This window comes from Chelmon rostratus, chromosome 3, assembly GCF_017976325.1.
Source record: "Chelmon rostratus isolate fCheRos1 chromosome 3, fCheRos1.pri, whole genome shotgun sequence".
NCBI lineage: Eukaryota > Metazoa > Chordata > Actinopteri > Chaetodontiformes > Chaetodontidae > Chelmon > Chelmon rostratus.
The window spans coordinates 28,181,081-28,417,321 of record NC_055660.1 but is presented as its reverse complement, the minus strand read 5'-3'; the positions used below and the strand labels follow the sequence as shown (position 1 = coordinate 28,417,321).

Genomic DNA, 236,241 nt, shown 5'->3' with positions numbered 1-236,241 from the left:
GCAGCCATGAAATGTGCTGCAATGTAATCTCTCTGGGTGTTTATGTGCACTAAAAATGATTTTTCTACTGACGCTCAGATTACTGTAATAAGTATCTGACAGCCTTATGGAGAGGATCCCTACATAAATAAACCTTCTAGTTAAAGAGTAAGGTTATTTTTCTTTAACTAGAAACAGCCACAATATCACTCTTGCCAAGGCCACCAGACCCCATTTATAGAAACAGAAATTTTATCAAACTTCATTCAATCTCAACAGAAACAAAAAAAAATCTCACTAAAGCCTTCCTGGTTTGTTCTTACATTGTTCAAACAATCACAACCAACTCTGGTTTGGTCAGTATAAACATCAAAGAAGCAGTGAGGGAAAACAGCGTCTGGAGGCAGAATATTTTCACATCTAACTCAGGAATTATTTCCACAGGACATTATGACCAGAGAGATTTAACCATGTCAGACTTAAACTGATATTCCCGGTAAAAAAAACAGTAACAGACCCGATAACAGAAACCCAACTCCAAGACATGACTGATGAAGTGACAGGTAGTGGTGGTGTAGCTTTCATTTGTGAGCTGTCCAGCAGTCGGTGGTCAGAGCTGGGTTGGCCATCACCTGGTCGGCACACCAACCAGGTGATGGCCTCAGACCGGACCATTCTGTGTGTGTGTGTGTGTGTGTGTGTGTGTGTGTGTGTGTGTGTATGCAAATTAATCGACAGACCGACAGACAATATCCCTGCCTGTAACCCCACAAACTCATGTAGTCTGGGCTTTGAAATAACACTCAGTCCCTCCTGCAGCCAAGACTACATGAGTTTGTGGGTTTACAGGCAGTAAGCTAGTCAGTCGGCCACACATGCTAACAGTTACAGTTGCAAAGGTTTTCATCAAACAAACCCAAACAATTCTTCTTCCACTGTTTTCCAACATTTTTAGGCTTCTATCCCATAGCAACAAATGACCATAATGTATCTGTGGAAGCTGGATTGTCAAAACTCACTTTCTTGACCATGCTCTGTTATTAATATAAAACTTTCAACCTGTTAAAGTTGAAGTTAATTCCTATCTCCACCTGCTCACATTTTCAAAAAATGTTTAAAAAAGCTAATGACTAAACCATATTAATGTTACAGGATTCTACATCATGATAGATTACCTCTTCAGATGACCTTTCGGTTTGATCTCTGTTCTAATTATCTACCTCAGTGGTGTACAAGGAAGTGACACTCGGAGAACGAATCAGACAGCTTCTTCCTCCTCTCTTTTTCCCATCTGCATCTCCCCCTTCACTCTCGGAGCTTCAGAGGCCCTCAGCAGTTGAAACTTGTGTGGACATCTTTGCTTTTTCGTTATTTGGAGCCTGCAGAGTCTGACAGAGGGCAGTGATCCTGCTGTCCTCCTCTGACAGCTCTGCCACTGTTCTCTCAGCAGCCTTTCTGTCTCCTCCAGTCTCTCCCTCATTCGTTTTGTAGAAAGGCTTGTTTTAGCTCGCCATCAACTCTGACCTCCTTTTATCTTCTTATTCAATTGTTGTTTTTCCTCCGATTTATTTCCTTTTTCATTTGGTGTTGAAAAATGTGATTTTTTTCAGTATTTTGTGGCTGATAATTTCCACTGCTGTGTTTTACAAGGCTGAGGCCCTGATCTCTGTAACATGATGTAAAATGGATTGAGAGTCTTTAATTCTTCATGCAGAGATGAAATCACAAACAGATTTTTGTAAACCGATGTCACATTTCTGAATTCTAAAACAGTGACGTTCTGAATTAAATGAGCCAATAGCAATGGTGAGCAATCATTACAAATCTTTGGTAAATAGATTTTTAGATACTAAATTGTTGCTGCTTCTACAGACACAAGAAAATACAGCTATACACACTGTAAAAAAAACCCCAACAACAACAAAAAAAAATCATTATTGGAAGAAACAATGACGCCCATCAAGGCCCATGCAAACAGAGCATAGAGCGAGAAAGGAAACATGGGGGAAAAGTATAGAAATCAGTGCAGCAGTGTACCATTATTGTCTTGAACGCAGAGAGCAGAGACGTCTCCCCTCTGTGTCATTCCCATACATCACGAGGAAATAAAGTGCGAAAGCGTGGAACAAGAATCAAAGAAACTATTAAGAAATCGGTTGAACTGTTGAATCTCGGACGAGGACAAATAAAAAGGAGCTCAAAAGAGCGGCTGCCTGTGAGAGGTTTCTCTCAGCAGCTCTGCAGCGAAGCCGAACAAAGGACAGCGAGCCGAACAGAGGTGAGGGCCGCGGCTGTCTGCGAGGAGAAAAGCGTTCACTTCTCTTTTCATTGGAGTCGACGAGTTCCAGAGGCAGACAGAATTGCAGAGGTGTCTGCAGCAGTCTGAGAAATTTCTTCTGCTCTTTGAATTGACACAACAATGTGGAGACACAGAGGAGACCTTAAAGAAATACATCAGAATGGTGAACTACAGAAGGTATTTTGTAATCAGTATTGCTATTCACTTTCATTGCACAGTAACCTGTAACATCTATTTCTCCATCAGTCTGTGATTTCTTATATTTCCCAGAATGGCCCCTGATATCCCCTAGAAAGATATACAGCTAGTTAGCTATCATTGGTTAGGTAGTTCACAGGGATATTAGCAAGTCTGTGTCTACAGCTGCACAACATCAACACAACAGAGAGATACTGGGGTCTTTTAACATGAGGGATCCAGTATGTTAGGGGGGGAATTCCTTCATAATAAGTTAAAATCAAGTCTCAGGTGATCGCCAGAAGTCTAAGTCGAGTCTCAAATTAATCGCCACAAATTCAAATGTAGTTCAGGGCCAGTCTCAAGTAAATTAACACAAGTTCACGTCAAGTCTCAACTAAAGTGTCAGACGTTCAAGTCAGTCGAGGTAAGTTCAGGTGAAGTCCCAAGTCATTCAAGAAAAATCGAGTTTAGTCTCAAGTCAGTTGAGACCAGATCAAATCATTGATGGTTATCATTCAGCATTTGAACAGTTTCTTTTAAAGCTGTGCTCATGGAGCTTCTTTATATAAGACTCAGACTAAACCCTTTCACTACATTAGGCCTAATGTTATATTCACAATGTGTGGCTTTGCAGGTTAGACTGGCCTTGTTCTGGGATTTTACCAGATCAAATCATCAGAATTGATGGGTTTTTTTTTTTGGTCAAACCTTTAGAGAGTCAAGGCTCTGGGATACAAGGTCTCAGAACATTCACGTCCAAATCAAGTTTTAAGCCATAATTTTTGAGACTGAAGTCTGACTCAAATCTCAGAGTTCTGGGGGATCTCAGAGTCTGGAGTCTGTCAGCACAATACTAAACATCTAAACCTTTATCCTGTGCTTGTTGCTTGGCTTCATAAGTTTTATAAAAAAAAAAACCTCAATATGTTGTTGAGTATGTAAGCAGACAAACTGTCTCAGATGCTCGACTGCACAGACTCACAGGGACTCTGTACAGATTTAAACTTACCTTTTTCTGTGGTCCAAAACAATCTCCCATTCTCTCAGATGAATGACTTCCAAGAGAAAGGAGAGACAAAGTGCTTTCAGTCCCTTTTATCCCAGGGGTTCCTCCAGCTGATTTTTCAGTACTTGGTTTAACCATCAAACAGTGTTTCATGTGGTCACAAGCTCTTTGTGAGCTGAAAGTCTCTGCAGACATGAAATATTAACTGTACGTCTGTCTGTGTCTCCCTCCTGGAAAGGCTACAGTATACCTGGGCCTCGTGGTGGTTTTCAGCTGGATGGAGATTAAAGGGGCCAAGACACAAATCACATCACACAGAGCTGCACAGAAGATGAACCGAAAGAACGCACCTCCTCCCTTTTGTGCCTTCGTGACTGAAGGTAACAGTCTTTGATGCATTAGGGGCTCAGCGCTCACATACAGGTGAATATGCATGTTCGTGTGCCGGCAGCGGTTGAGAATCCCCCAAGGTAACATGAAGGAGTTCTTGATGGAAATTCTGTTCTGGTGAAGGGTTTCATCCACAGCTGCCTGGCTCTGTCCTCCACTTGTCTGTCTCCTGGTGTTCTCCCTCATCTCCACTGAGCTGCCACCCAGCTGTTTACCTCTTAATAGATGAAGATGTCAGGGTGCTTCCATCTTTGTTTCAAGTGGCCATAATTTGCACGGCTGCTAGGTCCTGTAACTCCAGCAGTCACATTAACAATGGCTCAGTTCCATTAAGTGTACGAGGAAGCTGTTCAAAAAAGTGAGCACAATATCAGGGTCCTGGAACTGGCTCACCTCAGTGGAATACAGTCACCCATCCATCACACCTGCTTATTCTCTGGAGTCACTTGGTGACTGGAGCCAATCCCAGCTGACACTGGATGAAAGGCACATTGCACCTTGGACAGGTCGCCCGTCAATCACGCGGCCGACACATAGGGATGGACAACCGTGGAGGCGGAAAACCACTAACGCTCACATTCACACTTATGACCAATTCTGAGCTGAACCGGAAGAAGGATTTTTTAATGAATCTGTGAGCTACCTGCTTCGTTGGTGGAGCGGGACTCTCGCAGTGTGCAGGGGGCTCAGGTTGTCTTTTCTTGGGACATCACTGGAGTAATTGGTAAGAGGATCTGTGAGAAACCAACAGGGAATTGGTTGCCCTTTACCTCTGGTTCATGAGGTCATTTTCTGCTGCAGAGCATCAAAACACGTCCTTTTCCTAAAGGATGACTGCAACATGACTCATTTCAGCCCCTCTCATTTCTATCTGAAACCCATCCATGGACCACAGTTAAAGATACTTTTAGTGTTAGTTATTATCAGTTCTGTCATAGTACTGTGGATAAGGTGCTTTTTTTTCGCAAAGTTGCAATGGAACATTAATATTAGAAAAAACCTCCATTCACCATGACATTTTAATGTGCTGATCAAGAGCAACCAGGCTGAACTTACACTGCAATGAAATGTCACTTTCATGACTCAGAGATCGGGGATCAGGGTTCCTCATCGTCACTACACATGTCCATCTCCAACATGAATATTTCAGCCAGTGGCAAATGTTCCAGCAGGTATACCAGAGTAATGTGTCACTGCCAGCTGTGTTCCATTAAATTAGAGGATAAGTCTGGCCTTATTTACAATGTTGCTTATTGTTTAAAAAATCCTATTAAAAGACTAAAACCAAGGGATGCCTCCATGGTTTAAGGGTTGGGATGGTGACCACAGGCTTTGGTTCAGGTCCAGTTGGGGACCTTTGCTGCCCGTCTTCCATCCTGTCATCCTGGGTAGGTAGTGCTCTCGGTGGTAAATGGTAAAAGGACTGTATTTATAAAGCGCTTTTGTAGTCTTGCAACCACTCAAAGCACTTTACAACACGAGCCTGCATTCACCCATTCACACTATCATTACCTCATGAACCCACAAAAATGCCCCAAAAATATATAATATGCCACAACCAAAAACAGTTTAGTCACACTCTCAATGCTTTACATGCACTGTAGTTTCCAGCAAATATGACCAAGCAGGAGTTAGCTGAGGAGCGTTTGTTTTGGACTATTTTCTGCAGTGGATGAATACACGTTTGGTGCACTGCTGAGTATTTACAGCAGCAGGATGGTGTATGTGGGATTGACTGAAGCCACCGTGGCCATGTTCATCATAATGAAGGAACATGTCACCGGGTCCAACAGTGTGACTCATTGATAGTGTTTGGAAAACAATGGAGCTCTATGGCACAGAATAATGAGCTATATTAGTTTTTGACTACACAGGCAATACTTGCTGGTAAGATCAATTCATTGTTGTTTGTTAGGACAGTAGAATACATAATGCTTGCTGCGAAATGCTTAGAAACGACCAAGATGCAGGAAAGCTAGGAAATATATCATTGAGTGAATACAATATACTGTAGCTCCAGTGATGAGAAGCACCAGGGGAATGCAGGGAGCTCACTCTAACTATTTCCCCCTCCATCACAACACTGATTGATTGTCTTGTGGTGCCTCCCTCAGCCTCAGTCAACTTATCCGTGCAGTAATGTTGTTTTCAGAATACAAGAGGTGAGCACATGTTATTAAAAACATCATTATGGCTTGTCTTTTCCAATGTTCTCCTTCTTTTCCCTCGTCTCTGTGTGTCTCGTTATTTTCTCTCCTCTCAGGTTCCCAGTCTCTTGGCATGAAGCTCATCTATCCGAGGAAAACCTGGGTCCTTTCCTCCTGGATGCATGTGGAGTCTCTTCTCTTTGCCTCGTCATCGTGAGCTTCGCAACCGCATGGCTTGTGTTTGGCGTTCGCTCAGTTGCTGAATCATCACTTTGATTCCCTTGCTTCTGTCTCTTTCCTTCCATCATCTGCCAACTCTCAGTCCCAAGCCGCTGATCCAAGAAAAAGTTGCTGCCTCTCTGTGCTTTGCTTATGTAATTCCAACTTATTTATATGTTCTATTATGTAATGTTTTTGCTGCAGTAGCAACACTCAAAACAATATCCTTGCCAGTAAGGTTTTATGCAGAGATGAATCATGTGAAGCCAACAGTCCTCGCTACTAATGAGCAGAAATGTGTTCGTTATTAACATGCGGGCATTGGTTAACATTATAGCTTCTCTGGCGGGCTAGCTAGCTCTTTTGGCCCGGCCTCGCTATTTTGATTGAACTTACTAGAATGCAGCCTGCATTTGGGATAAAGATTTTAGCTTTCGTCGCCCTAATTGTTGTCTCTGCATTACTATTTAAATACAACTCATGTCCAATTTCGAGTAACAGTTGCAGCAGTGTTGCTGCTGGTCAGTTTAATGCAGCATATTCTGTTCTCTTGAGATGCCTAAACTAGATATACGTGAGCAGTAGAGTCTGAGAAAATAGCCCTGATGTAACTCAGGTTCAGTTCTGAAGACGACAGATTCCTAACAGAGGACCTGCCTTACAAAGTGGGGTTCAGTATGCAGGGAAGGTCATTATGGGAAATGTAGGAGTGTAGAGTTTTTGGAGTTCAGGATCTTACTCTCTGATGAGTTTTGACCCCTCTTGTTCTTGATAAACAGTATGTGCAGCAGCCTGTTTTGGTCTCCCAGGCGTGTGCTGGGTGACAGTCATTGGTCGTGGTGACATGAGAAGAGGGGAAATTAACACAAGGAACACACACCAGGGTGAAACAGAGCGGCAAGTTGGCGAGGCCATCCAACCGGGCAAGCCTCGTGTTTCTTATTTGGATTTTATGTTCATTGTTATTTTTGGGTGAGCCCAGACATAATTGACAGTTGTGAGAGAACAATGCTGAAATTGTCAGTCTTCAATCCAAACAAGTCCTGGATCACACTGAGGTACGTCCACCATTGGCTGATCTGGACATCTGGCAACCAAAGACAGCCTGTTTCGAAATACTGAAATTTAGGTCCAAATTCTTACAGTGAGGATCCTTGCCTACCTTTAGAAACCAACTGAGCTACCACAGGAAATTATGCAGAATGCATTTGCAGATACTAACAATATAAGCACAACTTTTAAATAAAGTTTAAAAAAAAAAAAGAGCCTTAATCCAAATCTTGGGTTTTGTCTGCTGTATGATTCAGCCATGTTAGCAGTGTGGCTTAAGCACTTCAGTCCAGACTGAAATGTCTCAACAATTCCTGGATGGATTGTCCTGAAATTTTACACAGACATTCATGGGTCCCAGACAATAAACCATGATGCCTTTCGTGATCCTGCATCATTTTCTCTAGCACCACCGTGAGGTTGGCAGTTTTTGGTTTCGAGTGCAATGTCTCAATAACCGGTGGATGATGCCCATAAAAAGTGATTCAGACATTTATCTTTCCATCAGGGTAAACTGCACTAACTTTGCTGGTCCCTTAGCTTTTCCTCACACACCATCATCAGGTCAGACTTATTTGTCTAATGTCTAATTACTTTATGTCAATCACTTTAATTAGAGTTTGGATTCTCACAACTTCATCAGGTAAAACGTATGCATGTAAATGTATGCAGGTAGCATGGTAACAGGTAACAGGAAGCATGCATATCATGAAAGAGAGCGTGTATGTGTGTGTTTGTGTACAGTATACTTTCTACCTGTGATTATGCATTAAACAGTTCACCGTTGACCTAATTACTTTGCACATCCAGTGGCATTGTTCCCAGATGGAGGCAAGGCAAGTGAGCAGGTGTGTGTGTGTGTGTGTGTGTGTGTGTGTGTGTGTGTGTGAGACAGAGAGAGAGAGGGAGAGAGCTAGTTTAATATGTTGCTTATGTTCCTTCTCTCCCAGGAGGCCACATGGAGGGGCGAGGAACCGGCCTCACTGAATGGCAGATTTGGGCCAATTAAGCTGGAACTGGAGCATATATACACAAATTCACACACACATCGCTGTAGCTGTAGCTGTGGCCTGACCTGAGAACACCCTGTGGATACACCCTCTTGCTCTTTCAAGCACACACACACACAAGCACAGACGCGTTTCCCCTCAGTTCCACATCTCACAGACACTTAAGCAGGTACTCAGTCTGTTTTCTGTCCACACACACACACACACACACACAGACTGTATGCTTACACCTCCACTGCAGCCCTGTGTCGCTCCCTCACACACACATCCACTGCAGCACTCCTGCCTCTTCTTTCCTTTCACATACAGCGCACAGACACATGCATACCTCCTGCAGTACATTTCCAACTTTTGTCCTTCGCACAAGCTTTTCTTTCTTCTCCACTGGGAAAAGTGATTGATCCCATCCTGCATGGATTCCCCTTCAGTGGAAATCTGCTCGGGAATATTCATATCAAGCATCGCCTGTTCTCTCTTCCTCTCAGACTCTGAACATCAGCTCAGTGTCATAGAAGGCTGAGAGAGGCTTCAGTACATCTGTAGCTGAATATTCTCCTTTTACTTACATCCCCACAGTGAGACAGCAACACAGAGTACTTCCTCTGAGTGCGAGCTCTCGCCATGTGCGTGACATAGAGTGTGTGTGTGTGTGTGTTTATGCCTTGTCTTCCGGTGTGTTCTCACATGTATAATGGAGCAAACAGGAAAGGGATCATGTTTGTGTGTTTTTTATTTTGTTTTTGTCATGAATGCCTGCCTGCCTGACGCACCAGCAGACACAACCGCAACAGAAATTCTCAATCCAGATTCAGGCTTGTTCAATTATTCATACTGCTATTGCGGCGCTCTGGCACAGGGAGAGGGAGGGAGGGAGGAGGAAGGAGGCGGCGGAGGAGGGGAGGGAGAAATGTTGGTGGTGGGGGGTGTAGTGGTGTTTCCTAAGAAAGGCAGCTTTAGATGGAATATATATATATCTGTACCCAGTGGCAGCATCTACTCTGTATCACTGCCGTCCTGCCACGCTGCCGCTCATAACCTCTCCCATCTCTTCCCTGTTGCCTACCTCACTTTGCTCTATTTGATCTGTCTTTCTCTTTCACATCTTCTCATTCTTTTTCCCTTCTCCCTTTCCAGCCTCCTTCCTGTTCACCTCATCTGTCGCTCTCTGTCTGCTTTATGTACAGATCTCTCCTCCACAGTCTTCCTCTCTTTCCATGTGACACCCTGTCCTCCTCTTCAGGGCTCCGATCACAGGACAGGCCTCAAAACTCAAGGGAGAGCCAAGTGTTAATCTCAATGAGCCTGCAGACCCATCCAAGGGCATTTTATAGTGTTCATGATGCTGACCTTGAATATGTGATCACTCCCTATACCTCCTAACCCCCTGGGAAGTTACATCATCCCACACCCCACTAGCCCTTTGGACCCTCTGACCTACTCGTCCCCAGATACCTAATTTTCTGACTCTTGTCTCCCATGCTTTTACTTTTTATCCCCTCTGTGATCTTGGTTCCCACACCCTTGTTGGGTTTGTCAATGCAGCATACCACTGTGCCCCCCCCCCCACCCTCTATTATGGAAATGACTGGCCTCCTCTGGTGGATGGCCCCTTTCTTTGAGATATGGGCTATAACTGGCTCCCCAGAGACAGGGAGAGAGATGGACAGAGAGAGAGAGACGGACAGATTCAGAGAAGGAGGAGAAGGTGGTGAGGGAGGGAACATGAGAGAGAGAGAGTGAAACGAGGGGATAGTAGGAGGGTGAACATGCAGGAGGGGAAAATAAAAAGCGCATTCCTGCTTAGCCGGGTTCGCAGTGAGAGAACTAAAGATGATGAAGGAGGAGAGAATATGAGAAGACTGGATGGAAAAAAACGACAGAGACGAGCATATAAAATGTTCCTCTGCATATATGGAGCAACAAAAAGCAGTGTGTCATTAGACTCCTTAAACTTTACAACTCTATGCAATTTTCAGTACAGAAGTTCTTCAACCACCACCCTTTGTAACTAAGATGTTTTTCATCCAGATGTTACAGCGAATGAATTCATCTTTTCCACTATATCATTATTATTGATAAAATTCATGCATTCATGCTGAAGCTAGCCAGCTATCCCAAGTTCCAGCTGCTTCCCAAGGCATCACAAAGGACAGGCTTGTATCATTCACTGAAGGGAGCCAGCTAAGCATAGCTTAATAACATGAAGTAATCCACAGCTTAGAGTTTACTAAATGTCACCTTTAAAACTCAAATTAACTGACATCTCATTTGGTATCATCAGCACCTTGCATGACTGTGGGTATAATGTCGTCCCGCCTCCCCGGGTCCTGAGCAGAACACCCACCAAGAGTGAAGTCGACCGGATGAATGAAAAAGACACAGTCCTTCCATTTTAACTAGATTATAACTGCAAAATTGCTGGATTATTGTAAAAAGATCTCCACTAGTTGCTTGAAAAAGTTGCCAACTTGAAAGTGAGACACTTGTGACTTATTATTAATAACTTGTGTTCAAGGATTGTTAGAGAGAAACCATGTGCCCGCATCAATGACTTCCTAACATTTATAACTGCGGCCTTGATGGCTCGTGAGTGATTTTTCTGCTGCTGTGTCCTGTTTTAAGAAAAGCTGTAGAGCTGTAAAGCTGTGAAGCTCAACATTCCCGTCAACGTAAATGACAAGTGCCAGAGGAGCTCATTTGTCAATTGAGCAAACTTAGTCTGCTAATGATTTGGTTTAAAACTCCAGAACGAGCGACAAAGAAGAAACATGGGCCAACATGCACCCTTTTACTCAGACATGCATGCTGTTTGTCAGCTGTGTGCTCTGTCACAGACTCAATCTGTTAAGCACAAGGCTGATTTATGAGTGAGCACAAGAAGATAAACATCCCAAACAAATAGATATATTCTGCCAAATTGGCCCCGAAATGTAACTTATTTACTACTTAACGGACGAAACATTTATTCACAAGCACAAATATTAAATGACTGATTTCCTGCAACTCCAAACAAAATTGATTAAAATAGTGAGTGAATGATATTTAGTGAAGACGCTGAAGAGACATTTTGCTCCTTCACAAATGACACAGGAAGGTTTCTCTATCATGCATTCAAAGCTATGTTTCACTCTTTGGTAGTAGAGCTGCTGTGAATGCCTCCTGTCTTTACTTCAAGTTCATTTGAGTGAAACTGTTTCATTAAAGATGAAATTGTCACCCTGGCTTGTTGGGGGTGAAGTACTTCAGAGTTTCCATGTATTAAGAAGTCTAAATACATGGAAACTCATCAGCACTTAACACAGAGCCAGAGTCAGTTTGACTTTAACCAAACTGATACATTTGACATTATAACTAAATGCAACATTGTTTTTCTATTAATATCATATTTTTTTGATTAAATTCAAAGTCTGCTCTCGGTGTGAATTGCATTTTGATGTCATTTAGTTAATACATAATTTATTTAAAGCGGTGAGCAACAAAAAGTACATACAGTGCCCCTTAACAATTATAATTCATTTCTTTTCTTACTGAAATTACATTAATAAATCTTTGTTTATCAATATTCAAACCTTTGTTGTTGAAATATTTCTTTTCTATCTTTCTATTTTATCTATTTTTTTTTTTATTTAAAGTTGAAGGAAAGTTTCCTATTTCGAATCACTCCTTTGCTGATCTTCTCCTCTGATGGATCCGTCACATTTGTCTGCTTCACAGATTGAGATTTCCATGGGGGAGTTCACCCGAGACGACCTTTCAAATGAGATCAGGACTCCTGGTGATGAAGACTCCTCCCCTTCACCTTCCCCAGTGTTCCCCCAGCTTCCTCTTTGACATCCTGTTGTTGTGCGTCAGCCATACATATTTCATTGAGGATTCAGTGAGGGGTAAGTGGCAGTAGGTTAAGAGCGGGCACATGAATAAATCAAAGCAGATCGGAGGTGGCATGACGGGGTTTCATACAGAGCTGATGCCATTCTGGTTGGTTTTCTTTCCTTTTTGTTGGAATTGAAACTTTACACAACCCTTCACGTACGTATGTCTGCTTAATGACCTGCAAACACCTAAACCCAGCAAAAAAACAACCCTTGGTAAAATCAAGTGCAAAATAAGCACTCATTCATGATAAACACACTTATCACAGACATCTCCCGAGACCAGGAGGAAACCTGGAATCTCCTGGGAGAAACTCATCACAAGCATCGGTCAGAAACACCCGAGAGCCCCCAGACCCGCAGGCAAGAGCACCTGTCTGTGGAGACTCGGGCTGCAGCTCGGCAGGGTTTCAGATCAAACACGCACTTCAAAAGGCTTCCACATCTCAAAGAACGGCCTGAATTGTCAGGATTGTCCAGACTTGTTTGGGATGCAGAAGAGCTCACATACCTGTAGCTAAAGTAGTTTTAATTTCTCCTTCAGAAAGTTTTCTTATGGTTTTCTTGTGAGCAGTGTCAACAAGCAGAAACACAGTCAGCTTGATGAAATCAAACCAATACTTAAATGCTATTAGTTCAAACAGGCGTACACTTACAGTGGTGGCGGGCAAACCAACCCCAGTGACGCTGTGAGCCTCTGCAGCGCTGCACAGACTGAAGCAGCCTCCTGATGGTCCGGATTGAACCTCTGCTGATTTCAAACACTCTTGTTTTCCTCTGCCTTTGACTTATTCATCTTCTCTCCTGCACTTTTGATTTGCTTGATCGCTGCGGTCTGCACACAAACTGCATTCAGCATCTTTTCTCTTTCCATTTTATTCTCTGTCCCAGTAAACATTTCCTCAACCTGCGTCGAGATGAAGACGTCCAATCTACGTCGCGTCACGTCGTGACCTTAATTCGGCAGTTTTTCAACATGATAAAATGATATCTGAGTAAATATGACATCAGAAATGATGCATTTTAGAGCGGGTTAACTGATTAAATACTGCCAGCAAACATTTTCTCAATCCGCGTCCAGATGACGACGTCCAGTCGACGTCGCGTCACGTCGTGACTTTATTTTGACTTTTTTTTCGACATGATAACATTAGGGGGGGATATGATTTCAAAGAAAACTTATTTAACTGAAAAAACACTGTCAAGAATGATTTCAAGCTATCTGGTGCTGTGTGGAGATGAAGACATCCAGTCAACGTCCAGTCACGTCAGGACGTTGATTTCACGTCTGATTAACGTCGGGCAGCCAGGTTGATTTGACGTCTATCTGAGGGGCTGAGATGACCGTGGATGACCGACGTCATTTCAACGTCTTTTAGATGGCATCGGTTTACATTGTTAAAAAGTATTCAAAATGATGGAAACATGTTTGTGAATGGAAGAAAACAATGCAGTACCATCATGTCTATTGGCAATGCGGGCTTAAATGTTTGTTTTTCCAGCATCGGTCTCGGAACTATTTTCCCTCGCGTACTGAACGCACCTGGTTTCCGGAGCATGCCGCGGCGGCTCAGCAGCAGAGGAATTAGTTTGGAGTCGGCGAGGAGAAGACAGACACGTGAGAAAGGTGAACTCTGAAACATCTAATTTAAAATGAAACTGTGTTAGGCAAGACATTATACGTTCATAAATTACATGTTAAACTTTTGATTTTGTTGCTGCATCGTTTAATGTTACAGATAGCTGTTTTTTGCTGCATGTTATTCGTAACCGAGTTGCGGCTAACAGTTAACTTTAGGCTAGCAGGCGAAATAGCAAGGCCTACTGTGTGAAACAGCCGTGCTCTGCGCAGTGACCGAGAGGGATGATAGATTTTGCCCTGTCACGCTAAACGGACTAGCTGAGAGTTAGCTCTTCCGGGCTACGTGAGGCCTAGTCAGAGATTCTGTTTGTCCGACTAGACCTCTGAGGAACTCTTAAGGATTTCATCCTAAAACCTGCTCCATGTGTCCCTAGCTTCAGAGTCCTAGTGCGGGTTAAATCAATGACTTGTAACTAATGCCTACATGCTTTATTAGGAACCATCAGAAGATTCAGGCTAGTGTGTGGGTCTAAGACGTGGTTCTTAATTACTCTTTCAAATCCCAAGACAAAGTCTTCCTGTAATTTATAAAGTGCATTTGACATCTGAATAGGTGCTCTGTAAAAATGTTTTTCTTGTGTCCTCTCTCCAGCTGCTGTGTAGAGAAGGAGCATCCAGGCAACAGATGCAGAAATTGAAATGGCAATCCAGAACCACCTCAAACGTGCTCCATCAAGAAGCGGGGGGAAGGTGCAGATCCCCACAGGATCTTAACCCTCCATGCATGATGTTGCCCTCAGGACCTCACACTGTCCCTTGACCTTGTTTTCAAAAAATACATTTTTTTTCTAATGAAGATATTTGTTTTACTTGTTTGTATATGCTTTCAATATAACTGGTTAAATAGATCTGGTCCTGAATGCTTTCTTTAAATTATTTTACCTGTTAGTCCATGTACTACTTGTATTTTGCAGTATAGCCTAGGTGAACATCACTAGGATATTTTAAACCTGCAGGTTTATTTGCTATCAAAGTTTCCGTCAGGTTCACTATTCCCAAGAAAAAAAATTAATTGGTGATGTGATTTGATGTCTTTGACTTTTTGAACTCAATGCAGTTTGAGGATTTTTTTTTTCCTGCTGAAATTGAGAAGTTTGTTCAAGTGTAATTCTCAATGCTGTAATCTACAGCATTGAGAATTACACATGCAGCACAAGACCTGTGCTTTTCATAGAATTTATAGATGGGGTAATGCCAGTTATAGACTAGACACCTTTTGAAATGCAATACATTACATGTGTATATAGACAAAAAAGTTGAAATGTCTCTTGCACTTGGAAACGACAAAACTTGATATGTCGTCTAAATTAAAACAATGTAAAATGATGCCGTCGAAAAGACGTCAATCATGACACCGACGTCAGAAAAACTTTCATTTCAGCACCTCAGATCGACGTGGAATCGACCTCCAAGATCGACGTTAATTAGACGTGAAATAGACGTCACGTAGATACGTTGAAAAGCCGTCTATACAGCGTTATAATGACATGGGTTGAAGTAGCTTAACTGTTCTGTGAGCCGTTGAAATGTCGTCTAAACGACGTTGAAACAACGTAAAATGATGCCGTCTAATAGCCGTCGAAAAGACGTCGGTCATGGCACCGACGTCAGAAAAACTTTCATTTGAGCACCTAATATCGACGTCGGATCAACCTGCCTGACCGACGTTGATTCGACGTGAAATATATGTCAAAATGTTTACTGGGATTAAGTGATTTCAATATTTCATTGTGCTTTTTAATGTTGTTTCAATACATTTTACTCCATTTATGTTAATACATTTATGAGGGAGCATTGGCGGATGATCCTGTTGGGGGGCCTGGGGCAAGCATTTCCATGTGGGCCCCTATGACCACGTCTCACTTCCTCTGTGCAGTGTTTATGAAAACAACAAAAACAAATGACGGGAAGTGAATTGTGGGGTCTGGGGCCCTGGGGCAGTTGTCTAGAGGTGTAAATTAGAAATCACTCTATGGACTCATTTTGTTCAGTTAACTTTTTTCATTGCTCACTGTGCTTCACATCAGCTCAGCAGACACTTATTTACAAGAGTTATCACATTATAATTGTTTCTTTGTCTTTCACATCACGACCTTAATAAGCCTTTAACAAGCAAGCAACGTACGGCTGAGCTGACAACAGTGCTGCTTGCTATACTTTGCTGTAGATTTCTTTGGCTGGAGCTACTGGCTGCCATTAGTTAGTTAGCTCTGTTAGCCATGCAGCTAGTGGCTCTATTAGCTGGCTTGAGCAGCAAGGGATCGTTGTTTTTTTCACTGTGGGCAGGTGGATCGGGACTGAACACCAACTCTGAGACTGATGGAGGCCAGCTGATTGCAGATCTGACCATATACAGGGAGAAGAACAACACATGAGTTGTTCATAGCAGCTGGCTAAAAATGAAGTGGGACCGCTCTGCATGGACCAAGACAGGTCTCCGTTTACTGGAGAGTCTTTGGTCCTGCAGTGAGTCCTGACCAGTGGAGCAGCCTCCTGTCGTAACCTCCATCCACTTTGATCCCAGCCTGCCCAGGAAGCCTCATTATCCTCCCGGCATCCTTCCCGGAGCTTCTGCTGATCAGTAAATGCCACAATTTCCACTCCCCGCCGTGTCTGGGAGTTCTCACCATGGGAGCAGAATGGAGAGGAGGACAGCAGAGGAAGAAGATCAGGCTCTCTCTCCTTCTTTCTCCCTCTCCTCTGAGGAGAAAGCTTGATGTTGGCACTCCACTCTCAGGCATCTGCTGTGAGTCAAATCCCTTTTTCTCATTTCAAGTCTTGGAGCTAAACTTTAAACAGCTCCAGTAGCAGAAATGAGCAGGCTGTCAATAGTCCAAAGGGTTCACCATTTTACTGATATTTGAATGAACACATGCTCGTTCAGCAGACATTCTCCTCGGTTTTATTTGATGAGCGCGGCACCCCAAAACTCTCATTACATGGTGCTGCTTTGTCACCCCAATGTTAACAAGAGAAATTGCTGCAGTTCTGAACTGAAACATTATTCCTGTCTTGCCTCTGCCACGGGGGACAGCTTATGAATTAATGAGATGTCAGCAGAGATGTCACGTCTTTATCCACTCGATCTCTCCAAAAGAAAAAACAACCTCCATGGAGGAATTGATATAACGCAGCACCATGAATCTTTTCTGTCTCTGGTCGCTTGACTCAGGGGGTTACGTCTTTAAAAATCCTTCCTCCTTGCATTTTATTATGACAGATATGCATCTGCAACAAAAATAACAGGAATAAATCAGTGCAACCCACTTATTTTGGTATCAGAATCAAATTAATTACTGATTCACGCTGGATTTGGTTTAATGTGTGCATGTGTAACAGCGCTCTGCATACTTGTTTAGGGACTGTGTTGTAATTTTATCTGTATGTACAATTACTGTTGGTACCTGCTGGCTACAAAAACCAGATCACTCGGCTGAAGTGTAAGCGCTGCATGACTTTCCTTCTATTAATGCTCTGGCTAGCCTTCATGAGTCCATAATGGCTCTTACTATTGATGCTCATTGTTTGTGTGTGTGTGTGTTGGCACAGTAAACAGTGTGTTTTAAACTGATTGTCTAAGCGAAAGCCTTTGAGTTGTTTTATTGCTGATATTTAACAGGAAGTTAGTGTTGAGAATAGTCTGATATTCTTATTATTCAGTTGCTTTCTTGCCAAGAGTTAGATGAAAAGATTGATCCATTCTAATGAAGATATTGCCAGGAGACCTAGCTTAGCTTAGCTTAGCATAAAGACTGGAAACAAGGGGAAACAGCTAGCGTGGGTCTGTCTAAAGATAAAAACAAATCTGCCTTCCATCACCTCTAAAGCTCGTTATTAACACATTATGTATTGTTTGTTTAATGCAAATCCAAAAAAGTACAACTGCAGCTTGTCATTTATTGTTTTTAACACTTAAACATTTGTATGGACTGAACAGATAGCATAAAAGCTTGTTAATTAGGGAGCTTTCAAGGTTATTACCATTGGACAGAGCCAGGCTAGCTGCTGTCTCTGCTTCCAGTCCATCCATTTCCTGCCTCCGGCTTCATATTTCTCATCTGGACATGATGGTGTTATTGATCTGTTAACTCTCTGCAAAAAGAAGTGGACAGAAAGGAAGTGTGTTCCCAAAATGTGCAACTATTCTTTTAAAGCCCTTGTCTGACATCACCTGTCTGTTGTTTGAATATGCAGCATCTCTCTTGCCCGTGAATATTCAGCTTTTAGCCACACTAGCAGCACAGCTCTAGTGACGTCTGTCTGTCAGTCTGTTGGCTGGTCCATCACTTTCTTTCACACCGAAATATCTCAGCAACTACTGAATGGATTGTCACAGAATTTGTTCAGCCATTCATGGTGCTCAGAGAGTGAATCTGACTTCGGTTATCTGCTGACTTTTGCTCTAGCGCCCCCATGAGGTTGACATTTTTGGTTCTTCAAAATATCTCACCAGCTATTAGATGGATTGCCGTGAAATGTGGCGCAGCCTCAGCTCTGCAGTGTCTTAGTGCTAATGTGCAACTCTCAGCATGTCAATACGCCAACGTAAGATGAATAAGTGACCAAATGTTGTACCTGCTAAAGCTAGCATTGTGACTGGGTGCACGTTAACATGCTGATGTTGACTTTAAGCTGAAAGCACCACTGTACATCAATACAGTCTCACAGAGCCGCTGCACAGCTCTGGTAGGCACGACCCCAACCATTTCATCATGTCATGCTGTCTGTCAGCTGAGATGCTTCATGTAAGAGCTGGCTTGGTCTTTGTGTCTTATGTAAACAAGGTGCAAGGTCATCCTTTAGGCCTCCTGGTTCTATTTTAGTCTCCCTGCTTTAAATTCTGCACAAAGGAGTGTCTGGAGCACAAATGCAATTGCATTGCAGCAATATATTCTGTCAGGGATTAGCAGCGTTGCCGTGGCAGGGCATTAGCTGAGTGTAGTAAGCAGACCTAGTGATTATGCCCATTGACGGGTGGTGGGTGTGGTGCTGTCAAACTGAGAGGCAGGCTTATCTGGCCTTGGTTCATCTGCCCCCCTGCTAATGTCTGAGCCAGTTTTCACTCAACGGTCACAGATTAACCTGCCAGTATTTTATATTATTATATGTGGATTCCTTGATTATATGCATACAAACCAATGTTCAATCAGTCCTCTCTTATTTAACAGGATTTTAGTTTGCACTGTTTTATCCAAAACTTTCAGATAAATCATAAACACGGTTGGAAAGTCACACAATGACAGACACTTTGGCTAATACTCAGTCATCTTTCAGCTGTCCTGCTATTTTCTATAAACATAATTGGCTGATAAATTCAAGTGTTTTGGGATCCATCTGCCAATGTGGCTATGAGACAGAATAAATAGTTTTCTTCCCTGTGTGTGTGTGTGTGTGCTTGTTTGTTTGTGTGTGTGTGTGTGTGTTTAATGCTGCCACAGGAATTTGCTCTTTGTATTAATGCCTTGTCATTCTTTTGAAAGGCTCTTGACCCAGGCTGCTGTCTGCTGTGCATCATGGGAGATTAAGGTGATGCAGATTCTCTCTCTCTCTCAGCTAAAGAAAATCCACTTCAAGGTCAAGACCATTTATTGAACAGAAACATCTGCAAGGACCTACAACTTTGTTTTTCCCCAATAATGTTTGAGTCAAGGTCCAATGAATTGATTCATGAGCTCGGCACACTGGGACGCGGATCTTCTTTCCATAAAACACAATGTGATGACAAAAAAAGTCTCCATGTTCCCCTGAAGGTGCAGACATTGTAAACAGATTAAGATTTCTTAAAACAATAAATATTGTAATCATGTAAGAAGCTGTGTGGGATTCACAGTTTTAGTTAAAGCAGTTGAAGTGTCAGTTGACTGAAAGCACTGAAATGGTCTGACGTGCCTGCTGATCTCGCAGAGCTAAGACAAGCCATTGGAAGTTTAGCTGTGTTTGAGCCGGTGGTGGTGGTGGTGGCCGCTGATTCTGCAGAGACAGCGAGATGATGGGGATGTGGAGGGGTGCGCAAAATTAGCCACATGGAATAACTAAGGCGGAGGGAGAGAATCATATTTAAAAAGACAACAGCAACACGATAGGCTCACAATGAAGGTGTGTCGCCGTGCTATTGGATAGATGTGAGCAGCTGATGAGAGCAGCTGTGTGTATGAGCAGAAGTTATTCAGCATGAAATGACTGTCCTAGAAGTGAAAAAGAAGTAGAAATGAAATACCTCAAGGTTACCTGAAGGCAGAGGAACAAATCGTGCTATTCTGACGTATTGCTTTCACCTCTTGAGGCTTGAGTATGAGATGAAGTGTTTCATTTAAATGCAGGAGCTGTCAACAGTCACATCTCGGTGCCGCTGCAACAGGTCTTCCGAGTGGACTGATAATGTGAGTCAGGTTTAAAGTGCTGTAGCTAAAGTGCTTTAGCTCGGGCTGCGCTTGAACCGGGCCATTGAAAGGCTGATATGACGAAGCACTTTTCTCCTCCGACAGCCTCGCTGTCTTTAGTGCAGGCGCAGCATCTCACGGCAGCAACGACAAGGCAGCGACTGTTACCTTCTGCAGTCAGTGCACACAAACACACAGGCTCCCACGCTGTTGCATTTCCTGTCTCAGGCGCCCTCTTTGTGACCTTCGCTGCCTTTGGACATTTCACTTACCTGGCAATTAGTTCTCCCTCTTTCCTGTTTGACCACGTTACATCTCCACCCACGCTCTCTGCAGCACCCTTCTTCTTCCCTCCCCTTCACTCATGCTCTTTTCCCCTTACGCCTTTTGATGCACATAACCGAAGCCAGGCAGGCACAGTGACGTTAAGTATCACAATTTTATTACAAAAATTAAATTCTTCGTCTCTCAGTTTTGCCATGCTTGGAGCATATAACAATACAGTAAAAAACCCAGACCCAGAGAAGATAGTAAAGCAGATTTCAACAATGCTTTCACAGCACTCTGTCATTCATGCTGTTACTATACAAATACTGTAACATTCCTAATACAGAGTAGTACAAACACCTGCCAAAACACGTCATGTCAGATAACAAACTGTAATTAAATTACATTTACCAGAGGAACAAGAAACTCAACCCGGCTCAGAAAAGGAAACAAACCAATAAACATTGAAATTGCAACTTATAACATACTGAATGTGCTGAATATTTGTACCAGCCCAAGGCACCCAGGCTTTGTAGCAATGTTGGCAAGTTAACGACATTCTTACAGAAACACTTGAAGCGAACAACGATTACAAATTGACTTGTACCACAGTCTGACTTTGCAGTGTCCTTCAACATACCCTCCTCTCCTGGCGATCTCTTCATCAGTCACAGTGCAAGTTCCGGAGAGGCGGGGCAGAGTGAAGGGGTGGGGGCGTTTTCGGAGTGGGTGGGGCAGGTTCGCAGGGAGCTGTACCGCGTCAGACATCACTTCACGGCGCCAAACACTGACAAGAATTGGATGGACAGCGTAATCTCCCACTCTCCAGAGGGAAGGGGGTGCGAGTGGTTATGTAATTCCTCACTTGGATGGTGAATTGTCCAAACATAAGGCGCAGATTGCCAGCTGCCAGTCCAAGATGAAATAAGCCAAATGAAAAGCTTGAGGTGTGCTTTCAACTGAATGTCCAAGAAAAAAAAAGGAGAAACAGATACCAGTACTTTCTCATCGAGGTTTCCAAGACGAATTCATTTTTTTCCCCTCGAGATGAAAAGTGTTGTTTTGCACATAAATACCTAAGAATGATAGAAATCCCAGATTTAAGCTTACCAATAACTCAAATAGTCTCTAACAAACCTCAAATGAAGACAAGAACGACAAAAGCTCAAAAATACAGAGAGGCCTTTCTTGAACGGTGAAATGCAGTTCAGTTGAGCGAACGGCAAGGCTCGAAGGTCCATTTGGTGGCTCCGCCAAATATTTCGATGTTGCTCTCCGTCCAGGAGAAGACGTTGCCAGCCGGTGCTTTGCTGTTGCAGGTCGCCAAGTTGTAGATCTCGGCGATAGAAAGTTTCCTATTCCAGATGTTCAAGTTCGCTAGCTCGCCGACGTAAGCTTGCGTCGCGTCAAAGCCTCCTCCCAAAGTATCCTGTGGAACAATACAGACAAGTTTTAACCATCAGCTCTACGAGTGCACATCAAAGCCTGAAGAGAAGTCTCAGCAGGACTAATGTCCAAGTTATCTGTTGAGTTTCGTTGTAAGTGACATCATTTCAGAGGACTTCTGTTCTTAGATCTGTCTCAATCCTGAACGTAATTAGTTCAAAATTACAAAATTGTGACTTCGGAGCAAATGGGTTATCTTTCTTTTGCTGAACTCCAGTCAAACCCTTTACTCTCTGTAAGAATGCATGGCAGGATTCTATTTAACAGTGCAATTTAGCCACAGTGCAGAGTATACACAGGTCTGTTCATAGTGGAGATGCCTTTCTCTGTGCAAAATCTGTGCGATTTTCTGAGGAAGACAATCTCAAATAATGTTTCCTTGTCAAAATTCAGGCCAAACTGATGAAGCACTGTTATTTTTTCCAATAATAAGATGATAAATTACACACTCATTTGACTGGAGAGCCTTAACTGGGCATCTCTTCAATGTCTCCACCATCCCATTTCATAAATATTCTCACATTCAATCTTCATCCAAAATTAAACGCATAATTGTCTCAAGATTGTGATTTTAACATTACACAATGCAGTGAGTGAGCTGAAAACGAATATCCACCTGCTCTTGTCCCAGGACCAGCACTCCCTCCGGTTTGATGGGGTGGTATGGTGCCAGATTTTCCCCACTGCCCCGCATCACTCCATCCTGGAAGGCTTCCCACATCCCGTCACGGGTGGTCCACGTGATGCAGAGGTGATGCCATTTTCCGTCATTGATGAGGAACGGCAGCTTCGCAACCTGCAGCAGAGGCATCGCGTTAGTCACGTCTTCCCCCCCTCAGTTAACAATCTCCCTTTCACACTTTAGTAGCAGAGTCACTCCCCGCCTGAAAACTCATCGCTTCCTCACCCTTTCTTCTTCCTGCTGAAACACTTCCTCTCTCACATATCTGTTCCTCTATAAAAAGGCATTCTGTTGCTCACCTTAGCACCTATTTATATTCATCTTCCAGTTCTGGCACAGAGAAGTTGTCACTTTACTCTGACTCATCCAAGCAAAAGGTATAACTTTTTCCTGCTGTTGCACCACCTGTAAGTTGCTCCGCACATTCTGCACAATATGATACATGCATGAAGCCACAGTGATGCCCTGCAGAGCTGTGAAATGTGTGAAACACTCTTTATCCAGGACAGGCAGTTCTCTGTTACCTTGTCATTGATGAGAATCTCCATGGGGTTGTTCCCCCACTCGATCAGCACCAGTTCATTGGACTGACCCGGGACAGCATAGGAGAAGGGTGTCCCCACCCCGGGCGAGGCGTTGGACTTGATCCACAGACACACGCTGAAGGAGTACATCTCGGGAAGGCTCCTCTTGGCTTTGGCGTACATATAGTTGGTTCTCAGGGGGAAGGTGAGCTGAAACTTATCTGTTGGCCTGGTGTCTTTACCTGTGGACGAGATGTCAGTCACACTGTGTCACATTTAAGATTTAGCTATATGAATACATGGTGAGTATTTCTCAGCATTTGTATCTACTTAGGGATTAAGATAGAGCAGAGCAGAGTCTATTTGAATGCAAGAAAAACAAAGCTTGTCTGAAGAGTTAGATTCATTTCACCACATTAAAACTGCTGAGACCTCTTATTAAATTTAAGCACTGGTTTTACACTGATTTTCTGTCTGATGCCTGCGTGGGAGGACTCTGTCTCTCCCTCTCTCTTGCATGCAGGGGACGCACGCGCATTTGCACGTGTGGAAAAGCTGAACAAGCCTCCAAAAGGCGGCAGTGCCAGGCGCACCCTGCAAAGTTTTCGTGCCCCTGACCTTTGCAAAATAATTCCCCCTTTGCGCACAGGCTCATATGCAAGTTAGACAGTCAGGTTTTGGCCGTGATGAACATAAACTCGGCCACAACAAGTGCTAACAGGTTATGAGATATGCAAAGCGATGCAGCTCTCCTCCTCCCTCGCGCTATTTGTGCGCAACCTGATGGTTGCGGCATTGAAAGTAAATCCACATGAGTGCTGTAACCCTGAAGAAGTTCGGATTTTTTTTCGAAAGACTGAGACGCCCTTGACCTTAGAAACTATTTAAATTACACCTCATCTTGTTTAGAGCTCCAGTACCGCCGCAGTCAGTGCCGTGGAAGTGCGAGTGGATGCGCGCGCTCCGCTCGCCCTGAACGCACCTTTCTCCAAGTCTGTGATCCGATGGTGCAGAGAGGTGAGCGTGGACTCCACTCTGTTCCGCTGCTCGGTGTCATTCCTGGACACTGGTTTGGTCTCCTCTAGCGTGTTGACCCGGGACAGAACCTGCTTCTCCATGTCGTCTATCTTGTTCTGCAGCAGATCTTTCAGGCTGTTCGTTTGCACGCTGTTGTTTCCGCGGCTGTATTGCTGCATCGGGACAGAGGGAGACAGACACTGGGTTACAGGAGCACAGAAAACACTTTGTCTCATGTTACACTCGCTGAAACCTGTTCCCTCGGCTCTGCGCGCAGCTCGAAGCCTTGTCCTAACCTTACTGTCTGTTTGTGTGTTCGCTCTGCGTCACATTATTCAAAAAAGCAGCTACCCCGCATTTGGTCTACTTTACATGAAGCTTCTCAAGAAAAAAGATGAACTAAAACACATGTGGCTCCAAGCAGAGACTGCGCAGAGCCGCAACAATGTTGCAGCAGCGTACTGGAGGTGTAACCCTCAGTCTAATTAGTAACAAGGGAGGCTATTTTAATTAACTTTGGACCCGGTCAGCGCTGCGCTCCTCTGCGTGCCTACCTCTAAATTCTCCAGTCTCTGTTTCAGCGTCTGTAAAGTCTGTCCCAGCTGGGCCAGAGTGTCCGTGGTGCCCCGGGACACATCCCCCATCGTGTTCTTCGACCCCGGCCGTCTCCCGCCGGGTCCCGCCGCCGGGAGGCTCTGGCTCTCGCAGCGGCTCAGCTTGGACGTTAGTTCCCTAATTGTCTCCTTTTGGTTCATAATGGTCTCCTTTTGCTGCAGCACGGTCTCCCGCAGCTGCATGACAGTGGTCTTCAGGTCCTCCGCCGGCCCGCTGTTCTGCATCGTGGCCGTGCACAAGTCCATATCCTTGGGCACCGACGTGCAAATAAACTGCGTCTGTCCGAAGTCTTGCGCGGAGCTCTCCACAACAACCAGGCAAGAAAGTAGAAAAAGTTTCCACGAGAATCCGTCCATGGTTCCAGTCATGTGTCGCCCCTGGAGTGTGTGAGTGAGTGCGCGGTCTGGAGGGTTTCAGCACCACGGAGCTCGTCCACTGAAGCTGTGAGCGCTGCTCTCTCTGTGCGCTTTATATAGCGGACCTGACGCAGCGCAGATTCACTGCATCACTGACGGGAGGCAGCGGGTTCTGCTGTACCTACAGAGTCCAGCCCCTTATTTAAGGTCGTCCTCGCTGTTCGCGAGACACCCACACAGTCAGCTCCCACAGCACAGAGAGCGCCTACACTGCGTCTGTGTGGGAAAAGTCAGCTGTGGAATAGTTGACCTGCAGTGGAAGTGGACATGCACAGAATAGAGACTATTCCCACTGTAATCAGACTTCCTTATGTCCTTCATATGACATATCAGTGGTGGAAGAACTGAGCTCCTTTACTCAGGCTAAACACAACAATGTGAAAATGTAGTACAAGCAAAACTCCTCCATTCAATGTGTTACTTGCGTAAGTACAGAAGCACTATCAGCAAAATGTAAAAGCCCTCATTATCCCCTTTTCATCATGATATATATATATGTATGTGTGTGTGTATACACACACACACATATACATATATATTAGGATTCTTATCACTGATGCATTAATGTGCGATCAGCATTTTTACTGAAGTTGGTCAAGGTGGAGCAGAATTTAACGACTTAATAAATGCTGGGCTGAAGAAACACATTTTTCTTATTTTGCAGCACATTATATTTTCAATTTAAATCCATTTGCATCTTGAGACGAGGAATTAAAAGTAGGTGGCAGCACTAGAGTTGTAAAAAGTTGACCTTAATACAATTCCTGAAACACGTGGATTTGTGTTGAAATCAAGTGTAATTTCCCCACATTATTTTGCTGTTAATTGTGAAATGAAATATGAAGGACTCCAGACTGAAATTACTCTATAAGAGTATAAGGGTTTCCACACAACAGTGTAGTTGTAATGTTGTAGAAGCTGACTGAACTTTTAGGAAAACGTATTTACAAAATATGGAAATGACTGAGCACCTAACTGTAGTGGGATAAATATTTAGTACCATAGCTTAAAATATTTCTGTCTGGAATGTGGAAGAGTAATAGTAGCATTAAATGGAAATACTCAAAGCTCCTCACTGAAAAGTTGAATTCATAAGTCAGAAAGTTTTCAGCTACATGGTCTGGTATGACCAGTAAGATGTGACTTTAGGCCTAAATATTGCTTCATGAATCCTCTCTGTGTGTGCTAAGCTACATTTTAGCATTTCATCCTGTAATTGCCACTTGTTGCCACTTGTTGTCACTGTTTAGCAAAGTTCCACGGCATCACTTAAAGAACAGGAGTGCATGTGCTGAGCCTCTACCGCGGACTTAATGTGGCAGATTGAATTTATTTACAGCCCTCAGCGCGGGGCAGAGGCATAACATGGTGAAATCACTGGTCCACCTTTAATGAAAGCCGCTCCCCATCTTCCAGAGGGGCCTGTCCCGTGGTCGGAGTCCCCACCGGCACCACACCCTCTCTCTCTCTCTCTCTCTCTCTCTCTCTCTCTCTCTCTCTCTGTGGCAAGCGCTCTCACACAGTCAAATCGTAGCCTTTCTCTCTCACACACACTCACTCACTCTCTCTCTTTCTCTGTCTGTCTGTCAGTCTGTCTCTCCCTCCCTCTCTCTCTTTGTCACGTACTCTCACACAGTAAAATCGTAGCCTGTCACTCTCACGCACCCCCCCATACACACACACACACTTTCTTCTCTCTCTCTCCCTCCCTCTTTCTCTCCCTCTCTCTGTCTTTCTCTCTCTCAGTGGCACGTGCTCTCACACAGTGAAATCGTAGCCTCCCCCCCCCCCCACACACACACACACTCTCTCACACACACATACACAGTCACTCTCTCCTCTCTCTCTCTCGCCCCCCCTCTCTCCCTCTCTCCCCCTCTCTCTCCTCTCTCTCTATCCTCTCTCCTCTCTCTCTCTCTCTCTCTCTCTCTCGCTCTCTCTCTCTCTCTCTCCGTGGCACGCGCTCTCACACAGTCATATCGTAGCCTTCATCCTCGCGCTGGAGACCCTGGCTTCCAGAGTTTACAGTGTTTGCTTGTCAGTGAGGTCACACTTCCCAGAAGCCGCAGTGAGGGTGTGTTTCACCTTCCGTACGGCTCATTCTCTAATGACAACCTGCTGGTCTTCGCTCAGCTCTGGACGAGGGCTCCGGACTTGTGTGTCTCCCTCCATGTCTCTGAGCGAGGACAAACAGAGATGGGGGTGTGCAAAGTTACCATGGCTGCACACACAGCTTTACAGAGATGCTTTTCTCCTCAAATGTGCGCAGAGCGGTTAGTGAAGCCCTCCACAGGACGGAGGCGCTAAAAGGAAAGTGAAATGTTTCCAAATAATTAAATAGGCTGTTACGTAACCCCCCCGCGGCTCGCGCATTAATAAAGAAGATCGGGAAGAGCTCCGACTCTGACAGATCATGCTGAGATAACAAATCACCAGTGATGGCAGTGACGTAGGAAGGACACACTGCTGCGTGAAACAGCGTGCAATAAACTCAGCACCAACGAGATTCTTTCTCATCCACAATCACCTCTGAACTGTCAGAGTGCGCCCAGGACCAGAATGAGAAGATAAGGAGAAAATCAACTTCTCTCTGTGATTTAGGCCACTTGTTTTTTCCCTTTGTTCTCAAGCTTTGCTGCGCTCGTGTCTCATCAGTCATAGTAGAAATTGTTCATGTTTGGGGATCACACGCCAGAAAGACTGTGAACCTCTTCTGTAAACTGCCGTCAGTGCGCGTCTTTGCCTGTTCAACCAAGCCCAACTTCCTAACAAGGATATTTATAAATATTGGAAGTCTATGGTCTTTATTTCGTCGACCAACTAGGTGGAAAAAGTAAACAGTCCTGTAAAACCCACATATGAACTATGATTTAAAGAGCTGGGGAGGTTATAAAGATGAAATAGACAGCATAAGAATTAGAATTAATCTAATTCTTACAGAATAGTTAGAATCTATTTATAACTAGAAATTAATTCATTATAATATTCAAGTAAGCAAGTGATTCGGCCCGCTTTGAATTCATTTGATGCGCTTCTTGTGACTTGAGCCCTCATGTAAGCAAAAAGCAGCGTCGGAAATGACTGGATAAGAAAGGGGAGAATATTAAGGTTCAACCTCTGTCACACATTTTATCATCCCGGAGCCTGCGCCGTCATTTCCTCCTCCACCAGCAGCAGTGGGGCTCTATTCACAGTCATTAACAAGTGCACCGCTTGTCCCAGAATGGAGTCTTTATGTGAAGTCACAGGTCTGCTGCCAGCTGAGGGGTTCCCGCTCGCTCTGAGAAAAATGACTTCTTCCTCCCTGTCGCGTCAGCGTGGCAGAGCGCTGCGTAAAACTGCCATGGAGCAGGACCCGGGAAACAAATGTGCAGAGCACACATTTTTAGCACGTCTTATATTTTCTTCTGTTGCATTTCAACGGGGCTTTCAGACTTGCGCACGACGCCGCGGCAGCCGCTGGCTAAGATGGGATGGAAATTGACCCAGCAGTCCGCTTTAATTTGTTTAATTATCGATCCAGCACATTGTAATCAGCAAGGTGCCAAGCTGAAGGCGAGAAACAACAGATATAACTAATGGTTAATGGCAGAGTCTAATTGCCGGGGCCCGAGACAGGCATGTAACAAATCCTTATCTCAGCACATGCACATTAAAGGCCGAGCAAACTCAGCCCTCATAGTCAGCGAGCCGCGCGTCCATCATCATCTTCTGCAGGGCAGCAGAACAATTCAAACCGGCGCAAACGCGGTGGATTTCAATGCTCTTGATGCGCACTGTTGGATGCTGATGATCAAGCTGTGCGGTGCTTCCCACCGGGAGACAGACCGCCTCTAATACAGACAGGGTACAGTCAACGCTCACCTCCCATCCCACGCAGAAAAGAAGTGCTGCGGCGCCATATGTTCAGCCATGTTTCTCCCGTTCTCGCCATGTGCCTGCCACTTAGTCCGCTGTAACACCGACAATACTCGCGTTAGATGTCAATCAGCTCTTACTGAGCTTTCCAGAGTGGAACTAATCGAATTGGCTGCTCGGAAATTTGGAGACTGGCACTCTTGCCGACATGCTGTTGAGGTTGACTTTCTTTTTGTTGTGTCTCTCTGAGAGCAAAGCATGCTGCTGGCACTTGGTAGTTTGCAGCCAGATTTTGGTATGTGCAAATGTGTTTGGCGGGGTGTGTTTCACTTCTACCACGTTCAGAGTGCTCAGATTGCAAGGTCAGATCTGCATGCATCAGCTGGCAGGCCAAGCTGGACTCCAGGGCCTGGTGTGGGAAAGGGCTGAAATCCATAATGATCAGTCTCTCAGGCTCACTGAATAATGCAAAGCTTTATAATAGAACCCACTCTCTAATGGCGGAGACAAGAACAATTTCACACACAGGCAGCAAACCGCTTGCTTATTTATACAGCATCTGCAATAGCAGCGAGATGATGTGGGGATGCGGGGTGGGGTTAGCACGAACAATGCAAGAAAACGAGAGGGGTTGTAGTTGGAGCAGGGGCTGCGGTTTGTCTAAAGATATAAATTGTTGTTGTTCTATATTCACTACTGTACTTCATGAAAAAAACATCATCCTGCTTTTCTTTGATCAGAATCCCCCTTTATTCTCTTTTTACAGTTCAAAGGAACTGTAGTTTTAATTGTTAAACCTATTAAATTGCTCTGTTTGCTCACACCAGATCCCACAAAGTAAGCGTTACTGTCCCTCTGCACACACCTCGCTGCTTCACTTCTGACTGCTGAGAATTAAGATGTGCTTCCAGGTAACTGGAGCCTCGGCACAGCAGCTTCACTGTCTCCGCTGCACTGACGTCTCCATTTCAGTCATTCCCACAGGGAGGGAGGTGAAGGGGGAGTCAGGAGGGAGTTGTCCAATGGGGCACCTGCACTGCAGAGTCGAGTGCTGCTGTGCATGTATTCCCACTGCTGGAGACAGCGAAGATCGGAGGAAAGGAACGGTTTATCTATTCATACATGCACACAGACAGTCTTCCGGTCTCAGGAGCGGTGCTTTTAAGTCATGTACAAACACTTAATAAATCACTTAATCCGGGGCCGTTATTTCCCTCCACATGTCAGTGTATGTCGGTGAGTCACAGGGCTGAATGATGAGGCCTCGACCTTCAGCTCTATAATCAATTGCTTCTAACTTCTCAGACTGGAAAATTGTTTTATTGATGTCCAGCCACACCAGAGAGTAATTCACTAACTTATCCCCCTCTCATTAAAACCCAAAGTGACATAAACAAATACCGGTGGCATTATGCGTTCCACTAGGCGCTAAGCTAACCTCATCATAATTCTCCAAAGCCTGCACATTAATGCTTTTGCTACGACAGCACTGTTCATCAAGCTGCTTCTGTTGGCCTTGTTGGACTCCCTCCAGAAACAACATTTTCCCCATTAGGCCTTCGCCGCAACACGTTTTGCAGCCAAAATGTGTCCAAAAGGGGAAGTAGGTTAAGTCTTTACCATCAGACTGATGGAAATGATGAGTCTCTTTTTCCGAAGGCTTGTGTAAGCCGTATGGAAAAATATGTTTCCTGTGCTGCATGGCTTTCGAGAAGAGGAGCCATGTGTGTCATGCTCATAGATGTTGTAATTTTACGCAGAATCTCCTCCAAAGACAGGCGTGATGATGGTAAAGGCCTCCGTGTGCATCAAATGAACTGGATCCTATGACGCATTGTCTGACCATCAGTTCTCAGAAATGTTAGATGAAAAATATTCTCAGTTACTCATAGTACTTACTGAGAAAGTCAATACATTACTAATTATGCAATGGCAAAAGTAATCAGTTGGTTACTTGTTACTGTTCTTACATTACTTAGTCCAGATCTGTCAAAGCTCTAAATCCTCCAGACCCTCACATCAGACCCTCTGCATGTTAAGGAGGGCAGCAACCCAGCAGCAGGACCGCTACCTCCACCTTTGTGCAAGGAGGAACAGGAGGAGCACTGCCAGAGCCCTGCAAAATGACCTCCAGCAGGCCACAAATGTGCATGTGTCTGCTCAAACGGTTACAAACAGACTCCATGAGGGTGGTGTGAGGGCCCGATGTCCACAGGTGGGGGTTGTGCTTACAGCCCAACACCATGCAGGATGTTTGGCATTTGCCAGAGAATGCCAAGATTGGCAAATTCCCACTGGCACCCTGTGCTCTTCACAGATGAAAGCAGGTTCACACTGTGCACACCTGACAGACGTGACAGAGTCTGGAGACTCCGTGGAGAACGTTCTGCTGCCTGCAACATCCTCCAGCATGACCGGTTTGGCAGTGGGTCAGTAATGGCGTGGGGTGGCATTTATTTGGAGGGCCGCACAGCCCTCCATGTGCTCGCCAGAGGTAGCCTGACTACCATTAGGTACCAAGATGAGATCCTAAGACCCCCTGTGAAACCATATGCTGTTGCGGTTGGCCCTGGGTTCCTCCTAATGCAAGACAATACTAGACCTCATGTGGCTGGAGTGTGTCAGTAGTTCCTGCAATGCCACGTTGCACCACAGACTGTCCAGGAGTTGGCGGATGGTTTAGTCCAGATCTGGGAGGAGATCCCTCAGGAGACCATCCACCACCTCATCAGGAGCATGCCCAGGCATTGTAGGGAGGTCATACAGGCAGATGGAGACCACACACACTACTGAGCCTCATTTTGACTTGTTTGAAGGACATTACAAGTTGGATCAGCCTGTAGTGTGTTTTTCCACTTCAATTTTGAGTGTGACTCCAAATCCAGATCTCCATGGATTAATACATTTAATTTCCATTGATAATTTTTGTGTGATTTTGTTGTCAGCACATTCAACTTCAATGTAAAGAACAAAGTATTTTTACTAAGAATATTTCATTCATTCAGATCTAGGATGTGTATTTTAGTGTTCCCTTTATTTTTTTGAGCAGGGTATAACAGACCAATCTGTCTGCTGACCACAGAGAGACAAAACTGATTTCAGCCCACCATCAAACTCCTAGTAAGACAGCAAACAAGTCGGCCCCAAACTCCTGAAGCTTCAGTGTCTCTGGGATTAGTAACTGTACAAATTATTGAATTTAAAATTAGAATCCTTACACTCTGTAATTTCTGATAAAAGGAGTCACATCAGCTAAGTAAGTAAGTGCTAAGTAATATGTTACAACACTGGTGACCACAGCTGGCTTTCTGCACATACCTGATATTACAAGCAGCAGCTGGTATACAGGACACACGGATTCAGTGATGGGGGGAGGAGAGTAGAGAAACCTGGTTTCTGATCAACTTTTTCGATTTAGGTATGAGCATGGCAGGACTTGTCAAGGATGAGTATGTAGTGGTGGGTTGAAGCACGTATTCAAATATTCGCTAAAAGCACAGTAAGTGTCTCAGATCTACGGGTAAAATAAACTCCGACCCTGACCTTGTTTCGATTTCGACTACCTGAGTAACCTGCTTTCTTGTGTTCATGTGACGCTTCACTGTACAAACCCCATGCTTTTGGACAGACTCTTCCATGAAAGGGATTAATGATGTTCCACTTGTTTGTTTTTTTAAGTAACAGAAATACAGAAGTGCACACCTGCCAATTACTGCATGAAGTGGGTCTGATTGTTGGATTGTCTGTTTGGAAAAGTTCCACAATCTGAATGCCCACAGACCAGTTTCTTTTATTAGTACAGATAAAGTCCTGATGGTTTTGATCTCGTTAATTCTCTATTTACTTTGGAACAGGGTTTACAGAAGCTTGTTCAATATTTATTTTCACTGCGAAGACGGACTTTGTATGTAACTGAAAATTTTTAATACAGAACTTAAAGCAGCTCCATAAGGTCTCACGGCCTTAACGTATGTGTGAAGCAGTCTTGTAACATTATCACAACACACCGTGTCTGGCTTCGGAAAGGTCACTTTGTCCACGCTCGTAAAAATTTCACCATTTGTGGCGACTGCTGGTGGCTCAAAAACACAACACACACACTCTTAAATCAGACCCATTTTGAGGTGGACTGCAGCACCATCAAATAAACATTAAGCCTTCTAAAATTTTATTCAGTGCTATAATGGAACAACAGGTCCCACAGAGCTCGCGGTCTTCTAGACAAGCCGAAGCACTTAGCGTTTAGTGGCGGAGCGAGGCCGTGGCACTGTGGGAGCAGGTGTGTTTTAGGACTCAATAATGTTGTGAAGATGAAACCCTGTAAAGCAGAAGGGTCTGGAGTGGAAGAGAGTTAAAGGGAGAGTGAGCCCTCTGCATAGCCCCTCTCAATTACTGCATCAAGTGACCAAAGCATCCTTGTAAAATAGGACTTCCTCTGCCTCGGCCCTCCTAAGTGCTGGGCTACGTCTCCCGAAAGGAGATTAAATTTTGACTGAGGTTGAGGTGAACCTAGTTGACAGAGAGGGGAAGAAGTGGAGGACATTTCATCAACACTTGAGGTTTCTTGATTTGCAACGTGATCAGAACAAAGCAAAAAAAACTTGTGTGTTACAGAGCCTCCCTGTTCTTGTTTCATTATTCCTAATTCTTTTCAAATGAGAAGAAGCTTAATGTGCCACAGCACGCACTCAGAGTCTGTTGTTTTCTGGTGTGTTGGTGATTAATGCCTTGTTGTAAATTTGTCTCTTTTTCAGGTGTGTTTCAAGGTGGAAGTGGAATATTTCATTATCCGTACGTCAGTGTTATGAGGGATGTCACATTATCCACGCAGTTAATTAAAGCACAGTATCATCATCATTCACATTTGCTTTGGGTGCATTTTTCAAAGGTCAACATTATTTATAATGGAGCAAAGCAGGGAGATTTCAGCGCTGTACCACACAGTTTATTTATATAGAACAAATGAGGAGCACTGATGAACTGCACATCAATAATCCAGATGCAAAGGGTTTCTTGATGAGTACCAGTGTCGTTCGTTGGCGCGTTTGGGCTCACAAACCCACCGCTTAATAACGAGGATGTCGTTTAATTTTAGATACTAATAAAGGCACATCTCCAGATGCTGTTGCTTTTCATCCCAATCACACCTTTCGGGATCGTATATTCTAAGCATCCCGTTTAGCCAGTAGGTGCCAGTTCTCTTAAAGTTTCTCCCCCTTATTACACCCGAGCGCAGCACATCCTGATACATCTCTCTGTGCTCAGACACATTTTCTGCATGTGTGAGCATTTAAGAGCCCGAGAGGCGACAAGTGAGCCAGTGTAATCTGAATTTCAGAAGCAACCTCTTTAAATCAGCCTGCAATATTGCTTTTATCATGCACCTTTGATGTTGTGCACAAGGACACTTGACACCCTTCCAATTTCTTTCCAAGGCGTTGACTCTGAAGCTCAGTGCAGAGTGCATCTGACTCTGGATGCTTTGTTACACTTGTTTCTCATTCGTCTTGTTGAGCAGAGATGACCCCTCCACAATTGAATTTCACTCAGCTACGTTGGTCTTATTCTTCTGGCATCTATTTGTCCAGCTAGGTAGCTGTATAACTATCTACTGCATGCGGCTATCTATCTATTTAGGTTTAAATGCATTCCTAGTGTTTCTTCTGCTTTCCCCTCCTTAGTGATTGTCTGTCTCTATTTGTGTGTATGGGGGTGTCTGTTTCAATGAGGGCATGGCAACCTAGTTTGCTCCTCCTGCCTACTCACCTGCAGCCAGCCCACTCATCAACTACACCTGCAGCCTGCAGAATGTTAACCCCAGTCCTTCACTCTGCTCTTTGCTGATGGATGCGTGTGTGCACACAGCAAAGCCTCCGTCGCTCATGTGCAGAGCTACTGAGCAGTGGTGCACAGAATGACATTTATATACAAGTAATCTGAAACTCACAGCACTTGGTTCAGGTTAGGAAAAGATCAGGGTTTTGGTTTAATACATATTATTCCTCCTTTCCTGACCAAAGTGCTTGTGTTGCTGAACCACAGCCAGGGACCAGTCTCTACAGTCAACGTGCTACACTTTAGGCACCCACCATCCACCCTGACCACATCCCTGCAACTCTGGAGCAGCAAACAAATGCACTGCTCCATTCATTTCAAAGAATATTGCCTGTGAGCATAATCCAGGCACCAGTTACACTTGTCAGCACAACACTGATTTGATAAACAAGTGCCTGTTATTATATAATTGCAAATGTTAAAACAAAGAGTAGCAAATATAATGGAGAGTCAGTAAATCAGTGAAGTGACTCAGAAGTATCAGTTACACAGTGAGATCTATGTAAAGTTAGCGAACGTCAGATAACATTAGTCAAACAGACCAGCTGAGGCTGTTTGTGGACTGAACAAACCACGATCCGGTTTTCAAACAGGTAAGTGAGTGAGTACAGTAAGTGAGGAAGAAAGTGGAGTGTTTGTGATACCCTGATGAGTTTACGCATTAAAAACTGAGAGTAAAGTCCCACCTTTCTAATCTGCTGACGCTGTGCCAGGTAATCTCTCAGTGAGCGTCACGCACATTCATTTTGCTGGGCGGACGACATTCATTCACCTGACTGGGTGTCGTCTGGTCTAACATGAACTCATTGATCAAGGGTAAATGGAGACACGTCTGGAGGATGTGTGCTCCATGATGCCTGTCCGGTCATGAATGAATAGGTATCTGTGTAAGTGGCTATCGATTATCTTGTCAGGAAAAGCTGCGAGCTGTTCCAGAGGAATTGCATGAACACAGAGATAATTTACATCTCACAGCTAATTATTGACAAAGCTGTTTGGTAGGTTTTACTACGAGTACAGTTGTCTGATACAGTAATGATTTGAAACCTGCTTTTAAAACATTTCTGTGGGATGTGGCTAAAATATTCCACAGTGCAACAGCAAACCAACCCATGGTCTTGTGGTGGTGTTACTATATATTTTTTAAAAATGAGTAGTTTACATTGAGGAGTTTTGCTTTCATGCATGTCATTAGCGAGGCTGGTTCACCAACAGACCAAGCAGGAAACTGCTGCAGGGGCCTTCACCTTTGACCCTCGGAGGAAGCGAGGGAACTGTCAGGCTTTTTAGCTGCTGAATGTTCATCAGCTGGTTGTTGACATTGCCTATTTGCTGTTTGGTGTTGGGAAGGTAACGTATATAAAGTTTTGAGAGCAAGACCTTTCACATACAAATACTCATATAATCCACTGTTAATTTCATTTCATGTCATCTCTTCCTTCAGACAAGTGCATTATTTCCTGATGTCGAGGCCTCATCTTGTAGAGGAGCCTGAGTTACAATCAAGTTTTAGAGCCTTGATTTTTTCAGATTATAATGTATGCATTCACAAGACATATTTCAAAATAAAATGATGTTTATTAGTTTAACACACACATTAATAACAGTATATACACACATCTGGATCCTCCTGTCCAACATCAACATTTTCTTTTTTCTTTATTTTACTTCTCCTACAGTGTAGAGAGGAAAATCTAGAATGAGCCAAAGTGAATAAGAGATACAATCATAATTACACATCATAAATCACAGTCTAAACACTGTGAAAGGTTTTTCAGATAATAAGCACATTTTCACACGTTGTAGTCTGACAGTTTAAACTTATTAGTAAATGCATATTGTTTGGTGGAACAGCAGCTGTGTGGATTTTGCTCAGTAACATATATGCAAGTATATGATTTGTTTTATCGTCATGTGCGGGAAGGAGCTTTTAAAAACCTTAAACTTGCAAACAAGCATGATCCGTTCCCAGCTTTGTCCCATTTGTTGTGAACACCAAATGAAAACAGCCAAAAAGTCAGGCCCCGTTTTCAGCAGCGCCGTCTGCAGAGGAATGCAACAAGATGTGGCCGAGAGCTTCAGGGACAAGTAAGCTCTGGCTATAGCAGGAGGTCCTTGAAGTGGACCTGACAGGTTTCATGTTGCTATGCTCCGTCTCCAGGTGCAGCCTTGTTTCTTGCTTTGTTCAGTCCAGTCACGACATTCCAGGAGATTTCTACCAAAGTTCGTCTTCCGACTTCGCCCAAACAACTTGTAAGTGAAATGTAAGATTTGTGGGCTTTTTCCAACTCTGGTGTTTTACCTTTGAGACTGCCACAGGCCTCACAGTCCGCTGCTGGGGTCCCATTAAAGTAGCTGGGTTTGACCAAACTGGCCCCTGTGAAAGCCCCAACTGTGCACAGGGTGTGCAGCCCCCCCACCCAACATCTCTACTGTATGATAGAGATGAACAATATGACTTCCATTCATTCATCATATAACATGGATAACTTTACTGCTGTTAAGATTTGCTCAAAAGAAATCCTGTAAAATATGTAATATTCTGTGATCTGTTGTGTAGAATATAAAATATTGTATAGAACATATTGTAACATAACATTTGCTAAAATATTCAGCAAAAATATGTAAAACTTGTCATTTAAATGCAAAAGGATCACAGGATTTTTACCAGTTTAATAACCTTCCTGTGAGATGCTGCCAGGTGAGCCGTCCATGATGTAATGCTGGTGTTGGTCACACCAGAGGGCCCCAGGACTAAAATGGGCCTGGGCCCCCATTAGCCCCTGTCTACACATTGTGAATGTATTAGTAATTAATGTTTGTGGTAACTTGATTGAGCACAAAGGTATTAAGTGTAGTGCACAATCTAAGCCCTCAATATAAACTGAGATATTAAAGCCATAAAAACAGCTTCTAGCTCAGGGACCCTCGACTAAATGGTGCCTTAAGATCATGTGCAAGTCCTATCTTGAGGCCATTTCACTTTAAACTGTTCTTCAGTGGTGCAGACAGTAAAAACAAATTCATTTGAAATAAATTAAGATACCACAAACTAATTGCCCCTGAAATTTAACTTGAATTCTTCAGTACTTGCTCTTAGTTCTTTGTAGAAGATGCATATTATATATGTGACATTTTTTAGAAGTACTTTGAAATACCGCTTTAGGTATTGCAGAATTAGCAAATCCATTTTTGATACATTGAGGTGGAATTGAATGACATGTAGTTAGAAGTAGACTCTTTAAAAGTATGAGTCAAACACACTTAAAATGAAGCACGAAAGGTAAAAGTGTACTTATGAAGACTTTTCTATACTTCAGCTATATTTTTAATACACTATAGTATAGCACTTTTTGACCTGGGTATACATGTGTATGTATTGTTGCAGTGTTGCGTGACCGTTGGCTCTGAGAATAAGACCCCCTGCAGGAAAAGGAAGAGGGTCGCCGTGCCTCAGGAAACACGGGAAGGCTCCTGTAAGCAGGTAAACACTTGCTTTTACTGTCCTCAACACATTGCATATTGAATTCCACTGAATTAAAAATGATCTCAAATTGAATGCAATTCCATACACTCATAGTGATTGTTGAGTCGAACAAATGTCACACAAATGTCTGTAAAAAAAGCAAAACGAGCAAAAAAGCCAAATTGAAGTAAATGTAGTGATTCAGCAGCAGTACAGGAAATAAAGAAACAGCTGAAATTGTCAGGAATGTGGGGCTTTAGAGGAACGATGGGTTGAACCCAGATGCAGACACAAGGCGGCGCTGGATTGATTTAACAAATTTATTTAACAAAAAAACAGAACTCAGGGAACTATGAAGAAACACTCACAAGGACAGATGGGCTTATTACAGGGAATGAAGACAACACTGGGATACACTGGACAAACACAAGAAACGTGGCACAGTGCATGGACATAAGACAACACTTACAACGAGCATGGCATGGAAAACATACACTGACCACACTAGAGGACGGAGGACAAACACTTACATGGGATGTGGCATGGTTAAAGAACAAGGGCGGGAAAGCATAGGAAGTAAAGCAAACAAAGAAACATAACATGATCCTTCAAAATAAAACAGGACGTGACAAAAACAGATTATGATAGAACAAAAGAAAACTTTCAACATAAAATGGACGTGGCAAGCACGGATCATGACAGAAATAATAATCATCAAATATGTTCAGCTACAAGAAAACTAAAAACAGCAGTTCAAATAGTTTATTCAGAAGACTCTCTCAGAGATCCAATTCAGTTTCAGAAATACTCTGAAGAAGCAAACAAGTCAGCCTCAGCCTCCACCTTTATCTGACAGGGAACACCTACAACCCAGAATCCGAATGCAGCTTCTTCCAACTTGCGGCTCAGCCTCTAACTGCATCCACCAACAACCAGCTGCATTCAGCTCAGCCTTCAGAAAGCCACCTCCAGCACCTTCCTCCACCTGCAGCCTTTGCTGCCTGCACACACTGCCTGCAAACCAAACCACATCACAACCTCTGATGACAGTCTCCATCCTCTTCATTGTCTCATGTGCATCCTGAGCTGTGAATGATTCAGTTATGGCCTCAGCTCTCGACCATTTTCCAGGGACCAGCCAGAACCTCTTTTCCCACTGTTACCATCTGACAGCTGCCTACATCTCCAGCCACGAGCCTTTGCCTGTTGCCTCCAGCAGCAATCTGCAACTCTCAGCTACGACCTGTAAGATGACATTTAACAGTTTCATCACGAGTGTATATTTAACACAGTTAAACATGATACATGGTATATGATATTTTCCCAGTATGTTATTTTTTTGTAAAAGCTTGTGTTTTGGCATTGCCACAGTACCAGCATTCAGCTCCAGCCTCTGCCAGCAGCCTCAGAGTTATTCCAAAGCAGATCCAGCCTGAATCTTGACCGTGATAACAAGACTTTGTTTTTATGCCTCACTACCAGTGCAGACCCAGTTGCAGCCTGCAGGTTTCCAATCATCTGCCCTCTTTATTAGCTAATGCAGTCTCCAACAGACAACTCAAATCAAAATAAAAATGTATATTTCACTCAATAATCTTTCAAGCTAATTATTTGTTATGTGGAAAATTGCTCTCCAGATAACTTCCTGTACACTTTATGTGTTACACATGTTCATTGTTTTGCTAATAATTTGTTCACATTGATGGTCACTTCAATAGAATTGCACATAGTGATGATTTTTTCCTTGTCATGCATCAAGGATAAATCCTTTTTAACCGCAAAAAGATGAATACGAGGTCATGTAAAACAACTGATCTGACATAGGTTCACTTTTTAAATGTCAGCTGAAGTCTAAACGGTTTCACGTTCTCTCTTAACAGGCACTAAAAACGGGGTAAAATATTACATTTCTTCCAACTTAACTTTTAAATGAAATGCTTAAAACTGTTCACACTGAGGTGTGTGGACCCTCCAGAATTACAGGGACTTTGGTTTTTGGATCACCACCACAGCTGAATCTTTCAATAGTTTGAGCAGCACCAATTTAATTCCATTCACTTCTACTGTGTTGGGTCAACCCTTGTCCACAATCTGTTTGATAGCCATTTTCATCATCCTTTACCTGCGGCCTCTGCTAGTTCACCTCAGCTTACAGCTTGCACAAACCAGCTGCAGTCTGCTACAGCTTCTGACATCCAGCCACAGCCTGCAGCTTCACCCTCAACTCAAACCACCCCTTTTTCTTTTCTTTTTTGGTCAGTCAACTGCAATCACACCATTTCCCTGCAGCCTCTGACAGCCAAGAAGAAAAGCTGATGTCTATCTAAACATCAACCTCCAGTGAATACCATTTAAAGCCCGAGCTGCAGCAATCATCATCTTACAAACTTCAGTTCGGGATTTGATAGATTTACAGTTCGTATTCTCAGTCAACCTTGAGTGTGAGTTATGAATGCTGAGGCTTTCACTGGAGCTGCTCAGAAAGTAAATACTGCTAATCATTATGCCGCGGACAACAAAGCATTAATCACTACAGCAGTGTTTTTATCGATGTACTGCAAACTTGGCTTGAAAACAGCAATGGGATGCAGGATAAGGGCAGACAGAGATGGCCTTTTTTGCTGAATACAAAAAGCGGCTCAGAGTAAGTTTTTATCTCCCTTGAAACTCTCAAGTTTGACTTAGCTCTTATTTTTAGGGATTTTAGGTTATATCATCTAACTCAAGGGTCAGGTCCTGTAAAATATGTCTTTTTATGAGACATGAGAGCACAAAAGAAGAGGATTCATGCTCCCTGACGGCTCATGTGTCTCCAGTTTCCTCCTTGAGAGGAGTCACTGGTCTTTGTGCTTCCCATTGGAGAATCACCTGATAGCTATGCTCCCTCTCAAGAACCTTTCACTTCCTCGAATCCACCCATCCATCAGTCTCTTTTGTCTTTCACTCTTTCCTTAGCCTTGTTGCAATCAATCCTCGGAAACAGGATTTTCATCCCTTTCCTGCGTCTGTCTGATTTAACTTCGGGAGCACATGCGGCTTCCAGGATCCAGCCCAGTTGATCATGTCACCCTATTCCCGACAAAACCCGAAAAAAGTAGACTAATCTTCTCTTCCTTGTCCTCCCTCTGTTAGCTATCAGCTATTCCAGGGTCCCAACCTCGATCACACCGAGGAGATTGGATTGGTTTCCCCCCTGCAGTGGACACCGAGACTGGCAGGCGAGAGGAACAAATTCGGTCAGGTGTACCTATGAATTTCTTACACCAGATTGCTCCTGCACTGTTAGTGCGGCGAGCCAAAAGGCCACAGCGATGATTGCTGCGCTGGCAGATTCACTGAGAGGGATATTTTCATGCTCCATCCATCTGGTGTTGCATTTTCATGTTTTCTGATGAGCTGACAGCCCAAAGAAAGCTGTTAGTCATCTCAGCGCAGCATTGTCCTTTGTGCCCAAGACAGACTGTGTTGTGCCTGATTTCATTTCAAGTCATTAAGACCTCAGAGAAAATCTCTTTGTTGACCAAGAACAAACTGGTAAACATGTTGATTGTTCTCTCCCAATTAAACGGCTCTCAGTAATGTCACGACCGGCTGAGTGAGCAGGCTACATGCAGACCGGTGTTAGATTTTGACTCGGGGACAGATGGGACAGCTTTTCCCGTCTGTGACTCCTCTTTCAAAAACAAACCTTTAGCTCCTGCTGTTTGAGAAATGAGTGTGAAGCCTGACAGCAAAGGATGTTGAGGACAAAGCACGTGTAAATAGACTGCACTTGACTCATGGAGGTACTGAGAAATGTAAGGCTGTGCAGCGCAAGCGTCTCCACTACACCTACGTTAATCTAAAGTGCATAACAATGGCATTTTTTTAGGATTGCTGTTGTGTCAAAATTCCTACTATCTTATCCGACATTTAACCCTATTACAGCTCCTAATCTATGGCGCAAGTGAGTCACCATTCTGATCCATGACTTAAATAGGCAGTGAGGGATTTTAGACCAGATGCTCGCCCTGCTATTATTTGATGGATGCAACTATAGATGAGCTGGCTCAAGATTCAACACATCATACAGAAGGAATAAAGTTGTGGCCGTCTCCGATCGGCCATTAAATCAGCCAGACTCCATTCACTTGGCACCAGTGGCACTGCTGCTCCATGATTAGGGCCAATGATGAAACGACAAGTGTGGAGTAAATTTTATTCTGTGTGAGATTAGAGCAATATTTTAATTTAATTATTTTTTTCATTTAATCATATCATTTAATTAGTTTTGTGTAATGTTTCCTTGATAGTACACTTTTCTTCTAGACACATTTTGTAAAACTTTTTCAATAAAAAGTACTTTAGAAATAAATGAAGACATTTGTTTCATGTGTGCTGTGTGAGAAATTAAACTGATAAAACTGTTTGAGAAACAAACTCCTTCAGCAGTTTTCATTTGAATTTTCTGTTTGTGTTTTTAGTCTCTCTGTACAGCACTTTGACATCGTTGGCATTTGTTTGTTTATTGGCATTTACTCCAATATTGAATGCATTTTTAATTTATGTTAATGGTATAAATTGACACCTTCATCCAGACTGAGACATTTCAGATTTGAGCCAAAAATTCAGATCTGGACTTGTAGGAAGATATTTCCTCTGATTAGCAAAATGGATCGAAGTCACAATTCCATTTAGTTCAACCTAGATGATCATTATATTAATGCTACTGTATGCCAAAGGCTCAGTTGTTTAAGATCATTTATCAGTTATTTAAAAGGTGATTAGGCTACTTATTTATGTCTTAAGCTGAGGAAAAGACAACTAAAATGAAAAATGATTGTAGCATCAAAGCATTATCTTTGTAAATAGTGTGTGATTTAAAAAACGAGAGTCCCTGCAGTAATGGTGTTCATCAAACAAAACATTCTGTTCCATTTTATTACATAACTTCCTATCTGACGTTGGGCTTTCTGACTGGGACAGCACGGAGGAAAAATACATTCCAGTGTTTTATTCTATAATGCTCTTTATAAAATATGTATTTTTTCAAGTTGTAATGCTGGTTGACTGACTAATCCTCAAAGTTTATCCTCTTGTAAAACAATCCAGTGCAGCAAAATAACAGAAATACCTCCATTCAACACAAATATTATATCCACACAAAGCAGCAGTGCTGATGCAAAGGACGAGCATGACTGGTGTGTGTGTCTGTGGCGAGACTAACGAACTGAACCAGGTTTAAACATTTAAACAAAGGGATTTAATAATAAAAACACACACACGCACACACACACACACATATATATAAAGTAACTTGGGGTGCTTCTCATGGGACACACACACACACAAATACACAAATATGCAGCTGAAACATTAAATCATATGGATTATATATTTTTTTAATCTAGGCTCTGTAGGAAACGGTAAACGTTATCTTTTAAATCGACATTTGTGAATATAATTCCATTGCTCTTTAACCAAAAAAAAATGCAATGAAATAATGAAAAGACTAAAAGTTTAAGAGATTAGTTCTGGTTCAGTTTCAGGAGAGAAACACGTTTGACATCCACATTAGCGAAGAGTAACACAAATGTATGTTAATGATGTGCGAGCTTTTTAAAGTAATCCCTCCAGTCTTCCGTGGAGCTGGTGTGTGTGTTTATATTTTGGTGCGTGTCAGGAACAGCAGCAGTGACGTTTCATGACAGCCTCGCCGCCCCAACAGTGCATTCTGGGTCCAACCCAAGATGGCTGCGCCCTTGTCGAAGTGCTGAAGAAGTGCCTCTCCGGAGAAATTTTCGGGATTGACGCGATTTTCGCGAAAACCATCGCCCCAAATCAGCTACCAGGGTCGCTGGTTTGCAGAAGAAGACCGTACGACCCCAGTCATCTGTAAGTGTGGCCGGTGCTTTGTGTGGCTGTGGCAGACTGTCCGTGTGAAGATGGGCCTCGTCTCCAGCCCCTTCCCATAGCGAAGAGCCGTGGGGAGAGGAGCCGCAGATTCCCCTGCAAACACGCACCCGTCCAGCTTGGATTTGACGGGTTTGACATACTCTACAGGCTGTGGACGCTGCCCTACAATTTTCTGACCAGGATTATTTGTGCGACCGTGTCTGTCATCGTCCGGAGACGGAGAGGTTCCTCAGCCCGGGTTGATAATCCCACCGCACCAAGGTCTGCACGCATCTGCACGCTTCGCTGCCAGCGCTAGCGCCATTTCTGCACATCTGCTCTGTCTCTCGTATTTCCCGGCTCAGTTTGTTTCGCAAGCAACCAGGAAAAAAGCTTTAAATAGCACCTGCCTCCCCTGCAGTTTGACAGCTGACAGCGGTAGCCATCTTCAGGCAGAGCTGTCACATTAGCCGCGCTAGTTTAGCTAGCACTGAGCTAGCTGGCCACTTTAACGGCTAACTGTCCTGCAAAGAGCTCCGGCTGTGAAGCCAAGTCCAACACAGCCGTGTCGTATTAACGTGATTTCAGGCGCACACAACACATGACCCAGCTGTCTGCTCGGCCTGTGGCTCGAGCAGTGTTCACGTGGCCAGGTGGAGCCCCCATCATGACATCACCCAGGTGCTGCCCTCTGTGAAAGTGAGGAGTCCCGCAGCTGCTCTGTGAAGAGGAAGAGCTCAGTGTTGACCTGCACGAATCCAGAAGCGAGTGTGTTTGGTTTCAGTTGTGGTTTTCAGTCAAACAGAGGATTCAGAGCAGCGCATTAATCATGACTCATCATGAAGTGAGGGAACTCTTTTGGCTGAATGTCATCAGCTGGAAAAGTCAACAGCCTCTGAGTGAAGGCGTCCTGTAAGCAGAGACACAGAAATGTGCACACTTATTATAGCGTGAAGGAATTCTGTGGCAGCGCTGCTCGCTGTTTCACAACAGAGGCCCTCAGGTGGAAGTTAGGTCATGTCTAAGGCGCTGGATTGTTTGAGTTGTTGTCATACTATTTTTTTGGATATCTTACTTTGAGGATCAGAAATGATTCAAACATCTAAAGGCAAACACTGTACAGGAGCTAGTTTAATATTGGCAAAAACTGTCTTATATTAGGAACCACCAGATCAGAGTATAAGTACCTAAGATTACTACATTAATCGAGCTCTCACCCTGCAGGGCCCTGATGAAAATGGACTCAGACTTGCTTCATTCGCCGGCTGTGGGCCTCGCAGAGGAAGAGGAGGCCGACATGAATGACTGGAAGCTTCCCCTGGCCTTCATGAAGAAACGGCACTCGGAGAAGATTGAGGGCTGCAAGGCTTTGGCACAGAGCTGGAGGATGAAGGACAGGGTAAGGCTATTTCTGGACTGATTGTGCTCCCTGTGCTTGAGTTGTCATCTGAGTTTGTGGGGAGTCTTTCTCCTGTTGAATGCAGAGCTGCCGAGGGAATGAGCTCAGACTTGTGCAATAGCTGCGTTTTCATTTTCAAATATTGCTGTGGAACCATGTGAGTTTTCATAGCCACATTTACAGTAGCTGTGTGGCTAAGCTTAGCATAAAGACTGGAAACAAGGAGAGGGGTAATCTTCTCCTAAAAAGTGTCCTTATGGTTTGTAATGTTAACGTAGCCGAGGCAACAGAGTGGACAGATGACTGAGGTCGCCCAGATTTGTCCGAAGCTGAGATTGGTGCATTAAGGGAATGGGCGGTGCTTATGATGGGCCGATTGGCAGTCCACAACGCCAGTTCTCAAAATTCGAATCCGTTACAGCGACGACTCAAACGCGTCGATGCTGCACACTGTGATTGGAGAGGACATCAGCCTTTAAACAGGCAGGACACAGCAGCAAATCATTGGCTACCCTCGTCTTTATTTCAGTGCCAGTTCATTTTATTCTGCTGGAGGCTACCTGCGCTACGCTTTGACAGGGGAGCCTCAAAGCTTTCCCTCATGAATGGCCACAGTGTATTTCAGCTCTCATAAAGCTGTCGTTTGATCCACCGCAGTGCTACCAACCTGATTCATACAGTGCCTCATGGCTGCAGAGCACCACTGCTATATTGATGGCAAATGCTACGTAGTCATACATAACCCTCACAAACTCTGGAGCCATTGTAGAAATTCGCCCAAATGAAAATGCAGCTGTTAGGACATCAGCGGAATTACTACGTGTCAAGCTTCAGGGAAATGTTGAATCAGAAGGCTTCATTAAAAGTCACTGTGGTATGGATTTAAAAGAGGGAGTAGAAGCTGCCTGAAATGGGCGTTCGTATCAGAAATTCCTGCTAAATGAACTGTGTAACAGCTTCCATTGCTCAGAACGTTTTCAGGCCATAGACGCTCATTTGTGCACCGGTCAGAAGAATGTGTCCTTTCACATTTGTGGGCTGAGAGAGCTGTGACGAAATACTGCTTTTTATGGTTTATGCAGGAAGAATTTAGCCTTGAATGTAACTCGGCCCGGCGGTTAGATCCGTCTTTTAAGATGGCACTGATTCCAAATGATGGGTTTGAAAAGTAGTTTTAAAAAAAGTCTTTATTTGAATAAAGTGATTGGAATATAAATGGCAATGGATGCAGAGTTTTTGCAGTGTACTCTTATTTATTTTTCTCCATTCCTTTGCACAAAATATTGCACAAATATTCACCAGTCAGATAAATGAGGGCGGTTCTTTCATCAGTCAAGCATTCGGTTGCGTTGCCGTATTTTTTACTCAACGAAGCACAGAAGGTTACTGGAGATGCTGTGGAGCGTCTTCGATTAATCACAGAATCTGATGGCATACGGAGGGAACTATTTTATTTTATTGCGCTCATGGACTGTGTTAGCACCCCTGCTGTTCTGGTTCATGTATGTGCAGCCATGCAAAGTGCAGAAAGGCTGGCTGAGGTGGAATCTAGATCAGAGGGTTTGGTGATTAATAAATACACTCTCATCTGGTCACATCACTGCTCTGAAACAGCTGAGCCAATCACAGTGATGCATGCCGTCAACAGCTCAAATAAAGCAATGGCTACTCCAGGAAATAATATTGTTGCAGACCTGCCTGATGTAGAGGTGTGTGTGGAGCAGCCTGGTGTTGTTTGCATGTGATTTGATAAGGGTGAACACGGTGGACAGTCATGTGTGATGACACTGCTGCCTTCAGAGGGCTGCAGGAGAAGCTTTTCATACAGATACTGTAAGAGTGACTCCTATTCATTTACAGATCAATGCAGACTGATTTATAGATATTCCTGCTTTAACCACATGAAATGTTATTTTTTGATGCTGATTTGAAAGCATCTCTTGGTTGGAGAGTGTTATGTTTTAAGTATTATTCTGTTATTACTGCAAATTTCTGCCAGCATTTTCTTTTCTCACCGAAATTGGCAGGGAAGTGACGTGTGAGAAATGGATTCGGTTCTGAGACGTCTTATCTCAGCGCAAAGTCTCAGACCAGATTTCCACCAAAGTACAGACAAGTCAGGATCAGGAACATACCAAGTAGTCAGAGTGCTGCTGCTCGTTCTGCTCGTTGCTGTGCCACAAAAACAGGGCCCAGAATGTTGCTCTGCAGCTGTGTACATTTTCTTTTCAGTTGTTCATGGGCGATCACGGGCAGCGCTTCGCCTGTAATTGCTTCGGCTGATTTAAGCTCATAGACTGTACCTTTCGCTGTTAGGATATCAAGCAAGTTGATATGCGAACAGTCAAGCCTGGCGAGAGACGTGTGCAGTGCGAGGCTTACGAGGGGGCTGTAAATGATGCTCTGCACTGTGGGAAATCACAGGTCTTGCTGCTGGAGACATGTACACACTCACAAACGCACACACTCATACTCTGAGAGTGGTGTCTGTATGAACACAGGAGGAGAGAGGGAGGCTGTGCAGTTTCAAGGCCCATTGGTTAAAATGGTGTGTTTATTACCCTGTTGGACAGCTACTAAGTGTGTGTGCTTGCTTGCATGCATGTGTGTGTGTGCACAGTTAGCACACAGCTGTTTGTGTGTCCCACTGATGACTGTGTGTACATTTACTGCATCAGCCAAGTGGAATCTCGATAACAGTTTTCAGATATACTGTATGAATAGCTGTCCGTGTCGTAGAGTCGAGTCCAAAGTCAGGGTTAGCTTTGGATAAGAAATGGCTCCTTTAAGGAATAAAAAGCTACCAAGAGGCCAAGAGGCCGTGGAGTATTCTTTTTGACAGTGATGTAACTTGCAGTTAAAGGCATTCAGGTCAGACAGGGTTGAGGGATGAGGCTGATTTTCTGTATTTTTCATTGATTCCCATCAAGAAAGAAAAACGGTGACACAATCAGTGGACCGGTACTGTCACTTCTTGTTTTGGCCTCTTTTCATTCTCACACTGAACATAAAACACGACACCTGTATGCTGACAACAAACAAACATGACCTTCGACCTGGTCAGTGACTGCAGCACAGGCTTTGGCCGTTATTGATCCACATGTGGTGCACTTATTTATGAGATACAAAGCTAAAGGTTGCAACAAAGTTGAAAACTGAAATAAGAAGATTTCTATGAATCCCATATCTAGAATGCATTATAGACTCCATAAACTGTATTGAGAGAGAAGCTGGAAATTAAACGAGTCAGAGTTTACCAATGTGTAGTTACCATTTATTAGTTACTTAGTGTAGCATATACGCCTCCACAGTGGCTTCACCGTCACCACGTGGTGTTGAAAGAGGCACTAAAACATGCAAAAAGGACATGGTGACCTTGTCATGATCATACTTATGCTGATCTCTAATTGTTGCTTTGCATTTTTACAGCATCTTGAGGGCTTATGGCTACTCCAAAGATGCAGAATGCTTGTGGGAAAAACAGGTGCAGCCAAAATCAAAATAAGACTTTAATACGTTGATTAGACTTTCTCAGTCAGATGCTGTAAAACAAGACAATGTATATTTACCTTAGTGGCACAAAGCACTGAGCGTGTGAGTGGGCGAAAGTAGGTCTTCTTCACAGCACATTTTCACTGTCACAGGTGTTGCTAATATAACAACGGCTCCGTTCTATTCAAATGTCTCACGAAGCCATAGCAGTGTGACAGTGAACCCTGAAACCCAAGCATCTAAATGGAATTCAGCCATCATTCATTTTACTGTTTCCTCCTGAGCTCACAATGTCTTCTGTGACAAAGGCCTATGGAAGGTGGGATTGTGCTCGTGTGCCCAGTTCTACAACTACTGGCATTTATTTATGAATCTGATGAAAAGAACGGGTCTGTATATTTTTGCCTTTGCGATTATGCTCAGCTTTAGTCCTGAATCTGCACCCTGGGCTTCAAACATTACTTTGAATAATAGATAAACTGCCTCAAAGCTGGATGGAAGTTGGCCTCCAGATACATTTCTCTCCTGAGACATCCTTCACTGTCCCCTGTGGAGCTGTGAGCTCGATGACGTCAGAGTGGCCTGACGCAGACTTGATGCAAACTTTTTGTCCGCTCCTCCCTAATCTGTCATCGTGGCCTCTTTATAAACCCTGACCTGATGTCCTGTCGGACACAGAACTGACGTCGTTGAGGCTTTATTTTTAGGAGTGTGCGAATGTGGGAGCTGTTCGGCTTGCTGAGCGTGAAGGTGGATCAGAATTGATTTTACTCACCAAATAACGTATGGAAAGGAATTTGTCTCTGTGGCAATTTTGTGGAGACAGCGGGACATGCAGGGACAATGGAGGGTGTCCAGTCTCTGAGCATGTGAACCTGAGCGACAGGCTGCAGGAAGCTCTCAGTTTGTCTAACTAGCACTATGCTGTGTTTTTAGCATTTCTGATACGATACTAAATGAGGAAATAGTGAACATTTGCTGTGATTTATTTAGCTTTATTTATTAGTTTGGCAACAGCTTTCATCTGCTTAGAACTTCACCTTGATCTCTCCTTACATACATACTAACATGCATTTGAGTCGAGATTTTCAGCAATGATAACTGTCCCAGTACATCTCACAGTACGTGGTGTGACACCACTGTCATTCTTGTTATCAGTTATAATAATTGCTGCACTGCTGCAACAGTTGCGGATATCTCCTGCACTCCTGCCTGTAATTAAAAGCTCTGTTAAGACCTGAGAGCAGGCTAATTAATAGTTTCTATGAGAAAAAAAAGTCTTTTTTAATTTGCACTCTTAAGACACTCAGCAGGCATCATGAGAGACGTCTTTCAGATCAAAGAACATGCAGAAAAGCGGCCGCTTATTATTATAACAAGTCAGCCTCACAGAATGATTGGCGAGAAGAGAAATATCTCAGATACAGTGTGAATGCGCTAAAACACATCTGTAATACACATAGAAACATTCTGAGATTCCAGTCTTAAGTCACACATACCTTTTATAGCATGTAGTTTCATGTATATAGCGTTGAGCTCGTTCATGCCAGAATACAAGATGTGATTTGATGGAGTGAGTTTGCATGGACGTCGTGCTGTTTTTGAAACTCGTGCTGAGCTAGGCCACGAACAGCTGCGACCACTGAAGCCACGCTGGCACCACGTCGCTGCAGCACGGCACGACAAAGCAAAAGTTGTGTGCCTCGATGTGATGCGGCAGGGCATCGCGTCAGAGGTGTGTGGTTTGTCTGCAGCTCCTCATCTGACAGCTCACTGTAACTGCTGAACCTGTTTTTATTGAAGAAGAGCAACACAAACAATGCTTTGCTGTCTTTGTGAGAAACAAGACATTTGGTTTCCTTTAGGTGCTTCACCTGTGGAAAGCTTTTAATGTGAAGCAGCAGCAGGAAATGTTTGGTTTGCATCAGCAGTAATGTAACACAGGCATCAAGCAATCAGTAAACGGTCACTTAGGAGTGAAACTAGGCTACAAAGATTCAGTTCAAAGCTTGAAACAGGACTCGTCTGAGCCCCAGATGCAGTATTGGTGTTTTTTGGAGTATCTACTCTGGGTTGCGTGCATGTGCTCTGGTCTTGAGAAGCCTGATACGCTGCTGACTGCTGTGATAGACATCGTGGCCATGGAGCTTTTGACTGTGCGTCTGTGGGCTTCCTCAGCTCCACTTACATTATATTTAAGTATTTATCTTCTGTGGTTTAATTGTTGTCTTTATCTTCCCTGATGCCCGCAGCACTGTCGTAATTAGCACGGTGACAAACACTTTGTCAAAGCAGTTTGTAGCCGTGTGAAGATCGCCTGCCCTGTGGGGGCTTGTACAACAGTGTTCTTTCCTGAGATTTACAAATTGAACGAATCAAGTCATTTATCATTCATGTGACTTCCCTTTTGGACTTACAAATGGCACGGGGCCGTCTAGTTTTCTCGCTTTAATTTTTGGGAGCCTTGAGATTTGAACTATATTTAACTTCTTATTATAAGTTATGATTTGATATCAGGTGGACACCTGATGATTGCCAGATGACTTGTAAGTTGCACCACTGTGGACAGCTTTTGGTCACATTCACACACATGCACACACACACAGACACACACAAGTTTAATTTAAATTTCTCTCAAGACCCTCCCAGCTGCCAGCTGAGTTTTTCAATTTAGGAATAATGAAATCAATAAGAGATCAATATCCAGGCCCATTGTAATAATGTGGAAATGAGACAGGTGGTCTGTCAGGCTTTATCTTCTGCATCATTAGTTGAATTCAATCAATGAACATAGTTCATTAGTAGCATAGGCCTTCAGCCACAGGGGCATGAAAACAAACTGTATGTGTTTGCATGGCAGTGATTTTATATCGGTGTTGAGTTATGGCAGCGGCTTCGCTGAACCAAATGCTCCACATTAAAGCTCCAGCCCTGTTGAAGTGTCCTTGAGCAAGATACTGAAGAAAGTTGCAGTTCTGCCAGCGGCCTTGAGCTGATCTCTGACCTCCCGGAGTGAAAAGACAAGGCTCAGTTTGGTCATATGCTACTGACATAGTTTTCTACACCTGCGGGATCAGAGCCCATTAGTTTCATGAAAATGACTGTCTGCCTCATCTTCCATATCGTCTTTGTATCATCGTAATTCCTGGAGGGGTAATGCTGATGGTTTTTATTGGGAATGAAGATAAGAGCACAGTGACAGTCTCTGTCTTCTACTGGAGATGGATGTGGAGACGAGTTTTTTCTGGCTTGTAGGAGGTGCCTAAAATGGTTACTTACATCCCAATCTTGCGTCCTCCTTTCAGTACAGACTGTGTACAGTATCCTTGTTGAGGCCTCCTTTAGCTTCATAAACACAGTTCTATTTTTAGCTAAGGGGATCAGAACTGGCACATTTGTCACTATTAATGCATCACTTCATTTCTTCCCACCAGGCATCTTTTTTTTAGATGCGGTGAGAAAGTTGGAGAAAGTTGCCTCCAGCACAGGGACGACGTGTAAGAGCATCGTAAACATCTCTGAAACTGAGCAATCACAGTGAAGCTTTACAAAGATTTTGGAAATGACTTCATTCTCTGTATTTTAATTCATGTAACTGTGTTAGAAAGGAGCAGGATGCTGCTGGAAAAGTAGTTGTCTCTCCCAGTTTAAATAAAGGTTCAATTGCTTGTATAGCAAACAGTGTAAATATACAGTATGTCTGTAGTATAAAATTATTATATTATAATTATTTCCAGATTCTGTTCCAAATTCCATTTTCAGTTGTCTGAATTCTGTGTTTTAAGTTGTGAACATATTTTGTCAGCTGAAAGACTAATCCTGTGGTGGATGAATAAAATTTCAACATTTCAGTAAGATAATATTGAAAATGCAATGAATATCAGTGATTTTGATTTAGCACAACGTTTCGCTATTTTTTTTATCATACTAATGCTCTGCAGGTCGGCCTCCATACACAGCTCAAACACACAGGCTGAGTGGGGCTGACGGAGGCTACTCTCACGTTCAGCCAGCGGGCCCCGAGTGTTCAACCAGAAACTCATTGTTTGTTAAATGTAATGTCATTTATTGTAACAGAATATTCCTCACATACTCTCTTCAGTGAGCATGCGTCCTGCGTCTGCTGATGTGGTTGCACTTCTGACACTTCGTTGAAGCGATGAGCTCTTGCTAGCGCGCTGCCTCTCTCGCTCGGAGGACCTCTTCGATTCGACTGTGTGTGTGTGTGTGTGTGTGTGTGTGTGACAACAGAACATAGCACCGTGGTATTTCTGCTGTTCATTCAGCTCTGTCAAAAAATGCTTGGAATGGTTGGGAAAACCCAGATTTTTACAAATTGCATTAAGGTCTTGGATGCTGACTCTTACAGCAGTAAAAGCAGAAAGCAGGTTCTTCTTTCTTTTACTTCACATCTGCAAACACACACAAAGCTAAAGACGTCGGTATGCTCACTCTATGTAGCGACTGGTCCGTTGGGCCAAAGTGTGAAAGTAAGCAGGGTTTCAACGTTTCTAAGATAAGAGGTACTGTTGGTTGTTTAGCAGTCTGATGGATGTTGGCAGGAATGAGTTTTTGTTGCGGTTCAGCCTGGTTTTGGGGACCCTGAGTCTCCTGCCGGAAGGTAGAGGCTGGAACTCATGGTGTAAAATGTGAGTCAGGTCAAACACAATTTTCTGTGCCAGTCTGGTGACGGACTGCTCATAAAGCAACTGGAGGGGAGGACGAATCCTGACCCCTATAACCTTCATGGCAGTCTGCACCAGACTGGCAACCTGACCTGCACGGTCAGGTTGCCGTACCAGGCCGCATTGCCGAATCTGACGATACTTTCCAGTGCGGCCCAGTAGAAGAGCGACATGATCCTCTGCTCCACTCCTTAGACCCTATACTGCGTAGAAAGTAGAGACGCTGTTGGAGTTTGGAGCAGAGGCTTCCAACATGTACCTTCCAGCTGAGTGTGTTGTCAATGTGGACCCCCAGATACCTGTATGAACCCACCTGACTGATGTGTTGGTTCTTAATGATGACTGGCCTGACACAGCCCTGTGGGACGCCTGTGCTTATCAATCTTGGTTCAGAGAGGGTGCTGTTGACCCTCAGCAGCTCTTGCTTTTTTGTTCTTCACACAGCTATTACGACTCTGTTAGCGCTTCTCTAGACTTTCAGCTGAAGTGTCCAATGTCTGACCTGTTGCTGGCAGCTAGCTATGGTCCGCCCGGAGCAGATCGATGCGCTCCACCATTTTAATAACCTTCATTCGTTGCGGGCCTAACAAATGGAATAATCAGGGGCCATTGATCGACGTTGCTGGGGGCTGTATGGCGGTCTTAAAAGAGCGCAGAGGGAGAAGGCGGGGAAGTCCCCGGGAGCCCTGTGCAGTTATTAATGAGACAAGTACGGCAACCAATTATACGCACATGCCCAAACGGAAGGGAAAGCACACACACATGGACATACAGAACAGTCCTGTCTGTCCTCTGTCCTCTGTCTCAGCCGTTCTCCCTCAGTTCCATCACAGCAGAGGGTCAAACCCTCTGTGTGAAGAAACAAAGTGCTGTGAATGCTTTTACTCTTCTGATGCTCTGTCACGTCTTTTTTCCTCTCCTCCTCTCCTCTCTTCTTTCCCCTCACAGAGATTAGTTGATTATTGGAAATCCTTGAGGTCCGGCCTGCCTGGTTTAAAATCTAATTTTGGTGAGGCTTTCCCCTCAGATTAACGCTAACAGTCTAATGAACAGGCTGGGGCCGCCCATTTGATAAAGAGCCACTCGTTATGGGTCAAAAGGTGCTTTGTTCACAGTGGGAAGCCTTGCTTTGCTTTCATCTTCATCTTATCACTGTCTTTGACTGTCCTCTTTCTTCTGATTCCAGTCCTACTTTCTCTGAGTCTTTTCTAAAGCTGCAGTTAACGGTTTCATGGTCAGATTTTGTACTGTATGATGTTGTCGTTTGCACAGTTCAGATTCTAAAATCAGTGACTTGGCATTTGACCATGAGATGTGGTTGAAAGCTCCAGAAGAGGCTTGTAGGTGGACTTTGAGTTGAGATTTTTTCATTTATTGATTTTTTTTTTCGATTTGGTTCACTGACTTTCTTTTCGCACATTAAAACCGTTCAAAAAGACCAGTCCAGTTCCGTCCGCTTTCATTAATGCTCATTTTACCTTCATGGGAGCGACACACAGCCGTATGAACGAGGTCTACGGCCTGACGCTTGGTTCCCTCATAGCCAGCCTGTTGTTTCCAAACCGGGTTGATGAATGAACTGCTTGTTTTTGTTTTCAGTCTGTGAAGGACTATGTGGAACAAACAGGCAGATCTATCAGCGAGAACAATATGAGCCACATCTGTGTGCCGTCACACTCGAATGCCACGTTGCACCGTGATGATGAGCAGGAACAGAAAACCATGGTTCCTCATTCATTTGTATTATTCTCATGCAGATGCATCAGAAATGATCTGCGTTGGATGCTGAATGGAAAACAAATATTTTTATCTGGGTTGGTTATGCCAGGATGTTTATTATCTCACCGTCTTGAGCCACTTAATTATAGCCATGGTCAGCGCCAAAGGTGATGCCGCCATCTTTTGTCCACACTGTGCCACACTGTAATAGGTTTGACTTCTGTTTAGATAAGTGCACATTTCTGTGGCCTTTGTGTATTTAGAGTAAAATAGTTGGTCCGTGTTGACTCGAGAATATGAATTGATGGTTTACCATCTCCTCAAGAGAGTCACGGCTCTCTTTGACATTTTGCCTGCCCTGACAGTAACATCTTTTCTCTCTCTCTGGACTTTGCATGAATACATCTCCAAAGTGTGCTGTCATTTCAGCTGTTGTATTTTAAAGGGCAAACCTGCCCTGCTCCCTCCCAGACCCATTCTTGTCTATCTTTTTGCTAGAAATGTCTTTTCCCGGGACATTGGTGTAGATATTTTGCAGCCCCTGCAGAGCTTATACGAACAGGCACACTTACATGCATATTAGCAGTTAAGTCAGATAGTTATGGCATTCGGGTTCAGTCTCTTTCGGTTCTTCAAATGTGTACATTGTGTAGTATTTATTCAGGAGATAGATGTGCAGTGACTTTTTCTTTCTGGTGACAGTGAATCTAACTCTAACAGTCTTTAAAGATTGAGTAGAAGACATGATGTTGGGAAACGCCTCAGTTTAATTATTTGTATGCTTTCATGTGTTTAATAAGCAGTAGGGCCACTCTTTGCCTCCCAAACAGCTTGAGTCTTCATTGAGTTTTCTCTCACTGAGGTCCTGAGCGGTGTGTCAGGGGACACTAGATCATTCTTGAAGGAAAGCCAGTTCTTTGAAGGATGAAGGAAGTGAAAAGCTTTGCGTTATGTCCCATGAAACCTCACTGAGTTTTAGATCTGGTGACTGGAGAGGCTTTTAGCTTCTGCCTAGTGTTCATGAAACGATTCTTGAGCTATCATTGGATATAAAGACCCGTACAAATCCCCAAATTTGGAACAGACAAATTTGTGATGTATTTGAGGCATCCTCTGACTTTCCCCAGACACATGTCTGTCTTGATGTGAGAGTTAAATGACTTATGTGGCCATTAGGACTGTCAAATTGGCCAAGAAAACCGTTCAAATATTCCATTTAATTTGATTCTCTGTATAAATTCAGGACATTCCTTACATACAAATATCTTAGCAACTTCGGGATAGATTGTGATTAATTCCTGTATGTACATTCGTAGCCCCTAGAAGATGAATCTGTTGACTTTGGAGGCCCCCTGACCTTTTCTCTAGAACCACCTGCATGTTGTACATTTGTGGATTTGAGTGAACTGTCTCATCAACTATTGGCTGCATCTTTTAATAATTTATTTATCTAGGCATTGTATGAACTGAAAGAACCTCGCCTCTTCCCAAAATCAGCCTGGAGAGCAAATGTTAAAATATGAATGACTGCAATATATGAATGCAATATAATTCAACACAGTAAAGAAGGCAGCGTGAATCTTTACTCTGAACCACATGACAACCTAAGGGAACGAAACAAAGTACTAGACGTGCTATCTCACTGTTTTTAACTTTGAGAAACCTTCACAAAGTCAATGTTAGACTGCTACTGCACACAATCAGTCGTTGCTCTGTAGTTAAGACGCCTGGTCTCACACAATCAGTAAGGTGCTTGTCAGTCAGGCAGCTCCTGTGCTGTTTTGATTATTTTCATCTGTGAAGAGGCCATCTCACAGAGACAAGAGGAGCCAAAGTAGGCTTTGACATTCAGTGCACAGAAGTAGAGGAGAGGAAATTAGCTGTCCCAAAAGTTCCTGTCCTCTGCCCTGGCTTGCATTTCAACACCATTGCGCGGTTCAGGTAATTCCATGTCTACTCCATTTGGTAAAAGTGCATCCGACAACTTGACACTGTCGATGGGAAGAAAGGGGTTTGTGATGATGATGATGATGATGATGATGTGATTGTTCTGACACTTGCTGAATTCAGCTACCACTTTATCCAAATGGGTACAGAATTATTCAGTACTAGTGTCAAATCAAGTTTTATTGTCACATACACAATCATACACAGTGGAGCGTATCTAACAAAGCAGAACAGATGAATAAAATAAAAGTGAATCTAACAATGGAGTAGAAGAGAAGCTAGCAAATAGATAAGATATAATAGAAAAGTATAAAATAGAGCAGTGGAACAATGAACAATAAAGTCTCTCACGTGCGGTGCCAGTCTCACATTTCCAATATCTCTGCCTCCTTGCCTTTACCCTGCAATCCGGCGTTGAGCTCATTCAATTTGAAACCAAGAAGCCACGACAGTTCATTGTGCCGCTCCTTATGTGGCCCCAAGGAGGAGCAGATCTGAGGCCGCAGGTCAGTAAAACTCAGTGATACTTTGCTGCGACTCATCAAACTTCAGCATCCAGGAGCGAGTCACCAGAAGCAGTAGCAACTTCGTCCAGTAAAGGTTCGATCAAGCAATGCTGCAGTCCTGCTTCCCAAATGGAGTTAACGATCCTCACAACTGGAGTCACTTCATGGAAAAAATCCATAATTTTGCTGTCAAACGCCTGTTGATGGATTATACAGTGAGAACTGTAGAACTCAGGGAACTCCGTTTTTATTGCTTTGTGCAGCAGCAGCCCAGCGCGTGTGTTGTCATGCAGACACTGTTTGAACTTACATTTCCTCACCTCTTGTCCTCTCCTTTTAATGGCAGAAGGTCTGAAGAAATCTTCCTTTGTGGATGAATCCACAAAAGCCATCTGAACAAACACCATCAGCTGTGCAGTGTGTCATGTCCACAGATTTGTCAAATGGCAGCGTGGAGCATTCCCACAGTGATAAATCCTTAAGCACTTGTTGAGTGGCACGCTCATGACATTTTTAATATCGTTTTTCTTTCTGAATAGGCTTTGAAGAAAGCGTCAGTCGAAGTCGAAATATGATTTGCATGAAAGGAGACCGCTGCAGCATTTCTTTTTGTCTGCGCATTTGCTAAAGAGCAACTCTTGGGCCTCTAACGTTAACTCGGTCCCTTTTGGGTGGGAAGTCATCCTCAGCTGGTTATTGATGAAATGATGCTCCAAGTTCCAAGCTCATGTTCCCATTCAGAGTGAAAGTTTTTGCCTTTTTTCCTGAATCCTCCTCCGTCTTGTTTTGCCTGCTAACAGTATCTGTGCTTGTTCTCCGTATCTGATTGGCTGGATCATATGAAGGTCATGATCCAGCCAATCAGGCAGGAGAATATTAGATTTTGAACTGAAATAACCTTGGTGATCCTCTGATTTTTTTTTATCTAGCACCATCATCAGGTGAGGATGTACTTTACTGCGCTTTGTTTAGGGCTAATTAGCACAGTTAGCAAATTCTAACACACTTAACTAAAATGGTGAACCCTCTAACATTGTACCTGCTGAATATCCACATGTTGTTATTATCATTGTTAGCATGCTGAAGTTAGCATTTAGCTCAAAGCACCACTGTGCTGAGCATGAATGAGGACTCTTAGTCATGTTCTATGCTAGAGCTGTCACCTTAGTTTCATTTCAGCACAGTAAGCAGAGAACTGTGTGTGTATGGTTGTAAGAAGAAAACTTGTAGTGTTCGTCCATCAGGATGTGCACCATACAGGCGGGAAAAGGTTGAGGGGTGAGGGGGTCAGGTGAAAATGAATGAAGCCATGTGACGCAGTCTTGTGTGGATGCTTATGTGTGTGTGCGGGTGCGTGTACACACCGAGTCGGGTCCCACCAGCACACTGACCTTTTACTCTGTCGGTGGGAAAGCAGAGGCCACCTTAATTACCTTCAGAACACCAGGCTTCCTGGCCCTGCTCAGCCATGGGATGTCACATCACCCACTGTATACGCACAACATGTGCTCTCTAGGTTCCATTACATTACACACAGACAGTATCTAACACTACCTGCAAAAGGTCACTTGACACTATTGCATTGACCTACATGACAATGTTGTACGTGTACAAACTATCAGATGGGTAGAGCTCTCACGATGCTCTGTGTGTGTGTGTGTGTGTGTGTGTGTGTGTGTGTGTGTGTGTGTGTGTGTGTGTGTGTACCGTTGTTATCGTTTCTGTACAACAGTATTGAGATTATCCCGCTTTGACTCCCGGACAGTGAATGTATCACTTTGAATTTTTAGCCGTGTCGGCAGTGTGGCTCTGGGGATGGCAATTTTGATTGTTCTCTTTGTTTTCCTGACAGAAACTCCTCAAAATAAGATTTTATGGCTTTTATAGCAATTAGAATAGCTGTCTGGAGCCTTTTTTTAAAGAAGTCCAGATTCCTTGATTTGACCTGATTTGAGCAAGACTGTAACCAAGCATCTGTAAGAGAGAAATGAGCCCTGCTGGGAACCCTGCATGTAGCTGACCCACGGCTAATTGGAGCCAGGAGGACACGCAGGGCCATGCGAAGTTCAAGTGCCATCTGTCCCAGAGTAAACGCTTTCGGGCTTTGATTCACAAAGTGACACGATGATGAAACAGCGACTGGTGAGCTCGGGTCAAGCAGTGCCTTCGACAAACTGTTGTCCTGCTGTGTCGGCGGCCAGCATCAGTGGCAAAATTAAGGACCAGCAACACCTTTTAACTAAACCAAAAAAACAACACCAAAACACCGTGGCACAACCCTCTACTCCTTACAAAATTACTTCTTACTTTATAGCACAAGCTATGTTGTCACTAATGAACATTTTGTGCTCTTGTAAGACTCAGTGCTGTGATAGTGACACATCTGTTCAGAGAAATATTGATGACTGCCTGTGAAATGTCTCATGAAGGCTTGGATGATGGGAAAACATTGATTTGACAACAGGAAATGGCTGTTAGCAGCGTCGTATAAATCGACTGTATGTGTTTTCATTCTGGTTATCTTTTAGATTTTGTTTGAGCAAACTCAAACTCGGAGCCTGACGGCCAAGGAGGACAGCACTCGATAGTCTTTCCTCATCACGTATTTAAAACTACAGTGTTTCTCCACAGTCAGTAATTGCCCGCTGCACTTGGCATCAGCTCCACTTGTTAAATTAATGATATCTGGGGAGAAGAAAGTTCCAGTTCCTAATTGGATTTTTTGTTCTGTCGTATCCGTGTATTTGTTTTAAGCGGGACAAGCATTGTGTTGTTTATTTTTTTGGCAGAATGTCGATGTGCCAGCAATGTTCCCTTGTTACAACAACCCATGTCAGCCCATCGTATCTAATCCTGTCGGGTAAGGGTTAGCAGGCATTCAGAGAGACATGAAGACACAAAGATCGGCCAATTTGAGAACAGATCCATGAGTCTGAAGGCTTATAAGATGCCAAACTACTGCCCTGCATTTTATAATGCTGTGGGACAGGATTCTACAGCCTTGGAAAGTTATCACGACAGGTTATTATTTCATCTATTGTTGCAACGATCGCAAGGTAAACAGTGGAAATACCTCCTACTCTACTACCTCCACCTACTTCACCTGCATAGTGATCACAATATGCACTTGCACGCATTTGATTGGCCACTGCAGATCTTTGCCAGGTGCTGCAAACTTGAGCCAGGATCATTTTTTTGTCAAATGAGTGAGAGGGCTGTGTTTTTTCATGGAGAGCTAAAGTCGTGGTCTTACGGTTAGATCAGTGAAGACGATAAATAGTTTCAACAATTAATTGCAGTCTCTCATTATTTTTCATCTCTGTATATTATGTCATGCCAGTTACGTGGTGCGGCTGCAGAACGTATGGACTTCTTGGTGATCAGCTAGCCGGAAGCAGTGCTTCAAGCCATGGCAACAACAAGCGTGTCTGAGCCATGTTCAGCATTCGTGGTGTCCTCTGGAAACACTTCTTTGGTTGTGTTGTGTGTATTTGCAGCATGTTTGTGTATTTGCAGTGTGTTTTCTAGATGCTTTATATCGATGGGGACATTTCCTTAATGTGCTTGTGTTTTCTTGAAGCGTGTAGCATTAAGTTCTCTCGGACGCCGTTCATTAGAGGTACAGACTGGGCAACAAGGTGTCACAAAGGCTTATGTGTGCTGTGATGCACAAAGAAGAGTGTTTTTGAGGTGCTCGGAGAGAAGGAGTGATGGCTCCCTGCTACTGCAATGTGTCATTTGCACTGTAGGACACCTGTGTTGCCTAATCAAGCCTGTGTGTGTGTGTGTGTCAGGACTTGCCACATAACCCATGGATCAATGGTTGCTCTATTTCAGATGGCCTGTTTCTCTTTCCGCCCGCTTCCTGCTCTAGTGGTCTTCTGTGTCATGGTTCATTACCTTTTGTGATTTCAGTCTGTTGTTATGATTCTTCTCTCCCATTTTGACATTTATTTATCTTACGAGGGCCCTTTGCTCGGTCTGACAGTGACAAGCCTTTGAGACTGCCGGCTAAATTCCTTGATGTTGTGACATTAGCGTCAGTGTCCGACATAATGGAATCCCCGGACCAAGTGAACATGTGGCAGGGAGGAGAATAACTCCTTTCTCTGTAACTACTGTGGAGTTTCCCCTGGGCGAGACACTTAACCTTCACTGCTCCACTGGAGCCTCAGCGGCCAGCAGCAGCAGAATGTGGCTGACTGGAAAACTCCCTGAATTCAAGCATGTGTGCTCAGCTTGAAAGATTTATTGTGGTTTAGAAAAGCATTGATGCACTGATGAATGACGTGAGGATAATGTCGCATTCTGTGTCTTCTCTCCCAGATGAAGACTGTGAGTGTGGCGCTGGTGTTGTGTCTCAACGTGGGAGTGGACCCTCCTGATGTGGTTAAGACCTCCCCCTGCGCCAGACTGGAGTGCTGGATAGGTGAGCGAGCCCACACAGACACACACCGACATGAGTGCTAAACCGACAAGCACTCAAATGCAACACAAAGTGCTGGACGTGATAGAGTGTGCTGTGACGAGTGATTGTTGTATCTCTGATGTCCATCACAGAAATCAGATATTCTTTTATTGCATTTGCTTTTCTCATATCCTAATAATAATCACAATTTCTTCAGTGTCAAAAGTGATCCAGTGTTTTTTGTCCATTCGTCCATTGTTACAGTGCAACCAGTGCTTTCCATGATGCAGATTTGCAAGACTGGTAACAAGTAAAGGCTAAAACAGGTGGACTGAATGTGTAGCCCACAGCTAACTCACCTCATGGCAACATTTAACATCCTGTTTGTGTAGTGTAGTTCCAAAACTCAGAACACGTTTATCCCAAATAGAAAGAAGACAGTCATCAAATAGGAATGACAAAATCCAGGATTATTAGCAAGTTTTATTTTGCTCTGACTATACATTTTAGCAACTTTAGTGGCATGGCAATAGAGATGGCAATAACTGCCATTCGGTTGGTTCATGCATTATCTGAATAAATATTGAATGGACAGTCAGAGGATGAAGCCTGCTGACTTTGCCGATCCCCTGACTTCTCATTTAGTGTCACCATTGTTGTATTGGCATTTTTGTTTTTTATAAAAATGTCTCAAAGTCTTGTCACGAAATTTGGTACAGATATCCGCATCTACCTCAGAATTACTTATAAAAACGTCAGTGTTAGCATTTAGCCCAAACAGAACAACTGCTGGAACCTCTTGGTCTTGCTTTGACGTCACTGAGGCTCAGAAACGTTTAGCCCTGAAACACTGACACACTCCTCTATCCATTTATATAAAGCTGTGTGTGGTGTGTTGAAAACCAGGCAAACGACTCGCATGTGGAGAAGCACTCACATTCTCATGAGTAGTCTACCTTATCCTGAAAATAACTATTATATAAGGCATGCCTCGTTAGGACAGTGAGTGACTTTGCCAAAAGCCTGTAAATAAGTTGTAAAGATTAGCCAGAAAGCCTGAGGTTCAAAGGGTTAATAAGCAGTGAGAAGCCATTCAAGACTACTGTCAACTTTAACTGAACAGTAAAACGTTTAGCTTTTCCTTGCAGCATTTAGGGATACTCTGTCATTCCCATTGGAGCCAAATTCATAAAGCCTCTGTCAACTGAGGATGAAGCAGTCTGCCCCCACCAGAACCACATGACATGACACAGAACAAAAACAAAAGAACCTCAAAACGGTTGTTTAGCTCCTCTGAGACTGCTTGACTCTCAGGAGTCAGGAAAGCACATTAAAGAGGGAACGCAGTTCTTAAAGTTTCTGTAACTTTCTCAGCGGCTTCTGAGGACACTGACATTGTGCAGACCTGCCACTTGGTTTTTAAGACGGTGTTCTGAAATGTAGGAGGCCATGTCCTGAAATGCACCCTGGTGTTTAATTTATGACACGTGCTTCAGCTATATGCTCATAGAGTAGCTTACGTCTGCTTTTCATTGGCCGTGGTGTGTGTGCAGCCTCCTTTATATACTGCCACCTTTTAAATTTTCATCATAACAGGAAATAAGCTGATCACACAATATGTAGGCCCAGACTTTACCATGGCCGGATGCATTTTTACCACGATAGGCTAATTCTACATAATTCCTCAATAAAAAGCCATTTGTTTGTATTTTAAAGTTGCTAAAAATGGCTAGTAAGTTAACTTTTCTGGAATACTTAGAGTAAACCAGAAGTTCTCATTTGTTTTCTTGTGATGATGCATTGTAAGTAGGCCTCAAAAACCATAAAGGCAGTGGTTTGATTTTCAGCATGAAGCATATCAGCATCTCCTGCAAACTTGCCAATACATTCCTCTCTGTCTGCTGAGCACAATTTGATCTGTCCTCAATCTATATTCTGCTATTCTTCTTGCCATATTGATTCACTCTCATCAATATTTCAACCTGAGGGGCTGCTGCTATTTTTCTGAACCCTGCTTTTGAAAACCTTCTTTGATGCTGAAACAATAAACGCTAAGTTGCCTGGGTAATCATGGCATGGTAAAGTAGCGTTACCCTTCTTTTTGAGTTATCTCTATGATCATTTTACTCGATAATACCAGCCATGTAAACATTTGCAGTGAATAACTGAACTACGGTTGGTTCGTCAGCTTCAGAAGGAGTGTGTGTGTGCCGTGCTATGACTGCTGTGTGCTATGAGTGTGATTGTAGTGTGTTTACACTCTGTTTTCTCGGCAGATCCTCTGTCGATGAGTCCACAGAAAGCCCTGGAGACCATCGGGGCCAACCTGCAGAAGCAGTATGAAAACTGGCAACCCAGGGTGAGTGTGTTCACATGAACCAGCTTCCCCCCTTTCTATTTCATGTTTTAACAGTGATACAGTGACCACATACACTACTCCACACCACTGTGTGTGACAGAGAGAGTTGAATGAAGTAATGCTACCCATCAAACACTCAGGAATGAAATAAAATGAATCGTAGGCACTCCAAGACTTGACCTTGCTCATATCATATTATTGCTGATTGATTTTGGAATCCATTAAGCCTTCGTCATCTTTTTTTCAAAGACGTTTCCTCAGTCATTTTATAGATTTTGGCAGAGTATCCAGACGGTCTTTCAGGTTTTTGCCAATTCTGTGAACTGAAGTGATGTTGATCACCTCTCATAGTACCGCGTCAGAGAGGGCTTTTTACTTCACTAACATCTGTTGATTAGAGGTCTTCACGGGTCCAAAAATTTGTGCCTGAACCCAAAAAGACCAGGATCTGTACTACGCTTAACCAAACTGGACCTGTGTATTATTTGAAAGCTGTGAAAACTATTAGCACTATTAGCTCGTTCAGTGTGTGAACTTGCAGACAAAACATTTGACATTTGACTGGCTCCTACCTGTGTTTACATTTAGTGATCATTTAAATGTGTAAGACAGAGATGGAGTTAATTTTAGATACTTCACTGTGTCAGCGCTACACACACTTCCTGTATGCACTGTGCAAACAAAACACCCACATGATTTGACAGTGATTCATAGTTTTCTTTTGTTTTTAAACAGATGCATCATGTGGTCTTGTCAATTCAGCAGTGTGTGTGTGTGTGTGTGTGTGTGTGTGTGTGTGTGTGTGTGTGTGTGTGTGTGTGTGTGTGTGTGTGTGTGTGTGTGTGTGTGTGGCAGTTATCCTAGGCTCCTGGCACATTGGCTCATAACCCTTCTTCGTTAAGACAGTACTCTGGTGAATTGAGGCAACGGAAGGTCTAGAAGAAGAAAACATCTCAGGGATTTTTAAAAAATGTAACAATAAAGAGCTACAGACGCTGCAACAGCATCACCACAGCAGCCAGCACAGAGATGTATAGACAACAGAAACTGGACAGCAGCCACAAACGCATTAGAACAAAAAGTGAGCTGCACGGTTATGTTTCCAGGCAACGCAGCGGCTGTTGGTGCTTTGTAAGTGTCGCAAAGTCCTCCACAGTCTTTCAACTTCAACTTCTCTGCATGTTCATTATCAGCGCAGTAACCAGTCCACCCAGACTCTCTGTCCCACTAAAACCAGTCCACCCAGCCTCTCTGTCCCACTGTAAACAGTCCACCCAGCCTCTCTGTCCCACTATAACCAGTCCACTCAGCCTCTCTCTCCCACCATAACCAGTCCACTCAGCCTCTCTGTCCCACTGTAACCAGTCCACCCAGCCTCTCTGTCCCACTATAACCAGTCCACCCAGCCTCTCTTTCCCACTGTAACCAGTCCACCCAGCCTCTCTGTCCCACTATAACCAGTCCACCAGCCTCTCTGTCCCACTATAACCAGTCCACCAGCCTCTCTGTCCCACTATAACCAGTCCACTCAGCCTCTCTCTCCCACCATAACCAGTCCACTCAGCCTCTCTCTCCCACTGTAACCAGTCCACTCAGCCTCTCTGTCTCACTGTAACCAGTCCACTCAGCCTCTCTGTCCCACTGTAACCAGTCCACTCAGCCTCTCTGTCCCACTGTAAACAGTCCACCCAGCCTCTCTGTCCCACTATAACCAGTCCACTCAGCCTCTCTCTCCCACCATAACCAGTCCACTCAGCCTCTCTGTCCCACTGTAACCAGTCCACCCAGCCTCTCTGTCCCACTATAACCAGTCCACCCAGCCTCTCTGTCCCACTATAACCAGTCCACCAGCCTCTCTGTCCCACTATAACCAGTCCACCAGCCTCTCTGTCCCACTATAACCAGTCCACTCAGCCTCTCTCTCCCACCATAACCAGTCCACTCAGCCTCTCTCTCCCACCATAACCAGTCCACTCAGCCTCTCTGTCCCACTGTAACCAGTCCACTCAGCCTCTCTGTCTCACTGTAACCAGTCCACTCAGCCTCTCTGTCCCACTGTAACCAGTCCACTCAGCCTCTCTTGAGATAACAGATGCTACAGTACAGAAGGTAAATGACTTTGTCACAGTAGTAAATGTAATTTGTTGCCACCCTGTAACTTGATTCTCTTATTTCATTTTATGTAGGCATTTTAAAGTTACAGTACAGAGTTGATTTACCATGTTAGCTGGTCCTGCACAATTTGCCTCTCCTCCATATCTATTCCGCTCCTCTTCTTGCTGCGGTAAATATGTGTCCTGTGGGGAGTAATGAGCAAAAAGATGCACTTGAAATCTGATCCGAGCAGTTGGGCTGAGTTGCATTCGCAGGTATTGGATTTGAATTCCATTTCGAGCCACCTGCAAATATGTTTTAAATCCGGTCAGAAAGGGTTGGACTTGATCTGATCGTGCCTCTTTTTCCTGTTGAGACTTTGTAACAAAATGTCTGTGTTATTAGATAGCTATGTGGGAAACAATTGAATTTCAGCTGTCTGAACGTGGCCTCCGAGGGACAGGTCGAGGAGGATGGAGGATTCCTTTAGCGAAGCAACGCAGAAAGACAGAAGGTGAAAAAGAGACAAGTTCGTGATACACAGGGCAGCTTTATAGTAGTAGCTGGCCACCCACACAGTCACCAAAAAGCATCTTAAAGACCTTCGGAGGTGTAGGTAAAAACAATAATGTGTGGCTGTTTGGGAAGATAGCACAGAAGTAAAACATGCGGTAAGAGGAGATGGAGGAAGAGACGTCCCAGGAGAGAGCAGCTAAAGGAATGTAGGCTCGGGCTCGGTTGACACAAGAGGTCAGCAGCAAATGGTGGTGGGAGTGCAGGAGGAGGAGTGGGAGGGTGAGAAAGCTGTTCCTTTTTTTTTTCCAGCCTGAGGATTCACAGCTCTGCAGCACCAACACCGCAGAGCAGCGTTCGCCAACACACCTTACATAAACTGTTGACAAAGCAATCAATTACACAGCAGCTATTTACCCACTTTGTCACAACCACGAGAAGCCGTCTAATGAATTCATTTAGAATGGAGACAGTCTGTAAACATTAAACCCGAGAGGAAACCTGAAATCTGTTTTGTCACATTTCCCGTGTGCTGCTGGTGGACCTGCTGTGTCACAGTGGTGTCCGTAACCATCAGGCTGCCCAGAGAGTTTAGCTGCGCCGGCCTGCTGTCATGAATCCATTTCCCCGTTTGCTTCTGTGCTCTTACATTAACCCACATGTCCAGAAAACACAGAGAGAAAGGCAAACACCGTCTTAGCTGCTGCCCACTCACTTTCTCGAGCAACACTACTCATCTCTTTCTCTCTGACCATTTTTCATCATTGTTTTCCACTCCACAGAGTGATATTTCTGTCAGTCGAGGCTTCATCCTCGCTCTACCTCTTCCTGCTGCTTCCACTCTTTGCCTGTGGATTGGTTTTGTGCCTGTGTGTGTGTGTGTGTGTGTGTGTGTGTGTGTGTGTGTGTGTTATCATGTGAAGAAATGATGTGACGAAGCCTTTCTGCCTCTTGGCAGGAGCTGAGACCTGTCACGGTAGATGCGTATTATCCAACATACTGTCCAGCAGCCGCCACCAATTTAAGTTAGCCCAGTCAACCAGATAGAGCTCATCTACATAGCACCAGGAGCATGTCGCTGCACCAGTCGCAGCGGGACCAATGTAATGCGTTCCTGACATGATGTTGACCATTCTACCAGAAGCACCGTTCCATGTTTCAGATGCAGTTCTGCGCTGTGCTCCGCGGTGAATACCTGCCGTCTATTTTTGACAGAAGCTGCTTCAAGCAGCTCGAGCCAGGAAGGAAGTCTAGACACAGGAACAGAATAGAGAATCTGGTCCATTTTCAAAATAAAGCACCCTCAGCATACTGCTGATCACATATGAACAACAAACACAGTGAAAGAAGAAGAAACCATTTAACTACGTAGCTTTTGTACCCATGGTGGAAGCTAAGACATCAAGAAAAAACTGACCAAATCAGCAAAATCTGAGCAAGTCAATAAAGTGAGGCTGGAAATGCTCTCAGAAGGTATGAAGCCCCATGGAAGCCAATTAAATGATTATCATTGGGATTATGGATTCATCTTTTTTTTTAATGGATTCTTGAACTTGTGATTATGACTTGCTCTGTCTTACACTCATGATGAATATATTTACATTCATCTCTCTGTCCTTACCTCACGTCCAGCTCTCTCTTTAAGTCTCTCTGATGCTTCATCATCAGTAGCCATCTTGTTGTTGAGTCTTTTCTACGTACAGTGTCTGAGTTGTTATTGAGTGTGGCTGTATTGTCTTCTATTAGAGCTCAGACTGGATTCAGCTGAGGGCTGCTGTTGTTTCACCCAGACGCATCCAGAAACCAGACATTATTGAGATACCTTACTTAGCTCTCCGTTTCTCTTTCAGCTGTCCGTCTCGACATGCCTCCTCTGCTCTCTTATTCTCTTTCAAACGTCACTTGCTCTCTTTCATTTTCTCTCTGCATGTCGCCCCTTATGTTCTCTTTCTCTTTCTGTCCTCTGATATCTGTTTGGTAATCTCATTTGGAATTCTCCCCTCTCGACTTGCCAGATGTTTAGTAGTTATTCAGATGAAAGGCGGCGTGCTTGTCTTGTCAGAAGTCACGTAGTACGTACTTGCTGAACATGCTGCAGCTGTCAAACGGGTTAACACCACACCTCTGGCCAGCATCAGTGTCATTTTTCCTTTGGTCTGTCTTTTTTGAATTTTGTGGTGTCCTCCAGCTCTCTTTGTATCCAGCTCTCCTGCCTGGCTGCAGCCAGTGAACCCCTGCTGTCCACTCCACCAACTGTCTCTGCATTTTCTGTCAGTGCTCTAACACTTTGCTGTTGATTAGCTTTGAGGTTTTCCTCTTATCACCCTGGAAACGCCATACTGCAACAGCGGAGCACAAGTGAAGGATTTCTGTGCAGTCTGCTATGATGCAACACACTTTTTAAGCTTGGGTAATGTAACATTTGAGTCACGTGGGCTAGGACACCGAGAGGCCATGATCACACTTTTCACTTTTCCTCAATAATGACACGATGAACATGAGTCAGCCGGGCAGCTGATGTGCCAAATGTGCTCAGTTATACCACTCACAAAAGTAACATCTTCTGCATATTATTTCTGTAACAAGAGCAAGATTGTAAATTTAGCTCTGTGCTTATTTTGTCTTTTTGTCTTCAGCCAAATGTGCCAGAGAAGAGAAGGAATGGTTTTTCAGTTAGGGAGTACTCCTTTGTGAAAACAGGTGTTTAATGTCATCTGAGCATCTGGAAAGAACTCTCTAAAATCTGTCAAATATAACCCTGATGATGTCATCAGGGATTATCTTTTTATTATAATATAATATATTGTATTATCTCTTAATATGACTCATCACATGTCTTCCGAATTGATGGAAATGACACGAAAGCTCTGGAATACCCCTTTAGACTTGGAGCTGTTTTATCCGACGACAAGTGTTACCTTCTTTTTGTATCAGTGTGATTTTTGTCCTTGCAAGGAAGTTATATTTTCACATTCTGCACAGCACAGTCACCAAGACCCAAACATGTTGAACCAGCAAGGGAATTTCCAGTAGTGACACAGTCATGTGACGAGAGGCAGCTCCTTTATGAAACTGACCTCTCCACTTCCTGACAGTGACAAAAAGTGCAGCACGGAGTACTGAGGTACATACACAGCACTGCATTACAGTATTGTCTATTGACCCTTTCGTTTCCAACTTTGACAGTGGATCCTGTAGTTCACTGGGTGCACATGAAGTTGTGGCATATAGGGAGGAACTCTTGGTGTTCTGTGTAACGGCCACTTTAAATTCTGATAATATTTTTTGTATATGTTTCCATTGATGCTGCAGCAGTGATGAAATTGTTCTAATTTTTAAAGGAATATAGTATTTTAAGTCACGTGTTTGGGATTATTTTGTCATATAGCAATATATGTATGAGATTGTTCTCTGTGGAGAAGTCATAGTAACATTAATAACACTCAGTCAGCTAATGAGCTTGCAAGAAGTTGTGAATGTGAGGTTCCCCTGTTACCTCCACACTTGAGTGCCACGTGTAACGTGCACACTTGCTTGGTTAAGCACATCAAAGCAGTTGCTGATGAAAGGCACAATAGTGTTGCCGATGGCCGATGGGCATACGATTTTTAGAAGTGCATCGAGGCCAGACATGGAGTCTTAATGGCCACCGGTGAAGTTCCTGCCCTGAATGTGTCCGTTTCACAATAACAGCAGAATTCCCCATGCCTGTACTCGATGAAAGACAGAATGATTGTTGTTTGAAGTCTCTTTATCAGGTGGAAAACAATCGTGTGACGGTCTACAGTCAGAATCACGTGAGGATAACGATGTGTGGTCTTGTGCAGCTCACGTGTGGCCACCAGTAGGGAACTGTGGTTTGGCCACATCTAGTGTGTGAGTGTGTGCTAACAAAGCATGCAAACTCTGAGTAGGAGTGAGTGGCACACACTGTCGCCAAGTGAAACTAAATTCAGAAGCAGAAAGGTTGGCAAGTAGACGTGGATCATTTTCACACATTCTGATTTCCATTTTGAGTTTTGGATAAGAAGAAATGACCCTGGATGATTCAGTAAAAATAAGGTGATCCTTCCCTGACTTTGGTGCTTGTGGAGCATCAGTAATCCCTCTTCACACTTCCAACTCATTAACCAACACCACCCCACCCACTACATTAATCCCTCAGAGGACTCCTCATAGCTGTCAGATCGGTTGAATCCCATTTGAGATCTGACAGCCAGCATGTGCGGGAAGCTGCAGAGTGAATAATGCGATGCGGAAATCGTCTTAATCATCTCCTCATGCACTCAGTCCAATAAGAGCCACAGAGAAAACCATTAGCCCACTGGAAGAATTATTGACAACCCATCAATACATCTATAAACAGCGTGCTTATGAGGAAGGCTATAGGTCACTACTGCCTTATCCTTGTGGGTCTCAGAGGGAGGAAGCTTACGTTTAGTTCCACTAAATGACAGTTTGGAGACCTCAAAGCATCTTGTGATGATGATTAGATGGAGATTAACTCTGGATTATGCTGATGTTAAGGTGATGTGAAATAGTTCGAGTGGGCCTCATGCATGAATATTTTCTTATTTTTCTTGTATATTTGTTGTTATAGAAAGCAACAAGAGAAAAATAAAAAAAAATCCCATGTGATCCCATTCATGAAACGTGCACTGACAGCCAAGATGTTCTTACCCAACTAAGTATGTTGATAAATAGCATTTGATGTTAAATTGGATGCAGGTACAGGGTAATTTACAGTTGGCTTATAGTGCAGCAGATTTGTGCAAACCTCTAACCAGCAAGCCACTGACATTTGACAGGCAACGCTGAACTCAGACAAAAGAAGAAAAGAAAGAAAAAGGAAGGGAAATGCTACCCAAGGACATCCAAAAGAAAAAAAGTTTCTTCTGCAGAGACAGAAGTTTCGTTTAGAAAAAAACATCTTATTTTGAAGTGTGAGTAACGGGGTCAGTGGCCCAGAAGAGTACAAAGCATGGCAAGAGATCACCAGTGCAATTAATACTGTATGTGCAGAGGAAAGAACTCTCTGTGAAATAATAAAAAAAACAGGTTTCATCTGAAAATGGACGCATAAAAACGAGCCAGGCGTGCTATTACAGCCATGGGAGGGGGTCAGGAAACTGTCAAAACAACAGACATGGATGAGCGCATTGGAGCTATCATTGGACAGGTCTCTCTGTCGGGGTTCAGTCTGATATTCCACTGGACAGTGACTTACAGCAGCCAGGAAACATCCTGTCAGCACTAACAGCATATTCCAGGACCAACTAGCAAGATGGAAAGACAATGGTGAGCATCAATCCACATGTTTAATCTCCCAGGAGAATTTAATAACGCTGATTTCTTCATTGGATTCCAAATTAAAATCATTTAAAAAGCACTGGAATTGTACCGAATCTATAGTCTACCATATACCCACTGTTGTTTTAAGCAACATGTCTATTTTGAATGACTGGAGGAGGAATCAATGAAACAAAAAACGTGTTTAGCAGTTTTTATTTTTTATTTTATTTTGCTGATGCATCTGGCTCCAGTGCACCATCCGCCTCTCCGAGCACGCTTGGACCATCAAGACCACCCACCATATGCCATTTGGCATATTTCATCCACTTTTTCACAAATAAATGACGTTCTCAAAGAAATAAATGACACTTAAAAAAGCAAGAAATAAAAACCCTTTATTGGATGACTGCCGTAACATTTTTTTCCTCGAGTATAGGCCAAGGTCATCACAAAGGAGCAAAAGTGATCTGCGTACAGTGCTTGAAATGAGTCACTGTTGGTTTTCAACGCCACGCCACAAAACCAACTCTGTCTTTCAGGTGGTGGCAGGTGGGGTGGCATGCACACTGTTGCAGGCTTGTATAAAAGCTTTCTGCCTGCTGTGTCTAGGCATAACCACCAGTCTTTCAGGGTACTGCTCCACGACTAAGCGAAATCGTATCAGTTTCTGGTTATAGACCACCTGCTGCTGGGCCTAAACGTTGGTAAATAGTGTCATAAGCCATGGCAGCCCGACATCCTAAATTAATTACCAGTAGCTCCCCATCTCCAGCAGCACCTTGAACCAACTGCATATCCCCCGAAAGAGTGCACTCCCCCAAGCCAGCAATCCGCCATGTTCAAGATGTGTGATTTTGTTGAGATGTTATGTGAAAAATCCTACAGATGTGCGTGTCATAATTAATACTAATATTTGTGTAGATTTTATCTTAGTCTAAGAACAAGTGGGAAGTATGCAAGTGTTGATGAATGCTTCAAAAGTTTTTACATTTCAGATCAGATCTGTGCATACTCACGATTCATGCATGAGGCTCGTTGTTCCGCTGCTCTGCTGTAGCAGAGTTACGAGCTCTACTAATCCAGGAGTTGGGACTTAAAATGGGCTGCAGATCTGTGGCTCCTCATGCAAGTGAAGCAGTAATGTGCTTCATTGATCGCTGACTCCAGGATAAGAGACTAAATCTTTCATTATTTTTTACATTAAAGTTTCTCCTTCCTCTTCTGATCAGGTGACTTTTCCCCTTCATTTACTGCTGTTTTTGAAATGCACCTTTGAGAGATTGTACATTGCACTGTGTTGTCTTGGTTTGGTTTTGACAATATACAGTCTGGTATAACCGCCATTCTGATGATGTCAGTCATTTGTTTTTTGTGTCCTAAATTGTGTCACCAGGACCACCTGTTGCTACCGTCTGCATGAGCCAATGCTGTGTGATGAGTCATGAGCGATGAGGCAGCACGCCGGACATGGTTTTATTTTTGCGAGTGTCTGTCGCGAAGAAACGGGAAAAAAGGACCAATTTAAGATTTACGCTCATAAACGAACGAAAGGCATCATGCATGTGGCATGATAGACGTGCATTAACACTATTACCTCCTGATGTGCCAGCGTTACGTCAAATCACCTGGAATATGCAGCGGGTTATTAGCCCTTTTTTTGACTGACTGTTCCTGCTGATTGTGTTTGTAGGGAAAGGACTCATTGTCTGATTCTCATTGACCAGTCGTTGAAGCCAACCTATGTTGCCTTTGCTGAACTTTGGCCACAGGTGTGTTTGGAGCATGCCTCAGGAATTACCCCTTAGTGATAAATAAAGTTTTAAATTGAAATTGAATTGCCCAATATTCACTCTGCTTTTAGCTCTGAATGGCAAAGGAGTCATTATATTCACCAGGTAGTGTCTAATGTTGTCTGCTTGACATTTGGCACTTGGCATGTAGAATGTAGTTGCTTTGTTGAGCTTTCTCACCGAAATCAGCTGTGGCTGGATAAAAAAGCTGTTAAGAGTGGTGAGAGTGAATCAAAACTGTACATTTGTAGGCCAGAACCCCCCAAAAATTAGCTGAAAGATCCTCAAAGAACTGAAGGGAACTGCAGAGCTGACGGGGAATTCTCTTAGAGGCCATTACTAGCAGTAATCCCTTTCTCATTACACATTTGATCAATTGTTAATATAAATATATTCATTAGAGCAGCTTTAAGCAAATATTACAAAGTGTTTTACAGTCTTCTGGGTTTATGGGAATTCACAGGCCTTTGGAAAAGATGGTGAGAAAATTTGAACGAATCTTGCAAGAATCGAGAGCCTGGCAGTCCAAGAAACAGCTGTTATTCATAACATTAATAACAGCTCTGTTGCGTTTAGGTGAGCCAGTTCCCTGCTATGATAAGCCAAAATGTCTGCAGTTAAAAACTTCTACTCAGTGCAAAAATCCATGAACCACTGAGCATAGAATGGTTTTCTATATTAAGGAAAATTGCAGTACATACAAACAGACTAGTTTAATAGTAATGTAGTGAGGGCTGGAGGCCGGTGAAGTGGGCTGCGTATGTCCACGTGTGTCCGATGCAGCAGTGTAATGAATTGCTCTCTGCTGCCGTGTCCGCCGTGACTCACCTCTCCGTCTCTGCGCTCATCGAGCTTCAGTGTCTGCCGTGCTCAGAGACTGATGGTGAATGTGACACTGCTATTATTACACGACGCTGTGGGTGTGTGCATGTGAGTGTGTGTGTGTTCAAGACCTTATTTCGTGTGTGCGAATGTGCTGGAAAAAAAAACCTTCCGGAGAGGATGCAGAGCAGGAGGGGACAACGCAGGAGGCCAGGATGTGACTCAGCGTGCAAAGATTAAAGATGAACCTCCCACCATTCATTTAGCTATTTTTTATTCTGGTGAAGCGTAAAAATGTGTAGCGGTGACTGCAAAGGCTCGCCAATCCAGCAAGCTTCCAGTTGAGCAGGAAGTGGGCACCGGTGCATTGGTGTGTTGAAGGACAATGGTGCAAATTGCAGGCGGATCCAGTCAGAATCTGACTTTCTGAATCTGAACTGTGGAGGAGCAGAGTGATCTGCGTGACAAAAATCGCCCATCCCTGAACACATTTTTGTGTCTTTGCAAGTCATCTGAGTCACTTCACCGCCTGCTGTCCTGCCTTTTCCTCTATACACTAATCAACCAGAGTCTATGGTTCTTTATTATTAACACGGCTCTATCCAGCCAGCCTTAGCTGGGATATTAGATTCAAAAGCTCTTTCTTCTGTGCTGTGAATTCAAGTGCCTCTCAAAATTGTCCAGTCCCCAGAAGAATGGCCAATGAAAATGTCTATGAAAGAAGGCCAATGAAAGCGATTTTTTCAGAAGGATTATGAAAGCATGTAAGTCAAATAGCTCTATGTCAAACTTTCAACATCAAAACTTGTCAGTATGTTGAAATACAGAAAAGAAACAATAAGGGAAAGTTATTCTTCTGATCAGACAGACTATTGCTAGCCTGTTCCCGATTGAATAGCGCGTTAGTGGTCAGCTGAACTGTCACAGTAGTTGGTCAACTACGCACTGTTTCCCGGGGGCGCCGCTTTTCAGTTTGACGGGGGCTTTATGCTTGAAAGAAGGCCCTCAGAGGTTTGCAGCTTGCTTGGAGCGAGCTAAGTTTTTTGGTAAAATATTTCTTTAGTGATTCCTTCTCTGTGGCTCACTTCATGTTATGCCCTGCCTGAGCTGTGCAGCAGATTAATGGCGCCTTAATGTTTATCTGAGCCTTTGAATGCTGTTTACCCACCCCAAAGACAGATTTATTTATTTTTTGCTCCTATTTGCTACGGCACAACAGTTTGATCCCTTTGCCAACAAAGCATCTGCTGATATGAATTGGTGTTGCACTGACATACAAGAGTCTGTGACATAGTGGAAGCTTCTCATACTGGAGTTGATTGAGTGTACAGTTTGTATAGAGCAGTGCAGAGTGCACGGTGGTCAGTCAGGCTTTTTCCTGTTTTTTTATTTTCAGTTCGTCAGTAAGATATGAGACATAATTAAGCGTGACTCATGAATTTGTAATGAGCTGTTTGGTGCGGATGTGCTGTTTTTATTGATGTAAGCAACAATTGCTGTCGATACAGCAAATGTGCAGAGGGCTCCTCGCTCTTTTAACGGCAGTTAAAATGAACAGGCCGCGCTGTCTAATAATTATTAAGTGTTTTTTTTTTCTCCCAAAGTGGCTTCAAATAAATGGCGAGTTCTTCTAAGTATGCATTCAGCAGATTGAGATATCAGTCTTTATGTCCCTGCCCTCGTTAGCACAGAATACAAAGTCTTTATGTCACAACACGGAGACGTCCCTGCTCGATCAGCTGCTACCCAGCATCCTTCGCTCCAGACTCGCTCCCACCGTCAGTCAGCTCCACTGTCCTTCACTTTGGCCCTGATTTGTAGTGAATGCAGGGGCCTGCAACTCTCACTCTGCACCAATTAATAGGACAGCCGTCTGTATAGATCATTAGTGTTCCCCTCTACCCCCTCAGTGTTCAGCTAATGGCTCCCCTGTCCCCCCTTCTCTCTCTAATGGCCCGCTCGCCTCTCATGGTTTCTCTCTGTCTCAGGGCAGTGTGGGATATCTGTATCAGCGACCTGACCAGCGTTGGCCTTTTAATGGGCTCATTTTATAGCACCATGTCTGCCTCGCTGTCCATCTTTAAATGTAATCACACTTAACCCTGGTATTCAAAAGGCTCTTTTCAATGGCAGATGGCTGCAGCTTGTTAGGAGGATCCATAGATGATGTGAGGCAGATTTCATTACCTTTTCCATGAGGGTAATCAGACAACCATCTGGGAATTAAATGACAAAACTGCCGGTGTAGTGATGTGTGTTTTTCAGGTTTGTTTCACCAGCACCACACTGGATTAAATGAACATTTTGATTCTGGTGCTGTTTTACTTTACTTTTGGTACAGGGCTCTTTCAAAATGTGGCTGTTTGGAAATGGCTGATTGCTCGGCCTTGGTTTTGTTCGTTGGGTTAATCCAAATTTCCTTTGGAATGTGTCACATGTCCAAATTGCACCTAATTTGACCCTGCACCTCTTTGAGCCCCCAGCAACACCCGCCCCAAGAGTGAAATAGATCAGATGAACATTTCTTGACATACACAAAAACATACAGACAGACATTCCTTTATTTAAAGTTAGATGTGACTGATGTGCATTCAAGGGAAATCTGCGTAGAGTCCTGGCTTTTATGTGGGTTCTCCTCACCTGTGTGCGTAAAGGACAGCGTCTTGTTAATATTTATGTAATTGCAGATGAATTATTGAGGTTCCAAATTGTAAATTGTCTTGAGTGAAACATTGAGAGTCAGGCTTATCTGAATGATCTAGCTCAGTGATGTGGCTCATAGTCTTGTAGTACAGCGAGGCATCTTCTGACCTTATGTAATCCCTCTCCAAAGGATTTTTGAAAGACTTTTATGTTGTTCACTATTTTATTTGAGTGAGGAAAGTTTCAAACTTTTGGAAACACAGTGCAACTTTGATGAATAGAGACATATTTTACAAACTCGAAGAAAGGTTTTAGTGAGCACAAAAACATTCTGCAGAAGAAGAGCTGACAGCGTAACAGGCTGACTGTACGGCTTCAGGTGCACGCCACTAAAAAGGCAACACTAGAACATTAGACGTCATCATTTTCATGCACTGTGTGGTATCGATGAATGCGCAGTGTTAAATAAACTGACGGGCCCCACCCCCAGAACAGAGCAGAGGGTGAACAAAACAAGAAGCAGGTCAGCTCCCAGTTCTGTGGAGCTGGTGAGGAATCTGGTTCTCATTTCTGACCACTTGAAAACAGCTACTTAGTTGGCAAGAGGAAATCCAGTATTGCATTGATCGTCAAGGTACAGATTCAACATGCATTGTGATTCTGTAATATTGCAACTGGATATCCAAGGTCTCTCTGGTGTTATTTCTCTCTCTTTGAAATGAGAAGCCGCATTTTCATGAAACGAGATATAAAAGAAAATCCACTGCGGATGAAGAGTTGAAATGTTGAACCGTCTCTGACTGATTGAAATACAGTACAGCTGTGAAAAGCTTTGCTCTTTGTTCTTTGTCTAACGCTGTCATGCATGGCCTTGATTCTCCAGCTGCTTTACCGTAGTTGATTCAAGCCCCTGTCTCTCCAGTCTCTCCATGATTTCATGCAGGCTCTGCTTTTCCTGCACATTATTCCGATTATGTGCAAGAAAACAACTTGCCGGTGACCTGTGATGGCTGAGTTAAAGGGGAGAGATGTGACGTGTTAGGTCTTGAATGGAGGCAGATCGTCAAACCCTTATTTCCCATCAGGGATAAGGAGGATTAATAAGATGTACAGAATTGAAGACCTACTGACAAAAGTTGTTGCAATGTAAAGAAACAGCAGCTGGATGAAGACATGAAGTCTGTGAACCGTATTAGAGCTTGTCCTAACATAAGAGAGAGAGGAAAATCCTCCAAAAACCATAAAGCCCCGCCATGTGGAGTTTCCCTGTCCCTCAGCATCATTAAAAGGAAGGGAGTGTCTTTTCGGGATTAGTGGGGTTTGTAGACTGCTTCAGGCTGTGGACAGTTGATCATTATACATCTCCTCTGCTCTCCACTACTCCACTTTCCCCTCCCCTGTCTCCTTTACTCACTCTGCTCTTCTTTTAGGCCACACTAAAACTCTCATCTCCCTGCTTCCCCTATTGTTCCTCTCCCCGCCGATTCCCTCCTCTCCAGTTTTATCTCTCATCTTTCTCCATTTGCTCTTATTGTACCATATTTCGCCCTCTCTGCTGAACAGCGCTTTAATAAAAGCTATTTTTCAAACAATGCATACAGCTCATGTATCTCAGAGAGCTAAAGTATTTGTGTAAAACAAGAAAAACAAAGAGGGCTCCCTGAGCTTTTTTTAGGACAGGATAATGCACAAAGCAGTGTGAGACTGGTTTGATTCCAAATTCCAAAGACATGATTGGTTTATCACATCAACAGGAAATGATAGCAATGAGTGGGATTGTGCATGCACGCGGTTCAAATTAAGTGAAGCACCAAAACAGCACATTTAGCATCAGAAGAGCTTCCACTTTTATCTTTCGTCTGCGTAAGACCAGATTTCTGTCCTAGTCTTTGTGCTGAGTTTACCACATCCCTGAGGGCAGGGGTCATGACATTTGAGTTCCCTGCTAATGCAGAACCTGTTGCCGAAACCTCATAATCAATACCTCCGACGATAAGAAACTCTAACCTCCTGTTTATTCTGTAAAAAGTATTTCATAGGGCTCAAAACAGACTAAAGCCTCAGCACCAAATAGGTCTGTCAAAAGCAAGCACTGGCTCAATTTGCTCTTCTCACACTGTTGATCGTTACTTACATTCAATCTGGGGCTGCCAGCTCTTACAACAGCTCTGGAAAGAAATCACTAATGCTTCTTGCCAAAATGCATCATGAGAGTCATAGTTAGCCTCTACCTTAAAGTTTTTCTCTGCGCAGCTTGTACCTTTTGTCTTTTTTTTTTTCTTAATCAAACAACCAAATATTCTCTGATGCAGTTGTTAATCTTTTGCACTGATGATCTACTGATACAAGCTGCAGAAGAGCTCCAGCTGTGAGTCATGTCACACTGTATGGGACATATGAACAGGACTTTTACTCCAGGAACCAGAAGCACCCAAAATATCTCCTATCACAACTCAACAGGACTGAAAATCTGACTGGGCGACCGCTCATTTATCACTTCTCTCAAAGTCACTCTGATTGCTTTAACTGTTGTGAAGAAGTACATCCTCCTAAGCTGGAACAGAGGAAAGACTTAACATTATACAATCGATTCTTACTGTAGAGGACCAACTATATAAATCATGAGACTGCTCCAGACAATATGAGAGCAAGTGAGCCAGTCATTACTGCTCCTGTCTCCTCCCCACCACGACCCTCACATCCAGCTCTAGAAGTCGCCCTCAAACACATCTGCTGCAACAACTTTCCCTCTCATCTTCCTACGTATTCCTCTCCCTCTCTTCCTCACCGGACCGGGATCCTTTGACCCAACCTCTCTAATTGATACTGCCTAGATCTCGTATTGTGATCTGACATGTGTCGGCAAATTCTAGATGTACTTTGCGCTCTGCGTCAGTACGTGAACCAGACGCAGATGTGTTGAACTGTCACCGGGGCAGACATGAGTCTCTTGACTGTGTAGCCAGCACATAAGTGTGCTAACAGGATGGTGTATGTGTTTGTACGCCACTTCTGATGTCTCATGTTGTGTCAGGGCCCTTACAGGACTACGGCATAGCTGGTCAGTGGGAACAGAATCGCTAAACAGAGGCACAGATGGTTGAAATGGTGACACACTGGCAGGACAGGACAGTTTAAAGTGTCTCGCTCCACATTTCCTTATGAAAGTACACTGATTTTAGTAGGGCTTGGCTTTTCCAGTAGACTTGACACTTTAATTTATACCACTGCAATAATTATCAGCAGGATTTTCATTTAATTGATTAATAATGCAATTTTTCCAGTTTCAGTCCTAAATTATCTAATTATGTTAAATTGTTGAAAAGTTATATAGACTGAATTAGTTCTGAGGCGCCAGTGGCTCCCAGAGGTCGTACTGCTTTCTACAATACTAATGACCAAAGTGCTCTGAAGTGAACAACCCATCAGCTTCGCCACGTTTTAGAGACAGTTGTTCATCCACAGACTGCACTGACTTGTGTCAGATTTGAGATGGGCTCAAGTCAAACTGTCAAGATACACATTTTTACAGCGTCTCGTTGCTACACTTCTGTGAGAAGTAAAGCCCCAGCTCTTCCCAAGCAGCGCAACCGTGACTTGAGAGATCTCGTTTGTCAAACATGCTTGACAGTTGCAAGATGCCTTGTCAACTGCATCACTCCAGCCTCTGAAATTGTGCAGCCTGTCAGCAGTATGTGTGTGCCATAAATAGAAAACCTCATGGAAGTAAGAACCAGATAGATTTCGGTTTCTGTTTAATTTCGGTTTCTCATCGCGCTTGAACCAGAAGAGACATGATTTTTAAACAAGAATATGTTCCTGAAAACAAACTCCACTACACCTCAATACCAACTCGTCGTCCAATGTGCCCTCCGCGTTTTATTTTGAAAGTATTGTTTGTGTTTGCCAGCCCAGTGTCTGCCAGCTTTGCCTGGGGTGAATGAATTTATGAACACTGATGCATTTGTGGAATTTCAAGCATGTCAGACAGCATGCCTCTCCAAACATTATGTGGATTTGTAATATAAACCTCGGAAAATGCTACTTGCAAGCATATTAAGCTGCTTCACCTTGATTGCATCTGCAAGGTGATCGAAAGACCCCTGATAATAGTCTCAAACTGTCAAAACATGGCCAGCTCAGTTTGACGGTGTTAGAGGGAGTGCGATTGTGTTTGCAAACATGAAAGCGAAGAGAAAAAAGGAGGAGGTATGTACAGGAGAAAGAGAGAGCCATTTATCACAGCCAATCCACGAGCGCAGCCAGCATAATGAAGACAGATAGTGGTTCCAGCTGTCAACACAAGAAGCTTATTTCTGTATTAAGCAGTCCCACCATTAGGAACACACCGGCCACTTGTTAGGAGATTGATCTGGAGCATTTAGCGACTGGATGAACACCCTAATTAGGCTGAAGTGTGACACCAGGTCTCGATTTCACGTATTCTCTCCCAGTGGTGGGATGACCTTGTCATCAGAGGGAGGGGAGCAGAAATAGTCTTTTATCTCCTGCACGGTTTCAGGACAAACTTAATATCAGCTCCTCTCTCACCTCTCTTCTACATCTCTGCTTTCATCCTTTTTCTACCTTTCAGAGCATCATTCTCGTGCAGAATAATGTTTAGGTCAAATGATTATTGTCAGAGCACCAAAGCCGTCACCTTTAAAATCCCAGCTGCTGTGAGCTGCTTCATTTAATGCATTCACTGTGAATTGCTCTGACTAAAAGGGAGATTTTATGAAGGGTCACAGTGCACGGCTTACAGGATGGTCTTTCTAATTTCTGAGTGTCCTTGGTGTCATGTGATACTGTATTGCTAGACATGAGGAAATGGTCTTTTGACTCGCCCCCCCTTTCACAGAGAGGTCGGAGGTCAGGGTCAGGTACACAATAGAGTCTCCAGAGATGGCAGGAATCATGGTCTCACTGCAGATAATGGCACTCGCGAGACACTTAATTTCTCATCGGCTGGAGGAGATGCACTGTGGTGACCCTCTGCTCAGAGCTCTCTGCAGAGGGGAAGCAGGGGAACGATTTTCACCACGTTTGGAAAAGAGTGTCTCGTGTCCAGATTTTGAGTCTTATGGCACGGCAGCATTTAGGCAGTACAGTTCTGGAGAAAACTCAGTTCATTTCAGTTCATATTCAGAATCAGGGGATCCATTTGCAGGGGTAAATCCATGCAAATCAGTCAGTGTCAATTCACACCAATTACTACCTTCTAAACAATTATTGTTTTAGGAAACTGATAGCCAGAAAATCCAAATCAGAGGAAGCTATCCCAGCCTATTAGTGGTTTTGCACCATCCACTTTTGTATAACCCTGCTCTGCCAGATCTTAAACTGCTTTACAAAAAAAGGAACTGTTTCAGTTAGAAGACTGTTTTAACTTATTCCAAGCCTCACACCCCCATGCCAAGTGTCAGCTGAGTGGTGTAAAACATGCTGCAGCTGGACTGAAGCAGTGGAAACCTGTTCCTTGGAGTGATGAATCACACTTCACTATGTGACGGGCAGTCTGATGGACGAATCAGGGTTTGGTGGATGCCAGGAAAGCGCTGCCTTCAGGGATGCATCGTGCTTACTCTACTGGGGGCGTTTTTCTGGGTTAGGGATAGACTCCAGTGAAGGGTCTTCTTAATCCTAGTAAATACGAAAAAAAAAAACCTTCTCCTTTTCCTCTTTGCATTGCATTGTGGGAGAATTGTATCCATCAACAGCAGGCTCAGAAGTAGCGTCTATTTAGACTATTTTCCAGTGTGAATGCACTTTATACCAAAAAGCTGTTTACAGTCACTATGTCGCACGGACGTGGGACACGCTGAGTGTGGCTAACAAACATTAGCATGTTCCTGTCTGCCACAATGCTAGCGGTCCACTCGCCATCTACATAATATGCAAACTAGCAAACTAGCCCTGGCCTCACTGTCACCAAGCTTCTAGCACCAGCTATTTTGACAAGGGTGCACAGATGAATTTTTGAATATATGAATATTTTAGATTTTGTTGAGTTCCCCTGTCATTCATTTCTCTGTGTGTATGTTTCAGACATTGCCCGGGTTTCTGTCTGTGCAGGTGTGTCCTGATTGTGGCTTCATTTCAGTTCAAACTCTCTGTGATCGTCATTGTGTTAATATAGGTCAGTATTTTGCTGTCTTTAGAGTGACATGACATGGAGTACTTTCAGAGTAGTAACACAATAACTGGACATTGCTGTCTAATAAGCTTTTTGTTATCTAATACGGTTCTACCTCTTCTCCATCTTCCTCCTACTCTCCTCTCCCACCGGTTAAATGCATCATCTCATCCTCGCAGACTATCAGCTTTCTCCTTCAGGATGTTGGAAGCAGAGGGCGATGATTATTCTCTTCCAGTCCCTCCCTCCACCCCTTCATTTTCCTCCTCACCTTGTAGCTTGCTCTCATCTTTCTCAACTTTCTCTTCCTTCCTTTTCAAACATTTTTTTCAGTCCTAACATCTAACATTCTTTTCTGTCAACTAAGTGCTGTATTACCAGAATCTCTCTCTCTCTCTCACACACACACACTCACACACACACACACACACAGATGTCTTTGTTGAACAGAAACAGAAAGAAGTAAGTCAACCCACTTTGTAGATAAGTAGCGCTGTTGATCCAAGCAAAGCCTCCCATCACTTGTACCCATTAAGATCAGATACAGCATTGATTTGCACAACGCATTTTAATATTTGATCGCCTAAGAAGATTATGTGGCGGGCAGCTTGCCAGGGTTTGTTTTGTTCTCTGTGTATGTGAATTTTTAGCCCTGAAAATTTGTAGTTGTTTTTTCTTTTTGTAATTTTCCAAAGTCTAGATGGAATGAAGCATGGTTTCTGACATAGATCAGAGAGACATGCTTTACAGGATAGAATAGTGAGAAACTGTGGAATGGCCCATCAGACAGTTAATATTATATTATGTTATACTGATGGTGAACTACTGTAGCTGACGAAATGATTGCTAGCACAACAGCCAGCCGGGAACAGGCTAGAATGAGTCAGTCACAGTCGCTTTCTTTTCCCGGGACTTGCCTTGCATAAAGGTGGATGGAACACAGTGAACAGGCGACAATAACTTCCTCCATTTGCACTTTCCTGCACTCTAATCCCTCAAACATCAGCACTGTTAAGATACTTCGCTATCGGTCGGTGGTGAAAAGTTCGTCAGAGTTCAGCGAAATAGGACGAAATAGGACGTGGCAGAAACGTCTTGCATGGATTGATCTGCCCCCACAAGAGGATCCTCTGGTTAGAGAAATGTAATTAAATGAATTATTTGCCCTGAAATGTAGCTGTTTTGAATGCTGACAGACTGACCTGTAAGAATAGCAGAATTAGAGCCATGGCTTCATTAGCATGCACTTTCACTTCTGCATTGGGTCTGCTTGGTTGCTTTATGAGCTGCAGTTCGCCCAGTTCTTGGTTACAGTCGGGGGTTTTTTATAGGATGGAGGCGGAGGTTTTCCTGTCTGTTGTTGTGAGTCATGTAATATAAAGTGAATCAAATATTCAGAAATGCAGTGTTGTTGTCGGCCTCCCTAAATATCAAACAAAAACACATTATGTGTGCATCCAGTTATATGAATGTAATATTTTATTCTGGTGCATTGCCTTCGTTGTTATTCATGATCTCTTTCTCCCATTAGCTTAGCTGGACAACATGAAATACCATGCTAGTTTCCCAACCAGATTTATTTTAACTGCAACATAACAACGCTGGAAATATGGGACACCGAACAAGTCATCCTGAGTGATGTCAGAAATTTCCTGTGAATGCTTTTGGGCTACTCTGTCTTTTTCTTTTCCTGACATAACACAGTGCCAATCCAATAAAGCCATCTTGGGCTTCTTGCTCAATGTCATTACGTTTAATGCAATATGAATGGAGTCTCTTGTGCAACCATTACTCCTTTCAATGGAGGGAGATGCTCTCTTACTCACTGCTAAAACGCTATCGCAACATCCAAAAAGGCTATTAGATCTGATGATGTTGGAGCTATTTTTAGTGACAAATGCCTCCCTGAGTTTTCCAGGAATGAGGTAGAAAATGCACTCCCAGGTCCATTTCCCAGTGCTTTAAGGCCTGGGGGGAGGAGGAGGAGGAGTGGGCGGTGGGTGCAGGTGTGTTTATTCTTGAGGAACATGTATACACACACACAAACACAGACACACACTGAAAGGTCATTTCCATGCATGCTCAATGGGCTCTAATGGCCCGAGGGCTGGAGTCACAGCTACACACATACTGTTAGTTCATTAATCACAGGAACAAGGACTCAGCCACCATCCGCATGCTTACATCTCGCTTTCACATACACACATGCACACATAGACACACACATACACATTACTCACTAAGCAGGCACAAGGGCACCACAATTGGACGTGTTATTTAAACCCCCCACTGAAGAAATTGTTATTGTGGCCTTGCTGAGGGCTTTACTCCACACTTCTATTATCACACTTACCGAGCACGAGCAGGAAAGGCCACTTTTTTCTTGGGAAGTTGTTAAAGGAAATGTGTTCGAGGTTTTCCTGTTGCTGAAGGAAGGAATACTGCTGATTTAAAGAGGAGGAAGTGGTTTCACAATGCAATCATTTCTAAACAATTAGAATAGAAAATAGCGATTGAGGGATTTCAAAAAGTCTGATCAAAAAGCACACTGAGAGAGTTTGTGTGTGTTCATTGGTGGGTGGTGTAAGGCTGGATGTTGGACAGGAAGGTTTGCAAAGTAGAGAGTTGTTGGATCAAAAATCTGGCTGGTAGCTTTATAGGCAAACTGTCTACCTCAGTATTGATGATAAGAGTGCTCTTGAGCAAGGCACTGAGCACCAGATTGCTTCAGTAGAGCTGTGTGAAGTAGCATACAGAGGAGCATACATGTATTCCAGGACACCCTCAGCTGCCAGTTTGTTAGGTGCAGCTGTACAGTGTAATGTTGGCCCATATGATAGCTCTGCAAAAATATCCTACCAGTGAGAAGAACAACATGTCACACGTCAGCCAGAAACATACATGCAAAAACAAATAATGCAGCCCAGGATAAGCCAATAGCTAATAAACCTCAAAACTGATGGAAACCCAAAGTGTTCAGAATTGAGTAAATATACAAGATAACACATGAATAATCATATTAATGAATATAGACAAAATATAGAACAAATCATGAAACTGTGATTGTAATCCAATAATTTATTACTACTTGGCCCACTATAATGACTTGTTATTACATCCCCCTCCTTTTCACAGCAACAGAGGTTATTGCCCGCCATTTTTATTTTCATTCCAGCAGTTTTTATTTCGAAACGGCCTCTTTCCAAAATCTGTTTTTATTTCACAACACTATTTTTTCCAGTGACTATTATGTAACAATGCCACCTTTCAACGCAACATCTTTGTCAGTCAAGACAAGCAGGCCACAGCCAGTTGTGTGATTGGATTTCCTCTCATTTAGACCCAAGTAACAGTTAGTCACGTAGCTGTGCCTGCCCAGTTCGCTTCGAGTTTTCAAATGTTTTTGGATTATTTCAAAATTATTTCATCATGTCTCATGTATTTAAACGCTGTGAGGTTTTTGGCTCTCCATAGAACATAGCAGTTTCAATAAAAACTGAATGTTACAACCCTCATAAAAGCAGGTCTTCTTGCAGTGCTGTTGTATTGGACTGGAATAGACGTGGTGGCGATGATTGAGCCAAAGGGAAGTGGCATGCAGATGTCTGTTTCTGTGCAGACAACACATTGCTGCATTTAATAGTATGGTTTTAGCATAGAGAAACTGTAGTTGACTTTCTATTTCAGTCCATTAGGCAGGTACACAGGACTGTATAATTTACTCCCATCTTAAACTTCCCTAAAAATACACTGCATATGTTTTTGAGCTCAGCCACTACACTTTTTTTGATAAGATTAGAATTTCATCACATTGAACTTGAATGTAAGCAAATATATACACAAGAAAAAATCTTATTGGCTGGCACCCAGGTCCTTTTCCTCAGGTCATGATGAATGCTGAGCCTCTGACACTCTGAGTGGGAGCACTAATGAGGAGACTGGGAAAGCACTCATGCACACACATGCAAGCACGGCGCACAGGCGCACCTGCATAATATATAAAAACGGAAAAACAAGCGCACATATACACACATTTGGACGCACACTTACACAGAGACATCCAGCTCTGCAGATGTAGATCCATCGATCCGGTTATAAATATGGCTTGTGAAACCCCTCGGCGCTACTGCTGAGTTATTATAAGAAACTAATGTGGTCGATGCAGACTGGGAAATGAGGTGGGAGAGAGACGCTCTGTTGTTGCTCCCTGTACATGTGTGAATGAGTGTGTGTGTCGGTGTGCGGGTCACTCGCGGAAACTCGAGCCCACTCCGGATGACCCCTGGGATTGAGAAAACATCTTTCACTGAGACACAGGCCTGACACACATCCTCTGTGTGCCTCAAATAACATGAAAATGTTTGTGTGCATAATGTCCGGTTGGATCCCTGGTGGCCTTTACAGAATTACCAGCTATTCCTGAAGTGAAGGGGATTGATTACATCCCATCCTGGGCTCCATTTGTGTGTGTTTGTGTGCGATCCCCCTCATTGCCCTACTGCTCCACATCTTTAAATTAACCCTGAAATCCAGCAAATGATGCTGTTTCTTGATAACTGACTTGGAACAGTAAGTCGTCACTGAATCAAGTGACATCACCTGACAACATTCATCAGACTTTGCACAGCTCCCTCTAGAGCCATTAAAGGCATTATAAGACCTTTTCCACTACTAAAGACCTGTAATGACACTTTGATGAGCAAAATCACTGGAGTTCCCCTTTAATACATACATACATACATTATGGGTGGGTGAAAAAATCAATTCACATAAGAATCTCAGTTCTTATCTCCCAGGATTCAGAATCGACTCACAAATATCAAAACTGAATGTTGCTAAATGTTTCTTAATAGGCTGATATTGATGGGATGCACACATTAGAGTTACCTTGTAAGTCATGCAAGCATTTTTTTTTATTTAGTGGCTAAATAATTACCTTTGCAAGATGAAGGTGAAGTATATTGTAAACTTTCTACACCGTCACTCAGAGACTCCGCGATCAGCAGTAATAACAGAGAGGCTGAGTACTCCCCCTCACTTTGTTATTGACGTAGAGGCTGGAGACTTTCAGATGAATACAGTAATTAATGCTTTATGTTAATTGTAAGGTATGTTTCACGTTGTATTTCGGTGGAATGAGGACACCACTGCGAGAATCGATTCTGAATCAATCGGACGCCCTGTTCCGATCCACTGTGAGATTCCCAAAGATTCACACCCTTACAGAACATAGAAACTTTAATTACTTATGCCTGGATATATTTAACCACATACGAGGCCGTGAACATTTCATTTCTTGTATTGTGCTAAGAAGTTGCAGTAAGTCATTTGAGTAGAAATAGGCTGCTGTGGACAGATTGTCTTTACTTTGTTCGTCAGAGAGGTTTTAAGCAGGATTTTTTCACGTCCCACAGCACCAGTGATGGTAATATCTGTGTGTGGGTTTGTTTGGGTTCCTGATCGATATTAAGGACTCATTACTCTACCTAATGCTGTTATTTTTGGTAGGCTGTGTCACAGCACAAATGATATCCTAGCCATAAAAACATGACTTATGGGTGTGCTTGCATTATGACCCATTTACCTGATCACTACACTTTTTAATGTATGACTTTTTATGTACGATGCAACTCCATTATGCAGATCAACCACAGGCCGCCACAGTATGAGCCTGCGGGTGACAATGAAAAGATTTTAATAACACTTAAAATTGACTTTCGGCAGATTCCCTGACCAGAAGTACATAGACACACACAGTCATGACATCACACAGAGTCAGAGACAGCGGCAGTCCCGAAGCTCTGTCTCCGGGCTAATGGTTTGTGGCACTCTTGCCCGCTCCAATCCCTGCTCAATCACCAACTGGTATAACTCTCCCTGCAGGTGGCTGGAAATGAGGGCAGCAGTTGATTAGAGCAGAGGAGAGCGCTGTGAAAGTCAGCCGGCTGCTCGGGGACAAGAATAGCTGCTTCAGTGCATCTGTCAGACCACAGGTTACTGTGACTCTCTGATGTCTTCAGTGCATCCATCAGCACTTCAAGACAAATTAAAGCATCTAATGTTTGGCCTTGTTTCTACACTTTAACAAGTGTAATAGTCTGGAAATGCACAAATGTATTACAGTGCGTATATTTTGTCTCTTAAGATGTCCCTGTCCTTATATGTCTTTGCTCAAGGTCACTAACCACTGACATTGTCACTGTGGAAGGAGTCAAGACCGTGACTTTCTGGAAATAAAGTCTAATAGAGATTTAAAAGTCAGTGAACCAGGATGACGCTTTGCTCTCTCTGAAGCAATTTACTTGGATATCTAATGGATCACAGCTGATTTGCTGATGATCCTTCCACTTTATCTCATTACCTCCATCTTGTTAAAGCATGGGCCATTAGTATGACTGTGACACTTATGTTGTGTCGGCTCTGTACTCCACATATTGGATTTGAAAAGAAGCCATAAATACTCATTTAAAATGAGTTTCAGCTCTGATGAAATTTACATCCACATCAGATGAACCATGTAGGAACTGCAGCCCTTTTTATATGCTGTGCCCAACTTTTAGGGACTAAACTTAACAGCTAGTGGTTGTTTTCATTATTGATTAGTTGTCTGATTCTGTTCTTGAGTTGAGTGACCTCAAAGCAAATAAAACGTAAAAAATATTGTGAAAAAGTCAGTTCTCAGAGCCCAGGGTGTCATCTTTAAATTGCTTGTTTTGTGTAGACCAGCAGTTGAAAACTGAAAGGTATTGAGTTTACAGTGATATAGACCCAAACGGCAGCATATCCTTGCATTTGAGAAGCTGGAAGCTGAGAGTGTTTAATGCTTGAGAAATGAAATGATTTGGGATTATCAAAGTAGCGGATGATTAACTTTTCTGCAGATCAACTCATCAGTTGAGTGACTAAATGTTGACAGTCTACCAGCCCGACATCAGCACACACTTGGTGTCTTCCTGGTAATGCCGTAACAGGCCTGTACTGCAGTCATTTTTATTCCCTGCTGGTTTTGGGGGCTTTTTGCATTTTTCAGTCTGCTCTTTAGCAAGTGAACCACTTGTTCTGTACAACTGACGTTAGAAAACTGTCTTGGCCAGTAAAAAAAAAATCCACTGTTTTAGGGCTCTTTGAATTGTGTATAAAAAGTCCCCCACCAAAAAAGCCACATGAAAAACTGTTAAAATCAAATATTTGGAAGATAACATTCAAAAACTACACTTTGCTGAGGTGGAAAAGTTTATCAAAAAAGCCAAACTTACTCCATACATGACTCGTTTTCATCACAGTCTGCCTCCACATAATATGGCTAAACTAAATATGACTCGGAATTCAGCTTTTAATGGGACTGGTCCTTTAGAGATCTCTCCGCCCCTTCCCTATCACACATGCACACTACATACAAACACACATAACATACACAGAGTTTTAATCTAACACAGCCAGTGCCCCATGGTGAGGCCAAAATGCCCCTACTATGAAGTTGTGGATTTAAAACTACATGTGATGCAGCAAATAAACAAACTCATGTTTCCCAGTATCTCCCGCATCATGCTGGAAATCAATAGTGCAAGATGTCACCCACTCCATTAGCATTAACAGCTTGCGCACTAGCTAACAATTAACAATGATTATGTTGTGTGACAAGCACAAGCTGCTAAACACTGTACGGTTTAAGTATTAATTCATTCAGCATTACAGTCACGTTGATAACATTATGCGTCCTGCATTAAAGTTATAAAGGACACTGTCAACTCACTATTGACGCATTCAGGGGATGCACCCGATTTGTTTCCCTAATGCTACACAGTTAATTAATAATAATAAGAAACTTACTTACATAGAAAAGACAGAACAGACATAAAAACAGATAAAAATAAATGGCGAACAAGATGAAGAATAAATCCCACTTGATAATGATAATAAGGATGAAAATAGAAATAAAGACAATGCATAAAGTCAATGAATGAAATAATAATATATAGGTAAAAATAGATTACATAGAATGCATAAATTTAAGCAAAATACAACATTTTAAAAGAAGTGCAGCAGTGCATCAGCGCAAAAGTTCCAAGTGTGTATCAGGAAGTCAGAGCGAGTTAGGTAAGGCTAATAAATAGATAGATACATACATACAGACATACATACAGACATACATACAGACATACATACTTTAGTCATCTCCAAAGAGAAATTTGCTGTTCCAGCTGCTCAAAACCACCCAACCAAACCAAAATCACCCAAGGGTATGCAAAATAAGAACAAGAACTACTTTAAAGTAATGAGCAACTTACAAGTGATGAACAACTTTCAAGTACAGATCAACCTTCAAGTAAGAGGCAAAAATACAATAAATAAACATCTTAACATCTGGATATACAGGATAAACATCTGAACTAAACATTCGAGCAGTTAAATATGTGCATAGTAGTGCAGTTGTGCAAAAATAACAGTGTGCAATAGTCGGTTTGTCCACACTTGGGTCCACCATTTTGATGTGTGTGTGATGGAGTCCAGCATATGGATGTGTGTGTCCACGTGTGGTCTAGGTGTGTAGTGGGTTCGGAGTTGTTGTGTTGGTTAATGTTTTTGTCGCCCTCCCCGAGAGGTGTTAAAGAGCCGTACGGCGTGGGGGAGGAATGATCTCTTCAGTCTGTCCATAGAGCAGGACAGTGACAGCAGTTTGTCACTGAAGCTGCTCCTCTGCCTGGAGATGGTGCTGTGCAGTGGGTGATCAGGATTGTCTATTATGGACAGGAGCTTGTTCAGTGACCGTCGCTCTGCCACAGATGTCAAACTGTCCAGCTCTGTGCCAACGACGGAGCCTGCCTTCCTCACCAGTTTGTCCAGGTGTGCTGCGTCCTTCTTCTTTAAGCTGCTCCCCCAGCACACTACTGCGTACAGGAGGGCACCCGCTACCACAGACTGGTAGAAGATCTGCAGCAGCTTTTTGCAGATGTTAAAAGACAACAGCCTTCTGAGGAAGTACAGGCAGCTCTGTCCTTTCCTGCACAGAGCGTCAGTGTTAGCAGTCCAATCCAGTTTCTCGTCCAGCTGCACTACCAGGTATTTGTAGGTGTGAACCACCTCCACGCAGTCCCCTTTGATGATGACCTGTTCTGGACACGGCCTGGGTCTCCTAAAGTCCACCACCATCTCCCTGGTCTTGGTGGTGTTGAGGAGCGGGTGGTTGGAGTCACACCATGTGATGAAGTCCTGAATCAGTTTCCTGTACTCATCCTCTTGTCCACTCCTGATACAGCCCACTATGGCTGTGTCGTCCGCGAACTTCTGTACATGACAGAGCTCCGAGTTGTACTGAAAGTCGGACGTGTACAGGGTGAACAGGACCGGAGAGAGCACAGTTCCCTGCGGTGCTCCTGTGCTGCTGGCCACAGTGTTGGGCCTGCAGTCCCCCAGCTTCACATACTGAGGTCTGCCAGTCAGGTAGTCGTGGGACTTGAATCTTAGATCTGAGTCTACGATAACATCAAGACTTGTATCCTCAGATGTAATCCAGGTAGTTAATTTCTCTGATTATTAAACAGCATTTCTCTTTTTGTTTTAGAGCAGAGTTGTAGGTTTTGGGTTTTGTCCTCATTTAACTTCAAGAAATTATGGCTCATCCATTTATTTGTTGCCAAACAACAGTTAGTAATGGTTTATAGCTGCAGCAGCATTTGGTTCAGCACAGATGTACAGTTGTGTTTCATCTGCGTAACCATGGAAACACACATTGTGCTCTCTGATGTCACCAAGTAGCAGCATGTACAGTGAGGACAGTAACGGGCCGAGGCAGCTGCCGGCAGCAGATGTCATGTGTTCAGACACATGATCTCCAAGACTGATGGAAGACTTTCTCCTGTTGATGTTTGTTTTAAACCAGTTTAACACACGGTCAGAAAAACAAACCAGCTGTTCAAGACTGATTAAGACATCATGGTCAATCATATCAAATGCTAAAAGAACTTTATTTTCATCAGAATTTAGTCTGAGGTCAGTGATTATTTTAGCAGTTTCAGTGCTGTGTTTCTAAAGCCTGACTGAAAGTCCTCCAGGATGTTACTTTCTTTACTTTGCACTGAAACTTATCTTTTCCAGTATCTTACGGATGAATGGAAGGTTGGATATCAGCCTATAGTCACTGAGTGCATAGCTAGTCAGTAGTAGAGAATAATGTTCCTAGCCTTCTCTGTAATAATCTTGGAAAAGTAATCCTTTCTTGCCAGGCATACTGCTTTCTCATGGACAGTCATGGCTTCTTTGTATATATTACAGTGAATTGTGAGCCCAGTTTCCTCCATTCTCTTTCAGCTGCTGTTCAAATTCTCTTACTTTCATTAACAGCATTTAAAGCAGATGACATGGTATTGTTGAAATGGTCATCAATGTGCTGTGTGTCTCAAATGACCTCATGATATTACAAAACTTCAGCCTTGTCATCTGGGATTTATTTTTTTTTAGCAGAATTCCCTTTTAGTCTTTGTTCAGATTAATTTGGCATCAAAAACACACAGAAATATATAATAAATAGGTAATACTGAGACATGTTGTTATTAGTCCAGAATGTTACCGTGCTGATGAGTGGTTTCGATTGTAATGTTTGTTATGGAAGTTCAAAGCTGTCCTGTAAATTCACAAGCTCCATAGTTTTGGGGTCATTCTTTTTGTTGAAGTGGGTATTCAAGTCTCCATTCAGGATTAACACAAGCACACAAACACACACACACACACACAAACCTCTATCAACGTGGCTACACCAGCAGTGCTGTTTACCCAGGTCTAAACTAAAAACATAAAATGCAAATTCCTTTCAATTATCAGATCATTAACCAAAAACGATTCATTAGTCAATGATGTGGCATTAAAAAGAGCTCATTTCAGCAGTAGGGATTCTGTGATAGGAGAGGAGACTGACTGTGGCCGAACACTGACAAATTTGAGATTACTAAGACAGGTACCAGATGGTCTGTGATTGCTGCGATGTGTTTGATCGTGCCACCGGCTGTTTAAAACCACCAGTATGTTTAAGGAAGCAGCATGGTGTCTGTCTCATTTCTGATGGACACCTGAGTGATGATGTCTGTGGTTATTGTTGTTTAATAGTCCATCAATTTGACCAATGGCCACTTTAACTTACTCCTCGACTGGAGGTTGCTGTGGAGGTTGGGTCCCTCGAGAATGCGAGTTGAGCAGTGATGTTTGTAGCCCATCAGGCCTAAAGCGTTCTTTCGTTCCAAAAGGTCGTGAAATTATCAGTAAACTTTATTCCACGGGGGAGGTATCTCCGATGTCAGCTGTGTCATATCAGCTAACTGTACTCAGTTTCTAGCGGCAGCATGCAGTCAACGGTTACCCTTTCTGTGCGTGTTCTTAATATAATTGTTGATTGCATACTGTTTTGTCTTCGGAATATGTAATTATCATTTATTGTTATTGCACCGTTGGTTTTGACCTTGATGCCCTACATTTTGGCCACGATGCCCCGATAAATTTGTATTCGTCAAAGGCTAAAGCGGCCCTAAAAATGATTTAATTCCAGGCCTGTAATACAGCCTATTACATTTTCCTGACTCTGATACTGAATCGGTCATATGTGCTTATTGTGAACATTTTGCTTTTTGCCAGTTTTGTTGTCTCTAATGACATAAATGAGTATTAAAAAAAAATGAAATAAGAGCTGAATGTAATTTTCTGAAGGCCTGAACACCACTACTTATTAACTTTATATGAAAATCTCAATGTTTTGGTTGAGAGACGGAGGAGTGACAGGACAGATGATGTGGGGAGGAACAGGGGGGCGGGACAATGTTCCCTGGCCTGACCTGAACACAGGACGTAATCATCAATGTGCAGTAATATGTAGTGTTGCAAGCACCCTGTTTCCATCTGACCCTGATGTGACAAAAGGTTCAGGGGCATGTGGGTAAAAGGTATGATTGGATGTGTAAACAAAATGCCAGTAGAGGAAGGGGAAGTTGATATGAAAGAGTGCAGAGTGGTAAAAGGTTTCAGGAAGTGAGGTTTGCTCCTCACTGATTTCCCAGCTCATGTTCCAGACTGATTAAGATGGTGGAGGAAGGACGTGTTTTAATCATAGTTTTCAAAAAGTCATCAGAAACAGTCTGTGCACTCTCATTTGAAGCAGTTTCAGTGCATTTGAAACTTTTTTGATCTCATCTCACCCTGGTTAGCATACAGTACACAAGCACTGGGTGCATTTGGACCTTCTGCCGGTTACATAACCCATGTCACTTAGTCAGCTGCAGCAGCAGTCTTCTGACTCCTGCTGCTCACTTCCAGCATCAGACTTAAACACAAGAACAGATGAAGAAGACATGAAATCATGAGTGTTACTGGAGCGTTAGATAGCAGCCATTTGGAACACATAATGCCTTTACAAAGTTATCAGTCATAGGTGGTCATGCTGAACCTTCGGTGATTATTTTACTTTTTAAAATGTCTATCTGGTGTTTGAACTCCTCATCCACACCTCTGAAGCCATAGTTTGGGACTGACAAATGGCTGCATGGGTAGCGTAGTCTGGACAGGAGGTGCGTGCTGGCAGAAGGAAGGAGACGTGTCATCTCTCCCTCTGCTCCACCCGCCCTGCTGTGAACTGACTCAGCCCGGACACACTGAACCCAGCAGGACTGCTGTCACTGGTGAAATGACTACCGCCGGCTCACCCCAGCGCTCCCAGCTATTTATCAAAGGGGCTGTACTTTTTCAGCTAAATTTGAAGTATACTTAATTGATCCCTGGAGGAGAATTCTCTTTTGCTTGCCCCCTTTTCTAGTCAGATGTCATGGCTGGCTGCAGATCAGTATGTCTGAAATCGTTTGAGTTTTGAGTTTCCCTTTTAATACCTTGCTATCAGAAATAACCAACCTAATCACCTTTTACGGTGACATTGAACAAATGTAGATGTTATGAAAAGTAATGTTTATAACCACATTATTGGCTAGTGCTAGAGGTGATATAAGGACATGAACATAAAAAGATTCATACTTCAAACTGACTCTGAGAAACTTCATGCATGCATTTTGAATAGATTACATTACTGCAATGCTCCTATCAAAACATTCAATAGGAAGACTTTTACAGAATTTAGCCGCCAAAGTTCATATTGGGAGAAGAGAACATCATCTCATTACTCCAGTAATCAAATCCCTTCATTGGCTTTCCCTTCCACAGAGAATTCACTAAAAAATCCTCCTATTGTTTTTTAAAGCACTACATGGTTTAGCTCCCCAGTATGTTACTGACCTGCTCACTGACTGTACCCCCAAACCTCTCAGGTCTTCAAACCCAGGATAAGATCTGGAGCTGCTAAAGGTGCTTTGAGTTACCGTGGACCTGCCCTCTGGAATGCTTTTTCAAATGAGCTGCGATCTATAAAAACTGTATCTGCATTTAACGATGCACTCAAAACTGGGCATTTTCCCAGTCATATGAAGTGTGTGTGTAGGCATTATGGGTATGTGTAAATATACACTCACCGGCCACTTTATTAGGTACACCTTACTAGTACCGGGTTGGACCCGCTTAATTCTTTGTGGCATAGATTCAACAAGGTACTGGAAACATTCTTCAGAGAGTTTGGTCCATATTGACATGATAGCATCACGCAGTGAGTAGAGGAAGGGGTAGCCAACAATACAAAGCAAAGCAATCACTGTGATTGCTGTCTGCTAGCCAAGAGCTCTGCAAGGCAGGTGTGGCCACCTAGCTAACTGTAACCTAAGCTAAACTGGATTTTACGCAATGGAAACTCTGTATGGAATCTGTCTCACCTTCATAGAATAGCAACTAATTACTACAAAGGTTGTTTGATTTGACTATACAATGAAGAATTGTCATGCAAAGTTTATATTAAGTTCATTCTAATGTTTAGTAACATAAATGTCCTTCTTCTGCCTTAGTAATTATTAATGCTAACAAATAATAATCAGGTTGGGAACCGGTATGTTTATGCATATTTTGCCTTGGTGTACTAAGGGTTGCTTGAAAAAATGATCAGTGTGTTTTGACTGGAGCTGAACTTATACCTTAAAAACACTCACAGATCAGGAGATCTGTGAGTTAAGTTAGATTCCCAGGATAGAAAATGTCATGTTTTCAATTTTCAGGAAAAATATGAATCCCTAATATATGAAACTAAACAAATGTATCCCATTTGTCTGCTGATCATGGCTACCATATCCCCCGTCATGTCGCAGAGCAGGATGCATTTTCTGCCTCCGTCATTATTTATGACAGATGAAGTCCGGTTACAGACTTGAATAATGCTCATTTCTGCCTGAGCTCCTCGTGGCCACCACAGAAGATAAATAAATCCTTCAACTGCACTGAAGCTAAGCATGATTTACCGACAGCTACCAGAAAAACCGTTGTATGTTTTGGGATGTTTATTTTCCCTCACAAACGATCTTTGGCCGGCACCAGCTTTCACAGAAGGCAGTAACCATGTAGCCATGACAGAAGCAGTAATGAGCTGCAGCGATGATTGAAATCTGCTTGACTCTTCTTGTCAGCAGTGATCTGCTCAGGTAAACGCAGCAGGAGGGCAGTTTTTTCTCCTGTGTTTCTCAACGTCTCTTTTCTCTCTGATCCTTCGGCGTACTTCACATCTAAACAAGCCTTGTGTTACTCACGTGCTGATTGGTAATTGAGGGGACAGAGGTTGACTGCGCTCATTTCCTCTCTCTGACAGCGAGTGGCTGCCGCTGTCAGTGTCATCCAAGTGAACATGTCCTTTGAGGTTTTTTTTATCCTTCAGCTCCAACAGATGAGTAATGAAAGGAATGCATTCCATCAAGCCATGTCACATGTAATTACATTATAAAACATTCACTGTCATAATGTTGATGAACATATTTTGTAATTTATGTTTCTGTTGGAGCATTAGCTTTGCATGTCTCCAGTGTGAAGAACGCAGCTAAAAGATAGGTGCTCTGTCATGATGGTGACTTGAAATGCTGCTCGACTTTCCAACTTGCATCCAGTTGTTTGTCGTCACCACAGACACTGGCTTTTTTCGTTGTCTAAAGTGTAGCCTGATGTGTGTGACAGCCAGAGTGGCTCCCGCTACATCTTACAGCTCAACAGTCTGTACTTTAATTGCATCCTGAATGCTTACGGTGCTTTGAAAAGGTCACCTGTTCTCAGGAAATGACATGATGATGAATGGCAACAAAGCCGGCACAGAGCACACTTTTAAAAAGAGTTTGTTTCCTGTGGCCTTGATGGGTATAATGGAGTTGTTTTGTAAAGGTGGTGCGAGGCAAAGAGGCAACAGGCAGGCAGCTGCAGCTTGGATCAACCTCTGGAGAGAGTTGGTCCCCACAGGAGGCTGGAGCTCCTCCTACAGGTCAATGTGGTTAATGTTAGGATATGAGTCGAGTTTTACACACGCACACACACACACACACACACTTTTAAATGTACTCTCTGAGGTGTCTTCCTCATACATATGAATCTCTCTATGCCACTTGAATTTAATATGCCTGACTATCTTGAATGTAAATGAACAGCTTTGCTAAAGCCTCTAAATGCAATTCAACCCCCCACCCCCACCCCTCCATGCAAGCTCTGATTTCAGATGGTACACCTCCATCACTGGAGGTCCCTCACTAACACCATTACACCATTCAGATACCACTTGATATCATCGGGATGAGTGCTGCGTCTCTCGGCATTCAAACGCTCTTATCTGATTATACCCAATCAGCCAACCAGCTCTGCTATCACGCTGCAATCCAAGCTCATCCTGATACGGGAAGCTGAAATGTGGCGTCTTTGATCAAGTTCTGTTCAGTTTGGCCTCTGTAGGATGTGCGATGTGACGAACAATGAGCAAGTGATAATTTTATTCCACAAATCCCGATTAATAATTAGGATTACAGCATCTTGCATTATTTAGATGATAATCACTCAGCTGTAGCATTTAAACGCCAAGGATCTTAAATGACTTTATACCTGCAAGAGTCATACATACAGCCTACACGATGGGAACAATCAGCAATTCCAAATTGGCATGGTAGTGTTGTTGTATGATTTCTATAGGTTGGACATGGGGACTCGTAAAAGCAGGTTTGTTTTTGCTATTAATTGTACACTGTAAATTCCCAAATCTAAAATAGCCAAATAGCCGTGGCCAGCATGAACAAATAACAGCTGATTGCCAGGTAAAATCATTGAGAGGTGCAATTACTGCACTACTAGGGCTCACATGACAATTTTATCTGTACAAAGACATCCATGCCCCAATCTGCTGCTCTCATCTTCTATTTTGAACAGAAATACTGTTTTAATTCAGTCTTGAATTCCTGTCTTTCCAATCTACTTTTTGATTTTTGCAGCATGGTTAAGTTGCTGTCAGGGAACGTCCTCACTTCCTGTCGATGTTTCTAATTCACGTCCTTCTAGGAAGAGGTAGACTTAGGTAGAGTTTGGAAAGATGGCACGGCTGGACTGATTTCATCAATTTATCTTAAAGGAATTGAGCACACTTTTAACTATTTATTTTGATATTGTGACCAGCAGCTAGGCAACCGAGAAACATCTTTTGTTTTCTTTGTTACTGGTGAGGGAGAAAAATAATTGGTTTGACAAAGTTCAGCAAACATTCTGGGCCTGGGTTAAGGTCTGGTATGTGATCTCTGTTTGTTATTCGTCTTGTCTTGTTTGTGCCTATTTAGCCTTGAACTTAGTAGCTCATGCGTGCTTTACTTTTATAGACTGGCCACCAAGTTAAATGTTTGACTGTTGAAGTATGTACTTTCTGCTTCTCTGGGTTTGAACATTGATGGAAACATCTGGAATAATGCAGAAGTACACAACTCAACAAAATCTATAACATAGGTCATGTCGTTTTGAGACTTTTTAATACGGAAATGTTACATATTGTGTGTTTAAGTAGCGGACGTAGTAAATTGCTGTTTGTGAATTGCTGAGTGAATTAGTTCGCAGTGCTTTTAATGTGACACACCAGTGGAGGAAGTGTTGAGGTTCATCGATGGCAGCTCAACAGCAATCAAAAGCAACTGGAAATTTCTGTTAGGGAACAGAAACTCAAAGCAGAATGGGGAGTATGGCACGATGCACTGATGAAATTAGTGCTGTAAAAATGTATGTTATACTAAATGAGTCAAGACAGCAGTTTGTATTAGAAGTAAACAGTGTTTTTAAATGAGAACCAATCAGAAAACAGGGAGAATTCTTGCTAAAATATGCTAAAATATACTCCTGTCTCTCATATGAGTCTGGTACCTGCTTCTTTCTGCAGTCCAGATAAATAAAGGGGAATTTTTTGGTATTTTTAATTGACGGCCATCTCAGATAGGCATCCTTTCATTTCCTGCAGTCAGATTCACATCAAATCTTTGTCTTGTTGTTTTTCTTCAGGTTGAGTAGTTGGAAGTTTGGCGAGAAGCTGAGGTTAAATGATGGCCTCTCCTGTGATTCAAAGCCGTTTGACAGGAGGCAGCCTGTTTGGTAAAAGGCATGTTAGTTATGTAACAGAAGGGCTTTGGCGAGTGTGATAATGATTCAGACTGGTCTAACTGGGCGCTTTTCTGTTGCATAACTAGTTGACACCTCTGTGTCCCTTCCATCCACGCACATACAAACACTTTATTTAATGAACCGAAGGAGCACAAACAATGCACACGTCCTCCGTCTCCTACTCTGTTGTTTGAAGTTTCTCAAGCAGCTTTTTCACACTGCACACACACACAGGCAGTGGGGGTACAGGCACGAGCATCACGCTGACTTCACACTTCTAAAGTCACTGAAACTGGACAAGTATGATCTAAAGTAAGCAACAGGTGGCAGAGAAAACAAGCTGACAGCAGTGGAGCAACAGAAGCAGAATCAAACTCAGCGTCCTGTGTTTTTGTGTCTGTTAATTTGTTTACGTGCACTAAAAAAGCACGTCTGGGCCTGATTTGTGCAACAGCGTCATAACAGATGTTTGCACAACTGGTACTATATTGTGTCATATTTTATACCCTTCCTGCTCCCAACAGCCTGTATAATGTTCACACTTGAAGGTGCAAAACCTTGCAAAAGCTTCCTTGCGTACACACAAATGACTCTGCTTTTATAGCATTTGTGTTTTCAACTATTCCAGAGAGTTTTTAAGTTGAAATCGTCATTGTTCAAAAACATGAAAGGATGAGAAAAGGTTTACCGTCTATCAAAGCGCAATGTCTTTGAGTCAATGTGATCACTGCAAACAAAATGTCTTTCAGGTCTGCCAGCTCTTTAGTCACTTCTTAACTGAGTCAGATCCTTATTTTTGGGCTGCACAGAAGACGACGTCGCTCCCCACTTGAAATGTCGCACTTTCAAGTGCAAACCTTTTCTCTTAAATGAAAGAGAAAGTTTTTTTTATTATTATTTTTTTATTTCGACCTTAGTCTTATGAACTGTTCATAATTGTTTAGTTTTTCTACTGTTGGTCATGGATACATTTGTACATCCATCAAACAAACACACTGCAGCACATTCATATGTTATAGCAATATAGTTTATTGGTGAAATATAGTTTATTGGTGAAATTTTTTTCAATTTCACAGAGGTACAAAGTGATGAACACATGCAAATGTGTGGCAAGTTCATGGAAAAACATTCTTTTGAGTCAGTGTCATCTAAAAAAGAATTGAAGTCTGAAGTTGCTGAAATCTTTTCTCTTGTTGTCTTGATCCAAAGTTGAGGTCAACTGGGCCTGCTCAGTGTTTTTGTACACAACATGGAGCATGATGGGACGCTAACTGCTTGTATGGAAGCATTTGCATCCTTGGTCACTTTGTCTGTAGCACTGTGGCCTATATATTGTGCTTTTAGATGAGGCTGTTTTGCCACCCACAGTGAGTGTTCCTGTAAGAAACACCAAATGTGCATGACAGCATGGTTGAAGTTAATGTGAACTTGAAACTGGAGTTTGAAGACTGGGACTGGACTGGAGTTATTTCATTTTTGCAAGAGGAAAGTTGTTCATGTTTTGTGTCCTGATGTGTTCGGCTGTTTTCTAAATGTCAGTGCAGTACTACTGTATGAGGCCTCTCTGTTGTGCAGAGGTTGCTCTCTCCTTTAGTATTTGATGTTTCCTTGAATGATCACGTCTTTAACACGAAAACAATCTTATGTGGCTCCTAGCTGCCTGCTAGCTAGACATATCAAGCTGTTTTCTTTATGCACCACTTTGCAGACAGTTAATGTCAAACTGTACCTTTCAACGTGAAAATATTTAATTAATTGTATGTTAAAAAGAAAAATCTGTTTTGTTGTACTTGTATTGAGCCCGACTTAAAGGAGAAATACCATGTCCATGACATAAGGAATAGCGTGTTTCATTGTCATCAAAGCCAGTCGGTTCTCCTGCCTGTTTTTTAGTTGTCCATCATAGGAACATCTCCAATTACAACAACAGCTATACAGTAAGTCTTGTTTCTGTAAATCAGTTGGATCACAGAGACTCTCTTCCCTCAGTTCCTCTCTTATATGATGCTTTGTGACTCACACAAAATGAAGAAATATGTCATGAAAACCAGCAGGATGATCCCCCACACGGCCACGATCTGTCATTCTACTCAGAGATGTATGTCTGTATGTATTCTTACAGGCATCTCTTTTCCCCATAGTGTTGTTTGCTGTATGTTACATTCATCTAAACCCCACCAATACCAGCAGGAATTGCATCATTTAACATGATGAATATGGTTGTAATGCTTGGTCTACTCCTCACTTAGCATCTCTTAGTATATGCAGGCATGACAACTGGTGAGTTTAATTAAACCCTGCAAATCTGCAATACATATTTCCATGACTCCTTTGTCACCTGAGGAAACCTGACCAGATATAGTTGTGGTATGGAAAACACTACATCACACAATGACAAGCTTTGGAGATATAATGCATTTCCTATTTTAGTAAAATGCCAGAAACATGAATTGTAGGTGTAAAATAATCATTCTGACACCTCTTCTTTCCTGTTTTTCAGGCGCGCTACAAACAGAGCCTGGACCCCACTGTGGACGAGGTGAAGAAGCTCTGCACGTCGCTAAGACGTAACGCCAAGGAGGAGCGAGTCCTCTTCCACTACAATGGCCACGGGGTGCCACGGCCCACAGTCAACGGAGAGATCTGGGTCTTTAATAAGGTACCCACACACTCAAATGAGAAACCTGTTCTCACATTCACAGTAGCCATAGACTCCTGTGTCTTCACTGCAACAAGGCTCCAGGGAAGACTTGATTTTACAGAGGAAAGAACAGCCCATGTAAACACACACTGTCATTAGATTAGTGCAGTAAAGCTCCCAGCCTCAAAGAGTATGGACACTGCTGTCGTCCAGTTCTGTTCACATGAATAAACACCAGTTGTGACATGTCAGTTGCATTAATTGAACTGTGGAGCTCATTCAGAGATGTGAGGGTACAAGGCCGGTCAACAGAAGCCATCATCGTCATTTGAAAAGGACCTCATCGTACATGTTATTGCTTCACTTACTCAATGTGAAGCCATATAATAGGTTGGATCATGATACACACATAGTCACTGAAGGCCTAATAGTATCATATAAAGCACTGCAGGATGTACTCCATTCTTAAAGAGAGAAAATGAGCACAAAAGTAATTAGTCCAGACAATATCTATGCTCTGCCTTTCCCAGTGTCTCCCTCTAGGATGGATTATGTGACTTTATTAATGCAGATATTCTTATTGGATATGACTTTCATTACATACTCTTTACAACCTTGCAGAGTCATCCAGAGAGTGCTGTTATACTGTCAACTGTCCGATCCCATGTGCATCATGGCCTCCGTGTGTTTCCTGCATTATTGAAGCATGAACATGAACAGTACATTCAGGAACAGTAAATCAGGATGTGATGATATGTTGGCAGTGGGCAAAGTGAGCAAAACTGATAGAATTAAGTTCTCTTGACTGTCTCTCAGTACTCCAACAGTTCAAAGTAAAACGTTTAGCACCTAAGAGTTTTCTAGTTGTTGGTGTTGTGGAGACATTTGATGGTGGGAGTAGATAAAGACTTTTGTGTTGGTTCTTGCAGCCAGCAACAGAGAAATTGGTGCACGTTGCTTGTAATGGTACCTTCCACACTTGTGTGTTACCAAAGTTGCCGCTATTGTAAAGAAATTATTAGTTCCTGGGTGTAACTCCATTTCTATGGCTGCTTGCACAGCCACAGTAAAGCACAGTTTTTAATATGCTAAAGCTTCTTGCATGGTCATGAAAACGTTATAAAATCCACGTCGTGGCAATGCGTGACACACCACCTACCATCACTACACGCATACAAAGAAATAAGGGTGCCAAAACACCAAAGGCTGTTAAACTTTATGTGGAATTCTGATATTCAGTACAGTAATAAATAAATAATGTTGGGAAAAAAAAATAAGCCATACAGAAGAATTTAAATACCTGAGAGACAGGTGGAGTATAGCAACATCATTAATAAGTAATCACATGGCTTGATATAAAATTTTACACATAGCAACCCCACCAAGTCACAAATGTTTTTATAAGTTACTGTAATGTGACTGTGATGATTGAATGATAGTCGTAAAGAGATGTGCAGAGGTGGGAATGGAGATTGACAACAGCCCATGTACATGATTTTTGTCACTCAAGCAGTGATGGCTTGCTGAGTTTTCCACTTTTAGGAGATCATTTCAACTTTGGCACTTAAACTAAATTTGGTCTGACAATCTTGCAGGCGAAATTGTGGAAATGCAGGTAAACTTAGGGAGTACCTCAAAAGGGGCCTGGGCATCTAGAAAAGTGACCAAAAAGTACCAAATGACCTAACAACCAAACATGGAAGGGTTCTTCATAGCTTACCTGCATCAGGGCGGAGCCCAACCGTGATGCAGACTCACTGATTCTGAATCGGACCTAAAAATCTTAGTTGTTCTCCAGCTTGTCCTGTAAGTAAGCACCCACTCATAATGATGCACCGCTGCTGTCTGGGCTTAGCTGTTGCCTCCACATCCCCAGTGCACCCTCGGGTCTTATGTCCTCTCCTCTTCGCTGTTCTCCTTCCTTTTCCTCCACATATTCCTCCTTATACTTACTCCTTTTCCTATAAAATGAAGCTGCTGTGTCACTGGCTGCTGAAACAAGCCACCAGTGGGGATTCGCTGTTGAAGCTGTGTTGGGGGAAAGAGGTGTAGATCCAAATTTTCTATTAAATACAGGCCATAACGCCTTTATGGCACCATGGTTATTAGATTTATTACCTCTTTCTGTGTTCCCTTCATCCTCATTTTTCTGTCTCCCCCACTCTCCCTCGTTATAATTTTCTCTTTTCGACTGTTTCTTTCCCCCGCTGCTCCGCTCACACTCTTCATCAAACAGATGACGAGTTAATAATTAAACACAAATCTATAAAAGTGAGTTGTCAGCAATAACATGATGCACTATCTCTCTCATTCCCCACTGTGACACCTCCTTTCTCATCTCCCTGTTTCTCTTTCAGAACTACACCCAGTACATCCCGCTGTCCATCTACGACCTGCAGACGTGGATGGGGAGCCCATCCATTTTTGTCTATGACTGCTCCAACGCGGGGATCATTGTCAAGTCGTTTAAACAGTTCGCCCTGCAGAGAGAGCAGGAGCTGGAGGTGGGCACACTCATGGTTTATGGCGTGTCAACACACAGCAGCCGTGAATTAGGTGTAGGGCTGTCATACAAACACGCACAGTTTGTGTGCAGGCAAACGTGGCGAAATGAACTGCTGGTATTTATGAGTTATTAGTAGCAAAGTGGTGATCTGTCATATGCACACACACTCATAATGTATACTGTATTTACCAGGTGGACCGAAGTGGTGTCAGTGAGTGAGACTCATGATTCTCCTCTTTAATCCTCTCTCTGAAAAATCCAGGTCCTCAGTGCGGTGATCCAGCCAATCAAATGGGCATCTGGCTCTGAATCATGAGTTTAGTCCTGGGAGTACAACCAAACCCCCCCCCCCCCAAACACACACGCACACAAACACAGACACACACTCACTCATTCGCTCAGATAAACAGCGCTACCCAGCCCCAGTCCTCTCACCGCTTCATCTTTTTATTACGTTTTTTTCTCTCCCGGCTACGGCATGTTATGTGAATCCCTAATGAGATGGTGCTGTCATTCATCTCAATTATTCATGGAGAACTTTCAGCCAGACTGTAGATTAGCTGGAAAACGAGAGGGAGAGAGAGCGAGAACGGTACAGGATGAACAGTACGGAGCAGAGAGGCGGGAGGTAGAGCGGGAGCACAGAAGAGCTGCTGTGAACGCTGCGTTTCCCGTTGAAGTAAAGGTGAAGGCAGCAGCTAAACTGCTGAGTTGCCGCAGTGTTTGACAGAACTCATCACAAGTGTCTCTCCACCCTCTCCTTCCCTGCACGTTTCTGCTCAAGTTTATGGAGGTCATGGCAGGGCTGCACCGTCAGGGCTAAAGTCACCCTCCTAGTCGGCCAAATATCACAAAGATTTTTATATGTTTTGGTTGGTTTCAGGAACCAGAAGTAATTCTTTGTTTCTTTGCACCATACATTTTGAGTTTGTTCAGTGTAGTTATTGGACAGAATAGATCATCTACATTTTGACATTTATATGCTCCATATTTGACAAACAATAATTTCTTTTCATCTCTTGCTTTGTGGAGACAAACTGCTCAATAGTCATTGAAACCAGACAGTGGTTTCTCTTTATCAGGTGTGAAGCACCTCATGGATCTGGCTGTCTACTCTTTCACATGTAGTCGTACAGTTACTCTACGACCACTTGGCAGTGGAAGGAAAACAGCATGAAGTGTAGATGAGTTGATTGATGCCGCCTCCATGTAATGAAAAACTGCAGCAGAATTTCCTTTCTTTAACTCTAGGTGGCTCGCAGCAGCATGTCTGCACCTAAACTGCTACTGCTGTTACCTCTCCTGACTATAGGCGGGACAAGCTGGACTAGATCTGCAGGTCTAGATGTTCTGGTGTAAAACTGCTGGTACAACAACTCTGCTGTTGAAAGTCTTGTCTGGTTCTGTCCAGAGGTGGCAAAACACAATAAGGGCTGGGATCAAATGAATATACCTGGAACAATGTTTAGGAATCTCACCGCATACACCAAGTTCAGCATTAAAAAAACTAAGCTTTTGCTTTTGCTTTTGCTTTTGATTTTAATTACTGCACATTGACAGTGAACTGACCCTGCAACCTTTCTTGGCAAAAATGCGAGCGCGTTAGGCTTTCAGAGAAGAAGAAGTAGCGAGGAGGCCGGGGGACGGGAGGTCAGGGGAGCACAAACGGCCCGTTCTTGCAGCTAGTTCGTACAAGGGTTACCGAGTAATGGGCCACTTGGGGTTCTCCCAAGGCCACAGCCAGGATAAGGTTAAGCTGCAGCTTTCTGTTGTCAGTTGAGTGTAATTCTAGTCAAACCTTAGCTGTAAGGCCTTTGAGTAAAGCCTGTGAAGTGGCTATGGTTGACTAAAGCTAAGAGATGCTGTGTGGCTGATGCAACAATGTACAAACATTTGATCAGTCATTTTTAGAGCCAATATTTTACTTTTTCATAGCAGGACACGCTGCGCACTCCAAAGGTATTAGCTGCATCGTTGCTCAAAAAGTATTTATTTAAAGGAGGGCGCTTCAGGGTTTCAGAAGGGAATAAACTGAAGAAGTCCCCCTGTTAGTTGGGGAAGTTGCGTAAAATCCCAAAGCAATCTGACTTTTCCACCTGAGTGCTTAGCCTTCTCAATCACTCGCACAGGAAGCATTTAGTGGGGAGTGGTAATGGAAGATGAGGAGGGAGGCGATGACTCCCAGAGACCTTTTAATCATGCAGGAGATGATCCAAGCAGGGAGTCCCCCACGTCGCCCACACACTCCTGCATCCACTGTCGCGACACTCTGCGCATGCACATGGGCGGTCCTGAGAGGTATCGTGCAACGACGGCACACACACACACACACTTTGTCAGCCATTTTTAAATACGCACTGTTGACACATGCACGGTGCGCCCGTTTGACATGGCACAACAGGCCTGATCTCAGCAGGGACTGTATGATCTGAAGTGATGCAGTGGAAGACAAGAGCATGAAGAACGGCTGAAGGGAAGATATGAAAGGAGGAGGTGTTTCATCACTCCTCCACGGCACCATATCAGCCTCCTCCTGCAGTCGATCAGTCAGTCAGCGTGTCTGTGGGTGTGTGTGGGTGTCTGCTCTGAGTGCTCTATTATAGGGCCACCTGCTTCCTTTTAAATATCTCATCACTTCCTGCCTGCACTCAGCAAACATGCTCACTGCATTAGCTGCGGGGCAGAAGAGAGGTGTGTGTGTGTGCCCTGCAGCACGCACAGCTAGGACACACTGGACTGTGAGAGCTTGGTGTGTGTGCATCTGTGTGTGTGCCTATATGTATGTGTTTGTGTTGTGGGTTGGGAGTTTGTGTTGCCAGCATTTCCAGGATGCTCACTTTAGGCCTCCAATGGCTCCTTCTCACATTTTAATGAATAATTAATGCGCAACTATAAAATGCATTTCTTGACTAGAGTTGCATTTGGTGGCCCCGCGTGCACGCCCATGATTACGCCCTTCTGCTGTGATTAGTCTCAGAGGATTAGTCGTATAAATTAGTGTGACTTCTTAAAAACAGCGATTCTCAGAAATGAAATTGTACCCTGATATCCCCAGTGGAAGAGAGAGAAAAGGAAGCTGTCATGGTAATTTTCATGGTAATTTGTGAGATTACAATATGCTAATGTGATAATTACAGTGGATGCTTGGCATTAATCAGCCTCTGCTGGCAATGTTGTCGTATTTACCGTTCGGATTACTGCGGCACGCCATCACACGCTTACTCCAAATTTTCAGGAGACAATGTTCTTCTTTGGTTGACACAACAAGAGGCTTTAGAAGCGCGAGCCGCTTTGTTTGTAATGTCTGCCTGTGCGAGCGAGGCGGCGTTTTCCTCATTAGAGGGAGAGAAGAGGAATTATGTTACAAGAAGATTGGCACAGATCCATCCGCCCAGCAACAGTCAGGCTCCCACTCACGCCTGCGAGCATTTCAAAGAGAACTAAATATGCATGTCGATAGAAAAAAAGACATGCACAGTTACATACATTATCACCCCCCCCCCATCCCAACATTAATTAAGACTGTTCTTCTGTATTTTTAATATCATGATTTATTCATGTGTGTGTGTGCGCAGATCTCCTTATAGAGCAGTTCTGTAAATAGTGAGATCTGAGCTTCAGCGGCTGCCGCCTCTCTTCCAACACATATTATGGAGTCAGCTAATGAGTTATTGGACTAGTAGAGAGCAGGAAGGCAATGCAGTACATACAGGGGGAGGGAGGCATTACATAAATCTACAGTGCCTCATCACAAGCCTTTTTTGCAGTTTGATTAGATTAACGGGAGACCGACTTGAACATTTGAATCAGGTCATGGCGGTTTTGTGAATGGAATGCAGAAGCTTTCTTCACTTTTTTGTGTTTTTTTTTTTCAAAGCCCACAGGAGGAATTACTTTTTTTTTATTATTGTTTTGTTTCCCAGGCAGCCTGCTCCATCGCTTGTTGTATTTGTTTTCTTGTCTCATCCTCTAATTGACTCGGTTCACCCTCTGGGCGCAGAAAGAGTAGCATGTCCCCGTAGTGCTCGCCTCAGGTAGTGTGGGTTTACCCCGGCTTGCATCAGATGCTGAGGTAGAGCAGACAGGCAGCTGGGAGGCAGAGAGGGTAGTTTACATTCAAGACCCCTGGTGTGTTTGTGCTTGTGCTTGTGTTTAAGCAGTTTGGTGGGTTCTGTGTATGTTCCTAGGCTATATGTCTATCCATGCTTATATGGCAGGGCTTTTAGTGTACTCCAACACTCAGTGCCAGGCAATTTCTCTCCTCCTGCTCAGCCTTCATGCCTGTAGCCCCCAAAGTGTTTGCAAACACAAAAAGAGTTTTAGCACTTGAAGCAACATTTTCCGCTGCAGTAAACAGCTGTTAAGGGTGTCTACAGCTCTTCAAGAGGTCTTACAGCAACAGTTTGCAATTTATACAGACACACCACTGTATCTACCGCAAGCAAGGTCAGGTGTGCAACATTTACTCATCCTCACAAATGTTTCAGATCCAGCTGAAATTGGCACATTTCATTAAGGATTAGGCTCAGTGTTGAATACCGGTTCAGTTTTAGAACCGGTTGCAAAAAAACAAATAGTATGCCAAGAGTTGTACCAGGGATTTGTTAAAAGAGCGGACTCAAAACCAAAATCAATAAAAATGGTGAGTCCACCTCTCCTGATGCTGTGGTTGCCAAACTGTGGGCCAGAGAAGGCTGAAGATAAATGCTTTGGTATTACACTGCCAGCAGAGCAAGAAGAAGAAGGCATACTTTATTAATCCTTCTAGCGGAAATTAGTTTTTTTCTGCTCTGTTATTTTACGCACACAGAGATGTGAAATACACACATACACAAACAGCACCTACAGGCATGTGAGAAAATTAGGACACCCCATTAAATAATCAGCTCTTTATTTAGAAATGGTACACATACCAATATCCAGTCATGTTTTTATGTATTTTTCAAAAAGAAAGTGATTTGATTGCAATTTAACAACAAAAATGAACATTGTTTGACAAATCCAAAAAAAGAAAAAAAATAAAGTATGTATTTCAATGGAGGAAAAAGTTAGGACACCCTACCCCCTAGTAGCTAGTGTTGCCCCCTTTGGCTGATATGACTTCAACGAGACGCTTTTTGTAGCCTTTTACCAGTCTCTGACATCGATCAGGAGAAAGTTTGGCCCACTCCTCAATGCAGAATTCTTTCAGCTGTGAGATGTTTGAGGGGTGTCTTGCATGTACAGCCCGTTTCAAGTCACCCCACAGCATTTCGATGGGATTAAGATCAGGGCTTTGACTTGGCCATTCCAGGACTCTCCACTTCTTCCTTTTTAGCCAGTCCTTGGTGGATTTGCTGGTATGCTTTGGGTCATTGTCTTGTTGCAGTATCCAGTTACGCTTCAGCTTTAATTTTTTGACAGATGGTTTCACATTTTCTTCAAGCACCCTCTGATACACAGTAGAATTCATGGTGGATTCTATGATGGTGAGTTGGCCAGGTCCTGCTGCAGCAAAGCATCCCCAAACCATGACACTGCCCCCTCCATGCTTTACAGTTGGTATGAGGTTCTTTTCTTGGAAGGCTGTATTTGGTTACGCCAAACATGTCTTCTGTTCTGGTGTCCAAATAATTCAATTTTAGACTCATCTGTCCAAAGAATCTTATTCCAGAAGTCGTGGTCTTTGTCTATGTTCTCTCTGGCAAACTTCAGTCTGGCCTTGATGTTTTTTTTAGAGAGCAAAGGTTTCTTCCTTGCACACCTCCCATGCAAGTCACACTTGTGCAGTCTCTTTCTGATGGTAGAGTCGTGCACTTTCACATCGACAGTTGCCAGAACCTGCTGTAATTCCCTTGATGACACTTTAGGATTTTTCAGGACCTCTTTGAGCATCTTGCGTTCTGCTCTGGGGGTAAACTTGCTCGGACGGCCAGATCTTGGCATGGTGGCAGTTGTTTTCAATGTCCTCCACTTGTAAATAATTGTGCGAATGGTGGAATGGCTGATGTTAAATTCTTTTGAAATCTTTTTAAATCCTTTACCAGACTCGTAAGCGGCCACAATCTTCTTTCTGAGGGCATCAGGAAGCTCTTTAGACCTCACCATGGCGCTCACCTTAACATACCAACTGTCAGGGCCACACCAATCTAAATTTGAGGTTTAAATAGGGCAAGGCTCCATTCAAATGCTGGGTAACGATGTACTAATCATGTGCACCTGATGTGATGCACCTGTTTGGGATTTGCAACATTTTAAGAGGGATAATATAGGGGGGTGTCCTAATTTATTCCTCACCAGAAATTGCATTATTTTTTAATTAAATTTTACAGAAAGTTTTAAACAGGCTTTTCTTATTTTTTTATTGTTTAGTTATATTACTTGGATCCCTCAGTTTAATTAAAATTGACATTAAATACCCATATGTCCAAATATATTTTAAAATACACAGGATTTCATAAGGTGTCCTAATTTTTTCACATGCCTGTATGCACATGCATTAATGTGTGGAGAGATGTCACATAGCCACATAGTCAGGCACACCCAGCAGCAAGCGATTCAGTGCCTCGCACGAGGCTCACACCCTGTTCTGAATGGTCCATGCTGGCCATCGTCTAGTTCCCAAGCCCAGTCCTCATGGACTGAGCTACTGCCCCCCCAGGCACTGGGTGACACATGTCCAGCAGGTGATTAGCCAGCAGCCCAGTGTTTGACCAGCAGCTCTGTCTGCTCTCCTGTGAGTTTCCCCCCACATCTCCCACTCAGGGTTTTCTTTTCCTGACATTGACGAGCCGACTAAATGTGATCACAGATACGGCCTTCAGCTTCACCTCAGCTCTTTTCTTCTGAAGCCTTAACCCTCTTGCATGACCTAAGACCATGTAATCATTTCTTAGACTTTTTGCGGGTGAGGTGACCTTTAAAAGGAAGTGTGTGACGCCCTGACAGCAGGGACGTCTCAAGCATTTTTTTTGTTTTTCTTGGCCCTGATCCTGAGTCCAATCAGATCTTTGTATTTACTTAGTTTGTGATTAAATATGTTTCTGACATATTGGAATAACAGGTATAGCCACTAAATCTGACATGATCATTTGGCACAGGCTGTTCCAACAAAATACTGAACAACCTGATTCAGAACCAGTGTGTTTAAAATGATGTTGATGTGATTTGAAGAAAAGAACACGACCTTTGATGTGCGGCGATCCGCTCGAGAGACGAATCACTCTGTTGGAGTTGTTGGAACATCAGAAACATTCAGTGGAGCTTCTGCTCTCACAATCAATAATTGGCTCAGTACAGAAACACAAACCCACAACAGCAAAGCTTCTTTGCTCACAGAATTAGCGACTCACAGGAGCTGCTGCTGCTGAAGTCTGTCATTTTAACCGGCCCAAGCGACGATCAGCGCCGGCTGAAAGTGAGAGGCTGCTCCCTGAATGTTTAGTACACTGACCTTTGCTAACGAGAAAGAAAGAGGAGGAAGAAATGAATCGGTAGAAGAGTTTTTAGTGCCAGATGACACTGAATGTCAAACTCTGGATCTGAAGTCTGAGTCAGTAGCACTGCTGCACCCAAATATTGCTTCATGTTCACGTACTCTAATTTGTACATGGATGTTCAGTCATTAGCATTAACAGGTGCGGGTGCAGGTGGACACACCTGTTGACACTGTTATGGAATCAAACTCAAGCTTATGCTAATTTAAAAAAGAAAATGATGATGATGAGCAACATGAAGCAGTGTTTCCTGGAATAATAGAGATTTTCAGAAAAGAGGCGATAATAGTAATAATAATAATAATCTCCCTCCCTTATTCTTTACTAAAATTAGATAGAGCTGCAAAACGAAAGCAGCAACCCAAAGCAGTCAGCGATGATAAAGGGAAGCCTTGGATTGCTGCCTTCATTAAGACCCACAGCTCATTAAAGTCTACTAAGCAAAAGACAGAAACCATATTGAACTCTGAGCAAACAAATCAACAGTACAACAGCACAATGAGCACATAAATAATCAAGAGCTCCAAATATAATTAAAGTTTTACATCATATGCAAGCTTCCTACCATTTTTCACGCGTGCACGTATTGAGTGAGTCCTACCAGAGTGTGGAAAAACCACGCTAATTCTGTTCTGAGAATAGACTGAAGGATTGTTCACCACTGAAGGCCGCACACTAAGGAGGCAAGCAAGAGGAAAATTTCCTCCCTGGGATCAATAACATATCACATAATCATTCCGTGCTCAAAATGTCTCATGCAGTATGTCATTTGCGATGTTTTGCTTGGAATCACGCGGTGGCAAACCCGCATGTTAGTATCTTCTGCAATCAAATTTCCTGTTTTTATGCTACAGAGGGAAAGCAAAACAAAAATCTGACTTTTAGTGCTCATCCCACGCTGCTCGTAACACAAGCAAATGTTTGGACTCATTTTTTCCATTTTTAATGAGGGTTTTTTTGTGTGTGTGTTTTCTTAACTTATTTTCAGTGTGTTACACACAACACAGCGGCTTCTAAAGATGATGGGCAATCTTCAGCTGGGACTAATACATTTGGACTAATACTAATTGGGACATTGGGACTAATACTAATACATTTGAAAGGAGAATGAGCTGACTCGTGAACACCCGAATTTCTGCCCTCAGCAAAGTCTGTTGCTGAAAGTTGACTCGTGAACAGACAGTAGATTTGCCGTTGCAGAAAAGTTTTCTCGGAGTTCTGAGGTGGCGCCAAATCTGTCGAGCACAAACAGCTTGCAACAATAATGACAACAGTCCGAGCAGGATTGTGTAGGCGGCAGCAGGGTGCTAATGTCCTTCACCTGTTGCTTTTGCTGAACATTTGCACAAACTCTCACTTGGATTTCTGACTTGTTTTTGCTTCAAGTATCGAGTTTTCTTTATTCTCTGTGCCTCCTTTCGTCACTAAATATCTCTTAATATCCTGTAACCTCCTTTATGCAATCATGTGTTCACAAAGAGGTGAACCTTGCTCCATCCTCGCTTGTGAACGACTGAGCCTTTCCAGGATGCTCCTTTCACACTCAATCATCATACTATCACCTGTTACCAATCAACCTGTTTACCTGTGGAATGATCCAAACCGGTGTTTTTGGAGCTTTCCCAGTCTTTAGTTGCTCCTGTCCTGACTTGTTTCAAACATGTTGCTGCATCAAATTCAGAATAAGCAGATATTTACAAAAATGAATGAAGCTGATGAGGTGAAACATTAAATATGTTGTCTTTGTGCTGTTTTCTATTGAGTTTGTGTCAAAAAGGATTAGCAAATGATCACATTCTGTTTTTATTTGTCTTTTACACAGCGTCCCAACTTTTGTGGAATGAGGGTTATACATCAGTCTGGAGCTGCTGCTCTTTGTCTCTGACCTTTCATGTCATGTCTTATCTGTTATTCATCTCAAGTTCATCATCCTGTCTGCTTCTCTCGTCCTCTCCGCCTCACTTCTGTTGCTGTGTCTACACCTAAAGCCCTTCGAGTGCGCACACAATACCAGGGTTTGCCTTCTGTGACAGCGGTCATTTCGGTTTCTAGCTGCTGTAATACCAAACAACCAGACACTTCCGCTCTGCTCTGCAGAAAGCTTTTTTTTGGATCAGTGTGTATGAACAAACGTCTGCGTCTCACAGGCCACAGCCATGTATGTCATCCAGCTCCCCTTTTCTTGCTGTCCCACTGTCAATCATTCACTTGATTAAAGGTCGGGTTGTGGAGCAGCTCAGCATTTCAGTGTTTCCGATGCACTGATGTCGCTTTCTGTGCTCGCTGCAGCTTTAAAATATCTCCTGATGTTTTACATCTAATTGTTTGTTACACTGACAAATTTTAGTTCCGTTTGCATATTTCTGGGTGTGGCTCTGGTGCTCCTTGCAGCCAAATGAACGTAAACAAACGGCGTCATGTGTTTGTCTGTCCAGGTGGCGGCCATCAATCCCAGCCACCCGCTCGCCCAGATGCCCCTGCCGCCCTCCATGAAGAACTGCATCCAGCTGGCTGCCTGCGAGGCCAGCGAGCTGCTGCCCATGAACCCCGACCTCCCGGCCGACCTCTTCACCTCCTGCCTCACCACGCCCATCAAGATCGCCCTCCGATGGTAATGTCTCCGTCACGCCGTCTGTCCTTTCTCTCTGCCACCCCACTTTCTTACTGACATTATTAAAAGTCTGAAACACTGAGGACCTCCAGATGGCCCATTCAGAATATGTCCTATATTCATGCTGGGGTAATAGGGTAGCTGGGGTTTAGCTGCTGGTAACTGTTAACATTTAAACAGGTTTTAAACAGCAGGAAGAGAAACATTGAATTAATACACAGGAGCTGTGTGGGTATGGGCTTTCTCAGTAGCTGAGAAAATGTAAAGGAGATTTTCTTCTGGGAAGAATTTGAATGACTTCCGCTCATGATCAGTTTAGTATTGCTGTGGTTACCTCTCCTGTTTTTGAATTGCTTTTGTGATTTGATTTGAGTTGATAATTAAAAGGTTATGATAATTTTGAAGTTCCGCTAGATGATGCTTTGTTTCTCTGTAATAATCATAGAAAGGACCACACAACCATGCACTAATTAAGCCCATTAGCGGCAGGTTGGATCACTGCTTGGACACTCTGAGGACACAGCGATGTGTCCTGTGCAGAGAGTGAACGTCCCTCTGAGCTCTGACCCCACTCTGTGTTCAGCTGAGATGAAAAATATCCAGCTATGATGAAAAGTGTAAACCAACATCATCCACAGCGATGCAAGTGTGATGATCCCCGCTGAGGCTGCTGCAGCAAAATAGGGGGAAGATATTCAGGCAGAATGTGTTCATTTGGAGACCTGGCTGATACAGCGGCCCGATGTAAATGCAGCGTGATGCATCATTCAGAGGACTGTACCAGTGGAGCATCAAGCTCGACCACATGCGCACATGTGTTACATCAGCCAGTCAGCTGTGTGTGTGTGGCGTGCTGGGTGTGTGGGGCTTGCACACCCAGGCATGGGTGATTGCATCACCTCTGATTCCATATCAACACAAAACACACACACACACACACAAATACACACACATAGATATGTCATCGCTGCTCAATATGTGCATGTACCGTGGCTCTGCTTCCTGTATGTAGGAGCTGTCGCTTCAGAGCTGATCCTAGTAAATAATGCCATCGTAGGTGTTAGTGCCGGCTATCAAACCTCTCCTTTTGAGAACATCTAAGTAGAAACAAGCATCCAAAAACGTCAAAAGTATGAAAAGTTGGCTTGATCAGATTCTTAGCTGTTACTTATTCTTTGATGAGATATTCCTAATTTAAATGAGGAAGGAAGCTAACTTTAATTTTTTGGGTGTATTTAACAAGATGAAGTTCCTCCATGGCTGTCTGCGTTAACACAATATTAAACTCTGGAGCATTAAGAATTTGGCTAAACATTTTCATCCTGACAGCTGTGGCTGCTGCCAGCAACTGCAGTAGTTCACCGTCTAGCCCGATGAGTGGTCACCACATCACGTGCTATTGAAGACTTTGAAAGAAAGTTTCGTAAAAGAAAAGATGTGTTTCCTGCAGTTCTGTTCTATAGGCCTTTTTTTCTGGCAGATTTCTTCGACATGTCACAGAAGAAAAGATCAGCTGTAAATAACAAAATGGATTCCATTCCATGTAGATACTTTAATTTCAAGGTCCTGCTATTGTGCATGCTGGCTCCCTGCCACACCGTCACGTCTTACTGGGATACAGAAGAAAGCCATTGTTCATGCTAATACACTTGTGCTTTTCCTATTACGTCAAATCAAAACGTCTGCTGTGAACGGTCCTGTCCTCTTTGTAGGAGGATTTCTAAAGGAGAGCTTGAATTCATTTTCATTTTTTTGTCTGCTTTTGAGTTCATTTTGAGCAGCAGCAAAACTAAAGTTGACTTTTCTCTTTTCATTTAGCTTTAACACAATTTATGCGACATGGTAACGTGCTCCCTAATGCACAGAGAGATGGCAAGTGAGTGTGTGGACACGAAACGGTAAACAAAAGTAAAGACTTCAAATGAGAGAAAGACAACACCAAGACAATCCTCAGCCGCTGGGTTTAAAGAGATTTCTTGTTACGTGACATTCAGAAAATGGCAGCGAGCACCTCATCCTCCCTGCTCTGCGCTACCTGCTCACATACAGTCTGTATCTGCACTGTACAAAGGCCCTTTGGTGCAATAAATCATTACTGACCCGCACTGCTTTTTGCATTTTAATGACTGAATTCGCTTTGCACACACTAAAAGTCACAGGGATGATTTCACATATTTTCAACGAAAAATCTGAAAGAGGAAGAGAGAGAACTTTTTTCTTTTTTAAGTGTGTAAGTGAGAATGACATGCCGCCTTCAGGAGGTGTCCTACACCTAGCCAAATGTTTTCTCTCTGCCAGAAATGTTGAAGAGTTTCGTTCATCTTCCTCTGCTCTAAATCCACATCCCACCGTGACCTTCAGCATAATGAGGTCTCAGTATTATGCCATTAATATTGATATCCCTTCCCAACGTTACATTCGGAGAACAAGTTGCTGAAAGCCTGCTGGATAATATTGACTGAAGTATTCCTTAATACCCTCTGCCTCCAAAAATGGATGTTGTGCTTTGCAAGGGAAAGCTGGGACTGACCCTTTCTATAAATGGACCTTTAAAGTCAAGCTTCAATGGTTATATGGTTGAATACACTTTGTTGTCTGGTAATGAAGAAGTCACGCATTACTGCACATGAATTTCCTCACACAGCCTAGTTGAGTTTGAGCTGACTAGTTTAGCACATGAACACTGAAGAATAGAATATTTAAACGCATTACCAATTTCTTTAATTCGTTCAAGCTTTATTTACGCATGGAACACAGGTCTTGTAATCTTGTATTTTCATAAAAAATGTATCCAAATCCAATCATTTATTTTTTGGTTTTCAGTTTTCCCGCTCGAAGAATCTGATGAAGTGGGTTTCACTAATTCAAGTCTTTTGTTGCTCCTGTTGCTTTAACAACTTTAAATGGATCAATACTCTTGATGTGAGATTATTGTGTGTGGTTCATTCTGAAAAGTCAGCTTTTTAAAAACCAACATGGCTCAGTTCAAATTTTTGTTTCAAAACAAAACTCCTCATCTGTATGAGTGTCCTCTATGTGAGCCACTGTTATAAAAAAAATAAAATTGTCCCATAATTGTCACTTGTGGCCACAGTGTTCAGCAAAAGTTACATAAACTCACTTTAAAGTCCAGGCCTTGGAGGAGGCAACACTGTGCGCCTCTGGGAGGACATTACCAATTCCACACATAGTATACAGCTGCCGTTCAGTGTCCTTCTGCCAGGTTTGGTAGAGAATAACAATTTGATTAAGAATAGTCCCAGTGCTAGAAAACCTCCACACCTGATTGCATATACCAGCTGTGGCTTGCATCGACATCAACCTGCTCTCCAGCTTTCGCTGAGACCCGGAGCTCTTCACGACTCTCCAAAGACGCCACAGCTCCCTCCCTTCCCATAGCTTGTTGCTGTCTCTCCTGTTTGCTTATTATTTTCTAAATAAAGACATGCCAAGCTGTCTTCTTAATTTCATACAGCCCCAGTGTGAGAAACAGTGAGAAAATGAGGAAGGGATGGGGTGGAGCTTGGCAGGGTTAGAGTGGGCGGATGGAGGGATTCACTGATGTGCTGGCTTACCTTGGCTTTAAATCTTTAATGAGATGCGTTGAGGGATGGATGATGGGGTTTACAGAGAGAAAGAGAATGAGTCGGGGCGAGCAAGGCCGAGTGAGTGCATGTGTACCTTTCATTGCTCAGCTTAGCAGAAAATCAGTACTGATGGAGCGCCATCTTCAAGGGATTTCCCCTCTGCTGCGATGGATGGGGAGGGATGGTGGTGGTGAGCTTCTGAAAATAGAGAGGGAGGCAACCGGATGACACCAAGGGACTGCAGGGTAAGGAAGAGAGAGACACACAACGGTTGAAGGAGTCAGAGCTCAGGGTGTGTCAGCAATGTCAGTCAGTCTGATGGTCCAGTGTCTGTACCACTTTGGTCCAGAGTGAAAAATTAATACCGAAACCGATACTGATACAGCGTTCAAGATGCTGCTTCTCAGGTGGTTTGGTGTCGTGATTGCCCTCTTTGCACAATAAGGTCCTCCATTTTGCATTAATGAAGAAAACAACTGCCTTGTTTACTATTAATGTAAATGGGCCATGCAAAGGAGCAGAGTGATGCAGTGTTTTACTAGCGCCGCCTGCTGGAACACAAGGCATGGCGTCTTGGGCTTATACACGCTGTATAGTCTCATTTCAAGGCAGTCTCGGCAGAGTGAATGGAATATGTTTTCACATTTAAACAGTAGTTTGAAAGATTGTCGAGGAGGAGCCGAGTGCCGTCATCGGCAGGCGGATGTGAGGGTGTAGCACCTCTGTAATTCAGCCCTTCAGGGAAGAATCAGGCAGCAGAGATGAATCTCTGCAGAATGTGAAACAGACTGAGCCAACTCCTCAGCAAGCGTCTGCTTCTGTCTGATTTTACACCAGCACCACACATGTTAACCCTGCAGCCGGGCTGCCGTGGTTTCCTGCACGCATGTGGATAATCATGCATGTACATACACACAACCATGCTGCTCCGCTTTGACAGGTGACCTCAAGTAGCATCCCATTATCTTCATGTATGTGCTGTAAACCTACGTGAACCTTTAACAACAGGGACACCGATGGGATGTTAATTGACTCACATCTCGTATTCCTTTAATTGTGCAGGTTTTTCCCTTGCACAGACACACACAACATGCATGCATGCACACACAACAGCCCCATTATGTTAGATGAGAATAAATGTGGCTGCATCTTTGTCCTCCCATTCCGAGCTCCGATTGGTGAAAGAAGAAATATTAGACGCTCACAAGAATTGTTGCTTTAACACTCACACATGCACCACACTGTTCTTGTCCTGGAGCCTTGACTTTAATAACTGAAATGTAAATTACTTGAAAAAAATGTTGACATATTCATCTTCCCCCTCCCGCGTCTTGATGTAGGGTGAACTACAGAGGAAACTGTTACATAACATTGCACTGCATTCTGAGTCGTCTGTGGATTTAGAGAGAGCAGCAGGTTTAGCTCTGAAAAACCCATCGAACATATGGACTGATTGCAAAATAATAATAATTAAAAAAAAAAAATGCCGTCCTGGGATTGACTGTTGGCTGACGTCACACCATATTTTTTGAGTAAGTTAAAGTATTTTTTTTCTATGGCCGGATCTGCAGTAGCCTCATGCTGCTGGGCACCAGTTTCTAAAGCAGATTATACAACTGTAGAAAGTGCAAAAGCTGGATCATTTTACATCTGCTTAAAGTATTCACCTACCCTAATATGATCACTGTGAAATCTTTCATCAGCCTCTTTCCTTAAAGTAGATAAATGGCCACTGCAAGTCTAAACCTCGTGAAAAAGCAACTGCAGTCATTTTTCAGGATTTGGAAATGTGTTGAATGGACACTTCAGTTACACGCTGTTTGTACAGAACCTTGGGGGGTTTGGTCAGAATTGTGAATTGGTAGAACCCTGTGCAAAAGGGATCATTAAACTCGATTAAAGTTTTTTTGCTATTTGATTTGATAGTGAAGGGATCAGAAAAAGTAGTGCCAGTGAGGTGAAAGCTTTCCACTCATTCGTCCCCCATCTGTATATATAGATTAAATCCAGTCACGGATGGTGTGCCACATTAAATCACCTGAACATATTCAGGCTATTTTGGACAGTTAAATGAGTCTCTGCAGACTTACATAATAGTCTACCTACATTCGGTACACTTAGTGGTGTCATTAGGTGACACCTGCTGATTACTATATATTCAAATGAATGCCAGGGATGCAGCTGTGAGTCAGAAAATGTGCTATCCCAGTGAAATCACCATGGCTGCTGTCACAGAGTCTCAACAGTTGGTCCATTATTCACTGTCGAAGCTGCCACAGGATTTGTCTCTAGGTGACATCATCACTACAGACTGTCCCTATTCTGTTCAGCTGCAAGTGAAACTTGGTAAAATTCACAAATTAAAATGGAGCTGTGTGATGTTATAGGAAGCAACATATGTGAATTCTTTAGAGGGGATTTTTCCTTTACGCTGAATTGTGCTGCAAGCGAGGTCGACACCCCTGTATGCTCAGGAAATTTCTTTTCATTAGCATAATGTGTCCAATTTTACAGCAGTAGCACTGTGCTTTGATGTTGATTTAAAGTGATAGCAGTAATGAAGCGTGTTTCTATGCTGATCATGCTGGACCCTCTCCATCTCCACATTTGTCTTATTAATGATCAAAAAGCACATTCATCTTAATATATTATCATTTGAAATAGCGCTTTGAAACAAGAGCAGTCGTACTGCAGCGCAGGAGCCTGCTGCCACTTAATGAGCAGCGTGTTATGAGCTTACGTAACACAGAGAAATATGGTAAGAAGCAGCGGAAATGCCATATCCTTTTGTTCACATCGTCTTTATACGTATGTTCTACGAGTAAATGGATTTTAAACATACAGACCATGAACCATTTTGAAGTGAAGGCGCTGTATTGTGCGCATTAGCTGCAAGCATTGTGTCAAATACTCACTGACTGTAGGCTTGTAATATGGCTCGATTTTGGCTGCTTTGTCCTTCGTGGTACCGTAGATCCAGGATGATGATGTCTTGTCCACACCTCCGTGGCTGTTATTCAAAACATAGCCTTTTCTGTGCTTTGGCCTTCAGTTAACACACAGTTTTAGGTAACTGAAAACTATAAGCTCTGTTTGCAGTATTGATGTATACACGGGGTAAACGTGTGTCCCCTTTTGTTATCTATGGTGAAGGCGGTCAGTCCTTATCCATAGTAGGACCTGACCTCTAGTACTTTGGCTAAAGTAAAACAAAATCCCAAAATCCCGGCACCAGAAATTGACCAACATTAAAATGATGGCAGACAAAATGAATAAATTGAAACCAAACCGCCACTCAGTATAATTATCAGGCTCATTTTGCAGAGGACAACTGTCACTGAAAATAAAAAAAACGCCATGAAAGCCTCTCAAACTACTCTATTGTTCATAAGAGCCAGCGCTCTTAATGCCAATCACCAAAAACTTCTGGTGGAACCTCAGAGCTGCGAGGACACAGCAGACCACAGACGTCTGGAGAGCAACCACCTGGACAGAGAGCAGATGACGCAGGAGTCAAGACAAAGGAGGAGAGGAGATTAGAAGGATTGGACAGATTTGTGTTCCCCTTAAAAAGACAAACTCAGTTCAAGTGCAAGTTGAAACCACATTGTTGCAAGGTCAACTCACCAACACATGCATCATTTGTACCATCACAGAGAACACACACAGTAAATCTGCATTGATTTAAACAATCTCAATGTACACGATATGATCATAGCACCAATTAATGTAGATTTAATTATTAATAATACGCTTAAGAACTCCCTCAAATCACAACTTTGAGCAAATAAACTGTATTTGTCGTATTTACATGTCGATGATTTCACAGAACAGACTGAGTGTGACGTATCTCATGTATACTGTAGGTCAGTGACAGAACAGATTAGATTCGAGATCACCCTGCAGTCCCTCCAGCACAGGACCGGAGGAGACTTGGGACAGCAAGGCTGATTGAAGGAGTAATGAGCTGTAGAAGACAGCCTGCTCTGCGGGGACCAGAGGAGACGCTCTGCTCCCCCCGCTCCTCCTCCGCCACCCACCCCCGGTGCAATATAGTAGTTTCCGAATACAAGACCCACTTCATTTCGCTCCTCAAAGTTTAATATGTACATGCCAGCTCCTTCCCTCTCCCCCCCAGCGTCCACACACTCGCTCTCTCTTTTTCACCGATCCAATTAAACTTCGGCCACCTCGCTCTCTCTTCGTAATAATCCCTCAATTTCCTCTTCATCGCTGGCCCCCGGGCCTCTGAACTGATCGGCCGGTATTCTCTGCTTCTTAGAACGTTAAGTCTGCCCGCCATCGTTCATCCGTGCATCATCATCGTCACTCCTTTTTGTCTTTTCTTCTGTCTTTTGTCCAAGACATTACTTATTCCATACATTTAGTTGGTAGTAGAAGAATTTTTAGCCACAGTGTTGGACTCGGCTCAGAGACCCCCTGTCATCTAAACACTTGATGGTTGCTCAGTTGGTCAGCTGGTTGTTATGCCTTTTTCATGTTCTTCTCAGCATGAGTGGCAGCAACTGTGTTTGATCCCTTAAATGTACATGTGCCATTATCAGGTCAAAATAGCCATTTGTCCAGTACTTCAGCTTATGACCAAATACCAGCAAAGGTAATGACTTTCCCATCAGTCTCAGCTGTACTTTGGGCTTAGTACTAATAAGCAAATGTTAGCATGTGCACGCACTAAACCTTCTTCTTTCTCAAATCGCAATTTACTGCTCACTATAGAGTAAACTATTGAGTATCTGTTATATAGGGTGTAGTTAATGTGTGAACGAGGGAGTGATTTCAGGCACAGCCTCAGTGTTGTTAAAGAGCCAAATGTGGCCATTTGTGACGAATAGAAAAATTCTTGTTGAGGAAACTGTACCATTACTACCAGGCAGATTTAAGGGTAATTCTGTACTTTAGCCCTTTAGGGAAGAATCAGGCAGTGGGGATGAATCCCTGTGGAATGCAAAGCAGGATGAGCCAACTCCTCAGCAAGTGTCTGCGTCAGTATCTAATACTGCACCACCGGCTCCACACACGCAAACCCTGCAGCTGGGCTGCTGTGGTTTCCTCCATGCACATCACATGGACCAATAATCAAAATGTTTCAAAAGATTGTAATTCTTGATGTGAATTCTCAACCAGACCAAAAGCTTTATCACTTTGTAACCAAACCTGCGTAACTCTTTCATATGACAGACCTTTATCTGTGGTTTCACAGCACAAAACTTAATTATAGACTAAAGTCTCTACATTAAATTGGCATCAAATCCGTAAATCCGTCTGCGTGGATCTATAAATGAATGAGGCATTCTTACAGTATCTGTATGAAAAGCTTCTCCTTCACTTCATCAAATCCCTGCAGCCCTCTGAAGGCAGCAGGACACAGACTGTGTGTTGGTAAGTCTGCAGCCTCTGATCAGAGAAGTTCAGCAGCAGAGCGCAGTGCCATTAGACACGACTGTCCACCGTGTTCACCTTCATTAAACACCAGGCTGCTGCAAGTAACCACACACACTCTGCACACATCAGGCAGGATTGCATTAGATTCCTGTGTAATCTGATGCAAATAAAAGATAAGGGATGTTTCACGTTCTCGACATGCATATCAGTCTTTGCATTTGCACACTTGCACAGTCCAAGAGCACTTCAGGTTTGACGTTGAGGGTGCACAATTACAATAGAGTGGACAAATAGCCAAATGTAATGAGCAGTTTTACATTGTTGATCCACGTCATTTTCTGTTTGGCCAAACCGATCACTGAAACAGGTCTTTCTGCTCACTCGTTATTTAGATATCTCTCGGGTCACGTGGTTCATTCATCGAACTAGTGGTGGACGAGACAAAGCTGACAGAAAATGATGTCCAGCTGCTTCTTGAGTCTCAGAAAGTATTTCTGTCGTGTCACTTCTGGCTCACAGATGCTTTTAAAGTTATTTTCCAAGCTGAGTCATGGCTAAGATGAACTATTACTGTTTATGTTGACAGTGTCCTACTTCAAGGTTTTAGCTTTTACATCACCCCTGATGTGATATGTTTTTCCATTGAATGGTGTAAATACCCTTGTAATTAGCGAATACTAGGTTGAATGTGTCATCCGGCCGAACCGCATTCAGCAGATATTTTCCAAAGAGCAGTGGGTTTTCAGCGAGACCGGAGTGACGACAGATTTAAAATAACACTCAGGCCTTGATAAAAGCTCTCTCCACTGACCCCGTGCCTCATTCACAGCATTCAGCCTCAGAGTGACGTATGATCTGGTTTCAGCTTGTATAATGCAGCTTTTCTTCCGCCTCGCCTCGGCTGTGTGCTGAATGTATTCAGATGACAGCGTCGAGGTCTTTGGGGGTGACACATGCACACACCTGCATCCCTGTCTCGAGTTTGTCACGGGGATGAAGTTTAGCTGCCGGCTGCGCGCATTGACTGATGCATCATTTGCATCTTCTTAGAGCAGGATCAAGCGTTTTCCATTTTAATGAGCTACCTTTGATCCCTTTGTTTTATTGTCACGTCCACATGTTGTGCTGGATTCATGGGTTTGGTATTTGAAAAAATAAACAATCCATAAGGAAAACATTTAGAGTTCAAGTTCACATGCTGTGATTATATGCATTCGCAGAATCATTTCCTCTAGTCTCTGTGCGTGATCCGAATGTTTCGCTCTGTTTTTGACCATTGGAGAAAACAAACATGGCTTTTTCTGAGGCAGGTCGTCGGTACTCTAGACTTTTCTTTTCTCTCCCTCTCTCTGCCACGCATGAGGGATTTTACATCTCCACGCACAGGGGTTGGGTGGAAACAGGCTCTCCCTGATGCAACCTCCTGCCCGGTCTGCGCTCTGTTGACTTTGGCCCGTCTGTCTTGTTTCTGCCAGAATCCATTTTTAGTTAATCATCTCTGCTTATGTCTTGGGATTCACCATATCCCTGTTGCAGCAAACCCAGATAAAATCATAAACAAAGTCTTTAATCTGTGGCTCAAATGAAACACTCTTGGATATACCTGTATTCCTAACAGACATCAAAGTGCCGGTGCATACCGATGCAGATTGTGCACATCGCGGCTCGCATTCACAATGTCGCCGATCATTAAGACTTTGGAACAAGTTGTCCTGGTTAGATCCTTCCTCCACTTTGTTCCTTGAGTGCTGGGCACACTCAGGGCCCGTGCTGTTCTTTAAAGAGACGCCAAGTCACACTGGTGTCATGAGGGAGCTCATTACTCTCCAGCATCAGGACGAACCTTTGAATGTGAGTGCCATGGCTTACGTCACAGTCAGGGTGGATCAATTGTGGGATATAAATTCTCAACCCGTGGATGACTTCTATCCTTTTGGATCTTCAGTTCGCTTCCAGGCCTGAGTTTCAGTTGTTGGTGGAGAAAGCTGAACCTCGAACACTCGATCACCATACATGATGTGCTGAATGTGGAGGCTGTAAATGGGAAAGAGCAGCTTTGACCTTGTGGTTTTAGAGGTTTGTTATGCATTTGTTTTTGATAAGTCACAGGGTCCTGTCTGGCACTGATCCTGGTCTGAACCTGCCCGCTAACACAGCAAACAGAAATGAAAACCTTTAGGTAGCTGAATGTTCAGAATTGAAACTACTTAACTAGTAAAAAAAAAAGAAAAAGGTGGGAAAACTAGTGGAAAAACTCTATTTCTAGCAGCAGCAGGTGGCTCTTTAAAAACCAAATGTTTGCTTCCTGCCCAGCACCAAACTGCAGGCAGACAGTTGGCAACTACAGTAGTAGGCGAACACGGCGAAGCATCTCGCAGTTTTAGCGAGACAAATGAATGCAGATTTAAGTTCAGTTAAGCTGACTTGGTGAGTTTTGTATAATGTCAAATAATAAATGAACCAAAGAAACTTATCAATTTATTAAGTGTTCCCTGCAGTTGATGTGTAAGTGAAGTGTACACACACACACCTGCTCTCCTGCAGGTGTGTGATGACTGGTCGTGAGCTCTGGCGTGAGCTCCTCTCAACACCAACCTGCTGTGACTTACAGCTGGCCTGTCAGAGCTAACCACGCGCAGTAAACAATAACCCCCATCCCAGACGTTCCAGAAATATGACTCTGTGTTCCCGCTGCCTGCCCCCTCCCCTTTGACTGTAACGCAGCCAAAATACACTTATCAAAGTGCTCAGTGGTTGTAATCTTTGAAACTCTCGTTTTTCATTTGAGCGTTTTACCCATTGATTGTCTCTCTCATAGGTCGTAAAGTCTTTACTGTAGAGGCCAAACGTTGTTATTGCTTTGTCTCGTCTGCGAGCACCCCATGTTTTCTTTCCAACGCTTATCAGCAGCTTTTCCCTGTCTGCTTTTTTTCCCCAGGTTTTGTATGCAGAAGAGTGCCAAGTTGGTGCCAGGGGTGACGTTAGACCTCATCGAGAAGTAAGTGGCACTCCACTGCCGTCCTAAAAAAAAACAAACAAAACCCTCTTCCCCTCGTGCTGTCTGTCTCTCCCAGGAGGGTGCAGTCTGGAGAGATCATTATCCTGTTTTCCTCGTGTCTGTCTCTCTCTGTCTGTCTTCTTGTCTGTCTCTTTTGCTCTCTCCCCCCTATTCTCAGCCCTCTCTCTGTTGTTTTCCATCCTGCAGGTATAATTCTCTGCCTTTGTTTCCCCCCTCACAGCCAAAGCGGCAGTAGTTTGGCAGATTTAAAGCTCCACATTTCTTCAATAAAGCTGCAGGTGCCAAGCGGCTCAGCGCGGAACATCTCTCGCTCTTAGGCACACTCTCTCAGATATTAGCGATCAATATGGATGTCATATCCAAAGTTTTAGTAGTTTCACAGAACCATCAGGGGTGGCTTTTCTTTTCTTTTTTCCCACTTTGGTGCGGGGGAGAATAAAATGACACCCATAAAGTAAGTTGGTTGAGGTGACGTGATTTTAGAAGTAGTAGGCAGCTTAAAAGCAGACTGTCATAAATCAGCAGTGAAAAAATACATCTTGCTGGAAAAGCACCTTGAGGTGCTAAAGTGTCTTAGCAGTCTGTTAATGATGTTTGCTGAAGGTGAATTTGCTTCACATGCTCAAACTATGATTTCGGTGTACCACAGGCACAGCAGCACACACATGAACACGCACGCACAAACAGCGCCTGCACCTCCGCATCTTCCACCACACTTTAATTAGTTTTTGGCTCAGGGTTCGTGCAGAGACAGAGTGCACATACCTGCTCTGTGTGTCCTCAAGAGCTCAGTGTGTTTGCGTGTGTGTTTGTGATTCTTTGGGTTCCAGCAAACAGGAGCTGTCCCACAGTGAAGCTTTTACTTTCCTGCAGTCAGGTAAACACAAGTGGTTTTCACAGGGCCATGAATTCTCAAAACACTATCCTTTATTTACCTCAAGGACAGACATTTTGAAACAGTTATTATTACTAATGCTCCTAGTAAGAAACCTTGTTTTTTGCTCTGCTCCCATTTTAATTTGCTCTTGTTGTTGTTAATGCAACGCCAATACTTCTGTTATCTGTTATCTAGATAGATTTAATATAATTAACTTCATAGACAGCATTAGAGTCCTGCCACCCTATTGTTTTCACTAACCAGCTAATTCCAATGGCTTCTCCTTTGCTGTTTCTTTCATTCGGTGTTATGCTCAGTCAAGACTTTCTGCACATGACGGTCAACCGTGCAAATCATAACAAATGTTCAACAAATGTTCCCCTCATTCTTTAACCTTATTCGTGCATTTTACACGACTGTTAGGAGACTTGTCCATTGTCTGAATATCACTCTTAATTTGAAGGTTTCTGTTTTTGCTTTCCCCACATCATCAGCTATTTCCTATTTTTTAAATTAGGATATTTCCTGTTTTAGTTACATTTTAGTAAATGCTTTTCTTCTAGTTTGTTTTTGCCTCTGTTTGCTCATCCAATGCAGAATCTCCACAAACTGTAGGTCATATTTGGAGTTATGCATCACCTTATTGTGATTGCAGCCTTTTCAAAATCCCACTATCCACACTAATTGGTCCATTGGATCATTTGTGGGGAGTTTGCATGTTCACTGTCAGCTCCCATATTTTTACAAGATTAATAAGGATTATCCATACTTTGAACATGGCCCTCGTCACCTCTGCACGTCTAGATTGTTGCTGTTCTTCCTACTTTTACCATTTAATTGTAATTTATATTGAACAATTCGTCTTTTTTATCCGCTTGCAGTTTTTCTTTGGACTTTTTTATTTTTTCACCCCAAATATTTTGCAGGAAATGCCCTAGTACTGTACGTACAGCTACTGCCCAGCAATTCCCAGGGCAGGATGGTAAACCACTCGAGCGAATGACGAACACCTTTGAAGAAATGAGCCCTTTTTTCCACTCGTCTTTCACTGTCATTCTATATTCTGCCCTCTCAACCACACCAACATCAGTTGGTTAGTTTGACAACACTGAAGCTCTCCATTCATGCTCAAACTCCCATGTCCTCTTCATCTTCTATCACTTGTCTCAACAGAATAAAGAATGGGCATCTGTGATGAGGAGAAAAAGTAATTTATGAGCACGGTGAGAGGAGAGTTTCAGTGGCCACAAACGTCAGAGACGACGGCAGCACTGTGGAAAGCATTTTAACCTGCTCTCATTCTTCTGTTCGGCATGAGTGAAACACTGAAGAGGAACATCCAACAAGGGACAGTTTAACAATGGTGCCACATCAAAATGAAATTCAGAATGGTTTCTCTCAAAGGCAAACAAGCTGTGATGTGAATTCAAAGCTACAGTCGCTAATCAATCATGTGCCGGGCTTGGATTAAATCTGCATGTTAAAGAAACACTCCATACAGTTTCACTATATAGTAGGTTTGGTTCCTGTAGCAGCCTCTCGATGTGTAGAGCCATGACAAACAGATAACAGTTAGAGTTTTCCTTTAAAGAAAGAATCCCTTCAGGCTGTGGGGTGAACCACTCATACACAGGCCCTTCTGCTGGGTTTTATAAGATCCTGTGCTCTGCTCTTCATGTTGGCTGTCTGCTTCAGACATATACACAGCGGGATTTTATACTAATAGAAAGCCAGTGAGGTTAAGAGACAGTTCTGCAGCAGCAAAGTGCTGACCTTTTCTGTATTAGTCTGTGTGCTCGACTGAAATTGGATTTCAGATGTTGTCAATTCCAAACAATATTGAAAAACTAATACAATTTCAAATTCATGAGATACATGACCTTGAATTGACGTACAAGCATGGAAATGTTAAAGGTGGGATTCATGTGGGAGAAAAATAGAAAATATAAGATTAGACATTTCCAAGTGAAAAAAAAAAAATATTTCAGAAAAAAGCTGCAATTAAGTGCAGAGAAAAGAAGGCTATAAGTCTCAGTCTTGATGTTTGAGCAGCCCCGGACATGACTGGAGAAGGGCTTTTGTTTTTCAGGGGGCTGGTGTGATGCCTGATGCTTAAGTTGCGGTTTTGGTTCATTGCATGTCCAACACGCTGTCCAGAGGGCTAAAAGTTGATTCAGCTGATGTCCCTCAGAGTTAAATAATGGATGGTCTCAGAGCTCATAAAAGAAAAATGCAACTAAACCCATTTGCCATCTCACCTCTGTGCCCCATGAAGCTGGGCCAGCATTTTAACTGGAGTCAAGTGCCAAAGTCAAACATGTTTCGAGGGACACTTCATCACATCATAAAGCTGCACTAATCAAAGCTGTTTATTATAATAATCAAGCGACATAAGCAACATGAAAAATGTTTCTCATAGTGCTGAATTATCACCCAACACTACAGTTCCCCTCAGCTCCACCTAACACCTAAGCCTCTTTTAGCTCGTTATTTTGCTTCTCTGACACTGCTCTTATGACCTTGTTTCCACACACAGCTCTTTTTGCTTTGCTTTCAGCGACATAGCTCGGATAACTCACTGCACGCCGCATGTCCATCACCAAATGCCAGACAGACAAAGTTAGCAACTAGCTAATTTTGTCAGATGGACGGAAACATGACTGGTTGAATGGATGTGTCAGTAAGACAGTCCACGTTTGCTAACACCTTGACCATCACAGCTTTAAAGACTGTGTCAGCATTGATGTGTCAGCGTTGTGTTCAGAGCTTGTTCTGCTTTGCCAAAAAAAAGCAATGACTGCAGCTTTAAGTAGAACTTTTCAGAAATGAACTAAAAATGTTTAAATGTTAATTCGAGTAATCAAGAATAATTCCAGCATTTCGATTGAAAAGTCTCATATATTTAGCAAAACACAAAAAAAATAAGCAGTGTCACTTGCACCTTTGGGACCTTGTTATTATTCCTGGACATAGTAGGTGCACCTTGTGACATGATGCACAGCTGCATATGAGTTGAGTGCAGAAACCTTCTGACTGACTGAAATGGGTGTAGAAAGGCTGACAGAGGCACGTTGTGCGACACTCAGCGCAGCACAAAAAGCACTAAAAACTGCAATGCAGACTGTTACAAATTAATGGCACGTGTGAGTGTTAGCACATTGTTGTGCAGGAAGTACTTCATTAACACTTTTCAGTGTCATTGCCTCATGTTAAATAGACTTTAAGCACAACAGCTGCTCGTTTTCTGATGTAACTTCGCTCTTATCTTGTTTTCCTGCGTTTTCTTTTTCTGTGCTGACCAAGCCAGCTTGTGACCCCCATGTTTTTATAGTCAGTCATGATAAGTTACCTGCAGCTACTTTAACTACCACTGCAACTGTGATGACAGGTACTTGTCAGCTGACCTTGAGGTATCCTAGCAACGGCAACACGAAAATAACACCGGGCTGCTTTTCTTTGGAGGCTTCAGCGGAGAGATGCAGAGCAGCTTGCTATTGTTCAGCCTTTAAAGTGCGTCTGGCGTGATTGCTCTCAAATAGTATTCAAAGCAGCTTTGTTGCCTTATCGTCATTTTGCTGTGTCCGAATTTCACACGTGGGCATGAGCAAGCAGCTAATGGGCATTACACTCGCTGGCCACTCATTGGGCCGCATTCACACCTTTAAAGGTCACACACAGTTGGAAAGCGCGCGTCGAGCACTCATTGGCCTTGAAATATTACAAGCATTTGTTGCAAAATGTATTCAACATAATGTCAGCATTGAGTAGTTGTGTGCTGTGGATTTGTTTATTAATTTGATCATTCTTCTGTCTCTCCTCCATCTGTGCACCCTTCTGTCTCTGCTTCCCACATACATCCAACACACATTCTGGCCGTGTCCAATCACAGTAGCCTTTTAGATAAGCGAGTCACGACGGCGAGCGCGTGTGGATTTCTACCTGCGTCTAATACACTCGTATCTCTCTCGAGCTCCAGTATCTCTCCGCGTTCCTTTCATCTCTTATATCACAAGTGTCATGGGTTGATCCCTGCTCCCAACCTCCCTCTGAGTCTTTCACAGTGAGCCCCCTGACTCCACACCCCCCGTGGGCGAGGCCGACCCACCACGTTGGTGTCTGACACAGTGTGGGACCCAGCAGTGCTCGGCTCAGCGGGGGGTCCCTAGAGTTAGACTCCATTATTAAAGGAATCACATCACTGTGATGGCACCTCCGCATATATTATTCCGAGGAGATAGTTTATTGATCTTGTTAGGAAATACTTCATGCCCTCGAGGTGGTGAAGATGTGGCTCTTTGCTCTAGTTGAGAGCATTAGCTTATTTATGGAGGCCTTTTTTTGGCACTTGATCCAGCTGAGGTTAGACATTAGCCTCTATAAAGTGCCTTTATACAGTATTTCTGCCCCATCGCTCTCTGTGCTATCAAACATGACACAAATAATTAACCTCAGAAAGCAAAGCCCCATCAGTACTTACAATGGAGCCAGCTCCATGCAGGCTCCATTTACTCACATACGCACATGTCTGCTTATTGTCCTGTACAGCATAAAACGGCTCACCTGAAGTGCTGCACTGTGGCTGCTGTTAAAGACTGTACCTTTGCAGGTATACTGCCGGTTTGTTGACGTGACACACAGTGGGTCTCATATGGACGGGTTAATCATTTTTAAAGCTTGACACTAGTCAGATATGTTCATTAATATGGCTGTTTATCCTCTTTGGCTTCACATATCAGAAATGAATGGAAAACAGTCTCTAATGCTCTGTTCACACAAAGGTAGTGAAAGTAGCAGGCTGCCTGTTAGGCACATCATTTACATACTCAGCTCTGTTCCAGCAGTGATTTTCTCCTGTTTCCATTATACTGGCAGAGTAGTCTATTTCTCAAGCAATGTGTTTCCACTCATAATTACTCTTATCTATTATAAATTACATTTATGCTGGTAATTTATTATATCGTATTGAATGGGGAACCCGTTGACTGCGACGATCATTTTGTTTGAAGTGCTTTTGTGTAGTTAAGTTAGAATAGAAAAAGGCAGAACTTCCCTTTCCTGAGGGAATAAAAACACGCTCTCAGCTGTTGCCACTATGTGTCAAAGCCCATCTCAGTGAGTTTATTTTGTTGAGTTATTGAGTGAACTAAACCTTCACTGTAGTCTGGAACAGATTGAGTTACCGTACAGAATATGGCCATCAAAACAAATTAAATGCATCCTTGATGCAGGTTTAATCCTGTTTTTGGAGCTGTACACCTGTGAATAGGTAATTCAACATGCCGTTCACATTACAGTGTAATCTACCTACAGTTTGCACTTGCATGCATTGGCTGCTGCTGCAGTGTGTTACTGCATGATGTTGTCTAATCTTTCCACTTCATGACTCTAGTGACTTGACTTCATCAACACGAGGAACTAGTGTGTGTTCCCACTGCAGGCACAAGTGGCCCAAATAAGCCTTTTTGACTCACATAGAGCTGGGTGCCAAACTTGAATATGTTAATGGCATAGACCAAAATACTTTGATACTATTGAGTATCAGAGAATGCCTTGTCATTCGGTTCCAAACTTTAATACTTACAGACCAACAGGTAAAGAGAGAGAGAGGAAAAACACCTGAAGTTGATGAGGTGGATGATTGTCAGATCTGGGCTTGCTGCTCTTTAGCACTGAGAAAAGAAGAGGTCTCACTCTGCCACTATTTCCTGGTACCACAAAGGTCACACTGAATTAGGTGGACTAGGCTACAATAGCATATTGCTGCCCTCCTCAGTTTAATATTCATCCATCCATCCATCCATCCATTGTCTTCCGCTTATCCGGGGCCGGGTCGCGGGGGCAGTAGTCTAAGCAGGGATGCCCAGACCTCCCTCTCCCCAGACATGTCCTCCAGCTCTTCTGGGAGGACCCCGAGGCATTCCCAGGCCAGCCGAGTGACATAGTCCCTCCAGCGTGTCCTGGGTCTTCCCCGGGGCCTCTTCCCGGTGGGACATGCCCGGAACACCCTCCCAGGAAGGCGTCCAGGAGGCATCCGGTAAAGATGCCCGAGCCACCTCAGCTGGCTCCTCTCGACGTGGAGGAGCAGCGGCTCTACTCTGAGCTCCTCCCGAGTGACAGAGCTCCTCACCCTATCTCTAAAGGAGCGCCCCGCAACCCTGCGGAGGACACTCATTTCAGCCACTTGTATCCGAGATCTTTGATCATGATCCGATGGTCATGACCCAGAGTTCATGACCATAGGTGAGGGTAGGAACGTAGATTGACCGGTAAATAGAGAGCTTTGCCTTTCGGCTCAGCTCCTTCTTCACCACGACGGACCGGTACAACGACCGCATTACTGCAGCTGCCGCACCGATCCGCCTGTCAATCTCACGTTCCATCCTTCCCTCACTCGTGAACAAGACCCCAAGATACTTAAACTCCTCCACTTGAGGCAGGATCTCTCCTCCAACCCGGAGAGGGCAAGCCACCCTTTTCCGGTCGAGAACCATGGCCTCGGACTTGGAGGTGCTGATTCTCATCCCAGCCGCTTCGCACTCGGCTGCAAACCGCCCCAACACATGCTGGAGGTCCTGGTTCGAAGAGGCCAACAGGACAACATCATCTGCAAAAAGCAGAGATGAAATCCTGTGGTCCCCAAACCAGACTCCCTCCGGCCCTTTGCTGCGCCTAGAAATTCTGTCCATAAAAATAATGAACAGAACCGGTGACAGAGGGCAGCCCTGCCGGTGTCCAACATGCACTGGGAACAAGTCTGACTTACTGTTGGCAATGCGAACCAAGCTCCTGCTCCGGTCATACAGAGACCGGACGGCCCATAGTAGAGGGCCCCGGACTCCATACTCCCGAAGCACCCCCCACAGAATGCCACGAGGGACATGGTCGAATGCCTTCTCCAAATCCACAAAACACATGTGGACTGGTTGGGCAAACTCCCATGAACCCTCGAGCACCCTGCGGAGGGTATAGAGCTGGTCCAGTGTTCCACGACCAGGACGAAAAACGCATTGTTCCTCCTGAATCCGAGGTTCGACTATCGGCCGAATTCTCCTCTCCAGTAACTTGGAATAGACTTTACCAGGGAGGCTGAGGAGTGTGATCCCCCTATAGTTGGAGCACACCCTCCGGTCCCCCTTCTTAAATAGGGGGACCACCACCCCGGTCTGCCAGTCCAGGGGCACTGTCCCCAACTGCCACGCGATGTTGCAGAGGCGTGTCAGCCAAGACAGCCCCACAACATCCAGAGACTTGAGGTACTCAGGGCGGATCTCATCCACCCCCGATGCCTTGCCACCGAGGAGCTTCCCAACTACCTCGGTGACCTCAGCCTGAGTAATGGATGAGCCAGCCTCTCGGTCCCCAGCCCCTGCTCCCTCTACGGGAGGCATGGCAATGGGATTGAGGAGATCCTCAAAGTATTCTTTCCACCGCCCGACAATATCCCCAGTCGAAGTCAGCAGCTCCCCACCTCCACTGTAAACAGTGTTGGCAGGGTACTGCTTCCCCCTTCTGAGGCGCCGGACGGTTTGCCAGAATATCCTTGAGGCCGACCGATAATCCTCCTCAATGGCCTCCCCGAACTTTTCCCATACCCGAGTTTTTGTTTCCACAACTGCCCGGGCTGCAGCACGCTTGGCCTGCCGGTACCTGTCAGCTGCCTCAGGAGTCCCACGAACCAACCAGGCTCGATAGGACTCCTTCTTCAGCTTGGCTGCATCCCTTACTTCCGGTGTCCACCACCGGGTTCGGGGATTGCCGCCACGACAGGCACCAGAGACCTTACGGCCACAGCTCCGAACAGCTGCGTCAACAATGGAGGTGGAGAACATGGTCCATTCGGACTCAATGTCTCCAACCTCCCTCGGGATCTGGTCAACGCTCTCCCAGAGGTGGGAGTTGAAAACCCCTCTGACAGAGGGTTCCGCCAGACAGTCCCAACAGACCCTCACTACCCATTTGGGCCTGCCAAGTCTGTCCAGCTTCCTCCTCCGCCAGCGGATCCAACTCACCACCAGGTGGTGATCAGTTAACAGCTCAGCCCCTCTCTTCACCCGAGTGTCCAAGACATTCGGCCGAAGGTCAGATGACACGACTACGAAGTCGATCATTGACCTCCGGCCTAGGGTGTCCTGGTGCCACGTGCACTGATGAACACCCTTGTGCTTGAACATGGTGTTCGTTATGGACAAACTGTGACTAGCACAGAAGTCCAATAACAGAACACCGCTCGGGTTCAGATCGGGGAGGCCGTTCCTCCCAATCACGCCTCTCCAGGTAACACTGTCGCTGCCCACAAGAGCGTTGAAGTCCCCCAGTAGAACAATGGAGTCCCCAGTCGGAGCACTTTCCAGCGCCCCTCCCAAGGACTCCAAGAAGGTTGGGTACTCTACACTGCTGTTCGGCCCATAGGCCGAAACAACAGTGAGGCACCTGTCCCCAACCCGAAGGAGTAGGGCAACGACCCTCTCGTTCACCGGGGAAAACTCCAACACATGGCGGCTAAGGTGGGGATGACATTGTGGTCATGCCTCTCACCATGGGCAACTCCAGAGTAGAAGAGAGTCCAGCCTCTCTCAAGGAGTTGGGTTCCAGTACCCAGACTGTGCGTGGAGGTGAGCCCGACTATCTCTAGCCGGTACCGCTCAACCTCCCGCACTAGCTCGGGCTCCTTTCCCCCCAGCGAGGTGACATTCCATGTCCCCATTGCCAGATTCTGAGTCCAGGGATTGGGACGTCGGGGCCCCCGCCCACGACTACCACCCAAATCCCACCGCATCAGCCCCTTCTGATCCCTCCCGCGGGTGATGGGCCTACTGGAGGGCGGGCCCACGTCGCTCCTTCGGGCTGTGCCCGGCCGGGCCCTATGGGCAAAGGCCCGGCCACCAGGCGCTCGCCCACGAGCCCAGACCCCAGGCCTGGCTCCAGGGTGGGGCCCCGGTAACGCCAGTCCAGGCGACGTAGTCTTCCTCGTTTTTGTGTCAATCATTGGGGCTATAGAACCGCTCTTAGTCTGACCCGTCACCTAGGACCTGTTTGCCTTGGGAGACCCTACCAGGGGCAATAAGCCCCAGACAACATAGCTCCTAGGATCATTCGAGTACTCAAACCCCTCCACCACAATAAGGTGGCGGTTCAAGGAGGGGATTAATATTCATTTAATATTAAATATTCACAGTGAATAATTGTACAATAATGTAATTTTAAAAAATTGGTATTAAAAAGTATCATTCAGGAATTGGTATCTAAGTCGAGGTGTCTGTACTGGTACCGTTTTCCAAAAGAATGTAACTTTTTTTGTTTCACAACAGTTTGAACAGCACTAGCCACGTGGAATCCAATCTGCTCAGTTCTTATTTGAGCCTCATAAATATATGATCCTAAATCAGATACAGATCAGATTTTCTGCAGTGCCACCTCAGTCTTTCCGCTCTTACCGGACTCCACGTCCACACACACCTCCTTCTGGGGGTAGCAGCATTTGTGAAGTGAAGTATTTTGATTGATGACACAAGTCTGAGCCCCTCTGAGGGCATTTTCCCAGCCCGTTCAACAGCATATCCATTTATCTGTCCATCCGTTCACCCGTGCACCATCCTTTTCACTCCTCAAATGTATTACACTGGATACTGAGCAAGGATATGGACTGCTGAGTGTTCATCCTTAGTGCTGACTTGCTGAACACCTTTGGCAAGCACTCAAAGTGCTGAGGAGCTGGCCGGCCTTCATGGCTGTATGGTATGCGTGTACCTGCCAGGAGCTTCACAGCTGCTATTATTTGTCACTTAGAGGTGGAGACGGGAGGGTTAGGGCAGGGAAAGGTCAGACACAGTGCGTCGTTGGAAGTCATTTGTTGGGGTGCTGATTCACTTTACATGCCAGCTGCTAGACTTTGGTGTTGTAAAAAATTTTTTAGCACACGATGTGCTACTATACAGCAGAATAGTGTCATTTATTGTCAAATAATGTATATAAATACTGTATATGTCATGTTTCCACCTGAAGACAAAGACATGCTCCGGACATGTTTTGAATAAAATATTGAACAGAACCCAGTCATGCCAATCCCTGTTATTTTAGTTCAGAAATGAAGAGCTAAAAGTGGTCGTGGTCACAGTTAGCTGTGATGCTTCATGAGTTGCCAAAGAAGCTCTGTCTCTCATTTATCTTTTCCCCACACTTTTTTCATGTTCCTCCCGTTTTCTTTACTCAGACACAAATGATTCTCTTGCTCACATTAGGTGTAATATGTGGGAGCCAGCAAAAATGTTTGCCCCCGTCTCCCCATCTTCGCCCTCTGTTTTACACAGTGTTCATTAAAAGGCAGACGCCGAGGTGTGGTAAAGGTAATTGTCTGGCTTTTGCTGCACTGATTACCGTCACGTCGTCTTGGGCTCTGTGTGAAACAGAATTCCCCGCTCTCATTTCCATGGCCTTCCCATGGAAGGAATACAGCAATAGCTAGAATCTGCAGTGGCAGGCTGTGAGTGGAGGGGTTTAAAACACATGTACGCTGCACAGGTTTACACGTTTAGAGATATCCAGCTGTGTGGATACTTGAACACCAGTGATATTCTCAGACATGGGTAGATTTCAAGATGTCAATCACTACAGTCAAGAAAAATGTAATAAAGCACAGTGATAATGACACATTGTAACAAAGAGTCGTACAGTTTTGACACATTTGAGGATGATTGACCGCATAGAACATAATTGTTAACACAATAGCTTGCATTTATATCACAAACATCGGACTGGCCTTGGCCGGCTCTGTTCCGCCTCAGTGAAGAATTAGAGAGTCTTTCAGAGAAGAAAGACTAAATAAAGGAGTCTTTGCAATGTTGATCGACTGACTCATGTTCAGTGGTCCTACACAATTGTGCTACACCTACGCCGGTGTTTTCACTTCACTCTCGCCTCATTAGACCTCTTCTGTGGACTGTTTGTGTACAAACTGTGCCTGATTGTGTTGTCCCTCACTCTGTGCTAGCCTTGTTGCACCTGCGCAGGAAAACTTCCACTTATATCATTGTTACTGGAAGCTGTAATTCCCAGAATATCTCCTCCCAGCTTCAAGATAAGCAGATCTAATCTTAACAGTTGTTTTTTGTGTTATGCATCCACTTTTATGACCGTGCAGCTATTGAAATGCAATGCATTTTAATGCGTTTCATTTATTAATCGGTTGTACTGAAACACCAAAAATGATTTTTCCAGTGAAAAATTCTGAAAACGATTACACATGATAGCAAAAAACAAGATTTGAAGTCATTCAGATGGTGGAAAGAGGTATTGGAAAGTAGGAAATGTCCACAAAATTGCTGAAATTTGATTTGCCGGAACAAAACTTCTCAGCAGACGTGACGGAGTTACAGTAAGCTTTCTTCTATTTTGCCAATGCTTTTGGGATCAGTTTACAATATGCCGGTCTAAATGATACCTTTACACGAGCTTGAAGCCTTTGTGTGAAATAGTGCCTTTTTCCCTGTTTTCCAAAAAAAAAGTAATCTCATAAAAATGTATTATTGCTAATAGCGTTACCTCAGGCACCACCAGTTCTACAGCCGCCTCCTTGATAATCAGAAGTATGTGAGGAAGCTCAGTCTGCAGGTCGAATCAGCACACAAATGTATTCCAGTGTGTTTAATGCTGTTGAGACGGCCCAGTGGAAACGCAAATCATCTAACAAAACGCTGCATTCGTGCCTGATGTCGCTCTTTGGACTACGGTATCTCTTGTGCACATGAATATTCAGACGTGCACTCATCGTTAGTCTGTCTGAGTAAGAGGCTGTAAATTTCCTCAGATGTGTTGTGGTAATACTACTGAGCAGTTGCCACTTTGTGCTCTGAGTCAGCTATGTGACATGGAGTGAGCGCGGCTGACACAGTGCCATCTGTGTTATGTTGTGTGTGGTGCAGGATCCCTGGCAGGCTCAACGACAGACGCACTCCCCTCGGAGAGCTCAACTGGATCTTCACGGCCATCACCGACACGATCGCCTGGAACGTGCTGCCGAGAGGTGAGGCCTGTTTCACCACATGTCACCATGTTGTATTCCACTGTTACCAATCTGACAGAGTCATTCCAGCTTACTACAACTTGGGTCTTAGTTCTGTGGTTCTGGCCTTCGTTTCCATCAGTTATGATGACATTGTGGTCACTGACCATTCGTTAAACCCCTCCTCCTAACAGCAACTGTCAAATCACAGCTTAGCAGACGTTATGGTGCAGAGCAGGCCTGTCAAGCTTTCCGTCCACATGTGGAGTGGTGTCCACGGGACCTGATTCAGAGCAATACTTGCACTATGTGAAGGGTTGTGTCCACACGGTTCCCTTCTGTGTAGAAGCTGGTCCCAGGTGAGACCTGAGTGAGATTAGAATATAACAGCAGCTTGAACTAATGTTTCTCGATATCGGATTCATAATACCAGCAGTAACTGGCTCTACGCTGCAATATAAGAGTGACATGTTTTTTTATTTGCACGTCCTCCACTTGGATCATCAAGCAGTGAAGATGCTGACGTTTGGCATGTTGCCTCAGTTTTCTAGCATGATGTCATGAACGTGGCAGCCAAATGCATGTTCACGACCCTACGAACATTACATAACATAACATAAGCTTGATACTGTAGTGAGCTGCACCTTATAAATCATCATGTCTGTCAGCAAAAGGAACCACTACAGGCTGGAAATGAGAAGCCTGTTTTTGTATAGCTCTGTTTGAAACCGACGACCGTTTTTTGAGAAGCACCGCTGTCATTGTAAACTCTATATAACTGCTGGAAACAGTGGCCAAAACTATGAATAACTGCAGAAAAGATGGCAAAAAAAACATTCCTCTAATGGCACACTTAAGTTCAGAAACTATTCAAATAATGTCTTGATTTCAACATGTCTCGCCAATGATGAAAAATGAAATGACCTGTGTGTTTCAGCTCAGGGAGCCCAAATTAGGGCACCTAATAAAAGCAGTGCAGCAGTCAAGCATCAGCAATACTGTAACTTTGGGAACATCCCCAGTGGTTGAAAATAGTGGAGATGTTGATAGAAAGTGCAAGAAGTGCAGCGTGGCTCCTCAAATTGAGATTAATTGTGTTTAGAGAATCTTGCACAGTATTTGGGGATATCACTTTAAGGAGCCAGAAGAGCAAGTATGCATGTGCATACACACTCAAGCAAAACTCTGAATGGTGACAACACACGTGCATACACACACACACGTGCATACACACACTGCCACCAATCATTACTCACTGGCTCATCTTCGCTAGAGGAAAATACTCACACAGTCTTTTTTGACATGCATTTAACGTTTGCATTCAGCGCAGATACTTCCTGTCACTGCTCACCTGTCTCTTGTATACAACACACACACACACACACACACTCTCAGACTCCCCTGAGGCAAACTGTATCGAGCTAGAATAGTAATGTGACAATGCTGATGGCTGCCAAAGCTTTTTAAACCCCCTGGGCCCTGCTGTTAATGAAGCAGCCCACATCAGAGAGAATCCCTGTAATGAAGGCACTGCACACCTAATCCAAATCACACACACACACACACACACTCAGTCACTCACTCACACACACACTCAGTCACTCACTCACACACACACAGTAGCACAAACACTTCAACATTTAAAGAGCGGAACACTAACAGCAGGACAGGAGTTGTCAGACACTGTCTCTCATATAATTTCTCCAAGGCGTACACACACACACACACACACACTCATATTCGCTCCCTCACACAAACAGGGGAATCACAGTCATAAGACAGAGATTGGCATGGGATTGGCTTGGCCCCATTAAAGTCAATTAGTGAATAGATTAATGGTCTGATGAAAATGTGACTGCGGCTCATCTCTGTAATCTGCATATGTGTGTGTCCTCTATATTCTGTAGGCGTACACATCATCCACCCTGTTTTCCTCTAAAGTGGCCGCTTTGCTCTCATTAAACTTCCTTCTTTTACCCAGTTTGATTTCAGTCGCTCGTTCAGCGGCCCATTTTCCCCACCCGTAATCCCGTTTTTGTGTTAATTGTATTCAGCCGCCGCCCCTCGCCTGTCTCTTAACTTAATGGATCATTTCTGTTCGCACTCTCTCTCTCTCTTTAGATTTGTTCCAGAAGCTGTTTCGCCAAGACCTGCTGGTGGCCAGCTTGTTCCGCAACTTCCTCTTAGCGGAGAGGATAATGAGGTCATACAACTGCACACCGGTCAGCAGTCCACGTCTGCCGCCGACATACATGCACGCCATGTGGTAAGACACACGCAAACAGAGCCTCATGCACACAGATACACTGTGGTCTTTGCTTTGTGGAGCAGAAGGCAAGAGGAGCAGCCATCCACAAAGCTCTGCCACCGGCTCACACACACACTGAAGTTAAAGGACGAACAGACTTTCTAACAGACAAATTCTTTGATTAGACAAGAGACAGATAGTGTTATTGATGGGATGTATATTTAATGACTGCAATTTGTTGCTTTTAAAAAGCCATCAGTAGATTACAAAATGCTTTCAACTTTGTCACTTATGCACAAATGGTAAGTCTGCCTCAGGGCTTAATTGCCCAAAAGTTATCGGCTCATCCATTCAATGAAAACTGTTCCCCACTGTTGAAAGCAGCTCATAGCAATGTGCCTTATGTTTTCGTGACCGTTTGGTTTGGTTTCGTCATTTTTTTTTATCACCGTAGGTAAATGGCAAAACAGACCAGGTTTTGTCTCAGTGAGATATTTGTGGCAGCAGAAAGCTTAAAGGAATGCCGTCTGTGTTTGGTAGCTTTCAGATCCACAGTCAGATGAGATGATCAGCATCACTCAGCACAGGCCGCTTAGTCGAGCTTAGCATAAAGACTTTGGCTAACAGCTAGCGTGTTTCATCAAAGTGCCCTCCAACAGCTCCAAAGCTGTTTTCTGCAGCACATTGCATCTTGTGGATTCAGCACAGGTGGAAACGGAAAACAAGATGCTGTGGTTTGGCACGAGGTGGCTGACCCGCTGGAGCTAGTTAGTGGCTGTACGCAGCATCTCAACATCCCTGTCCTCACAGTTTGGTCGCAGGCTTCGCCCTTTTCCGTGCAGGCGAGTCAGAGATGTTTTGGTGGCTAACTTGCTTGCTGATAAAGTACAACGTGATAACAGTAGAAAAGCTTTTTCTAGATATTCTTCTTCCCGACAAACTTTCAGGAAGAAAGCAAACATGTTTGTCAAAAATGTCAGCAAGCTTAAGCCTGTTTTCTCTCTGCACAGGTTGTGAACTTTACCTCCTGCTGCTGTACGGTGCGAGCAGGAAGTTAGCTCTCATTCAGCACAAACCTTCTCATGCTTGAAGGATTGCTCATGCTGCTGTCGTTGAATATGCAATATTATCGGCCGGAGCGTCAGTCAGACCCCAGATGTAAAGCGCGATTTCTTATTTACGGCCGCTGATGGGTTGATGTGAAAAGAGGACCGCAGCGAGCTGCAGTGTGTGACATTATTCCCATCGTTTAACCCGCATTCATCACACAAAGCAGAAAACCAAATGGAAGCACTTTAATTACTTTCACAACTTCTCAAAATAAATATTGCTGAGGAAGTGTGAGCCAAAACATGGAGGTGCTTTTATCTGCTTCTGCCCTCCAGCATATGCAGACACCTCGTTCATGCTAAGTATAATTTCCACGCTCGTGCTTCTCACTTGTTTCTATACGTTGACGGTTGCCGGTGTTGCCTTATGCGTTGCTCTCTGCTTCGCAGCAGAGGAAGTTACAGCAGCCTTGGTCGACCTGAACGATGCTCAGACAGACACAAGACAAGTTGTGTGTGGAGGTAGAGCTCAGGTGTTGCTTCAACCACACACACACACACACACACACACAGAGAGAGCAGCAGGATAACACCTGTTCTCTGGGGGATATTAAAAGCCTTTGTGGGGCGTGTTGAACGTCTTTAGCTGTAGCAGACATGGCAGATTTAGGTTAAAAGCAGCGGTGCCAGAAAAAATACGACTATATTCCTGCAAAAAGTTTTTTTTGAATCATTAAACAATACAAATCTAAGAGTTTAAGAGAGTTGTCCCCTTTACTCACACAGCTTGAGACAGACGTTCTTGCAGCGTTTCAAAATGTCTACCTACTCACTGATTTGACCTCCATGTTTTCTCATTACTGGAGTTGCACACAGATACACAGAGGTCTGAAAAATCTCCCTGTTGACTTCACATGCTCCTCCACGGAGGCACATTGTCCCATCATGTATCCCCCTTTAGTTCCACTAACACGTCTCCCACTGTCATTTTCTCTTCTTGGTCTTCTATAAATGCCTCCCTCCATGTCTCCCACTCGTTATCTGGCTCATGTTGAAAAGAAAAAAAAAACGCTCTCTCTCACTCTCTTTGCCTCGAGGAGCAACTTGTTGTGTAACACCCTGGCATCATTTATTGTAAAGAGCGCTGCTCCCCGCTCCTTGAGCAAGCAGCAGTCCTCCTCTCTCGCTCGCAGCCGCCTGTTATTTTGGATTGGGGGTATATTGCGCTGTTTACCGCCAAAGAGATTGGGAGTTGCACTTTCACAGCAGCACATGCAGTATTCAAGAGGGACAGAGTAACGACAGAGAGGTGCTTTAAGAGTTTAGGAAACAAGAGTGAGAGAACGATAAAAAATGGAAGTGCCGAAGATAAAAGGCGAGTAGAAAAATAAAAGTTTGGATCAGCATAGTTGGAGGGGGGGGCGGAGGCTTTAGCAGTTCGGGGCCTCTTTGATCGATGTTGGTGCCCGAACACAAACAGCAATTGTTATTCAAATGGAGCAGAATAGGGGGGAGCAGATAAACCCAAGGCTGATTGCTCCCTCGTGGGCAGTTACAGTGTGGGAGTGTGTGTGGGTGTGCATCTACTTTCGATGTGTGTTTGTGAGCGCGCGTCGCTGCACCACTCTGCAGGCAACAGGAAAAAGAGCTTAGTCAGCCGCCAACTGGCCCCCTACACTCTCTGTTGTCGGCTGTCCCCTCATCTCACGCAGCACGCACACACATGCACACACAGGTTTTGGTGATGAGTTACTCATTGGTATTGGCAGGCATCGTGCGAGTGAACGCTGTCTCCTCAAACGGTGCAGCAGCCTCCTCCCTGTGAGCGTGTCTTTGCAGATTTGACTGCTCTATCTGCTTGTTTCCTCGCCGTTGGATTACATAAACAGCAGTGGGGTAGATAGATATTTGTTCGCAAAAAAATACCAGGCTCCAATCCCAGCACGTCAAGTTATGAAACCTAATAAAAGGTGAGGGCTGTTTTGTCTGTATCATGAACAAAAAGTCTATTTGTCTCTCAAATACTGGACTTAATGACAGGAAATGTGAAGGCTTATTATAAGATTGAGATGACCTAATTGGAGCTAGAATTGGAAAAGTATGACCACCAAACCGTTACCGCACAATAAACCTACCAAAGGCTTCCAATCTGTTAATTGCTCTCCTGTTCAATCTACCACTTAGACTCGAGTATATCAAGCATTTCCTTTAGCAGTTGCTCTGTAAATTAGTTCAATAGAACAAAAATAACACTGATATGTGCATCTAGAAGTAGCCACTTCTTTAATGTTTTATAGCCTTAAATAAATCCGAAATATCATTTATATATATAGAAGCACAATTTGTTTGCCTAATGTGCTGTCACTTTATCAACCACATCTGCCTCCTCTGTGATTGTGAACATTTATAATCCACTCCTCTTGCACTACAAGGTATTTTATACTTTTTGCCATAGTTACATTATATTATTATACATAGGATAGCTTATTTTTTAAATTATTTTTATTGTTACCTATTTGCACAATTACATTGTTCTTATTTGCACCTTCCAATACTATTAGCACCCCCCCTTATGTGTTCGAAAGAGCTTCTGTCACAGTGAATTTCTCCATTGTGAGATTAATAAAGTCTGATCTATCTGAATACACACAACACACACACAAATACAAGCCGAGGTCTTCAAATCTGTTGGGTAAGTGTTGGTTTCATGTGTACAGTCAGACCTTAAATGGCAGCACCAGCCTTGTAGAATGAGTAACACCTGCTCAGACTGATGCAGTAATGCCTGTAGTGCGCTGATGCCATTGTTGCTGCAAGACTATATTTCTAAATTCTCCCATTTGCCTGAACCTTTACCAACTGACATGACTGCTGGGGTAAACTGGCTTTTTGTTGACCTGGTGGTTGATGGAGGAAGCATGCCACCTGCAAAGTGTACCTCTTACTTTTCTGATTAGACTTAGCTTACTATGTGTTTGCATGCTGCACGTACATGACAGCCAACGCCGTGAGCTCGAGCCAGAGCGCAACTCTATCACACCCCTCGCAGCTAATGGGAAGAGCTGTTTAAGCAGCATAAAGAGTCTGAGACGGAGTGAACTGCGTGTCATTCGTTCAGCATCACATTACATCGCGGCGCATCTACTGGGAGCATGACTCAACCCCTAACTCGTGCTAACTGAGAGGAAACAGCCCCACTGAGGCCCTGAGCTCAATTTGCTGCAAGAAAAAGGAGCCGGAAAGTGGAAGGAAAGAGAGACAGACAGAAAGACTAGAGGAGCTGTGATAAGGTTTGATGTGAGTTACATAACCCCATGAATTAGATATGATGACCATGAGAGAGTGCTGGTGTTTACAAAGGGATTAAAGGCTCCTTGCTGCCCTCTCCAGGACCTCGAGCTGGGAATTTAAAGAGGTGTATGTGCACGGGGAAGAATGCGATGGGGGGGGGGACGAGTGAGTGGAGAGGGAGAGTCATGACCAAGGAAATTCATCTTTTTTGAGTAGCTTCAGGTCATAATGAGATTTATTTAAAACTGCAACAAATGTGTGTAGTTTTGGGTTTATTTCTTATAATGTATGTGGCAACTCTAACGTGCTTTGTGTATGTGTGTGTGTGTGTGTGTGTGTGTGTCACCTCTCTACAGGCAAGCATGGGACCTGGCTGTGGACATCTGCCTCTCTCAGCTGCCTACCATCATAGAGGAGGGCACCGCCTTCAGGGTAAGTGTGTGTGTGAGAGAGAGAAGAGCAAACACTGGGACCTCTTCAGCTTCACTGTAAAGGTGGAAAAGATGCTCCATTTCACCGAGTTTTTCTAAGCGTGTGTGTCGGTTAGCTGTGGCTGTTTATCTAGCACTGATGGATGGCCTTTCTCTCGGATCTGTCACCACTGACGCCTGCAAACAGTTCTTGTTTGCACTGCAAGTTCTCCACCTCTAGCATCTACAGCATCTCTATTAATCTTTTCAACGCACACACACTCGTTCCCAGTGGGGAACATTGTAAAATGTCAGGTCTAATAATTCAAGTGTAAGTGTCAAATAAAAAATAGTTTGTGAAACCACTGGCCCTGCACTTTCAGCCACACTCTCTTGTTGTATTTACTGACATGGTTGGACACTGTGATGGAGATGCTGAGTCTAATGGAAACACGCTGTGAGAGGCTGAGTGAAGTGATGATGACTTCAGATATCTGGGTCCACACAAGACATTTTAGAGTGTGTTTTTCAGTAGACTGACCAGAGAGCAGCAACATGTGCTTTGTGATGCAAACTGAAACTTCTGAAAAAGCTGCTTTCTGACAGTGTTTGCACTTTTATCTGGGCCTTTGCTTTCCTCCACCTGGCCCTCAGAGGTGGGCATCTTCTTCATCGCTCCCCCGGGAGCAGTTTTCCATCCTCGATCCTGCTCTCCTTTCTCCCGCACTCGGGCCGAAAACACTTACCGGCAGCGTAATTGAGCCTCGGAGGACTACTAAAGGACATCTTCCCTCTCTGTCTTGCGCTGTCTTTCAGGAGCCTTTAATTCCTCTCTGATGTGCTTCAACTGTTAACCTCATTTTCTTTCTCTGTCACAACAGAGTTTTAAAGCTGCAGGAAACATATAGTTCAAATTCAGTTTGATTTTCTGCTCTTGAAAATGACCCAGTGTTGGTAATTGTTTAACCTCTGCTGCACTCCTTCACTACCTGCCACCGCCAAGTATTTGTTTTTGTCCCACCACGACAGCAATGGAGGCATTATGTTTTCAATCGTCTGTCCTTATATCCATCCCATTCCTGTGCAGTGACGTCATGAGGGAATCTTGGCGCAAATGTTCACTTGGACTCAAGGATGAACCGATTCGACTTTGGTGGTCAGAGGTCAAATGTTTCTGTATATGGCTGTCCTCTACATTTCCTTGTTTCCACTCTATACTTAAAGTTCTGTTTGTCCTATTTGAAATGCCACATATTGATCATTGTTGGTTTAAGAACTCCCACAAGAAGCAAGAATGGTGGTTTCTGTGTGTTGGCTCTTGAGTGATGAAGCCATTGACTTGCAGTACATGCCTGTCAAACGTGACTGAGGGATCTGTTCTCCCTCACTAGAAGAGAAGAGAGTAGTTGGTAAAGGTGTTGATGCTTTCTTCTGAATTGCAGCGAGTGCTTTGCAGATGCCTTTGCCCCGTGTTTTTACACAGTCTGCCTGACTTTATTGGCGGAGCTTATTGGGTCTGTACGCAGCCTGAGAGAAAGACTGCAGACGCTGCTCAGGCCAGGAACAAAACCTCCACCTTCTCTGCATAATTTTTCATCACAAAATGTGTCTCCTCAAAGAAAAACATGAGAAACTGTTATCTTATCTAAATTTCAACAGAAGTCTGTAATACTACTTCAACTATGTTTAGCATCTGATTGTAGCCAGTGAAGCAATCCTGTAGTTCTAAACTAGAAATGGTTAACTAAACTGTCCCTATTTTGCTGCCTATCCAGTTCCACGTTGTGCTAATTCAATCAATTATATCATTAAGAATGATTGTTATACAGAGTTCAGAAATAAAACTGGTGTTAAATTGCACTCTATTTGGTATTTGAAAGGTCTGTAAAAGCCTCACATTTAACTTGGTGAACCCTGCAGAATCCGTGACCGAGCTATAAATCTATTTGCCGCTAATACAGATGCTAGAATTGGGTGTTAATCGAATCAGTAAAGCAAAGGGGGCTCAAAATGGAACGCTGTTCCCACATCGTGAGGCGCTTTAAATACAGGAGCTCAGGCTCAAAGCCTGCACCCACTGGTCCCCACTTTTTTCATGTATCAGTGAGTCTGTGAGCTTGTGTATGGAGTTATTAAGCTTTGATTATGCACAAATTAATTTAGCCATCCAGCCGCGAAGCATTGATATTTCCCCTCTCTACATCCATCAACAGCCAACACAGCGCTGTCGTAATTCCCGCTGCAATATTAACACTCTGCGTGATCAAAAACTCCACGGCCAGCAACCAATCAATCAGGCAAACTGCCGTGGCAGCAGAGAGAGGGAGAGGGAAGATGATCATGATAGATCAGGATTTATGCCGCTACTGCAGTGCAGTGTCACTTCTTAGCTCATTGTGTCAGGGCTTTTAAGAAATGATAAGCTAGTCAGTGCAGACTGGCTCATTACGGCATGTGTGTGTTTGGAGAGAAAGAGGGAACGAGGGAGCACGCTGAGTTGTCAAAAATCATGATAAACACTGTGTGTGTGTGTGTGTGTGTGTGTGTGTGTGTGTGTGTGTGTGTGTGTGTGTGTGTGTGTGTGTGTGTGTGTGTGTGTCCACAGCACAGTCCTTTCTTTGCGGAGCAGCTCACAGCGTTTCAGGTGTGGTTGACGATGGGCGTGGAGAACAGGAACCCTCCTGAGCAGCTCCCCATTGTACTGCAGGTACAAGCACACACACACACACACACACACACACACACACACACACACACACCTCCAGGCACAGTCTCTGTCTCGCTTTTGATTATAATAGAAAGTGATTTTCTGAGAAGGAATCATGAGAGTGAACATGAAATAAAATCATTGGAATTGCTTCATGTCACTGCAGGGACATGTTACATGTGGCATTAAAGTGAGATGGTAGTTAGCAGGTTATTTGTCGTCTCTCTGTCTTGTATTGTGGCAGCAGGAAGTCATCTGAGCTGCTGTCCCTGTCCCTGTCCCTGTCCCTGTCTCCGTCTCCATCCCCATCTCTGTCCCTGTCCCTGTCCCTGTCTTTTTCTCTGTCCCTGTCCCTGTCTCCGTCTCCACAAACAGAAAAGGAAGCTCTTCAGAATCACACAGGCCCAGAAAATCTGTACAATCTTTTATAAAAGCTTTTCCAACATTTTCTCTGTCTCTCACTTTAATCCTGCCATCTTTGATGATCATGCCGAATTATAATTAAGTATGTACGAAGAAAACATCTCTAGTAGCAGTCAAACCTGACGGCTTTAGGAGCCGTGATAACGGATTTCAATAAAACCAAAAGACACAAACAAAAGTAAGTTGCAGAGAATGAGAACAGATGAATTTAAAATACAGAAGATTTGATGTAAATAAAAGTAATAGCGGAATATGCTGATGCATATCATGCAGACAACTGTTTTGTTTTCTTCACTCATTGCCTCATGCTTTGCATCATGAAGTCCCTCTGGACAGCAGTATTCACACTCACACCAATAGTCTCGCTTTCTTCTCTTAGATTTCAAAAGAAAGGCTGTGCTGATGAATGCGTTGAAATATGGTTCTGTGTTGTGAGGGGTTTCCACAGTAAAGGAGGAGGGGCGGTTTCACCTCGACCGCACTCAGGGCGTGGACAGACAAGAAGCCCCTGTGCATGTAAATCAGACCAATACACAGATGGATTCTTCTCCATTATGCCCCTTTCAAATATGCACTTCATTAAAGTAAATGTGCTGCCAGTTTTTCATGTTAGTGCCATTTTTTCCAGAAGTGCCAACAGCAGTTTTACTCACTGGCTGCTCATTTCAGTAACACTTCTAACGTAGCTCAAGTCTGAACTGAATGCCGTCACTTTAATAGTATGACTACACGACACACACGCACATATATATGCTAATATAAACAAATTTTGCAAGATATTCCTCCTCTCCCTCTTCTCATTTCCTGTCAACTTCCTACTGTGCACTATCAAAAATATAAACAAGCGTGTGCTCAGCTGTTCATGTCAACTACTTATAGTGAGAATATCCAACAAAACACATCAAAAACAGCATGTTTGTCTTGTCATCTTCAGATGTTCTCGGCACTGTCTGACAGGAGTCTTTGATTTATCTAATAACTGATGAAATTGATAAGGGGTTGGTTAGTGAAAACTGGGGGCGGGTCCCTTGTCTCTTGCACTCATTATGGTCATTAATTAAAGCACGTAGATGAATATCAAGCTGCAAAATAAGTTTTGACAAGTCCATCATTGATGCAGCCAAGAGAGAACTGAGGACACTCCTCTTCCTTCATATTATTTTTCAGTGGCAACGCTTCCACTTGTGCATGAGGTGCCCAGTATCCTGCAGAGCACTGCAGCTGTTTGAAATGGAATCTGAAAAGAAATGGCTTGAAATAACAGAGCCAGCAATGTTGCAGATTTCATGTTATTCTCCATTATGCATGAACAAACTCAGAAGCAATAACGCGTTGCCATTTCAAATGAAAGGTTCAGCAGTTCCCAGCTCACAGCAGTTAAATACGGCTGGGGTCAACAAATGTAACAGCCATCTCACTAATAGATAAAACTAGAAACCACCACAAAAATTACAACTACCTGCATAAACCACCAGGTTCTGAACACACACATGACAAACACTAACAAAAAGACAAGAACATTAGAACATAAAACAGCAAAGCATCGACTGGGCCGTCTATATAGCCCCAGCTTTCAGCACACTTGATAGAAAAGAGTGCCTGCGTGCACACGTGAATGTGTGCGTGCAGCAAAAGAGCAACACACTCTGCCCCACCTCCGTTGCGTTGAGATGAGCTGGTGCAGACAGCTGCAAATTACAATGAGAGCAATTAGATCTGTTAGTAGGAAAAATGCATCTGATAAGGTTTATCAGCAAAATTCTTGTCATAGCCAATCAATCAGGTAAGCTAGCATTGCCATAGAGACCAGGTTATATTGAGGCTATGGTAGCAATAGCATTAGTACGAACAGTTATATAACCATAATGTATAACCAAATATAACACTAGTTGTACCTCTGCAGGTATTCTGGTGAAAGTAAAGCAAAAGCGTAATCAGTGACGCAACACTGCACAGACACTGATCTTGTAAAGTAACGTATCACCTTTAAATGAAAGTAACAAGTTATTAATATTAATATTAATATTTTTGAAAGTAACTTGCGGAACTCTGTGCTGCACGAGTATCTTAAGCACACACATCACCTGCCAAAGATCGATCCATCCATCGCAGCAATAGTGTTACCTCTCACCTCTGGCCATCTTCATCCTCCTCCTCCCTCTTCTCATCTCCTGTCGCCTTTCTACTGCAGAAAAGTGTGATGTGCACTGCAAAATTCTTCCTGTAATTTGAGCTCAGCATGTACGGGCCAGTTTTCCTCGTTACAACCCTGCAAAGCCTGTGACAAGAACAGCGGCTGCTGCGTTCCCTGTGGTGGTGTTAAATTTGTTCGGGATGCTTTAATTGGGGTGAAGGCCTGCTCAGACCTTGTAGTGTGTATCTGCTGTTGAGTTACAGCAACTGGATGTTTGTCCCCTCCCTATGCCGCGTCTTCCCACCACCACCACCATCCTGTGGGGCCGTACACTTGTGCTGTTGTATTATATCACAGTGTAGTAGTGCCGCTGTCCGTGTTGAATGGTAATTTCCTGCTGACTCAGCGCACTGCGAGCCACAGCCCGTCCATACAGCAGTTCTGTCGGGGCCCGTTAAAAGCCGAGGAAAAGGCAGACTGATTGGAGAGCGCTGGATGCTGTGTGAAGGCATCTATGTGTGTGTATGCGTGTGCGCGCATGTGTTTGCTGTTGATGTCGAGGGAGAGGGAGTAAAGCACCAGTAGCCTTTAAGATTATGCAACGTTATGCAGCTTTACACTGTGAGGGCAAATGAATCTTAAGGCTACTTCATGCTCTCTGATGTAACAGCCGGACACATAAACAGGTTTTATACCCTTTTAGGCACACAATTGCATAAGATTGAAGTTAAAAGTCTGGCGTAAACTCTTGGAGGATTTAGAATTTCATGCCAAAATCTAATCTCACTCCATCGGAAAGATGCAAAGAGCTACAAGAAGTGGGCATCATAGAGTACCCCCTCAATAATGCTCTTTAATGAAATGAGCAAAGGGAGGACAACAGAGCTCAGGGAGGAGAGATACGGTGCGGCGTTGTCTTGACAACAGCCATTTCATCCAGGAAGGATTAACTGATTTTGCAAAGGGATTACAGCATCCCTAACTTGTGATGTTACGGCAACAGCAGCACATTCACACACATTTGGCGTTAGGTGTCAGTGAAGCGATTAAGGCATGCATCATATAATAACATGACGGTGTGTGTCTCACCGCTCATACACAGCGGGATGATGGGAAGTGCTTACTCATCACGGTAAAGGAGATTGGAGTCAAGGTGTTACATAAATAAGGAACTGAAATAAATACAGCATTGCCCAGTGAGTGTTTGCATCCCCGCTACGATCAAATGACACATGAGTGTTAATGTGGTGCTCAAATCATGTGTGTGTGTGTGTGTGTGTGAGACAGTGTGGAAAATATTCACTGACATCTGTGTCAAATCCAGTTGAAAAGATGAATCGTGACAAAGAGAAGCTTGGACCAGGAGAGGTTCAGACCGAATTCTTGCTTGCTTTCTTCCTGTTTCTCATAGAGCACACACCTACGTCACACACACACGCACGCGAATGTTCCCACGCTCTTCCTTGGAGCTGGCGGTAACCCTGGGTCGGTCTTCCCCCAGCCTCCTTCTGTTAGCGTGCTCACGCTCACCAGGTTAAAGTCACGGAGAACACTAATAATACAGTATGTGTTGGTGGAAGTGTCCGTGTGTGTGTTTGTGTGTATATATATATGTGTGTGTGTGTGTTTGTGTGTGTGTGGACCTGGGCTCCTCCATATGCTTGTTCCTACACACACTGTGGGACAGTCACATGGGGTTGGACCGGTGTCCAGAGACTCTGTGCTACATTGTGCTCAATGCTGCATAAACTACACACCACACACACATATACATTTTTAGCACATACCATATGCCTCCTTAAAATAGTCCCCCTGGGCCAAACCTGCTCCATCGTGATCCCGTTTGTCGTCACCGTTACTTTGCGTGTACACACACACACACACGTAAAACTGAAAGGCACACACACTCGGGTATTGTCCTAAACCCGTATCTCCTCAAGAAGCAAAGTGAAATGGCAGCCAAGAGGACGCACCCAAGCGCCCACGCATGCATGCTTTGCGTGCACGTACACACATGCACAAACGCACACACACACACACACACACAAAGAGTAAACAAATGCGACCTGGTGTAAGTGTGTTAGCAGCAGTGGTGTGAGAGCCACCTGTTTCACTCCACCTCCTCACCCTCTTTGCCATTTCCCCTGCTGTCCTTCCTCCTCCTCCTCCTCCTTTAATCTCAGGCTTCCTCTTGGCTTGGACGCAGTTGACCTCTGACCTCTGCTCTCTTTCAGGTCCTCCTTAGTCAGGTGCATCGGCTGCGAGCTCTCGACCTGCTCGGACGCTTTCTGGATCTGGGTCCCTGGGCCGTCAGTCTGGTGCGTTTACATGCCTGTTTGAAAGTAATGGCTGCATTTCAAGAGAACTCTCCAAACTTTGGGCATCAAGACAGATGGAAATGAACAAAATCCTGATTTAATTAGCAGAAAATTGTGCACACCTGGCTGGCCTGATGGAGCTGGATCACATTTACGGCAAGCAGCAACAACCTTGGCTGGAAATTGAAGCTTTTAAGTGGTGTCAAATGTAGCCGTGCAGATAGTTTCAGTCTTATGTGGTGAGGGATTGAGATCTCTGCCTGAGAACCCAACACAGAAAAGAAGAAAGGAGTCTTGTTTGTGACATCTCAGCAGCAGCTAATCTTTCTAGACACAGTGTTCTTATTACTGTGGATCATCCACAGACTTTATACTGTTTTCAGTAGAGCCTCTTGAGTATCTGGGGACGTTTTTGCAGGAAGGACACGTGGCTGTTGAGTAATCTGTTGATGCACGCACACCAGAAAGGACGTCGTATCTGAGGAGCACAAACAAAACATTCTTTGCACCTCCACTGTTTTGTTGTGGTCATGGAGTTTCAGAGGTGCTTATCTAAAAGCCTCTTCACATCAAATCATAACTGTCTTCAGGAAAGTGAGAAAATAGAGTTTGTAGTTTGGGTGTACTGACCATTTAAGGTGGAGATGCTAAAAACTTGCAAAGTTTCAGATTATATTTAAGATAGAAGTTCTGCTTGAATAGCCTGGTGGCAGTTTTGAATGTTTTGAGGCAAATGAGAAACAAAAATGCTTTCTTTCCGAGTTAGATGTGACAGGATCGATGCCGCTCTCATGTCTGTGTGTTAAAGGGTGGGTTCACAGTTTTTCAAGCCTGTCTTAAAGCAGCAGTCACACTGATCAACTGATTTTCATGCTGTAATCATTCCCCCTGTTCAGACTGGCTGTTAAGAGTGGAAATATCCACTAACCTTCCACTGCAGCTCAACAAAGACACGCTGTCCAGGGAAAAACAAGGGAGTTTCAGACTAAAAAGACTGTCTAACCCAGACTACTGAAGCCTCACAGGAGCCACAGATACACTTTGGAATGAGCACTGTGGAGTTTGTCCTCACCACTCACATTGGAAGGACATTAGGAAGGGGTCTGGTAACAGGAGCAGGAACAGGAGGAATGATTACAGCAACCAAAACCGGTTTCAGTGCTCATGTGGGCATCTGACCCTTGCTTTAAGAGAGACTGTGAGTCTGGCCTTTAAGTATGGAGCTGGAGCTTAATATAACATAACAACAGAGCTCGACTCTCTCCAAAGTTAAAAAATCCACCTGCAGACATGGTTAAAGCTCACTTTTTAATACAATGTAGAGGTTAAACAAACAACATGTACAGTATAGTGAGTTCCCCAGCCTCCACGCTAGCTGTTTCCTCACCTGACTCCATACTCCATACTTTTTACTAAAATGTAACAGCCTTTTCTCTCCTGAAAAGAAACGCTGTGTGTTTGGGGCCACGTTTGGCGTGATGAGCAGGTCACACTCTGCTTTCTCACCGAACAGAAAATAAATAGCTTTGTAACCAGGCGGCGCGTCTGATCTTGAAAGGAAACATTTTGCTGCAGCTGACTTCTAACCCGACAAGCCAGAATAATACCACAAACATTCTCTTCCTTCATCACTTTAAAGATCCCCACCACTACCGTTATTTCCAGCCCTCACTGCCCTGTGCTGTCACTCATATTTCAGCGTGCTGAATGGCAGGGAAGCGTATCTATTTATCATTATTGATGGAGCTGAAACAAAGGACAGACATTTGAGGTTAAGTTACAATTATCATCTTATTTCAGACTATGGCTGTATTTTGGTGCTCGGACTTGCACAAAAGACGTTCAGCAGCCAGGACTGCATCATAACTGTGATATCAATGCTGCTCAATAAACACCAGCACTCTGTGTGTGCATGTGCGTGCGTGTGTGTGTGTTTCCAGGCCCTGTCTGTGGGGATCTTCCCCTATGTGTTAAAGCTGCTCCAGAGTTCAGCCAGAGAGCTGCGGCCGCTGCTGGTTTTCATCTGGGCTAAGATTCTCGCAGTGGACAGTGTAAGTTATGTAAAACACTCGCGGATATTAAAATCGTTCTGTCTCAACTTTTCTTAATCCTTATTGTGTTTATTTTATTTCCACAAGCAGTTTATTGTCACTGAATTGTTCGTAATGACAACCAGACAGAATGGGAGAATAGAGAGAAAAAGAAAGCTGTATTTAGTGTGAATGAGTGCATAATGATGCCAGGTGCCTATTTTTTGCACTCATGATTTAGCAGTGACTGAAAGAGCAGCCATGCTCAAGCACGTAGGTTGAATGTAGCGTGTTTTTATGTCTCTGCCTTCATTCTAGCAGGATGATTGGGGTCAGAAATTAATAATTCTCATTCTTGGTTGGTCGATCCGAAATCAAATCTGAAATTGGTAAAGCTGCTACAGTTTGATCAGTGCAAAGGTGCAGTGGACGCACTGCCATGGGAGACATGGACCACCGCTCCCTGTGACAGCACTGCTGGGAATGTTGAGTGAATGGTGACACCTCTGCCTTTCTGCCTGTGTCTGCAGTCGTGTCAAGCTGACCTGGTGAAAGACAACGGACACAAGTACTTCCTGTCTGTGCTGGCTGACAGCTACATGCCGGTGAGTATCCATCCGCTTCCACCTCTTGATTTTGATGCTTCACTTATTACTTCACTGAAAGGAGTTGAAGAGATGAGCAGAAAAGCTCCAGACAGTCGTGGAGAAGATATTCCGACAGAACTTAAGATCCCCTTTTTTTGTGTTGCAGGCTGAGCATCGGACCATGGCTGTGTTCATTTTGGCCGTCATTGTCAACAGCTACAACACAGGACAGGTATGAGCGTGTGCGAGAATGTTTGGATAGGTGTGTATTTCCGCACTGCTGTCCGTTTGCTCGCCAGAAGCCCAAAGGGAAAACGTACCGTATCATTCATTTACTTCCCTCACCGGCACCTCAGCGGGTTGTTTTGGGGCCAGCCGTCACTTTGAGAGATGACTCTATTGCCCATTGTGTATTTCCGGGAGATATTGGTTATGTGACAGTTTTGTCACCAACAGTCACCTCTATAATCTCCATCTCCGTCCCAGCCACCTCCATGGTGACGCTTTATCACCGCAAGTGTCACTTCGGCCTGCTCCTGGCCCTCGGTGTTCAATCCCAGAAGCCTTTTGTGTCTGACGCTGATCAAACGTCCAAGGGTGCGACGTTGGGATGATGTAGCTCGTCATTTCGTGCAGCGTGCGCGCACACACACACACACACACACACACACACACACACACACACACACACACACACTGGCTGACACACTCCTCCACAAAGAAATATTCCACCATCACTCTCTTTTGTTTCTCCCCTCCTGCTCTCTGCAGTTATTTTTCTTGTTGTTAATGTTATTTGACTCATTCATTTTTTTTCCCTTCACAACCTTACAGTACTTCTCTCTCACAGCATTATATAAATGGGACGAATCATAAAAGCTATACATGCTCTCAAGCTGAGAAACACCCATTCTTCTTCCATACGAGGGTTCCTTGCTCCTACCTCTCTCACAGGCCTGTAAATAATAGATGATCCCCAACATTACAGAGAGACTCTCTGCCTGCTCCACATCTCCATTATTTATCCCTCTTACTTTCAACAACAGCGCTCATTACTGCTGTATCGCTGTTGCGAACATGTCACCGAGCGCTGGTGTCTTAATATTCTGGCTCTCGGTGTTCAGCCGGGAGGCTCGATCAGAGCTGAGGGCGCGACTCGCCAGCGATCTGAGCCACTTGAACAAAGTTGAGGTTGGGGGGCGGCAGCGAGGAGATGGGGCACGTTGTGTCACTGCTGATAAAACATGCTGTTGTTATGACACCTCAGTCTGTGGAAGACAAAGAAGGATCCTCTAAGCGGGTCCATTTGTTGTTCTTCTTTGTTCCTGAACATGAACGTCTGAGGCTGGGGACCATCAGAGTGCTGAGCTTTGACACACAGGACCGGCGTGTTGTTGTCATATAAAAATGACACATTTACTCTGAGTTCTTGGTCACCACAAATATCTCTGTCAACTTTCTATTGAGTTTGCTGTTGATGCTGTTTGCTATTAATGCAAACACACACAGCCTGTTCTGCTCTCCAGATTTTTTTATCAGTGTTAAACTGCTGTCAGTTAAAGTGAACACTTCTTGCAGACAGTAAGCATCCAGAGCCCGCCAGATTATGGGAACACGCCATTTGAGCCATTGCAAAGCTTTTATTATAAAACATCTATCCAGAAAGTGTTGAATTGTTATTAACAGCAGCTTAACACTGATAAAAAAAAAAAAAAAATCTGCAAATGGAACTGACTGGAATTACTTAACAAATAAAAGCCTCAACACTTCCTGACTGGCGGTGGCTCGGAGGGCATAATGCCTCCCTTTCCTGATATGCTTTTAATGTGAAACTTCTGCAGGAAGTATTAAGTTTTATTGACAGTAACACAGATTGAATAAAATAGCAAAGTAAACCAGACTATAATTAATTAAACACCACACTTGCATATTTTTAACAAGTGCATATTTGTCATGGTAAAAGCCTTTATGTGTCTCAAAGGGCTAAATCCCTTCCTTTTCCTGTTAAATCTTTTAATGTGAAACATATGCAGGAAGTGGCGACGGCAAAGTAGAAGTGACTGGAATCGAAAAGTGAGTCAGAGCAGTATATCTGTTAAAAAGACAAAGCAAGAGCATCAGAGTGGTTTATACAATGACGGACAGAATTAAAGCTATTGAATCTACATTAAGTTGATTTACACGTGAGCCATGATAGTACAGGATATGCCAAGCGAGCATGTGCTTTATTTCTGTAATACTTGACATTTTATCACCTTTAACAAAGCGGAATGTCCTTTACAGTCAGTCAGCAGGCTGTACTTTACAAAGGCAAAGGCAACAGAAAACAAGAAAAGAGAGTACTTGTTAATGCTCAATCAAAAAGAGAGTTTCAAATTGAGGATGTCAGATTTTCCATCGTACTTAAGACTGTCTCAAACCAATTACCTTTTCTTCACAAAAGAAAAAAATATTTGAAGAGGGCTGAAGGGTTCAAAGGAATAAGTCGTCCTGCTGCAGAGCTCAGACTCTTTTTGTCCGTCACACAGCATGAGGTTACAGGTCAGTGGTGATTAGCTGGCTAATGAGTCTGCTCCCAGCCTGGAGCCTCTGGGCTGCTCAGGAGTGTGAAGACTAGCACAGCTTCAAGTCCCGTGTCTACTGTCCGTAGACTGCAGGACAGAGATTGGGAGTGCTTTCAATAGCTGCTGACTCTTGGGAAAGTAAGTCTAGCACAAATGGCCTTCGCACTGTCACTGTCACTCCACACCTCACAATCCCTAAAATCGTCTTACATTTCTTGGATGTACTGGATCCACTCTAAAACCAAAAGGTGCACATCTGAACAACTGAACATCTCTCCCACTCATCATTCTGCATCACTCCTTCTGCTCTGCCCCCACCAGGAGGCCTGTCTGCAGGGCAACCTAATAGCCAACTGCCTGGAGCAGCTGTCAGACCCCCACCCCCTGCTCCGCCAGTGGGTGGCCATCTGCCTGGGCCGCATCTGGCAGAACTTCGACCCGGCCCGCTGGTGTGGAGTTCGGGACAGCGCCCACGAGAAGCTCTACACCCTGCTGTCAGATCCCATCCCGGAGGTGAGGGGTTAACACCAGAGTGTGGACATGTGTGCAGTACGAGGAGGTGTTTTTGATCATTTTCCTGCTCGTCAATGAGCCCTGATGTCTTGGTTTGCGAATGATTAACTAATGCACGATTATCTAAGATCAGTTATCTTGTCAAGCACCATTTGCATTAGATCATTATCCTTGTTTTAAGAGACTGTTTTGATTTTTCTTAGAAAGATATTCCATCTTTTCTCTTTCTTCAGCTCGAGCTGTCGAGATAAAAGCAGACTGCTTTTATTATTTCAGGGATTAGACCAATGTTAAGAACATGCAGACACAAACAACACTTTATTTTTCATCTTTATTTTCTTGAATTGGTTCAATGCACAGCCTTCGCTCCATGTATCAACCTTTTTTGACTGGTTTTAAAAACAGGTGGTGTTTGTAGTGGCAGACAGTCCTACCCGGCCATTGATTTGATAGTTTGATAGTACCAAGATTATTATAGATTATAGATTATACAATCTTTTGCTTGTGTGTAGGAGGCAGAAGACTAAAGGACAAAGTCTGTGACTAAAACTGTTATCTTGATAGCAGCTAAATGAAGCATTTATTTAGAGGTATTTAAAATATTTTGATGAATTTGTTTATTTGAAATGTAATGTTAGTCCTGTAAATCAGAAAAAAAAGATCTATGCTATTTCCAATCAGAACGTCCTCAGTATCCCATTACCACCACAGCCAAACGCAGATACGAGACAGGTCGTAGAAATCAAGAGAGAAAGAAACAGTGGAGTTCTCAGAGACGGGAGAAAAGCTCCTGCATGGAAATCAGTGTGCTTCCACCTCATCCTTTCACCTCAGCATTTTTAAAATAAACGACAAACCATTTTACACATCCTTTATGACATGCTTTCAGATGCAGCAACTCCGCCACCCAACCCTGCAAATGAGGCAACATTTGTTGTCTGACCATTAGAAAAGCAGATAACAGCTTACGCTCTCCATAAATATAAAGTTTCAGAACGAAGACCAACTGAACATTTATGGTGTAAACAGCAAAGCAGTGAATCTGTGCTGTGTGTTCTAGACAGTTGGTGCAATGATGATGTAAGTAAATACATCAAAAGCTGCTTTGGTGAAACTGTTTATATCTCAGGTTGTATATTGGACCAACATAGTGTGCAGCATCATTTGCACCATGGTGTGTTTTGAGAGTAAAATTTGAAGATGGACATGAGGTGATGATGCGCAGGATTAATGAGCTCCAGTAAAAACTGACCCGCCTGATTTGTGCAGAGGTGTGTGCGGTTACCTTAGAGCAGCCCGGTGTCGTTTGCATGTGATTTAATGAAGGTGAACACGGTGGACAGTCATGTGTGATGACGCTGCTGCCTCCAGAGGGCTGCAGGAGAAGCTTTTCATACAGATACTGTAAGAATGACTCCTATTCAATGCAGACCGATGTACAGGCGTTGCTGCTTTAACCGCATGAAATGTTATTTTATGATGCTGATTTAAATGCTGGGTGAAGGCTGTTTAATTAAGTTAATTCATTTACATTTTAAGCATTATTTGGTTTTTACTGCACATTTGCTCAAAGTGTTTTGTTTATTTTTGGTGACTAAATCATCAGATTGGCAGCAGATTGATTGATTTGGCATTCCAAAAGACATGAAACCAACGTTGTTCGGAGATGTCTCTTCTAAGACTCACACACATATCCACATACATAAATATATACAGTATAAATATAATATAGATACCAACAACTGGCTTCACACAGATGGCAAAGTGAATTTCAAGAAAGATTGGCCCATCGAGCGTTTAGTCATTGACAGCTGACCAGTAACACCAGGACACACAACCTGCTAAATATACACTCTAAAAACTATGAAGAAATCTCACACACATGGTATACACACATGTTCTGTAGGACTAACCTGTTTATACAGGCTAATAAAAGTCAGTTTTGTGAAGGAAAGAAACACACACACACATGCACTCAGACTCAGACAGCAGACCCACACAGACTTTTTAAACAGTTTGGACCCTCCGTCCACAGTAAGCATCTGACTGGGTCGTGCGTGGACCAGAGGGACAGCGAGGCAGAGTTTGCCCTGAAGCTCACCCAGACACTTGGTGCCCTCACACACACACGCCACACGTATTTGCAAACACAAGGAACATCTGTCTCCAGCAGTATCTTCCTCCTTCCCTTGGACGGACAGCTGCTTCGGCCGTAGAGTTAGAGCTGAGGTCTGCAGACACATCTGTCTGTGCCCACACACACACACACACACACACACACACACACACACATGCTTTTTCAGTGGTGTTTCCAGGTTGTCTATTTATTTTACATTAGGAATTTACTGTGTGTCTGTGTGTGCGTGTTTGTGTTATTTAAAGTCATTGGAGACTCACACTGACTGATCATAACTGACTGCGTTGTTAAGAAATAGCACATCTGCCGATAAATGACTGTATTTCAAAGTTCTCGAGTGTTAGATTGAGACACCTCGCATGCTGCTGTGTGCATGCGTGTGTCTTGGTTTTAGCGTTAGGGGTAGAATTGGGAGGATAGCGGTATAAACGTGCATGTGCGAGTGAAGGAAGTGATGTGGAGCTGCACAGGGACAGGAAGTGAAGGGAGGAGCAGAGATCAGTGACTAAACAGAGTTTGATTACGATTAATTAAAGATCTGAGGGCACACAGCAACGGTGACAATGTTGTTCAGTCTGAAACAAGCACTTATTCACATTTTACTGCTTTATTGTGCTGAAAATGCAGCAATTCTGGTGTCACAGGGTTGTTGACTGATCATTTATGAGTGCTTGCTGTACAGGCACATAATTCAACAATTCCCATTGAACTGTAGAGTTGTGTTTTAATATAATGCCATGCAACACAACACCATCACAAACTATGGTTTCTAACTGCCATAGATTTGTATCAACACATACCTTAGTGGACATGGTAGCATTAACTGAAGGGCTGTTGAAGTGCAGTCTGATTCCACAGTCGTATATTTTAATTTGCTGTCAAGTCACAGTGCTTTTAGAGGGGAAATGACGGTGTTCATGTAAAATGTTTCAGCTGATCATTTAAATTAGAGCGAAGCAAACCGTACCAAAGCAGCAGCTGTGTGTTGTGTTGTCACTAAAGCTGCATCACAAGATTAAAACATAGCTGTGATGATGCACCCTGGAGCCTGCAAAAAACGTTTTCTGTCGCCACAACAAACAGCATACCCAGATATTCATCCTCAGGCTGTAATTTGGTTCAGTGGATGAAACCAATCGCTCGTGGAAAACTCTCTCTGTGGGATGGCAAGTTTGCATTAAGCATCCAATGAAGCGGGCAGAGAAAGTAATGAGTTCCGTATAGCGACCGAAAGCAGCTCACAGGAGCTCGCAGCACTGATAACCTCCATTTCGTAGTGATACATTAAGAGAAAATTGAACCATAATTATCTCTACAGCTTTAATCCACTGGTCTCATAAAGCATTCGAACATTTTTGCATAAGTCTTGCAAGCAAATATTTGGCTTTCCAGGCAAAGAGCCACAGCCTGCCTTGTGATGGCTGAAAAAGTCAGAGCTGTACACTGATGAAGGGAGATCAGACTGCTACAAAGCAACACGGTTAGCTTTTTTACACATAACAGCTTTATAATGAAGAGGAAATTGAGCTGAAAGCGTTGTTGTGCTTGTGTCGCCGCAGGTGAGGTGTGCCGCTGTCTTTGCTCTGGGGACATTTGTGGGAAACTCTGCCGAGAGGACGGACCACTCCACCACCATCGACCACAATGTGGCCATGATGCTGGCCCAGCTCATCAACGATGGCAGCCCCGTGGTCCGCAAGGTCACTGCAACACAATAACTCTCACCGCACGCAGTTTGTGATATTATTATGTGCATGTGATGGGAAGATGTACAAACACAATGCTGCATGTAAATAGAATCTATGATCTGTCTATACTGGTGCGGACGAGATTATTGGATGCAGTGGAAAGGTTTAATTTCCATTCACCAGCACGGTCTATACTGAGTAATGACAAGATTAGTTTGCTCTTCAGCTTGTCATAATGGTTTGAGGTTTCAGCACCTCTCCAACACATATCACCTTGAAAAACTGGTACCTCCAGGTCAGAGATTTCTTTTAAGAAATGAAATAAGTGAAAGGTTTCTAATTTAGTCAAAGGGTTCATGCACATGCATGACTGATATCACTGCTAACAGCAGAATACAGAGCTCGTCATTTGACACTTTGTATCAGAAGGAGAAGGCGGAGAGAATCAGGCCTGGAGACACAGTCACTGAGGAAGAATAACCAAAAATGAAGGATGTGGGTAATATAGATTAAGACCACAAATTCAAGGTCTTTGCGAGAGATCTTTTGAAAAAATCCAACAGTAATTTTTTGGCTTCTGAATTGAATGTTATATAAAGCGGTTCTCTGAGACAAGACGATGCTGGAGGCAGTGAGGTGCAAAAAGAGAGATAATCGACGATGTTTGGATTAGGGATTCAGTACTGTTTTCACCAAAATATGTGGAGTGATAATGACTGCAACTGAATGTTCATTATGTTTCTTTCTGTATGTGTTTGACAGGAGCTGGTTGTAGCACTCAGTCACCTGGTGGTCCAGTATGAGAGCAACTTCTGTACAGTTGCCCTTCAGTTTATAGAAGAAGAGAAGAACTACACAGTGCCGTCACCAGCCAACACTGCAGGTAGTGTAGGTCCACGCATTCACACACACACACACATATATATATATACACAAAAGAAGCATCCTGACATACAAAAAGATCAGTTTAGCACACTGAATGCTTCTGACTTCCAAAAGGCGGTCAGAAGCATTCTCGACTGTTGAATGGCTGTGATGAACCGATGCAGGGAGAGGAGTCATCTACAGTGCCGAGCGTAAGCTGTCACCCCCTCTGACTTTTTCAAATTTTATCAAGCTACAACCGCAATTAAAATGGATTTTATTGGGGTTGTATTAAATGCACCAACACAGAGTAGGCCATAATTTTTTGAAGTTGGGGTCGTTTTATTATGCATTTGTCAAAATGATTTATAAATAGAAATGTGAAAAGTGTTGAGTGCATATGTATTATCCCCTCTCTCCTGCTAAGATCAGGCGCAACCAGTTGCCTTCAGAGGTCACGTAATTAGTTAAATCGAGTCCACCTCTGTGCAGTTTGATCACAGTGTCAATACACCCGTTCCATTAAAGCCTCAGGGTTTGTTAGAGAACAAACAGCATCATGAACAGCATCGCCGTGAAGCTCAGCACACAGGCCATGGATAAAGTTCTGGAGAAGTACAAAGCTGATAAAAAATTATCAAAAATTGTAAAAAAAAATAACTCACAGAACACCATTAAATCCGTCATTAGAGAATGGAAAGAATGTGGCACAACAATAAATCTACCCGGAGATGGCTGTCCACCTAAAGTGACAGACCAGGTAAGGAGAGTGTTAATTAGAGCATCACCCAAGAAGCTGGAGAGCTGGGAGGATCCACACGGCAACTATCAGCCGTGCACTCCATGAATCTGGCCTTTATGGAGGATTGATGAGAAGGAAGCTGAATCTGAGAGAAAGCCAAGAGGAATCCTGTGTGGAGTTTACCATGAGTGAAGAGACAACATGCTGTGGGGATGCTTTTCATCAGCAGGTGCTGGGAAACAGTAAGATGGACAGAGCCAAATACGGGGCAATTCTTAAAGAAAACCGGTTTCACTCGGGCAGAGGTTCACCTTCCAGCACGACAATGACCCTAAGCATACAGCCAGAGCTACACTGGAATAATGTAAGGCAAAGAATGTTAACATCTTAGAAAGGCCCAGTCAAAGCCCTCCAGACCGCTGCCTCCTTCCAACCGAGCTCGAGCTGTGTTGCCAAGAAGAAGGGGCAAAAAAAGAGCTGGTGGAGACAGACCCCAGAAGACCTGCTGCTGTAATTGCAGCAAAGGGGGGTTCTACCGAGTATTGACTTGGTGGGGGGGTTGGGGTGAATATTCGTGCATCCTACATTCTTTGTCTTGATAATTATTTGTGTTGCAACAAAATGTAATTTACACTGTGCCTGTTGTGTTAATTAAATGGTAAAGAGCTCAATAAAATCAATTTGAAGGTGGGGAATACTTATGCAAGGCACTGTACTTGTTCAAGGAACATGAAGGGCCCAAACCTTGTTCCCATTGTTCTCTTTATATCTCCATTGACCAACTCACCAAGGAATTCATAAATCACTGAGATCGTCCCCTGAGCGTCTGTAGTAAATGATAATAAAGGGTCCAAATACTCTTGTCAACAGCTTTGTGGAAAGTTGTTGAGCTGTTTTTGGATGAAGATCCTCGGTTGTAAATATTGATAAAAGTAGGTTTGTGGTAAATTAGATTTTGATGCAAAAACATATAACCGTCTGTACACAGATCCTAAGTGAATCCTACCCGAAAGGCCAGATCTGTCAATGCTGGGATAAAAAGATGGCTGCAAAATGTGGGTGGAAGGACTCTGTGGGATACGATATTTCTGCCAAACAAGAGACGGTCATCTGTGTAAATCGTAATCGTGAACTACGAATTCCCTTTGAAGTTATCTCTTCAAATGCACGACTCTGTCACGATAACATAGCAAGCGGTCGAATGCTTGTTCTGCATGTAATGATATTACAATCGGGACTGCTTTGATAAAAAGCCAGGTGGCTTATTCTGACATTCCACTCTTTAGAACATTTATTTTTGTTGATGAGGGATTATCCAGAGTCTGACCTGATGTTTGTCCTCCTGTGTTTACATCCAGAGCCCGGTAACCTGACTCCAGTGAGGGACAGCCCGGCCATCCCACGCCTGCGATCAGTCAACTCCTACACCAATATCCGAGCTGCTACCACTGCCCGCAACCTGAACAAGAGCCTGCAGAACCTCAACCTCAATGAAGAGGGTAGGAAGGACACAGAGTGCTGAGAAATGGAGCAGGAGAGAAAATAAGGCAGATGAGAGAGGGATAAATAAGAAATTTAGATGAATCTGTAGGAGGATTGAATGGAGACGATTGAGTCAGCTAAATGAAAGAAATGAATCCAAGGAGAGACCGTTAGCACATTTCATTAGTTTTTCTCCCTGCAAATCAGCTGTGCACAGTGGATTTAACAGTCCGCAGACTTACTTCTTCATTCTATCATTGCCAGTCCTGAGGCTGGCTCACTAAGCATTAATAAGAGCCTTCACAACCAGCAAAGAGGTTGTGACCAGTTTGACAAGCAGAGATAATAGTTTAGTATGTGGTGTGTTAAATTGTATTCCAGTCCAGCTTTCACATGCACAAGTAACTGGAAAATTCTCATTCTTGTCCATTTCTTACAAATATCTAAGCACTGGGGATGAATGCAGGAACACACATGGCCATTTATCACAACTGCACAATGTATTGTGTTATCAGTGCTCTGCAGATTTTGGCTTCCAAAATCTCAGTGGCCCTTTCCCAAAGCAATCCACTGTCACTTCAATATGTAGTGGCACTCCACAAAAAGTACAACCCGCAGCTGTGGAGAGCACTCCACGTTTGGGGGTCAAGCAGCAGTGCCCATCAAAGGGGCTTTTAAGTAGTTACACTTGTCAGCTTTCCTTAAATTAAGGTTTTTGCAAATTGCCGCCTCAACCTCGAAAAGCCTTTTTAATTGGCTAATGTCTCCTGAGAATTCTTCAATCACTAATTGTGGCCGTTTCATGATAGGGTTCAAATTGTGCTGGCAGTGATTTGAGCATGAGTGAATCCCAGTTTTCGCTTTAATTTCTCTCTCGCAGTCCTGCGGAGTCCTTATGAAGCAACTCTTCCCAGTATTTCTCTAATATCTCAACCCTGATATTGGCCACAGGTCTCGTAGTTGTTGCTCCAACCTGCCATCTCCTGTCTTCTGGCTTGTTGCTTCACCACGGTCCCGCAGACATCTACATCAGTGGCAAACTCAGTGTGGACTGAGAGCTGTCCATGGTGCTGAACTGTAGGCCTGTTGAGACAAGCTGTAAGAGGGCAGAGTTTACACTGTGGAGCACACTCCTGACTCTCAACCATTAGCAGGAAACATCCGTCTCCAGACATGATTTAGTTTTAGCTTCAAGATGACATCATGACGTGATCAGTCTTTGATGTCTGTCAATTTATAGCAGAAAAACAATTTTGTTCCTAAAAATAGAAGCACAATTATAATAGATGATCCCAGCATTAAGCAAAATAATCCATTAATCATCCTAACGTCTGTGTCCACAGCTTTGCTGTCACCTCTGACCTCCCGACCTCCTGTTTGTGTCACCGCTCGCTGGTGCAGACAGCTGAAGCTAACTCTGTGTACTGCTGCCAGGCTGAGTAATTCGTAAGCCCTGAGTGCAGCTAAATCACTGGCACTTGGTGAAGCGCGTAACCTACTGCTGACACCATTTCTTATTCACATTCTCAGTGCTTATTCCAATATGCAGCGGTGTTTATCATCAATAAGCACAGAGCCGGGCGCATTTCCATTCTCTGCCAATCTCTATTTCCACATTTCAGCCTGCAGTCGGTTTGGAGGATGCATGGCGTTTGGCTTTGTATGAGTCAGAGTAATGTTTGGTGATAAGCAGAGCTACTGCAGGAGATGACTGAGGCTGACAGCTGAAAAGAAGTTATGAGCACGTTCTTGTGTTGGCATGTAGCCTCCAAATATAAAGGCTGCTTGTTTACACACCTCACACCTTATTGGATGTTGGCTTTGTTTTTGTCTTTTTACAACAACAATAACCATAATCAGCTTTATTTATATTGCACTTTTACAGCAGCCAAAGTGCCTTCTAAACAAAATAAGAGCCTCGTCTTCTTCCTCTTCAACTCGCAGTACATTTTTGAAGCTCATCGTTTTTTTTGCTTGTGCATCAAAGGCTTTTGTGTGTATGTGTGTTTTCCTTAATCCAGGTGGACCAGCGGCCTTCTCTCCTGGTAACCTGAGCACCAGCAGCAGCGCCAGCAGCACCCTGGGGAGCCCCGACAATGACGAGTACATCCTCTCCTTTGAGACCATCGACAAAATGCGACGGGTGTCCTCCTATTCTTCCCTCAACTCCCTTATAGGTAATGAAAGCTATCATTAACAACAGGATATCTCTGACTAAGGGACAATAGAGAGATGGTGCCAATGAATTACTTTTATTTAAAGTTAACAATGACAGAGCTTGAAGTTAATTTTACTTTTAAGCCTACAGCCGTTTTGTAGAGGATGTGTTGTTTGGCACACTGTATCTCCTCTGAACAGTATGCTGACTGTGACAGCGTCAGTGGTGTCGAGGTTGAATCATTACAGCAGACTGCAGACAGGAGCAGTGTTGCATGGTTCAATGCACAGAAACTGCCATCCCATGAACGAACAGTCCCAGGGGGACTAAGCATGAAAGAAAAACCGGGAAATCAACGACCAGGAGAATGTGACGGCACCAGAGAGGAAGACCCCAGGCCGCCCCGAGAGACGGTGGAACCTCTCAAACACAGGAAGTGACAGAGGGGGAAGCTCCCAGTCCAAGAATAGAACAAGTGTAAAAAAGGTTTGCAGATGCGGTTTGCAGAGCAGAAAGGCGTGGGACAGACCCTGCGAGTCACCTGAGGCCATTAAAGTGCTTTTCCTGGAGCACACTGAGCTCAAACCTGCACACTTACCCCTGTTCTCCGGTGATTGGCGCGCTCCGCCATCCATCCTGACAGCCAGTTTGTGTGCGAGCAGGAAAACCATTAACTCAGTCCCACTCCCTTAGGAAAGGCAAAGTGAAACTGGGGATTCCCTTTTCGTCTCACTCTCTCTCTCTTTTCTTAGTTTTGCGTTTCACTTTGCAAACCCAGCCTCCCGGCCGCACTGTCACGTCCCGCTCTGTGATTTTTGCACGGCACCATGGAAAATGAGTCCAAATAGAAAATCGAATGGAAAAGTAAATTGAGCTCTGGAGAACAGTGAATTTGACTTGGCAGGGAAGTAGGTTCAGGTGCTGTAATGAAATTTCCTGTTCAACGTGTTTTGTTTGATTTGTTCCTTATTTTAGGCGTGCCTGCCTCAGTCAAGCTCGGCTCAGCTTCATATCGGTCCTTTGAGGAAACAGACCAATTTCCTCTGCTCTTAAATTCAATTTAAACACAGTCTGCTGTGTAAATCTGGATGGAGTTGCGCTCCTACGCATGTACACACTTTGTTTTTAAGTCACACACACATTTTTATTCTCTCACAAAGGAGACGAAGAATAATTTCTCACAATGATGAATATTTTGTCTGCTCTTTTTCCTCTATAGGAAGACACATCAGATCATGTTCTCATCTGTAATTTATCAACTAATCCACACTGAATCAAACCCAAACAAAAATCCAGCCATGTCGGCCAGCTGCGCTTGCAGGATTTCTTTTTAGGGACAACAATAAAAAACAGCGATAAGAACAGGCTTGCACAGCACTCGCTCTCGATACCCTTTTATCCGACAAATTTAGCATTTGATGTTTGGTTAAACCTTTTTCAAGCTGCTTGTGGGCCCCTAATGCTGGTGTGTAAGCAGGTTAAAAGACATATTGGCCCCTCGCCCACTAAGCTGTGCCCCCGCTGCAGCTGAATAGAGTCCCAGCCTCCCAGCGTGCTTGTTTATAACTCCCACCTCGCACTGTGCTGCATGAATAAACAGGCCGGGCAGAGCAGATGGATGGATGTTGGTAGCAGTTTTCAGGAGCCTGAAATACATACCTGAGTGCAGATGAATTTGATGTTCTGTTGGTATTTATGTTTCTGTTGTCACTTACATTCAGTTATCTAACTCAGCTGAGACTTAGCTTGCCATTGTGACTTTTTGGCTGTTTGTTCATTTGCCTCTGCTCTTTGTTTGGTCTGAAGTGGTTTTCAGAAGACCCTCGAGGCTTCGTTTTTCATCTCACCCTGGAAAATCTATGTACTTGTTTCTCTCCTTTTGGTACGAAGCAGCTCGCATTCTCAGTTTTATCACATCTGTGTTTTAACACTGCGAACAGTAAGGCTGAGAGCTAAAGTGGTCTGTATATTACAGTGTAGCAGAAACAGGTGAAAGCGGAACAAAGTGAAACCATAAATGCTAAATGCAGCAGCAGCTGGACACTGGCCTGCAGTAAACCATCAAGATACCAAAGCTGTGTGGGAGTCAGGGCAGAGTTCCAGAAGTGATTTATTGATTTACATTTTAAACATTCATTCTTCTCTTTTCTGTCTTCGCCCTCTTACTATAATTTGTACAAATCCTACTACATTGTTAAAGCCACAGCAGCATCTCTCTGAGGCTGTATTGGAAAAGAAAAGGAAAATGTAAGATGGATAAAGCTCATCTCTGGGACCATTGTCCTGCGCTCCCCTCCTTCATCCTTCACCCTGAGGTTGTACATGCAATTGTCCTTTTGGACTTTCTCTTATTGGTCAGCCAAATAAAACGCACAAACAAAGGATCTCTTCCTGCTGCCATGAGGTCGGCATCGCGTTTTCTAGTAAGCATATGTGGAGCGTGTCTGCATGCACAGACCCACAACTGTAGCTTGCATCGGAGTGTGTCTGTTGTCCACAGCTGTCCACAGCTGTCCACGTATTGGACAACTTGAAATTTTGACCCGCTAGATAAAAACAAAGATCAATAGGACTCACCCTGTTGGGAACACGAGTGTCTGAAGCTGAGATGTTTCACTGGATACATGAGCGCTTTGACCAGCTGATGGTGAGCCATTAAATCCGTGTGGATCGCCAAAGTCATCAGGATTCATCTTTTGAGTTTGCAATACTTGATCATGCCTTCATGCCACGTGGAATGCGCTCCCTCGATCGTCACCTGTTCTTAGCAGCATCTTCAGCAAGCTTGTTCATCACGGTCCAGCTCGTCTTCCTTCGCCTCGGCACAGCATTTGGGATGTCTCCATAGCACCAAGCGCATGGCCCAGCCGTCACTGTCACACATCCTCTCTGGATACAGATATCTGTGCTGACATTTCTATTTTGTCACATCAATGGCTTGGATTCACTTCTGCCTGTGTCAGTGTATCTGAGGCGCTCTGCCTTTTAAAGAACATCACAGATATGATTTGGTGCTGCTTACGCTGCTTATGTCTCCCTGTGAAATATATTTCATATATGCGTCACAGAGGAGCTGCCTCTCTGCTTTCAAGCATTCTGATGCATTTTTTATGCCTCAACCATTTCCAGCTCCAAAAATCACTATGCAGTGTTTTATGTCGTCTGATGGAATTGAGAAGGCCATAAAACAGTGATGTGGTGGTTCATTTAGCCAATAATTAACATCTTTACTCGTGTACATCCATTTCAGTCTGCACAAGTCTTCAAATGACACAAGCATCAAGTCGGGACAAGTCACTGGTGCAGCGTTCAGCCAGCAAGTCGTGTCAGCCTCCACCTTCCCTCGTGTGGACTGTGTAGAGGCGCTGCAGTGGTCGTTAGTGTGCAGCCGTAATGGAGCGCAGCAGTTAGCTGGGAGAGGAGCCATATTTCACATTTATCAACTGGCTGTTTACTGCAGCAGGTAGCACGCAGGCTAGCTACTGCTAATCATATCCTGCCCCTCAGGTTACACCCTAATCACCTCTTTAACTCCCTCTCCCACTTTCTCTTCCCCAGTCACTCTTGCCGTCTCTATCTTTTCATCTCTCTCCTCTTCTCCCCTCTGACTTCTTTCTCCATATCTTTTTGCCTTTCTGAGCCACCTCTGCCATATCTCACAGCGCACAGCCATCTGAAATAGCTTATCCCTCCCTGCTCCCTTTTTCTTTCCTCCTTTTTTATTTATTCTGGCCTCTCTGCTCCTCACCTTTTCCAGATTCCTCCTTCTTCTGTATTGTCTCCTTCAGGCTCCCCCAGCTGTAGCCTTCCAGCCTCCGCCTCTCCTTTCTTGTAGTCATCCTCCCTTGGTCTCCTGTGTTTGAAGTGTGGGGCTGTGGACCCCTCTTGGCACCCTCTAGAGAGGAATCTGAGCCTCCAAAGGCTCCTGGCTTCAGTCACTCCCACTTCTCAACAGTCCCCGAAGGGGTTTGGCCTGAATGCCCAGTGGAAAAGTGAGGAAAGAGAAGCAGAGAGATGATAAAAGGAACTATATTACAGCGGTCATCCTTACAGGCCAAACCCACAGGACCACCTGCGTGTATGGGAAGATCCGAGGAGGAGAAAGACAGAAGGGAAGAAAGAGGAAAGTGTTGGAGACGGTTAGCGCTCAGCGTCCCTGTGGCTGACACTGAGGGAGGAGAAAAGACAACAGATTGAAGCTGACAGACATGAGGACATTCAGAGGGAGACAAAGCAGAACAGGCACAGCAACCGGGAAGGAGGCTCGGTGCACTGCAGGCATTCAGCGTGCTGAATCAAGTAAAAGCCAGGAGCATAAAGAAAAGGGAGGGTGTGCGAAAAAGAAGATGGTTGCTAACACCAAGCTAAACAAGCTAAACAAAGTGATGTCAGGGGGCATCACTCGGGAAAACGATAGCAATAGGATGGAGAAGATGGCAAATGAGCAAACAAGCTGTCAGAGGAGAGTTTAAAATCAAAGAATGATAAACAAACTGAAAGTTGTTTAAAAGTTTATCACCCTGGGTGGCTTGGATGGTTAATTACACCTGCCATCATACAGCTGGTCAGCCCGTCGGTGTGCATGATGTATGAATACGGGTGTGGTTTACGTTCTTCAAACATTCTGACCCGAGCATCGAGGCGCTGTCATTATTTAACTTTTGTGGCATAACGTGTGCAGGTGCTGCCTTTGTTCTTTTCCAGCTTTCACTGGGAAGATGATACGGAAGATAAGAATAGTGACAGATGAACAAAACCACCTGACAGGAACAGAGACTTTGTTCATTTGGATTCATGATAACAGCGACAGCTGACAGCGATGAAACTCCAGTGTACGAGGAGAGCCAGCTGCCTGTAGTGTGTGTGTGTGCGTGTGTTTGCATGCATGTGCGTATGTGTGTGTAGTTGATTAATGATATACATTACCTGACACTGGAGGTCATTTTCCCCCTGCCACTTCCCCACATTAAATGACTGCAGGGAAGGAAAATGACCAGCGCAGGTAGCATAATGCTAATGACATGAATTGTGCATGGACACTTAGCTGTTAGCTCTGCCGTGTTAATGAGCTTGGATGGGGAGTAAAGAGAGCTACACCAGAGTGTGTTGTATGTGCCAGAGGGTGTATTGTGTGTGTATTCATCTACCGTATGTGTGTGTGTGATTTGTGCATATTGTCAAACTGACTTTACTTTGTTGAACTCATTTATTTGTTTTGTGTGTCTTTTCCAGGTGTGTCCTTCAACAGTGTTTACACTCAGATCTGGAGAGTGCTGCTACATCTCGCTGCAGACCCTTTCCCAGAAGTCTCAGATCTGGCCATGAAGGTTCTCAACAGCATAGCGTACAAGGTACGTTGTGGTCCTTGTTTCTTGAAATAGCATCATAAACAAATGTTCAAGAGAGAGCTCAGGGATTATTAGAGCTGCTGTCAGCAACGCACCACAAACAAAACATCAGTGCAGTAAGACATTCGGTAAGCAACAGTCAGCACGGCTTAGCCGTCAAAGTGAGAAGGCCGTTTTGAAGCAATGGGTTTTTTAGAGTAGTTGTGAATTGCATAATAGAGCTCAGGACATGGATGTGAGGGGGAGAGTTTGGGTGCAGCATATGAGAAGGCCCTGGCACCCGTTGGGCTGAGGCTGGTGGCTGGTAGTGCCAGCAGACCTGCAGCTGCAGACCACATTTGAAGCTTTTTTTACTGCTGTGATCATTAAAAGTCATTTTGAGAGTATCAACTCATTTTTTAGAGCATAAAATAGTGGGGATGTTGCAATTGACTTTTTGTCTCCATATCCCCGTGTCCGTTCTTTTTCACCACATGGTTATGTAGCGAAAAAGAACTGTTTCCAGCGCACACCCCCCACCCTCCCACTGGCATTTTCTTCCTCCAAAAGGCCATTACTTTTGTGCAAATGCAATTAAGGGCCAATGACTCCCTGAGGCTTGGCAGAGCAGAGCAAAGAGGCTGCCGTAACTTAAGGAGCAATAATAACCACTACAGTCTACCACCCATCCCAATCCTTTGGCAAAATGTCTTTCCGACCACCAACACCACTGCCCCCTCAGTTACCTGTATCTCTGCTACAAGACTCTCAACTGGACTGCAATAAAAACAACAGGCTTGATTTACAATATAATGCAATAGAGTTCTCTTCCACCAGCTAACGCTGTGGTTTCCATGTGACCCTGCAACACACTTCTGTAGTATCAGTTTGACCTGAAGTCAACTGAGCAAAGTGTGGTGACAAATTTATAAGCATTGCCCCTCAGACAGACAACATATGGGTACAAACAAATTTTCAGCAGGGCTAGAATCCCAGGACACATGACCGGAACAGAAAACAACGCAATTGAATCAAGTTTTGCACGTGCCCCAGACCTTCTGCGTCATCTATATGGCTCTGTTAATACTAAGAGCTGCAGACAAAATCCTTCAACCTGAAGTCCAGTGAAGTCCACCGACAGGCAGCACGCTCTATCGTTCTATTGCTCAGCATTCATAGATCTGAAACACATGCAAATGACATGCAGTGGAGGTGTGAGACATAACTTAAACTTGTCTTGATTGGCTTGAGGCTTAACTTGGACTGGTTTGGACCGAGCTGATACTCGACTTGAACATGTCTCAGTTCACCTGTGTTTCCTGTATACCTGCAAAGGCATGACGAAGAGCAGTTTGACATTTAAAAAGGAGTGTCGATCCAAACACCTTATATTTTCATACATCCTGAGCCTGTGTTATTTTTCTTCTTGCAGAGAGCACATCAGAGATGGCTTAATCAGAGAACGTTCATCCCCGTTCACACGCGTTAACATTAGCCTAACTCAAAGTCTAGCTCTTTTAATTAGAATTTGAAATGTCAAATGTTGTTGATCTGTGGAAAAGTGGACACGGGTTAGGGTTTGCTTCTCAGATGATGAAATCCCCTCTCTTGCTGCATGATGCTGGGCTGGGCGTCATGGGCTTTTAGTCCTGTTATTCTCTGGGTCCAGCCTTTTTGCACTGTTTCTGCTCAAGCTTGACTATGTTTTTTAATTGAATTCCATTGTTTTCATCTGACAAGGAGGTCCAAAACATTATCCTACACAGTCCTTAAATGTTTGGATGGACTTTGGGAAGCCTCTACTCTCCTGCCCACCTTAATGAGCCATGAGAGGAGGTTATCACTTGAGTCCTCTCCTCTGACACTGCAGATATCTCCTCTCCAACACTTACCCCCACGACACTAATCTCCACCAAGCACATCCTCCCTCTATCACTCCACCATCTCTGCCTGGACCAATCCCCACTCACCTTCACCACTTCCATGTCATCATCATACATCTAGACAATGTTTGGCACTTTTTCCACCAGCTGAACATCTCAGAAGCACCTTCAATAATTAAACAGGAACACTCAGATTTTTGTAAGCCGCCATCAGCTCTGTATCCTACCTGACCCCTCGCTCATTGAGTGGTCTGTGTGCACGCACTAACTTGTTTGCTCACTTGACTCACTTTCCAGCCAATTAATGACGGAGGCGGTGAGGGGAAGCAGGTTGAAGCGGTAGAGCAAGCTGTTTCCCAGCGTGGAGCGAAGCAGCTGGTAGAATCGATTACCCCCGTTTCCTGCTAACGTGGGAGTTTTTCATATCTCTCTTTTTCTGGAAAGCTTGTCAGTAGATAAGGCGTGTGGCCTCCCATGTTAGCATGATGTTTGTTTACCACATGTTGATGATAGGCAAATGTTGATGAATAATCCATGAACATGTTGCATTAATTACATGATTGTCGGTGACTTGCAACACAAAATGCAAGGTTGTTAATGGACGCACGCTGACTGTTGAGGGAATAAAGCTCGTGACCTTTTAGTGCACGACTTGCTTGACAACCACTCAGCCCCCTTTTGCCTCACTTTTTTTAATGATCCTTTTTCCTTTCCAGAAGATTAATGCTGCAGTGTCAGTCTCGGTTTTGCTCTTATAAATGTCTGTTTTTCTACGTGGTGTCTGCCGTGCACAGCTGCCTTCAAACACACAGGCTTGTCCCCATCCTCTTCATACACAGTCACCCTCCAATCTGTCGAAAATCAGTCAAGTTATTTCACTGATTTTCTTTTCTATGTCCTTCTCAACATATTGATCTTGTTGTGCTTGAGTGGAAAAGGTTCCTAGATTAGTGACAGAGCTATTTCCATAATAACCCTTTCAGCTGGTTTTATGGCTGTTTTCTTTCATTTCCAATTGCCTCTTAATGAAGCGCTAACCGCTAACCCTGGTAACTGATGTCTTTTCTCCATCACCAGTGCAGCAGATTGTATGTGTGTAAACTTTGCATTAAAAACTTTTCTCTCAGCCTTTTAAACACATGCACGCAAGAAAATACTTGCCGCAATTTTGTAATTAGCATATAAATCAAATCAAAGGCGATCCCGGGTAGTAAAATGTGTTTGCCTGCGTTAACTAGATTTACGCTGCACAGAGTTTCTCCACCTGGCTTGAGCAAACAACAACTCTGCTATTCATCAGAGATGTTTTGCCTCTATTGTCTTTATTAAGTTTACCTCTCCCTTGCGAGCAGCCATTAGACAACTCGCAATGAAGAGGCTAGATTACCTGCTCCAGGTAATGAGATAAAGTTCTGGAAATACAGACAAACTTTGTGGAGCGTGGCAGTTTTCACACACTGTTACAGTAAGAAGAGAATCCAGAGCATCCAGTCCTGACCTGTGTGTCTGCATCCCGGTGCCCTTTTCCCTTTCAACCACCAACTTCACCTTTGCAGTGGGATGACTTGATTAAGCAAACGGAGAATTAACCTGCAGTTTCTTTGTCGACAGGCAACTATGAACGCTCGGCCTCAGAGGATCCTGGACTCAGGATCCCTCACCCAGTCGGCTCCAGCCAGCCCCACCAGCAAGGGCACGCACATCCACCAGGCTGGGTGAGGAAAGCACTCTAACACACACATCAGCATCCGGATACACAGAAAAGTCCTTCCAGTAAAACATACAGTGTGCAGCATGCACACAGGGCACTCAGCCTTCCTTCTACCGAGACAGAGACACAGCTTCATTTAAAGAGCTCGACCCTCAGATGAAGTACTTAAAAAAATAATTGTTTGCAGGGGAAACCTTCCCAGCTTCCCATAATCTTGTTTTTAGAGAGTTGAATGAATGAGAATGTTGCCACGCAGCTCAAGGCTGGCAACAAAATGAGAGGCCACAGAGTGAGAATACATTACATTTCATAAAGTATTCTGTAGTGTGTGTGTGTGTGTGTGTGTGTGTGTGTGTGTGTGTGTGTGTGTGTGTGTGTGTGTGTGTGTGTGTGTGTGTGTGTGTGTGTGTGTGTGTGTGTGTGTGTGTGTGTGTGTGTGCCTGAACAAGAGTGATTTGGTAAACTAGAGAAAAAACTGAGGAGACGGACAAAATTAGAGTAACTAAAGTAATGTCAAAATAGTCTGAATCCTTGATATGAAATGAAGTCAGATTTATGTTGAAGATGATAAAAGGCAAGTTTTTAACTATTTAAACGAGGTTCTGGATTTTCTGTGTGAGAATTTTCTCGACCTGTTTCTGTAGCGATCAAGCGAATGCAAGGGAGAAGCTGATATCATCTAAGCTCTGCCACTTTGTTTCCCGTCAATGTCTCTGTTCTTCTAGTGGCTCCCCTCCCATGCCCAGCACCAGCAGCTCCAGTCTGACCAACGAGGTGCCCAAACCCCCCACCCGAGAGCAGCCGGTCACGCGGCCTCCCTACACCCCCACGCTGGGAGGACAGGCGCCCCACTCCCACCAGTTCCCCCGCACACGCAAGATGTTTGACAAAGGACCTGAGCAGGTAGAGGAGCACCCTGCTCTGTGTGTGTAGCTCATTGTGTGGGCCAAATAAATAGTAATCAGCAGTGGCAGCTTTTTTTTCTCAAGTAAAAGTTGCATATTTTCTGTTTTTGTTTTTCTTTGTCTAGTTTAACTCTTTGAATTTGTGTGTGTGTGTGTGCGCAGGCAGCTGAGGATGGTGACGAGCCGGGTGGGCACAGGAACTACATCAGTCCCGCCCTCCAGACGGGCCTGTGTGATTGGAGCGCCAAGTATTTCGCTCAGCCTGTAATGAAGGTAGTGTCATCGTCTCGCTGCTCTTTTCCAACCCATTGTTCCTTTTTCTGCCATCTCAGTCTTCACCGCTCTCTCTGCCAGTGTGAGTCAGATGACAGTCCTTTATATGTGTGTGTGTGTGTGTATTTGTTTTTTAAATTCAATAAGCCAGAAGGTTGTGCTTCACAGTGATAACAGAACAAGCTTAAAGCAGCGTGTCAGTTGAGTTATTGCTTTGCATGATTGAATTAAAAAAGAAAAAACGCAAATCCTTCGTTTTTTAATCATTTAAGACCAATATTTTCTTGTTATTCCTCCACCAAGCAATCTAGTTCTTCAACAGCAGCTTAAAGTTGTTGCTAAGCAACAAAGAATAAGTGATATGATAGGTAATTTTCCCTTTTCACATAAATATTTATGTGAAGTGGTGTCATAGGTGCACGTTTGTCATGAATTTTACAATTCAGGAGTGACTGAGCCATCTGAGGACATGGACTCGGACTAGAAAATAATAAAGTCCTATAGAAAACAGCAGGGTGGGGACCAATCACAGTGTGAGAAAGTACCTGCTGCTTGTCCAAGATGGCTTTGCTGAATAATTGAGCTCTCTGAGCTCCATAAGTTAGCATCCTCCTGAGTGAAATTTAAGATTAAAAGAAGTGCTTTTTCCCGTGCACAGTAGTTGGTGTCGAATTTTGTAATATTAAATCAAGCCTCTGTCTGTTTAAATGCCCTCAGCAGTCCATCCTCTCAGGAAAGGAAGAGGTAAAGCAAATTATGTCAGCACATTTTCCTGAGGTTTAGCAAAGAAGGAGGGAATTATTTAAATATAAAGGGTTGAGCATGAGGGTCAAATAGAGGAGGAAAGTTTGGGAGTGGAGGAAGAAAAAGGAGTAAGAAAAGTATAAGAAATTCATGTGTGCATGAGAGAAAAAGTGGCTGATACAGAAAGAGAGTGAAGAGAAAGTAGATTTTCGTCAAATAAAATATTTACAACACAAAGACATTTGGGGCAAAAAGAGGAGTGAGGAGATGGAGTGCAGAGAAATGAAAAAGTAAGAAATGATGAAAATAAAATATCTGAAAAGGAGAGAAGACACCAAGGGGCAGAGAGTGGTGGGAGGAGAGTGTGGGAGAAAGAGGGAGGAGAGGAGACACAGAGGTGCTGAAAGTGAAGTGAAACTGCATAAAGAGCTTGGCAGCAGGATGAACAGGATGAGAAGAAGACGGAGCCAGAAGTGGCAACAAAAGGTGATGAAAAGCAGAGAGATGATTGGATGGAAAGAGTGAGTGAAAGAGCAGGCAGAAGAGGAGGAGGAGGAGGAGGAGGGGGGGCTTTTACGTAGCGCAAACCAGAACGCTGTGTTGGCAAAATTTTGAGTGCTGCCATAAAACTCCCCTCCATTACAAAGCTGTGTGTGTGTGAGTACGCCTCAAAGTCTGCACACAGGTTATCATATCACTGTGTCAGCAGCGTGAGACCAAAATATGTGTGTGTGTGTGTGTGTGTGTTTCAGAGAGTGTATCCACACCTTTTCACCAGTTTTAGGGGTGTGTGAGAAGCAAGGACATAGAAGACTCGCTTCACATGAGAACGAAAAAAAGATGTCCACAGCTACAGGTCCATACTTGTGTGTGAGGAAGAGAGAGAGAGAGAGAGTGAGAGAGCAGCCGTAACAAACAGAGTTGACCAAAAGTTTGTGGACACCCCTGTCCACATGCTTTGTTTACATGTGGTCTGAGGCAGTTTTCAAAGTTTGGCCTTGGCTCCATGTGCACCACATACAACAACTTTTTAGGCAAGAGCGAGCTTCCAACTTTGTGGCAGCAGTTTGATGGGGAAAAGGGGGCAGTGGGAGCGAGAGGGACCCCAAATGGCAGAGAAACAGCCAAAGAGGAGAAGGACATAAGAACTAAAACTGAAAAAGAAGTTCTATGATATGATGAAGAGCCGCCATAACATCGGCGAGGCTTTCCAACGGTGGGGAGACCTCAGCGAGTTGAAAGGCATGAAGACAGATGCAGAGGTCGCTGTGTTTCTGCTTGAGGTGGGTGACATTAGTGTTACCCAGAACCAGTAGGTCAGTATTGTTTGTGATGTTTGTGATGTGTGTGTCAGGTGAAACCACTTTCTAGTTTGCCGAGATGTGCTGCTGTTGTGATGTTTGGTGTAGGAGCAGGAGAGCTGTGAGGATCACTGCGGCTGATTGCTCTTTTGGCCAGCTAGCACGGTTGTCAGTGTCGTTGCTGAAGACATCTACGGAGTGAACAGGAGTATACAGCTTGGCTTCAACTCCTTCACCTGACTGGATAACTCAAAAGTGGACATCGCTCAGCAAATAGTTACACGGTGTAACCTGATTTAGTCAAGCACTAGTTGCGAGTAGTTACTAAGAACTTGGAAATGACTCCACACACAAACATAGTATCCCCCATCCATCAGCTTTGGTCTGAACTTGAACGTCGGCTGTGCACGAGGTCTTACTGCCCAGTTTGAGAAAGAACTTCAGGTTCAAATCTAGTGGAAGGCAATCTCACAACAATCACACATGGGTGGAATATTTGGCTGTTTGGATGGCAGTATAGTATACTAGGATTTTTTCTGTATATCCATGGTGTCTCTCTCTCTTTCTCTCACACACACACACACACACACACACAGGCATACATTTTTATAATACATTTCTCATTATGCATTACATGAGCAGCTGACACAGAGCAGCACCACAACCCTGGGATCCACAGTGTCAGCTGGCTCTTACCTTACCTTACCTACACACACACACACACACACACACACACACACACGCCTGCACACGCTGTGCCTCTGTCTCAGGTGTGGGAGTACATCAGCCTCAGTCTGACTGCTAAGTCTGCCTCCTCTCAGGCTTGGTCAGGGGCCATAAAGCCCTAGAGACACTGAATGTGGTGTACAGATAAATTTTGGATGCACACTCACAGAAACACACTGTACATACAACATCTCACACACAAATGTGTTTATTCACAAACTCCACCCAGAGGTGTATAATGTGCTGTGTGTTTCCCTTAAAGCAACATGCAAGGGGTAAAGTCATTACAGGAATATTGATTACACACAGTAGTAGTATAGTCACATGGGACTGTAGCTGTGTGTGTGTGTGTGTGTGTGTGTGTGTGTGTGTGTGTGTGTGTGTGTGTGTGTGTGTGTGTGTGTGTGTGTGTGTGTGTGTGTGCGTGTGTGTGTGTGTGCGCGTGTGCGTGTGTGTGCGTGCGTGCGTGCAGGGTATTTAGCATTCAGGAGGCGTCGCTGTAGAAATGTGCTCAATAAGCACACACTTGCAACCAGCATTTAAAAACACACCAGTTTCTCTCTGTGGTTTACACTCTGTTGTTTATTTATTGGTCTATCAAATATGCATAATGATGGTAAACTCCAAGTTTTTGATTCATGGTTTTAATACTTTAACATGCAAAATGACATAAATCAGCTTATCTTACATTCTGCATATTTGATGTCATGTTCTAATAGGGAGTGTTAAAATAGTCTGTGGGGCTCATGTTGTTAAGACTTAATGAAGCTAAATTTTCATATTTTTCATATTCTCTGCTCAACAGATGTGATCAGATGTGACTGCGTAACATTAGCTCGACACCTTCACTCATTATCTGAGTAACCGCATGAGCTCCACTTAACATTGTACTGCAAAGTAATCCCAGCCTGGAATGTAATGAGAGGAGTGGAAAACCTTTAGATTGTCAATGAGCACAGCGGTGCAGTCTTAGAGCACACTGTGACCTGACCAGGGCCGAAGCCTTAAAGGAACAGTTCAACATTTGGACATATACACGCTTATTTGTTTTCTTTTGATGAATGGGATGAGAAGATCGATATCTATCTTGTGTCTGTGTGTTTAGTGCTGAGCTCGAGTCTGGACCTAGTTAGCCTAGCTTAGCATAAGAGGAAAAGAGCTACTCTAACGTGGCTTTGTCTGAATTGGGAAGAACACCCACCAACAACACCTCTAATTTCATAATTAAGACCTTGTATCTCACAGAAAGTGAGTGAGTGAAAAATGTTAAAGTTACTCTTTGTGGTTTCAGCAGGTGTTACTTGCTGGAACTATTTCTTTTCAAACAACAGTCGGCCACAGTGCTTTTGTGACTGACAGCATATGGCGGAGCTGTAGACTAGAGCCCTGCGCGGGACTGTTTTCTTAATCCCGCTCCTGCCCGCTCCCGCTGAATTTCTGACCATTACCGCCAGCACCCGCAACATGTGTGTTACACTCCCACCCGCACCCGCAACGTGTATATCCACTCCCGCCCGCACCAGCAAAACTCTGAGAATTTATGTCCGCACAGTAATAGAAATGAATTGATTTTGTGTCTTCTCCTTCTCCCACAGGAGAAAACACGTTATTTTATAGGCTATTATAGATACTCATGGGGGTGTTTGATTCGTTTCCCTGGGCTGCGTGTCTTTGACACACTTATTTTTTTGTTGTAGAGACCTTGTTTTAGCTTTTTTTTTTATTTCAGTTGTTGACTTCATCATCCTGTCACTCCTGCAGTGTTCTTTTTTAGCCGCCCGTTCCCGCCCGCAGCAAAATTTAAACCGCCCGCTCCCGTGTGATTTGTGTTGGGTCCTGTGGGACCCGGCGGGACCCAATCCCAATGCAGCCCTCTACCGTAGACTGCAGAACCGCTAGCAGATAGATAAACTGTTGTTTGTCAAGAAAAAGTTACAAAATGAAAAAAGTGAATAAACTTATTTCCCAGTTTTCTGATAAAAGAAATGTGGAGCCATGACTTGCTGCACTCAGCGACATTGTTAAAGAGCACAATGCATGTTTCCATAGTGACACACGACTGTACATTTCTGCTGAACCAAATGATGCTGCAGCTATAACTCTGTTACTAACTGTCTTTTGGCAATAAATAAATGGATGAGCAATCACTTCTTAAAGTAACAATAATAATAATGTAATAAACTTTGTGCTTAAACACCTTTCATACAATAAATGCAGCTCATTGTGCTTTACAACGAAGGAATCACAAAGTGCTTCACATAAAATAACCTCACTTTCTAAAAATAAGAATAAAAATATGAGGATGAACATAAGATGGAAAATAAAACCACTGAATGATACCAATAAAAGAAAGAAGACATTTTTATTTCATTTCGGTCAAGTCCAAAGGTTTTGTTCAGGGCCTTTTTTTTTTATTTATATGGAATTCACATGGAGCCTCTGGTGCATCCCGATCCAGGGAGTGGCTCCCATCACATGCAGCTGCAGTGGTGGTCAGTTTGCCTCCCGCTCACTGAAACTCTGGCCGGTCATCATCTCTCGGAGATCGACCATAAGAAGAGAAAAACCTGCATGCCATACACGTTAACTCAACTTAATGTGCATTTATGTTAGTATTCAGATAAAATGCAAGATCTTTTGGTTTGGTTTGCTCAAAACTGCACAAAACAGAAATAAATTTCACAAGGCAATAACTTCGAGAAATATTTATTTCACATCTCATCCTCTCAAAAATCACACATTACAGTGCTGAGGAACTCTCTCCTGGATATGTTTCACACTGAACTTCAACAGGTATAAACAACCTGCTCATCACTGTTCACACTAGCTTTCGTACACACTGGACTCCCTTTCTCCCTGCTACTGACTCCAGACTCTTCCTTCCTTGGTGCCCTGTTTTGGACTGACCCCACCATTTCATTTAACTCTCTGTGAGCGACCATGCAGGCAGACATAAGGAGACATCGGTGGATTTCCAAAATAAAATGATTTATTTATAAGAAAATGAAGTCAATACATAAAGTTCTGGGCCCATAAAAGAGGTCAACTGAACAGAACTTAACTGAGTGGAACTGAACAGACCAAACTAACATAATAAAAACAAAAACAGACGTAACTGACCTAACCAACACAAGAACAGACCGAACACACACAACAGACCGAACAGACCTGCACACAAATGGGAACATATATAGTGGCTGATTAGACCATTGTGAAACGAAGGGGATAACAAGAAACAAACATTACCAACTAGACTACAAATAAAACACAACAGGACAACTTGTCTGTCAGTAAGGATATTTTGATAATTAATCTAAACAAAAACACCAAAGGCTCTACGATAATTTAAAGAAACAAAGAAAATCCTAAACTAAACATTTGAAAATCACACCCGGATGCTGCAGACACTTGGTGTAGCCCTATTGGCCACTTCCTGCATTGAACAGGTCTGCTCCAGCAGTCGCGCCTTTTGCTCAGGTCTGGCCCCGATGTCCCTCCAGCAGCAGCCAGACCCTCAACACTGGTAACTCAAAAAACAAACCATTAAATCTTAAGACAAACTAAATAGACAAAGTGCAATGTGACTGTACAGAAGCTAACTAAATGTGCGTGCTACAAATAGAAACCACTGTACTGTCAGCTTATGCTAAATAAATACGTATATGTCGTATGAAACCAAAAGGTATGTGTAATCCTTAATGTATTTGCTGTCTGTATGTGCAATGTGGGTGTCATGAGGTCAAAAAGGTAAACTAAATGAATAATTAAATGCAAAGAAAACTGAGTGTAGGAGGGTTACCGACATTTATACCAGCTGTGTGGCAGTAGTTGCAGCCATCACACTCTCACTCTCACTCACTCACCATGTTTAACTCACCTTTTTCAGATCCCAGAGGAGCATGACCTGGAGAGTCAGGTGAGGATGGAGCGGCAGTGGAGGTTCCTGAGGAACACGCGAGTGAGAAGGCAGAGCCGATGCATCACACAAAGAGGTTAGTGACTCATGCATGTGCACGCACACTATTTACAGGCGGAAGGAACCCTGGACTGCACTTTAAATGCAGATTTCATTTGCACAGATATTACTGAAAATCAAATTAAATCAGTTATCAAAATGTCATCTCAGGTTTTAATTACTTTGGCATTTCCTGACATGACCAGTCTCACACCTTATAAAAGGTGAGTTTATTTATGGAGCACATTTTGATATGCAAATCAAAATGATTAACATATACACAGAGCATCATTATCACAGCCACCATAACGTCAGACAAGCATTAGAGAATATAATGAAAGTTGAAAAAATGCATCAAAACCTACAAAAATTTAGCTAATGATTTAACGTAATGTTTTGGCGTCAACTGCATTTATTTGTAATTCATTTTTTATCTTCAGAAAATCGTGGCACCACCATGTTGATTTGTTCTGTGTGGTTTGTAGCAACTCTCAACAACTATAGCCACAAAGTGAAAAAACTGCATCTTCGTGCAAGTGACTTTTTGCCAATGGTTGGAGGTCCAAGAATTGAACCTGGAGGGACTCCATATGCCACGTTGATCTGCTCGATTACACAATTAGCCTCTACCTTAGATAATGGGATTGTTACTATTTTACAATAGTTGTTTGTGATTGGCAGCTCTTTTGTCAGACATGTCAAATACAGAGCGAAGATCACAGAGCATAAGCAGAGACTTTGCCAGAATCTGATTTAATTGCTTTCGGAGCCTTGATGAGGGCAGAATCTGGCTGAAATCCAGACTCTCCAAAAAGGACAGACAGAGTCAAACACCAGGTGTAGATGGTGCAGCTTTGTTTCAGACATGTGATTGAGTGGGCGGATGATTTGCAGCGATGAAAGAGGATTGATTTGAAATCGATCAATGGTCAGAAACAACCCACTTTATGAGTCACAGGACTCCCCTCACAGACACACACAAACCCACACATTAAAGAGCCCGTGTTGCCAGCATACACACAGACTCCCCAAATGAAGTCAGAGCGCTCTCAAACAGAATAGCTAACACCCCAACGTCACGGATACCACTTCACACACGAGTCACGAGGCGATTGGCGTCAGAGCCTCACCTCATGCACATGTCTCTCCCGCTCTTTCTGACTGCTCTCCAAATCACAGAATCCCCCTCTACACTCAGATTTTTGAGAGAGAAGTTTTAGGATTGCCCTCATTCAGTCTGTTCTCTGCAGAGAGAAAGGAGACGAGAGGAGGAGGGAGGGTGGGATGGAGGGAGAGGAAGACCGAGGACGGAGGAGGTGAGAAAGAGGCAGGGAAGCTAGAAATAAGAGAAGTAAAAAAAAAGTGCGAGAGAAATATTGTGTCTCATGAACCTGATTTGATTTTCTTGTCTTGTTGATGCAACATTTACACCCATCACCATGCGGTCCTGAAGTCCTCGGGGTTGTTTCATATTTTACAGTAGTTCCATATTGAATGTGCCGTCAAACAGCCCAAACAACAACAAATCGATGATGATCTCGCCCAGCTTTTAACCAAAGTCCTCACCTTCTCGTATCTGTTTTTCCCTCCGCCGCATCTCTTCCAACCCATCTGTGATGAATTCATGATGGATTTTTCCTCATTCTTCTTCCTCTCATTATGGTGGTCTCAAGAGTGCACTCAGGTAGCCAAGGACAGGCTGGTGAAGCGGTATGTGTTGTTGCCATGACAACATATGGCGAGGCAGTGAAGTTATCAGTTGTGTGAGCTTGTTGGCACGGCGTTATATTCTGCTAGAATCTGCCAAAGGGGTACACAACTCGACTGTTTTTCTCCGCTTTGAATCCCCACCATAGACCGCCATATGTTGTGTTTGCTTTTCTTGCTGTGCCTCAAGTCCTGCTATTATTTTGTGTGTAGCGATGCTGTAATCCTTTCTTGTTCTCGTACTCAGTTTGTTCTGTTTTTTGTTATAAAGGCCTAGTCACTATTTATTTATTCCTCCACTGTTTCTCCTCTGCTCTGTCCTGTCCCATTTGCAGCTACAAATTCTCAGTTTCCCCATCGGCATTAATCAAGTTCCATCTGAATTTAGAGAATATATTTTGTACCAACAGATACCCAGAGCATCCTGAAATCAGCCATTCTCAGCTGCGGCACTGTAGAACTTTCATTCTTACAGCCTGTGTATTTATGAGATAATAAATATTAGATTTAGGATTTTTTTTTCAGTGTCTGACTGAAGCAAGCATACATTTACACACTGGTTGCATCACAAATCACTCATTTCCCTTATCACTGAGAGGGGTGGAGTTGTTCATTTTGGCATCTATAAAATTCATTGCATGATGTTGTGGGATTGCGTCAGCATTTTGAGGACACTATATAATGACTAAATGTTCCACCCTCTGAATTCAGATGCTCAAATAAAACGGCGGACATTAACTGTGGTGCAAATGTAGTGTAGAGATTATGGACACAGTGTTTCTGCAGCGCGTTTTATATGGTTAACAAACCCCATGAGAAAACAGTTCTAAATTACAATTAACAATAAATGAGTCCTCTTTAACATCTATTGTCTGAAAGCCTGATCTGTCTTATCCCTCTGTACCTCCTTTATTGTCCACAAACACACATCATTGAGCCACACTATTGCGCGGTGACATGTTCCCTCGTTACCATCACTGAGGGCGTCGTCGTTTATTTTAGCGTCCTGCTGCCTAAAGTAATCACCAGTGCTACAAATGTTTATGAATCCACAGCTGAAATATGTCCAGTCCATCTGCTAAAAACTGCAGAGCCCAGCTGTTTGAGAAAAGAGTCCTTTTTAAAAACAAAACTATACATCTGTGACCTGTTTTTTAAAGTTTTAGAAATTCAGCCGGACCAGGTGGGCTTAGGGTAGATCGCTGCGTAAGGCACAAAAGTCAAGTATGCAGGAGATGGTGTGACTTTTTAGTGTTGGACTTTTTTTGTGTTGTTCTGTTTCCTGCAAGCAGTCTGTACAATTACAGACCCACATACCAACATACCAGTACATACCAACTTCAATAAGGAAGAAAATATTTTATTTGTCCCATTTTTGCCAGCGCCTGTTTGAAAATGAACAGGTTCAGGATGGCGGAGCGGGGAACTCCAGCAGGTATCAAACCTGTGTTTTACCACTGTCAAGAAATTCTCCTCCTCCTCCTTACGCTTGCTCCCATCCTGGCTTGTTTACAGGTGTTTCCCGACTGGATGATCAAATATTCATCAACCGAAACCCTGGAGTACCGTCTGTTGTGAAGTTCCACCCCTTCAACACCTGCATCGCCGTGGCTGACAAGGACAGCATCTGGTCAGAGACAGAGAACGCACACTCAGTCTGAAAAGCAGCATCAGCATTAAGACCATTATGCAAAAGATTCACTTTCATACGTGATGGTTTTAAAAGTAAAACAGGTCAAATGGATAATTAGAGTGTAAGAACGTGTGTGTGTGTGTGTTTGCTGTAGTTTCTGGGACTGGGAGAAGGGCGAGAGGCTGGACTACTTCTATAACGGAAACCCTCGTTACACTCGCATCACGTCCATGGAGTACCTGAACGGACACGACTGTTCATTACTGCTCACCGCAACAGGTTTGAAATACACACACACACACACACACACACATGCACATGAATACACACACAGAGGAGCCGCACAGAGTGATAACTCAAGCTGGAAATTCTTTAGAGTTTTCCTTGAATGAGCAGCTCAAATGTTCCCACTCACCAGCGTGGTGGAAATCGCACTGAGACTCATTTGTAGCAGCAACAAGCCTTAAACACTTGACTCTTACCCCCACAAACACACACACAAAGCGCTCATGTGTATTCATCATTATTCATTAACAGAACAAAGCGATTACCCTCCACGGCTTTATCTTCATAACCCGGAGGACCTTTATTTTGTTTAGTCTTAGCAGTGGAACATTAAACTAAGAATGAACGCTGTATTTCAGTGCACACCTCCTGACACCTTGATAAAAGCTCCGGGATTAATGATAATAAATTCCATCTCATCAAACTGTAATGTGCACTTATTCGGTTTTTCTCCATCAGTCATGCTGTGAAGGATATCGGGGAGGACATTAGTTATAAAAAATACACAGCGCTAAAAAAGGAAAAGGCAGAATGTAAATCAAGTGGAGACTTTTATGGTTTGTAATAGCTCTGTCATAAGAGTGCATGGATATGTTTTATGTTAAGCTCGGTGTCTTAGCTGTGTTTCAGCCGCTGCGTTCAGACAGAGAGGCTCGTGCCTCACTTTGTTTCTCACTGACATCACGCTTTTAAGCAAAGAGCCTTTCTGATGCTGCTCTACTTATTGATTTAAGTGTGTGTGTGTGTGTGTTTGTCTTCATGGTCAAGTCACGGCGTGTGTTTTGAAAGAGTCTGACTTCAAGGTTTTCATCAACTCTTCAGCGCAGTTCAGCGTGCACTACTGTTAAGAATACAAACGAGTGTTGGGGCCTTGTTGCCGTAGCCTTTGCTCCGCGCCGCATCTCTTTATCCATATTCCTGCGCTGCCTCTCACTCTCTCCTTCCCTCTCCGTATGCTTCTGTGTCTATTCCCACCCCTCCCCTCTCTCCAGACGACGGAGCCTTACGTATCTGGAAGAACTTCGCCGACCAGAAGAACCCAGAAATGGTGACGGCGTGGCAGGGCCTTTCTGACATGCTGCCCACTACCAGAGGTCAGCCCACCACCAGCGCTCACAGTAAAGATCAACGCTCTATTTTACTATCCGCCCCCCATCCACCCACTCATACAGTACTTCCTGTAGTAACCCGCCAACTGCCCCACTGTTCACCCCATTCCAGTCATACCTCCCCACCTACAGATCAACCAGGTAGGATAGTTTACTGTTACATGTTGCTTTAAGGGAATCATCCAGTTGTCAGTTCGACAGCTTTTAATCGCAGCAGCTTTTTGGAGAATTTACGGATTAAGGTATTGAATGGGTTTGAGGTAAAAAGCCTAAAATGAGGTGCTTTATGTGGTTAAATCAAGCTTACACTTAGTCCTTGACAACAACAACATCCAATTCCAACAACCCCACTGTGTAAAACATACATAAAAACAGAATGCAGTCACTTCCAAACCAACTGTGTTTACCAGCAGTGGTTTCACTATTTCAACCCCCCATGAGTGAGGACCACTCTAGGTTTGCCTGAACAGTCTTACAGCGACACTGCAACGATGCATCTCTGGTGAAGCAATAGCTCGTCTTAGCTTCCTAATATCAGTTTCAGTACATTTGCTGTTGAATTGAAAGTTTTTAAACGGTGGAAACTTCAACACATGAGACCATGCAGTTATTAGAGAAATCACCAACCCAGCCAAAGTACCAGGCTCACTCACAGAATAGCACAGCAAATGTCTGAACGATCGTCGACGGGCACTTAAAGTAACATGTCTTCATTCTGAAATGACCCACTGCAGTTTTTAGCGGTGCAGGAAATGATCAAATCCAGCAGCGCACCGCGGGTCGTCAGAAGAACCAGGTCAGCGCTGTCAGCATGTGTGAGCACACACAGACCCAGACCGCTAAACCAAGTCCAGGAGAGGATGTTCACATGTGTTCTTACCAATAACTGACTGGACCTGATGCAGTCCAACAGGGTTCAGTCCTCCTTGATGGCAGGTTTTAGATGAATTCAGACGCCTGACTCACAGGTGTCTGAATTTAGTTCCATCAGTCAAACGCAACACTAAGCGAAGGCCAGCTGTCAGCCTCACCCGTCTTAAACTGCCACATGTGCCATATCCATCGTATATCTGTCCAGCAGGGTTTAGCCTACGTTCACAGTCAGTTCATGTAAGAACACGAACGAATCATAAAATGCTGCAGGTAGATTGTTAGTCGTGCTTTGCTCAGAGGGTGGTCTGGACAGAAGTCATCATTTTAAACTTGGACTGTGGACGTTGGTGGATTCGCTGCCATATTTACCTTCTGTGTTGACACACTTCCATAATTCGTGAGGCAGAGTTATTCGCAAATATTTGAACCAGGCCTGACACCCACAGCACACACTTGTCAGAGACATCCACCCACTTCTATGGTGTGCCAGGTTACCCACACACACACATACACACACACACACACTCTCGAGAACTCTCACACGTTTTTCTGCCTCGAGTGCTTTCCAGCCGTTGTTTTTAGCTGGGGACGTTTTTAGAGAAACCGACAGCAACAGGAATGATGCTCTCACTTGTTTACCTCTTTTCTAAACGTATTAATTAACCGTCTGCAGCACTTTTGTCTGTTCCGAGAACGTTCTTTGAAATGGTCTGAGACCCTGTGTGTCAGCAGGAGCACATGTGACCACAGCGCCGTGTGGGTGGACGACTTTGATGAAGCATGTTTTTAAAGCACATCTCACATAGAATAAGATACATATTTGACTAATTGGTAAAACGAGAGCAGAGCTGTCAGGATGCGTCTGGCTGACTTGGTATCTGGTAGAGGTGTGGACCACACATCGTGTGTGCATATGTGTCTCCATCATTACAAAGCCAGGGAGTCACTAGAGCCCTGTGGGACCCCACAGAGAGGTGACACACTTAACTAGCATCACTGTCTGTCCCTGAGAGTCTCTTCCCATGCGGAGGACTCTCCCGCAGTAAGCCGCGGCCTTGTTTTGACTCACACTTTAACATTTAATGGTGTGCTTGTTATCCTGGACGTATCGTTAGTGACAGTCGCTGTGTCAGTCCTGCTCTCAGGCTGCAGCGGAGGCACAGGCTTTAATATGAACAGCCATTCAAGGAGATCTTTCCTGGAAAAGTTTAACAGGAGAGTCCAGCTTCAGCTTCTGGTGCTCAAGTATTTTTTCAAGCTTGGAAGGAAACTTTAAAAACATCTCTCTCAAACACACCCACACCCCGTCCTCCCTCTCGCATATACCATTCCTGGCCCAATAACTAGTTTAGAGCCATTACCGTTGCTTCAAACGTCTCTCAGAGAGAGTGCAATAATTATATGCTTGTGTTTTGAAAGTTTTAGATATTTAGCATCGCCTCAGTGGCATTAATAATTTAAAACCCAATGAAATATTACACAAGCCTGTCTTTGTGCTGCCAGAAAACCTGCTCTACCTCTGTAGGCACTCGCTACAAGACAGTGAACATTTCTCAAGAAGACGCTGGCAGACACACACAAACACGGCAGTCCTGCGCAACCTGTCCTCCCTCATCCCATCCCTGTTGTCCAATAACATGCTTTGGTGCTGTTTTTCAGCAGCGAACCGTCTCAGTAGACTGTCTGTCTGGCTTGTTGTTACTTTGCTGGTTCTTTGATATTGTTTTGTGTTTTTCCCCCCCGTCTCGAGAGGCTGAACAAGGCAGCAAGCGGTTTACCTTCACTTGCACATGAACAAATCTCGCTATCACACTTAATTTTGTGTGATTGAATTAGCGGATTTATTTAACCACCAACACTGTCAACCCAGTTAAATTGTTTTCCTATGTCCTTTTCACGATTGACTTTGCCCAAACTCTTATTATGTACATACACAGAGTCGTCCCCTGTCAAGCTTTTTGCCCCGTGGTGAAGGGATTTGGCATTCTGTGGCCTGCAGGGCTGGACTCTGGGGACCCTGTGCAGCTTCCACAGCCCCTGTTTGGCATGCAGACACAGCAGCTCAGCTCAGGCCTCCCTCTCCTTTCACTCTTCGGTCACTGTCCGGCATTTGGGAGAAACCATGCTGGGAAATAGCTGCTTTGTTCATCCCTCTGCTGTTTGAATACATGTGGAGGACATTCAGGAAGTCTTACTTTTAAGTGTGTATGCAGTTGTGTGGGTCTGCATGCACGGGGGTTCCTTGCTAATTTGTTGCTTGCTTTGTTGCATTCCCGCTATCCTCCCTCCCTCCCCTCCTCCCTCCCCCTTCCATCTGCTCCCTCCCCCTGCTCGCAGGTCTGGCCAGAAGGGTCTCCATCTATCTTGACAGGAGTAAGCAAGGAGGTGAGTGTCTCCATTCTCTTCTATACTCCCTCACTCCAAAAGCAAAGGTGCTGCACTAAGCAGCTGGCAGGGTGCCCCCTTTTTTTTTTTTTTTTCTTTTCTTCCCGCAGCCACCACCCCCACCCCTCATCCCTTCATCTGTCCAGTGATCATCATCATCACTTCATCCCTGACAGTCATCCCAAAAGTAAAAAGAAGACTCACTATGAAAGTAGGACTGATGTGTTTCTACGAGCACTAACACGTCCTCTTTAACAAGCTGGACATGCTGTGTTCATAGGTAATGAAGTGCTGAGCCCAGCTCCGTTATGTTCCTGTTTTTATGCCTGTCTAGCTTTCAGTTCCAGCACATACATAGTCTCCAGTGACAGTGGGGCGGAGCTCGCACTACAGTGGGTCCTTCTTTTCAGACCGAGGTCAACAAAAGCAGGCGTCTCACGTTTAGCCAACAGCTAAATTTAGGATCGATTCACCTGCTGAAATGACAATTTTTGGAGACAGATTTAACAAAATGAAGCTAACAAGTTAATTAAGATAGTGTTAGCTCCATGAGGCAGTTGAAAAGGTGCCATCCCTGGCTGATTTATTCATGGTTCCGGGTGGCTCATTTTAAAGTGAGAACATTGTAAAGGGCTCCTTTAATTTGTACTTGGTAATGAGGCTAAAGGTTAAATCTGTATGTCGCAGACAAAAAAATCTGAATCCTCAACAGTTCATGATCCACATCGAAGTCATTTCAATAAAGAAACCACCCTGTCCTTGTGTTGGGCTAGTTAGTCTTAGTGTTAGTAGTGTGATGAGGAGACGTGTAACGTCAGACTCTTATTTCATTGTACTGTGAGCCTGTTTGGCTGCTTAGCTCGTGTATTTTGGAGTTTGACGGCTACCTGAAGTCTGTCTCAGGAACAGGGGTGAAAATCCTATAAAGAGCAGAGCGGAGCTGCTAACATGAGACTAAGCTCTGATGATATCCAGGATGGGCTTCCACACAGTGGGGACATACTACACATCGGATGTGCAGCTTATAAACTGGGCTTTTTTTTATGTGTCATCTCACAAACTCATGTAGTTTGTTAGTGATTATTCCAGAAATAATGGAAATAAAACAGAATATGAGAACTTGCTGATCTTTTTTCTTTTGAAAACAGTACAAAGACAATATATTTAATGTCTGACCTCATCAACATCATTTTGTAAATATCTTCTTATTCTGAATTTGATGCAGCAACACGTTTCAAACAAGTTGGGACAGGAGCAACAAAAGACTGGGAAAGATGTGGAACGCTCCAAAAACACTTGTTTGGATCATTCCACAGGTAAACAGGTTGATTGGTCACAGGTGATAGTATCATGATTGGGTATGACAAGCGCAAAAGCCAGCATCTGTGACAGTATGGGGGTCTGTTAGTGCCCACTAGGGATTAATATTGCAATCCCAAGAACTCAAAACACATTTATCATATTTCTAGCAACACTAAATGCAACAGGGAGAAAGGGATGGGAAAACTGGATTCCCAGGATTAAACCCAAACACCCATGGATTGGTTTATTTACATAAATGTGAGGGTACCATTAATGCTGTAAGATATTTGCAGGTTTTGGAGCGACATGCTGTCATCCAGATGTCATTTTCAGGAGCATTCCTGCTTATTCCAGCTTGACAATGCCAAGCCCCCCATTCTACATACAGCTCCAACAGCACGGCTCCACAGTAGAAGACTGTGGGCACTAGACTGACCTGCCTCCAGTCCAGACCTTTCTCCCACTGAAAATGTGTTGCACATTATGAAGAACAAAATGAAACAATGGAGACCCCAGACTGTTGAGCAACTTCAAGCCAACTTCGCATTTCAAGAAGAATGGCAAAGAATTTCACTTTAAAACCATCAACAATTAGTGTCCTCACACTTACTGAGTGTTGTTAAAGAAAAAGTGATGTAACACAGTAGTGAACCTGCCCCAGTTGTAACATTTTTGAAACATGTTGCAGGTATTATTTAGAAAAAACAATAAACTTTATCAGTTTGAAGAATGCTTTTCTTGTCTTTGTCCTGTATTCATTTGAATATAGGTCCAGAAAGATTTGCAAATCGTTGCATTGTTTCATTTACGTTTCACACAGTGTTGTGAGCTCAGTAGCTGGACATGCTGACATTTGCAGCTTCCGTTAGAGCTAATGAAAGCATTGTTTAATCCATTCCATACATGTGACAGACCAGCTGTGCCTGGTGACGGTTGTTTAGTTACCATTGGATAATTGCTGTTTGTGTGAGGGTTTAAGCAAACTGTCAATCGCAGAGCAAATTTGCAAATTTCAATGTTTGGCTGAAATCCACATATGAAACTTGTTCAAATAGATGCGTATTTAAAGAAGGAGAACTAGCCTTTGCCTTTGCTCTCCCTTCAAACAGCCACTGTGTCCCTATTACTCATTTTCACCTCAAAATGGCTTCTCTCATGTATAAAAAAAATGCTCCTATTCAAGCTGGTCCCAAAGGTGTTAGTGTTTAATTGGGAGCATGTCGGTGCTGTGTGATTTTAATAGCACCGAGCCACCCAGACTGTCTCACCAGAGGGATTAGCCCGTTAAACTCCAGGGGAACCACTGAAATTAGGGAACCGTTGCTGGCACAGACTGGAGAAACTATTCCTGCGGCTACTGCTCAGCACAGCTCGCCGACTTCACATCTCTGCAGATTAGATTGAGAGCAAATCTAATTAAGTTCCGATCCACATGCAGTTAAATGTTTCCACTTTTTCCCTCCTTCTCCATTTACCTCCATCCCCACCCTCGACTCATTCCTGCTGCTGCAGTTGCTCACGATTAGAGGTGTTTTTATGGCTCCACAGCAGCGACAGCCATGGCCGGAGGCATTCTGTTTTCAGGTTGCACATACGTATTTGTGAGCGTGATATCTCAGCAATGTCTTGAGGGAATTTCTTCAAATTTGGTGATAACATTCACTTGGACTCAAGAATGAACTGATGGTGGAGGGTGAGGGTCACTGTGACCTCATGTCAGTCCCAATCTTATTCATGCGATGTCTCAGGACGCCTGGAGGGAATGTCATTACATCTGGCACAAACATCCACTTGGACTCAAGGAGGAACTGATCGTTTTTTGGTGATCAAGGGTCACTGTGACCACACGACACATTTTTTCACCGTAACTCAAGATTTCATACACTAATTATGACAAAATTTTACACAAGTGTCTCATAGGATAGAATGACAAAGTGATCACATTTTATATCCAAAAGGTCAGAGGTCAACTTCATTGCAACATCATAATTTTTTCTGGCCATTATTCAGCACCATCACTCAGGAGCAGAAGGCAGATTGTGACCATATTTCACATTTGGTCAGATACTAAATTGGTGAGACTAATTTTGGGCGTCCACCTTGAAACTGTGCTGATTGTAGTGATCTTGTGAAGATGTGTGTGAAGCATCCACCTTTTACAGTTTGTAGCTTCTTTACAGCAACATCCATGTTTGCACAGTGTGATGAAGCTCTCCATTAGTCCTCTGTAAGAATAGTCTCTTTCTTAATTATTCACAGGAATCATACCTATCTATATAGTGATAACTTCCATTTCGCTATAAGAAGTCTTAACTATGTGTTATAGGAGTCTGGTCAGACATGGATGTAAGCTGTAACTTGATTGGTTGATGCCGGCAAACAGCTGTGAGGCAGTATTCAGTTTTTCCTGTATTATCTTCTGTGCCTTTGTCCCTTTTCTTTTGGCTGCATCAGTGAAAGTAGGGCAGTCCTCTCCTCTTCGGCTTTAGGGAGGCACACACTGTGTCCTGCTCTACATTTGGCTCCGCTGCCTGGTGCCTTGTTAACATCGGGGATGTGGGAACTTGCTACATCCAGAATCTGGCCTCAGTGTGAAGTTGAATAGAGGCAGAAAACTTGGAAATTTCAGGAAAATGAGACAAAAAGCCTCCAGGCGTTTACTGGGATACAAAGCAAGCGGTTCCAGTATACTGTAGGCCAGTGACAGAAACTTCTTTTCCCACATATGTTTCTTGTGTGATTATTGCAGGAAGCCAGATAAAACCAGAAACCTCCCTGAAACCACCGGTTGCAGATTGTTATCCTTTGCATGGAGAAACTAAAGCTTAGGTCACAGAAAAAGTCAGTTTTTAGAGCAGGGATTTATTGAATACAGGTGTGCACTTAAGAGTACACTCTCACGAGTGAGACCCTCCATATTTGACTGTTCTTTCACAAAGCTGCAGTGTGATTTCATGAGTTTTGTAAGGTCACATGAAATCATGCATAAAGTTCCAGTTATTGGGGACATCCCTTGTTGTGTATTATACAAAGTGATTTAAGAAAGCACTAGTCTGTCCACAGTAATCGGGTCAGCAGATGTCATGTAGTTTATGCTTCATTTCACAAGGTCTTTGTCAACCAGGCAGGTCAAAGCGTGTTGCCTCCCCAAATGCCAGACCCTGGCTCCCAAGGTTTAGACAAATGTCATCGCAGAGAAGTCTCCCCGCCAGTCAGAGCGCTCCCACAGATAACGTCATCTTCTATTAGAGGCACATGCATGCTGGGCAAGTCCCCGGTAATCCTGGAGAAGATGTATTACCGGAGTCCTGGAGGACCTTTTCAAAGCAAACACGATGAGGGGAAGAGAGGGAGAACGCTGAGGGAGAGAAGAACCAGGATATCAGCGGCACTGGTTTAATGAGCTGCAGTATGTGGGAGAGCTAGTTCATCACTGGAGATAATGGTGCAGAATAAGAATGCAAACGAAGGCACCTTCTCCAGAGAGAGAGGAGGCAAACAAAGATATTTATGCAAAGGAATAGATAAATATATCACAAATTAGGGATTGTCTCAGCACATTGGCACAGGAACAAGATGATCTAACACAACTGCTGGCAGCCCAGCCTTTAGTGGTGTTAAAAGTAGCTTTTTCCCCCCCTTGACGAAGAGTCAACAAGGGAAAAGCTATTCTGCTAACTATCATTGCTGTTTTTTTGTATTGTTTTGGGGGGTGAACATTAAACTCAAGCAGAAAGGGAAAGAGACAAGGCTTTAAAGAGAGAACATCATTGAAGCTATCTATACTTCCACCTCTGTAAGGAAACATTGCTCACACTCCTTTGCTCCTGTTCTTCCTTCTCACATTTCTATTCTCCATGTCTGTATTGATTTCTGTGTGGGAAACTAAGACCCGCTCAGGCCCACAAAGATTCCCTCTTAGGTAGACTTTTTAACCCGGTTTGAGCAGCTTAGTGTTGACCATGAGAGACAAAACTGAAGGGTCAGGTTTAAGGTTGCAGATCTGTAACTCCTCATAAACTTTTTTTGATTGGGCTTAGGAAGGATTTAGCCACGTGGAGAGGAGAGAGCAAGGGAAAAGTTTGCGATGAAGTGACTTTGGGCTGAGTGGTGGTGATTAGCTGGAGTCAAACGATTGATAGAAGGGATGGAAAGACTGAACTGAGCTAAGGGGGTAACAACATGGCCGGTTTACTGTGTTTCAGTTGGTTTGTGCTAATTCAGTTTACCGTGATCAGGTTATTAGCCACTTATTTAAACCACTTATTTGGAGGTAAAACCAAAATTGAATGTACCAAAACTGTAGTTAACAGCTCCTAATTGCACAGGAAAACTTTGTGTACAACTACAGCAAGAAAAGTAGTTCAAAGTTGAACCAGGAAGTCGGTCTGGAAAACTGGATGGACTATTTGATCGGAAAATTTGTGCAGATGGTCCCCAGAGGATGAATCATCTCACCTGTGTGCCACAAGCAGGTTGGCATTTTTTGTCTTTTAGAGAAATGTCAGCCGTAGACCATATTCACACGGTGCCAGTTTCCTCCGACACCATGCTCAGGGAGGGGAGGCTCCAAGAATAATGCAGTCCTGCTGTGTTCCGGGTTGTGAGGGGTTTAAATGTAGGGAGTCGTTCATGTGTCCAAGATGTGCGTTGATGTTTCAGAAATTATTTGGAATATGATATTGAATGCTAATATTAGCTGTTGTCTAAAGGTAGCTGAGGGTTATCAAATATGTTGTTTTGCCTTGAAATATGACTCAATGTCTCTTTGGGTTTCACTACCCATACCCAACTCTTTAATTGGGGACAAGTGAAATGATAATGGTTCCCTGCATTTACACATGGAACACAGCAGGACTACATGAGCCTTTTGATAATATTTTGAAATTTGAGCCTCCCTCCCTGAGCGTGAGGTCAGAGAAGTCTAGTTTTAGGAACTTCATTATTTCAGTTTTGTGGTTACATGTCAACTCGTCCTAAATGAGTTTAAATAAAGTACCACACAGCAATCATGGGGCCAGGCAGAGAATAATTGGACCCATTTTACAGAGTGGAAGGACCACAGGGGTCTATAGGGCTCCATAATCTCAGTTTTGCTCCAGGGCACCCCAGCAGGTCAATCCGGCACTGCTTAAAATAGAAAAGAGACACAGAAGCAATTAGACCATAGCAGTGTGTAGTCCACTGAGATCTTCTCTCGTACACATATTTTATCCTAAATGGATTTCTCATCATGGGAGGACACAAGGAAAGATAATGATGCACAAAGAGGGGTTCAGCTGAACCTAAATCTTAGCAAGGTTTGGTGGCATGTGTGGCTCCCTGTTCTAGAGGAAATACAAGCACACGCTCGTGTGTGTTGGAAAATCTTCTGCAAGTGCAACCCCTCTCCTTGTAACCCAGATTTCCTCATCTCCGAGCTGCCAGCTTCAAAGGGAATGCCTCCTCCCTTCTCACAGCCCCTGAAATGAGCCAGCATCAAGCGTCCCAGCACGCAACCGTGAACGTGTTGCTGACAGAGCCAGATCCTGTGAAGTGGTTTTCCCTGCGTGCTATCCCCCCCACATGTGCCCACGCTACCGTCGTCGTGACGCCTGAGTGAGCCGGATGACGTCACAGTGCAGGGTTTGAAGCCGCCACATGGGGCTTGGGTTTTCCTAACAGCCCAAGCCAAGTGGAACAGTAGAAAGCCCTGTCACAGATGGCTCAGTGCAACAAAGTTAAGTCACGACTCATACAGGAGGCACACGGAGGAGCTGAGCAGTGGGAAAGGATCACAGATGATGCACATGTTCACTATTGTTCTGGAAGGCCAAAAGAAGAGCAAAGTAATGGAGTCCTTATTCTTGGCACCTGGTTGTGAAAAAATAGGAGGATGAAGCGACTAAGAGGCAGAAAGGAGTAGGAAGGGGAGGAAATGAAGTGTGGCGTGATGAGTCTCAAAAGGAGAGAGAAGAGGATGCTGTTTCTGAAGCGTCTGTGGTAAAAGCATCTTTTACCTGCCCCTTCATCCCTTCTCCTTCATCTTGTAAACTGCCATTATCAGAAGAGCATCTGCACTCTTGTGGGAAATGTGATTCTTCAGCTGCTGCTGATGGTCCACACAGGATGATTTTTCTGAAAGCTTTTCACACAGTCTTGGAGAGGTTCTGACCATGAACTGCAACATTTAGTTTATCTCAGACCAGGGACCTTTGTTGCATGTTGTTTCCCATCGCCTCCCCTCATTTCCTGTCATCTCACAAGTGTTTACTGTCAATGAAAAAGAAAATCTTTTTAAGATGGATGGAAAGCAGCAAATAATTGTGAAATTTCCCTTGAGGCTCTGCAATGATTTAAAAAAAAGTGATACTGTGTTGCAACAGGAACTTGAATTCTTGAAGTTTGAACATAGAGCTCCATGGCCCCTGCCAGGCATCACTGAGCCAGCAGGGCAAGTGTGGCCGGCATGGCACTGCTCACTTGATTACTGCTGCGCCTGCCAACTTATGAAGAGTCTTGCCATCTTCAGCTTCTTCCCTCCTCACTTTCTCGTTCGAGTGGCATTTGACTCATCGAGGCCAGAATCTGCTGACAGGCTCAGTTCCAGGGTCAGTGTTTGCATCTCCCTGTGCTCGTCTTGCTGAGAAGGATACAAAATGCTAAACCATGCTTCCATCTGCATGAAGTGCATTCGCTCTGAAATGTGGAACTTGGAGCAAAAACACGGTCATGGTGACAGTGAGATATATACCGTTATGAGTCGACATAAAAACTGGTTGCTTATGCACCGGCAGTCTCTGCAGAAATCAGCACATCCCTGGCCTTGCTGAATTCTGTGGTGTATTTGTCAGCTTGCACAGTGGTGCAGGACGCTGTTGCACTAATCTTTCCTTTGACTTGCTACGTGTGGCAGCAAGAACCTTCTGAAGTCTCCAACAGATTGTGTGTGTTGTGTTGTGCAGGGATCAACACATGCTCAGTGTGTTTAACAGCTGTGTTTGTCTGTGTTTATATGTGTGGGGGTTCACTTATAAATTCAATCAATTCCCTTCCAGAAACATGAAATGATTCTCAGTAATTTAATATTTTGTGCTCATATGTGAGATATTGAAGCTTTATCCAGCATTATTTGTGATGTGAAGTCACCCTTTGTTTTGTTTAATTGAATGATGTGACATCAGTTCAGATGTATGAGTCTATGATCAACACACAGCACTGGTGTGTGTGTGTGTTATTGGAGCGCACATGTACGTGTGTTTGTGTGTGCATGCTCCGCATTATAACTGCTGTGTCATCTTGTGCTGCAGGTGCAGGCATGGTCGTGGACTGGGAGCAGGAGACCGGCCTCCTTATGACGTCCGGAGATGTCCGAGTCATCCGGATCTGGGACACTGACAGGGAGATGAAGGTCCAGGTACTCAGTGCGCCTGTTTGTATGATTTTCTCAACAAGATCACAATGAATACAGCTGGAGCTCGGCACATCGGCAGCCCTTGACTCAAGCATTACGCTTTGTAATGATTTATTAGCTGGTGAGAAATTTAGCATTCAGTCCTTGCAAGGTCTCTTACTAAATATTGTTGTGTTCATATGCGCTTATTAAGCACCTATAAAATGAATGGATTAGCATTAAGTGCTAAGAGGCTGGTTGAATTGTGTTGACACGTGGTTGTTGTTCCTTCTAGATCCTAGAAAGTCACTTTCAGTCACGTGCCAGTCACATTTCTTTCCTTCAGGTTGATATATTTTGTTTTCTGTAAGGAGGGGTTCGCGAAGTTGCACCATTGGTCAGGCAAGTGTTGGAGTTTCCCCATTGGCCATTCCTTGTCCTCCTCGTTTTTTAAGCTTTGTTATTGCTCGCACGGGACACCAAGGCGTGGGCCTCCGCAGATGCTGCATTAGCTACAAGCTCACGTAGACGTTGAGTGCGTGGGCAAAGAGATAATCCTCAGACACTTAGATTTTTCGCCGACTGTTGTCTCTCCATTTTTCATCAATCCATCATATGTGTTTTGGGCGTGTAGCTACAGTGCAGCATCACATAGTCGCTAGTGTAGCCGTGGAATTGAAGTGAACTAGCACCTGTAAACGTTTTGGTGGATTATTGATCCAAGATATTCTGTATAGACATCAACATCCATATCAGACCAAATAACTGTGCTGATGCAAAGACATGAATAAACCATGTTTGTGTTTTTAGACTTAATGTGCTTGGTATCCAGTGTACTCATGCTGCCGTGTGTTTTAGTAAACTAATGGGAATCTGTGGCAGAGCCTGTACCATTAGTGCGGTTTCCTCTTTTTCTTTTTTTGGCTTTGTTTTTACACATCTAATGGACCTTGGCCTGCTAATCATTGTCTTGATGGATGGACTTAATACAAGTACAAATGGCCCAGCCTTGCCTGTGGCTGCATATTGATGCAGGGTCCAGCTTCGAATGAGCCAACACTCAACAGAGCATATGATTGATGATTTCAAAGAAGGTTTAGTGTGAAATGAGCGTAATGACAGTCGTACCTCGGTGGGTTTCTTTAATGGGGGTTTCTGCGTGTTTGTGTGTGTCCACCAGGACATCCCAACAGGAGCAGACAGCTGTGTGACCAGCCTCTCCTGTGACTCCCAGCGCTCGCTCATCGTTGCCGGCCTGGGCGATGGATCTGTCCGGGTGTTTGACAGGAGGATGGGTCCAAATGAATGGTAAAACACTCTCTCTCTCCCTCTCTCATGTGACTTCTGACCTCATCACTAAACTGATCATTTATTTCTTTTTTTTGTACTGTCTGGCCATTATTTATATATACATTCAAGAACACGCACACACAGCAGTGTCTGTGAGCATTAACTGCTACAGAGTCCTACATTATTCACTTCTATCATCTATATTTATTACATATAACATGCTGTAAATCTCCCTTTGGGGTTGCCACCTCTTTTAATAGAGCCTGGTGGCGCCGAATCCCCCCAGTTGGTTAAACATTATTTTAATTTCAGTCCCAAAGGGGAAAAACAAAGCAGTTAAACCATGGAGTGGTCCATAAATCTTTAAGCAAAGCTAATTTAATAGTTCTCCTCAGGCACAAAGTTACATCTTTCAGCATCTATGTTGCTCCCCCTGAGACTGGTCCAGGACCAGTACACAGCACATACAGGTCAGGTTTGGAATATTCTGGATGAAATGTTTCGTACGCTTCGAGTGTGCAGCAGTGTATAAATTGTGCTTTTGGGCTTTAAAGCTAAAAATGACTGTTAATTGTAGATGTGTGGTATTTTTAACTCTTCACTTCTTGTTTTCAGTGCTGAGAGATAATAGTCAGATTTCATGTTGTTACCATGTGTTTTGGCCTTGAAATGTGGGGAGATCAAACGTCACACCTGTAGTCAGGATGTATTTGAACAAGTTCAATCAAGTGCATTATAGGAAGTGAGTAATTCACGCACACGACAGTTTTAAAACAACAGATTTGAGGTTTTGGTTTTCAGCCTTTATGCCATCTCCCAGGTAGATATTGCTTTTTTGAGTCATGGTCCCATGGCGCCACCCAGTGGTTCTTCACCTATATATCATTTAACAGCATGCTTGTGTGTTTTATACTTCTGTTTTCAGTTTACTGGAGCTTTTCTTTTATTATTTTATTTTATATATTTATTTTTTCCATAAGAAAGTGATGTCCTAACTGTGCTGGACACTAACAACTTTAAGCCATAGTTTGTGTGTCCTGACCATTTTTGACATTATTAAGTAATTTGTGATAATGTTAAAGCAGACCCTTTAATGATACTTGTTCTTCTCACCACAGCAAAAGAAAAAACAAATAAATAACCACTCAGAGAATGACTCCCCAAATGTTTCTGGGTGACTTAAACACCTTTTTTTATTACACTGTTTTTTTCTCTTTTTATTATTGTAAGTTAGCGTCAGTATTCATGCAGGGCTTTGGTAGTATTATGGTGCCAATAAAACCCTTTGAATTTGCTAAGATTTGACAAGGCCAAGTGCCTTGCTGCTTGACATTAGAAGACAATCTGCATTTTACACTACAAACACAAATACAGATTTATGGGGAAATGGCATGGCGACAGAATGGGATGGTCTAGGCTCCATTTTTCTTTTTTTCTCCTGTTGTCACTACTGTTCCTCTGTTTTTCACTTACTCTCTGAATGTCAGTGGATCTGTCATGTTACACGCTGTGGCTGTATAATTGGCTTTGAGCATACGTTGAGCTGGTGATGTTCACAGGCTCGCGGCTCTGGTGTTGTTTTCCTGTCTCTCCTGTCAGGTCATTGTGGAGAAACACACAGTTTAACGTTACCTCAGCTGACATGTGTTGTGTCTTTTGTGCAGTCGGGTGATGACCTACAGGGAGCACGGAGCCTGGGTGGTCAAAGCTCACCTACAGAAGGAGACAGACGGACACATCATCAGCGTCAGGTATGCTCCTCCTTTGTCTCTTAAGATACACGCAGCTGAGCTTCCTCTGACTGACACTGACGTTCGCCAACAGTGTGAATGGAGACGTTCGATTCTTTGAACCGCGGACACCAGACTCCATCAACGTGCTGCAGACAGTGAAGGGGTTAACGGCCCTGGACATCCACCCACAGGCCAACCTGTTCGCCTGGTGAGTTTGTTTGTCTGTATGCAGGCTCCAGCCCCAGAAAGCCAGTGTTGAGGTCAGATGCCTGCAAGGTCATTCTTGTTTTTCTCTCTTTCCTACTTTGGAGTAAAAGATTTTTTCTTTCTGTATTTGCTCGAGCTGACAAACAAAAACAATTTACTGGACAATACACTGGAGATCCATCCAGAAGGCTTAAATTCACCACAAATCTAACGCGGAACACACAGCTTATGATGAATGTGATGTTTAAAGCTGAGACATGCTCACTCTCTCTCTGCCTCTGCTTTATCCCCTGCCCTCCAGTGGATCAATGAACCAGTTCATCGCCGTCTACAATGCCAACGGCGATGTGATAAGCAACATCAAATACTATGACGGCTTCATGGGACAAAGGATTGGGGCCATAAGCTGTTTAACCTTCCATCCGTACTGGGTAAAGTTAAAGCTTATTTTTCACTGACCACTCCAGTATTCATGCAGTCGTGCATCTGAGTCGTGATCAGATATTTCAGAATTAGTCAACATTTTGAGGAATTTGGGGAGTTCAATCTGATCATTTTTAAATTGATCATGTTAGTTGTGTCAACCGCCATCATGGCAACATAAACTGTACCATCTCACTTAGTCAATCTTAATCAATCTGAGGCTGTTTTGGAAAGCTCCAGCTGTGTTCACACTCTGGGACGCTCGATCACGATGGGGCCTGGTCGAATGCTTCGTCCAACAACTGCACATCACACAGAAAGTTTCGTATCAGCTACCTGGCACTCGATGCAGCCAACACATTAGATTCAAGATTCAAGATCGCCTTTATTGTCATTGAGCATGCACATGTCAACGAAATTTGCATTGCAACCCCCGTGTTAGAAGCAAAGATAATAAGAAAGATAAGATTATTAGCTTCTCTGCTCAAGGAACTCATTTCTTTTACTTTATCTTATTGGCACTTACTGTAAGATAGCATGAGCTAACTTCATAGTGCTACATTAGCAGGCTTTTAGCCTTTATTAGATTAGTACTGCAGTAGTGAAGGGAATACTTACATGGACTAATTATTCTAAATGGTATTTGCTCAACTTATTGTGTTTTCTACCGTTCACACTAGGGTTGCAGTGATATATCGGTTTCACGGTATAAAAACAGCTTTACATTCACATTTGCTTAACTACAGTTATTGAATTGTACCTTGTAAGTTCATATCAATATGCATGTCTGTCACGACATATATAATTATAATAACTAGTTTGTTAAAAAAAAAACTTTTTTTGCATTCCCTTGAGGGTACTTTTAACTGATAATGATAATAATAATAATAATTCTGTTTGTGTAATACTGTGTTATACTCTACAGAACGTAAACTGTGACTCCATGAGGCCGTGATATTTTCTGAGACGTTAAGTCAGACTGCCTGACCTGCCTTTTCTCTATCCCTCCAGCCCCACTTGGCGGTAGGAAGCAACGACTACTACATGTCGATCTATTCAGCGGAGAAGAGGCTCAGATAACACACCAGCATTCATCACCCCCCTCCCCAACAACAACACCACCACCACATATGACTTCTGACCCTGAGCCTCAAACTCCAGGATGTAAATGACGTTTTTGTTGTACATATGCAATTACCACCCTGAATGTTCTAGTGATGGCTGCTGACAAAACCTCATGCTACGAACGACGACATATATATATATATTATTATTATTCTCATTGTTTATTCATATTATGAAGCTAATGATTGTAGACTTGGCTGTGCTGAGGAGTGTGTATATTTAAATAGCATATACAGAAGAATAGAGGTTCTATTTTAAAGAAGTGGTACCCACCAATCACTGGGGCTCCCAGCGCCACACAGCGAGCATCACTACCTGAACTAACTGTGACACCAGTGAACCTAGAGGCGACGGTGGGGATGACGACCTCCCCCCCCCCCCCCCACACACACACACACACACACACACACACACACACACACTATTGGGGGGGGGTCACCCAGAGGACAATACACACTGTTGAAACACATTCACTGGTGCAGAAAACACGGGCTCGCCCTCCGCTGGACTCCGGTGTGTTCAGAAATTCATTTTCACGGCCGCCTCGCAGCCAAAGGACACAGAGTTTTGCTACTTTGCTGCACCGCTGGCAAGACGTTTGCAAGGATGGACCCAGAGATGGTGGACTGTGCTCATTCTTGCCCGACGCGTCGACCAGGCAGACTTGATGAGTGTTTGTTTGTGCGTGTGCGTGTGTGTGTGTTAAAGTGGATTATAGCACAGATGTGCCCCACAGAGGGCCTTCATAGCCTTGGACTTAAATGATGCCCAAAAAACGATGCCTGCTCCCATGCTAGAACTCTCCTTCTTGCTTCCCGACCCCAGCGTGCCAAACATAATCACATCTTCAATGTAAGCCCCTTTGTTGTGGCTCAGGAGTGTTTCTGTTTTTGATCTTGTCACCTGTAAAAAGGGAAAACCTCTACTGCCCCTCGGATGATGCCTACCTTTATATCCAGCACAGCGAGATGAGAGCTTGATTGCTGAAAGCGATGCACCCAGACCTACAGGGGACCTGCAGTACCCGCCTGCCTGCCCTGCAAAGCAATAACGACCTCCCATGATTCAGCCTCAAGCCCCTCCCCAGCGTTTTTCTTAGAAAATAACTCCTCAGTTTGAAGCTGATAGCAGCATTGTGTGCTGTTGATAGCTTAAGACAGTTGTACCTGGTGGTACCACAGTATAGCAATACAGAATCACAGATTTCAGTTCATAGCAGTGTAATTCTTCTTTTTAAATACCTAGTGTAGCAGATGGGTGCATTTTTACCCCTTCTACTCACACCAGAGTCAGGAAAGATATCAATTTAATTGACTTCCCTGTGATTGCCTAAAAGTTCTTCTGATCAATACGTCCAAATCCTCCCCATGTGGACTCAAAAGATCGCAAAAGAAGCCCACCCTAATACTTTTGTGACCTGCTTCAGATGAGTGCGCCGGTCCCAGAAACCAACCTCTTGTGTATTTTGGCTCTTGTGTGCCAGTTTATCTTTTTCTGGCTTCTGGAAAACAGAAATAGAAGGTGACCCCGGTTGCTTATCTAACCCCAGTGAGGGGCAGCTTTCTCAGACACCCTTTGAGCACACAGCACCGTAGGTTGAGAGGAGGTCATGTGACTCATCACACCAGCGATCACCTGCCACCCCTCAGTTTGGACCTCCTGCACGGTTTCTTTTTTTTTTCTTTTTTTAACCTGCCTTTGAGTTTTTATATTGATTTTATAGCCAGATGTGTTTGGTTTGATTTTGTGGAACAAAGTTGGAGGCATACAGTGAATTGCATGTGAATGGTAGCATCCGAGCTGCGGCACTCTAACTCTGTACCTCTATGTGCTCACTGTGTCAAGTTATAGTCAGCGTCCTAAATCTAAATCTCGCTCAGGTACTTTGTGAGTCACTTCAAGCCAAGGTCGAGCTACTGCCAGCCCTCCCCGCTGTCATGGTGACGGCGTGATGGACAGGTGTGGTCAGTCACATGACCTAGTGCGGTGTCACTCTAGAGATCATGAAATTTGTTGACATAAATGTCATTATGGTGCTGTTTTGGTCAAGATGCCTCTTTTATAAGGGGAGGGGGACTTTTGTTGTTGTTGTTGTTGTTGTTGTTGTTGCAGCATCACCATCGACGTGCCTCTTCTCGGGGGCCGCAGCTTTGCTTATTTCGTTTTTTAAAATCTTTTTTCCTCTTTCTGTTTTGTAATTATATGTTTTTAATTCTGCTGGCATTTTCTTTGCCTTAGTCTCCGTGAGGTGGAGGGAAAAAACTTGGGGACAGCCTTACCCACACACACACATGCACACACACACACACACACACACACACACACACTCACTACACCATACCTCCTTCATTGCCAACGTACCCCAACAGCCGCCCCCTCCTTTCTTTCCTGCCCTGCCCACCTCACCCCTCTAGTTGTCCCAAGCTTTGCTTTTCCCCACAGAAGGACTGGACTCGTGGACTGAAAGTAAACTGGGAACACACACACACCATACAGTCTGTATAAGCGGCTGCAGTTGCAGTCGCCACATTAATCCCCACCATCACCCCCCACTCTGAGCTCTTTAGCGCTCTGTGTGGTTTAGCAGGCCTCAACTGCTTCACCGGCTCGGCTCAAACAGTGCAGTTTTGCGCCGGGCCCTTTGGTCAGATTCACATTCATCTCTAAGTATCCTGCTTTGAGTTTTAAGATTTTAGATCTGAAGAAAAACAAGAGACTTTAACAAAGTCATAAGAACGGAAAAATGAAAACAATCATGTTTGCCTCTGTGACTTTAGACTGCTTTGCTGACTGGTTTATAGATGAAATCATTGAAATAAACCAAATACAACACTGGATTTTGTCTGTTTTTGGCATTTGCATTGGAAGCAATTTTACACAGTGGTCTAATTTTTTGTCTACATCTATGTTATGAGAAGCTGAATCTGGAGCCAACTTCTAATTGAGACACATTACAAACAGTCTTTAATGAACAGCAGATGAGGCTTTGTGGGCCAGTTGATGGTACTTCATGATTCAAGCCCCAGACCTGGATGTGAAATTGAATTTTTCCAGCTGTATTAAAGCACTCAGGTAAAGTCCTCTCAGATGAATCTGATGCAGTCTTGAAACATCTTTTATGTAATATCATTTTTGAAGTCAAGAATTCATGTGCCCTCAAGAACTGAACACACAAAATGAAGTAATAAGAATTTTTCGAAACTAAATCACAAATAAGTGGTAGATATATAAATACACCATTAAATTATGAGGTCATTTAAAGAATTAATTAGTATGAATCTGTCAACTCAGTGAAATTTTATTTCATAATAGACAATTTATTTCAAAATATCTTTTTCTCTCAGAGTGGCATTTTTCCCAATAACACTTTATTTATGTCTGGTTTTATGACAGTAGAGGTGTGAACACCGCTTATCTTTCAGCCAATCACATGGCCCCAGCCCCTGAGCAGACTCGCCAACTAGCTGTTGTTAGCTAAGGGTCAGTCTGAATCCAGCAGCAAGGACACTGGTGAAAACTCCTTTGTGATAAATGACATTAAAGACATTTTGAAAACATTTGAAATATTTAATATCTTCCGAATTTGACAACGTCATATTTCTTTAGTTTGGAGCTTTATTTTGTTCAGGTAGACATGATGTTGTTTATTGCACACCTTGAATTTGAGTCAAGTTCCTGACCAACCACTGAAGACCACAGCGACTGTCCTCAGTGGTTCATCCACGTGTTATTTATGATGGGAAGAGTGTGTGCCACCTACACGTGTCCTGAAAGAGCCAGGCTAAGATGAATGTCAGTGAAAACACTTTTTAGTGGCTGCGCTAAACCATTATCTTCACCTCAGGAAATGGGCTTGGCGACACAAACAATGTTGTCCCATCTTGCTCTTGTCTCTACCTGCACGGCCCTGCCAGCCAACGTCAGAGGTGAAAGGCCTCACTACTGCACCCCAAGCAATCCAACATTATTGTGACTACCATTTCACACACATGCACACACACATGCACACACACACGCACACACACGAAGGAGGCCAGAGGACAACATTCCACAACAGCGAGGAGCGGGCGGCACGAACATCCTGAGGAAACAACACTCACTTCCTGGCAAATTAAGCCAAGCCGACGGCTGTTCTGGTTGATAACCGCCACCGCTGGCTGACCACTCAGCGGCTGAGGTATGGCACCACCTTAGTGTCCGCTCCCGCCCACCAGCATCAGATCTGCCCCCCACACACGGCCTGTAAGGCACCACAGTCACACGTCTGTTAACCTCCAGCGGAGCCGCCAGCGTTGGGATCCTCAGTGTCCCTCAGACAGGATGGGCCTCCTGCTCCTGCTCACCTCCACGCTCCTGTCCAGCTGTAAGACCGCTGACCTTTTCTACTGGAACTCTTTATATTTCTTTTAGTGGCGGTGGTTGATAGATTTGTCTCTAACCTGGTGCTTTACTCTCTGATCTTGCCCCAAGACTTCCATCCAGGGAGAGTGGTGAACGCACAGCAATGTGAGTACGATCTAAAAACTCAATCTAGGATTAGATGTGTCTTTACATAGAGACAATTTATTATCTTTTTCAGAACTGCAGTCGTTTGGAGTTTTAAAAAAGGCAAAGTGTTTGTGGAGCATCACTGCTTTACTTTCCATGTAGACAAAGTCGCTGGGCTTTGATTGGGTTTTCAATCAGCTGTCCGCCACTGGAAACACAGTGGAAACGCCAGGAGAGACTCAGTCAGCCAGTGGAAACAGTCCTGTTTGTTATCAGAGCTCTCTGATCGCTGCTGTGTGTTACGGTAGAGGAGCTGTGGTAGGAAGCGTTGGGAACATGATGGCGAGCAGTGTCACACGCCTCCCCGTCCCCTTGAGTTGGCTGCTGATGGAAAGCATGAATCAGTCCGGATCAGTTGTAGCAGAGATGGAGGCGTTGACCGAGCCAAGGCCAAGGTCCAGACCTGAAGAAAGACCCATAGTTTGATTGGTTTTGATTGTTCGTGGTTTATATTTGTACTTGCTTCTTACATGATAGGCTTATCAGATGTGCCCTTGTCAGATTGTTCCTGTTGAATGTTGAATGTCCTGTAGTGCCCCAAAGAGATGATCTGTCCACTATTTCACCAGACTGAAAAAAATTTACTTAAAGTTTAATTTATTATGATAATATTAATATTAGCATATGGACATAAAACTGACTTTTCTAGCTTTATTAAAAAGCACCAACTACTGTTTATTTTAATAAAGACAAAAGCAAGACATAAAACGTGAGCAGAATATAAGAATAAACTTTTTTTTGATGATTTTAAGTTTTATTAATTTTATTTTAAGGCAGATGAAATATGTAATGTATGGGATATGGGGAAATTAAGTTCAGTGTAAGAATTAGAGAACAACAGAAACAAATACACCTAACATTTGTAGCCGATTTCTATTTAGATTTATTTTTGCTTTCCCTTCTTGATGATCACTTTGCAATATGGAAAGTAAAAGTACAGAAGTATTATCAGCAAAAGTAAAAGTAAAAATACTCACTCTGATTGATATATAAACAGTATTAGTATAAGTATAAGTTGTTGCATCGATGAGCATCTCACTGTCGTGGCTGGTTGAGCTCGTTTGAACTGCTTGTTACTGTGTATAGTTTGGTAGTTTTAGTGGTTTCCAGCCTCGGGGGTCAGGTCCTTCCAGAGGCTCACAAGATGAATGTGAGGGGCTGTGAGACAATTAATGGGAGAGAAAGGAAGGACAGACAAGGTCCTGCTGTACAGATTCAGATCTTTTCATTTTTTTGCACAGGTCTCCAGTCGATGCTTTGTCATGAAATAGTGGCTAATTTGACCTGTGGCCTTCAAACAGTTACTTACATCCGTCTCTGCTAGAGCTGATAACTCACAAACACAGCTGTTTTGTAAGCAGCCTTAAGATAAAGAAGGTGGGAACAACTAGTTTAATCTCTAATATTGTGTTGTATTTTAGCAGCTTATCAAATGCTTCTTTAACGTCAAGTTTTAACCTGAACAGTAACTACAGCTGTCAGATGGTATTCCCCTCTGAAAAGTAGTGGAGTGTGCAGCAGCTTAAAATGTAAATATACTTTGTACTTTCCACACCGGCTGAGCATGCACCTGCCACGACTCGCACACCGGATCGAGAGGCCACAGCAAATCTCTGTCCTGCTCGCCTGATTCTTCTCATCATCAGGCCTGCCAGGTCCTGCTGATGGATGCTGGGTGTGGGCCAGATTCAGCAGGCTCTGAAACGGTGAAAGGGCCCCCGAGTGGCCTGTTTGTCTCACAAAGTGCTTTTCCTGTCCTTTTTTTTTCATGTTGTTCTCCAGATTTGTTTACTGCCCCACAGCGCCCCACCCTGAGTCTCCACAGCAGCCTGTTGTCTCTGATACACGACCATGTTGATGATGGGGGGGGGGGGGGGGGCTTGACATACGTGTGCAGATGCCTCAGATGTCTCTGGTTGCACTGCAGGAAATGAAAGCGTTTCATTTCTAAAAGCTGCCTATAAGTGTTTCCTAAAAGACAAATTGTTGATCCTTTAGTCTTGAGCAGTCGCTTCTTTATTCCCGAACCTGACAACAAATACTGTATCTCCTGTGAATCATTCATTGGTTTCCACCTGTTCGAGCTTTGGGGTCAGTTCATGCAACCAATCCAGAGACAATGAGGGCTGAGAATTACAAAGTGCCCTGAAAATAAACCGGCGGTTCTGGAAACCCTGACGTCTGCGGGCAACAGAGCCTTCTTTCTTCTCATCTCCAAACAAGCTGCTTACAGCACCAAGGCTGACCCCATCAGGTCCAGCAGCATGTAGAACGACAGCTCTCTTCCTCATTTACTCCTATCACCTGTCGTTGTTGTTGTTGTTGTTTTTATCTCCATATCGCTACCAAGAGTTTTACAGCCATGATGTCAGGCATTGTTTCTTGTGTGAGTCACACACCCAGAGAGTATGCTGTCACTGCCATGATGAAATTCCATGGTAACACATCAGCTTCCCAAGTGCCAAGCCGATACTCAGTTTTGTGGCAAATGCAATCGATGTTTCAGCGGTGGTCGTTCCAAATATTCCAGCAAAATGACCGTTCGGGAGTGTTGATTTGAACAGGAATGGGAGGCGATTCAAAGGAAATTCTATTCACACCACTTGTACGTGAACCATGACTTTTGTGTGGATGTAAGAGCTCACAGGAAAAGAGGGTAAAGCTGAGCACTCATGACTCAGTGCCGTCTTTCTGTGTTTCAACGATTGGGCAATTCTTGCCTTCCTCAGGGTAAAAAACAGCAAACATCTGACAGACGTGCACAGTGTATAGGACAGGTGAGTGCACAGGGGAGTCAAGGTGAACCCAGAAATTGACTCCAGAGAGAGCTACGGAAGGAAAACACAGTGAAAACCACAAAGAAGAAAATCATCTTACATTCAAATAAACAATAATATCTTGTTTTTTCATTTATTTAATATAATTTTATTGCCAAGAGTTAAATGAGAAGATCGATACCTCTCTCTTATTTGTAAATCAGTATATTAGTAAAAGTTAAGCCAAGGCCAGGTGTCAGTTAGCTTAGCTTAGCATAAAGACTGGAAGTAGTGGGAAACTGCTATCTTGACTCTGTCCAAAGCTCAAAAACCCACCTAATTAAAATAATGTTTTAATCTCCTTTGTTTATATTACACTGAAGATGAAATATATCCTACAAAACCCCACTAGTCTAAGCACGTCCATACAGTACAAACTCTGCACGAACATGAGTGCATCACTGTCAATTAACATACATCATTTGCCATGTGCAAATTGATGAAACCAAGTAGCGAGTAAAAAGATCAGGATGTATTTTGCTAGTATCCTTTGAATAAATCTATAGAAGGAACCCGCACTGAAAAAGCATAGAGGACAAGTTACGAACTGCACTCACAACGGCGTAATCCTTATTCAAAGAGCTAAGAGTCAGCAGTGCGGTAGATTAGCTTGCACATTAAGTCTAATTCATTTTTTTGAATACACTCTGTAGCATTCACGATAAGAGACATCACCCTATCCATCGAGCCCAGTACCGAAGTGACCCGGGACACCAATGTGACTCTGAGATGTCAGGCCATCGTCAGTACCTCGGGCCAGGAGCCGCTCAGCCGTGAGTACACCATATACAAGGACAGCAACACAGTCTACACCAAGACCTCCAGCACCTCAGAAGACCTTCTGTACCCGCTGCCCGAGGCCAGAGTCTCCAACACCGGCAAATACAAGTGTGCAGTCAGCATTGAGGGCAAACAGGTGACCAGCGAAGCAAAGAAACTCACAGTGACAGGTTGGTTTTTAAAGCGTGCTCTACTGTATCTGAGCTGTTAACTGAAGCTGGTGAAGGAAAAGGAGATTGTTTCCTATACCTTTTCAGCCATAGTAAATCCCATGTTTAAGATAAAAAAAAAATCCTGAAAAATTTTCAGGGATGGAAGTGATGCGTTTATATGCAACAGCATATAAGTTCTTCAACATTGTCAGAGGGTGGTGCTGTTTCACCTCCATTTCCTTTATTTATTTATTTTCTCAAAAATCTGCTTAAATCTCACCACATTTCTCCCAATTTTTTGGCTTCCAGGCCTGTCAAAACCAGTTCTCCACCTTAACAAAGGTGTGGTCAGTGAAGGGGAGGAGCTAACGGCCAGGTGTATGGCGCCAGGCGAGACAGGCTCCATTTTCTTCTACTTCTACGAGGACTCCAAAGAAATCCTGGAGAAGCAGGTCAACTCCAACCAGGCAGAGGCCAAGCTTCGCTTCAGCAGCATCGGCATACACAAAATTCACTGTGCCTACATCGTTCTCGTAACGCCGGGCTCCTTCAAGTCCAACCAAAGCAACACCATCACTGTTTCAGTCAAAGGTAAGTGGCTTTTTGACTTTTCTGTATGTTTCAAAGCATCGGACCCGTCTCATTGATGTTGTCTCCTTAGAGCTGCCCATCACAGTGGTTTTGGAGATTGTCCCTCAGTACAAGATCTACGAAGGAGACCAACTCGCCATATCGTGCACCGTGAGCAACTTTCTGCACAGCTCTGAAAATGTCCACCTCTACCTGAGCCAGGGGACCCGCCTTCTCAGCATTGGAGACACCAAAGTCAACCACAGCATGGTCGCACAGGCAAAGGACCCCGGAGAGTTTGAGTGCAGATTGGAGATGGGAAATGTAGTGAAGGTCACCACAAAGACAGTTTCAGTGATTGGTGAGTGGACAGAGGACCGATGATCTGTGTGAGCACACTGTACATATAAACCTGTGTTCTAACTACTGATATGATTTTCTTCTGGAAAGCACTGATGACTGTAGGCATTAACTGTGTTCTTATGAAGGCTCCAGCTATGGACGCCCAAACTAAGTAAGGGAAAATGTATAGTGAGCAGGTTCCACACAAAAAATAAACTGCCTCAGTTGCCTCACTGATGTTAAATACATACACACACACACATACACAAACCTTGGACTGATCACTGCCCTGAACACACATGGACACACCCACCTCATTGTCATATAGACTGGTGGCCCGCATTTAGAGTTTCAGTGTGCGACTCAGTGGCAGCTGATGGATTTGCAGACTGATGGGTTTGGATGGAAACTGCATCACGTTATTACGCTTAGAATTTTTCACCCAAAAAAAACAAACAAACCACAAACACATGTGCAGAATCTTTTTTCATGACCCTGTGTGGGTGATGAAAAACCTTGTGAGTGAAGCTTTGCCTGCACAGCAGTATTATACACACCCGGCGGCATGTAGAATAACATCTGGTATTTTTTGAGGGCAGCAGGTTTTTCACACATTCTCATGTTACTAATATCATTTCCAGAAGGAGGACTCCTCTGCTCTTTACTTGTGCTGCCGAGTGCCACACACAAATTCAGAAGAATGTGACTGGTTTCCAGCAAGTTTCTAAATAGCGAAAATTTTGGATGTTAGATGTTACACCCCTTTTAATTATTTAATTACTACAACAATTAGCCTATTAATTGATTTTTTAAGTGATTTCTTTGTTTTTGAATCTGACAATCTTTGACTTAATCTTTAGGGCTCCACTCTTATGAACATTATTGAATGACATCAATGAGACGATGACTTGTCCTGTTCTCTACCCACAGAGCTGTTTTCAGTGCCCACTCTCACCATGTCTCCAGCTGAAGTCTTTCAAAGGGAATATATGACTCTAACCTGCAAAAGTGACAGCTACGCCTCAGAGAGACTCAGCCCGGGACAGCTGACTTACAGTCTTGATCCACGCCAAAGCTTCCTGATGCCCAAGGACAATGGAGTGTTCTTTGGCAAGGCCCTGCTGTACGATTTCAACTACACCTGCGTCGCTCAGGCCAAGGGCATCGTGAAACACAGCGAGACCCTGACTGTGCGTCCCAAAGGTAAGATGATTTGATGCCTCTTTCACATGCAAATTTTAATACACTGATTAACAGTGGATTTATGCCTCATAACATAAATGCGTCAGCAATTTTACACGTTGGCCTTATTTCTCCGTAAAAGTCACAATAGCCCTCCCTCAAGGTCGGACCCATACAAACATTATGTTAACGTGAAGGCCGCCGCAGCGTGAGATCAAAGAAATGGTTCAACACTTTCAGAAATGCACCATTCAATGTCCTGGTGCCACTGTGCACACACAGAAAGTGACATCAGTCCTCTCTAACTTTTCTCTGAGGGTAAAAAAGTGAACAAGCATTTTTCCCAAACTTGTGGGAAGTTTGACATCCCTTTAGGTATGAGCTGAGTTCACGCTCAGTGCATGTCTGTCGTGTTTGCCTTATCACGAGCACTGTTAAAGTTTATCTGTCAATTATCATCTCTTATGCATAAAAAGAAAAAAATCTTTGATAAACAACAAAACCCTGTAAGCTGTTGAAGAGATTCTTCTATAAAGGTTAGGCTAGTGTCGCTCCATAACAGCTGGATGTATGAATACACGCCTGCTGAAGTTTTCCATATCAGTTTAAAAGGTGGTTATATGTCAATGTTGTCTTCACTGCCAGTTTCCTCTGCCCCCGAGTGGCCAAAACCATCTATTACAGCAGATTTAAGGCCTTAGTTATTAGACATTATGAAGGAGGCGGCAAAACTTGCTCTCTAATAATGTAAACTGATGTAATTGATGAGAATTTTTTAGGGGATTGACTGTGAGAGAATGGGGGTGTTTACTGGATCCCTGACACTCACGACGGTCGTTTATTAAGACTTAATAGGTAAGTTTTTGAATTCATCGCTGATGTAACCCATGAGAGAACAGAGAAACTTCCTCATATGTGTCATCATACTTTTCTCCAGAACACTGACTCCACCGCTTCCTGGGCACCAGGTGCCACATATCATGCGAGCGTTGTGTACCTGAATAAAGTTTTACATATAATGACAAACAGCATAAAACCAGCTGGGTTAGCTGTTCCACGTCTGAACAGGCCTTTTGTTTTTACTTCACAGGATTAGTCCACAGGGAGTCAGTGTGTTTTTTCCTCTCTCCTCTCTCTCCTCCTCAGTTGCTGTCTCCATTCCAAAGATCTCGGTGGTTGGCAGGGCAATCCTGGGACAGCCCTTTATGATCCTCTGTCAGTCAGACACCGGCAGCCTGCCGATAAACTACACCCTGCTGAAGGATTACACCCCGCTGAGCACAGCCAGCGTCAAGCTGCCTTTTCAACAAGCTGTCTTCACGGTCAACATCACCAAGGCTAATGACATGAACAAATACATGTGCGAGGCAAAGAATAGTCACAAGGAAGGCCCCCTCAGTAAAAGACTCAACGCTACGGTCATAGGTAAATAATGCCAACACTGCTCAATAAATCCAGATCAATCAATGATATAATGTTTGTTACCTTTGGACATAACCAGGTCCAGTCTTTATGGTAAACTAAGCTAACCAGTTTGCTCGTGGTAGCCTCGTATTTACCGCACAAGCATGAGAGTGGTATTGATCTTGTCATCTAACTCTAGGTAAGAAAACAAATGGGCATATGTCACAAAATGTTATGTTAAAGAAATCATTAATGTAATGACGGTGTTTCATTAAGTTTCTGTGAAGCTTTAATGACGCAATAAAACCTCAGTTTATAGTTGAGATCGTGTCAGCCTCTTTTCCTCCACCTGTTCCTCTCCCAGAGCCCCTCACAGACCTGATTCTGACCTTCATCTCCGACTCGCAAGAAGTTTCTGAGGGAGGCTACATCATCTTCATATGCAGCACGAGAGGCACACCGCCGATCACCTTTAAGCTGTACCGTGAAGGCACCGATCACCCGCTGTATATCAAAACCTCCAACCTGAACCACACGAGCTACGAGGTCCCTGTGTTGTCCAAAGAGCAGAGTGGCAAGTACTACTGCGAGGCTATCAACCACGCCAACGTCGTCATCACCAGTGAGCCGGTCTTCATAGAGGGTGAGTCTGATTGGTATTCATGTTCAGTAGGAATACACTGACTCCAGACCTGCTGCTGTGTGGCTGACCCTGACCCCTGACTTTTTTACTTCTGGGGCATGCAGAGATACATCACAGACTTAGATTTAACAAATTAAATGAAATCTCTAAGGTGTCTTGAGATTAAAGGTGGGGTGAGTCAGCCTGGAGAAAGATTGTTGATATTTGCTGAATGTGAAATTCAGTCAATATCTCCTCATTGTCTGCTAGCTGTCCTTTCTGAGACTGTGCTGGAAAAAAATCCAGTTTTCGCACACAGCCCTGGCTCTGTAAATGGGAAACAAACAAGGTGTCGCAAACCAAGCCCCAACACCATTCCAGCCAGTCTGCAATGGGCGGCATTCACGCTCAGGACAAGGGGAAGGGAATGGAGGGAGCGAGAGGGACGGTTAATGTGGCATGCTAGCATGTGATCACATTGTGAAGAAGGAGATATCAACATCTTCCTCCAGTGTCCAGTATGACTCAGTCCACCTTCAAACACAAAGCCAGTTTTTACCTTTAACTTTTACCCACCATCTTGCTTCCAACTAATCATGACTCCTCCAGCTGCACAGAAAAGTTGACCACGCTCTCTTTCAACCTACAGAGGTCAGTGCATCAGTGATTTTCCTCCATATAACATCGAGTATGAAGTCACTTTCCGATAGCTCGCTCTCTGTGCAGTTTGCATTTCTTCCCCACGAGCAGCCAGTGCTCCCTTTGGCCAGATGTTAGCTGCAGCCAGAGAACATCAAGCACAGACAGTCTCTGCATCTGCATCGCAGCTCTGACCAGGATTTCCAGTCCTCTCCACAACACTGTTTGGCCTTTGCCTTCATTTTACATACAGCATCCAGTGATTTAGTATTGCACTTCCATAAAGTTGCAGGACTTGCGAGACATATTACAACAAGACTTCAGAGGCATTATAGCAGCTCTGTCGGCTTTGAGCTCAATTCTCATTTTAGCATCCTAACGAGCTCACAGTGACATCACTAACCAGCTGATGTTCAGCAGGTATGATGTTTTGCTAATTAGCACTAAACACAAAGCTGCAGCTGAGGCTGGTGGGAATGCTGTTAGCTTTTCAGGTATTTGGTCATAAATTTAAGTGTTGGACCAATGAAACATTTTGAACTGACAGTGGTGTTCCATGAAAAGTCAGGGGATCACCAAAGAGACTGCGGTTCATGCTGAGGGGGACACAAATGCCTGCATCAAATCTACCAATCGATTTGCCATTTCTCCACCTGTCCCATCTCGTGCCATTTCATTCGCTCCCCTTCTTTCCTCTTGTGTTTCACTTTGTCACTGACTTTCTTTTCTCTCTGTGTTTCTGTCCGTCTCTCCATAGTGCACCTGGCGTTGTGGAAGAAAGCCATGATTGGGGGCTTCAGTCTGCTGGTGGCGTTGGTGTTGCTGGTGGTGGCTGTGCTGTACTTCAGATCCAAGAGAGGTAGAGAGACCTACAGTCCTCCAGGAAGTCAGGCCTCTTATATATAACTATGTATGAAAACCAGCCTTCCTCCACCTTCTTCCTCCTGCTCTTCTTCTCACCTCTCCTCTCTTATTGTAGGTAAAAGAGACGCAGCTGCTGAATTGTCAGTGTGAGTTGGCTCGAACGTTTGCTTCGTCTGAATGTGACATATTCTGGAGAAGTTAGAGACAGTGTGTCCACATTTATTTGCTGGCTTTAAAGAACCACACTGGTTGTTTTGCATGTCTGTGCAGTAAAAAGCTCATAAAGGTAATATTACCGCAACCTTTTTTCAAAGTCTTTATGTTGATTTCCTATCTTTTTAGGCAGTGCTTAGTTAAACATTAGCATGACACAAAGATCAACTGTTGGAGACTTTTTTTGCAACGTAATCTCCCCTTCTAATGCCTTTCCAAATGGAGAGCCACTGTCTCATTCACTCTGCTGCCTGTCTGTGCGCCTCACAGTGACGACAGGACTAAAGGAAGTTACTTCTCCTAGCTAAGACACCGTCACCACAGATGGACTTTTTTTCACTTGGGTTAATGTATGGATTAAACAAAGGAGATACAATGCATTAATTAGTGAAGAGATGTTGAGACCAGAGATGCTGGTAGGCAAATTTTGTTCCTGGCCCAGCCGCCTCCTGACTCCAGCTTTGTATTTAGCACACACACACACACACGAGAGGGGTATTCATTCTTTCATCTAACCCAGCAAGAAAGCAAATAAACAGTTGTTTATTCCCAAAATGTCAAACTATTCCTTTGAATTAGATAATTGGAGTAATTCATTAATCCCTAAGGTAAATTGCATTGTTACAATTGCCAAATCACAAGAATAACTAATGAATAAATTAAGCAGGTGACAAACAAAATACAATTTAAGAATAAAAACAAATTATATGTAATAACAAGAATAGAAAAAATAATATAATACAGACTAAAAGACAGACAATGATCTTGTGTAACATGTATTGAATATACATTATACGGTAGTACTAATGCAGCATGTAGCAACTAACTGTACATTGAATATACTGAAAAAGAGTATGTATACTCTGGTAGATGGATGTTGTGTATTAAACAACAAGAGTTGTTTGCTTGGATAAAAATGCAAGAAAACAACCACAAAAAAAACGTAAGGTGCTCTGTGGAATTTTTGACCGCTAATGGCACTATGGAGCAATGTTTTAATGAGTGGGCCCCCACGTTTTTGTATGTCATCTTGATCAGCTACAACATGCAAAACCACCGGTGTGGTTATTGAAGCGCATTTTTAGCTCGCATCAGAATGTGTGGCGTTTACTATTTAAGGTTGAGATCATTTTGGCATTTGGTAGATTTTTCCTTGACTTCACCGCTGCCCAAGTTGACTTTATTTTCACCGTTTCTCAGAAAGCCTTCGAGCCCTAAATCAGATGACTCTTTAACAGTGAATCTAACCCACGACACAGAGGTTTATAACGCAGCCACAGGTAGCTTGGTTTTACTATTCTATGCACCACTGACTGTCTTCAATAGTCATCATCTTAACAGCCATTTGTCATTTCTCCCGCCTCAGCAGTCACGGCATGTTTCCTGTTGTAGCTGCAGCAATCCACTCTCATCCCATCATCCATGTTCTAATACGCATGCAGGGTTCATGTTATGGTGACCCGGCCACCGTTGTTTATGTAACTGCCAACATTGCTCTCCAGTTGTAGATATCCTGTTCAAGTTTATGTGCACGCACAACATGTACGTCTGAGCGTATTGTCTTTGTCTGTCTGTCACTCTTTTGCATGTACATTGTGTTTAAGTATGTGGCATTGCAGAGGCAGGAAAAGTCGGCTGTTGTTAGGATGCAGTCGTTGTAGGAAGTAACCTCTTCGCGGTACAAGCTGTTCTTACGCAGGAAGATGCTGCTATTGCTCAGTCATGGTAGATGGCATTGATTGTCCATTATTGCAAACTGCTTAGAGCGCCCATTATCATCTTCTTCCAGGCGCAGCACCACTCTATGATGGCACAGAGGGGAGAGTGACCAATGGGGTGCGAGATAGCGCGGCATCGCTTCCCGCTGACATCAGCAACAGGAGCAGCTACAGTATCCCAGCCACAGTGTAGAGATGCCCCACGATGGGCAGGACTTGAATCTTAAAAAAAAAAAAGGCTCTAAGCGAGGACTTTGAGAGCATTAATCCTGTTTGTGATGTCAAGTGTATTTGGACACTTTCTTCACTGAGGAGTTTCCTCAGTGCAAAGGAGGGGTGTGCTATGAAAAACAGAAACCAGGACCCGCTGCTCCCTCTCCCCTCCTCCTGCAGTCTAGATGGCCTCTGATTTTACACTTAAAATTACTGTCTCTGTCCTGTCTTCATGTCCGTGTGGTTTCATGTGCTTTACTGCAGCAACTGCTCCATTTGTCTGATGTGCATGTTTAAATGGGTTTGGTGACACATTGATTTGTATAGCACCGTCATAGGAAATGTGTGTATATATTTTTGGTTGATCCCTTGACTGATTGGAAGATACCCGAATAGAATAAAGACAACGGTTTTATTTAGAAGTGTGTCAGTACCATTTATTTTCCTGAGTCCAAGAACATGCTTATTAATATCGTGCATTAATCCTGCAGCAGAGTGCAGGCTGGATTGTGCAACAGCCCTAAGCACAAATCCATGACAATACCAACATGAAGTGGATTCATTCCCTAAAAAGGAACACACAGCAGAGACTTCCTTGAAAAATTGAAACAATAGAGTCTGCAAGAGACTTCCTATGTTGGCACAGAGCAAGTTTTGTGTAGATAAAACTGGTGGCTTTGGGGAGGGTGGGCAAGTTTGAATACATGCAGCAGGTGGAGGAAATTAATCACATAAGCCTGGTTGAGCTGTGTGTGAGATTACATTACCAACTGGGAAGTTGCAATGGGAAGTTGTTTTTTGCCAGAGCTTATTGTGCAGCGGCTGCTGAACTAACGGCCTATTGTGCACGAGGCCGCGGAAAGTTTCTGTTTGTGCCAGCTGCAGCACAGAGAGTGTCTCTCATCGCTCCGTTACTGCTCTTAGGACAGAATATAACCTTAATGTCTGGCCATGAAAAAACAGGTCTGCTTTTCAGGAAATCAGTCTGACTGAGACCACCCTCATATCTCACTGTTCAGTCCGAGGCTACAGCCAGAACATGGTTAGCTTATCTTAGCATACAGACTCTTAGCCTGGCTCTGCCCAAAAGTTATAAAAAAATTCAGAGTGGAAAAATTATATGTGGCCCCCTTATAAAACTGTACCGTTTTGTTTTTCCACTTTCCGACTTAAACATATTAAATAGCAAATTTAAAGTCTGGCTTTCCCTTTGCACAGAGCCAGGCTAGCTGTTTCCCCCCTGTTTCCTGTCTTTGTGCTAAGCTAACCAGCTGCAGCAGCAGACAAGCATAGAGTGCGATCACTCTTCTCATATAAGTTTATTTCCCGAAAAGTGGAATTGTTCCTTCAAGAATTCACTCAAACACACATCACCTGTATGTCAGATAGTATTCATACATGTGGCTCTTTAATGTGTGATTTTACTGCTAATTACCTATGAAGGTATGTTTTTTGTCTAATCAGTGCAGATTTTTTAGCATTTAATTAAAGTCAGGGATTGTCAGCCGCCTCATGACATGACGTCTGTCTTTCTGTGTTTCACAGTGAGGGTGGACAGAGCTGAGGTCAGTGTGTGGAGCAAGCGACCGCCTGACGCTGGTAAGCTGGGCCTGTAAATGTACCATTATATTAATGCTTTTACTGCAAATGTGTGGAACAGCTGAGAACGTCACTTCTTCCTTAAAGCAGACCTATCTAACGTTGGCCAAACAGCAGCCACTGTGGAAACATCTGGCATTTACGGGCTAATGTTCAACTGACTGATGTCAGTTATACAGCAATTTCTACCTAAAGTTTTCTAACTAGTGTATTAAACTGACCAAGGTTGAGGGAGTTATTCAGACAACCGCTCAAGGTCCACTGCATCACTCGACAGTTTGTTCACCTGTCATGGAGACTGGTCTGCTGGCATGCAAGTCCAGTAGTTATGGTTTCATCCACGGCTCTTTCAGGATTTCTCGCCCATGTTAAGCATGAAGGCTCATTCTTGACCTTAGAAATAGTTTAGAACTAAACTAAAACTAACACCAACTAATGGTCTGTAGCACAAGCAGTTATCATTTGGTTGAAAGCTCTGGAAAAGGCTGGTCAGTAGACCTCAAGCTGATTGTCAGTTGTTATGTGAAACGTCAAAGTTCAGAAATGGATGAAAACAATTCCCTCATTAAAATAACAGCACGTTTTTCAGATAATTTTGTTCTCGCGTTTAGATGCGACCAATGACGAGGAGAGCAGCGTGGTGTCCAACGAGCCTGATGTGGAGTACACTGAGGTGGTGCACCCCCGGCCAGCAGACCCTGCCAGAGGTAACCACTCGACACATACAAAAACCAAAAGTCTGCTGTTAGTTTGATAAACTCTCGTTAACCATTCTACAGTCTCCTCTTCTATCCCAAACATCTCTAAAAACAGTTTTCTCTGCTTTGCCCGCATTCCTTCCTAGATGATAATATGGACTGACACATCCTGGGAGGGGCCTAATTACCCCTGACTGTAAATGCAGGGATAACTGATGGGATTTCCACAACCATCGCAGACCTTATAAACAGGAAGGGTTGAGCTAATTGCCAGGCTCGTTTCTGATACTGGCCCGCTCTTCGTTATGGTCTTGTGCTCAAGGTCCCGACAGGTCGGAGATGGCAATTACAGAATGTCACACAACCCGCCTATTTTTAGACTCGTGTTAGCGATAGATCAAACAGACAGTATCTACTAAACTTTGTCTTTTGATATTCAAGCAGGCTAATGTGTTGCTTTTTACATTAACAGTCCCACTCAGAAAAGGCACAGACACAGTGTACAGCGAGCTCCAAAACTCTCCACATGGTGAGTTTAACATCCTTAAAGCTGCACAGATTGATATTTTACATTTACGATGGATTAAATAACTGCGTGTAATTGCAAAAGTGGTTGCTTTTGGTGACAAACCCTAAAGAATTATCACCCAACTGTCCAGTTCCCTCCATTTCTGCAGAGCTTTTTAGCGTCTTTAAGCTCACTGTTTTGGTTTTCTGGCTCACAGCTTTACTGGTTTTGTTCAGTCTCGCTGTTCTCATCAGCTTGTGATAAACCCACTGTACACTACACTTATGCTAGTGGGTATAATGGAGAATTTAGTGGATAATAAGACATCTTTTATTCAAGAGTTGGTGGAAACCTTAACAGAGCTAAAGGGAGAGTGGAAATTGGAAATGAAAATGTTGCTTTTGTCTGTTTAATGTGGGAATAGTGCAGCTGTTTTCTAACATGTTCGCCAACACTGTAAGAGGATAATATATTAATGTTGTGTCCTCAGCTCAGTACACTGCCCCCAAGTGGCAAAAAACATCAGTTAATGCAGCTGTAAATAGCTTTAGCTGTAACTTTAACTGGTATTAGTGACACTATTAGTGTCACTTCATCAGTGACAGCTGATGAAGGATAGTTTACCCACGCCAGCTGCAGGACCGTGACCATGTCCTGTTACTGCTGGCAGGAACTTCGTGTCATTAGAACAGCAGTCAGACACTGGTTGTGTCTATCAAGCAGTCCATCTGAGTCCTAATGTTTCCTGTTCAACTGCGACAAAAGAAGCCTGCATTGTTGAGAGAAGCATCTGTGAGAGTGAGAGGGGGTATGATTCAGGCAGTGGCACAGTGGCAGGCAACCATAAAGGCTGAAACAAAGGCCTCTGCAGAGGAGGAACAAGTGAGTCAGCGAGGTCGGCCGCGCCGTCATAACTGTCAAGTGACTAATAACTGAGGTCGGCCGGTGACTGAGCGAGATGCATGCGTTAACCTGTGATGCTTTTCCCTTCAGGTGCTGCTGACCACCATGGCTATGTGAGTAATTCACACTCATGTTCTTCTCACTCGCCAGTGTTAGCATCGTCATGCTTCTGTGCCTTTTTTTTTTGCTTGTTAGCATTAAAAAAAAGAACTACATGTTTCAGAGAAGCCACCAGTGCACACCGAATAACTGTGAATGCACTCATTATAATGGAGTGAACTGTTTATTAGTTATATACTGGTTAAGGACAATGAGTTTTCATATAATTATCATGAAGCAATCCTGCCAGTCACAATCACACACCCTTTCTACAGGAAGTGCTTCACTGGTGAAATCTTAACATTTTCCAAGAGCTTCCAGTTTATTCTGTCTGTGTGTGTGTAGCATTTAAAGGAAATATGAAGATTCTCAGTCATAGAGGTCGTGGTTATTTAAGAAGTGTTGAAAGGAAAGGAAAGAACATGTTATTAGAAGCCTTTTGACTAAACTTCATTTACTTTTGATTTAACTCATATAAAGTGGTGATGTAGCTTAAATACCTTTCATGCAGTACTACTCCTCATGCATGTTACCCATGCACTGAATTAATAAAAGCATCCAGGTATCCCTGCTGCCTCCTGGTCACAGTGACCGTTTGCAGGCCGATAGTCCGGAGTGAGAGGGGAGGGAAACTGCTGTCAAAGTTTCCAGACAAGAACAAAAGAATTTGGGCTGGGGCTTCCTTCCTTATCGCCCGCTCCGATCAGCGCCGTGGCCAAGTCAAATTACTTCCAAGCCCATCTCAGCCAGAATACTGTCCCCCAGCATGCCTTAATCACTGCTGCTCCTGACTGCACTGTTTGTCCATACATGGTGATGGAGGCCGCTGAAGAGAGGAATTTGAAATAATAAGCTAAGGACGTGACATCATGATCTAAAAATGGTTCATTCTTTCATCAGTGTATCTTCATGATGACACATTATGAGATGCTTTTGAACATCACAGTCCGCTTACGTAGGGACACCACTGATGTGTGCTTTAGTGTTATATGAGCCAGGGTTTAAATATTACAACAATAAATGAATCAGTCGTTTAATGGCTCTGCTTTGTGTGCAGCAGGGTTCAGTGGAGTACGCTGAGCTCAACGGTGAACAACCGGAGGCCGATCACTACTATCCAGAGGTCAACAACTACCAGGACCTGCCGGCGCCTGTGGATTAGCCTTCCTGTCTTCACACACAGCTCTGTTTTTGTCAGCTGTACTGAGCACTCCCTCCGATCAGTGACACAACTGACTGCTACGTTAGCTGTAAATATTTTTGCATCTTAATAAACGGCTGTCACACATCTTTGCTGTGTTTGCCGGCGCCTTTTTCTTGTGCGATGTCGGGCCATGATGCGACAGCTACAAAGGAAAGTGATAAGCAGAAAGTGACTCGGCTATCACCGCCATCAGGAAACCATCTTCTTTCTCAACTGAAGCTTGACTGGCTTTATTTTGCATTGTCATTGTCATCTTTCATGATGCTGTGTAGTCACACACGTTGATGCATTCAGAATTCAAATGTTAGCACGGGACTCTGGGATGTTCCTCAGCTCTGTTCACACACACACACACACACACACACACACATCCTACTGCTGAATCACATACAAGGACAAAAACAGCAAGAACTGTCAATGAAAGGAGGTGCTCAGCAGCACGTGCTCTGTTCAGTAACAGGAAGCTGTTGTTGTTGAGTCTGGTAACTGCTTAAAAAAACACAACTTTTAATATGATACAGTTCCACGTTTTGTGAGTGTAACACTAACCACAAGAGCTGACTCTTTCAGTCAATGCACTGTATATTTCAGTAGTGATTTTACTAGTATTAGTCACTAGGGGGCACTGTTGCACCAATAATATAAATCCTTCTTCTCCTTCAGTTCGCTGTTGTTTTCAATGTTGGTGGCTTATGACACCATCTTGTGGTACAATATTGAATTTCACTATAGGATGTTATGACTGTAGAATCACCTCTTATGATATTACAAGACCTTGAAAACGACAAATTACAAATGCAAATGATTTGAAAACGATTACAGTTACCAGAAACAAGTAAAGAAAATGAATATTTGAAGGAAAATATGGTAAAATAGCCAAAGTCTAAGAACATTTAAAGTACATCACAGTCACATGTGCAACCAAAAAACACATTTTTTTTAATACCAGATAGTCCACAAAAGCTGTGATATATTATCATAGGGGCTTCTTTTCTGATACGTAATGTTTTTTAGTTTATTTTCATTTTAACTCTTGCTTGATTATTCAGTGTCATTAATCATTTCTAACTTCTGGTGGCAGCTCACCCTTGAAACAGTTTGAATTCTTAGACTGATAGAATTTCTTTTTTTTTCATTAAATTTTTTGGTTGTGACTTCATATCTTGTGATTATATACTGTACCTAAGGGTACTTAATTACCCCGTACAGTGTGGGTTTATAGTCATTAATATTTTTATACTAAAAATGGATCACATGACTATGAAGGGTGTGGTTTTAGTGATGAACCCTTTTAGCTCATTGTTTTGGATCTCCAGCTTCGCTCTCATCAACCTTATTTCCAGCAGCAGCACGCAGCTGTTTTTTTGTATGCACCAAATAGCAAACTGAAGAAACTGACAACTAACTGGTGAATATAATGGAACATTTAGCAGTCAAGGAGACAGTTATTTCCCTCAGGAGATGGTGGAGATCAAAACAGAGAAAAAAGTGAGTAAATATTTGACTTAAATTCACCCAGGGCCCAAAAACTGAATTCTTACGTTGCTCTGAGTCTGTTTGATGTGTAATTAGGCAACTGCTTTCTAGCACATTCACCAGAACAACTTTATAACGTGACAATATGTCTGCATCGTGTTTTCAGCAGCTATTAATTAAAGCAGCTTTAAAGCAAGACTCATACAGGCTTTGCTTGTCCTACCTTAACATATTATTGAAGATCAGAATTTGCGCAACTACAACGTTATAGAAAGCACTTTGCTCTATGAGCAAATCAATCTTACTGCATTCTTTTATAACAAACAAACATCCTGCTTCATTCCTAGCTCTATGATAAAGGTCAATATGTGAAGAGATAGTGGGGGAAAGGGCTCTTAGGGGCAATGCTTAGACGTGTGTTGTTGAAGAACAAATGTGTTCTGTCAGGAACTTGATTCACAAATGTGCTATTCTCTTAAACAACAAAACGCTCATGCTTTGCACTCCTGAGAGCACCTAATCCCACAGGTAAGGACAGACTGTTTGCCATTTTAATGTTCTTATTAAAGATACATTTAATTCCAGCTATGACATCACCGTCCACATCGTTTATCATGAACTCACGTCATATTCAGAGTTCCGTGTAATTGAATGGCCTGCGTTCAATAACCTCAAGGACTCCAGGGGCTTGAACTGGTAGTGTTGGCATGGCAACGGCAGGGTTTTTTTTGTTTTTTCGTTTTGAATAAATGTATTTACAGGAGAACATTCAGCCGCCTCGCTCCTCTCTCTGTATCTCTGCCAGCATCCTTATTAAAATCCCATTAAGCTTTAATGACCTGAATTCATCCAAATGGTCAAAACATGAGTTCAAGCTCTGCGTACATCGATCGGTGTGCGTCCTCGTCTTTCATTCTGTCCTCCTGCTCTGAATCCATCCTGCTTATTACTGAACTTCCTGGTGCGGTCATTCATTTGAACAATTAAAATGTCCTCTCTGCCAGCTTTCTACATCCTTCAGGGCAGCTCAGAGTCTCCTGTTGTTCATCCCCAGTGAGGAAGAACACAGAGCTGGTTTGAGTTACATTACCATTTTAGGTAATTTTATATTTTCAATAAACTGTAGACAGTTACTTTGCAGATTAAGATTTTAGCTATAAAACATGTGATAACGTTATAAAATATGTTGCATTTACAGCCATGATAATATCTTTAGCTGGTCTTGGTTGGGCCACCACCCTGGTCCAATCTGAAGTATCTCAATAAACACTGGATGGATCTCCAGCTTTTTACACACATCCATGGGCCCTAGTGCCACCTGCAGACCGACATTTGTGGTTCTGAGTGAAATGGCTTAACAATTATAAAACATGTTGCATTAAAATTTAGCACACACATTCATGAGGCCCTCCGGATTCTGCCATCATCAGTTCAAACATCCACTTTGTCTGGTGCTTTGCTTTGACTAAATATCTGTAAAGCTATTGACATTCCCATCAGCGTATGTTGTACTATGTGATCAGTGCAAATATTAAATGTTACTATGCTAACACACTAAACTACATGGCTAACATCACACCTGCTAAACTTCAACATGTCAGCACTGACACCGTGCAAATATTAGCATACTGACATTAATGTGCAGTTCAACGCTCCACAGTGCCTGAACACAGTCCCACAGAGCGGCTTGAATGGCTGCTGTAGATTAGTCTTGCTGCGTATCAAACTAGCCAGCAGCATGGGAAGTGTCAGATTATCTCTATCTCAACCAGCTAGAACATTCAGATGCTGCTGATTACATGTTAATTCATCTAAAAAGACAAGAATCTACTAATATTCTTGCCTAAAGAGAACTTTTACTTTTCTAGTGACAGGCTACTTTTGTACATCTACTTAAAGTCAATATTTTGATATTAGGTTAGCGATTGACCACATGAATACTGCTTGTGAAAGGATTCATAATGATGAAGACACCATGAATTACCATCTGAAAGCTCAGCTGAGCTTTACAGCATCTTCCAGCTCACTGTTTTGGTTTTCCGGCCTACAGTTTTACTACTTACGTCCAAGCTCTCATTGCGTTGTTTTGTTGCAGGTGGATGTTTTCAGCAAAGAAGCTTTACTGTATATGACATGGCCAGCAGACAAAGTTAGTAACTAGCTGATGAACACTGCAGAGCAGTTTGAGCCAGATATTTCCATGCTGCCCCCTGCTGACCAAAAGAATCACTTATTTAGTTTTAAATAACAGTTTGACTTGTGACAGTATTTACTAGAACTGCTACTATCATCATTACTTGTATTGCATGAACATGCAAACCTCCAGAAACACCTGAAAACAATCATTTTATTTTGAGTCTGATGAGTTTTGGCTTTTGTCCTTCATCACGTCAAGCATTGTGGCAGAAGCATTAAAGCATTAAAGAGCACACTTACATATCAGTATCAGTATCATACAGCACTGTTCAGGGTTGACCCGCCTGATTATATAAAAGTTAAACAAATAATGACATGCAATTTGCAGAACAGCCGTCGGTAATATTTGCATTTTAAGATTGCCCTTGATAAAATAAACAGATAGCCTCACCATTCACCAGCAACATACACACATACACACACACACACACAGTCTTTTCCTGAACAACCCTGTGTATAAAGACTGTTGCTAAACTTAAAATTAGCAACTTTAACTGATTAATTAGGATTAATTGGGATTCTATGGCAACCTGATATCACATTTCATGAAAGTTTCAACATCAGAGATGTAGAAGATGTAGAAGGAAGCTAAGGATGAATACTAATCTGCATCAGTCAGAAGAGCTTGTTGCCAGGAAACTGACCCAACTTTTGATCTTGCTCTCACTTTGCAGCCCATCTGCATGAAATCTGATCAAATGTTGCCTGTTGTGTCAAAGCCAAAGAGTTTAACTCCAAAACGCATCAGTCCCTCAGTAATTATCCTCAATGGCTTGTCTGATGATCTAAGCAGATATCATTCTGAATAAAGGCTTAACATCTCTCAGATTTAATAGCTGGCATTTTATTGAATTTGACTGCCTTACTGAATTCAGGTGTGCATGCAGATGACTCTCTGACTTAAGCTCATGTATCCTGACTTAATTGTGAGTTCTGACCGTCATATTCTGCTGTTTAGCTTACCGACACTATCTGGTGGACAAAATAATCACATCTGTCAGTAGAACACGAGGCAATTTAACAGCACCTCAAACTGAAACCTCCATCTGACTCAACACCTCTCGAAAACAGTTTCAACAAAAACTGAACATTCCAACTGACATAAATGTGGGATTTATTGCGTTAGAGTGCATTATTTTCAGCTGATAACTTTACCTTATAAACTGGCAACTGACTGTCTCGATTCTTTCCCTTTCGTGTGTGTGTGTGTGTGTGTGTGTGTGTGTGTGTGTGTGTGTGTGTGTGTGTCTGGGTATATTTGTTGACTTTTTACACCACCATACACATACACATTGACCTTTAACCACAAGCCCTCTTCTTTTTTGAATTGTCCAAGTGTGACAGTACAAACAGCTCACAAATTAGATGGACATGGGCGAAAGACATGTCAACCAGACATTATGATTTCAATATGAGACAGATTTTGTTGTTTCTGTTATTGGGAGTATTGCACATTTGCACACAAAGTGTGTTGTATATTCATATATGTCTAACAATGGCTAGAGGAATGTGCAAGTACATGTGGGGAGAGACCAAATTAAAAAGTTAAATAATAATTACTAATATTAGTGTTGATGAATAAGTCAATAAAATAAATGAAAATGAAAATATATACATATGTGCACTTATACACGTATATGTATATCACCAAAAGATACTAAAAGAGGATACTCACCCCAGGCACAGCCTGTTCAATCTGCTGCTGTCTGCCAAGCGATACAGAAGTATCCACCACTGTACCACCAGATGACAGAGCAGCTTCTTCCCTCAGGATGTGAGACTCCTCAACTCATCCTCCACACTGCACCATAAAGAATAGTTTATTTTCAGAGTATTGTTCAGGAGCATATGTGTAGATGTTTTATCACAGGTCATCCCATTTGTATCATTCCTTGTTAAATTCAGACACACCCAGCGCCCTAACAAAATGGCAGCAAGACTAATGGTCACATGACAGGGGGCATAGGGTATGCTTTGCATTGCTTTAGTTTAATTTGCTCTAACTATAACTCTTCTCCTTGTATTCATGCAACCAAAACTTTTTTTTCCTATTTTTGATTGTTTTGCTTTTTTTTTGCACCAGCTCAGCTCCTCATGGACTGCAGCTTGCACAGCTTCAGCTCAGCCACACACACATTTTCTCATCTACATCCAGTGATATCTGGCCATGTGTAAACCTTTGGTTTTATTTGCCTGGATTTTAAGATATCTTATTTCTGAAGCTACTTCCTACCAGAAAATTCAAATTAAAAACTGTTGACAGGGTGTTCTGTGGATTATTCA

The 236,241-nt window shown here is 43.6% G+C and overlaps 3 protein-coding genes across 17 annotated transcripts; 2 read left to right on the top strand and 1 right to left on the bottom strand.

Annotated features, from left to right (window-relative positions):
* Positions 1 to 21,569: 21,569 nt before the first annotated feature.
* Positions 21,570 to 25,108, bottom strand: LOC121604564 (neuronal pentraxin-1-like). Its single transcript, XM_041934115.1, has 5 exons — positions 24,665 to 25,108; positions 24,076 to 24,283; positions 23,094 to 23,335; positions 22,504 to 22,683; positions 21,570 to 21,870 (listed from the first exon to the last, which is right to left on the bottom strand). The coding sequence occupies exons 1-5, from the start codon at positions 25,091 to 25,093 to the stop codon at positions 21,649 to 21,651; spliced, it is 1,281 nt and encodes a 426-aa protein (XP_041790049.1). The 5' UTR covers positions 25,094 to 25,108; the 3' UTR covers positions 21,570 to 21,648.
* An 18,921-nt stretch (positions 25,109 to 44,029) lies between these two features.
* Positions 44,030 to 212,037, top strand: rptor (regulatory associated protein of MTOR, complex 1). 5 transcript variants are annotated; one of them, XM_041933252.1, is made up of 36 exons: positions 44,030 to 44,456; positions 45,399 to 45,573; positions 62,249 to 62,351; positions 64,607 to 64,689; positions 103,982 to 104,140; positions 106,480 to 106,626; positions 116,539 to 116,714; positions 128,643 to 128,702; positions 141,519 to 141,619; positions 143,720 to 143,864; positions 148,543 to 148,618; positions 151,202 to 151,303; positions 156,095 to 156,178; positions 158,119 to 158,229; positions 158,739 to 158,813; positions 158,962 to 159,027; positions 161,681 to 161,872; positions 165,569 to 165,709; positions 166,460 to 166,580; positions 168,662 to 168,802; positions 170,807 to 170,962; positions 176,176 to 176,294; positions 179,765 to 179,868; positions 180,590 to 180,767; positions 180,932 to 181,042; positions 187,700 to 187,805; positions 190,991 to 191,105; positions 191,263 to 191,387; positions 192,386 to 192,487; positions 195,713 to 195,760; positions 204,352 to 204,458; positions 205,615 to 205,742; positions 207,389 to 207,475; positions 207,549 to 207,665; positions 207,966 to 208,095; positions 209,099 to 212,037. In XM_041933252.1, the coding sequence occupies exons 2-36, from the start codon at positions 45,406 to 45,408 to the stop codon at positions 209,165 to 209,167; spliced, it is 4,053 nt and encodes a 1,350-aa protein (XP_041789186.1). In that variant the 5' UTR covers positions 44,030 to 44,456; positions 45,399 to 45,405; the 3' UTR covers positions 209,168 to 212,037. The 5 variants fall into 5 exon arrangements, with proteins under 5 accessions (XP_041789186.1, XP_041789185.1, XP_041789189.1 ...); XM_041933251.1 differs by having other exon boundaries at positions 192,386 to 192,511; XM_041933255.1 differs by lacking the exon at positions 106,480 to 106,626 and having other exon boundaries at positions 192,386 to 192,511.
* A 1,385-nt stretch (positions 212,038 to 213,422) lies between these two features.
* On the top strand, positions 213,423 to 231,960 carry pecam1b (platelet and endothelial cell adhesion molecule 1b). Of its 11 annotated transcripts, none has more exons than XM_041964674.1 (16): positions 213,423 to 213,575; positions 213,683 to 213,718; positions 217,230 to 217,526; positions 217,818 to 218,099; positions 218,170 to 218,439; positions 219,351 to 219,623; positions 220,749 to 221,027; positions 221,371 to 221,649; positions 223,025 to 223,126; positions 223,247 to 223,277; positions 224,545 to 224,624; positions 226,821 to 226,874; positions 227,486 to 227,581; positions 228,045 to 228,101; positions 229,074 to 229,096; positions 230,143 to 231,960. In XM_041964674.1, exons 1-16 carry the CDS (start codon positions 213,533 to 213,535, stop codon positions 230,242 to 230,244), a joined length of 2,304 nt encoding a protein of 767 aa, XP_041820608.1. In that variant the 5' UTR covers positions 213,423 to 213,532; the 3' UTR covers positions 230,245 to 231,960. The 11 variants fall into 11 exon arrangements, with proteins under 11 accessions (XP_041820608.1, XP_041820598.1, XP_041820625.1 ...); XM_041964664.1 differs by having other exon boundaries at positions 230,140 to 231,960; XM_041964691.1 differs by lacking the exon at positions 228,045 to 228,101 and having other exon boundaries at positions 213,424 to 213,575.
* Positions 231,961 to 236,241: the final 4,281 nt, after the last annotated feature.

Bases quoted from the DNA above. Each gene is read 5' to 3' on its own strand.
- LOC121604564 (XM_041934115.1), bottom strand. From the start codon at position 25,093: ATGACTGGAACCATGGACGGATTCTCGTGGAAACTTTTTCTACTTTCT. The intron at 24,284-24,664 runs GTAGGCACGCAG...GTCCCGATGCAG, and splicing joins AGAGACTGGAGAATTTAGAG to CAATACAGCCGCGGAAACAA. The intron at 22,684-23,093 runs GTAACAGAGAAC...CCTCTGCTGCAG, and splicing joins AGATTCTCATCAATGACAAG to GTTGCGAAGCTGCCGTTCCT.
- rptor (XM_041933251.1), top strand. From the start codon at position 45,406: ATGAAAATGGACTCAGACTTGCTTCATTCGCCGGCTGTGGGCCTCGCA. The intron at 156,179-158,118 runs GTGCGTTTACAT...GTGTGTTTCCAG, and splicing joins GTCCCTGGGCCGTCAGTCTG to GCCCTGTCTGTGGGGATCTT. The intron at 166,581-168,661 runs GTAGTGTAGGTC...GTTTACATCCAG, and splicing joins GTCACCAGCCAACACTGCAG to AGCCCGGTAACCTGACTCCA.
- pecam1b (XM_041964664.1), top strand. From the start codon at position 213,533: ATGGGCCTCCTGCTCCTGCTCACCTCCACGCTCCTGTCCAGCT. The intron at 217,527-217,817 runs GTTGGTTTTTAA...TTTGGCTTCCAG, and splicing joins AAAGAAACTCACAGTGACAG to GCCTGTCAAAACCAGTTCTC. The intron at 221,650-223,024 runs GTGAGTCTGATT...GTCTCTCCATAG, and splicing joins TGAGCCGGTCTTCATAGAGG to TGCACCTGGCGTTGTGGAAG.